Genomic DNA, 288,163 nt, shown 5'->3' with positions numbered 1-288,163 from the left:
CATCATGAACTCATCATACCTGGCTGACATCAGTCTATAACATATATCGTGTTGTTGAGCTCAACATTTTATTCTGTCTGAAGTTCAGTCTGTAGGCTATTGAAAATAGTGCAGCTATTGAATGTTAGTTTCAAATAGCCTAAATAAATAATTGTATAAAATGTATGACAGAAGCTGATTTTACAATTTAATTAAAAACAGAATAATTATTTGTTCTAAACATAAAAAATATACATATATGATTCATATATGTATATTTTTTATGTTTTTCTTTTAAAATACATAAGGATTGATACATTAGGATTTAAGTCATTTTAAGGTTGTCCCAGTATTATTCTTAAGTTAGGCTATATCAGTGTGGAGATAGGCTATAAAGTGATATATCCAGTAGTAGGGCCTTCTCTTTTACTTAAGTAAACTTTACTTAAGTAAACGTTGTAAGTATTGGCAGCAAAATGTATTTAAAGTGTTAGTGTAAAAGTGTAAAGTGTAAAGGTAGGCTACTCGCTCTCAACTGACGAGAGTGCTATATTAATCATGATTATATTATTGTAATATTAATACTGATCTATTGACATGTAAGCAGACTAATCTTTAACAGTGCTATTTTATAGTTATTTTATAAAGATATAAATATGTTTTTACATATTAAGATTTGCAGCTGTGAAATAAATGTAATTTAAAGAAGCATAAAATGGAAATAGTAAAATAAAGTACAAGTAGGCTATCTCAAAATTGTATTTAAAGGTAGAATATGTAGAATGAGCAGAGCAACGCCATCTAATGTCTCGAGATCGTAGTCGCAACAACCAAAAAGTAATTCCAGCAGTTGGGTTGCCAGGTCCGGTGCCGGATTTTATTTTAGCTCTAACTCTGTAAATATACCACTTTATCCACATGTCTAACCTTTTTAGGCGAGAAAGTAGCCCTTTAGATCCACAATGTGACGCTACTTTGTCCAAATAACATCTGCTTAAAGTTTTGTTCCTGCGAATTCGGAGCCGCTCAAGTTAGCCGTAGCGAGTAACGCACTTCCGGTCATTTTCACAAAATAAAACACCCGTTGCCTTTTATTATTAAGAAAACCATAACGATAGAGTTGGTGCTTTTATTTTGAAAACAGGAAGCGAACATACCCTCGCTGTAACTGACTTGCTTGAAACCACCGAGGTACATTACATTGTAACGCCAGTGGGAGTAGCAGCCTATGGTAGCAGCAATGTCTCTGCATGTACTGCCTAATCCTAAGCACTGATTGGCTTGTGTGTGGTGTCGTCAGAAGCAGAAGAGGCTCACGGTAGTAAACATCTAGTCACGTGTACTCTGAGATGGGCGCGCAGGTCAGGAAATGACGTAAACGGACCGGATATGGGTTGTTATTTGTGTTATTACGTTACGTGTTGGACTAAATACATGTTGACATATTGAGGAAAGTATTCCGGTTAGAAGGAAACGGATTTCATATTTCAGCAGAATGGATACTTGGCGAGCTGTACAGAAAGTCCTGAGTCATAAGATGAACGTTGTGGATAAAGGGAAGACTTTGAAGGTATGTAGGCATTATAGCTTTTCTTACTTAGCTCAGGGGCTAGCCGAGCTAATCGCTAATACTATTACGGCTGTGAGCAACCATATAAGTCGTGAGTGGTCTTGAATGAATCAGGTCAATCTAAGCTTTCCAACTATGTACGGCATGAATATATATGTTTAAGGGTTGGTGTTTAAAACATTCAGAAGAACGTGTGGCTACTTCCTAACATCTGTCCCGTCCCGTGAACGGAACAGCGTGCGTTAAGAGGTTAATGATCAAATATCAAAATCGGAATAGCGTCAGAAAGTCAACCCACTCTCCACATTTCCATTTCTACCGTTTTGATACTTCATGGTACACAAACAAATAGCATCTCATATGAAAGCTAAGACCCTGGCGAGTTCAACAATACCACTATTATTGCGCTAAAAACTCAGTGAACCAGCAGCCAAAGAATACAAAGGTAAACAACCACTTATTTACAGCGACTGACAAATATTCTGTCTTACCTTCGAATTTTTGTGATGAAAAGTTGTACTTGAGAGCAAAAAACGCTGGTTTTAGTAAGTCCAACACGGCTCTGCTTGTTTACAACTCCATTTCACCCAGTGCCAGCCTACAGTAGCTGCGCCGGAACAACAGATAACCCTGGCAACCCGCAATTCCGGCCGCTAATTGGCTGGTACAGTGTACACAGAACGTCATTGTCGAACCCGTCAAAAAATTTTAAAAATATTAATTCAGACTAAATTTTTTTTTTTATGGAAAAGCAATACTTTCATTCTGTACCCCTCAAAATGCCCCGTGGCTGTATTATTATTTTTTTTTAATATAGCTTTTAATAAATATTCTACATATTCAACCTTTAAGTACAGTACTTGAGTAAATGTACATCGTTACATTATGCCACTGTCCAGAAGTGACATGCGTTTCTTTAATGAAAATAACATGTTTATACTAATATACAAATTTTGAATGTCACCAGTCCTGTGTAAAAATCATTTTTTACTAGATTTTAAAACTATTGTATGAAAAACAATAACATTCACTACAATGTTCATAGTATTCACAGTGTGAGCTGGGATATTTTTAATTAAACCAAAAAGATTTGAAAGAGTACGATACCTAAAGAGGTTGTTAAACAAAAGAGTTAAATATAGACCTGTATTAAAGCATCCTCACTTGAAATGCAAAAATCCATTATTGTGTCATTGTCACTTGCTTTGTTTACCCTGGCAGCAGGGCTATTATGAGATCAAAAAGATGTTTTTTTAATTAGCTACTGAGGGAGATCACATCCGGAAGTACAACTGTACTGTATGGCTTACCACTTATTAACATTTTTGCATGTATCTGACTTCAAACACACTGTAGTAGTTATTTATGGGTATAACAACAAAAGAGACCACAAAAAAAGAAATCTGTCCAGTCACACCCGTGACTACACTGAGTTTTATTGTTCTTGAACAAACACTGCTACAAAATTCAATATCACACACTGTCCCCATATTTTATCTCACAGGCTTAAGAGCTCAGGCTCACTGTGGCCAAGAAATCTAAGAATATTGTACCAAAAACACTTTTCAGGTGCAAAAAATGGCAGTGTAGCAGCTAAAAGGGAACATTTATTCTGTCCTTTGAGAGAATTTCAGAATTAATTGTGAGAACAAACATGAGAAATTACTATGGTACTGTGCACTGGGTATGATGTAAAATCCTCCATAGCTAGGCACTTTTATGAGCTGCTCATCCTGCTTCAACCCTTGCTGGTTGTGTCAAACAAGCCCCTATGCAAGGTTGGGTTTGAAGACCCAACAGATTTAGATTGAAGGCCCCCAAATGTGCAAAAATGTCCTAGAATTTCAGATATGAACTCACACTAAAATCAAGTGCCACAGTGGTAGTCTACCTCCAGCCCAGACAAAGTCCTCCCAGTCCTCCAGACAAAAAGACAAATGGTGGAACAAAGTCCCATTTAAGGACTGTTTGGTGGCATGGCCTGAGATAATGCATGATTTTTAGTGGCTATAGCAAAAACTGACAGACTGGTAAGGCTTAAAAAAACAAACCAGATGAAAACTCATGAAAGTCAATGAGGAAAAAAGAGGTGGAAAACATCAAGAAGGGAGAACAAGTGCATATTTCCAAAAGCTGTAGGCTATACAAGCACATCAGTTAAAATGAACCACAAACAACCAAAAAAACCCAAACAAAAAAAGCATACACCACATTTGACGCACTCCTGTGCATCCTATGCCACAGGCTACCCTTGGGTCAAACAGATCTTTAGGCCACACACAGTAGACATGGTAACACATATCTAATATTGCTCAGATCTTAATAAAAAATTAATTTCTGTACAGTGTCAAAGTTCCCAGATGGTGGGACATTAAGAAGATAGTTCATCTTGTAGTGTAAAATGTGCCTTTTGAGTTCCTTTAGTTGCTTCTCTTTGAACCAGTTTCACATTTACAGTTTTGTAAATGTGGGAGCTTTGGATTCATGTTGACATGCCTGCTGTTTTTATATTTCCATGTTTACCTTTTTATAATGAATGGACAAAGTTGTATCTATTTGTGTAGGTCTCTACCACAGAGTTGTATCTTTCATAGCTTGAATGTATGATAAACTTGAACTTGTGGCTGCAGCTATCATGCTCATTATTCCACTCCTTATTTAGAGCAGATTTTTCTTTCTTCCTTTTTGTTCCTTTTGAATAAGTAGATGTCTTACAAATCTGTGCAGAGAATTGATTTCATCCAAGGATCAAAATATTTACTAATGTCAAATTGCTTTTTTCAATTTTCCGTTTGTGCTTTTAACTTGCTCCCCTGGTGTTTAGGGAGTTATTCTGTGATATTTCAAATTATACCCAATAAAATAAACTTCTTGGTATACAAGCACTCAAGACCAGCGTGCCAGCTCTTTCCACTCTTTAATTAACTTAACCAAGATTAATTCTTTATTGTAATGAAGATCACTTAGGTGATTACCAAGTACAAATACTAGTAACTTCCCAGCTATGTCCCCTCTGTATTGCTGCCTTACTATGACACTGGAATACAGATTTTTGTTCGAGAGAAACAACGTCAATAGAGCATGACACAGTGAAAGGTTCATAATTGACTTTTTTTTCTCTACAGGAATGACATTGATTGGGACAGACAGCATAATTAAAATAAAGCCTGGCATGCAGTGAACACTGATGAAGCTGGTATGGAGAAATCGGTTAATATATCAGAGCTTGTTAGCATACTTAATTATGACTAATAATTCAGTCATTATTTTCAAAAGAATCAATTCATTTGCATCAATCAAAACACACCAATCTGTGCAGACAATGTTAGTTTTGATATACTATGAAGTGACGATAACACAAATCTTACTTTTCAGGAATTACCACATTTATGTTGTCAGTGTTTCAATCTGCACTATTATGACTGATTATGATAATCATATTTGCATATAGCATTTGATTTTTCATTTAACTAGTTTTTGTTTTTCTGAGAAAGACAGGTTATGCATCTCACAGTGTATCATACAGCATCAGCTGACTTTTTCTGCTGACCTGTTTGTATTGATTCTGTCTTTGTTGTCTGTCCTAATGCTAGACATCATTGAAGAATTGAAACTCCTTTCAAAGTATAAAATGAAATTATTCACTACAAGACAAGAAAATAGTTTCCCAAAAGTCAAATATTTTTCAGCAAAGCCATGCACATGCAAAGATAAATGTTCCCATTTATTTTCAAGTGGTTGTACAGCGTTCAACTTTGTTAATAAATTATCATTAAAACATTTGCTGTAGCTGACAGCATTAGTACTTGACTTTAGTAACTTCCAATTAAAGAGCAGGCTGTAAAAATATGGTGCATGTATGGCTACTGAATGTTTTAAATTTCCACATCACACTTATGTATGTTGTATACTGGACCACAGTTGTGGATGCAAAATAATTGTGATGCTCACAGGTACACTCCTTAAACTCAGAGAAATCTTCCACTTTATGCAAATGAATGTGAGAAACAACTTTGTGTCAAGCGTGCATATATCATTCTGCACAGTGAAGCTCAAACGTTCATCTAAAGAAACAAGAAATAAAGCAAATTTAGACTGGAGGGGGACTTTAACTAAATCACCATTGCAAATGATATGAGGTCATCATAGCTTTTATCAGCATTTGTCCCCTACATATTGTATGCTTGTGAGTACGAGTACCCCATATGCCAAGAAATATAAAGACAAAGTTATTATGAGTTAAATACTTGTTTCAATTTTACATGACTGACCTACTTGAGTGAAATTAAAAGAGGAACATGTACTGTTCAAGTCACCTTAACAGTATCTGGACACACTTAATGCTCAACCTTGAATATGCAACATCTATTTTCGGAGACTTGCCAAAAGACTTCACAAAGACAAACCAATCAAAGTGAGAAGTCTGTAATCAGGGTCATTACCATCCTCCATATTCTCACTTTCTTCCTTTCCTTCTAGGTAGTGGCATATGGGTCAGACGTTTGACTACTCTGACCTCTTTTGTGTACTCCACTAAACCATGATTCTAACCTTGAAGAGAAACTGATTGTGAAAGCTTCTCATCTGATGTGTCTGCTCATATTCCTCAACAAATCCTAGTTCATACAGAGCAAGTCTCTCACCCGTAGCCTTAAATCAATCTTGTATCTTAGAATATCCTTAAGATATTTTCTCTGATTTAACCTACAGTAATTACACTTGATGTATTTTTTGCATCCACTGCCAAACATTCAGTTAAAACATGTGTATAAACTGTGTCAGGTTTTATAGCAGTTAAGGCCAATTCTTTTATGTCTAAAGACATATTTAGGTCACTTTGCTCTTTGTTATATTCTTTGCAGGATTGCTTTCAGCTAGTCTGCTATGATTAGTATCAATGCCATGTCCATTCATTTGCAAGTTTTTAACCAAATCCAGAGAAGCACTCTCTGATTCTTTAGGAAAATACTGCCTGGTCTCTTCAGTCTGTGTATAAATAACACGACTTTACACTTTCAAATTGCACACAGTGCATACACTAAAGTCCACTTTTGGGTACAGGTGATATACTAATCCTTCCCAGTGAAGTGACATCAATATAATGTGACTTCATTGTATATTTATGAGATTGTTTCATTTTTCATATTAGGCTAGATAATTTGTTGGCAAAAATGTGTAAAAGCAGCAGGACAGCACTGTTCAAGACCACCAACTGGACATCATGTTGGGCATTTAATCTGGTGATTTTTAGCGTCATATCAGGCATTTTTAACCAGAGTTTTAGTTGCATTTTACCATTTCAATCCAAACCATGATCTTCCCTAATCCTAACCAAATAATTTTGTAAACCAAAAGGTGTTAAAGGAGACACAAACTATTTACCACCTGCATGCAAAATTGGACTTCGGCATATGCACTGTATGCAATTTAAAAGTGTGAAGTCTTGTTATTTATGTGTAGATTATGATACCAATTTGCAATGTACCTGTGAGTACAAACACAGCAGCATTTTATTTGAACAAGGTTAAAAGCATGACCTGTATGATGTTAAACTATGTCAGTGTGACCAAGTGGTTACAAAGTCTATTATTTAATTACAGGGTGTTAGTGTCTTTGCACAAGCTAAGAGACTCTGCTTCTTGTGTAACCCTGCGAACCCTCTTTAGAATGCATTTGGAAATTCAGTAGACTGTTTTCATGGCTTTAAAGAAATCGAAACCCAGGAAAAGCTTTTTTTTTTAACCTAAGCATTACATTTCAAAAGCAATACAGGCCATTTTCACAGAAGACATTTTGACATGTTGCAGTAGGAAAGAACAGGTGTAAATAATAAAACCTGTTATTGGATGACTTCCATTTTTAATTGCTTCATTTTCAGGATCCTGAGATTGTGCATGTTGGCTCACTGTCACTGGGACACCTGAATAAAACAGAGCCATCATTAATATTAGGAGTAACACCTGTGCTGATTAAAAAAAGAATATTATCATGTCTTACTTTCCTAGAGCAGCCGTCAACTTTTAATACAGTGGTTCAGTCTTTCTCCAAATTCTTTTCAATGGATTTTATTTTATCTTCTGCCACTTTATAGACATTTTGGATTACAACCTATTGGGATCCAATCAAGTATCACCCCAGAACAGGAAAACCTGCACTAGGAAGTGAGCTGGAAACAGATAATGAGCAAGGGACTGTCATTCAGTAAAATTAGCCTGAGGCAAAAGCCAAAGTCAGTAAAGCCTCTGTCATGAGGGAGAGTGTTGATTAATGTGTCAAAGTATGCCTTCTCCAAATTACATTTCTGTGCTGCTCTGAAAGTACAGGTCACCTCTGTTACAGGTGATAATTCACATGCTGGAGACAGACAGGCAGTTTTCAGTATTTAAGGATTTAAGGCGCTGAATTTGGATAATCATGTCTGTCACAATGGGTGTTGGTTGCTCAGGCTACAGGGAAGCAGATAAATGGACAGAACACACACAGTAGTACCTCTAAAGAAGTGTCTTTCTGTGTTTCGTCTTTGCTCTGAGACAAGGCTTTGGAGTAGCAGAGATTGATGAGTGTGTCTGTGAAACGTAGACACTAAGCTGGCGATCTGTGAATTGGCTGGGACCACGAGGCACATGATGAAAATGCATTGCCTTTCTGATCTTTGTGAAGATAACTGGAGAGCTCTGCAGCAGGTTATAATAGCAGAGCTTCTAAAAGGAAATGATGAAAAATGGACTATGCCACATTAAGTCACCAATGCCCAACCACCCAACACTCTCATCTAATATTATTTTCCACCAGTGAGAAATGAAATGAATACATGAAGCATAAGATACAGTTACTGTGCATGCAGAAAAAAATAACTCTCAATTCAACCCCGTCTCCTAGAAATTATTTGTATATACTACTAAACTGTTTTCCCAATTGGCAAACATAATCGCTGCCCGGATTATGTTCCCAGGGAATGTTTCTCTACTACTCGTACACACCCCTTCAAGAGTTCCTGAATCACAGAAACATTTGATTTTACATGTGAGGACTTTACATAAAGTATCTATATTGGTACAGTATTATAATACTATTCATTATTTGTTTGATATCTGATTTAAAATAAAATGACTTTAATTGCTCCTCTCTAACAAGCAGGTAAAGTTGTTTTAAATGATTAAAGACAGTGATGCTCTGTGCTTTTTGATCTGTGGTTGCTGAGATGTTAAAGCCACAAATATCTACAATATACTGTATGTATATACCCTGTAATTCCTCCAAGTACTCTGCATTGCAAAAAAGCATTCCTAACAAACCAATCATAGCAGGGAACACAGAAAGTCTGTCAGCCTAGGCTGAAAATTATGTATCCTGCCCCATACCATTTAGATTTCCAAAAAACAAGACTAAGCTAGATATTTTTATGGTAGCAGCAATTACTGAAAAAACTTACACTCCCCATGACAAGAGCTGGCATTATCAAACCTTTGCTTTGGCAAAGCAAATAGCTTTTTTCAGCAGGTGCTATTCATGTTTTGCCAAGGTAGATTAATAGCAATAGAGACAAATGGGAGATTTGCAAGCATAATTAATTTCCACTTTGGTTTCTGCTTCAGGTTATTTTTGCAAAAATACTCAGTACATTTTATTTGTGAGCCGCTCAGAATACTATTCACATTAACTGTTGTTTATATACACATTTAATCAAATATTTCAAATACTAACCTTTGTCACAGTTTGTAATGCACTGTAATGTGTGAAGTAACATTGTAACATTGTAAAAAAAAGTATTTAGTTTTTTTGCTTGTTGGTACAGTAAATTGTGCAAGGGGCTAACAGAACTCAGGTCAATATAGTTACTCATGATGCATATTATATGTTATGTATAATACTGTCCATTTATACTGATCACACTTGATATTTAAAAAATATAATTCTTTGTACAATATAGTAATAATGTACAATAATGTTGCAATTGTTTAAATATAAAGTTAACTATAAGATTCATAATACACCACCTTGACAGACTGCAAAGTTGATGAATTTAATTTAACTTAAAATTCAAATATTAATATCTAATACCTAGTAATACCTAAAAATCTGGCTACCAAAGTTGAACATGCAGAAGAGTGACTTGACCAACAAGAACAAATGGGATACCCTAAGATTTATCACATAGATACATCATATCCACAATAATCAATGTGCAGGGCCCTTTGAAATGGAAAAGTCTTATTGACATCACTGATCTTTTGTTAACTGCACAAGTCGAGCACACAGTCAATCGCAATATTGTGCTCATTTAATAAGAGGCATGCTGCTGTGAGACAGACAGCTGAGAAGTGGTAGAGAAGACCTATTTTTCAAACCAGCTCAATTCTTTTCATGTTGTTGGACAGCAGTGAATAGATTCAAGACTTGTCAATTCGACCCTCCTTTGCAAAAATTACAGTTTTCTAGCGGCATGTCTGTGTTGGGTGTGTGTGTGTGTGTGTGTGTGTGTAGGTGTGTGTGTGTGTGTGTGTAGGTGTTTGTGTGTGTGAGTTTGAGAGCGAGAAAGAACCAGACAGAAGGAATTGGCTATTTTCTGTTGTAGTTGGCATAGCTTCATTGAGAGCTCAGCGGTGGTTTTGTTTAAGCCTGATATGGCTCAGCGGTGCAGACAGCTGCACATACACCTACATTACCTGCCTGTGAAGACTGCTCTGTCATTTTGTAATTTCAACTGATCATAGACCTTTGCCTTGTCATTTTTGTTTTGAGGTCTTTACATAGTTTTGGGTTTCATATGAAAATTAAAATTCTTTTCATTTAGAAATGTTTCTCAGTGGAGCTTAGAAAAAATACCCAGTAGCCTTTATCTTCATCTCCCATGTGTATGTGTTTGTGCGTTCATTGCCATTGCCGTGGTTGGTAGCTTCCTGCAGGTGGAGGTTGCTTATATCAACAGAAAACTAACTACAAACAAAATTCACATATGACATAAGAGGGTTATTAACCTTGTCATTAATCATGTACTTGGGTGCTAAAGGCTTTTATGTGTGGTAAGTAGTGTAGGTGACCCATCAAACTCCAAAATCCAACAGACTTTTGCACTTAGAGTATAGTTATCCTGATTGTTAGCAAATATCTCAGCTAGTAAGCAACACCATGTATGTTTCAAGCAACATTTCATGCTAAATATGTCCTTGTAATTATGTGCATCAGCTGTAGTATGCTTGAATTCATGTCAGTCACAATATACTCTAATTATAACAAGTCCTCTCTGAACCATTGTCACAGCATAATCCATGGCTCCGCTGCCCATTCATATGCTGAATATGTTGCAAACATGAATAGTTTCTCCAAAATATGGATATACACAGCTTCCAGTTCATTGTATCATCCTCCTCATGCAGGATCCTGTCACACTTTTGAATACGCACTAAAGCTTAGTCAAATTAGATTTGATTACATACTGTGTATATCCTGTGCAGTGGCTTATGAGGAGCAATTTTATTGTAAGAATATAACCCTTAAAAAAGTCAGTGGCAATCAGCAGCAATCCACTTAGGAGATAAGACAGAGAGCCAATTTGCATAAAGAACTGCATTTTATCACACATTATCCGTGTAGGTGGATACATAGCTGCTACACTAAAAATAATGCAACTGACCATGAAAAGATTGATGAACAATAAACCACTTAATTGTAACAAATATTTAGACCGGAGGATGGAAACCAGAGGCCTGTACTATGAAGCTAGATTAACAGGTCCGGAATATCTCTCCATTACCGGGGTTGACTTACCCAGACATTCGCAATCCTGATAAGCAGTACTACGAAGCTGGTTATCAATTCGGTAATTTAACCCAGGGTTTTCCAATCTCAATCACTGCGCGCTCACGTCCTGCTCCCTAGCTCAAATACATACACATAAACACTGAAATACAGACTTTTTTTGCAATTCATTGAGTTGTTTTGTTGAATCAATTTAATAATAATAATAATAAGTAAAGCTGCAAGCAGCAATGACCGGGCCCAAGCTCCCCCACCCCACCATGAATGAGCAAGACTTGCCGCAACGCATCTTCTAAGTCAAATGGAAACAAACAGCGCCAAAATCGCAAATTCAATTCAAAATGACAGACTTCCTGTTGGGGTGAGGGTATGGGTCCAAGAGACATTTTTGTGCGTCTTTAGATGATACATGTTTACCAAATTTCATTCATCTATGTCAATCTGGAGGGAGGGGCTCAATTTTTTTATTTTCTAGGGGGCGCTATTGAGCCATTTTGCCTTGTGAGGGTATGAGTCATAGAGACTTTTTTGTGCATCTTTAGATGATACATATACGAAATTTTGTTAATCTACGTCAAACTGGAGGGAGGGGCTCAATTTTTTAAATCTTCTATGGGGTGCAGTGGCGCCATTTGGCCAGCAGTTCCTGTTTCATGGCGAAACATCAAAATTCCTCTCATTACCACGAAGCAACCAAATCCCTAACCAGAAAGTTTTTGATAACTTTTCATCTCCAATGTGTCAATATGTTTCTGTGTGAATTTGAAGTTGGTCAGATTAAATCGTTAGGTGGCGCTATGGAGCTGACACAGTATTGATGCATAGACGTGTTCAGGGCGGGACCCTCTACATGCGTTACTAATTTGGTGTAGATTGGATGATGTCTGTAGGAGTTCATTAAAGTACAAAGGTGTGGAAAACGCCAAAATGGCGCCAAAAAAAAGCTAATTCGATTCAAAATGGCTGACTTTCTGTAATAGGGAGGGTATGGGTCCAAGAGACTTTTTTGTGCGTCTTGACATGTTATACACGTGTACCAAGTTTCGTTTGTCTACGACATAGACTCTACGTCAATCTGTTTTTCTGACATGGTTGCAAATTTTGGTGAGTTTTGAGGCACGTTTAGGCTGTCAAAAAGGGGTTTACTTTATAGGAACTATAATAATAAGAGTAACTTTCTAACTTTATTTATACAGCATTTTCAAAACAACTGTTATAAACTGTTTCACAAACAAGGACAAATAAAAGAGAGCAGGAAAAAAACCTCATACACAATCACAGTCAACAGATACAATAACACATGAAACAGGATAAAAGTAATATGTGAGTAATAGATAAATTAAGCAAGATTTTTCAATTACTGGACATTGCCATATGGTAGAAGCAGGTTTTGAGAGACAGTTTAAAATAAGACAGTGAATTTTCTAGTTACTGTAGCTATTCCAGAGGTTTGGAGCCTTACAGCCTTAATAGCAAAAGTCCTGTCATCCTTGATCTTCAGCCTCGACCGGGGAATAAGTAATGATTTAGAAGCTCAGCCAGGTATCTCCATGCCATATCATTCAGGGCCTTAAAAGTCAAGAGTACTGATGCGTGAGCCGACCCGTAACCCACGGGTTACCCGCGGTCGGAAAAGGAATGTTCACTTTATTGTTGGGGTGGGTCATTAAGGACGTTACTTCTTAACAATACTGTTGGGTAAATCCACCTGCGACCTGATGTCACAAAAGCGCCAAGCAGCGGCCACAACAAACCAGAGTCAAAAGAAGCGGTGAAGATGGAAGAATTAATGTATTTAATAGCAGCGGGGCGGGGTGGGGCAGGTTGTGAAAGTAGATGCGGTTGTGCAGGCGGGATGGAGCGGGTCAATTGATTTCATAAATGCGGGACCCGCGGGTTGGAAAAAACCCCGACCCGCACATCACTAGTCAAGAGTAAAATTTTAAAATAAATTCTAAAGTGGACAGGCAGCCATCGAGCGGAAACTAAGATAGGGGAGATATGATCATGCTTTTGTGATTTGGTTAGAAGTCGTTTGGCTGCATTTTGGGCGCTGTGTAATCAAGTCATGTAGACACTGCATTCCAATAAGCAATACAAGAAGTGATAAAAGCATGAATAACTCTTTGAAGATCTTTAAAATAAATGAAAAAATCTAATTCTAAAGATATTTCTCAAGAGGTAGTACTGAGCTAGCCTTTAAACATAGGATTCATGTAAATAACTCCAAGGTTTTTAACAGTGGGTACCACATGCTGAGCCAGAGAGCTAGCAGCAGGCAGAACTTGGCCATGAGTCTGCTCAGGGCCTGTAAAAAGGACTTCCCTTTCGCAGGAGTTAAACTGAAGAAATTTACTACCATCCATTCCAGTAAATTCCTGTAAAATGATTCAAAAACATCTATCCGAAGCACATATGCATGGCTTTGGTCTCTTAACATGAGGCACGGCATGAGTCTCATAATACTCTGAAAGTCTTTCCCTGACAATCAGAAATATTATAAGTGCTATTGACATTGAGTAACAGAAGTCTGAACACACTGAAGTAGAAGCTTTTTATTTTTGCCTGAATATTTATTTGCAAACAGATGGCTGCAGGTTAACTATATCTGGAAAACACAATGGTACCACAGCATGGAGCATTTTGACCAATCTACCAAGTTTACCTACTAGCTGGAGTTGTGACAGATAGTACATCGACAATAAGGCACATCTGCTTAATGATTCAACAGCGGTTTGTGAGTATTTATTGATGTAATAATATGTATTTTACTAAATATTTACTGGATTGGGTCGACTGGACCTTTGCCAATGTAACAAAGCTGTTGTTGTTAGGATCCGTGGAATGATAAAGAGGTTTCTTAGGTGAGTTGCCTGAATTTTTTTATTGTTTATTTGTCCACGGTTAGGCATTGATTGTACCTGCTGTTGTGATTTTATCTTGACATGGTTTGCATCAATTGAATCACAAGAATCGTAGCTTTCCAAAGATACGCTGCATGAGTACCTAATTAAACATAGGAGTTGTGCACATAACATAGTTTGTGTATAAATAGAAAATAAAATTGGTCCTAGAATGGAGCACTGTGGCAGCCCATACATAGACAATGCTTGAGAGGAGATAAAGACATCAACAGACACATTTTCTGTTGAGATAAACCACTGGGGAGAAGTTCTGCAGATCCCAACCCATGTTCTCAACCTTTCAACTATAATGTTATTATCCACCATACCAAAAGTGGCACTAAAATCAAGCAGAACCAGTACCAAGCATTCACCTGCATCACCTTGATCAAGATATCTTTGGTAACCTTAGAAGGGCAGTCTCTCTGCTGTATTGCTGTCAGTCAATGATGTTAAATAAGAAACAAGGCTTGTGCTGGTTGGAGGTAAGGAGCTCTGAAAAATATTTTGCTCTTGCATCTTTAATTTCACTGTTATAAGACTGTAATAAAAATTTCATATGCTCATAGTGTACCGAGAGCTATTTTCCACTGCCTCTCAGTCTTCCTACACTCCCTTATCATTCCACAGATTCAGTAATCCAGGGTGATACCGTAGATGAATTGGATTTAAATGAATATTTTAGTGGAGCAACATTATCTAAAGCAGTTGTGCACTTGTATCGTTGAAGAAGTTCACTAAGCCATTAGTGTTTGAAAGCAAATCTAAAGATTTACCAGACTCAACAAGAGAAAAATCTTGAAGCCATAGTGTCATTAAAGATGTGTGAGCAAATTTACTTACTTATGAGGATTCCTGTTCACATAAAACACAGAGTTGAAAACAAGACATAGATGATTAGAGATAAAAAATGTCCCTCAAAACCAAAGATGATAAATCCAGGCATAAAATAAAAACTAGAGAGACAGGGCAAAGGTTGCTCTTGGTTAGGGCGAGCGCCACCCCTGGGTATGCATGTCTCACCATGTGGGGTCTGGACTGGGGTGGCAGCAGGTAAGGCGCAGTCCATGGCAGGACACACCAATAGAAGATGCACGAGATGGATAGTCAGTGGAGAGTGCAGTCCATCCCAACTGTTCAGGCTTGGAATTTGTTGTTCAGCTGAAGAGTGTCAAATGAGAGCAGCCAGAGGGAGCATTTAGTGCGACCCTTACTGCTCTTGACCAGGACCATCATCTCCTAGTTTTAGGGAGTAGAACCGGCTTGAGATGTGGGTTTAGCCCCGAGGATGGTCCACATATCATCATTCAGAGTTAAAATCAGTTGAAAGGATTGGCTACCCTCCAGAGGTGACAGAGCCAGACTAAAGAAGAGTGGTGTTGGTGTGTGCGACAGAGGCTGGGCACTCTTTGGACCGACTGTTCGTGGGCTTGCTCATTCTTGCTCTGAAGATCCCCTCTCAGCCATCTAACTGTCATACAGTTAGTATGCTGGCTGGCAATGTCCATACACAGCCATGATGATGTTTAGCTGTTTCAGAGGCCCGCTAGCAATAACAACCAGCCCAAAAATAAGTCTTTCTAAGCTAGCCTGGAACTAGTGTAGTCTCTCACTTAAAAACAAAGACTTATAATCAAGGCTTCAGGAATGGCATCAGGCTACATACATACATTCTGGTGTAGTGCATTAGCGCATAACATTCAGCTGGTCTCATTCCTGAGGCGTATTGATACTCTGGCATGTTTCAGCATAAAGGAATGTCTCATTTTGTTTCTTCGTGGCATTTTCAGTTTGGATTGTATCTCACTGTGGAATCTTCCTCTTCATTTTTGCTGCCATATAATGTTGCCATAATATCCTCAGGCTTTCGGGTTTTTAGGTCAATCTTGTTTATATTCTGACCTTCATGTATTTTGTATATTATAAAAGCACATCAACACACAAGCACATTTGTGTGAAGAAACATAAATTCATACATTGTAGTTTCAGGACTATGGCATGAACTTGAACTTGCAGCTTCTCAGAAGTCTCAGGAAGTTTCCAACATTTTCCTGAACAAAACCCAGTTACCAGGATATCCTGCCTTCCCAGGTGCCTCTTGTCACCTGGCAAGACAGTTTCTTTTTACCTTTGACTTAGGCTAATGATTTCCATCTGCTTCCAATTATTATTTTGGCTTTTGCTAAGCCAGGCTAAATACACCTTGGACCAATTTCTGTACAGCAGTAAACAAGCCTATTACTCAAAATGTGGAAATACAACATATTTCCAAGTGAAAGTATATGGTGGGGTATTGTTTAATGAATACAGACTGTATGACTGATGACAAAATTATAAACAAGAATAAAAGTTTTTGGTAACTGAAATCCAAAAACACACCTCTTCTGCTACCTGCTAAGAATTAACAGTCAAGTGCATCGATGATGAATGATGGGCGGGTTAATTAGTAGGCCTTACGCCGATCTGATCGGCCGATATTTTGCATTTTATGCAATTTGTTAGATCGGCTGTAATGTCTTAATTCGTCGATCCGATCAATGTCATCATGTTGAAAGTTTTTGCAGATGCTCCCGTTGCATAGATTGCAGATGGCTTGTGTTTTATCTGTCTCATTTACTCCGAAGAAGTTCCACGCCACCGACATGTTTGTTTGAATCCGACAGCTAGTTTTGAGCCCTGTCACGATGTGGTGGACAATAATGTTTTTTGAATCTTGAATCATTAGGGTTAGGGGTAGGTTAACAAACATGTTCAAACAAACATGTCGGTGTTGTGGGCAGACAGATAAAACACAAGCTATGTGCAACACTAAAGTGATGGGGAAGCATCTGCAAAATGTTTCAACACCACAAATTTACCTGGATAGGGAACACAAGGAGGAGCATGCCGAGTTTAAGAAACGGAGCGTGGACAAAGAAGACTTGATCGGATCGGTGATCGGTTTATTTAAACTCACTAATCGGTGATCGGCCCCAAAAATCCTGATTGTGTACAGCCTATTAATTAGTTGTCCCAACTTACATTAATGTGCAGATACATTTATGGGTGGCATGGTGGTATAGTGGTAAGCACTGTTGCCTCACAGTAATGGGATTCTGGATTGAAACCCACCAGCCGGCTGGAGCCCTTCAGTGTGGAGTTTGCATGTTTTTCTTGTGCCTGCATGGGTTCTCTCTGGGTACTTCAGCTTCCTCCCACAGACCAGAAACATGCAGGTTAGGCTCATTGGTGACTCTAAATTGCCTGTAAGTGTAAATGGGTGTCTGTCTCTGTACTTCATGTTAGACCTGTGATTGACTGGTGACCTGTCCAGGGTGTATGCTGCCCATTGCCCAATGTCACCTAAGACTTGCTCCAGCTCCCCCCTTGACCTTCTTGAAGATAAGTAGCAAAGAAAATGGATGGATGGATAAATGCATGTATAGGTCCCAGGGTGACTGTAGGATTAGTAATCATAATGCAGTGGTATTGTGAGAATGTTTTACAGCACCCAATTAAAAATTCGTAACTTAATTTCCAAAAAATTCAAACCATTTCCTTTTTTAATTGCCATGTAAAGTGTAAAACACTGTTAGCCCTAGAAATCAAGGTACAGTACCATTTATTTAAAGTCTAGATTAAACAAACAGATACACAATAGACACATGAAGAATGCATTTCCTTTATAAAATCCCACTTCTGTGGAAGGAAAAATGGAAATACTCTTGATTAATCCATCAGCGAAACTGTCCCCTAAGTGTCGAGTCATTTCTGTAAAACATTTGTGAGCAATCACTGGTCTGCCAGTATGAGACCTTTGGCCACAAGACAGCGGCCTTCCTTTCATCATTAACCTTTACCTCCATTTCAAATTACTGTATAATAGAGTATGGTAATCTTTTGCTCTGCTTAGAAAAGACCTTACGCACTGCATTTAGTTCATAGGTTCCTACAGCCTTCTTAAGATAAAAAAGTAATTTCTAATACACAGAAAGATAAGGGCACAAAGAAACTCTTTCATTTTCTGCTATATGGCATTTTGAACTTAAGAGTCTTTACTTAGGTTATCTTTGACTCTAGAGACTATTATGCCTGTTGTCTGTATTTTTGTCAATGGCTCTGATCTTTTTGCAGAAGAAACCTTTGTGTTTGCCATCATTTCCGAGCTTCCACCTCTGCATCCTGCTAGGTGTCAAAGTGATAATTCAAAAACTTGTGTCATGAATAAATGTGAACTATAATAAAAATGATTCATTCACTGTCATTTAATATTAGTGAGGAGATGAGGGGGAGACTTCTTCCTGCAGTTCTTCAGGTTTAAGACCGTGTAGTTGACAATTCTCCAGCCCCTGCAGCCATAATGGTATTCTCAGATCTGCCTCAAAGTGACTCATCAGCCCGCAGGCCCACTGACGCTCCTCTTCCTAAAGCAGGTCTGGCTGCTCCAATGTCTCTTCTGGGCGTGAAGATCTCTCCTGAGCCCCAGAGGATCACAGTTATTTTACTAGGATGTTTTCTTTAAGGGAAGGTAAGGTCATTGCTTTTCCCCTTTGTTGAGGCAGTACACCTTCTGCTGATACATCATTTTAGGTGAGCCCATGGGCTATTCTACCGTGTGCTCAACCCATAAACACACATTGCAGTCTGCTCTTTCCAGTGCTGCTAAAAAGGCAGAACATAAAATATCCGATTGTCTGCAAATGACTGATATAAACCAAGTAAGGAATTGTGGTTTCTTGATCTTATGATAGTTGTATTCATGTATTTATGCTGTATCTTTTGTAGATTCACTACACAGATAAACTCTGTAATAAACTATGTGCAGTGTTCTTAACCCATTTGATTGAAAGCATATTCCTCCTTTACCAACCAGAGAGTTCAAGATACTTGATTTCTTCACAGTCTAAACAAACTCAACTTAATAATCACATCACACTACTCAAAATGGCACTAGAAAAGCAATTCAGTCAGTTAATTAGTCAGTCAGTAATTATGATTACTGCCATTTTACTAATTGCATTATTAAAGGAGCAGTTGACATCTCTGCTGGTTGCCTGGCAACATCACGGTTAAGACAAGAAACCAGGAAGTCACTGCACCAGACCAAGAAGTATTCCAGCATGCAATCCCCCTAAAACCACAACTTGTCACACTTTACACTTAGAGTTTAGTACAAAACAAATAATATAATATATTAACAAATATAAAGTGTTACTCAACGTTTGAATCTGCTAATATCTGTTTAAGTCATTCCATTAGTTTAACATTTGATTCCCATAATACCTTGCATTTTATATTTTCTGTTGTTCTGTCTTGACAATGTTGGGAACAGTGTTAAAAGTTTGATAAATGTTCATCAGTCGCTTCTTGTAATTTGAGTTTAGGATTGATAACAGTTACCTTGCAGCATTGTAGCATCATAATGATCTGCATGGAAAGGAGGAAGGGGCGTTGGTGTATTGTTAGTATGAAGCATGGGTCTGCAGCCATTGACACTAAAAAAAAGTGCAGAACACAGCTACTTGTTCACAGAGTATGGATGTATCCTGTGCATCATCAAACAGCATTTGCTGAGCATCTCCAGGGCTGTGATCCTGGCTAAGTAGCAGAATTGTGCCATAAAAACTCAGCAAATTCTCCATTTCCAGGCAAAAAGTTCTGCTATGACCAGACTTGGGAAATTAAGCCTTAGGCCTCCCAACTGTTTAAATTAGTAGAGTATATAATATATTGGCTTCATGAGTCAAGGAAACCAGCCATCTGTCCTGGACTCTCACAGTGTGTTGAGGCTGCAAACCAGCTGTTACACAAAGGTAGAAGAGAAATCATCAGTAGATTTGTTATTGGAACTCCCACGTACATCGGGCAAAAGTGCATCCTCAGACTATACGACCATGATGATATATTTATTTCAAATTTCCTTAGACGAAGTTCTGGTGGTTTCCAAGTGGTTTTTTTTCTGGAAAGGTGGAGTAACAGTATCTGCCAGACTGATCCACATCCCCCATCTTTCGCTGACCCAAACAACCTTGTATTAATCATTATATACATATTCATCAACTGACTGAATTTAATAAATTAGAACATTTCACTGAAAAAGAGGGAAAGTCCATCATTTTGAATACAATTCAAGCTGACATGCAATTATGTGTATTATGTAGTGTTCCATGCAAGTGGCATGTGGCATGTGGTGCCATTATTCAGCTGTGCTGTTTTTAACCAGACTCATTACAATATGTTCTCATATGCAACTTTTATAATTGATTTCAGGGAAAGTATACCTGTAGGCAAACTGTGCCAACATCTGTTTGAATAATGAACATGACCTGATAAGGCCAAAGAAGACACTACACACAAGCTTCACCTCAGAGTAACAACATATAGTATTTCTCATTATTTACTGAAAAACGCTTGTTTTATAGAAACAACAGGGATTAAATGTGACGTATCAATGTATGTACATTGTGTGTGGGTTTGTAGGTGGAGGAAAAACGTGATTTAAAAGCCTCTGATTTTAAAAGCATTTCAGTAGTTAGAGTTCAATAAAGTAATAATTGGATTGCTTTAGCTATTTTTTATATGTGTGTTGCTATGGATAGTAAGAAGGTTTGCACTCTTATATCCAGATTTTTCAAAAGATGGTATCAGGTACGTGTGGCCAAGATCAGCAGTCCCATTCCATAAAAACTCTGACTCATCCTGACAATATAGACTTTTAGGATGCAAAATAATTAATTTAGGAGAAGGAAAAGGGAACATTGTCAGCACATCTTACACATCTTATGACTCTAGAGCCAGAAATAAGCTATCGAGTTAATAGCAGTTGGTGTTGTTTGAAAGCATTTCCAGTCAAATGTGTTATTATCTGTCTTTGCTGGGGTTGTTGATTAACAAGAAGTTAGATCAGTCACATTCACAGATCTCCATGAAAAAAACCCCCACACAAACAACATTGGACACTTTGTTCCAGCTTTTCAGTCTGGTCTGTGTGTTCTGTGTGCACATGTCTGTGTGTGTCTCCATCCAGCCTCAATGTAAGAAAACATCAACATGGTGATTATGATCAGGGTGCAACCAACCAATGGGTGCAACCAACCAATGGGTTTGTATGTGAGCGGTGTTAACTCGCTTATTAAATCACCTCAAAGCTTTGTGAGTGGAGTGGAGTGGAGTCTCTAATCACTCTCCAGTCACGAATGATGCCTTTAACAACCACCAAGCAACATGCTGGGGAGTCTTGCAGCACAAGAAAAAAGTCTGCTACCACCATTTGCTTCACAATACCTCCTGCATCTTAAAGCAATGTAAAGCCAGGCTCCAACAGATGCTCCTTTCACAACAAAAAAGTGGTCCATATAAACGTGTTAGTAACGGAAGGTACCATGCACCTTCTGGCCAAACACTATCATGATTACCTTTCTGTATTACAAGTTCTGGGAATGATTTCATGTTCCCAAACAGCATAGATGTATCTTGTTAATGGAATGTTGAGACGTGACAGCAACACTAAACAGCCCAAAACAAAGACACATGGACTTGGGTGGAGGATCCACTCATCTCAACTCTCCAGCCTTATCCGTTTTGAGCATAATGCAGCTATTACTCACTGAGGCACTCTTCTCTTGTTATTCCAATTTCTGGAGCTTCAATTGTGCCTGAACATTTTTAAGTGATAACTGATAGTTCCATCATGGAAAGACAGACATCTTTGCTCTTTGGCTTAGCAACAGATACACAATGTTTTTTTTCAGAGTGATCAACAGATGATTTAATTACCTTAAAGTAATTAGATGCTTGTGATAAACTTTGAAATATACATTATTTTCCCAACAACATCTAGGTAAAAGCTAACAGCAGTGCTTGCACTTAAAATTTAATTATGCCTTTAAACGGATATTGCTTTAAATGTAGGCAGCCTCTAAAGACTAAAGTCATTTCCAAATCACTGTGTTTGATATTCAAATCAAAGTAAATGAAAACACAGATTATCCCATTTTAGGTCTGGGGTGATGCAAGGCCTTGAAATATGCTATTGCCTAAATTCATTAAAGGCCAACATGCAACTATAAACAGCCAAGCATTTAGATCTATTTGATGTTTCTCTTTAGAAATAATTAGAAACCTGTAGAAATGAAAAGGTTTTGATATTATTGTGACTTATCCACTGAGAGCACTAACCTTACAATAACTGGGCTACCTACATTGGTAGCAGATGTAACAAGGGTTATCATTTCTATGATTCTTATGTCCATCACCCAAATTCAGAGGTATACACCCCTGCATGGCATACATCAGTACTACATCAGTATTATTAATAATAATGATGTTAGATCAAGTTTAATGTGCAGACCTGGATATTCAGGTTAAATTAATTCTTTTCATATGACGAACCATACTGTTTTTACATTTTAGTGGTGCATTGTTTCATTTAAAGTACATTTACATGTTTTTAGTCATGTGTGTTTAAAAAGATGTGAATAAAATCCCAATGAAGGACAAAAAGGAATCAATCCAGCACAGATGAAATGGTCCTTTTCTCTCTTTCTCTTCATTTAGCTGAGAGGGCCCTCTGTACATTCCCTGTGGACCATGCCAGTCTAAATGTGGACCCTCACACTTGATTAAATGTGTCAGGTATAGCTGCCTGGGGGCTTCCAGTGGGTGTAGTATCCTGACAGCCTCTGGATTTGATCTCTGATCCCCGTTTTCCACAGACATGAGCACAACATTAGCAGTTATACAGTATCTTATGATTAAAGCTAACTAACACTGTTTGATTCAGCAGGTCCAGGTGTGTTGTGCTGAGAGTACTGAAGGTGGGTGTTCCAGTTAGAGATAATTAGTGGGGTTCTAACTCTCCTTATATCTAGCAAGCCATTGTGCCAGCAATGTTAGGCAAATGGTTATTGAATAATTATGGTTTAATACAAGTTGAGTCTTATTTTTGAACTTTTTGCCCTCATTTCTATTGGTTTATGAAAACATTTTACTCCCTAAAGTAATAACTGATATCTGGACACATGGTGATATTGCTACAACAAAGTCAGACCAAAAGAGGGGTTCAGCAGGTAGAGTGGTTCATCCATGGATCAGCAGCTCGATCCTCAGCTTCTCCGGTCTGCATGCTGAGGTATTCTTGAGAAAATACTGTATGTGTGAATGGTTAGAAATCCTCTCAATGAGCAGCATTGCAACTTGCATGGCAGCCTCTGCCATCAGTATGAGTGTATATCTGAATGGGTTAATGGGACATGTAAAGAGCTTTGATTGGTCAGAAGACTATAAAGGCGCTTAATAAATGCAATCAATTTACCATTTAAATGGTCATATGACAGACAAGCTAATAGTTGAGCCAGAATACCTTAAGCTTGTGCTCCAAGCCATCCCAAGCCAAAGAGAGCAACTGCCCAGAGCCTAAAGCTGCAGGTTTACTGTGTGTGAACTGATTAATCATAACTTAGTTTGTTCAATTATATGCAAGCCTACAGGACACATCCCATCACTGATTTCTACTTATGTTTGCTTTTATTAGCTGTATTGATGATCTTTTCCTTGCCGCAAGCAAGTTTTAGTTGCCTAATGTGTGTTTATGTATTTATTTTGTAAAATTATTGGTCAATATATCAATATCTGAATTTTTTTACTCCCCAATATCTTTTTGACATTAGCCCCAAAAAAATCCAGTATCAGTAAGGCTTTATCTGCAGTAACAAAGATCTTAAAATACAATAGTTGCAACAGAGTTTAAAAAAACTAATTAAAATAACTTTTCCATTGGACTTTACAAAAATGTAATCCAGCCCTCTGCAGAATCATTCAATATGAACATTATGTCTGGTGATAGGGTTGATTTTTGTAGAGTGATGAAATGTGTTATAGCAGTCCCCACAGCCTCCAGTTTCATTCAAAGTCCAGAATCCGCTGCACTGAGAAGTGAGAGTCTTAATTAAAATGAAGGTGTTTGAAAGCTTTGATGTTGAAGATGATCAGAAAATTGTACTTTCGCATCCAAACATGCTCCACTGGCTTTTCATAAATAGATGCATTTCAGGTTTGTCATTACAGCCGGCAAAGATGTTGTTGTCCGTGTCCAATTTCTTTGGCGGCCCAGTACAAACCCTCATAAGGACTGACTGTCTTTTTATTGAACCACCAGAGTATTGTTTGTGATTATTAAATGCAATCTATTCTTCAGATAAAACAACGGCTGATTAGTGTATATTCATATCTCTGTTCACTGTCCCCAGGTGGAATCAGTCGATGGGAACTGTCACAGACTGATTTAATTTCCAAAGGTTCGTTCAAAGGGACTCTGGGAAACAAGCCTGCTGCACCCAGCTCTCTCTCTTCATTACACTCCCAATGTGCATTCTTTTCATTTCTACAGACAATCCATCTGCCGTTCTAAACCCTGTTTTGTCAAGAGTTGTTAGCTGCTTGGCCCCAGGGATGGGCACTGCGGGCTATTATTAATCTTGTTTGTTTCGTGTTTCTCTGTCTCCGTGCAATAGCAGGACTGAATGCCCAGTGGACCTTCTCTTCCACAGACATAATCAATGATGTAAGTAAGTGCAGATTATCACTGAGACTTGTGAAGGAGGGCCGCCTCTGAGGTCTACAAGTGTCACCTTGTGAATGATTCGATATTTGTACAGATGCTGTTTTGATCTTGTAGCTATAATTTCCAATAAATTAAATATACATTTAAGGTTGAAGAAGAAAAATATTGTAGGATCAATTCTGGCAGTTGTTCTATAGGGATTTGTTCTATAAATGAAGAGTTGGAGATTTAATTTGTTGTTGTCATGTGAATAAAAAGACATGACTTACATTTGTGTTTATGTGTTATATTTCTTCTACGAAGTGAAATACTGCTGTAAATTGAATTTATAGTTATTAATCAAACACCATCAGTGACTGTGCTTTCCATTGAAGTTATGCTGACCAGTCGCAAATGCTGTGAAGCGAGCGGTGGGAAGAGCTGACAGAGTCAGATCCCTGAAAATCATGATCTTGTCAGAGAAGGACGGGGCCAGAGGAGAAGGACACTGCTGATTCTGGCTCCAGCTTTAATCTAGCCAGAGGCACTGAGGATTTCTGAGCAGTCATGATCAATACGTTTACACCCATGTTTCTCATGTGAGTGAGATCTGATCTGGGATCAATTCCTCTTAGGTGACTCCCCTGACTTGCTGACTTCATCTTTTCTCAATCACATTAGCGTGGAAAAAATGAGCTTTGTCCTCTTGCCCACAGACATGTCAGGAATCAAACTACAGTGTGGGAGTTTTTTCTCTAATTTAGCAACTATGTCTCTGTAAACTCATAAATCTATTGTCACTATGGAATTGAGTTTCTGTAATCAATGCACTGAATAATTAAAAATATTGCTTAAGAATTAAGTTTGTGTGCAAAAAGATCACAACACTTCTTTTTTACAGTCTATGGTCATACACCGTTGGAAACCTCTGACTATTGGCTAAAAGGTTATCAACTTCATTTCACCGAATATTTCCATAGGCTAGAACAGCAGTCAATCAAAGCCATGTCGTCATTGTTGTCGGTCACATGTCCTCATTGGCTTTGGAGACATGTACTGCCTAATCCTAAACACCGATTGGCTTGTGTGTGGTGTCGTCAGAAGCAGAAGAGGCTCACGGTCGTAAACATCTAGTCACGTGTACTCTGAGATGGACGTGCAGGTCAGGAAATGACGTAAACGGACCGTATATGGTTTGTTATTTGTGTTATTACATTACGTGTTGGACTAAATACATGTTGACATATTGAGGAAAGTATTCCGGTTTTATGGAAACAGATTTCATATTTCACAAGAATGGATACTTGGCGAGCTGTACAGAAAGTCCTGTGTCATAAGATGATCGTTGTGGATAAAGGGAAGACTTTGAAGGTATGTAGGCATTATAGCTTTTCTCACTTAGCTCAGGGGCTAGCCGAGCTAATCGCTAATACTATTACGGCTGTGAGCAACCATATAAGTCGTGAGTGGTCTTGAATGAATCAGGACAATCTAAGCTTTCCAACGATGTACGGCATGAATATATATGTTTAAGGGTTGGTGTTTAAAACATTCAGAAGAACTTGTGGCTACCTCCTAACATCCGTCCCGTTCCGTAGACGGAACAGCGTGCGTTAAGTGGTTAATGTCATCTGAAAAAACAGATCATTAGCCTATTTAAAGAAGGTTACAGTATTTCCATATTGTGTAAAAAAATAAATGTTGTTTATATTACAGTCCGTTTTATATTAGATAAAATGTGTGTTACTGTGTGGGTATACATAAATGAATAAGATGGCATTTGTAAAATAACACCCTTCACTCATTTTAACACTGGTACAGACAAAACCTCACATAGCTATGGATTGGTTGCATATGCTCGTGTGTGTGTGTGTTTGTGTCTTGGCTATTTTTGGTTGGTGTTTGTGTGCTTGACGTTATGTGAAGCTGCAGGCACTGTTGGCTGTTTTATTGCTTTTCTTCAGAAGCGCTGATGTCTTCTGCATCTGCTGCTAATTCTGCTCTGCTGCTGCCATACAAATGTATTGGTATTAATTGTGAATGAATGTCTTCTAGAGGCTGAGATCATCTTTCTTTGGTTTTTGTGTCTAAAAAGTTATGGAGATCACGTTATTCAGGTCCACCACATTTGTTTGCAAAAATAACTAAAGAAGGATTTATTGTTGCGCATTAAAGAGTTACTGCATATCTCTAGCTTAACAATCTATATCCACACAGTCACCACAACTGACAAGCATCTCTTCAGATATGTAATATATCAGGTATACAGCTACAGCTACACTTTATCACATGGGAACTACAAGAACTGTGATTGGCCAGCTTGAGGAACTTGTGTTTTGTCCTTTCTACAAGTTTTACAAGAAGACATTAGGGAAGCTGAAGAAAGCTCATACATTTAGCTGCAAACCTTCAGAACAATCCTTACAACCCTCTAACATAGCGACTTGGAAAACTGAGACCTGCTTTCGCTACATTCTTTTAGCAAAACTAACGACCAGTGTGTAGTTTAAAGTTTGCTTTGAATCACTTAGGCTATATTCTTCCATAGCCATAATTACATTGGTTTCCTGGAGAATGAGATTCTTTGACTAAATACTCTTATGACAGTTTCATTTGTTTGCAGATGTATTTGCAGTGATACAAAGTCACTTGTGAACCCCTGCGGAGTTTTAAGCGGAATACCTCATTAAAACGGGTTTGTTCATGACCCTGGTGTGATTGCTCAAAGAACAATTTCCAGCCACATGCATGAGAAAACGATTAAAGAGGGGATTTGAACAAAAGGCTGACATCTCCCAAAGCACTAAATTATAATTGTGTCCTTCAGATGAAGAGAATAGCAGCATACTTTATGCCAGAATGGATATGATTGAAATCCCTTTGTAATTTGATTTCTGTGGCATCTACATGTACTTGTATATGCTGTGAATGGTAAAGACATTTGTCATTTAGAGATTTGTGTTAACTACTTTAAAGAATTGTAACTGTTGACATTTAACCTGGTAACCTTTAACGCTGACCTTTAAGCTTAAACACAAGAGCGAGCACATTCTTCCAGCAGCAACTTCCCAATTATTTGTATTTCTTTAGTTTCAATATTTCTGCACATGCCTTCTATATGGCCTAAATTTGCACATCAACTATTATTATTGCAGGACATTAACTAATACGACTATTAGCTTTGTTGCTCTGATCCTCCTATCCACTTGATCTCACCATAGTTGTAGATTCTTACATCGAAGATCTTGCTTGGGGTTCAGTGAATGCAAATGTTTTTTTCCAGATTATGTCATGCAGAGTATCTGTTCAGAGTTGCAAAGTGTCTTGATTCACAGCATGTGATGAGCCACATCTCTAGACCATGTACCTGTGCATATAACCTGAGGCGAGGTTTTAATGAGCATTTAGAAAACCAAGAAAGCATTGCATATCAATTGGGGAGATAATGTCCCCTTAAGAAATGAATTAATTGTTTAAAAGTATTTGACAGTTAAATATCAAATTCAGCAGTAAGGAAAAACACACAATACCACAATACCCTTGCTACTTTATAATGGTTATATATTAATCAGTATTCAGTATGAAACATAAATGAATAAATTGCAATCTCATGGCTCTAGGGCTTTTGATGAGCCCTGCAGCCCCAATGAGATCATCGGATTTCTTTCCGCACAACCCAAAGACATAAATAAAGAAACAACCCAACATATCTCCTCCCATGAAACAGAATAGATCATCATAATGAGCTACATGTTGAGTAACAAGGACATGTTCAAATGTGTAACATGTCAATTAATAGAAGTACTATGACCATTAGAGGAAAAAGTCCCTTTCTCCTGTAAAACAAACTCACACTAGAGAAATCGTATCACACAGTGGAGAGTGAGAACAGCCTTCTGTGTCAAGTCATCCCTTAATCACGGCTTCCGAGTACTCCAATGAACCCACATTAAAAATACAAGCAAATTAAAACTACATCCTTACTATAATTTCTCAAAGAACAAGAAAAGATGGAACAAATGAAAGAACAATAGGATCATAATCAAACATAATTAGATTATTTTACAAATGGCCCCTCCCTGATTAGACTTATGTTGCCCTGAACTAATTCAAATTGAATCAACTTGACTGGCAAAAATCTAATCCAATCAATTTATACCATGACCAGCTGATTTTATGCAATCCTCCACCTGGAAAAACAGGCCTAACATAGTGCCAAAAAATCCTGAATTACTGTAGTGGTGGCCACTTAATACAAATAAGACCAGAGGGCTTTTACAAGTAAACAAATTGTAAGACGTGTATGGTGTGACAACAGTATTCTAAGGTAGTCTTGTGTCTGAAAGTGGTGATCACTGATGTTATATTGTTTAATTAAAGAGACTTCACTTCAATATTGAGTAGGAAACAGAAATCTACAAAACATGACTTACTGACTAGTCTCCATAATATAAATTACAATTTGATTTGTTATCTCATTTAAACCTTTTCTATGTAAAGCTTTATTTTCTGCTCTTTTCATATTTTTGTTGGTCTATGATTTGTAACAGAAGACAACCATCCTCTTATGGGGTTTTTGTGTTGCTTCATTTGTTGTGGAGCATTTATTCAGAAGCAACTATGGACAGGGCCAAGAAGATACCCAATTATACAATTAGGTGTCAAAGGTGTTATTGTGTTAATAGCTTTAGCAAAACATCCCTGCACTGCAAGATGTAACTAGTTGTTTCTCTAATTTGCGCTACAATTAGATCAGTTAATTTATAGAAGCAATTTAAAGTTTTGTCAGACAGCAACTTTAAGTACTGTACAGCACATTTTGTACAGGAGTTGACTTTCATGTAGGTTTCAGAGTTCCACTGATTCACGGGGGTTTAATGCCATGTTCACTGTCATACTTAAACATGCTAGCATGCTAACATTCGCTAAATAGCATAAAATATGGAATGACATTAGTTTTGCATGTATTTGGTCCAACCCTGTCTTTTACATTTCTATACAACTAAATTGCAACAGTATACGTTTTGAAGAAAATGTAACACAGCGTGAAATGTTGTAAATTGCTTAAATATTGATAATCTATGTGTGGGACCCACAGTGATGTTAGACATATTAATGCTTAAATACTTATTTATAAAATTCATAAATACTTGTTCACCTGCAATAGAAACTGTAATATTTTAGTAGGTTAATTTAGTGTTATGATGAGTGAAGCTCACACAGGCACTTTGGACAGCTCTGGGGTCCATTGGGCAAGACATGAAGGGGCGTCTGTCAGAAAACAGAGACGCTGAGCTAATGTGCTTGTGTTTCTGTATTTCCAGTACATTTGGGTAAAAGTAAATAAATAAATTCAACTTATGCACCCCTGGAATTCTCTTTGTGTCCATACATGCAATACATAAGTAAAATATTAAGTGAAAAAATATTTTATATATATATTTTATTCTGGCCCTGGGGTATTTAGTGAAGGCTATGGAAAGATCATAGTCTTTGTTGAATACAGACAAAAGTCTTCAGTTACCTCATACCTCAGACATCCTCTCTACATTTAAGAGTAGGCTTAAAACTTTCCTTTTTGATAAAGTTTATAGTTAGGGCCAGTCAGGCTTGCCTTGGACCAGCCCTAAGTTACGCTGTTTTACGACTAGACTGCCAGGGTACTTCCCATGATGCACTGAACTCCTCTACCCTCATCCCCCTCTCCATCTGTACACAGTCATGTACCATTAATGTGTGTTACTAACTTGGCTTCTTCGCTGAGCTTTTGTGATTTCTCATCTCTCAGGTTCCAGCGAATCAGACTCATAGACCCCCTAGTTGGATACTGGCTCCATCAACCACGGCTACGGGGACCCTTGTGGTACTGTTTGACACCCATGCCAGCTGCTATTTTTATCATTATTATTACTATTAGTCATACTTCTATTATTATTATCATTATTATTGTTATTATTGTTGTTATTATGCTTCTCTGTGTATTTCTCTCCTCTTCCCTTTCTCTCTCTTTCTCTCTAAACCCAACCAGTCAAGGCAGATGGCCACCCACCTAGAGCCCAGTTCTGCTTGAAGTTTCTTCCTGTTAAAGAGAAGTTTTTTCTTGCCACTGTTGCCAAGTGCTTGCTCATGGGCAATGTTGGGTCTCTTTAAATTAAAGAGTACAGTCTAGACTTGCTCTATGTGAAAGTTGCTTTGAGATAACTTCTGTTGTGATTTGGCGCAAAATAAATAAAACTGAATTGAATTTAAAAAAATGTAAGCACGAGATACAAGGTGTTTAGTAATAACTGACTGAATCCTCTAAACCAAATGTTGTTGTTACCAAAACATAACTACACATAAGACTGTAAAGTACTATAAAAATCCCCAAATTGATTCTGACTCATGGCACAAAACCAAAAATGTCAACTTTATTGTGGCACTAGAAAAAAAGGGCATCCCAAAAGTTGTTAGGATACATCATCTGGGAACCAAGAATCTCTGAAACACACACATCACAGTCCATCCCATAGTTGTCAAGGTAGTCAGTCAAAGAGCATATGCATGGAGCGCTGCTTGGGTGTAGAAAAGTATTTGTCAAGAACTCTTAAGCTTGTGGATCTTAGAGTTGTTGAAAATATCTGAAGCACTCAAGAGAGTGATACATTTAAAAAGCCTTTTAATACTTTATGGCTACTTAGTCATAGTTAACAACATGCCTACGCATTTCAGCCATTAAAGCCTTCATCAGGGAAAGAACGGTTGTGGTTTTAAGTGGTTTTCAAGATAGGTTGGTGGAAGAGCGACTGAAATGACAGCATGAAACAAGAAGGTAAGAAAAGTAAAAGTTATACATTTATAAAAGTTATAAATGGACTCAAATAAACTCAATCAACAAAAAACTTAGTCAATCAAATCAAATCAAATTAGTCAATCGTCACAAATGTCATAAATTCTTGCCATGTCTTGGTTACAAGCCTGGCAACACCACATTAGAATGACCCCAACCAATCATTGTATACGACCTTGCAAGTTCATTGGTTGTTGAGGAGAAGAAATTGTCAATTATGGCTACGAAAACGCGTTAAAGAAAAAGAAAAGAAAGACAAGGATTGTGGACTCATTCCTGGGTGTCACAAAGAGGACAGTATGAGTTCTCTATCCTTCGAAGAGAACTTGAAATAACAAATGTGTTAACATGTCAAGAACATTACAGAAATGTAGATAGCTACCTGCATATAAACAGCAGGTCTTGTGTACTATAGTCTTGTAAATGCAGGTGCAAAGATTTATTTTACTTTTAGGTGGTTTTACTATCACAACTGAACAACTGAAATGCTGTCTGGCGCACATATATATATATATATATATATATACACCAACACAGAAAGTCAAAGCTTTGCAGCACCTGTCCAAGTGAGCTAAGCTTGCGGTGGAAAAGAGCCACTGCTCTCAATACTGAGACACTAAATGCGACTCAGCTTGGCCGGACAGCCAGTGGACAGCTTAGATTTGTGTGTCGGTATTTATCTATGTGCGCCAGAGAGCATTCTGTCATCCTATTGGTCAACGTCAAGGAACATATCATAGAAATTGTCAAACTGGTCAGGAAAATACAAAAAATACTGACATGTTAGACTTGTCATTGGGGTGTCATGGAGTGTCTCAGACACCACATTGCTGTTCTTAGATTATGTCACACTACACACCAGTTCTTCATTCCCAACTTTCATCATAGGGCCCGACACTGGAAATTTGTCAGCTACGACAAAAATTGTGTCAAAATCCGGCTTTTTTCCAGTTATGCTGTGAAAAAGAAAAATGTGACTGCTGTTTAGATTGACCATTTCTCTCTCATTATACATGCAATGAGATATGTGATTACCATTTAGAGTATCAGCCCCGCTCAACCATCCTCCCACCACCCAGCCCACACACAAACACTCACAGATGCATGCATGCTGAAGGTCAGTTTTAAAGGACAGGTTTGCAGTTTTCATTTTTTAAAACAGAACAGTGTAAAGCTTTACAGTACTCTTTTCTTTTTTTTACTGTGGAGATCATCTTTCTGACTCTGAAAAGCAGCATCACTGGCACCTGCTTTGGGTTAAATGCCATGCTAATGGGCATGTAGCCAAAGTGGATTTCCATTTTAGTGCGACTGAAAAAAAAAGATAATTGTTTTTTTGCTAAAAACAGAAGCATCTAATCTCTGACATGATGTGATATTTATTATAATTTATTTATTTTTCATGTTTTACTGAGCTCGGTGGACTTTGAAAAGCCATCTGTCAACTTACCTGTCAGCGTCTGTTACTGTGACTGTTCAGCAATTATTATTATCATGGAATTATTTCCAGAAAACTAAAGAAGAGACATTTTCTTTTAAAGAAAACATTTCATGACATGATATGACAGGGAGATCAAGAGATGCAGGCCAGCTCGCATTCTTTAAATGTATCACTCCCAGACTATTTTTCTGTCGTCTACTCCCGTTGCATGCACACATCAAAGGAAACATTCCATTTTTCTCGGACTGAAATGGACTCTGTGACCAGCTTCTTTCTCGTGTTGCAATCATGTCTTGTTTTTCGGAGAGTAGTTGCGACATGAGATAGCACTTTAAAGGGCTACATAATACAGCTTTTCTCCTGTTACCCACCCCCTCTACCATACCTTCGATTTATTCCTCTTCTTTCCTCTATTCCCTCTTCATCACACATATTCTGTTTCTGTATCTGCGGTGGAAATAACTCAGATGGAAGAAGGGACCTGCCAGCTGACCCGCTTATCATTCATCACAGTCTGTTTGTGAGACTGTATGCAATGGGTGAGTCAGCAGCAACCTGAGTATCAGAGGGTGAGCCTGCACCACGGCTCTGAGGGTGACTGAGGGGGCATTTGTGGTCTTCAGGAAAGTGGACAGCTGTGCAGCTTTTGGCATGCTGTCAGACATCCTACTTGCTTGCCTGCCTGCCTGCCACCTCTAACCTGGGCCCGGTGTGGCTGGAATGCTAATGAGAGCAGTGAGAGCATTGTCATTGGAGCACATTCATGAAATGCCATTAGCTACGAGCCCACCCAATGTTAATCGCTAACATCTTGAAAAGGCTGCTTCTGACTTTGGTGGAGGGCAGGAGTAAGTTGTGATAGCGGATGATTGTTATCTGCTCACAGCGGAGATGCACTATCCCTGTCACCGTGCTGCTCCTGCACCTATGAATGCACCGTGACAGAAAGCCCAATCTCGCATCCTGCTAAGAGGATTGATAATGCAGCCAAGGGTAAAAACATTGGTAGCAAGCTCCATTGAATGGTCATACAGAGTATCAGGCAAAGCTGTTTATATGTGATGATTTGGCAAATAAGCGATTTGTCATAGAAAATCCTGCTGATCCAGGCTGGCTTATTCACTAAAGAGTTATATAACTTCTATAAAACCCTTCCTGTATCTCCAACTGAATTATGCTTGCAAATGAGCATTACATTTTTATTCAAAACCAGACACCTGTGCAACAAACCAAATAACGTCCCAATGTTATGCATACTCTCTCTCTAGCTCTCTCTCTCACGCAGACATACACATGCATATTGAGCAAATGTTTACCAATTAGCATTTCAAAACAAAAGAGAATATATTAGATGCTTATCGTGTGCGTTTCATAATGGATTGACATTTTGGCTTATTGTACCCAACAGACGCAATGCATGAACATTGACTTGGAACTGTTTAATTTCACCATGTACAATCTTGGGGTTACATGCGCTGCTCAAGGGCACATGGGCAAAATGTACCATCTGCGAAAATGAAGTAAGGGCTCAGTTACACATCTAATTAAAGGGCAGAGCAACAACAACTCATTCCTATTCATTTTACATTATTATCTTATGGGTTACAAGCATTAAGTTTAAAGCATTATAGTTTTTTCTGTAAAAGACAATGTGTTGCATCAAAGTCTGTTTTCTTGTCAATATGTTTCCTTTTACCTTAATCTGAACCTAACACTATTTGAGGGGGGAACAAATTTCAGCACAAGAAATATGTTGGTCTGCACTTCAAAGTTGTTGTTCTGTTTATGTAATTGATAGAAGCCTCTCTGTTTACTGATCTTTCTCCTACAGTCACATCAGATCCATACTGAGTGACTGATAATGAAACGTTTCTGATGTTAAAAGTATTTTGGCAAAGTCACAAGGCTTATTTTGTGAAGCAGCCACAGGAAATGTTGTTTATTTATCTGTAAGTGACTGTTTTTGGCTCTTTTCTGCAGTGGATTATGTTTAATTTTTCTAACACAGTAATGGAACAAAAAGAGATATCCGCAGTGAGCTGTTATGTGGAAAACTACTCTGACTAAGCTCAGACTGTGGTAGCTGACTTCTTCATTAACACAATGTAATGCTATAAATCCTCTTTGCCCATGGTTTATTTGACTGTGCTGGAAACACACACACAAGTTGGTCTTCTTCTGTTATAGCTTTTAAAGTGGTATTTGCTTTCCTTTTGCCACCAGTAACCACAGACATTGCAAAATCAACTAAGCTTGAAATCTTATACTGTTATTATATTAAGTGTCCATATTAAAATGGTCAAAGTTCCAAGTTCATGTATGCCCACTGATAGCTGTCCATTTTGTAGCCTTTGCTGGATGTATTTGAGACATGTCCTACAAATTAAACAAAGATTAAACAAAGATAAATATATTCCAGTAGACCCCCAGAATATTAATATTAATCTAGCAGCTGTGCGAGAACCATTTTTCAATAACAGTCTACAATTGACTTATTCATGATTTAAATCAGAAAAACTTTGATTAAAATACAAGTAAAGAAGACTATGAAAATGACCTTGCATTTAGTACCAGCTTTCAGTACTTTAACAGTGTTAGATACACAATGCCACAGACACATTTTAGTTGGTAACAAAAAGGTATTGAGGTATTCAGAAGTACTGTACAACTTTGAAATTAAAAGTTCTGGTGTTGATATCCTTCAGTGTGCCAATGACAAGCAGTGCCTGCTGCAGCACAGGTGTAGGGCAAGTACACATAATAGATGTAAACAACTCCTTAGTGAAAGTCAAAGTCATTACTGTAGAGTCCCTTTCACACATGCAGTGCAACCCTGAACTTATCTAGACATTACCCAGAGGAGCTATCTGTGAGAATCCAAATGTCCCAAAAGTTCTTTTTCCCATGATTGTGTGTGTGAAAAATGATTTCTGGGCCCCAAAATGACTCAGTTTGGCCACAATGTCAAATTGACTTCAAGGCCCGGCAGTCTTCCTGGGAGCTTCATTGAGCCCACATGTGAATAGAACAAGTCATTGTGCAGAGAATTCACAGTGAGCCAGTGGGTGTGTTGATGACGTTTCTCAGGTGACTGACGCAAAACTGGAAGAGTACAAACATCTAAGGGATTTTTGCAGGACAGATACATCCAAATTCTTGTAGAATTGATATCTAAAAATAGTCATCATGGCGGCTGAGTCTATAGCTTCATCCACAATCTTTGATGTGCTATAAACAAAACACTGCAATCTCCACAGCATACATTTTGCGCCATGTCCTGCCTCCTGCACACTCTACAGTCACAACGTCTCACCTAAAGCAAACAAAGTATTCCCATTAGGGGAGAATGTGTCTGACAAGGACAATCTCCTGTTGTGCCGTTAAGTTAACAATTAATGCTGAGGTGAAGAAGAGGATACTGTCAGGCCCATAACTTACTTTATGCATACCAATCAGATAGTGGTGGGGGGCTTGTAGTGCCATTTTACTCATGCAGAACATCACTTGCAATGTATTCGAAATGGACTGGTTGGCTCTTTCACTGAGATACACAGTGCCTTCCATTGTTCTCCTGAAAAGAGTGGCCTGTCCTAATGATTCCCAAACACACAACCATATGTAACACTGTAAACATCTACATACAAACAGTTCCCATCATTTCCTGAGCTTACTGAATTCATCTTACCTCTTTTCCTCATCCCGTGTGGGACAAATCTGAATCATTCATTGTAACAAACAACTTGAGAAGTTATAGAATGAAAAAAAGAAAACTAACGATACATTTTTATTACCAGTGATATACAATGAACTTGCTTTCTTGTTGTGTACTGTATTTTCTGCCAGACAGCTACAATTACCAACATCCGCATTTACAGTGATGACCCATTATACTGCAATTACCACTACAGCATCATGCCATAACTTAAAGTAATGATCTAAATCTGGCCAGCTGAGAAGCTCTCCTCTCTGACTCATTGTATTCGTGACCAGATTTTAATGTTTAGACCAGCCGATAAATACTGGCATGTTTATATAAAACGGGCTTAAAACAGGTTCTGCCAATCCTCCACTTCCTCACTGTTGGCTGTATAATCATGCTTGCGTATGACCCGGCACACTCAGAGAAAGCCGCTCACCATCTGCTGTGGTGGGAAACGAACACAAGCTGTTTTCAGCCCAACACATCTAACTTACACACTTGTTAGTGGCAGACAGACTTAGTCTCCTCTTGGCAGCTTGCACAATATTATAAATTAGCTTCCTGCTGCCTCCGCTAAATGTAATGGGCTATATCAAGTTTACCAAGGAAAACCACTCGACTCTTTCATGCTACTGTGATTCTAACTGATTGTGACCTTTACGGAGAATAACTTGTCATTTCGATTTTTTTTAGCAACAAACTTTCCCCCATTTGGTGCTGCTGTGTTCCCACGTAGACAAAATAAAGTGTTGGGTTATACTATTAGCACCTAGTGAGCATGCCAGTGAGAATTGATGGAACCACATGAGGACATTTTGACATTATTACCATGTACAAAAGCTATTTACACCCTCAAATAACTTTTACCTCGAATGACACTGCAAACATTGTGTCATCAAAAAAATGGTGCATCTATCAGCTTTACCTCTCTATGGAAAACTCTTACTTTATAAGTTCATTCTGCAGACAGCATCACATCAACACCTACACTCTTTTCAATTAAACGATACTGAGTGAGCAATTATCAACTCTCATTGGGGTTAAAAAAGAACACAAAAGTAATTGAGGTCAAAGACTGAGCATTCACAAAAGGTTTTTTCCCTTCTCTAAAGATTGTTGTAGATTCAGATGTATTCAAAAGGATCCAATATAGATTTTCTGACAAAACAGCTTGAGAAGTGTGATGGATGCTGGACCCGTCTATGCCTACATAACAGCTCTTGCATGATCATTTGGGCAACCTATTGTTTTTTAAGACAGACTTTGTGGTCCTATCTTTTAAACATCTGTAACCCTGACAACAAAAAATGTATAGTGGTGTAGTAATTGGTTGTTGCTACAGGTTCCCAGATGGCACAGTGCCAGTCAACTGTTTGTGCTCTCTGCTGGTTCTACATGTGAGGCACTTCTAAGACACCTGATGTGAAGTTTTATGTGTCGCTTGGTTAAGTTGGAAAAGCCGCGTAAAGGCTTGAACCTGCCCTATGAAGAGCTGCTCTCAGCACTCATCCTGGCTCAAGAGATAGCCTACACAACTGAACTTTTTTTTACACTGAATGATGAATTGCTGTGGTCTTCTATTTATTCATACAGAACATCTTGTGAGTCCAAAATACAGTTTGAATTGAAATATATTTTGAATTGAAAACATTTAATTAATTTAATTTGAAAAATTACCTATTTCCATAATATTTAATCTGTTTGTAAAATTGACAAAAATGCTTAACATGGACAGGACAGTATCAATAAATAGCCACTAATCCATTGCTCACATTAATATTTTAACCCAAATGACCCTTCTCAAGATCCATCTTTACATATGCATGTATTTTGTTGTTTGGCATCAAGCTTTAAAGATGTATGCCTTTCACCTTTTCAGACCTTTTATATTCCAGTAAAGCTGCTGAGGTTCCAAATATGTTGAATTTCAAGATGTATGTATAAAATGAGGCTCTGCAATTTCCCATTTGATATAGTGGTGCAGACATGAAAAATATCTCTGATTTGAATATTTCACTCAGTGTCAGTGTGCTGAAGCGTTGGAACGAGCAGATACCATCTGGGGCAAAGAAATGTTTTTTCTAACTCTGAACCGTCTTAAAGAGAAATTAGATGGGGACACCAGGGATCACAAGGTTCATTCAACTGAACATCTGCATGTACACAACAGTAACTATTAGTGAAGACACACAAGAACAAGTCCTGTCTTTATTTTTCATGTCTGCACCATTTTTCACACAAATGTCATTTGTTGGAGGGATTTGTGTTTTGTCCCTTGTTTATGGCTTGCTAGATAAATGCACATAATTTCCATCTTAAAATACATACACATTATCCAAATTATATTAAAAGGTCTACACTCTGGCCTTAATGTCTAACCATATTTTTGCATATCAAACCCTCATCTTCTGTAGGCTTGAACTAAACATGGTGAAGCAGCTTTTAGCTGTTGTGCTGCACACAACTGGAACAAACTACCAGCAGAACTGAAATCAGCCCCAACAGTGAACACGTTTAAATCCAGGTTAAAAACACTTCTCTTCTCCTGTGCTTATGATTGAGCTCTTTTAAAGCACTTTACATGTTAATCTTTAATTTGCACTCTATGTCCTTTTAATGATTTTAAAGCTAATTTATTATTTTATGCTGCAATCTTATATTTAATGCTCTATTCTAGCATTTTATTTATGTCTTTCTATTTTTCTGTAGTTTGTTTTTATTATGGGAGGGTGGGGGGGGGGGTTAATTGTATGTTTTAATGTTTCTGTTTTATGTAAAGCACATTGAGTTGCCATTGTGTATGAAATGTGCTATATAAATCAAACTGCCTTGCCTTGAAGGTGTCTGTAAAAATGTTGTAGTTTGCTCTTTGACAGAACAGCTACTCATGCAGTATAGTCTACACCGAGCATGAAAGTTCAATCTTTTCCGTGCAGTGATTTGATTTAAAAAACTATGTTGAATTCAAGTTTGACCTTTCAACCACATCTTGTACTCGTCCTCAATGGATTCCACATCTCCTTAGTTGAAAAAGCAAAACAAACAAAAAACAGTGAAATACTTCTACAGTCCCGAGCTCCTCTCAATGGTGCTAACATTTCTTAACAGTTTGGCATTAATACATTATCGATTCATCAAAATTCAACTAGATACAACTTTATTTCATGTTTCATTGTATCAATGGATCCCAAACTTTTTGAATGAAAACTTTCACTTTCACACACAAACTGAGTTTTTACACAAAAAAGGACAGAAAAGTTCTCCTGCTGGACATACTGTAGGCTTATTCATATTATAGATTTTAATAACTTCTTACCATAAGGAGCATCACTTGTTTTTCTTTGCTTCTTTGTCGAAAATCAGACCATCTTGTTATTTACATATCATCTGGCTTTCTGCATAAATCTTTGAGGGTACGAGCTTCTTCTTAACACAGCAGGTGTAACTAATCCATGAACAATTACTCTGTTTTAGTTATTATTGCAATGCAGTAATGCATTAATTATGTTATTAGTTACACCTGTGTTTGAAATCTCTTCTCTGTGACATGGTGCAGTAGACTGAAGATGGAGGAAGCCAGGCCCAAAGCAATGTTTAGATGTGCAACTGACAAAAGGACATAGAAAATGTGTCTTTCAGACAGTAAAACCATTAAGAAATGCAAATGATACTGAAAGAGCTAATTGAGCTGTGGGTGTTGTGTGGTGCTGTCTAAAGAGTCTAAATATAAAGCTGCTGTTCTGTTGCTGTTTTCCCTTATACAGTATGTGGATATTTGATAAACAGAGGAACAAAGCAACAAATCACAGTGTTTGAGTCTGTCATTGGAACCCTGGCACAGAAGTGGACTACATAGGGTATCTTAAGGGGGAGCAGACCTGATCACAGTGTGGTCTCTTTTGCTGTTTACTTGTGACCGAAATCTGTCTCAGGTAACTTCTGTTATCCCTTTTGGGCTAAATTGGTGCCAATTAGGGATTCATTCTTCAGTCAGATGACAGATTCAAGTATCATCAGAGGATCGTTTTTATTTGCCTTTAGGAAAAGACATTTTTGCACCCACAATGAAAATAATGGGTTATGTATCATAGACACATTCAATTTACAGCAATTAGAGGATTGATATGTCTTCCTGCAATTATAACTGCTGTGCTGTGATTTGTGTTATGTACAATCATATGGAAGATGATGACATGACAAACTCCTATAGTCTTCATGCAGTGGTTTTAACTGAGATCAAAGCTTATAAACTATCACATCCATCAGTTAAATGCATATTCATTTTAAACAATCTTTGTACAAGACAATAAGAAAAAATAGCTCTCCGCTTATCTACTTCTCAGGCCAAAGAAACAAAGATGCAGTTAACAGCAACATGCAAGTTTAGCACTTTATTTAAACATTTCAAAATCATTGTATAGAGGCCACTTTCTGTCTCTGTCAGCCTCTTTCACTTTTCTTCTCCATGCCATCATTGTCCAAGTAAAGATAGCATCATGTCAACCAGAGATCTTTACTTAAAAAACTTTCAGTTAGCTTCTGATTTTCTCTCATATATTAAAAAAAGGATTACAAAGTGTCTGTTTACTGTTGGAAAACATAAGTAAATTACCACCAGTCAGATTTATTTTGTATTTGTTTGTATTTGTTTGCCGTGTATATGTGTGTTGTGTTGTTGATTTATTTTCTCCATTCTGGCAAACAGATAAGGCATTTAATCAGCCTGTTCGCCTCTCTGATTGACATGATTATACACCAGTAGCCTTGCCAGACATTTAATTTAAAAAAGAAAAAACTCAGTGTATCTTGTTTTTAGGGGGGGAAGCCTTTTTGTACTTGAATCTGAGATTGGTGATATTAAGTTTTGACAATAACAGCACACTGCACCATCTGTTCTGATGTGGAGGTCCAAGTATATGTGAAAGTGTGTGTGTGTATAGTGCAAATGTAGTCATGTGTAATATGAGCAGGAAAACAGATTAGCATATGTACCAGACAACATTAAGTTGTTTATGTGGTTAAATCAAGAAAAGCAAAGTGCCTCTAAGGCTTGTGCTTACTTTGGAACTGTTCCATATGTCAAGTATCACAAAACATTTGTGAGCTTCCATTTTTACTTAGCGCTTTAATGCAGAAGATATAGTTTTGAGATTGATAATCAGCCATCTTTTTAAGTCCTGTTGGGCAGATTTAGATATTTGTTATATTCAGTTCATTGACACAAACCTTAACCTCAACTCTGTTGTTGGTTTGAACAATGGAGTCATTAATATCTAATAATCAAGTTTAATTTTCCAGAGCGATACTTATCTTTTTAAAAGTCAATAGAATAAGTTCTTTCAGGGGAACCTTTATTATCAGGCCAATTCTTCAGCTCTGATGTGAGATAAAGCAATTGAGAATCACATTAATACCAAAACATGGTTGGGGAGGATTTATCTCGGCCAGCTAATGAGCCTGGGAATGTTTCCAGTGTGCATAATCTAATGCAGAGAAAATACAATGCATTATTAGCATACAACAAATAAATGCTAAAACAAATCCGCCACTGCAGGTACAAAGGAGCAGGTAGACTGTGACAGAACAGGAAAGATTATAGAAGATTTAACGGCGTGCAAAACACTAAATATACAAGTGTGTTCCACATCAATATTTATCAGCATGTTCTTGAGAAAACCAAAAGAAAACAGCTTATGGACTAAGGATAGCTTGGCAATCACTTTAGCATGTATTTTTTTATTCCTTGACTTACAACAGTTCATTTTTTTAAGGTTTTATTCTTCTTGTCGTTTACACAGCCTCGTTTACAAGGTTTACAGGATCAGCAAATGAGAAAACAAATGAGTCGACATGTGGTAAAATAAGAAATGTATTTTATTATGATGTGGGTCTTATGTGCATTTTGCCATCGTGTCCCCACATTGCTTAAAGTTATTATACTTGTTTGCTGTCTAATATTTATCAGGGTGTCTTGTGCACTCATGCGTGTCTCCCTGCAGGTCTGAGCCATAGACTGTATATAAGAAAGAAGGTCTGAGCACATAACCGATACAGTGGACTGTTTTATAATACCATAGTACTGTTGGTTTGTGTGATCATCTGACATTATTGCATCCCCAGATCTCAGCAATTATTGTGAAGAGTACAATATTATTCATTCCTCATAATGGCCAAAACTATTTAAAAAAAAAAAGTCAGATCCAAGTTTTAATAAACTGGAATTATTTTTCAACATATCTGCTGAGTAAGACTTTTAGTATATACAGAGATTAATAGAATATCTTGAAGAGTAAAAGCTTGAAACACTTTTGCTCTAAGAACTTTTTTCCACAAGATCGTGCTTAATGAAAGCAGTAATGTGACTTTGCTCGTTAATCATCACCACAATTAGTACCTCACACATATCACACAGTTAGTGTTGTGCAGTCACAGCATAGGCTTTAATATTGGCCGTCAGATCACAGCTTAACTGCCCGCTAAAGTGAGAAAACGCTCCCAAGATATAGTAATGATTACATTAGTAGCCAACTAAATTACAGAGAAAATGTGTCTTTCAGCTGAGCATCAAAAAGATGCTGTGAAAACATGCAGAATTGCAGATGATACTGACAGAGCTAATTAAGCTGTGGGTGTTGTGTGGTGCTAAATGAGCTGGCTAAAGGTTCTATGTAAGGCTGCCGTTATGTCGCTGTCATCTTTGCACAGTGTGATTATCTACACCGCAGAATAACAAATTAAAGTGTTTGTGTCTGCCGTTTGAACCAACCTGCCACAGACTTTCACTGCATAGTTTATCTTAAACAGTAGCTTATGCAGAAACATGGATGAATCAACTTTGAGTTTATCTGTTTCTCTTCTTGATTAAAAAAATTGGATGTGTGATTAATCGGAAATATTACCTCCATGATTTATATGTCTTTGTTCCTGTCCTTCCACATTATTGATGCACAATTTGTATATGAAACAAGAGCAAGATTAATGACCCTTGACAGTGAAATATTATGTGATCCAGATGCAAATTCACTGTATGGCTCTGGCCCGCTTTTTGTAATTCAGTTCAAGGGCAGAAATTAGACTTGCAAAACTTCACCCATACACAGGCAAATTACATTGAGATGTAGCCTTGCTGTTAGTGGCAAACAACAGGGAAATGAAACATGCACCAAAAAGAAGGGACCATCAATCTAATGGGCTTCTATTGCAAATGCTCTGCATTTCAGAATTGCCAGCTCTCACTGGGGGGATAGTCAACACTGGAATAGCTTTTTGACTCTTCAGCGTGCACACACAAACACACAGGAGGACCGCAGCTCTCTAGATCCCACGTAACAAGCATGTATGTGAAGCTGTACAATGTAATTTAATTTTCTATAGAAAGAGTATCAGCGTGAAATAGAATATTGTGGAATACGAGAATCCAGTAAAAACCAAATCAGCCTCGTTAGACACGGTAATAGCCTCACTCCACAGTCACAATGACTTTGGCAAGCATTAACTGCTCATTAAGGAGATTTGAGCCTCACTGTGATCAACACATGCCAGCATGAGATGAATGGCACATTATAGCCCAGTTTTTATGACATATCTGTACTACATAGTAATTACTTTTTATTCTTAACCCAAATTTGGTCAGACATCGTGATGTGGCTTCACCATACAGTAAGTAACCTGAAGCATGACATTTTTTAATTTTTTTTTTCTGTGCAAAAATGGAGCTCGAGGAGCAGATTTCAGCACTTCCTGCGTGTGCACTCATTTGTTCCCGGAAAAGAAGGTGGTGGGTTAGATGATGAATTTGGAGGAGGGAATGTGATTATGGAGACACTAGCAGCATCGGTTGTCACTTCTGCAATGCTTCAAAATACAGCCATCCTCTCCAAACTTGCAATTGCTTTCAACTAGTGAAGAGAAGAATGGCTTAGACCCACTTAAACATTATAAATGATAATAATATCTATAGGTAGTATTGGCTCAGTGTAGTGTCATGTCATGTCAATTGCTAGATAAAGCTGAGCTGCTGACCTGCAGCTTGCATCTGAATCTATGATTCTAGCAACAAATATTTTTCCTGAAATCTCATTAGGCTCTCTTTATCGTATTCCTTCTTTCTTTCAGGCTGGATGGAAGTGGACATATTGATTATTGTCTGTATTAAGGGCTCATGGGTATAAATGTTTGTGGCTCGATTTTCTGCCCACTTATCTCTCTACTTGTCTATGCTGGGAACTCTTAAATGATGTTTTCCTATTGTCAACAACTGTCATGGGCAGAGCCAAACCAACATTGAACTCATCCTATGTATTGTGCATCTATCTAATGTCTGACATATCGTACAAGGAGGTCAACCGCACAAAGGCATACAAATACTGTACAAATAAATTGAATGAGTTCATTGCTGGGTCTGCAGATTTGTTAACAGTGAGAAAAATGTAGAAAATTGGCAGCCAAATTCTTTAGCTACGTCCAAATGTGTTTCCTTATTGGACCACAAACAAGAAAGCTTAAACAAGAATGGTGGACATTGTTTGAGCTAGCTGCTTCCTTTGTTTGCGCTAGCCACTGATATGTCAACTCAAGGAAAGCTCCAAACTAAATATGTTAGAGGGTGACCATAGCCTAGGACACTGATAAAGAACACATTCCAAGTCATTATCGTAATTCCGTCGACAGCTCTACTGGAAACTGTTTTCCCATTAGAGTCTGTGATAGAGACATTGACCCAGGTGAAGTGAAAAATAACGTTTTACTTGAGAAAACGACAACTGTGTTTGTTACTGTGAGCAATTAGACCTTTGTGAGTAAAATGTCAATAAGAGTCCTTTATCAAACCACCTGTTCAACAAGCAGAAATGTATAGAAAAGCAATATTTTCCATTGGTTTGTCCACAATCTCCTACCCACCGCTGGCATGTTTTACACAACCACAGAGCGCTGGTTATGCTTACAGTGAATTGTTATGAACAAGCTAACACCAAAACTGTCTGTATGTAGGCTAACTGTTAAGCTTAGTTTGTCACATATATTAAAATTTAGAACATCTTTGTAAAATAACAAGTAGCTACTGGCTGAGATGACAACCCACACTACCTACCCCTCTAAACCAGCCCCTCCTCTCCCTACCAAGTACCTGCAAGCAGTGAATCCACATGAGCAGTAGCTATAGAGGGAGGAAGACATGAAAAATTAGTTTCAAGTAATAGTGATTGATTTATATGTTGTATACTGAGGTAAATTTATGTAGAAATAATCCCTATGAGCAAAAAGCACTGGCTTCAGACTGCTTTGAATGTTTGGTTTCCAACAATTTTTCTACTTTCAGCCCGAGCTCACGTCAGTTTGTGACAGATTTCTTTATATGGCCATCTGCTCCATGCAAAGCACGCAACTCCACTGCTCCACTCTGCTAACATTATTGTTTTGGGGGTAGTCACGCCAAGCCATGACTCGAGTCGAGTTTGCACACTGTGAGTATTTTTCCATCACACAGCAGGCCAAAGTAAAATAAGTAGTTTACCTGTTGGAGCTGTGCTGGTCGTCTGTAGCTCCTAATCAAACATCTCACTGTGACTGGTTCTGCTTCTACTATTCCTCCCTGAATTATTTCTAACGGATCTCTGAACAAATAGCTCCAAATATCTCCACATCTTATCTCAACCTGTTTTATTGAAGAATAGCAGTTTTATTTTGTTTCCTTTTAATATGAGTAACTTAACGTGACTCTGATAAGGCTGCGCTTCACTGACCTTTCTGAAGCTGGCCGATCAGAACAGTGTTGGCTCGTCTGGGCGGGGGTGGAGGGGAGGGGGGAGCTAAACAGGCCTGTTTCAGACAGAAGCTAAACTGAAGGGCTGCATAGGGCCTATGATTTTTTGAACTGTGAATCATACAAAGACACTCTAGTGGAGTCCCAGAATTGAAATGGTAATGAGCAAAACAGGTCCCCTTTAATGTAGCAAATCAGCTGACATATGCCAGGTATTCCTTTTAGCAGAGTGCATTACTTGGAGTTGTATCACATCCGCAAAGAAGCATGTAGAGTGTGGATTAGCCATGCTGTATGTCTCTAACACAGATTATTGTCTCCAGTAAGCCTTATACTCAACTAGCACTGTCAATAACTTTGCTAATTACTGAGGCATGGAAATATTCTACTTTGGTTTGTCAGATGTAACTGTTTGTGTAATAGCATTTTTGTGCAACTAAAAGCTAAGTGATTTACTTAGCTTGCTAGTGCTACATTTAGGAGCATTAAACTCATTGATTGTGAGCTGCAATAATTGTATTTGCATGACAGTCATTTGTAACAGCAGTAAGTAGTTTTAGTTTTGTTGGTTTTGTTTCTATTTTTTTTTAATGCTGACCCTTGCGGTAGCTTTGTGTCCACTGTTAACTGATATAATGATAAAATTCCAACTGATTTTGTGTTATTTGTGTAAAACAGTTGAGAGTGAGAGGTGGATCCCCAAAAAAACAAAAGTGAAATAACATTAATACCCTCATAGAGAGACAGCCAACAGCAGGAGAAAGGAAGAGAGAAAGAATGTGTGAGGCTAAGTGTGTCACAACCCACTGCCAGTCAGTTATCATTTTCTTTCCAGTAGTCATTACTATTTTCTGTTAAACACACACACTTTATGTTAGAAAATGGACAACAAAGATACAATTAGTCATAACAAGTAAGTGAGTGCAAAACTGCAGAGAAAGGGACTCGAAGTGGCACTTAAAATACCTAATATGTCATAGGTGCAGTTATCAGTCAGACAACCATTTAAGATTTATTTAAAGACGCCAAAGTCTTATTGTTTCCATCCTGCTTCCAGCATCTAGTGACTGTTCTCAGCTCCATTTATGTCAACCCCCATGGCAAGATTGTCACTGAGAGTAGTGTCAGTGTTACTTCACAATGCATATTATAATTTCTAAATGTACAGTGTGTGATTGCCATGATAATTGTCTTGATCTGATTCTGACAGTGAAACGATTAGTAAGTCTATAAAACATTTCAAATGTTTCATGCCTCTGCAGGAACATCCTTACAGTATTTCCCTTTTTAAAAAACAAAAACATTATTCTCATTACTGTTGAGGCAACTAGTTTCTGCCAATTTTAGCTCCATTACTATGACATTCTGTCAGCCTCTGAGTCCAGCTTTGAACTCGAGGCAAACTGTTGAAATGACACCACCACAGACAGTCTTACTGAGTTAATTTTTTCAGTGCTGAACAGGGAGAACATGAACTCAACTCTGGTGATAAGATTTATCCTCACAATTCTAATGAGAAGACATTTGGAAATAGAACAGAAATTACTGTACTTATACTCTGCAATCTCCATCCATTGCAGTTAGGATGATTACATTTAATTGCCTATCTGCTAAACCTCTGTTTTCTATGGATTTAATGGTGTGCTTGAAATAGAGAGAGACATTTTATTTCAAATACACAATGCTTCTTTCATTTTCCCCAATAAATGTTGTCTGCACAGTTTGTTAATATAGATTCATTTATATTTACATCCAAAAACAATGTTTTTCTTGCTATGGTTCAGCATGCACATCTACTGTGGCATCTGTTGTCCTATGGGCTGAAACAAATTATTTTTTTATGCATATCATTCTAAGAGTGCAAAGTTGTTGAGCTTAATTAATTTGGTCTAATTTGCAGAAATAAAAACGTATTCCTCTAAGACAGGAGAAAATACCTAGTGGAGAAATAGCTCCAATTATTTTCAATGCATTTTAAACAAGGGTCAATACTCAAAACAAGACAAAATAAGATGATCACTCACTGTTAGCAAGAAATTGGAAATAATTTGCACTTCAGTAAAATCAATAAACTGTGTTAAACTGAATTGAAAATAAGTAAATTCATTCTAGAGTCACAGGTTTTCAATTAAACAATATATATAATACAAATGCAAAACATTAATACATAACACTTTTTGAACACAATGTCAAACTAAGTAGGGAAATAAAGGAAACAAGTGAGACAATAACCATTACAGATGGTTGCATTTCCACACACTTTGCAACTCCCAGATTAGTATGAGTTGCTAATTGATGTTACATATGTATCTTGTTGGGGGTGGAGGTATAAACAGTCACAAGGGATCACATCCATAATTCATTATTTCACCTATACTTTCACACAAAGAATGAATGCCTTCATGAACTTGCTAGAATAACAACTTGTGAATTAATATGCATTGTGCAAACATGATGTCAATAACTTTAAATGCAAGCACTAAAGATGGTTAATTGGTTTGAGGATTGTCATTTGCAATTACTCATTATACTGTACATCAGTATAATGCACAGAGACTGTCTCACATTGCTTTTGTGTTGTATTTTGTTACCAGGTTGTTAATGAACATGTACTGTAACACTTCAATTAACCTCAATTATTTAAATTTCAGTTATTATCAAAATTTCAGTTATTTGATCTGTTTATATTATCTGTAGGTGTAGTTTGGATGGGGCAATGCTGTATTGTGTTACACATGATAATAAACTTGAACTGCAAGCCTTATTCAGTCTTATTTTATGATTGTTAACAAATACATCAATTTCCACTTAAGAATGTCCTTATGACAGAATTGTAGTATATTATAAGCAATTAAACAAGGGGGGTAAAATTAATAGAAATAGAAATACTTTATTATCATGAAAATTGTCTTTGGTCTCACTGGTAAGAATAATATATAAAACAAAAGGTAATTCTTAAAAGCTTCCAAGTCAGACTCCTCCATTCATTTGTCAATATTACGTGTCATTTTTGCTTTCAAGGGCATATAAATGAAAGGTTGAGCGCAGACATTGAACCTAATTATACTGATGGTTGTGGGACTCTAAAAGCCGTGGGTCATTAGCTCTCATAAAGGCCTACATGCCGTCCCCTGAGTGACGTTCTGCTGAGGACAGGGAGATGCATCTGATACATTTTTATTATGGACTCCACACTGACTGCGGAGGGAGGATGGTCGATAAAACAAAGGCTTGGGGAGTGTCGGCAGTGTATTGTTTTTTCAACTGCCAGGCCTGCCGTCACACATTTATATTGAATCTGTGCTCTGTATGCAGGCCTGTATCACATATCTGCAGAGTTAGGCACAATTGTTGTTGCAGCAGTGCAGGGGAGAAATTCAATGCGTGATTTCTGCAATGAAAGGAAAGGAGAGTTTTCCCTGAGAGCTAAGTTTGCAAATGCAAGACATCTGGACAACATAATTTAGAGAAACAAGCTTCATTTGTTGCCATTGAAAACTGCAGCACTTTTGTATACTTTTATTTGAAATTCTTGTTCATGCTTTGAGCTGGCCTTTCTCCAATGGGACATGTATCTATCTCCTCCACACAATATTTTCAGCCTACTCTCTCTGCGCATTCGATAGTGTAGTTTAATCTCATTGAAGGCAGAATCCTGGCAGCCAGGTAAGGAGCGCTGCTGTCTACTCTTGATTTGGATCCATCTTTTTCTCTGGGACCTAAAACAAAGCATGTGCTGGACGTGAGCCACTACACAGATGAGTAGCTCAGAAAATGATCTTCACCATGCATCAATCCAGCAATGATTCAGGTGGGGAGACTGAACGGAGCTCATCTGCAAAGCTCTCATTGCAAAACAAACAAATTACAGTGTCAGGATAGTCGCTCTAGGCACAGCATTGGTGTGAATGATATCTTACGGAAGCGCATTGCATTCACTGGATAAGAAAAAAATTAGACACCTTATCTCGTAATTATGAGAGAAGATCTCGTAATTATCAGAGAAGATCTCATAATTATCAGAGAAGATCTCATAATTATGAGAAAATATCTCGTAATTACGAGATGAGGAAAGAGGAAAGATATTCACAGATTCGAATTTCTGGGATCAATAAGTCACAGGTGAGGTGTTCCTCACCATAATAGCCTTGTAACTCGTAGTCTAAGCTATTACGGTGTGAAAAATGCATCATGTATGTTTAAAGAACTCTTCGCCTGTGACTTATTAACCCCGGAAGTTCGAATCTGTGAATATCTTTCCAACTTTACCGAACTCCAATGTGGCACCTTTCCTCATCTCATTATTACAAGATCTTTTATAATAATTATTCTAATATATATAACTATTCTTTTCTCGTAATTACGAGATAAGGTGTCTATTTTTTTTTTTTATCCAGTGAATGCAATGCGCTTCTGTAATATCTGACTGTTGACACATTTCAAAAATAGTCATCATCAAGTTATTGGCCTTGCATTGCTGTGTGCAACCGTCAAAACAAGTCAAATGTCAAAAGGTTAATGATGGATTGCAGAAAGGTCACACATATAGGTTTTAATTAGATTCCTTTATTACAAATAGATCACCTCAGAGATGCAACATTATAAGGCCTAAAGACTTGCTTCACAGTAGCTAAGCATATTTCTTATGAGTGAGGAGAAAACAGACGTGGCTTTTTTATGCATTGATGGTAAAATTGATTTTTGCCTTTCCATCTCTATGTGATATGACATCTCCTATATACAGCCATATCACATTATGCAGTAATCTCACACTTGACTGCATGGTTTTGTAGTGTTATCCTTCTCCTACGTGAAAAAGGGTGCTTTGAATCCGTATGACGTATTCCACTGAGAGCACAAGAGGATTTTAAAGAGGACATATGCTTTTTTGGTTTAGTATACTGTTATGATGTTGAATATTTATGTTAAACATGGTTGGTGGAGGTTAGGGTTAGCACTGAATGCTTCACTGTTTTTATCTACCTTGAGTAGACTTTGGCTCTTTGCCCATAAAGGGTCATCTCTTCTTTAGCCTTGGTTGCCTAACCATAACCCATAGGATTTTTCCATGTGTTTGCATTGTCCACTCTCATGTTTGAGATCAGAGTCTAGCTTGAACATGTATGGATGCTAACATTTTCATGTAAAGAATGAGAAAAAGTAGTGAAATCTGACTACTGCTGTTTTTTCATGGTTTGTTGACATAGCCTCCCAATCTGCTGGAAGATAGCTTCCAGAAGCTAACCAATCAGAATACAGTGGGCTCATCAGGAGAGGGCCTTAAAAAGACAGGGGCTAAAACGGCATGTTTCAGACAGAGCCTGAATTGGGGGGCTGTGTAAAAGCCCAATTTAAAGGTTCTCTATAATAACTGTGAAGCAATTTACATGAATTAATATTTTTTTATTGCCAATGAGTGAACAGGTTTTAATATAACTAAAAAAACGAGACCTTTCTTGACTTTCATGGTTGTCTGTAACATACTTATTTCTGTGTGAACAACCTGGGATGGGTCCACGAAAATTCAAAAGATGTGACATTTGTGCTTTGCCTTTCTCCAGCTAGTGTCAACAAACAACCAGCATCTACCTTACCACCATAACTGCAGATATTACCTCTTCAACTAAAGAGACAACTTGCTGCCTCCATAGACCACAGCACAATTCACAACAAAATATGTATGCAGTGACAAGTCGCCCACTCCCAAACACATGCACAGCAGAACAATATTATTTCCTCAAAAAGGAGGGAAAAAAGTTCCACAGTAATAGCAGGACATAGCTTATCCCTTTTGTTTTTTCTGAAGGTCATAATAAGCACAACAAAACTGCAGCATGTTGCTCCCCAGCCACAGGTTGCTGAGTCTACTAGTGTGCAGTTTGCAGGTTTGGTCAGGTTCAGGTGTTTGATTAACTCATATTTTTTGCTGTTTGGGCAGTGTGGAATGGCTCTCACTGGCAAAGCAGCAAAACAGAAACTTAGATTGTGTGTTTGTGTGTAAGTGAGCGCATGCAAGCACACCGTAGGGGGGGTTGCAAGGGGGGTTAACTGACTGTGAGTGAGAGATTTTTAGTTGAGACACGGTGCAAAACACAACGTTAGAGATCCTTTATGTCAATTATGAGACGTATCACCTGCAGCTGAGCGAGCACACAAGCGAGCATGCGTGTTAGCGCGAGCAGTAGGATGCTGACTGCAGCTCACTTAACAGCCACTGGTGCCACTAATGAGAAAGAATTGCTGATTTTTACAAATAGAATCTTTAAGATAAATAAGTTGTTTTTTAACCTTAAATCAGGCAAAGATCTTCCAGTATAGTCCTAGATTAAAAAATAGACGTTTACATGTGAATAATATATCGCCTTCAATATCAGCTTCACTTGTAATCATGTGTCGGGAGAAATTAGAAAAGGGAAAGCAACTTCAGTGTCAAGAAAATGCACAATTTTCAGGAAAGTAAAATATATTTTCATTCACAAGGCAATCGCTATAGGTTTCACCCTTTTGTCATTTTGATATTGTATACATCTTCACTCTTTCATTATCCATTTTCCAAAGCATCCACATAAGTGCCACTCAGAACAAATGACATTGTATGTCATAACACTTCATTTAACACTGAAACAAGTTAAATAAACAACAGCACAAACACATTTAAACTTTATGAATGTGCTGTGTTGACCCTAATCTCAAAAGGATTGATTAGTAGTTAAGTAACATAACAAAGGATAAATAAGTAGAATGCAGTCTGTGTTATCTGGCCTTATTTAGAAAAAATAAAACCTTTTATTTTTAATGTTAAAGTATGTCTGTAGAATCTGTGACATTATACTGTATCAGCGTGTGTCCTACCTGTGGGGTGACTGTTTAAATGAGGATGGATACAGTCAGTATAAAAGCAATTTGGTGCTCAGACATTTAACAGTTTACTTTCATTTAAAACAAAAGGGAGAGAAAAGATGGATTGCCCCATTATGAGAGTAAAGAAACCTAATTCAGACTAATAAAGTGCTGTAAGCAATTTGACCTTGCTATTGGGTTATTTGTCATTCTAAGCACTTCCAAGCATGGCTACTGCCTGGAATCTACTTTTCTTGAAAAGAAACTGAAACTACTGACACTTGATTGGGTCAATAAAACCATGGATACATGTAGGAGGCATTAAAGTTAAGTGTGTTCCACACAGATATACAGATGGTTTTTACCCAATACCTTCTTTTTTTTCTACTGTGCATGACAAGAAAAGAGGACAGTGACATATTTCCCAATAGCAATCCTTTTGTTCATCTGCATAACTTCAATTTTCATAATTGCTTTGCTCAAATGGAACTGCAGGCACCTGCCCAGCAGCACTTTTTGGCTGCTTTCGCTTTGTGCTGTCACTTACGCTGCATTCAGACTCTGGCTAGTGATTTTTCACACTTGCATCGGAGATTAAAAAAGCAGGCTAGTAAAATATTCATCGGTTTCGCATAAATTACATCTCATCAGTTTGTGCATACAGTTGCATACTTTTACAGATATTATTAATGTTGTAGCACTTTCATCTGAGACTGTGTCACTGACTTCATATTTTTAACTGTTTGCAGTCTCTCCTGTGAGTTTCTTCAAGTTTGCTGGCATGCCAAACAGCAAATTTTAGACTCTAATGGGGTGTTTGGGTCAAGATTACCTGCTTTTTACTCAAATAAAAACAGTACAAAATTGTTTTGTTAATATTGAACTCCATATCTTTGGCTTGTTATCTGGAAAAAAAAAGATGTAACATAATTAACCCAGCCTTCAAATGTCATGTCACTCATCTGGTACTGAGTTAGTTTTGCCCAAGAGCTTCAAGATTTTTTTTAATACCAGCAGGCTGGTGGATCCTTTCTCACTATACAATAAACTAATACAATCAATCAATCAATCAATCAATCAATCAATCAATGTGTTTGTCACATGTAATCATTTAAGGAACAAATGTGTAAAATGTAACACAGTTAGGTACATGTGTAATAACTCCACACAAATAGAGGAGACAACATGTACCTTGACAAAAACACTTTATTTGCTATCTACTGTGTGTTACAGAAAATCTAAATTCAAAAGATCAGTTTTGTCATGTTAAATGTATTACATATGATTAAAAAGGCCAATTATGTCCCTGGTCAATATGACTCGACAAATAAGACACAAAGGTTGAAGGTAGTAAATATTGTAAATATATTATTACATTACCAGTCAAAGAGTTTGGACACATCTTCCCATTCTCTTGAATAAGAGTGACTTGTACTGTATATAGATTAAGACAACAGGAATGATTCAGGGCCTTCTGGCATGATCAAACTAAGGAACAGTTTTGTGTTGGGTCACCTTTCCAGGATTCTTCTGACTTCTGAAGATAATAAAGTTCACAAAAACACAACATAGCCTCAACAGGCTTAATTAGTGTTTGAATAAATTGTCCATAGGTTCAGTGATTGGATTCAATAAAGTCAAGACATCATATCATCTAATGTTTTATACTAGGTGTTCTGTATTGGTAATCATGGTAGTGAGTGCAGTGTAATTAAAATGATTAGTTTGTGTAAGAAGGGAGGCAATGGATGAACTAAAGTACAAAGTCAAATAGGAAAACTCTGAGGATCTTCACACTCCATGTGCATGGTTGTTATCAATCACAAAAGACTTAAGTGGGTCCATTAGCTAAAACGCTAACATGGGATATTATGCTCAAATAATGTTATAGATGTGGTGTACCACATGGATGATGCAGTTCTCTGCCCTGATGCTGACAAAGCTGATATCCCTTTATTAGGATGCATTATTCTGACAGCTTATTTTCTACAGTGCTGTGTGACCATGTGTCCAAACATCTGCCAGCTCTAGCAGTCGCTCTGTGCTTAAAAAGATGGCAGCTAGTGCCAAGAGGGAGATAAACGCTGCGACTTCTGAATTATTGACAAAGGTCAGAGGTAACCTAATTTGAATGACTTTAGACATGAGGGGAATTTGAGGACTGTCATTGTTCTTTTCAGTCAGATCAAGGACAGCACTCTCTCATTTAACAGTGAGCCAGATTCGTATCTATGTTGGAAACAGCGGAGATGCCACAAGCAAATTAAATCAGACTTTTTGATTAAACACAAACCTGTGTTGATTGTGGTGGATGACAACATGGTTTGCATTTGAATGAAACTCCCGAAATTCAAAAATATTCCCTCTCTCAATATTTCTCCAGCAGTTTTGCTTCATTTGATAAATGGTGATAACTTTCAACAATCCTCTGAGACTTGCAAATTAGAGTAAGTCTTTGGAAGTGAAAGGAAAATTGATCACTGAGCTTTGCTGGGGTACAAATTATCTGTAAAAAAAGGAAAAAAGGAAAAAAATGTTCTTCTTCACAAGAGCACAAATAGAGGCTGTTCATGGAATATTCTACGATGCCTACTTTTCTTCAATGTTGTAGGAGACATCTGTTACCATGCACAGAAAACCGGTTGCTATGCATCAAGGACACACACAAACAGTGCTCAATATTATAAATAAGTCACAATGAAAATATAATATTATGTTTTTCTTATGTTTTACTTGTTTTTACACTACATACATAACTATCTGTGACTTATTCTTTGCAAAGCGGTTACCTGTGGCTATACAAACTCTTAGCAAGGCTTCTATACACTGAAATCAAGTAAATTATTGCGGCTTCAACATACCACATTAAATATGTTGACACTTTGACTCCACATACTGGATTTCTTGGCTATTAGATCATTCATCCAAGTTATTTGCTGGGATTCGTCACCCTTCTGTGACAAATGAATCTATTATCTTCTGCAGGAGCTTCACTGATGGTCCTAGGTGGTTTGAATAACTGCAGTGATTAATGACAACATGAATTTTGCAGACACCCTCTACTGGCTTCAAATAGTAACTACTACAGTCTCAAATCTTTCAAGTCATAGCTCTCGCTCTCTCTCTCTCTCTGCCCCACTCTTTCTTTTGCCCACACTTTCTTTATCTAATACTGACCACCCAAATCTAAAACTTTCCATGTTTCTCTCATTATATCCGCATTAGCCTACAGAAAAATATTCTCTATCCTCAAGAATTAGGTCAACTGCACCAGCATATTACATCATGGCAAAGCCTCTCTGCATTTGAGAGTACAGTCTTACTTTGATGAATGAAGTCATTTGCACATATGAAAATACTGTGTGTTCTTATAATGATTTAAAAATAACAGTAAAAAAATTGAACCAGAGTTGTTTTGTCATCAGTCACAGCACAAGACATACTGTTTTTCATGTCATTTATTTTAATGCTGATGCCCAGAGACGTGCTCACACCGAGGGAGACAGATGACAAATACAATGTATGATCAATACAAGAGATAGTAGTGGTACTTCAGGGGTTGTGCTGTACCTTCCTGTTTGCACAGGAAATGCTTAGGTTCCTGTATGCTCGCAGGGAATGCTGCTGGTTTGAGTATTATTGCTATTGACGCCCTTCTGTTCCCATGGGCAAGTTTGTTTTCATGCCCGATCAAAAAAAGTAAAATTCATACCCTAAATCCCCGAGAGGACTCATGAGCATATTCAATATCCCAGCTTTAGCTGGCTGCTGAAATCCAACAAAATTCACATTGCAATGTGTCGGCCTATTTGCTTGACTGTCTTCACACTTTTCTTTCAGCATTAATCATGCATGCATTCCTGTTTGGCAACTGACTTCCACTTCCCATAGCATGTGAATGCACCACACAGGCAGACTTTTCAAACCTCTCTAGGCATTTCACACGCAGAAAAAATACACTAAAATCATGATATTCTTTGTACTGGATTAAGTTGCCTATTATGCCATAACGACATTAAATTAATCTAGTGATTGCCAGTAAGGCAGCAAAAATGCATTAAAATGGCTGGCAGTTATTCCACATACACTTAATTTCCGTAGATCAACAGAAAGATGCAAAACACTGGTCCTTTAATCTTTGAATCAAAAGTCAGTAGTTGCAGAGCCTATTATCAGCTCTGAACTCAACTGCACTGCAAAAGGATGAGTATTATTTGTTTATAATATAATAATTATAATAGATCTAATGTTAACATAACAGAACCAAATCTTTCACAAATCAAAAAGGAAAGAACCTGCTGGACAGGAAGATCGCAGTTTGTAACGCTGCTGAAGTGTGTCAAACTTCTTTGACATTTTGATGTTTTTTAAGAGAAGAAAAAAACATTTATTTGGCTGGCGTGCTTTAGACTGCTAACCTTTATAAGGTTGTCATGCCCTGGCTGACAGACACCTTCCTGAAGCATTAAAGTAGAGTAGATTCAGTGCAGAAACATGACACGTGATGAGGAGAACTAGAGGACAGACCAACAAAAGATAAAACTATTTGGGGAGAGTAATAATGACAAAAATAGCTTTGGATTAAATAATGTAGGAGATTGAGAATCAAATAAATTATATATGGTCATAGCCTGAATTGCATTACATAATTGATGCACACAGTCGTACATTATGTACCAACTGTCAACATGTGAAATGTGTTTGAAAAAATAATACAAGTGTGATTCTCAAACCACTTAAAGACAAAGAGGAAAGAGATGCCCTGGGACAATGCTGGTGTCATGGCTGGACTCACATGAATCATATATATCTCAGCTACTTTTTTTTTCTTCTTTTAATCTGAGGCACAATTTAGCTGTCAGAGAGAGTGTTAGGATGCCTTTAGGGTTTCGACTCCCAAAGGGTGGAAAAGATTAGAATGTCAAATGTCACAGCACACATTGCAAATGCCTCATGAAACTAAGAAAGTGAAAGAAATACTGTGGGAAGTGGAGGGTAGTTTTGGGGGCTTCGTTGATTTTTCAAGGTCCTGGTGAGCAGCTCTGTGCGATGCTTTTACGATAGAAAAAAGTAATGGTCATGACTCATTTTACACTATGTTGGCCGTGATTGCTTTTATGTGTTTGCAACTATCAGGGAGCCAAATGCAGTGGTTCTGCATGAAAGAGCATGACTCTGACCAAATTACTACACTATCACCTGAGTGCATTTTTCAGACTCACAGGTTGGATGGCATGAATGTGTTGTATTATTAATTATAATTTATTGCCTATTCCCTTATTCCACATGTGGGGAAGGCTAATAAGCGTTACTGTTCAGGTGAAAATTGAATTCGAGCAAGAGCACAGATGCAACCACGAAATTACAAGTCTGCAAAAAAACACTATGATGAAGAACTTCTTGTCTATATTATGTTTTTAATATCCCCAAGTTAAGATTTAGAACATGGCAGTCCTCTATTTTATTTAGTTTGTGCAACACTTAGATCCTTTTAATTAAATCTATAAGCCTGGATCATATCATGCTGCAAGGCACAGTTTGAAAAAAGAAAAGAAAGGGAGGAAAGTACTGTACTGTACAGTATGCACTATTCTTCATTTTTCAAGGTTGCATATTTACCAGCACATGAAAGGTGATTTACTGAAACAGTAGCAAGAGAGGACACTCACAGACCACCGCTTGATCATGTTTTTACTATAGCATTTGGGTGACAGTTATTTTCAGTATCATTTAATTAATATAATATAATAACTTTTTGAGTGGTTTGCTCTTTAAAATGCTTGAAAATAGTCCATTCAGAGTCCAAGGGTACATCTTTAAATAATCGATTGCGATTATTGCGATAATCGATTTACTATCACCGAAGACTGTCAGACTATCAGAAAAGCAGCAAATCCTTGCAACTAAGCTGGAAATTGATGTTTTCTTTTTTTGTGATAAAGGTAAATGATAACTGACTTATTGTTTCAGCTCCATACAACATATTCACCTGTGCATATTCAACTGAGAAAATGCAAGATGTGTTTTGAAAGCTGAGTAAGAATCACTCTATCAAAACTGAATATACAATATGAAAATCTGATACTTATCCTAATAAATGTATAATTTACATTTATTATTCATGTACATAAGCACTAACAGCAGCTTCAGTTAACTTCATTTACAGAAGTTAAGTGGACCTGCACTTCTACACATTGAGGCCACTATATTGTGTCTATTTCATACTGAACATTTAACAATACACTGTTGTGGGTTCTGCATGATGAATCATTAATTAACAGGGCCATTTAGGAGTTAGGAATCAGTTGTCCACCCTGTTAGGTTACGTGACAGAACAAGACAGAAAAAAAAGAGAAATGTATTCAGACATTTTTATGTTAATTGAAATTAATCAGTCAGAAACAAGTCAGGTCTGGAGTATTGTTAATCATGGTGGTGTAGAGGTAGTGCAGCCTGGAGGATTGTGAGAGGATGCCCACGAGGCTGTGGACGCTTTGAAAAGGTAGGCATTTTGGAGAGGAAGCAGATGGTCGACATTAAAAGCAAAGGGCCCTTGTGACTGTCCTCAATGGTCCTGCAGAGAACTGGGTAATTAAATGAGAAATTTAATCAGATTCCTCAAATTAAATGTCCAGCTGGATAGTCCTGCAAGAACACTATTGACTACACATTTACCTAAGGGAGTGTCACCGGTAGATGCATAATTCTCCAATCAGTACACACTCATATATGATGATATTCCAGGTGATGATTACTGCTAAAGTATTCCATTCACAGTCCTGCCAGCAGGAGGCAAAGGGACATGGCTGTGTGACCACAGGAGGGTGATTTTAATAATGGGGCCTGGGAGGAAGCAACAAAACAGTGAGATGACAGGGTGGAGGTTGGAATCAGTGGATTTAGCAGGGTGGCTGTTTTATCTTTCCTCTGAGTGAAGGCTTCAATCCAATATAAATTCTCAACTGTTCTCAGCAAGATAATATTTGTATTATCAGCTTCAGATAGATTAGCTTGTAATATCAGAATTTCATCACGTCTGAGGCAACATGTTAGGGGCAACATTTGAAGAAAAGAAAAGAGGCAGAGGAGTCCAGTGTGGACCTGGTGACTAAACAATCTGACATCATTGATTTCTGGAGTCTTAATATCATAGCACCGTATAAACAGGGACCAGCCTCAAAGTCCGATCCGAGTCATTTTGCATTCAGCAAATCCAAGAAGCGCCTCCCCTCCCTCCACTGCTCCCGCCCCGTGTAGACTCTCTCTCTCTCTCTCTCTCTCTCTCTCTCTCTCTGTCTCTCTCTCACTCACACACACACACAGCCTGTCCGGTAGGATGGGACCAGTGGCCAGATAACCATGCATGCCTGACCGCTAGTCTACTTCCTGGATGGAAGAATGGGACATTTCCAGCACCACTTTTCTTCGCATTGTGAATTGCCTTTCGCCACGCTGACGCCACGGATAATCACTTAATAATGAGCACGTGAAATCAATAATATCCGACTACTTTTTTTTGTCTTCCCTCTGTAGTTAAAGACAGCGATTGATCGCCGATTGACCCCTCTACACTTCGGGAATGTCGCTATCTGGAAGCCCGCTACAGGCACGGAGGAGTCCAACAACACATTTTGAACTGCTTTTGCACAGCCGTAGTGTGCGTAACGTTTTATTCCTCGAAGCAGAAAGCAGCCTTTGCTCGGACTGGAGGCGAATACGTTTGTCTTTTTAAAAAGGAAAAAAAAAAGAAGCAACTCAACACAAAAGCTAAAAGCAGAGACTGTGTAGCCGAACTGCAAAACGATTTATTTGGTGCTTCGTGGCTTGTGTGTCGACTTCGCTTCAGTCTTCGCTCATGTGTATGTGATTTTTTTTTCTTTAAGAAGAGAAAAAAGACTGAAAAACTTTGTCCTTCCTTCCTCCTCCTCCTCCTCCTCCTCCTTGTTGCTCTCGATGAGTAGTCTAACATGCGGAGAATACGGGAACCGAGTTACTGGTGGATTTTATCCTTAATGCTTTTTTTAACCTTGCCCAAACACACAGACTGTCATCCTGGTAAGTACTTGCAAAACGGTTGAGCCATCATATATTTGAGCCTAACTACTGAGTGTCCACTACCCCCCCCCCCCCTTTTTTTTTATTATCAATGGCACAAGCGAGTTTTGGTGAATGAATTAATTTAGTTTTTCACATGCAACGTGTCGTCTGGTTTCCACTAATGGTTAGGGCTGAGCCGAGTTTCACGCCCAATGGTTGTGTTAAACACCGACACGTTTAGCCTCCACTGATTTGTGTGCATGTTATTGATTATTCAGTTTAACCATGGCGCAAAATAATCCTCCCAGGTTTAACGCTTAGTCCTGGCTCTGGTGGTCCTGCTGCAGCTCCTGTTTGACCCCAGCCGTTTGTCATGTTTACCCACAACATAACATTGAATATTCATAGGACATGGAGCAGCCTCAAGCATGCATACATCCAAAGAAATGCACTATAACATTCCTGTAGGCACTTATTAAGGGTCCACACTTACTCTACTTTATCACTTATCTGCTGTGGAATTTCCGGGATTGTTCTCGGTCAGCTTGTAGTTTTGTTGCTTTGCTTATGGCGTCCGGGTTATTACAGGGTTGCTGTAGTTGTACATTTGGGTTATGTGGAGGTATAATTCTGTGAGTATGCTTGCTGTCATGTGCGTAGGTAGGAACGAGGATGAGGGCGATAGTTAGCGCTGTTGGCTCGTACAGTAGATGGATGGGCATGTATGAGGGGCGATTAATGCCACAAGAGCAAAACTGTAGTCCAGGAAGCTTAGCTAATGGCTTGTCGAAATCAGTGACCCATGTTTTGCACTCTAGGTTCAACTATGAAAAAATGTTCATGGATAAATATCTATCGACAGGTTAGTGCCATACAGTCAGATTCATAGTCTACTGGTGTCTAGTAGTATATAAGCAATCACAATACCTTATGGAAATAACTTCTATTTCCATTGTTGGTACCTATCACTACTTTTGCTATCTGAATAAAGTATGTGACCATGGTTAAAATACCTCTGAATTGATCAGTAATAATTGAGTCATGGAGTATGATGGGTAACGGCTTGAGCTAAAACAACTGGTTAAGACAAGTAAATTAAAGTTAAAGTGGGGGACTTTTGTCTCCCCTTCCGGCAGTGAGAGTGAAGGGCTCAGCTGCCATTGCCTGGCACAGGCATGCAGCATGCTCTTATACGCACTCAGAATGACAGACATACAGAGGGTGCAGATAAAAATGGATTGATGATCCACTGGCCCAAAACTGTATTTTTTTGATGGCCCACCCAGATTCCTCCCAGTATGCCTGATTGACGTCACACCACTGGCCGTAAAACGACAACTTGTTTTGAGCGTCACACAACCACTACAAAATGACTCATTTCATTTTCAGAATTTGCTCCATTTGGTCCTATAACATTTGGAAATCTGCACGATTAACGGCCATATGGCCAGCATGGCAATGTTGTGCCTGACATGAGATTTCCAAAACTCTGTATAGTAGTACAGAGAGTACAGAGAGATTTATTCAGAAGGTTTAATCAGCGTTGTGTGAATTTGTTTGGCGAGGGCTTGAATGTATTAAAGAGTAAAACAGTGACAAAGCAGGATTAAAAAGCAGCAGAGTATATCAGCCTGTTCTTATTCCCATGGTGTCAAATACTGACGATTCGTCATGCCCCTTGGCATCTGATACTGACAGACAAAGCACCCTTTAGCACCTGTAAAAGAGACACACCGGTCTTTTAACTGACTCCAATGAAAATCCGCCTGTTTCATTATTAGATGCCTTGAGGCTGATGATGTCTATATAAGTTGACACATTCCTAGGAGGTGGGGTGGGTGGATGACTTGGTAGTTAGATGGCAAAAAGTGGTCTTTGCTGCAGAAAATTCCTGTTCACCTCCTGCTTCCAACTGCAAGTGTGGCTTTTCCAATGGCAACTGGGGTCAGTTTTTTTGCCATGATCTTCACTGTTACTATAATAAGGTTTCAAGTGATCATTTTAACCCACACCACGATATTTCCCTAAACCTAACCACGTGTTTTTGGGCCTGAAACTAACCAGAACACACCAGTTGCTCTGATAGTGTAATATTATCGAAGATTGGTCTACATTGGATTTGGTTGAAAGCCTGGTTGTGTCGCTACAGATGCCAAAGGATTCTTGTGCATCTACATGAGATGCCCAAAGGGATGTGACAAAATGTCATTATTTGATGACCTGGGATGAGAGCGGGTTGAGTATTTATATGGGAGCCCAAAGGAGCACTGAAGGCAGCACAGGAAAATGGATAACACCTAAATTCCACTGGATCCGCTCCGGAACGACTGCGCTGCGTTCTGGCTCCGTCCTCCACTGTCCGTCAGCACTCACCACCTCCGTCTGTGTTGTGGCTTCGCCCGGCTCCGGCGGGTATAGGGAGCCGTGAGGACCCACAAGATCTCCCGAATTCACGGATAATTGCGCGATATAGCGGGATGTACTTTCTATATAGATAACCACAAAACCAACACATCCATTCAGAGGAGTAGTAGGGGTGGTGACCTGTTGATCTGCCTTATCGTTTTCAAGTTGTAGTGCTGGGAAATATGTGATGTTCACGGTGGATCATATTTTATTTTGAAATCGGACGTTTTTATTTTGTATTTGTGCTTGACTTCCTGGCCCCCACGATCTGCTCTGTGCTGAATTACTGCACCATGATCCGGCATACGGCAAAAATAGAAGCTCTGTGCTCCGGAGGCCTCTGGACTGCCGGAGCCGTGCCGCAGCCATGACGGAGCCGTTCCACAGCCGTTCCACAGCCGGTGGAAGTACACGCATTGACTAGAATGGAAACCGATTGGATCCGCCGCCGTGCCGGAGCGGAGCCAGACCAGACCAGAACCAAAAGTTCATGTTTTCTCTCTCTGTTATTTATATTTTGATATGAATGAACTCTTAAATATTATATAGAGAAGCAGGCAGCTCTGTAACTGTAAAAACAAAAGAGTCTTCGTATATTGAATATTATAAAGGAACTGATCTCAGCTGCGAGACCACAGTGGAGCACCTAGACGGAGTACAACATGTGCACATTAGAGTTATTACGTAGTTCATCTTTTAAAGAAGTAAAGTGCTTGGGCGCATTTTCATCATTTCATAATTGGCTTTGCGGAATGAAAGCAAATTATTTAAAACTTTATATGCCATCACCCGGAAATTAACCTTAGTGAAGTGGCACACCGAACTCCAGTAATTGGAAAAGAGCCATCTGACAAACGCACACTTTAAGTCTGGCAGGATGAAGAAAAAAGCCCTGCACCTGTACAGAGTTGTGGATAGGACAGAACGTAACAGAACAGGAGATCTCTCTTTCTCTCTCTTTTTTTTCTTTTTTCTTTTCCCCCCATACTCCAAAAAACGTAGGCCAGCTTCTATTTCCAAGAGATATGAGATGTTTCACTACTGAGGCTTTATGGTGGACTAAGGAGATGAGTGAATGGTTTGGTGCTCTGGTGAACTGGAGTAAGATTCTAGTACCCCCTTTTTTATTGATTGAATGAAGAATTGATTCTGACTTGGATCATGATACAGAGAATATAAATCTAATTGAATTGTGAGATTCCCAAATATTCCTGCCCTTATTATCAGCTGACATATGCAAATCCTGATATCAACCAATAATATAGTAGTACCTTTTTAAAATACATAGTCTGTCTTATTCTTACCCATTTAAATACACATCTTAAAATTTCATCATATGCTGATGTTAACATTGTGGCAACTGGAGGTACTGTACTGTAACACTAGTTAGTGTGCACCCCAAGTTTATTTTATGTCTCTACTCCTCTGTGGCACCAATCATCCCCCATAGTGAAACAGCAGTGATGTAACACAGGAGAATGGTTCCTCTCTGAGTCACCCCCCTCTGCCCCAAAATCCCCCAGTTCCATGCTTCCACGTCCTCAGTTTGTAGCTTTATTGACTTGCAGCCTTACAAGCCCCAAACTCAGCTTAGTTTTTTCATATGGCATACCTTGCCAGACGTCTGACACACAGCAGAGAGACGATAGAGGCTGACTGGCAGACTAGTAAGAAGGTGGTGGAAGATAAATCCAATTTAACTACTTGTGCACTGTCGCGAGTTGCATTCACCTTTTGTTTTAGGATATGTGACCTAAATCTTTTTAGTATAAATATAGATTTTATGTCGTAGACAGTATTGCTAAACCGTTGTTTTAACACGAAAATGAGAGATTTAAATGGAAGGGGACTTATATCCTATCTTAAATCAGTGCATACTGAATTTAAAGATGTAGAGATCAAATTGACCTAATTTTCATGATATCTAAGAGATTTGTTTTGCTTGTGGAGATGTGAGATGTTAATGATGATCACCCAGCTCAATTTAGAAAAGCAGCCTTACATGTCCCTTTTCAGAGATAGCTTGTGTCCTGGAATTTATTTTCCAAACATTAATTCCCTATAATGAAACAGTGATAAGTCCTGTGTGAAGAACATCAGGAGTTGTGGTGTTTCTCAAAACCGTACCTCAGAAAAATGCTTACAACCACTGTTAAAGTTGTGAGGTTGGATTTGCAGCTCTGAAGCTGTCCTTGGAGGTACAGCTTGTCATTAATAATAGAAATCATCCCAATTGCATTACATAAGTAATGAGGAAATTATTGCAAGTTTAAGTCAATGTGGCTATTCAAAAAAATAATTAAGTGTGTGGATTGGTAATGGACAATAGGACCACAACGGACAGAAATTCTAATTATTATGGCTTATTTGATAATAATTGCCAATTTTCTGCCTGTTGCAAATAGAATATTAGCGAGCAAACATGTTATTAATGTTGTTAATGAGGTCCTGATGTACTGCTGTGCCAGCAGGATGCCAACTGTCTGGACATCACTGATGTTGTCAGCAGCATCATTATCATCAAACCCTCCTCTACCTTCTCCAGATAATTGGTTCAGTATATACAGTACTGACCCAAGACTGTACAATTTACTTTCTGCTGGTTTTAAAATAGCATTAGTAGCATATGCTCTGTCTAGATCATGGATAAGCACAGAGCACTGTTATTTGTTGGTCTCCCCACCAGCTGCCTGTACCACCCACTAAATGGTCCGATGGGGGACACACTGCAACTGTAATCACTTTTCACTCCTGTGCAGATAATTTGCTGTTTATCCTTTGGCAAGCGATGCTCATCCTTATCTCGTTGCTTTCTAATTTAATGATTACCTTATCTATTTGTAGGGATGTCCCAACTTGATCTCAAAGATCAAGGCATTTTTAACTGATCGGTATCGGCTATATTTAGCAATAACCTAAACCCAGCCCTTTGTTTTACATCAGCTGTCACACAGGTGTCGTAAATGGAGAGCACAGTTTGAGGCAGTACGCAGAAGCGTACTGTGGCATACCTGCGGCTAAACTTTCTGCAGTGTGGAAATGTTTTAAATTGGAAAACGAAAGCAGTCCAACATCCACTTATAATGTCTGTAATGCCTGAATGAATGCTGTGAGTTCACCCAGGTAATTCAGGCAGGGGCTGCACCGAAGCAGCAAACACTGGACGATACTTTAAAAAAGGGGAGAGAAATTTCCTCGAGACAGCGACAAGGCCAAAAAGATTAGAGAGAGGGTAATTGAATTCATCGCTTTGGATGACCAACCCATCGCTATGGTAGACAATGCAGGTTTTTGCCGTCTTCTGGAGCTTTTGGAGGCACAGTATGCCCTACCCTCTCAACACTACATTCCAGACAGGGTGCTGGCACTTTTTTTCATAATGCATTGCAGAGCTATTCAGTTGTCAAGCATATACATTAGATTGATTTTTATTAACTTTAATGTACCTGTCGTGTCCACTGTGCAGCTGTTTTTATCTATGAAAATACAAGCTCTGTATGGGGACTCAGTATTGGTAGATACTTCATATTAATTGACTCGGATCGGGGAAAGCTTTAGTGGGACATCTCTATATGTCTGTCGATCTATACTGAAGAAACAGTTCAGTTTTGTTTTTAATAATTTTTGAATATAATGTTTGAAACAGTGGTCGTGCGTACAGCACTGACCACCATTGTGGTTTGGGAAACACACCTCAGCATGTTTACTTCAATTGATCAGCTGTGAAAAAATGTTTTAATTTGCCTTAAATAACCTTTTACTATTGCTGCACAATAGATTGTAAAAACAGAACATTTTGTCTTTGCTGCAACACTGTTGTGAAACATTGGGGTAATTATTTTAAATATACAACATTTAAAGTCCCCTGAAGGTAAGTAGAAACAGCATTTCTTTAGGGCAAGGAAGGCTGCCTAGAAATTGAGACTAACTTTTTAAAAAAAGATTTTGTTGGCATAGACGCCTTTATTTAGCAGTAGACCAACAGGAAACATGGGAGAGAGGGGGGGGTGTGACATGCATCAAATGACCTCCGACCAGGATTCGAACCTGGGGTTGGCTGTGTATATTAGAGATGTTCCGATACCGTTTTTCTCCTCCCGATACCGATACCAGTGTGTTTAAAAAAAAAAAAAAAAAAAAAAAATCATACTACGCCTGCATGATTGTGATATGATTATCACTGTGGTAAAGCCTGGCTCAGGTTAAAGCCTACAACAGAAGTGTGTCAGAGCTAACGGAGCTAACCAGTAAATAGAATCCTATTTCTAATAAATTACGTGGTATTGGATCGGTGCCTGGACTCCAGTACTCGCCGATACCGACGCCAGCATTTTTGGCAGTATCGTCGGCATTTCCGATACTGGTATCAGAATCGGAACAACTCTAGTGTATATGGCATGCGCTCTAACCACTTGACCAACTACGTGCCGAAATTGAGACCATCTTTGACAAATGCCTGAGGATTCATTCATACTTGATAATAATAATTTCTTGTCAATTATTTTTGGTGGTCCTTACTGATGGAAAATGCAGTTTAGAAATTATCCGTAATTACTTTTTGTGTATTCAGGGCAAGTGTAAGTAAACATTCGCAACTTTCAGAATATCATTTAATTCAGTCATGCTATCAAAGTCATTTTGGCTGTGGATTGTTGGCTACAAGGTCATTCATTTGGAAATAGAAAATTGTGAAAATCAACCAAGCTCAGTTTTGTACTAATGATTTTATACTGATCCCATTTGCATAACTGGGCCTTTATATAGGTTTATAACTGCTTCTATGGTCAGGAGTATGTAGAGTTGACATGAATTGCTATGAAAGTTAGAGTCTAAAGGAAAGTTAACACAGGAACTAGCCGCCTGTTGCAGCCTTACAGCTAACTGCATAGAGATCTATATCTGGGACAGTTTGCCAGCTAACTGAACCGCTCACATATTCATCCATGCACATCAGTTTATTTACATGTATGAGACTGACTTTCACCACTGTTAGACAGTAAGCAAACTAAAAAAAGTGCAATGATGTATTACCCTGTTGACTATTATGAGGACCATCATGAGTCATTTCACTTTAAATGACCAAACGTATTTATTTGAACCTAAGTACACAGAAAGGAGATAAAAGGAGAACTGAAGAATGGAGGCTGAAAGGCAAAAGGACCATCATGAAAGTCAACATACAGTAAACGTTACCTCAGAGAAACTAATGGTGCTCTTGCGGTCACTGAAGAATGAAGAGGAAACCTTTTTCTGCAGTTGGACCTGTTGCTGTCAGACTCGGAAAATCTAGAAGTGTCTGTGGACAAGAGTAATTCCAGCTGTGTAACTATTACACATGGCTTAATAGCATTTAGAATCAAGGGGCGAGGTCGTAACTGCATGAGTGCACAACCTCTGTCTACAGACGCATTTCCATCTAAAGTAAATTCTTTGTTCCCCCATATTTTTACTTTCATAGTTTTACTTTCACCCTGCCACCATATTTTCACTGTATTTACCATTAAATGGCAAGGGAAAGAAACGCTTGTTGTTCCAGCTTCCTGTACGTGCATTGCTTTTATACGTCAGTTTTCTCCAAGATAATCAAAGGCATGGATGTTTTATTTAATGTGGACTTACTTCTCTGTAGGGATGGGTACCAAAACCTGGTATTATGGGCCCTGGGGCTGGTTGAGCTCCTCCACACACACACACACACACACACAGATGTAGAAAAGTCCACGAACAGCAGAGCACAGCTGAAGTGAAGATAACTTGTGTCGACAACAGCTAAACTCGTTACTGTTAGTGGAATAAAAACGTTGCAAATAAAAAGCCTGTACTTTTTGAATACACCTCTTCTACAAGTATATACGTGTAGAAAAGCAATATTTCAATCTAGTTTCTCTGCAGTCTCCTATCCATTGCTACCATGTTTTACACAAAGAAAGCATGCTCACTTGACTAATAGTTACCAACAAATTAAAACAAAAGCTTTCTTTATGTAGTCTAACCGTTTAGCTTAGTTTGCCATATATCTTAAAATTTGGCAAATTGTTATAAATTGAGACAAAGCAGCCCCTCCTCCCTCTACTAGCGATACCTGCAGGCAGTGAATCACATCAGCAGCAGCAGGAGGAGGAGGACAGAGGAAAGGATCTATGACTGATACTAATTCTTCTTTCTTTCTAAATTTCAAACAGTATTGTGATGTCAGGAATTCATTTATTTTAATAAATGTTAGATTTGTTTTCAGTGAGATACTGAGTTCATGTAATGGTTTTGGTGTTATAAACATTACCACTGCTGCTCCAGAAACATTTAGTTATATTTAAAATATAAATAAATTCTAATCCTGTCCTTAATTTATTCTTTTTAAAAAAAAATAATATATTTTTTAAAAAGCAATACTTTTAGTAATGAAAGAAACTGATAAGACAATCAATGAGAAGAGTTGAGTATTAATAAAAGTGGTGATTGTGAGTAGGAGTAAGAAACAGTGTGCAGTGACATATGTTAATATGAAAGTGTCAACAATTTTAACTCTTTTCTTTTACTGCCTATTAAGTTTATTAAGATGATATTTATTTTCATTCTAGCATAGTTAGATAAAATAATTAGGAATGCAAGTTTTTTTTCAGTAAGGAGAGAAATAAAACTCCATCACTAGTAGCATACTTTTTGAAGGTAAAATGTTTTATATTTTTCATGCATAAATTAGTGCCAAATTGAACCATTTTAAAAAGGTCACTGCACAATCTGGGCACAAGAAGTCTTCAGCAGTAGTTCATGAAAATTGACAAAATACAATGTGTATTTATTCTTGTAATGTGGAGACTTGCAGACATAAACCATTGTGTATAATCTATAACGTTACTCCTTCACTAGCATGAACAGACGCTGAGCAATCCAGTCTCAGATGTAAACAAACCAACATGCAAACTGCTCCAGATATAGTTCCCTAGAAAAAAAATGTCTAAAGCAGTAGGAACCTGATGAGGTTGCCCCGTTTTCCTGAATCTCAACCTAAATCTCCGGAATCCCCAAAATGGAGCTAAATAATAAAGGAGAACTTCAAAAAGTCAAAAAGACACAAAGTCGGACAAAATTCAATAAAATAATAGGCGGTACACAAGTAAACCGTGTCTGGTCCATAGAGCAAGCACTGAATGACTACCTGAGAGCATTATGTACTCTACTGAGCTACATCTATGGTGGAGCTCATTTCCCTACCTCCTCCCTCTTTTTACAAATGTGTGAATTTTCACAATTATTTTCTAACCCTTTTCTCAGATATGACACCACAGGCCTATTTTACAGACATATTTTCCGGTTCTATAAAATGGCACGTAAAATGGCCTTTATTGATTCTTTAACCTTACTGATTCACAATCATTTTACATTTAAACCTTAATCATCAGTATATATAGGCTACCACTCTTATATTCTTGCTTGTTAAAGTTTCAGTTATTGAATTGAGATCCCTTGACATTTGTGATTATGGTGATCCATAAAAGTATATGTGAACAAGAAATCAACAGTATCATAATGAAACTAGCCAGCTTCCTCATTGCAAATGAACCCACATTTCCAAAACTATCTGTACCCAGCAAGGTGCTTGTTTTGTACATTTCGTTAATATACAATTATTGTTTATGTGACACAAATTGTGTTGTGTGCCTTGGTAAACAGAGTTAGTGGTTGGTTAATAATAATAATAATTGTTAATAATTGTTGTGTTATTGTTAAGTATTGTATGTGTTAAGTTATAAGCATTAATAAGAAGGTTATGCAATTAATAATGATACACAGCTTCCCCCCACCGTAGTGCTCTTCACAGCAATTACATATTTTATCACCTATGAAAGCTTAGAGCAATTATTTCAGCTGTGCACTGGTATGGCATTATATGAAAAATTCATATTGTCTGGAAATGGCAAACAGTATGTTTAATGCCCAGTACTACCTTCACTTTGTTTCCACCATGAAGCACATTTGTTAACATTAGAAATAAGTATTATATTTTTATGAAATATAGGTTCAGGCTTATTGAGCTTCAGGGAATATTGGCAATGGTGCGAAGTCCATGTAAGGTGATTGTTTTAACCATTATCTAGTAGCTACATTGATAATAAGATGCATTGGAATCTGTCCGACTCAGTTCAGATTGGTTGATCAGAAACACTGAATGTTTCCTTTGTATGAGTTGCATTGTGTTCTACATCTCTGTTGAACTTCAAATGTCCACTTGGAGCTTCTTCAAGCAGTCTGTGTTTTACCAGCCACATGCCCAGTATTGTTTAGAGTTGCTTTTCTGACATTGTTGTTTTACAAGTATATTGAATCTCTCATTTTATTTAATGTAGCTTTCCTTGTCATGTTCCACAGACTGTCAGAAAAAACCACAGGCGGAGGCAGGAGGCAAATGACCTTGATATTTTAAACATGTATTTCAGTTGTTAATAAATACAGACATGGGTGTAAATTCACAAGTAAATTTCAAGCTCTAGCAACATGATCTGCTGTGGCAGAAATAGACCCAGTACGTAGAGATAGTGAAGCAGAGAAAGGAGCCATGCATGTGTTGATGGTTGATATGCACTCAACATTTAGAGAACAATGCTTTACTTGTATATGATAATATCAGTAATTTGACATTAATAGAGATTAAACAGTTTATTTGTTTAAATTATGTTAATCCAGGCAATTAGTCATCACTTCATTTCTTTTGTGTGCTTGGTTGAGTTCACTCAGTCTTTCAGCCAAGATACTCCAAGCTGGTCAGAGCAACATTTTAATCATTCAGAATGACTCACAGCCATTTCACTCCAAATCATTTTATCGGTCCTAGAAACATTTAACCCAAAACACACACACACACAAACTGGATTCGACCAGGCTGGTTTAAAACAAGGGAGGAAAACTATCTATTACCAGAGTGAAATCTATTACCTGTGCTTCATGGAAATAGTGATTAATGTCCAGGCAATAAGGCACTGTCACTAAAGGACATATACTGCTGCTCTCAAGGACTTGGCCATATCAATAAATGTCCTTTGTCCTTCAGTAGCCATGTCGTCTTTAACAATCTAGCTGTGATGTGATACTGTGTCAGCTTTACTTGGAGCTGAAATGTCAGTCAGGGCTGCCCTGAGGAGAGTGGAGACAATGGAACCTTCAGGCTCCCTTTTTCCTACATTGTGTTATTGTAGATCATCAGAGGACATGTTTGCTTTGTGCCCATTTTTTTTGTTTTTTTTGTATGCTACATTCAAGATTGTCTTTTTCAGAGGAGACGGAAACCAAATTCAAAAGTAGGCTATTCCATACACGAGGCTCATTTTCACCATCATGAATTATGGCGACAATCACTGAAGATACAGGATTAGGCTGTGCATGTTTTAAGTGCTTTGTGGAATGCAAAATAAGCTTGTTGAATAAGAGACAAGTTGTGTTTGATGAAGTGGATTTGAACATTTGCATTTTTTTAGGTGCCTAAAATAAAGCTTTACTGTGAAGCAGTACGTTTGTAACTATGCCTTTAACTTACTTTAAATTCAAAATTAGGTTACCAGTCTTGAATGTGAAACACTAGCTCTTGAAAGTCTTACAGCGGTAGTCAGTACAGTAGTACAGTAGTTGTTAGTGTCAGGACAGACAAGTGTTTTGTTTTTGCCATTCACCCCATTCGCAAAAAAGAAAAGAAAAAAAAGAAAGCAAACTCAAGAGGATTATGTTTTTATGTGACTAAAAGCTTTATTTTTGTCATACCTCTACTACGGGCGACTTTAAAGCATATTGATTATTTGATTTTGTGTAAATAGTGTTGTTAAGGTTTTAGGCTTACTTGTAAAGATGCCACGCTTTCTAAACGACTTCAACCAGCCTGTTTTTTTGTCTTTCTTCACTGCACTTTCTTGTTACCTGTTTGCCAACATATGTATCAATTAGTGTTTTTGAGAAACTAGTATGCTGATTTACCAACTCTACTCAGTATACATACAGTATAGGGGTATTTTTAAGCCTTTATTGAAAATACTTTTTACATTTAGCTATATTTTTAATAGCAGCTAATTAGCCACTATTAGCTCTGCTGAAGCACTCATAGCTCTTTCCTTTTTACTGACTTTCGTATTCTAGCTGCGTTAGCTTAACTTACTGCGTTAGCTTAGCTTAGCTTAACTCAGTGAATTGGAAGTGTGACTCTGCAGTGGTGAGCAGGAGTTAGCCTCTCACTTTAATTATATTGAACATTTATCGAACAGTTATATTTCTTAAACTATATGTTATTATTGTTATTGTTTTATTGCCCTACTCAGACGGGTACCCAAAAAGGTAAATAGGTAAGTATTAAAAATCTTCCAATATCACCAACATCACAAAGAAGATAGACATATTCCATAGATAGCGTCACAATGGTTTCTCAGTTCCCTTAATCAGTAGACAAGTAAAAGTTTAAAAAGTGAAACCCCGACCTGTCTCTGACCCTCTATCATACAACGGTTGAACTTTCTGCCAGTCTCAGCAAAACCGTTGGAGCAGGAAGTATCAAAACAGTCATGTAAAATGGGAACACACACACTCATTGTATGATTTAAGACTTCTGAATTACAGTATAATCCTAATTTTTATAACACATGGGACCAAATTTCATTTTGCGGTTGTAGGCTTTTTGCTCATCCAAAGTTTCCATTAAGCTGTCTGCACCTGTTGTCTTTTCTTAGTACTCACCAAATGTGCGATCTGTTGCACTGCACATGCAATTTAGTACCATTTATTTGGGATCTTAGTAAATCAGGCCCTAAGTGTATTTCAGACTATAGTTATTCCACATATCAGACTTGACGAGGGAATATTAACGTATTAAAGGTTATTACCATGAGAACATGACAAGCGATAAATAAAGTGAGCTAGTTGAAATCAAACACATTTATTAGCCTGCCAAGTCGTAACACTGAGTTGATATCCACTTTTCCACTCCAGTGCTAACCCCATTTCATTAATTCCTTGTTGAATGTGTTTTTTTCCCCTCTTTAAGTTAACACCCTGAGAGATCTTCCCCTAGGCTCTTTCCTTTGGGTTTAGAATGAGATTGATGTTTTGTTTGTTTCTCCCACACACTTCCACTGTCTCTCTGGGAGCCGTCTCTATTTCTAGAAAAACATCTACAACAACAACGGAAAAGGGGTCATTGTTATTTAACCATGTTACGAAAAAAGACAGCAAAGCATTTGAGCTGGCGATTTGCAGGTGTAATATGTTGTATTTGAAAGCTTACCTTTGGATGTTTAACTGTTTGATAAAAATGAATTCTGTGAAAGGGATCTGAGCTATATAAAAGATTAGAGGAAGGCAGTCGCAGTGAAGATTTGGTGCTAGTTAATTTCAGAGAATTCCAAAGGAGAAGATGTGCTGAGTTGGATAGTTTTTGGAGGGAGAACATGAGTTTAAAGACTACCCTATCGATCCTGTTGACATGCTTCCCTTTGGGGAATGCAAATGCTCCTGTTCCTCAATACAAACATTCAAACCCTCCTGGTACAAGAACCCTAATTAACTAGAGATTTGAATACCACGGCCTTTTCCTTTTGACATTTTCATATTTGAGAAAGATATTGTTTTACGCTTCTTCAACAACGACAACTCATATTTATTAGACAGTGAAAAGGATTTGTGCGACAACACAGTCAACGGTTGAATTTGCAGAATGTTTAAAAAAAATGGAAAGAATATAAACCTACTGTTTGATCCCTGGGTAATTTTATCTGCACTGTCATACTAATTCCTGCTTGTCTGCTTATCTCCCAAACACTATTACGAACTAAAGGTGTGACAGCTGCTGTATGTTATTGTCACAGCTGATCTAAACCTCACAACACCAGTGTTTACCACAGCAGGGGGGACCTATCCCCAGGTAACCACTAATCACTCAGGGATTCCAGAGATCATCCGTCCCTGCACTTAACAGCCAGCGTGAGGCCGGTGGGAGCTAGCAACCGCTTTGCCTCAACTGCCTCTTAGTTGTCAAGATGATGACCTGTGTAGCTGTAATATTTGGTTCAAATAAATGCGTTTCAGTAGATTTTATGACATGGTAACAGTTTACCATATTTGCTGCTTTGAGTTAATTGTGTTTAGCCCTGCAAATAGAAAGTTTAAAATATTTTCTTATTGTAATATATTATATATTATTAGAAGTGTATATACTGTCTGCTGTGTTTGTTAGCATCAAGTATAGACACATCAAAAAGTAAAGAAAATCCATGCTTCCTCTATAAATGAGACAAAATGACTCCAAAGTGGATAAACAATATGGATACTTAATAAATACATACATACAGAAAATATCAATGACTCATATTTGAGCAATTTCTTTGGTCTTTAAATACAGTCCATTACAACCACTTCTGTTGCTCATCTTGTTCTTTTGTGCATTCATTCAGTTCAATCAAGCATATAAATGTAAACTTTGGTAGGAAAGATTAAAATCAACTTAACATTAAATTTTAAATTGGATAATTACCATGCCTTAGAATTATAGCATGTAGAAAAAAAGATAACCGATCAGATAACTGAGGGGATATGTGGAAACCTGGATTTGGATTTGATGTTTGCTTGTAAGCCTGGCAGTTACTGGAAGCTTCAACATTTGCACAAAAAGGGAATAGTTTGTGCGGAGCTGAGAGGAGGGAAAGTTTTCAAACGAGAGGCTGAAAAACCTGTTAATCACGCAAACACACTACACAATATCGCTGTTATTTCCAAATCGCCCTCAGGACACACATAAGAGGTGAAACTAGATATCAAGGCACTCATTTCTTGTGGAATAAATTTATTGAGTTTGCTCAAGAGAAAGAACATTTTCCTTTTGAATTCAGAACAACTTCAATGGTGTTTTGCTTTTTTTTTTTTTTTTTTTTTACCAGCATGTATCGGCCATAAGGACTGCAGCTAAATGCACTTACACGCTGGCTTCACCACTCAGCTGTGCTGTTGCTGCCTGATTAGAATCATTACCTTGAGTCACAGCCAAACACTGCTCAATTGAGTGCGGTTTTTCAGCTTTTGTTTGCTCCTTCTCTTGTGTGCTCTGGATCTCATGTTTATTAGCCTTGGATTTATGTTGCTGCAAATTTAACTACAAGTAGGCAATGTGCCAAGGTGGCTGCAATAACTTTGATGTGAAATTGGTCTGGTCATGTGCTGATTCGGTCAATTGCCATTTGACCAGAAAGAGATTCAATTTAATATCTCGACAACAATGATCAAGCTGTAGTGTCTTAAAAACAAGAAACAAACAAGAGCGTGAATGTGGAAGAGCTGTGGTCGGAGCAGATGTCCTCATTTTGTCACGAGTTGTATGCTGGCAAAGATGATGGGTACTGTAATAGTCGTGTAATCCTTTTTGGCTTAATTAGCAACCATCTCATTGTGACACGCAACTCCATTTCTTCCATCACAATTCTTCTAAAGGTTAATCAACTTACTTATTGTTGGATCACAGCAGGTACACAAAATCTACCTATAATCATCTACCTAGAGTGTACCATTTCTTGTTTTGGAAAAAAAAAGGATAGACTTTATTACTTTAGTAGAGGAAATTGTGTCTGAAAACTCTATCATTAAATCTGCACTTTTGGTGATTACAGGAGGTTGTTTCGTACTACTTTTAGAAAATGTCATGATTATTTTCAGAACAAATCAGTTCACACAGTTGGAAGCACTAGTACTGTTACTGTAATTTTAGCTGTGAAGACAGTGGGGAGGAGAGGAAATAACAGAGACTAACAATCCCTTGATGTGAGAAAGAAATTATGTCATTTTCTTGAACATGCAATTACATTTTTAGCATTTAGTCATTTTTCAGAAGTGTTATGACCTTAACATGTAATGATTTTGACCTGCAGGGGGAAAAAGAAACTTGACTTAATGCCCAAATGAAATTGACATTAAATTAAAAAATAAGATGTAATTGGAGACATTATCCAAGGGAAGCATGGACCCAGAGCACAGTCCAATGACATGCTGTCAGTTTTTAAAGATGGCAATTTTTACCTATTGTGACAAAGAGTTAAAAGGTTTGTTAGTCCACTGTGTTTTTTCTGGAGCAAAGTATGTATTTATATCTTTGTCCTTCTAAAGGAGTAATTAATTTGAACATTACAAACAAGTGAAGCTACTTAAGAGGCTGCTACAGAGGTATCAACTGCATTGCTCTTCATGGTTTTATTTATCGTTTCTAAATTCAGCCTTCAAGTATTGATTAGAGTCCAACATCAAAGAGCATTTAAAGAGGGAGGGAGGAGGTCTGACTGCTTGTATGGCCTCGGGCAGGCATGAAGAGCCTGCTTGGAAGTGATGCATGCAAAGTCCTAGCTCGCTGGTATTATATTTATGGCTCCCATTGAGTCATTTGGCCAGTGATCTGCAGGTTGGGTATATTTCATCAGAACTAAGCAGATGTTTTCTACCAAGGCGTATTTTCAGGCGTATTATAGTAGTGTGTGTACAACCAGAAATAGATGACAATATGCAGATTTGTAGATGCTTTTCTCTAAATCACCTCACTATAGCTACAGAACCATACATTTTCAGTCCGGGTGTCCCTGGCTGCAATCAAATCAACGCCCTGGCAGTATCAGTGTCACGCTCTATCTACCTGTTGAGTTAGATGGAGCCATTTACATGACCAGTAATCAACCTTTACCATTCATGAACAGCAGTAATGTGTGAGGAGTGTAATGTACCCACCAGAGGCAGCGGAATTTATTTCAGAATCAATAACTAGACAATTCATGCAGCACTGCACACCGTGTCCTGAGGAATGACCTCATAAGCTCTTGGCACTTAAGCCATCCAATTGCCACATATTGAAAATTGAAAACCTCACTTTCCACTGTAAATTTTCCTGACACTGGCAGAGCTGTCCTGTACAGTCCTGCCACTGTACACGGAGAGACGTGTTTGAGTATTGTTCATCTTAGTGTGTGAAAGGAACAGGCCATAGCTTGCCTAGTAAAAAGGTCACCAGCCCTGAATTTGTTTAATCTTGTTAATGGTTTTTCATCAGAGCCCCTGATACACTCAATCACTGAAGCACTCCAGCTATTTAATGCACTGTATTAGCGTTGTTCTGGAAGCACATTTGACAGAAGACTGACATTGTGTAGACTTACTGTGTAATTTCACAATTTTTGAGGAGTAGCTGTCCGCTGTATACTCAGCCTGTATGGAAGTGAAGTGGCTACGAGTTGTGCACAGGAAGTAGCGTGGTTTTAATTCATAAAAGGGTCAGTTTTGGTCAGACAATAGAACAATAGTTCTTTACCGGCTTCTTCTGAATAGAGAATAAATGCCAGGATGTTTTTTTTTTTCCTTTTCTTTCTTTTTTTTCTATTCAAGGAAGACCGAATACACAGGGGACTTTCATCTAGACATTTTCGCCCACATGCTCGATCAAAGTCTGACGTTTGATGTGCTGTGTTCCCCCCCCTTATTCCTTGTAGTAAAAGGTTGAAGAACACTGTATAACACATGACATGTCGCACTGCCCAGGCCTCATCACCTCTGACTTTTTGTAGTATAATAACACAGATAATATGACACCTCCACAATATACCATTTTTATAAGGAGGAGAAAAACTGGAGGGAATACACACTTCTGAACTGTGAGTGGGTTGAGCCAGTGACACATTTGGATTTGATTATAATGAGATGGCCTTATCCTCTTTTTTTACCAGATAAGTTTAGAGAATAGACTGCAGAGCAAGTGTGGTATAATGAGAAAGTTGAGTGTGCCTTCTCTGCCCTTCCTCCCATTATGCTCTCTTTGTTCCTCAATGAAATACAAACACAAAATGTTTTGTGTTCTGGAGGAGGTCAAAGGCTGTCATGCACACAATACCCACAAGGATTTGTTTTTTTTTACACAGTTTTTAGATTTATTTAAAAGTTAGCAGTCACTTCACTAATTCTACCTGTTTCCATATCTCACTATGAAGTTATATTTTAGGATTTAAGCACCTCTGTTGAATGTGTAGTAGCAATTACCATGATGATCAAAAACCCAGACAGGCCTCGACATGCACACAGACATCATCATATATGCAAAAGAAAAATAATAATTAAGGCAAGGTGGACATTTTTTGGAATTTTTATTTTAGTTTTATTTTTCATCAAAGAACAACTTTCACACTCAACTAATGGGCTTAATTTGACTGTAATATGGCTACATTTCTTTGGCCCAAGGGTCCTGATGTCCTCTTTGCTGAAACTGCTTGTTTGCTTTTAGCTGTGTAGGCCTAAATATCTGCATTGGGATTTGAGTAGTTTTATTATTTCTGAGCTTGATGTTTTTGCCCCAAGGCTCAGCTCCCTCTGTGCAATATCTTTGGCTGATCTTGGCAGTTCTCGTGTTCCCGAGGTCCTTGGTGTGACTGGAACACTTCCGGGGATATCAAGCCACATCACCCACTTCCCGAGGAGTAGGGAACACATGCACGCTCAAGATCAAGCACAAGCTCAACTTACCCCTCACCCACCCACCCCCCCGTTTTTTTTTTCTCCTCTTGCTCCTTTGCTTCACAGAGGGATCCCGACCTTGTTTTACATGTGTGACTTGTCTCGTAATATGGGGGAAACCATGAAAAGCCTTACGGAGTGTGAAAAGACTCGAAAATGAAATGAGTACACTGGAAATGTGGTGTGTTTGTCATAAAGGTACGTTTTAGTGAAACACAGAGCTGAGCAGATGTCCTTTCCTTTGACAGTTGACTCAATGCATTGCAGATGAGATTGCACAGACGGCAGCTGTCTCCCTCAGAATGCACATTTGTTCCTCATATACATAGCAATTTTGCATCAAGAGCCTGCCCTTTACGCACTCAGGATGGCTGTGAAAAACACAGCTCACTTCTGTTTAGTACGAATTCAGACAGAATAATGTAAAAGTTGTTTAGACTGTAGTTTGTCTAATTAGTATATTTAATGATATGCCTTCTCTCTCCTTCTAATTAAAGCTGAGAAAGTGGGGATGGGTGAAGTGAAATGAGCTTTCTTCTCTGTTGAGGTGCCCGTGTGTATGTAACTGTATGAATGTAAAGCAGTCCAACACCGGGGGAGAAAAGATAACAACACTGACTGACGTATACCGCCAAAGATTCCACTTTATTCATCACAATTCAACACACCACCTTCGTTCGTGAAGGTGATGAGACAAAAACATCTTGTTGGATATAGTGCATAGTCTTTGGGGAAGTTAGTGTTTAGTGTTTTCCCAGCATATCTAACTCTAGGGCCGCCGCCTTTTGTAGAAAACTCAACCGTAAGGACAGCTCAGCGCCCGCACAGTCTACAGTGTGCTCATGATAGAGTTATCTTGGAGTCCTTCAAAAATGGCAGCAGCTGCAAGCATTTTCTAAAATTTAATGACTAAATAATTACCTTTGCAAGACGAGCGTGAAGTTTATTGTGAACTTTCTATGCTGTCACTCAGAGACTAATGTTAGTGGAACAAAGCAACACACTTCAGCAGTAACAAATGAGACTGGCTGATGAACTCACACTGCAGTTTTACACTTACACCAACTCTGAGATAAAGAAATAACTGTGCTCATTCTGTACTGCATTGTTTGCCTATTGGAGATTTTAGCTTATTTCAGATGTTGCAGTAGCACGTCATTCTGATATCAAGGTTAAAGAGGTGATGACCTTGATTTGGTTACAACTTCAAGACTTCTATAGCCTACAATCCCATGAAAAGACCAAAGCCAACAATTAATTTCCAGAGCTAGATATACTAACAGACCTCCATTGTTGTCCAAAAGCTATTAAAAACATATCAGAGAGCCACATGGTTGCACTATTTATTCCTGTCGTTGAGAACTGTTTGCTACAGTGCCCAGAGGAAATTTGAGAAATTACTCAGCCTTTGCGTTTGTGCCTGATTTAGATTAACATCTACAGTAAGAACAAATGGGCTTAGAGCTGAGAAACACAGGGGAAGTTGCAAAGTATTTGGAGAACATATATATATTTTTTTTGGTAGGCTTTTCACATTTGTTGACAGGAACAAAAATATGAAATGTAACCGGCTTCATTTTTTTTAGGTCAGATGCCGTTACAAGGGATGGGAACATTTTTTTAAATGTATTTTTATTAATTAAAAAAAAAATATATATATATATATATAAAAGAGAATGAGTTACTATTTCTTCTTCTTCTTCTTCTTCTTCTTCGCCACACATATGACCAATTGATCTGAATTAAAACCGTTACCATTCCTACAGTTTGCAGGCATTGTGCTGCATTAGAATTGATATCTGCTTAATATAAATTAATGAAAGCACACACATACATATTGCATTTTGCTAATGGGAAGTAAATTTACCTCCTCATCATCACTCTGCCTCCACTCTCTGTTTAACCACACTACATGGATCTTGTAATTCAGCATGCATTTCATAGTTTAATCCATCTCCAAATAATGTTGATGCCTACTGGACGTGCCACCCAGACTGTCCTTCACATACCTGATGCTACCGCTGGAGATGAGCTTGATGTTTTAACTCCAGCCCCCGATGACTAATGCGAGTTAAACGCTCCTGTGGTTGTTGTTAGGCTGCTGTTTTTCAAGGGCTCTCAGGGGTTCTTGGCTTGTTGTTGAGTGTGATATTTTGGAACAAATAGCAGGGCTTAATGGTGGTGTAGATGATTTAACTGCCCCTTAGGGCAATGAAAAAGGAAAATCATTTTGTATGTCTAGACATTGGACAAGCTGGTGTTCTGTTAGGGTTTTGTCTTTTTAATTTCCTTCGAGTTTCCTAAAAAGACTCAGATGTAAAGAAGAGAAAAAAAAAAGAAAAAAGAAAAAGGGTAAAGAGTCCAAAAGTTAACCTTGATGATTTTAATTCACTGGTGTTTTTTAGATTTAGGATGTATGAATGTTATTTGAGTGCAGCACAGCTCTCCTCAGTCTCCTTCAGGCTCAACACCGTCTGTGTTGTCTGCTCTACTCTATCAGAGATGCTGTGGCTTTAATCCTTTGCCCACAGGGGACGGCTGACATGGATGAGTGTAAACTGTTGACATGGTGCTGTCTCCTATGCTCTCTGATCAAAGACAGTGCAGCCCTCCTGTTTCACAACCTGCCTTCAAATATGCTCCAAGTCTGTGCCACAGAGACTCCCTCCCTGTCTGTTTCACACATTATTTTAACCTGTGTCTCTCCATTATGAACTGATCTGATATTAACAAAGCAGCCATTTATGATGTTACCCATGTAACCTCTGTGACCCCCCCTCCCACCCAAACAATAATTTAATCTGGAAAACAATGTGTAAGTGGCTCATACCATAGCGGATACCATTTTCGGAGATGGTAATGCACTGAATTCAACTGGAAGGAAATACTTAATTTAGTGCTTAGTTTAATTAATCCCCAGTAATGATGCAACTATTAGTAAGAGCTTTTGCTTAAGTGTGTGTGTGTGTGTGTGTGTGTGTGTGTGTGTGTGAGAAACGGTGGTTTAGAATGGGATGGAATCCTGGAATTAGACTTTTAGTTTTAACCTCTCGAGACTCCTAACACCTATGATATACAGTGGTTGTCATGGTAGCAGCTGTATGGTTTGATAGATAATCCTACAGTTGTTTCTAACCTATGTATACCAATCCTAAAATGCTGTTGTTGAAAGCATCAGATGTTTCCGCAAATGCCTCCAATGGTACAGTATGCTTATGTGAATTTTCTGTTGCCATGTGTTGATAAAAGGGCCATCAGATCAGAATTGGTCAAAATTGTTCATTGTGCTAATTGTGTTTGAGTGTTCTCATTGGGAGAGATGTAACCTAGAGCTACAACAAATCCATTAGTTGATTGACAGAAAATCAGCCGGCAACGATTTTAGCCATCTAATAATCATTTAAGAAGATTCCTGCAAAAAAAAAGAAAAAATCACTCCAAATATTCACCAGTACCAGCTTTACCCTGTGCATATTTTCTGGTATTCATACTCCTCAATGATAATAAACCGATTATCTTTTGGGTTTTGGACTTTTGGACAAAACGTAACCATGGGCACTGGGATGGACATTTTTCAAAATATAATGAAATTTTGCGAACCATACAAATATACATTTTTTCAGTTACTTGGGAAAATAGATGAAAGATCAATAAATAATGAAATCATGAGTCATTAATCATTAGTTGCTGCCCTAGTTTACCAGTTGTACAACATGGATTATCCAAGAGAGTATAAAAAGTGTATTGCAGCACAGTCATTTCTTGCTTCCATTCTGGCTCTGGCATATTGTCATCTCTGGTTTTGTTTTAGTTTTTACTGCCATTTTCTTTACACCCAAACAATCTGCTTGCCCAATTGTTTGCATCCTTCTAGCAACGGGGAACCCATATTAGCATCTCCAGTTTTTTGAATGCCACAGTGGGTTTTGAGTGCTTAAAGCAACACAAAACACTCTTGTTTTGCATGTGCACCTGATTGACAATGACTTCAGCTCGACATTTTCTTCTCCACTGGCACAGGCTGCATCCGTTGTGGAGCATGTTTTCCCCACCGAGTTTGATTATTGCATGCCTGGGACTTAATAGGCTCTGGGGAGTGTTTGTGCCTAAGGACAATTTGTGCCCCTAGCATTCAGTGTAATTCTGTTGACAATGTTTGATTTCTTTTAGGCAATTTGCCCTCAGAAGTAAAATTTGTGCCCAGAAGACATGGGTGTGATTGTTTATGCTCTTGGAAATATGAGCTGTCTGCATTTTACTAAAAGCAGTTTTCACACAGGAGCTTAGCAGGCAAGCTGTTGTGATATTATTACATCCATACCTATATTACAAACATATTGACCCACCAGTCCATTTACTTTTTTTTTTTTCTTTTTTTTTTTGCCACACCAGCTGCTGCTGTAAAGGACTTGATTGATGGTAACTGTAAGAGAGCAGGAAGCATAATAGGGCCTGTAGGAAGGGTTCTTCTTGTTTCCCGCATATCCCTGATGGTGATGATCATTACCACCCATTAAGGCTTTGTGTCAAATGGGGCACCTGGTATTGAAAGCAAGAGATTTTATTTGGTGCACATAGTCACTGCTGTTTGTGTTGCTTCTGCCTTCAGTGGTTTAGTTTGCATAGGATCAGAAGTTTAGGAAAACTGTTGACTTGCCAGGCAGGATACTGGGAAAACATTATCCTTGTTAAAATCTGTTTCAATCTCTGTCACCTCTGTGGGTTTACAGTGCATGCTGGGAGATTTGAGGTACCTTGACTGAATGTTTATCTTAAATCACTTTAGTTGTAATCTACAATTTCAGTCATTAATAGCTTTAAAATAGTGTGTGATATTTAAATGCACCAGCCAAAGAGAACATTCATATTGGACAATTCCACAAAATTAGAGATGCACCGACTGATCGGCCGCAGATTGAAGACTGACTGTTTTCTCACACACACACACACACACACACACACACACACACACACACACACACACACACACACATTAAAATTAATGATATGAACTGCAGCAGAGACTTGACTGATTTTGTTACAGCACGTCGGCTGCAGTTTTTAGCTTGTTAAAACATTCATTTACTGGCAACATGTTGCACACTGTCATCATGACACCAACAGGCAGGGCTCAGATGGCGGCCTGAACGCAGGCTACATCCGACTGTCCCAGGTATGCTCAATATGAGGCGGATGGTGAGTCAGTCCAGCCCAAAATAGACTAATGTAATATGGAGTTTACACACTGGGACATGTTCAGCTGTTTTTAGTTTAACTGAGACCAGGAGATTTTTCTATTTAAGGAAAAGTCTGATATTAATGTTTTATTGAAAATCAACTGAGGCGTGGCTCTGCTGTTAATACTGCTGATGTTTCTGTTTTAGAATATGTAGGAAAATACAAAGTATTATAGGTAAAAGAAAAAAAAGAAACAGGGTCGGAAATGACTTTCTGCTACTACCCATCAGGGATTATCTGCACAACGGACAAATATTCTATCAGTATCTTACTGTGAGTTGACTTCAGTGATAATAAAAGTTCATTACAGGGTTAGAAAACCAAATACTGTGTTTATGTTTTATATGAATAATGATGTTGTTGTGACAACTACACCACATGGTTAAGCTACTGTATGAGAAAGGTTTGAGCTCGAATGCAAAATCAATTTAGTCTCCAGCACAGCAAAAAATCCTCTCCGACCCGTCCTTTCTTTCCCTCATGCTGAAGATTTTCTAATTCTGTGTCTTGTCTTCCCACAGTTGCAAGTGGCCAACCTCTCCACGCTGGAGCCAAGCATCATGGGATCACGGGCGCAATGAGGGAAAGGAGGGCAGCTGGTGACCCTTACTGGTCCTATTCAGGTGAGTTGTTATTTGTTGACCAGAGCCCTCAGTAGGAGGACATTTTCAAACCCATTTCTTTGACTTGCTCACCTCTGTTCTAGCTGGCCTGTTATTTTCCTGTTTTAGTGACATTTTTCCAGTAACCCCTCATGCTGTACATCGACACTGCTACAGCCAGAAGATTGAATTCAACATTTAGTATTCATATAATAATATACCTGCTACACTATATGTTTTCATTGCACTTAATAACTGCAATTAGAGTAATGCACCAGAGAAAGAAAAACACTGATATACAACAACGTGAGTCCATAGTCAGATTATCTTAAAGCCAGTTATGATTAACCACGGTTGAGTCAACGCAATAGAATATATTTGTTTAAGGATCAATTCATGTGTATATAATCTAATAAAGACCTCACATTTAGCAGTGAAACCTTCTCTTCTTCAACAACAGGTAGTTTCAAATATGTAAATCAGACACACTGCACAAAAGAAGATTAGGACTTATGTAACACTTAGCTGTGCAGTCTTCGGGTGTTTTCAGCAGACTTACTTTCATTTGAACTTAAGTATATCGTATTACACAAACAGTAGGCTTCAATGTGAAAAACCTAGCTAGATTGGGTTGTTTTCCTTCCCCTAAATGTTGTTAATATGCATACTTTCATTGCCCAGCTAAGTCCTTCTAGGAATTTTTCAGCCCAATTTCTCAGCCACCTATCTTAACAAATTGGAACGATGGACAGATACAGCAGAACCAAAAGTGAAAACTCAGATGTGAGCTCTAATGGATGATTAATTACAGGCACCTTTTTATGCTTGTAAATATTCTCAGAGAAGGACGTGCTTGCTTGCATCGGTGTATTTGGATGTGTTTTCCATGTGAGAGTGGCAAATTGATGTTTAAATTCTGTTGCAGTGAAGTCTTGCAGCAGCTGAGTTATAAGCTTTAGAAAGTTGTTTATTTCAAAGTCAAAGAAAAAAAACAAATTTAGCAAAACATGGATATGAAAATATTTTAATACGATGAGTCACAGTGGGTAATATATTTGGCATATAAACACAGCAATTCATGTTTTTAACTCTAAACATACATCTCTAACATCCTACAGTGATACTAACAGTGTAATATATATATATATACACTTACAAAACATCCTCTCCCTTGTCCGTGTGAACATACATATATTTTTTTTTGCCAGGGAACAGTTCTGATAAGCACATATGTTCTTTTTAGAGCAGTGCCTCATATTCAGCTATACACCTGAGACCCCAGTGCAAACACAGCCCTCCTCTGGCCATTGAGCAGCTCCGGTGGGAAATAAGGGTTATGTGCTTTGATCAAGGGCATCTCACTGGAAGGGTCCAGAAACAGCCAGTAAAATGTATTTACAGGTTCCAAGGTCCTAAAACACCACCTAGCAAATAACTAACTTAGCCCGTCTTCTCTCGGAGAGGATCACAATCTCTAAAAATGATTACACTGAGGGAATATTCTGCCTCAATGTAGCGCTTGCGAGCTCAGAATCCCAGGGTTTTCGACAAGCAAATGGTGCACATAATAGTAAAAAAAGAAAGGGAAAAAAAGAACTGTGCTCACTTTTGGCTCATGTTTGTTTGGTATTCATGTCACTTCTGATACTGGTCTTTCGTCTCCCCCAGTTGTCTAGCAGAGGGAGTGAAAGCATGTCTGCTTTGACTATCCAGGCATGATTGCTTTTTCACTATCTACAAGGCGTGTGGAGAACATTAAGGAGAATCCTAATCACTTGATTTCTGGATGCCTCAAAGAACTGAAACCTTCCAAATATAATCACAAGATATTGATTTCCCTAAAATGTAACTTATCTGATTTTATCTTTTTAAATAACTTGGACTTTTGGGCTCTTTGATCAACATCATATTCTTTTTGTTTAGACTTCTATCAGGAATATCAGTGAGGTGACTGACACCCACATTATTAGATTTTGTGTGTTGGTCAAAGTAAAATAGCGATACTAAGCATGAGGATTTTTTTATATCCATCCAATCACTCAAAATGGGTTAGAACCCCATGTAGTGCAACATTTAACTGAGGTGGTAGATGACTCATCAGACGTGACATGACAATAACTATGTGAAACGGTGCGTCTCCTCTCTAAAAGTTAATGTTTTATGTCATGAAATTGTGTTAATCTTGTCTGAAGTTAGCAGCGGTGGAGGTGGCCTGCCTCCTCCCTGCCTCTGTGCAGGAAATCCTGTATTGTTGTAGCAGCATTGTATTCCTATCCATCTTTATCAGGCACTCTGTATTGCAGCTGCTGTCATGTACAGATCATTGGTCTTTTTTCAAATCACCATATCCGTCACATTGCTTGAAGAGACCAAAACTAATCCCTCAGGATTTAATCTTGTCTGAAGAGTCACATCAAGTCCTGCCTCATTTTGTAATGAAGGCATTAGACAGTCAGGACCATATGTTTTCTACGCGACACAATGTTTCATCTCTATGTAAACAGTGTGAGTGGCAGACTACTTTAATACCTACAGTATATTTTAAGCATTTTTAGTGCATGTTTAGCAAGATGCAGGCTGCTAATTGGGGGATGATTGAATCTCTTTTATACGGGGATGATGGATCAAAAATGGACAAACATCTGGTTAGGGTCGGGTTTTGCTAAGAAGCTGGTGACACGAGTTGATTCTGAACATTCATTTCAGGCTCGTACAGAGCACTTATTCCTACCAGTCAAGGCAGCTGGCTGTTTGTACTGAGAAAAAGGGAAGCATTGAGGGAACGCAGCAATGTCCATTGCTTTGGAAAGGTAATTAGTGGCTAAGGCCGTGAATGGAGGACAGACAAGCGTGCCTTAGCAGCTAAATGGTTATTAAGGGCATTTGCTCTGTGAAAGTGAGTGTAAAGGAAATGCACACAGTCGGGTTAGCCTGTAGCTGGAAGGTGCTGTTGCAAGACCGACCTCAGCTCTGTGAGCTAGCTACATACAATATAGAGGAGCAGAGGACCTGATGTTTCTACAGACGTCTCTGAATGACAGCTGTTTGAAGAATTTAGAACAATATTAGTCTCAATAGCAAATGAAATAGATTTAGAAACAATGAAGAAAGTCTTTTAAATTCTTACTTTTATTTTTAAGTAACTGTTTTGATCAGAAGTTTGACTTGAATAAGCTTACATATAAACTGTATGTTGAAATAATGATAGGAAGTTTATATTTATTGCTTTAAGATTTTCTCCAGACATTTGCTAATTATTATATGACATAATGTTTTTAGTTTTTCACATTACATCACCATATTAATGCTATCAGTATCATATAACATTCCATATATTTCGTGATAAGAGAATGTGCTCAGACCTTATACTTTACACATTAGCCCAACACTTTGAAGAACGAGGCAACCATTGCAATGAGAGCTCTTATCATTCCGAGACATGTCACCTTCCTGTGTGCTTTGGTTATGAACCTCCAATGTAAGTAGCCTCGAAACCCACACCCTGAAATTTGATTAAAAGTTATTTAAGGCGTGCTGCGTGTGTGTGTGCGTGGAGGCATTTTTCATAAGAGGGATGATATCATACTCGCCATGACTCCCACAGGAACAGGGCTATGCATCATTTTCCCCCTTTTTATATCTCTGCAGGTTTTCACATCTTCTCTGTTAGTTTCTTTGGCTTCCTATTTTATCTGTAGTTTTATGTGTTGGCCAATGTAGGCAGTAGTTTGCTTTTGATTGTGCACTCTAATTGATTTATTGTTCTACTTTAATTACAGCACAACAGTTGGGGTACATTAATGTGCATTTGCTGTAGCATTACCCTTGATCCTCTCTGACAGTGTGTAGAATGATTAAAAAAAAAAAAAAAAAAGAAAGCAAAGAAATAATCATCGGCAAGAGGTAATATAGAATATTCATTTTCACTATAATGAGATTTTGTCAGGTCCCTTAATCAACTTGCATGTCATTCCAGACTGATATGAAGCAAATATGCCTAGTGAAAATATATGTGCTCATGAATTTATTTATATATTTATGATTTTGGCAAACAAAAATAAATAAATAAAAATAATGTTACAAAGACCATAATGACACAATTATGTAGCCCGGGTTGTTCAGATGACATGGTACCCTAACTTCCACAAATGATTAAAATAGCAATTCATTAAAGCACCTCCATCATTTTTATAAATTACTCAGAGCACAGCCCTTCATATACATAAAGCTCCTGCTGTCTGTTTGTAGAGCAGCAGTCACGGATGTTTGGATTGAAGCCACTTTGACGAGCTGTTGCAGCCACTGCGAAAGCCTGTTATTGTGTGATACTTGTGGATTATATTTCCCCTCAGCCTGACTGTTTTATTCCACTTCACTGAGGTTGCCCGTGATCATTAGCAATCTTTCCACTCATGTCTCACATAATGAAGTGAATGAAGTGTCATTTTCAATCAATTGCTATGTTGATCCAACTTAATTAGTAGTTTAGAGGATACAAAACAATATTGGGTAACTCACTGTTCTTGATTGCCGGTGCTGTTCGTGTCGCCTTTAAATTAACCCTCCTTTCTACTGCTGCACACACTTTCTTTAGCTTCTTAAAGTAGGTTTTTACTGCTTTAACTCTTTTCTCTTCATTTTTTGGTTAAAATCTGGAGCTGAAAAGGCCTGTTTTATAACGTATTCTCAGCTTTTACGATTAACTTGTACAATTAATTTTATTAACATGAATCTTTATTATTATTAAGACCTCATGATTTCAGATCAGAGTTTCTGAGTTAATATCAAAATGTAGCTGTTCCTCTCAGATTGGCTAGTTGGGTTTGACATGTTAAATCCTATGATTCATATAACCTTAAATTGGCTTGGTGCTTTTGAAGGCAGTATACTTTGTCTCTTGTGGCTTGACCCCCCCATCCCCCCCCCACCCCCCCTCCCTTACAAAGGCTGGAGGGAAAAGAGCAATGCCATGTTGTCATGGTGCCCGACAGAAGGAGCTCTGCCTCCTGGAGGTAATGAATCGAGGAGGATTGCTCTCGGTAGACATCCATGTATGAGAAGCACTTGACTTTAAAGCAAAGCTCCCTGACTATATGGCCGTACAGGGGGTATGTATGAAGCGTAAACTGTGATGCATTCTATACCGGGATCCAGAGAAATACTCCTTAGGGATAAAGATAGGCAGCCTAAATTATGTTTTCCTCTGAGTTTGTGGTAAAGTGAAATTTTTTTTACAAGAGCAGCAGAGATATTGCCATGCTTCTGCTAATTTGTTTATTTCTTGGGTTTCCCATTAGCAGTCATCAGCTCAACAGCTCTTCCTAGCATTCACTTGAAGAAAAACATCCCAACCACAGTCATTTAATGTAAAAATATTTATCAGTTTTGATTAAATCTATTTATATTGTAAATAATAATGTTTCTTGATCATTCTGAGACAACCAAGTAATGGATATTAAAGCTATCATAGGATTATATCAAAAATCCGGTTGTCTAAATTGATACAACAAAGCAAATACTTAATCTGATTTCTGCCAGAATAGTCGTGTTGAGTCGATTTTTATTTGTTCAGCTCAATATCACAAATCACAAATTTGCCTCAGGGGGGCTTTACAATCCGTATAGCAGTATAATATCCTCCATTCTTAGACCTTCAAATAATAAGGGAACCCCCCTCCCCTCCGAATAAACCTCTAACAGGGAAAAAAAAAATCTGTTCCAAGATGGACAAACATGCAATAAATGTTTTGTGTACATAATAGACTAAGATAGCAAAATGACAGCATGGAAACCAGAATGGCAAAATTACAGATACATTGATAAGATATATGAATACCATGATAGGGACGGCATCAAGGAACTTCCAGGTGCCGTCAAACAGATAAGACCTGATCCACAAAATAATGTCTGAATGATTTAGAATGGCATGCTGAAAGTATTAGTTTTACTCATCATTACCTCACTGTCCAATGGCATTAACATCAACTACACAATTTGTCATGTGATTTTTCCAAATGAAGCAACTGACATTGATATCAATCTAGAGCCTCTAATGTGATATTTTTTACATGTCGACCCCAATAAAAACAGCTCCTTTTGAACAGAGTGATGACGTTAGCTGAGGGAGGGCACTGTAGTCACATGTTTATATCTGCCGTCTGATCGCTATGCACACCGACCACAACCCATTCTAAAATTGCAGCCTATTCAAATGACCAGCCTTGCATTGATTCTTGCTTCACTAACGGCTGCAGTCAATCTACTGGTTGGCAAAGCTTTTCCTCTATTTTCCTAGCCTCCACCTGCTAGACTCTATCTATTTAAGCCTTTAAGTAATAAGTTTCCCTCTTCTGTTCTATCTATACCCATGGGGGGATTATGTTTGTTTCATTTTATTTACTTAGATTTAGCGTATCCCTGTAAGGGACTTCAGATGTTGTTGTTGCCTAATGTGTCATTCTCAACCATATCAACAGCAAATTCCTTACAAACAAATATATTTTTCTTATGGCTTCAAGATATTGTCTGTATCCTGTTTTGAAGGCACAGTTTGGAAGCCTGTTAGGTTTAATGTCATTGCTGCTACATTTAGCTAGTCCTCAACTATCCCATAAGGGCCACATAGAAACAAGACAGAGTAGCTGTCTCTATTTACACTACATTGGGTGTTTGCATACATGGATGTGTTGACACATTTTTGTTGGTGTGTATAGTCCATGTGGACCCTCACGGACATGGGCAGATTGTGGCAGGTGGACTCTCGAGGCATAAATTGTGAATTCAGATTTTCTCCTACAAGGAACTTAAAGAAACTCTTCTCCACTACTAAATCGCAACACACACGGGCAGATTATGACGAGCGGCAGGACACCTGCAACCATTGTTCTCAGTGTAAGCCCACACACTGGCAGCGTGTTGACAAATGTCATTGTGATTTGACATGTGCCAGCTGTTCTATTTTGCAGTGCTGACATGTATTTACTCTCCAAGAAAGCAAAGAAAGCTGCAAATGTGATCATATTGGCTCCCTCCAATCCCCCCTGATCAATATCCAAGCTAGTGTACCTTGATTACTCTATGTATGGAGCATATGTGCTATATGCATCAAATGACACCCTGGCATACTGCATTTTTAGTGTTCTTTCCCCTTTTTCCTTTAGTTTGACTACAGGAACTGTGTTTATTTACAACAGTGTGAAAACCTGAAGACCTTTTGAACTTTGTTGTACTCATCCTGTAACATTCCCTACTTCTTCCCATAGCCACGGTGCTTTCTGGACTTGATTGATGTCCTCCTCCTGAGAGAGCGGAGGAGATTCATCTGTCTTACACCATGCATTTATAGTCACAGCCATTCTCTGCGATGATGGAAGCTTAATACAACATCATCTATATTCCTCCAGACTTGCTGATGTGTCGTATCAACCTGTAGTTGTACCTGCACTCATTTTCTGAGAAAATGAGAGGTGCAGGAACACTAATTATTAAAAATGAATTTTGCTGGGGCTCAAGCTGACTCATTATTCATCTTGGTTATTGCTAGCAGTTTGGATCAGCCTTCGTCTGCCAGAATTGGTCCATTTGTCTCTGTCAGGGGTGGGCCCTTGACAGATGTGCCAATATGGCTGCCGAAGTTCAGTGCTTGGGGAAAGGCATCTTAATTCTCCGTGATGTATCACGCTGGCAGCAACCAATTTAGCAGAATTGAGCTCCAAATCATCTTACTTCCCACTGCCTCTGACAATCTGTTTCCTTTCTCTAGATGAGGTAAATATATTAAGGGTGGAAATAAATTAGGGAATCCCAAGCCCTGAGCTAATACTGTATCAGTGATTTTTTTGTTGGAGTTAATTGTTAGTATTGTCACACTGGCATGTCCAGAGAACAGTGTTTTGGGTCAAGGCCCAGTGCACAGTAACTATAATAAATTCAGCCAAATTTTCTGGTTTCCCTGTTTAGCCCAGACTGATGTGTTGGGCAGACAGGTTTGTTGTGTAAACCTAATTAATTTCATTTTGGGTGTCAGGTGTCACGTAGCTGTGCCTTGTGGCAGGATATTAGGCCTAGTTGGTGGCTCAGTTCCAAACTAATGGATGTGGACATGCTCGGCCTGCTGGGATTGCAATATTGAGAAAGTGCGAGATTGCCAGCCCACAGGTTTTCCTCTCTAATGTGGTTATGGTGATGAGCTGGAATGAGTTAGCTAGCAGCTCAGCAAATTTTTAAACTCATAATCATGATGACTTTGTAATGAGTACATATCCCCTCTGAGGTGAGGAGTTAACTGTAGGGGGCGAGGCCTTAATAGTGGCACTATGGCAGAGTGATGTAAGATGTGCAATGTTAAGCTTGATTTACAAAACAATGTTTGACTGATGGTTGTATGTTCAAATCCTGCAAGTTATTTAAGCATAAGCTACTGAATTGTTACTGTACAGAAGTGAATGATGGTATTAAGTATTGCATCACTCCTAGATCACTGACATTCCTTGGATTGTTAGATCGTTTGCTCTGCACTACTATCTCTAGTTCACTGAATTACATTGCTAACTATTGATTCCTGTCTGGATTCTGAATTATAAGGACCCTTGCTGTGTAAACATGTAGTCATTGTTGTCCCTGCTTAGCTTGCAGAACAACTGCGACATAGAAGAGTAATGGCTACTAAGAGGGTGAGCTAAGCTTAGAGGAAGCAATAGCTCAGAGTGTTTCAGGTCTCTGTTCTGTGTTACTCTGTGGGCTGGCTTGCATGGTGTGATTTAAAAATAAAGACTGTTTATAATCAAAATACATTTCTATATTTTGGTAAATACAGGGTCAAGAATTTGGATTACCCAATTATTATTGTATAGCTTAAAGTGAATATAGTCCATGTGTTTCCACCATAAAACATGCATCATTATCTCTTTGCAAGCTCAATTTAGGATGAACCAGCTTCATAGTCTTATAAGTAAAACATAAGTAGAAGGAAGATCACTCTGGCCTGTCATCCTTTGTCTTGTAGAGTCTCATGACTCATTTAAGTGGGAGCTCATATACCTGCAAGGGGTAATAAATAATGCAGATATATCGTGAAATTATTGGGGTAGAAGCTGTTCTTTGCAATCTAAAATGTGTGATGGTCTAAACCTTTTGTGCTATATGCAAACATCCTCAGTGATTGTCAGTGAACATTTTCAGTTCTTTCAAAGCTGAAAATGAAACAGAGGTCATGCATGCATCGCTAGCTCTACAGTAGTGCTTTTTATTCAGAACAACAGCAGAGCGGATTTGTAACAGGGACGTGTCCAGTTTTCTGACCTATAAATACAGCCAATACTTTCTTATCTTACCAAACAACAGTTGCAGCCACAAGCAGCAGTGGGAATCTTTATTTTTTGAATCCAGAGGTCAAAGGAATACTTTTCTTTTTCTTTTTATTTCAGCCATTAGCAGCTTTGGGAACATCAACAATATCATTTCATTTAGTTACAATAAGCTGGATTTCTTAGTGAATGTGTTCATTTGAGGAAAGAGTAGTAAAAGTATGACAAGAAGTCAAGGGAAGTTAATTTGGGTTTGTTCAACTTTAATTATAAAATGAATTTAACATACCAGTATTCACTCTATTCTGGAATCAATTTTCTGTTCCTCTATGTGCGCTCCCTCCTCTCTTCTATTCTTTAATTTTCCTCCTCATCTATCTTTCCTAATGCTGGCCGCATCTCAATTCTGAGCAGGGGTTTTCATGTGGATGCTATAAGGGCAGTGGGGAGGGTGAGACACAGACTGGGTTAAGGCTGGATTTAAAATGGCTGCTTGCTGTGCTCAGCTTCGACACTCATTTAGGGAAGTGGTGTTGTGCTAGCCTGTGATTTGTGGTTTTGGGGTATCCAGGGCTAAAAAACCTGCTCTGTTTCTCTCTCAGCTGCCTTCGGCTTTAATTTTTTCCATCCTCTTTCCTTGCTGTGTCTACTGACTGACACATGTACCCATATATACACGCAAGCCAATTTTCAAGCTGTGAAAATACAAGCAAAGGCATGTTGACTGTGATACTGTGTGAATAAGCAGTAGATGTACAGGTTTAGCTGTGCCGATAAATTAAACTAGTTTTCACTGCGGGAGTGAATAAATACATGTCTATTTAGACCAGGTCAAAGCACAACGGAAAGGTGATTTGGCTGAAGTTAGAGATAAACACATTGCAATAACTTTGATCTACTGCAATCAATTCTGATTTCCTTTTTCTAAGAAGCACAATTGACAGCATAAGCAACATTTTTCTAACTTTTCTTTAATGGAAAATTCATTTGTATGCATTGTACACACTTTCTACTGCTGTTATGGCAACTACTTCTACTAGTACTTCCAGGAAAAATTAATTGTAGTAACATTTCAGTATTGCATCACTGTTCTTTAATTATTACTTTTGTCATAGTCTTGCCAGGTCTGACTGCACCCACTATCATTCTGCTATAGGGGGGGACGTCTCTCATTAATATGGCTAAATCCCTGCAACAGAAAACGCCACATAAAACAGACGTATGTCGACTATGTTATGCAACTTTGACTGATTTAAAAGAAACAACCATAACTTTCCAGTTTCAGTATGCAGGTTGCTAGCTTCGAGGTTGTTGTTGTTGGGTTTTGTTTCATGTAGCGACGGGGATTTTAATAGTAGAGGGGATGGAGAATGCCGCTTGAAATAGGCAGCCCCCGTCAGGCTTATGCTCGCAGTGAATCTCTGTCCTACTGTAGCTGTGTCCTGGGTGAATGTACAGTGGGTTTGTGCACATTTGTGGATTTCTGTGAATAACAGAGAATTGGACTATCTATTGGGAGATAATTACAATGTCAGGACAGTTCATGGATCTCTGTATCAGTTCCAGACAGCTTGTGTACATGTGATTTGCAGAGCTGACCTCTGAAAGCCATGTGTGTTGCATACTTTTTCCCTAGACCTTTGTCGGATAATGGAAATTACCAGGGATGCAACGGTACTCGGTAAAATATTGAACCGTTCGGAACAATACGACCTTATGGACCGCGGGTTTTCGGTTTTGCAATTAATTTTGCATTGATGCTTTACAGGCCACTGTGTGTGTGTGTGTGTGTGTGTGTGTGTGTGTGTGTGTGTGTGTGTGTGTGTGTGTGTGTGTGTGTGTGTGTGTGTGTGTGTGTGTGTGTGTGTGTGTGTGTGTGTGTGTGTGTGTGTGTGTGTGTGCGCGTGCGCGTGCCTGTCCAGGCAGGTGAAAAGCCCTCCCCGCGAGTTAATGTCCAATCACTGTTGTCCCTCCACCCACTCAACCCCTCTCACACTGTAACTGGAGCCGGGTTCAAAGTGCAGCTCACACACAGAAGTGGAAAAAACAACAAAGAGACATGGCCAGATTTAGCGGAGGAGTTGAGAGACAAAAGTTTGAAGTAGCAGCGGCTTCATTCAAATCTCCGGTGTGGGTTAATTTTGGTTTCGCCGTTGAATACATGCAGGAGTCTCCCATATATTGATAGTGGCTCCCTGACGCCCACAAATGAGCTACAATCTCGGATCGAGCTAGCAAGAGTGTGCGCTAGTGAGTGACTGTACGTGTGTGTTTGTGTGACTATCAATGCAGCGGGTATGAGAGCACAACGTCCTTATAGCTGTGTGTTGCAGCTTATTAGACCAATCCCCCCCACCGGACCGACACCGATCGCGCACCCTCTTCCCCAACCCAGTGTAATTTTTTATACATATTTTATACTGTATAGCGTATACAAGTAGTCAAGGAATAAGAGGCAGTTTACCATTGAAAGTGTTGGAAGTGTTTGGTAATTGTTAACTTGAAAGGAAAGTGTTACATTATTCAGTACACCAGTGATACTGGAATTGTTTACAGTTTTCGCTGACAACCAAAGAGATCATTTTGGGAGAAAAAAAGTTGTTCTCTTTACTCACAAAACACGTACCGAAACCGTGGCCCAAAAACTGAGGTACGGACCGTACCGTGGGTTGCCTGTATCGTTGCACCCCTAAAAATTACATCCAAGATTAGGCACAAGTTGTGCCTTCCACACATGTTGTAAAGAAGACATACTGTATATCTGTGATTATTGAGACATTTCCACAATATAAAATTGGACCTATTCAACCAAACACTTAAAATAGCAGCTCTCGCAAAAAAACAGCATGTACAAGCTGCTAAACTGAAATTCCAGATAACATGTCATCTAAAAGTTCACTGTGTGGGTGGAGATCTCTCACCCGTACCTGCTGACTGTGGCTAATGGTCTGCTTAGTGGTGACCCCACACTGTGGGGTCATCCTAACGCCATGACAGGCAGGCAAGTGAGAGGCTTCAGTGAGTCTCACAACCTCTTTCCCCTGGGAGACAGCAGCCTGTCTTTCTCCTTATGCCTGTCCTGGTTTATCTCTCAGTGACCTACAGTCAGCTCATCCTCCTGCCGTTGCATCCCTCAGTCCTGGGGAACAGGACTCTCTAGCAGGCATCCACCGCTGTTCCTTCTGCTCTCTGTATCCAATGGCCAGCTGTGTAATGTGAGATTGATGACACAATTGGTTCTGTAATCTTTGGGATGTGTTTGGCATTTTAAGTCACATGGTAGCGTGGCACTAGGGTTGGCAATCTTGTATGGTAAGTCTACCACTGGCCACTTTGGGCCTGTCTTGAAATCTTCATGGTTCACAGAGGATGAAGCCTTCATGACACACATTCATGTTCCCCAGGGAATAAATTGTAATAACTTTGGTAAAGGATGCTGATTGTTCCGAACCACTGGTAGCATGATCTCGTGATCTTGTGAATCTAGCTGCCTCGTGAGGTAAATGTACATATATTACACTAACAAATCAGAAAGGCAGAGATTTTCATAATTTGAGGAAGAAACAGTGAATCAGAAATATTAATTTGCCAGATAGACGTTGTAAGAGAGATGATATGAAAAATAATTGGAGCTTTTAAGTAAAACACATTCAAATGTCTACTTAAAACTTATACAGAGACAAAGAGAACATCCCTAGGAGACCCAGTTGCCCCTTATACCGAATTGGATGAAAATGGCTTGAACTGACTGAGCGTTATGGTCATTAAAGCTCTGCACTCTCAGCTGTGGGTTGAAAAAGTGGTTGTAGTTTGCCTTTCCTAATAGTCAGGTGTTGAAGTCATGGCATAGTGGAAGTTCCTAGAGCCAAAGAAGAGATAATTAAACTAATGGATGAAGCTGTATAAATGGAATATGAGGGTATGTCAGTTCAGAAAGAGGTGATGGCTTAGAGTGAGATAAGGGGTTCTCTGAAAAGAAGCATAACAATAGGAAATGATGGAAAGGGTGATGTGACAAATTGGAAATGGATTCAGTAACATCTTTTCCAGTGTGTGTGTGTGTGTGTGTGTGTGTGTGTGTGCGTGTGTGTGTGTGTGTGTGTGTGTGTGTGTGTGTGTGTTGGTGTCTGATCATTCTGGATAGTGATTAGTTCAGTTAAGAGAAACACATCATTTATATTCATGCCATTTGCTCTAAGGACAATACTCATATTAACACATATTATGAAGAAGTTCTCACACATTACGGTGTCTTATCTGCCCTCGTCTCAGTGCTTCATCTCCATTTTAAGGGTCCTCTGATTTGAATAACTGCTGAAATACCTACTAATTATTCCTTTAATCTAATTTTGACTGTGATTTAAATATTATCTGTGTTTCTGATATTAAAATGTCTATCACACGACCAGCTGCAGGACATTTTGAGCTCTTGAGGTTAGCGTCTGCGTTTTCGACAGTTAGCTGATATGAAACAGTTGCCCTTGGACAAAGAGGAGTAATGTAGCATCACTAATCAGTGTTTTCACTTTGCGGCTGTACAGAGGAGATCTGCGTTCTGCTCTGTGGAGTACTCACCTTTCTGTCCTGTTTACAATTAGCAAGAGGTTTCCTTATATTGATGCTGTGTTGGATCGCTGTCAATGTGAACTGATACACAGCGAGGACAAAACCCAGTGAGAAAACATTTTCTCTTTTATACTGTGTTGGAGAAATAAAAAAAACAACTTTTTAATGTGTGGGAAGGCAACTACAAAGTCGAGGAAAAAGCTTTTATTTACTTCCTTTATTAACTTTAGTTATGCGTAACGCTCTCTGCTCAAGCTTAGTCATTAGCCAGAGAAACATAAGGGTTGTAATCCTAAAATAAACCAAGTGAATTAGAGGGAAGTGTGTTATAAGACATCCTCTACATCAAATACAGTACTTATGAGTTTTAGGGACCAAACTCATCACTGCTTAATCGGAACAAATCCAAGTGAAGAAAAAAAGTGATGTTTTCCTGAGAAGCTGTGTTACTGAAAAAATCATCAAAGAAATGATAAACACCTTTAGGAACATTGGTTGTTTTATTGGGCACATAGATTGTCCTATGGCTGCCTTTTTGAAACAGAATGTAATTGCTTTTGGAATGAAGCAATTTATTCAGATTGAGGTGTTTATGAGAAATGTTTAATTTAGTTTTGACTACTGTTATATATAATTGGTGGAACAAAAGACAGAAACAATGTTAAAATAACTGCTGACAGTGAGCCATCGATGAAGAACACAATTTTATGATTGAATAAAACTGTTTTTACTGTAAAGTTCACAGTGGCCTAAATATAGACATCTAAAGCTTAAGCAAAGAGAGTCTGAATCTATTGCATATCAGTGGTATTCTAGCATCATAACAATGCCATCATGCACACTTACAGTTCTCTACAAGGCATGAAATATTTATGCAGTTTATTTTTGGCCTAAATGCAATTACTGGTCAGTTTTTCATTGCTACAGTTTGATAATTTGATTACATAATTGAATCTTTGTTTTAACTGTAGGCTTTTGGAGATGTTGAGCCTGTTTGTTTGGAAGCTCATCTTTAGGCATGGTGAATGCACAAAAATAATGAACTTTATCTGCTTACACCACCATTTCCATAGCAAACTTTCCAATTATCTGCCATTCTCAATTCAAACACTGATCAGATTTAATCCATAACTATGGGCGATGACACACCAAGCCGGCTTCAAAGAACTAGTGCCAACAATAAGGGCTAATTGATAGACTGCTCTGCTTCTCCTCACGTCTTCTATTTAAAGAGTTGCATTTAAACACGCAAAAACACTAAACCCATTTTCTTGATGAAAACAAAATTGAAACAGTCGACAGTGAATGATTTCACAGAATCATCAAACAGAGATAGTCTTTTGAAAATTTAAATTCAATTAAAAACAGCACATTATTTCAATCAGAAAGTTAAACATTACCAATGGTTACAATTACTCTGTGTCATTACTCAACCAAAGGCCAAACACAATACAAAGGATTGAACGTTATAAAGCAGCACTACTTTCAAGCTTTCCTGGAGGACATAAACAACAAAAAGGGCTGTAGCTCACAAATGCTCATCCAGAAAAATGAAACGGGCCTCTCCTATCTGCTGACAATAGATGCAGATCTTAGTGGTTTACTCTAAGAAATAAAATGAGGAAAATCAGAAATGAGTGAGGTGAGTGAGAAATCTTTTCACTGTGTTGATCAATCATTTTGCAAAGGAGAATAATGATATTCGCTTTGTCAATACTTGGTTAATATACCAAACCACTACCCACTGCTGTATAATCTGAAAACTAAGAAAAGTATTATTAGTATTGTATTCTGCTGTATTATTTCCAATGCAAGTGCTTCAGGCTGCTGCAGTAGCTGTAGTATCAGAACCAAACTCTAGCTAATAAGGCCATTTTTTATCCAAGAGAACACATAAAATCAATAGCTAGAAAATGAAAATGCATACGTTTTTGCCAGAGTTATCCAGTAGCTTCAAAAAAATGCTAGTATAAAGCCAGAATTTCTCAGTTGGAAAAACTCTTCCCTGAGTATTACTGCTGGTTCTTCAACTTTATGTAAAACTGCTTGTGCTAAACATGTATCCCTAGCTTTTAGTCAATATTACATTTTGTCATTGTTACAGTGACTGTCACTGTGGAGCAGATATTTCACATAGCAGCTGTGGTCGCTTTACTAGCCGTATGAGTTTAAACGTGTAGTGAATAAAACAAACTGTTTACACATGGCTGCTAACTCTCACACACACAGTGTGAAATATGCCGTATACTCTAATCACTCAGGTCACACCTGTTTCTCCTGCTTTGAAAAGTTGATATCAGAGTTAAGCTAATTATTTTGTGGACATACGTTAGGACAGATACTACAGTCTACAGCTGTTAGATCTGACAGAGCTGACCACCTGCTGCTGATTCTCCAATCACCTGCATTGCATGTCGCAGAACAGCAGCTGTGCTTTGAGGCAGAACAGACAGAAGGGGGGACACATAGAGTGATGGCACACAAACTGCACCTGTCCAAGTTAGCTGTGTAAAATCCTTTGTATTCAAGAATAAAGGTCTGTAACTCTTACCTATTCTAACAGGGCCAAAGGTGTGTTGGGCCCATTTTTTAAATGAATTCTGATGGTTCAGGTTTGGATATGAAATGCATGTATTAAAATTGTAAGAAATTAAGATGACAGGATTATTCAGTAATTTTAAGTTGCACTGTAACTATTGGTCAAGTCAAATGAGAATAAAAGTTAAAACAGTTGTAGATTTCTGACAAATTCAATGTGTGCTGGTCATCCAGAGAGTTCTTCAGATGCTCTGAAACCTTTTGTAGGCGTGTTGGCTCATTGCCATATCGAAGGGGAAGCTGTTAAAATTTTTGAATTGTAGGGGAAGCTCTTCCTCATGGGACATAATGTATTTCTGTCCCTCTTTTTCTTCACACAAGGTCCTGGAGATTATTTTTACAGACTAGGGGATGTTGTACTTATGTAGCAGCCAACACCCAAGAACAGGAAGCCACAGTTTCTATGAAAGTCCACGAGATGGAAGCAGATAGCGCCAAGGGAAAACAATATTTTGGCTAGAGCTCATTCTGGTGGCCAATTAGACCCCAAAGCCTGTATGATTTACCACTTCCTCTACCTGCTTTTATGTGTTTGAGGCTGCTGTGTGGAACACAATGACCCCTGATTAAAGATTGAGCTCAGGCTGTGAGACGGCTGTGGCGCCATTCTTATCAGATGCCTAGTACCCAGAACTCAGCAAGACCACCTGAAATCAATGATCGTATGCTCTGCCATACTGACATACTCAGAGACAGTAAAAATATTTAGAATTGTTAGTTTGAACTAGTCAGTATTTCAACTTCTTGCTGTTGTGTCCTTGTGTCTAAAAAAATACAAGAGTTACATTACTGATTTGTAAAAGATTGTAAACATATTTTACAGTTGACTTGGAAATGTATGGTAAGAATTTGAAGTTAATAGCTATATATTAATAGCCCTTTGTCTTTTAAAACATGTACTGAGACGCATTGTATACAGGGTGAGACGAATGGATTGTTTGTCTTTTCCTCCACCCTCTCCTGTAGACATGGCCTGGAAGTGAAGCCCGGATCTGGAACGGTGGGGTGGAGTGAGGGGTATGAGGTCACTCTGTTAATTGCATAATGAAACAAGTCTGGGTTAAGATAACGCCTCAAAAAGACAGTTATGTAACATAACATCGGAACTGGTTTAAATTTGATGCAGTCAGACTTTATTAGGACAATGATGTGTTTTTCATTCTCAGCATTCACACTGTTGCTTACTTTCAGTGACAGAAATTCTTCAAATATCAAACTGTTCTACATTTATGCTTTCACTTTTCTTCTTTCTTACATTTTCCAGTGATTTTTACATAGTATTTTTTTTAATATTAAAATTTATAATGGAAAGTCTACAGGAGGAATGTTTGAAAAAAACTTTAAGTGCTAAAGTATTTATACTTATCAGGAGTCCCATGTGGAAATGCTTAAAATATTAAAACGTGGTCCCAATGTTGCCACGGTGTGGTCAGTTACTACGTGTTTTACGTTTTGGCTAATAACTCCTGTACGTTAAGGCCTATCAAAACAATATATTATTTATTAAAACAGACCACGCCCATTTGTGCTTAGACACATTTTCTGTCATTTTAGATTTTCTGCTAAATATTGCTTTTCTGGCATATATTTCATTTAATCTTTACCAAACCTGATACATGGCAGTTTGTTTTGGGGCATCACTTACTGTTTGTAATTAGTCATTAAATTCTCAAGGTGTGGCCTTATGCTGTTAATGGGCCATAACTGTTCAATGTTAAATTTGATTGCAGCCAAATGTGGGAATGTTGCACATACAGCCACAATGCACACGTGTGCAACATTTGAAACAGTTCTACCCACAGGGGGCACTACTTTTATATCACAACATGATTTTTCTACCATCCTATTGTCTTTTATAAAGTGAAACTTGGTCCATAAGTTCCCCATAAGAATGTGCACAGATGCATGGTACCAATAGCACCACCCTACCGTCATTATTAAACACCACCATACTACCAGGAAATGTAGCCGTTGCTATCAGGTTTAAGTGTTGAATTTCCAGTTTTAATGCTGTCTGGGAATATCTATATTGGGTGAGCAGCGTAGCCCTTTTTAGTAGTCTCCCAGTTTCAGGACAGAGCAGCAGGACAATGATTTTAATGAGTTTTTATGGGCAAACAGTAGACTGCTCTTGACTGGCCAAGTCATTTGACCTCATTCCAAATGAGCATGTATTTCACTTACTGATGACCAGACTGAAGCCAAAAAGCCTGAAAGAAGCAAGGAATGACATCACCAGGGAGACACCAAGTGTCTGGTTATAGACTTGGCAGCCATTGATCACAAAGGATTTGCTACTAAATATGAAATATGATGCCTTAATTTGAGTTTACATGAACTTTTTGAATCACTTTCTGTTTCCTAAAATTCCGGTGGTTGAGTACAAAAGGGCTACAATTATACATTTTAAAAAATGTTAAATTATCTCTCATATATGAATTGTTTTTTTTTAATCTTTTTTATCTTTTATGAGTAAGATAAATGTCCTTGGGTTGTGGACTGTTGGTTGGAGCAAGATAAGACGAACACGGGCTTTCAGAAATTACGATTTTATAGACCAAATGACTAATCGATTAATCGAGAAAATGATCAACAGATTAAATGATAAGGAAAATAACTGTTAGCTGCAGCAATGCAGTATAGAGTATGTTTACTTAATGAATCTTTTACTACCCACTTTGAAAGAAAAATCCCATTTGAGCTTCATCTCAGTTGCTGAAACTATGCTAATGCTAGTAAAGATGCTGAATAATGGATGATGAATTATGAAAAATTATGAAAGTGTTGCTCAGTGCTGTTCTTTTCAAATCATTTCCCATTTATTTTAGGTTTGCTTTTACAAGGCACGCCTCCTCAAAGGCACGCCTCCTCAAAGATATTAGACAAAATCAACATTAACTTCTGTTTGCCTAACAGACAGACAGATTGCCAGATTAGATCGTTTAACTTGAGTCACATCCCACACACGTCTCTCCTATCTCTCCCAAAAGCTGCTTCTAGGTAAAACAGAGATTCCAGTGTCTGGAGGTGGTTGTGTGCTTGCGGTGCCTGTCAGTTTTTCTAAAGCTGGGCTTAGTGCTTACTGCAAGAGTTTTGGGACAGTTTATCCCTGATTCACCCATCTTGACAATTGGAGAAATCTGGTCTGAGACCTTGGCCAGTACTGATGTTCCACCTAGATTATATAGTGATGTAAAAGGTTTACAGATCCAATCTAAAACCTTCAGAACTGCTTGCAGACTCATTGGGGCCACCCTGATAATTTCAAAAATATAAGACTTTAAATCTGGATTACATCAGTACTGCCCAAGTGGTACCACAATAGCCAATCAGAGAGACGAGTCTACAAGGACACAGAAGTGAATGAAAGGATTTGAAATGGAGACCATGAAGAAACAATAAGCTGTTGTATGGATATGTTGGACAGCTGAGATGGAGTAAACAGTTGTCAATATGTGGCAATCAAATCCTGTCGTGTGTGATACACCATTACTTTATCTTGTAGTGTGCACGTTTGACATTAGAAAGACAAACATCAAGTTTTTCCTCGTGTGTGTGTGATGCAATCCTATTTCAAAATCAGTTAGGATTTTAAAACTCCTTTAGTCTGAGCCCAGTTTAACATATCAGAGCGAGATAATAGTTTCTCTACAAGAAAGCAGAATACAAAGTACCTGTCCAGCTGGGTTGTCTAACTAAATACACAGACAATTCTTTACAGGTTGTTCTTGTGTAGGAATGATGATAATGAAGACATCTCCAGCATTTAAGAGTTTGACATTAAACTTGCTTTCTTTTTGCGTTGCTTTTTTAATGTACTGTAGTAATATACAGTATGCCAGGGCAATAATCTCTCTCAGTAAGTTTCTGTCTCTCCACTAACAGACTGGCTAGACCTAACAGTTTTCACTGAGCCTGAGCCCACCATATAACTCCAATGTTATGGCCTCATCACATTCCAGGTTATGATTATTAAGTTCTCTGTAGATAAGCCATTTAACCTCCACTCCTTTCTTTAGAACACTTAGCTTCAGTCCTACTAATTGGTCATTAGATTGCCATGAAATGCTTGAGAGAAGAAAATAATTTTCTTAATATTGGTTTGCTTTATCACCTCTCTTAAGATGACCACTCTGTCAGATCCTTTTTAGTTGAGTCGCGGAGCTTGTACCAATTTCAGAAAAGCTCCAAAGTTTTGTGGAGAGGAAAGCTTTTGAGAAAAGTCTAGTAAAATCCAAAGCCCTCATTGTCTAATGTAGTGTCAGAAAGCTTGTTTGCGCTTGAAGATTGTCATTATTATACAAGAAATTAATTTGGCTTACAACCTCCATGGAAGGCAATCAGGCAGGCAGCAGCACAAAAAAGCTTTTGGTGGAGTGTGCTAGAGGCGTAGTGGTGGCTTGGGCTATAGTGGTAGAGATGATAGATGAATGCAGATCTTCCACACTATTAAAGCAGATTAATATCTAAGTGAAGTACCACTTTGGACCACCCCAGGAAGCAGTCTGATTCCCGGAAATCTGGCTCATAATTTAAACTGAAAGGACAGAATCAGTTAACAAAACGTGTGTCTTATCGTATCAGTCATTAACTAACTCCAAAGTAACCATCTCCCTGTTATATAAAAACCAATTTGAACTTATGTAACACGGGTCAGTTAAGTAACCCCCAGCATCAGCAAAAAGGGAGTGCAACTTAAAACATTTTGACAGTTGAGATAGGAGAGGGTTATTGATGATGCATTGTGTCTGATGAGTTACTGGATTATGTCTGCTTTTTATGTTACTTAGGATTTGCCATAACCCTTGGGGTGAAAGTAGTTATCTTTTCTGAACCCCCTGGCAGCCATCTCTCAGAACAGCTAGACCTTTAATCACTTGACACAGCTGGTGTCTGCAGTAACTCCAAGGAAGCAGATACTGTAGTTATTCTGGATAGAATGATGGAAAGTTAAACCTGTGGGACTGTCTTATTAATCAGATATTATAGCGTTGCCACAGGACTACAAAGGAAAGAGCTTTAGTCATACATTAAAGGGTAACATTTGTAAAGAAATTGCCTGTTAAGAAAGTAATGTTGCCAGTAATACTACTAATTATAATTTTTTAATAAAATATTCTCAAATCCTTTTATTATCAGTAAAACTGTGAACATGACCATTATCAGCAAAAAACAAACAAACACACAAAACCCATCAATTTGGTATATTTATTTTAGTAAATAACTAATATACAGTCTGGGGGTATGCACACTGGGTCAGGCAGCTCCTGTAAAACCTTTTGAAACTATGTCATTGGGTACAGAATTTAAAATGATCAGTTCTGAGATCGCAGTTACAGATCAGTATTTTCTCCCAAACATTGTCGATACTTGATTTAAAATTATGACCTAGTCCTATTCCATATGCCAAGGCCACACTTTATCATATAAGCTACATATTCAAAGATAATGTGCCTATATAGGTGTTATTGTTTGAAAATGACATGAATGGTTTTAATGACATCTACCAATCAGCTCTACTATATGGCTGTCCTGGTTTTTTTGGGGGCCATTATTCAGTTTCTACAACAATGTGAAGAAATACATATACATTCATTTTGGTGTGTTACTTCTTTGTTCACGACAGAACTGACAAAGTCAAAGAAATGCACCTTTAATTGAGTGAAGTGAAACTAAAAACTCACTCATTGATCACCCTCTCTGTCCCCTGCAGTGACCCTCAGTTGCCTTTTTTCATTCTTGCACTTCTCACTGATATATTGAGTAAATGTCCCCTTAGATCTACTCTGAGAAGTCAATGCTGGATAATGTCGAGGGGGAAAAAAAGCTTTTAAAACACAGAAGCAGATTTTGCAATAGTTTTGTCATTTTATAATTCCTGGGATAAAATTATTCACTGTTCTTCATCGTATAATCCCTCACTTGTCTGTCTTTGAAACTGACTGACGCCCACTGAGGGCATTATGGTTTTTACCTTCATGGTTCACTGATAATTGAGTCGTCTTATGCAGACTGGCCAGTAAGAGAATCTGACAAGAAAGTCTTTTGAAAGGACAGTTCCCTCTGAATACAAAATCACACACAAAGAAAATATAAGGCTGATTGTTGCAAGTGATGATTCACTTTCATAAACATCCTTTTATATGCCAGAAAGTTTTTGCTGTTTTTCTCAGTGAGACTTCAGTGTGTGTGTGTGTGTGTGTGTGTTGAAACTTCAAATGTATTTCACTTGTTAAACAGGACAGTAATGACTCTAAAAAGGCTGTGTCTTTGTTTGAACTGTTAAATCACATATTTCACTGTGGTGTAACATTTTGGGTTTTTGGCATCATGACCTCATTTAGTCTTGGAAAGAGTCAGTCACAAAAATTGGCTTCCCCGATTTTGCCAGGATGAGTTTCCTCACTTTGATTGTAGCTAAATGAACTCTGAGACGGTATCAAATAAATTCAGACATATTTGTATTTTAAGAACAATGACAATAAAGGCATCTTATTTTATTTACAAACTGAAATTCATTATAGAATATATTTTTCTCTGTTTTTATTATTTTCAAGAGGCTTCTTCTTGCTGTACAACTTAAATGAAACCCGGATGCCTATAGAGAATAAAGACCGTTGATAGTAGGAATCCAAGACATAATGAAACTACAGGCTAGTAACCGACTTTGAAGACCATACTGTAACAATCCCTACTGTTGCTGCTTGTTATACCTGGTACAGTGGGAGTCTGTATCTTCCGTCAGTAGACTGAAGCTCCTTTCCCTTTCCTTCATCACAGCCCAGCCATTAGGTCACAGAGCTGCGACAAAGCATGTTAAGATCTGAATGACACACAGAGTGCAACGAAATGATGCTTGAGGAAAGGACAGTCTGTTGCTTTGTCTTGTGCAAAGGAACTCTCTCATTGCAGTTTACTGTAGGTAGGACTGTAATATGCTTGTTATGACAGACTAGTGCCACAGAATTGCCATGGCTAAGAGCACATTTTGAATATAGAAGCCAGTAATCCTCTCCTCACATACTGTGCAGTAAAGGCTTATGTGCAAAGGTCCATATTGAAGTAGGTCTCTACTGCTGTGCATATGTGTATCAATTATGTTTAATATTATCTTGAGAGACTAAACGTGCTGATATTTCTCGTCGAAGTGAATGTTGTCTCACAAAGCTGTAATTAATAACACACTTTAAAAATATTTATATGTATGTATTTGTTTAATTTATATTTATATATTACAATTGTTTCTACTATTTATAATTTACTTTTTAGTATTTGTGATTGTATCTAACTTTTGTATTTATGGTTATTTCCATAAATACCAAAATTATCTATCTGTAAAATATCTATCTACATGGGGAAACCTTTTACAGTGCTGCATACCGCATATGATAATTATATATTTGGAAAGTAGAACTGAAGTGATTCAAGATGATTAGTTAAAACATTTCAAAATGCATCTGCCTTATTTCCATTTTGTGAATTTCAAATAAAAGAACAGTCATATTCCTTATTGAAGTTTTCTTAAAAATAGTGTTAAAATCTTGTCTTTGTGTCTTTCTCTTCTCGTGAGCTGAGTGTATCGCCACACCCCTATTTAATATAATAAAAAAGCCAGTTTAGCTACCATTTAACATGAAGGTTAAACATGTGAAAAGTAGTGAGACCACTACATGCAATAGGTCAAAGCTGAACCAAGAAGTCAGGTTTTTAGCTAGTAGATGTCTAGGGTTTGGGTAATAATTTTACAGTTTGCCTTTTTTTCCCATCCCTAATACATTTGACTAGGTAAGGGTTTCAATCTGATCATCCGACCACTCCCAGTCCTGGTCCCATTTACTTTAATTTTAAAAAATTGTCAGAGACCACCATATGTGTTTTTGGCTGGTCAGTGCATGACTGATTACCAGCCAGTTCTGGCTCGTCCACAGTCCCACCCTGAGTTAACCTGGACATTTGATACTCCTCGGTGATGCACTATGTGTTTCTCCACCATCTGGAGTGTTATTAGCATATTGAAACTGACAGCAAGAATGTTATTCAAAATGTTATCCAATGCTGCTGCATATACTGAAGGGATTCTGCGTTATACACATGGTTTTGGTCTCACTTACCACTCTTCCATTTACACAAGTGGTATGACCCTTTTCAGTGCTGTTGACATTGTGCCTTATAGCAGTGCTATTGGTGCATATGGACTGATCAGCATAGATTTTTACTAGTGTGCCAATTCTGGGAGGTCTGCCAGGCAGCGTACAGCATGGATGCTTTCTCTCAGAGGGACAAAACGGAAATGACAAGGCAATCGCCATTCTGTCAGCATTGCCATGGTAGCACAGGCACGGCTGTTTATCCCAAGGTTAATGGGATGACGCCTGGAACTGAAAGTGCCAGATTGAGAGGAACATGTGCCTGTTTTACTTAAAACAAGTAGACAGCATAGAGTGTTGTCACACCACACAGAAGTGAGCCCATAACAGGTCAGGTTCACAAACCAAATGAAACAAATATCACTCATCTCATCACTTATCTCATTGATCATAAATTAGTGTATTAAAGTGTGATTGAATTTCTCTTAATCCTTATGTAGATGTGATGTTTTGTCATCAGACTCATGCTGGCATCGATCAAAACACTTCAAAATGCTAGAGAACAAGGAAAATGTCAGGTTTTCCATCCAACATAGTTAAGTCTTTTTGGAACTAGTAAACTGTACCTGATAAAATCTGTGAATGAAGGCAGGTTTATGTTACGACCTTACGCAGTAAACAGTACAATCAATATTACAGATATCCAACATCATAACAGTATATAAATAACAGAAGGATATGTCCCCTTTTTAACATTTTATCATCAAACCTTCGTTCATATGGATTGAACTTGATGAGAAAATGTCGGCATGTTTATTATTGCTAGCTGTAAGCTTGTTATGCTGTTGCCACATTTGCTTAATTGCCTTGAGGTGACCTGACATCTTTTAATATTAAACACATAATATTAAACACATTTCCCTGTTGCAGATACAGCAGTGCATGAGCCCTTAAAGGTCACCACCTTTTCACTCATCACTTCCTACATGGAAAAGCTGACTCTGAGTCAGTCTACATATATTGTTTATTAAAGCTTTCTGACCAGCAGAGTCCTGTTATTTGATGTGTTGAGACCTATTGTACAAATACAACATCATGAAGTGAGTTAGATTTATTTTCAAAGCAACTATATATTTACAAGGGCTAGAGGCAAATAACAGAAAACAATGTAATTCAATCCACTGTAGGAACACGACAAACTAAAACACAGCTCAGGAAAGATCATACCTCAATTTCACAATCTTAGCAAACATTACAAGCTTCACAAAGTTTGTTGTATTGAATTTATTACATCATGCAAGTGTTCCTAATATTGTATCTAACCTCTGCATGCTGCTTTGTTGAGAGTACAAATGATGTAAGAGACATCATTTGGCTCAGCTTGTTATCTTTTGGTTAAAGCCGATATAGAAATCCGACATGAACATTAACAACACATTAACGACATTAAAGCCACTCTTACCATTCTTGCATTTCACACAGCACTTTGAAAAAACTTGAACAACAACAACCCCTCCTCCCTCCTATGTGCCACCCCCGCACTCCCTTCCCCTCCTGACGTGGATCCACAACAGACTCTCTTCCTGGTGGGGATGTGCGTGCGATTACGTAATGCCGAAGGGGAAAAGAGGCAGGACGCTCGTCCAATCAGAGTTTTCATAGAATATTATGAGAATGGAATAATGATGAGTTTCTATGCCTGGTGGATCTCTCTAACATTTTAGAGTACCATTACCTTATTAATAAGGTAAAATTAATATTAATTAAAATTTTAGTTTTTTTGTAGAGTAGTGGAAGAGAAATTTACTTGACCCAAAGTGATCAAACATTTTTTTTTAAACAAACATTATGTGCCACTGAGTACCCAGCATTGCGCATCCACGGACAGCTGTGGTCTTGTGGATGTGCATGAGGTTCCATGTTTCTCACGGGACTGCTAATTAACGAGCCTGCAGTGTCATTACTTTTAAGTATTATAAACCGCTGTGCTATGCTTTTCTGATCAGCCCTCCAATGCAATGATTTGTTACTCTAACCTGACTTGCTGGATTGTATTACACTGTCTCACCAGCACTTTAAACAACTAGCCCACACCAATAGCAGCATGTATTGTATGTTGCTGAACAACAAGAAAGAATTGAAAAAAGAAAATGAGTATAGGAATACATTACATACATACAACAGACGAGGCAGGCAATCATGATATGACATTTCCATACTGTTTCATCTCTAGTATCGATACTCTTTCATAACAGTGAATGCTAAACTACTGTTCAGCATTCAGTAGTGAATAGCTGAGCATCAAGTGCCTTGCTCATAGTTTGTTATTGATGACATTTGAGACGGTTTCTCTTATTTTCCCAGCTCACAGTTGGACTCTATTCAAATATCTGTAACCATGATTGCAGGTAACTAATGAACTAGCATGATAATCAGAATGAATTGCCATTTTGTTTCACTCCATACAATCTATTGTAAAGACTGAAACCAGAGAGATGTTTCACCCTCGGTAACTGCTGCAGAGTACCTGAGTTTCCTATGGCTACTAGTAACTTCTGCTAAATATTGTGATATTCCTGGAAGGTAAGCTATAAGATCAACACTGACTCATCGTCGCCAATTATGAATACAGCATAAAACTATAGAAAGATTTTCACCAGAATAAGTACATCATTGTGAGAGCCATATGCTATATGTAGCTGAAAATGTAGTGTGTTATGTTTTAAATAGATCAATCTACAACATTTTAGAACAAGTATGTTTTTTTTATTTGATCACCTCCGCCTTTATAGAGTGGTGCGGCTGCAGTGGGAAAGGATTAACCACTAGGATTATAGTCATCGTGATGGATGGCAATGAGACAGATTAATCGACTGCTGTGCAACCCTCACTTATCTGATTTTACCACTGCTCCTCCCTTTCTGTTCTTGAAAGACAGAATTATCTCAATGGTAGTAAATGGGATGTAATGTGTATTTGAATAGTAAATTAGCACAAGATTACACTTTTCTTCTCGTTGCATTCTGAATGAAACTAACTTGTGAACCATAGTCTGTGATTTTATTACATCTCATGTTTATAGTGGGATAAAACAGTGGCATGTTTTCTTGTTTTTTAATTATATTTCTGTGTATTTAAGCTCTGTGTGTGCACATACTAACCAACAATAAATCTTCTTTTGTTTCTTCCTTTCATGTTCTGAGTCAGCATCTAATCTGTCTCAGCTGACCTATGGAATTTGCTGTTCTTCTGAGACATGTCAGTCAAGTTTTGTGAGGCTCTATATATCTCAGTAACATCTCAAAAGGGTTTTGTAGTTTGCCACAATACACTCAAGAAGAGAAAGAAGAAAAGCAAGAAAATGGGGGTTGAAATTGTTTTTGTTTTTTTTTGGTAGTCCACATAGTGCACCCTTTGTCAGTTAGGGGAACTGTAAATGTTCAAAGCAACTGGAGGCATTGTACATCAGACTGCATTGCCAAATAGAGTATATATTTTCACAAATGGGATGGAAGTAAGTCAAAACCAATTGTACAACAGCTTCAAGTGTGCACTACTTTATCAACTATATTTTCTATGACTGTAAATATATTACATGGTCTCAGTCTAAGCTCCAGTCTTTGTCCTAGAAACAAATGAATACAATTATGTGATTATACAAATTAATCAATATAGCTTGTCTTACAACCATTATGAGGTTGAGTAATATGCACCTCGCGACTTAGGCTGCACTTTCACTGCAGAGTCCTTTGGCCAATAAAAAAAGTGCAGGTTGACTGTGTTTGGCTGTTGACATTACTTTTTATCATGAATTAATCATCTTAATACTGTATGTGAATGGTAATTATGTAGTGGCCAGTTGCCAGACATAATGAATGAATATCCATTTACAAGTAACCGTGTTTTCCCTAAGTTGACTGCTTTGTCATCTGTCAGCAGCCTGACATGTCTCCATTCTCCGTTTAAGAGCCGCTGAGATTGTCATTAAAATGACAATAGCTGGTCCAACTTCAAGGTCATTCTACCTTAAGTGAGCATGGTCAGGTTAAGATGACCCATTGTTGCTAACATCAGGGTTATCCCCCTTCACTTTGATCAGTACGTGGAAAGCGAGACATGGGGACTCGTCTAAGCATTTATTCACTGACAAATAGCCTCAACTGTACACATTGCACAATCACTACTTTCCTCCTTAATGGAAGACTGTGACAGTGAAAAACATAAAATCACTGTCTGGACATTTGGAAAACGGATGATTAAAACTATAGGAAATCATAAATGGTTTTCAATGTAAAATGTAAAGCATTTAGCAAATATAAAGCATTTAGTAGTGTTTTTTATTTTATAGTTATGTATTAGGTTGCTTATACAATTCAAATCCTTTTTTTCTTTTCCATAGATGACCTTGGTACAGGGAGTCATTTGTTTTAGTGTTGATATAAAAAATATTGCTTTAACAGTTAGTGCAATGTATTATTTTAATTGAACTTTATGACAACTGGCATATTGAAGGTGAGGCTGTGGTTACATTGTTGGAAAACAAAAATCAAATGAAATGGGGGAAGATAGATGTTTTTGTGTTTTTTATTTTTATTTTTTTTCTACACAAAGCCTCAAAAGTAAATCTAAAGTAGTTTATATAAATCCTTTCTGTATATTTGTGATTGACAAGCAGCTTTCTCCTGTCTTATGCTATTGCATTCATAATGGGCTCTGTTCCAGGGTAGGGGATATTGCAGCTGTACTGGTACAGACATATTAGTTAGTCTAAAGCCATGACTGACAAATTTAATCCTGCTTGCTAATGCAGTCATTAGTCAGAAATGCAGCTCAAATCAATTCCATCATTTCCAAATCTTATCAGTCCATAATCTTACAGGTGGTGTTTAGAACATAATTGATCTTAATTTAAATCACCGGACAAATCTCAGATTATTCCAGGGGCTTTACAGTGTTTAGTGTACTCTTTTCCAAATCTAGAGGCATGAATGACATTATGTCTGTTTATGTGTCTGCACAACCCACTGTGCATGTTTATGATTGTTCTCTGGTTGATGTGGTAAAACACTCAATATTTCAAAAATAATCCTGAATCATGCTTTCTTTTTCGAGGGACTTGAGCACAGTGTCTTTGGCTGCAAGGTGTTTATACATAGCAAGACATAAAGCCACCCTTGATCCAGGGTGTTTTAGTAAAGAGGAATTCTCATATCTTTTTCATGAGCCAGTAGCAACGTTGCCCTATATCTGTAGGGAATGGGATCATGAATATTGTGTTAACCCAGAAAAGTTAAAAACCATGCATGCTTCCTTGTTCCCCTGATCCCTCAGCTTTTGTTGTTGCATTGGCCCATTGTACCCAAGAAGAGATCAAGGGGACCCCTGTCGGTTGTGGATTATTCCTTTGTAGAAGCGCCACTGTAGGGGATAGAGGATTAAAAGAGCAGACAGTGGATGGGGATTCTACAGGAAGTTAGTTTGCAGCACACACTGCACATGAATTGTTAACGTGGAGTATTTTGTATTGAATAGGCTATTTGGTATAATGTTGTTGTTCTTTTAACATTCCCAGCTCAGTTTCAGTAGGTGGAGCGCTGTAGGAATATGCCTCATTTGGATATTTATATCCTATATGGACAATTAACGCTGGAATTGCCCGTAGCCGGATGATGAATTTTCATTGTGTTTACATGTTTTCCCAGCTGTTGGAAGGGTTTAGAGGGCACTGCAGCTGAATGAATATGAAAGCATCATTGTCCTCTTTCTCACAATTTCTGTTAAGGGCATATTGAAACCTGGCTGCTGCTAAAGCAGTAATATTGTCCTAGTGTTTCTAATTCTGTGTGCATTCAAGCCAGTATCCTTAGACAAAGGTGATTTCTTGGGAGTAGTCAACATTTTTCATAAGGTCTTGTCTTCTCTGTTTCTGCAGGAAGCCATGGACCTCGAGTCTGGGCAACCTTGTACCCAGAATGTGCTGCGAAGAGACAATCACCTGTGGACATTGCAGATGATCAAGCTCTGGTGTCGGAGGAGTACCAAGAGCTGGTACTTGACAAATTCATCACTGAGTCCTCTAACCAGACCACCATGAAAAACACTGGAAAAACAGGTCTGCACTATTGAGTTTATGTTTTTATTCTGCACATCACATCATAAAAACTAGTTTTACTTCTCTCTTTAACTTGTAATAAATATCCCTTTAATATCTCTGGATGTATTTCACCATTGCAGACAATGTTGCACATATGATGAAGTACCTTTTTCCCAGGTATTTTAATCATTCAATTAGCCAACATACACATTCTCATCTGGTTATTTCATCTATTTAATGCACACTAATTGAATTAATTAAAAAAGAACTACAAAAAACAAACTACTTCCCCATGCTATAAATTGACATTGAAATATAAAATAATGCACACCATGATAGATGATTTTATCCATGTCATGATCTCCTGGAACAAAACGTGTGTGTTTTCAATGGCGAATGTGAAAACCTGTCTAATGTTTCAATACAGCAAAACTCATCACACATGATAGTAATGAGTCTGTCATTGTTCTTGAAAATCTATTAGTGGTTTTAATAGATCTTTTTATAAACATTGTTAGCTGGCCTTCATTCATCACTCCTCCTCTCACCTTTCTGTTTGTTGTCCGCCTGCATGCCTTGTTTACAGAAACATTTTGAAGGTTACTCCATTAACTATTTCAAACCATCGCTGTGATTTTTTTTATTGTTTTTATTTATTTTCTATTATCTGTCAGTGGATCCGTTAATCACTGGTGTGAAAACTCTGACCTTAATTGATCTCCCCCGCTTTTGCCGCCGTGTCTCTTTGAGAGTAGTGTCATCTTTTGCATTTGATCATAATGAGACTTGTTAGCCTCCATGACAACCAAGGCCACTGGGACAGCTGAGCAATGCTTCAGGCTGCTTATTTACAAAGATGGAAATAACATGGCTGGCTTGTAAATTTGGGCACATACAGTACAGAGGGAATTTTAGATTGCTTAGCACTGTCAAAATGATGAAAATTGGTATTATGTAAATTTAAAAGAGGTCAATTCAGTGTTTGGCAAGTTCAGACCATGGTATTGTGAAACTAATTTATTATCATTTTACTCCCTGATTAGCTATCTGAAATGACGGGTAGACTTCACTGATTTTCTGAAACAACATTTTTGGTTGAAAAGCAACTTTTTGGACATTAACATTCAAAAATAAGATACATATGGGCATTTAGTTTACAAGTAAGTTCAGTCTATCATTATCATATTGCAGCTTGTTACAGGAGCTCTTTGGTGTATTAATTGGTTAGCTCATTGTTAACTTAACCTAAAAAGTCAAAGCTGAGAACAAAGTCAAAAGCACTGAAGTAAACCTTGATCAAATTTCATTTTTCAAGACTGCATTTTATTTTCTTTGTCAAATATGCGTGAACGTGTTCATGGACTGCATTTTTTTCAAAGACAGTGTTAGTTATTCATCTTAAAAGGAATTTGCCCTTCATGTTCTCAGAAAACAAATTCTGAGCTTTCAATGCGATGTGTTGTTTTTGAATATTTGGCCTTCTGAGTGGTCTTTGTCTTCCTTGATGATTTTTTCTGTAATCCAACTCATCAAACCAAACCTTTGTTTGTTATTTGTATGAAATTCGTTAAACTATGATTTCATATTTTACTGAGTATTTTGAAACCCATTGTTGTCATTGTGTGGTTGCCAACAGCACTCAGTATGTGCCATCAGCTGTGGTGAGAGTGGCATAGGTTGACAGCACCATAATGACAGTTGATAGCACTCAGGTAAAGATGGTTGAAGTGTTTACTGCTATTATTGCGCTTGCTCATTGTGCAGCATTGACAACAAAATAAGTCGTATTATGATGAAAATTCACCCACGCAGTATATCCTCTTGTATTAGCTGCACTGTTTCACACATCATACATCACACAAGAGACTAGGATTACTTCGTTCTGGTTTCCTCATTTGTTTCCTTGGACTGCTACAGAAGAGTGATGTAGCAGGGAGTACTACTGGTCTCATATGTTTAGTCTCAAAGGAAAAAGCTTTTGCAAGTATGGCAACATAATGTTTTTCCCAGTGTCACTGAACATTTCTCCTACCGGTGTGACTGAAGTCTAGCAGGCTTGATGGACGTTTACGATTCAGCTGCTTGTTTGCAATTGAGTTATCCCTGACACAAAATATATAGCTGGAGATGTCAAATTTATGTAATTTCTACAGTTTATTATGTTCACTGACCTGCATTACCATCTGCCATAGTGTCTTTTTTTTTCTTTAATACTGCCTTTAAGATGTGTTGAAGTCAAACTATTCGAATCCTTCGCACATAGGCTTTAACATCCTTCATACTATTTAAAAGTCAATGTTTTAATTAAGAACTCAGTGAGATCTTAAAAGTTCATTGCAATTGATTCCACAAGGTTCCCTCGCGGCTTGACCTGCTTTGAGATTGAGCCGATTGGCCGCCATTCAAGCAAGTGTTCCCCAACAAAACATTTCTTAGTAAAATTTCAAACAACTCTCAAGCAAATTCATGAGGTATCAGAAAGCCCCAGAGACATTTGCATTGATCAAGGATTTACTTTCACACACACTCCCCTTCTTTCACAGGCTGTGATTCAAGGTCTTTTTGGCTTAGCTTCTAATTCCTGCTCTGCTGTTGGAGGGTTCAAACACACCCAGGGCCGCATTTCTAATGAAACTCCCAGGGCCAGCTAGCATCCCCTTTCCTTGACTTTCCTCATGTTGCACACAGGATTACACTACTTCAACAACAGCAGTAACATTAATTTATTACCATCTCTATTACCATCTGTAAATGTTTACACCTGTTGAATTACACAATGATGTGATGGGTACATTTATCTCGGAGTAGACCAATTTTCACTTTGACCCAATGCTTTGTGTTTAAAAAAAAATCTCCTGCATCTAAAACCCTTTCCTTCTTGCTGTGGGCCCTCAGCTTAAGCAGCACTGGCACATTAATACTGCTGGCAGATTCTTTCCAGCCTCACGACAGGGGCTCAGCTCATCCCTCATCACTCTAGGCTCTTCTAGGTTCTCCTCTCTTCAGATCTCCTTGTCTTTTCCCTCCTTTTCTCTGGATCTCGCCCTCTTTTTTTTTTTTTTTCTTACATTTCTTCCTGCTTCCTGATCCATTTCACTTACCTTGATTTCATCCCTTCTCTCTGCACAGCTTGTTCATCATGTCATCTGTGTTTGCTGACAGTCTGTGTTTGCTTGTACACATGCTCATCCTCTTTGTGATACGATTAAAAGTGGGCTGTCCTCATCCAGAGAGGCTGACTAAATCCCCCTGTAAACGGGGGGGGGGGGCTGGGGGGTGACGGCTGACGGAGCACCGGGTCTAATCTGGCTAATGATGTCAAATGTAGACGTGGTTAAGGGTTATAGATACATTAATATGTAACTTCAACAAGGACACGGATGGAAATCTGCCTTGTCATGATGGCGTTTCAGGTGCCATGGAAACATGGAGGAGTAACACAGCTTAAACTCACCCTTGCATGACACCACTGAGTACATTTACAAATGTTTGCTTTCATGAAAAGCAGAACTTTTTAGGCAAAACAAAATTGCTGTTGAAAACCTCATACAGCAGTAATGTCTGTTTTGACATCAGAAGGAGGATTACATGGTCCACTATTAATTGTGAAATTGTATGACCCGTGGGGGGGACGAAAAATGGAAACAAGATCAGCCACAGAGTCTAAAACGCGCATAGTGATGAAGCTCATTACAAGGAAAGTGGACTTTTGGCCGTCAAAAAAAAAAGCAGAGCTGTGGTATTTTCTCCTCTGCATGTTTTGATTAAAAATTCTGAAAAGTTTTAGAGTTGAACTGTTGCTAGTGGAGTTTAAAATTTGCCGAAATATTTCTCACATAGTGCAAGCGTTTTAATAATGCCTTAGAAATACACAATGTTTTCTGTAACTTTATCGTCAATGTGAGCCCAGGTAAGAGAATACTGAAAATCTACACTTAATACTAATGAGAACATAACTACACTACATCCTCCTATGTGAATATCCTAATACTGCAAACTCCCATTAGTAAAATACTGTGTGTGACCCCATCAATTTTTCACATTTCTATTTATCATATTCAAATGCATTTAGTAATGCTACTATTTATTTAATGGGCTTAACAGAAAAACAAAACATCCACATTCCTGAGTGATTAACCATTATTATTGTCAAAAATCATCAATCAATAATGGTACAAAGTTAACAACAATAACAAAAAATCATGTTTTGGTGCATTTCTTCTCTTCCTTTCCATTTCATGACATATTTCAAATAAGCATATAAGCATTATCTCAAAAACTATTGACCCTCATCTGCAGGTGGATTAGTATGAAGTTTGTCTTAATGAGATATTTGTGGCCTCAATGTTAATATTTGGGTATCTAATCTGCATGAACTGAAACCGAGTTTTTCTCTTTTTTGACTTGATGTGCTGAACATGCTGGCCATGGAGAGTGTAAGATCCCTCAGCAGTTGAAAGCGGGACTCCGGTAGTGGTCTCTAAAATGAAACTCCCCTCTCTTTGTGCTGTATTTGAAAGAAAGGGTCTGACTATAATTCACACAGTTCAAGCTGGAACTCTGGGGGTTGTTCACTGACAGCAGCAGAGAGAGGGTCAGTGAATAACGTAATTCGTGGCTGCATGGCTTAGAAATCTTGAAAGCGATCCTTGAACTGCAGCTGCAGTGATTCTATGATGGCCCTGTACTTGAGAAATGTTTTCTCACATTCAGGGAAATCTTTGCACCTTTTGAACTGGGCTACTTTACACAGTTTGGCCTTTTCTCTGTAACTTCATACTCAGGTGATTAAGATGCAAGGTAATATCTGTAAGGAAGTCCATGTCACAGAGAAAATCTTTATCCCTGAGTTTACTGCAGTAAGCACTTGTATCACATCAAATGCTGTTCTCCAAAGGGATTTCCGTGTGCAGCGCAAAAACCTCCAAGCTCTTCCCGCGGCTCATCCATCTGATCTCAGTGTGCATCTGTAAATCCCTATAAGCGGAGTTCACTTCTTCCAATAAGGCTACAACCTTCCTATGATTTAGAGTCCTGTTCCCCCCTCAAATGAGATCGGTAACCTCGGTAACCAAATCCATGACATGGCTGAAGTTCATCGTCTTGACATAGAGGGCATCCTGTAAGATCAAAATGAAACAGAATGTAGCCTGTGATTAAAAAGGAATCTCTTAAAGAATACCCACATTCATAACCATTTTTAATTTTTACAGCTTCCATAATGTGCTGCTACTAGTGCTAACTTAGATTCAAATGAATGAAAACCACTTACTTTGGCACATCTATGTCAATACTCTGCAGTAAAACGATGTGACTTTACTGTTGACACACACTTTTCATTCAGTTTGCCTTTGTACATTACAGTATATTTACTGTTAAATTACTATTAATCTACTTACTGCAGTTTTACCTTACACTTTACCTTTTACACATTTGCAATTGTACATTTTTCTATTTACTACCTGTGTATTTATCATTATTACTATTCTATTTTATTTACTCTCTCTTTCCTGTGTGTTTGCAATTGAGCAATTTTAACAAAGCAATCGATAAAGTTTTTCGGACTCTGATATATTAATAGTTAATAATGGGCAATAATGTTACCCATCTGATGTATGACGTAGTGCAGTATTTAATAGTCAGTGCTCACCTACAGCACTTTTACTGGCATTGAAAACATCCAACCCTGGGTAGTGTCATGCAAAGAAACCAATTTCAATAACTCCTCTTGCACCTCAAAGAGAAAGAGAGACCATTTCAAAGTTCTTAACAATGCCATCATCTCCAAAAGCTTAAGCCATCTCTACTGCACATCACTTCACTGTTTCCTGATCTGACTAGGGCTTCTTTGCTTGCTAAAGGGAAACAGCATCAGATGTCTTGAGAGACGACTCGTGTGTAGTCATAGCTTTGAAAAAAAAAAAAAAAAGCTCTGCTGATGATGATAGCGGCTCTGGCAGCTCCAGTGTACATGTCATATATGTCTTTGTGCGTAGCACTGCATTGGCAACACAAGTTGTAATCCTTTATGGCTGATTTTGTTTCCAGGCACACTGAGCACATAGGTTTGCTTTTGAATTCCAAAAAAAAAGAATAATCTGTTTCCCACCTTGCCTGGAAGACACGGTTCTCTTGGTCTAGATGTCTTTTTTGGCCGCTCATGTCTCTTTTTCACACGTCATTGTGGAAAAGGCCTGGTGGGTGAGAACAGACAGTTGCTTGGCTATGTTCCGAGGGAGTGCCCTCTATCAGTGGACAATATTATTACAGTTGGGATCCAGTACAAATGTGGTCAAATGGCATAATAATAATAAATGGCCAGCTTGCTTCCTATGCCTGTGAAATCAACAATTGAATTGATATTTGGAAACTGACTTGCAAGCCGCACTGAGTGAGGATGGGGGCCGCATGTGGCCAATAGGTTGCCAGTTGCCCTCCCCTGACCTAAAAAGAGTTAAAAGGAATAAGGAATGGACCATTTTGTAATTCTTAATATGTCAGGTTTCACAGTTGGGTTTAGATTTGAGACCAAAGCTGTGGCCATTCGTATTCAGAGGACATGCTCTTCAGGAATAATTTCAACAGCAAATATAAAATGATGGAAACCTGAGGCAATATGAGCAAGTGCTTGTCAAGGGATGGATTTGACATTTGTTATATGATAAAACGTATTGTTACATTTCTCTCTACACTTACAGCATTTAAATTTACTCAGTAGTTGATTGTAACTGATACATAAATTATTCATAATAAAAAAAAAAAGTATTTACACACTCAAAATGAAAAAAAGATCAAGTCGTAGTAGTAGTAGTAGTTTTAAAGTCATATGTCTTTGTGTATGGTGTAGAAACGTTGTTACTGTACATAGTTAGACATTCATTTCTATAAATAATAACAATCACAAACAAATTCACCATCTTAAACCCAATAGGTCACTGTAGAAACCTTGTGTGCAAAGAGTGGCATTAATCTTTAATGGGAGAAATAGAATAATTTTGAATAGTTGCCTCCTGCCATCCTGCAGCATCAGTGTTGGCATTACAGCCTTGTAAAAAGCTTACATGTAGAAAAAGATCACAAAGAAAGTGAATACCAGTTATTTGTTCCTAGTGAACCATGCAACAAGCTACCGAGAGAATGGCTTATCTAAAACTGTTCACCACAGCCTCCCAGGTCTAAAGCAGGTACTGTAGAAGTGGCATTGTGTCATTTTGTTCTAGACAAGTAGAATTATCTTTTTTATCTTCATAACAATACACATCATCTTGCAGCATGGAAAAACAATAATCACCACATAATTGAAATATGTTACTTTGGGATAATAAGGTAATTGTCATTACACAAAATAAAGAAAACAGATGAAAATTGGGATAATGAGAATTAAGTTGAGATTGTGTGATGATGGGACTGTCACTGCTGCTCTAGGCATCTGCTGAATCAGTTCTTGATTACTAATGTTTTCGCTGCAGTTGCATTGAGTGTGCTTAATTTTCCTTCTTTGTTTCATGTAATTCATTTTTTTGAATCCCTTTTTGTCTCCAGTTGCTGTTCTCCTGAAGGACGATTACTTTATAAGAGGTGCTGGGCTGCCTGGGCGTTTTAAGGCTGAGAAGATGGAGTTTCACTGGGGCCAGAGTAATGGATCAGCAGGCTCAGAACACAGCGTAAATGGCAGAAGGTTCCCTGTAGAGGTAACGCATCCTGTTGCTACAAGCCGTTATGACAAATGTGCAATATGGGGTCTCCAGGGTCAATGCTGAAAGTGGGAGAATTGGCAAGTTACTGTAGTGTTTAGATAGATGAGTTCTTCATAGAGACCAACAGCCTATAACTCCTCATGAACTATTTGTGGAATATCTTGTCAAGCAAATAGATATTTAATTATTGAAAATGATAAAGTATTTAACTGAGGCCATTAATACCAAGATGAAAGTTAAGATGCACTTTTGCTTGCTGATCAGGCTGAATCTGATTAATATCTCAGTCTGTACAAGCTCATTTTTTTCAGACTTGGGGCAGCACATCCATACTCCCCATTTCAAGTCCAATTTCACCTCATCTCCAAGAAGCTCTTGGTTTCATTGCTGAAGGCTGTTCAGACCACTGGAGGAAAGTTTTTTTTCTTTTTTTTTTGTTTCTGGAACTATATAGAGAGGATGCAAGCTAAATAATAATGCATAATAAATAAAAAGTTACCTCGAGGTAAACTCAGACTTTCAAAGGATGCTAAAATGGATCCACTCAAAAATAAAATTAAACTGAAATAAGTTTATTTTATAAAGTAAACTACCTCATTAAAATGTGGCTACAGTACTTCTTTGTTTTTAATTGATTCAATGCATTGTTTATGGTTTGTTTTTTGCAGTATTGTAAACCTTAGAGCTTAATAGACAGATTCCTGAAGGGCATAACTGATCATTTTAAAGGGGAACTTCAAAGATTTGACACATATAAGTCAGTTTCTTACCAAAAACAACAACAATAAAGCAGAAACAACTGAGAAGGTAACCTCTGATGATGTCTTCAAATGATGTCATCAGGGGTTATCTCAGCTTGGGCTTGCATTACATAGTGGGGATGTGTGGAGTTTGAAAGGAAAACTTGTGGGTATTTATTAGGCAGTCTAATGATAGGGCTCCTTTTGAGTTGTAATATGGGAAATATAGGATCCAGATGTTTTTGGAGCATACCCCAAATGCTTCAAAGGACTAAAAGTTGGGAAATCTGAGTCTTTGCTGCTCTGATTTTCAGTGGCATGGTAGTGCAATACAAACTTACCAAAGTAGCCCTTAAAAACTCCAAGAATCATTGTTCACCATTATCAATAATCATTAATATCTTAATAATATCTTCTTTTTTTCCATTCAGTAGCACTTTGTTACCACTTCAATGCAGGCTGAGTCAAAATATGACGGGGAAACATGAAGGTCTATAGAAGAGATTAAATAGTTTGAAAAGAACATTGAAGAATAATTTAGTTACTTTTCTTGCTCCGAACATGTTTTTTTTTTTCAAGGTTACAACACTCTTCTCAAAACTAAAGAAACAAAAGGAGAACAGACTGCGAGTAATAAAGGAAAGCAACAAAATAAGAAAGTAATGAACATCACCAACTCTTGTAACACAGACATAAAGGGTATTAAGTGTGAAGCCTTTTGGTATTATTTATTCTGGCTCGTGGATTAAAGAAGAAATCCCACTCTTTTAATGTGGTGCAGGGAATGAGTTATAAGTGCCTTTCAAATGTTAATCATTCACAGTGCCATTACCATTCATTACCTAAAACAAATTTGCAAATGTGCCATACTTTTACATAGAATGACCCTCCATACCTTCTTGTATGATTTATTCTCTTAACACGTATGTCAATCGTATGCAACAGACAGGATTGACTCAACATACAGTATGATTGGAATTAGTTTAGCAAAAAACACCATTGAGAAGTTTTATAACAAATTAAAACTGCGATTTAAAAAAAAAATAAAAAAAACTTTTTTTTTTTGATTCACAATTTTAATCAATTTTTGTTTGCCTGCAAAATGATGCCTTGAAAGATCATATTTTTTTAAGATGGTAAGAATAATAAAAGAGCTGTACGACCTGCAAGGCTATCATCATTATGCATAAAATACAGGTTATCCCACACAGCTATTGACTTTCAGTAACAGATGCTTCAACTATTTAGAGTAAAGTTTCAGCACAGGCAGCACAGAAAACTCTGCTTACTAATGGATCTGCTGCTGATTGTGTTTCTCTACAAGAAACCAGCATGATATTTGCACTGCTGCTGGTTAGCATTACCTACCCAGCAGGTAGGGACAATCCGTACAATGTAGACTCTAGAAACAGTTGCCTCCAATAACTTCAGTTCTCGTAACCAGAGATGATACCTCATCAACTAACACAAACTGAGAGCACGGTTCAGTGTGCAGAGTAATATTCAGTCTGTCCTTCTAGATGCAATTGTTAAATTCCCTACAAGATAGCCAGAGACAGCTATCTGCCACCTGAAGTCCTGACAATCCCATAAACTGTAGCAGATGCACATGCAGTGAAACTAATCATGTCACAGTTTACAGGACTGTCGTAACTCAAAACAGCTTAATGTTGCCAGCTACCATCTATGCTACCATCTTAAAAATAACCTTTTTCTACATATTGCAATACCTCGATTTTCATGATTTGGATATTTTACACATCATGCAAGAGCACAAATTAGAATTAATCAAATGAATGGCAATTAAACTGTCTATATTGTCATTGACCTTTCCTAAAGCATCTTACAAGAGGCAGTATTCCATCCAAATATCAGCAAAGTAAAATGGATTATGAGATATTTCTAAATGTACATACTCCACACCACATATACAGACACAGAGCACAGAGTGTGAAGGCCGCTTTTTTGAAAATGATTCACCTTATCAATAAGTCATGTATCAAACATGATGTATTATTTCACACTGTGGATCAGGAGGTGAAAAATGAAATCAAATGAATGTTTGAAGGGGAGTATGGTTATGCAGGATGTAGCCATTGGACATTTAACAATTCCATCCTGTAAAATGTGGCGTTTTCATTTTTCATATTTATGCCCCGACAGAATTTGATGTATTTGAGATTATATTACCTCTGACGCTGCGTGTGTAGCACAGCTCTACATGTTTAGAAAGGTTTGTGAATGATGTAGCCAGTGATCTGTTATATCAGAGGTTGGCTTTTGTTTTGTTGTGTATATGTTTTGTTCTTCGAGAGATGAGCAGCGTGACCTTGGAGGTTGAGCTCCAGGGCTTATTTGTCTCTGCTAAACAGAGACTGTTTTCCAATCTGCTGTCTAATTATCTCTCCACTGCAAACGAGTCACATTCAGCCCTGAGTTGCATATAACACATTGCATGAAGCATTCACTCTTACAGTGGGGAAAAAGTGTTTATCCCACCTGCCCAGAAGCTTGAAAACACACACAAATATAGTTCACACATGGGTACAGGGGGAAACGACAAATTCAATGAGCTGTGTTATGCCTTTGTAGCATGGCCATGTGTAAAAAAACCAAGGGGCTGCTCGGCCTGTGGCTCCTGAGCTTGACATTAATCTAACCGCAGTCTATTTCATGAGAATGAAGTGGGGAAATCGATAGATGGACCACCTGTTTGCTCAAACAGCACAATGAAAAATGAAACAGTGGACCCCCCCTCCCCTCCTCAGGGTACCATGGGGAGATCTTTTCTAATAATATATAAGGGTGCCACAAAGGTTAGATTAATTATACATGGATTACAAATCACACCTTAGAAGGGTACTGGTTTGCACACAGTGCAGCTGACATATGAATAAGTGTCACAGTGGGTGTAGGGTACAGTACATTTCTGAGAAAGAAAAGCACTGAAAGCCTTCTTGCAGAATGAACTTGGATAAGAGCACATAACGAGAGTCTCAGATGACTCACGGGGATGGAGCTGCTTCTTGTTCAGCAATAAGGCAAGATGTATGTTTATGGTTTATCGACAACTGTCATAGCAACAGTAACATGATCAACATAGTGAATATGTTTTTTAAATGGAGCCATGTGACGAAACAAACACCATCAGGTTTTTAACACTCATATTAATGCTAAATGTTGTGTGTAACACTGCAACACTGACAGGAAAGATGCATTTGGTGGACTCAGCCCCACTAGCATTAGATTAGTGTAAAAATTCAAATGTGCAAAACGGTTATTATCAATGCAGCACAGTATATCTGTATTTACTGCCCACTGCCTTTTGCTGTCCTTTGTCATTGTCTTTGAAGTTCTTCTTGAAAATGAGTAATCTAGCACTTCGTAGGAGCTTAAGTGAAAGGATAAGGTAGATGCGTGCGTGTGTGTGATTGGAGTGAGAGAATCATACTGCATTAAAAAAGACACATTTTGAATTAATTCCTTTTAAGAAAATGCTGTTGCAGCACAGTTGTAAGGAATATATTAATAAAGGAAGAATACATTTGTGCTGCATCGATAAATTGAAGATCTCTCCTCACACACATGGACTTATTTCTTGCAGTGTTCTTGTTGTGCTTCAATATCTCACATATCTTGGGAAATCATGCCAAACATGACTTTGTTTTTCACCTGTTTGTGCTTAAATGGAAGTTTGGGAATGCAGAGCAGCTTTCAGCACTTGTGTTTGCACTCACTTTGAGATGAAATACAAAAACAAAAATTGAGGGCTGTAAATTAAATTCAGACAACAACAAAAAAAAGCTCAGGAGATGTGGACAACGTGAAGGTAAATTATAAAGTACAAATAAGGTTTTATTGTCTTTCAGTTTCATCATTCCTCCTTCTGGCTCCTCGCAAGCTGTTGTCCGTTATTGTTTTCTTAAATGTGTCTTCACATAATTCTCACTACAACAGTATCATCAATTTTGTGCCGGCAAAAGCAAACATGCATGGTCACCTGTTTGTCCTGCTTAAAAATCAACAGCTTTCAGTGATGGACAAAGTTTACCTCAATAAGAGCTTTCGTGTCAGATCTCAAAAGCATACAAAAGTGAAATTAACCATGCAATCAAGTGATTCAGATCGCTTTTGGCAACATTTATTTTTATTGGCTGCTATGAAACTGTTTGATAATTGAATTGCATGTTTTCCAAAGTGTGCTGTTAACAAGAACAGGTCACTGAGCCAATCTCAGTGAGTAAATGAAGCCTGAGGGGGCCAGCTTAATTGGGTAATGTAGTTAATAACATCTGAAGGGTGATGAATGGCCAGTGCTCTTTCTTGCTGAGTTCTCCGACAACAAATTAGTTCCATTAAAGGCTGCAGTTAAAGGAACTCCGCAGGAAACTGATTAACTGAAATTATCTGGATTGAGTCATTTTGTACCTGGTTTAAGCCTGTGGTACACATTAATGGATTGATCCTTATTTATATACTTATTTACTTTGACTTTTTGTCTGTTGTCAGCATAGCCAATTGCAGTCGGGGGTTTCTCGTAATTTCCCTTTGAAAAAGAAAAAAGGCAGGCATACCCTTTAATTAAATCAACATCTAGGACCCTTTTCTTATTGCCAATTAACTCGGTTCAGTGACATGAAAGGGTTTTTATATTTAAAGAGGCTCGACACTGGGATGATGGACAGCTCCAATTGCTACTTTTAGAATCAGTTGCTAATTTTGATCAGCATGACCATAATATGCCTGCTTTGAAATGAAAGCAATAAAAAATCTTTCGACAGGTATGATATGTTCCCTGAATGATGGTTTTCACATTAAATCCACGCGTTCTAGGCTATGTTGTGAAATCAGAAGGGTGGGTGAAATAAGGTAATTGTGAGCAATGATTAGAGGCTTTCCATTCTGTTAGATCTCATCACAGGAAAAGCACATGTTCCTACCAGTTCTTCCGCTCATCTACTGTCTCTGTGAGGACAGTAGCCCTGAGGAATGGGATGCTGTATTTCTCTAGCATCCTCTAGGAGTGGCAGAACACAAAAAGAAATGACACGGATTATGGGAAATTTATGAGAGTGATAAATACACCCTCTTTTATGCCCCTCAAAACAGCTTTTCATCAGCTCCTAAGCAGTGTGTCCAAGTGATTGATGGTAGCATGGTTCGTTCTCCTTGTCCACTCCTCAAGCTGTGTACACTCTGTTTCCCCATCCCAGATGCAGATCTACCTTTACAATTCAGATGACTTTGACAGCCTCAGCGCTGCCATCAAGGAAAGACGCATCATTGCTGCCATGGCCATCTTCTTTGAGGTAAGTACCGCAATGACCGAGAGTCAAGACAAATGTAATCTGATGAAAACAAGACCACATGGTTGCACATAGAAGAACATTAAAAGGTGCTTAAAGTTACCTCCTTCATATTCTCTCTGCAAAGAGTTACACAGCTCTTGAAAGACACCTCAAGAGGAATATGATCATGGCGCTACTGTACGTTTAGTTATTGGTAGCATTACCTAGATGGGAAATATCCTTTTTCCAAATACTAATAAAATGATTATGTACATAAATTGTACTTAACAACAGCTTGTAGAAATAGTTTACAAAACCAATAAGTAGAGTGAATAAATATGAAAAGAAACTGGTCAAAAATGGAATTGTCAATAATACATTTTTATTAGAAATTATCTTTGGCAGCTGTGTTGTGATAGGAAAGTTTGTTTGGTTGCTGATTATTTTTCTAATTCTGTGGTGTATTTTACTGAGATGCTACAAATTATCCCCTGAAGGTCGGAGCAGATAGGTGCTAAATGGACAAAAATGGTTCTAATACCTGTTAACCATTAAAAAACCCACACCAGATTTGTCAACTAAAAACAAGTACACACCAGCGGCAATAACTTCAGGGTCTCTCTCGCTGTTACTATCTTAATTTGTATTAGCAGTGTCTTTGCAATTGATGACTGGTGACAGGCACGCTAACATTCAACTTAATAGTATATAGGCAAGGGTCAGCTCTCAGGCAGAGGCAGGCTGGAATGGGGACACAGGTGTTTTTAATGTAGGTCTACTCTCAGACAGTGATGAACCATGTGTGCACGAGGACCTAAATGCCTCCGCTGGGTCTCGACAGCCCAATTGCTTACTGCAATTAGCATCACCATACGCAATCCGCTGAATAGCAGTTTACAGTGTGAGGGTTTGAAAGCGGGCACACACACATTGGCTCAGATTTACTATTTCTAATCAATGAGATTACTTCTTCCAGTGCTCCCCAAAGGCCTATTAGTGGCCTCTAAGGTGTGCATATTATCCACATTCAGCATTCAGTTCCATGCAATTATTCTCCTTGGACTGACCTGAATTAATGTTGAGCAAAGGAAGATTGGTCCCTGCATCCCAACACAGTTTTTGTCCAGTCTTGTAAGTATTGTATAATGTGGGGATGAACGGTATTGTCAGTCATCAGTGAGCAAATAATTAACAGTAGGTATAACAGATAAGGAGGGGCTCAACAACTGTGTTAGTCCCCTGGAGACAGTATAGCTAATGGTCTCATGGAGTTTTGAAGGTCACACTGGATAGCAACAGCTACAGAAGCCTTAAACATGTATTAAATCATCAGATGTCTTCAATGTCACATAAAAACCTAACCATCAAAACAGAAACAGTCTGCAAGAAGAGCAGTGGGTAAATAGTGTATATTTGCAGTGTTGTGTACTAAGGTGATTTTGTATAATACAGAATTGTAAATGAAGTGTGATGTTACAGTGTGAAATTTAATTTATATTTTCCACAAAGTAGAATTAACAATAAAGTAAAGATATTACACACACACAAGCACATGCACACGCACACCCAGTGCTACTAAATTAAATTGTATTTGCATTGCAGAGATGTTCCTCTTATTTCGTCCAGCCCGGGTATTTTGCTCATATTGAGCGTCTTTAGTTATTATGTCAGATGATGATTATACTGGTCTTGTAATCCCTTTTTGTAATCCCTTGTCTCTGGACATTTCCTGCAGCTGGGGCAAAAAGACAATCCAGCTGTGGACCCCATCATCCAGGGCTTGAAAAGAGTAGTGCATCATGGTAAGTAATGGGAAAGTAACTCCCTGACAAAATCTTGCTGCTTTATATAGAACAATTTGATTGTAAATACAGTATGTGAATGTATTTACATATGTCTGCAAATATTTATATAGATTTATTATTATTTGCATCTCTGCACAGTTTGATTTGTTTAATTATTGTCCTCTGATTTTTTTTTTTTCTTTAGTCCTGTTATGCGAAAATCTCCACTGAAAGATTACTCTAGGAATTAAGTTGATGTGGGATATTAAAAAAAGCAATTCTCCCTTGCAAATCTCTCCAGCAGTGCTGTTGTTGATGTTTTGGTGGATCCTAGAGGTAAATTCTACGTGACAGCACAGACATGGTGCTCCTCCCTGCCTCCAGAGAACAAAGATTGATGCTCTTGTATTCAACTGCACTGGGCTTCATTCTTTTAATCACAAATGAGTCTAAACACAAACTATGAGGAGAGTTTAACTTCAAAAGGAGGCAAATTCTGCAAGGCACCACCTTCTCCCTCTTGCTTGTTTAGCTCCACAGTGAGGGACCTCCAAGGAGCTTCACTCAAAGAGACAGAACTATTAATTACATCCGAGCTTCAATTAGACAACATTCTGTTCTCTGTCTGATTAAGATCTACATGTACAAGCCGCCATGGACCATGGCTCTTGCAAAGGTTCATATTCACATTGAGACTATTAATGTCTTGTGCTGTATGCCCCTACCACAATTCTTCATTCATATGGTCTTAAATTACCGCTGTTGTGTTGGTTTCACTGCATGCATGACTTATGCAGACCCTAAGCAGATGTTTTAGCATGACTGTGGAATCCTTTACTGCAGCTGGGGACACAGCAGCTCTGTTTACATGGACATGTTTGACTTGTTTTACAACCTGCTGCTTGGCGGTCTTTATATGAGCATGATCATGTACTGACAAGGACATGGATGAGGATATAGTGAAGCACTGAGTAACTCCTCTACACCCATGCCATTTTCACAAGACTGGCGCTGGGCTTCATTGAGTCTTTCCTAATTACTCACTCTTTGTGCAACTGAAGATGGACAATGTGCACTTTCTACAGTATGTGTGTGTGTTGATCCTTGGGGGGGGGGGGGGCTTTCCAAATGAGCAGGGAAAAGTGAACATGCATAAGAAAAAATCTCAAATAGCAACCACTAGAGATTCTTTAAAACCATGGGTGATTTGGCCGCAGAATCATAAATTGGGTCACTTTGGTCAAGGATATTTCTACATCTCATTCAATTTACTGCAGTGGATAACTTGCTATTTTATACCTAGCTTCTTGATTGGCCTGTTATCATCAGGGAGGCTGTTTCACCCGCAGTTTTCATTTCACAGGGGTATTTAAGCTCTGCTGTTCTTTTGTATAACTCAGATGAAGCCAAAATATATTGGTTTTGACTGAATTATTCTATGAATCTTCTTCAGTCTGCAATATTGACTGAACTTTTGGAATCAGTCTGGTGGTTTGTCAGTTGACCGGTCCACTACTTTAGTCCAGACTAAAATATCTTAACTATTGGATGGATTGCTATGTGATTTTGTATTCACAACCACAGATGGATCCCAATATTGCTTTGGTGGTCCCCTGACTTTTCCTTTAGCACCGGCATGCATTTTCCATATGTGTTTTTGAGAGAAATGTCATGAAATTCAGGATAGGCAATCATGCCCCCATTTTTTGTGAACAGTTTCATTCATCTAATACTCTGGTTTATGACCAAATGTGTGCCAAACTAATGATATTCCAATCAGCTGTAATTTGTGTTTAGTGCTAATTAGCAAATGCTGGCATGCTAACAGGTTAAACTAGGATGGTAAAAATGGTGCAGTACATGTTAGCATTGTAATTGTGATCATGTTAACATGCTGATGTTAGCATTTAGCTCAAAGCACACATAGAGCTGCTAGCATTGCTGTAGTCTCTTAGACTCGTTTAATGTTTTCTCTCTGTTGTGCAGCCACACAGATGTTCGTGCTAACACCACAGTATTTCTCTTCTCCGTGCTGAAAGGGAGCAAGTGTGGGTGCAGTGTTTTTTTGGACTCTCTTCCTGCTGGCTGCTAGACGCTCCTCTCTTCCCTCCCGTTAGGGTGGTTGGTTTTCCACTAGCTCGTTATCCCACAGTCATCCATCCATCAGCATCTCGGCAGCTCATGAGCGATAGGGCACGTACACTGTCTGAAGACTGGGAGAAGAAAGGCTGTGAATACTGAATTTGACTCTGAGTACAGATGAGGCATGGGGGCGAGGCTTCCAGTGGCCAGAGTAGCCATATCAAAATGGAAACCACACCCTCAAACTGTTTTTTTTTTTAGGGTGGGGGGGTCTTTCTTTTTAAGATAAGGTCATGAGCTGTTAGAGATTGGATGTGACATAAACTCAGCTTTATTTGGGTTTTTCACATCATAATGAGAGTGGAAAAACACACCCACTTGCAGAGCCCACACAGTGTATTTGCAGGAGATAAAGGGATCTTCCTCTGGGTCATAGGCTGATTCTTGTTTGTTGTTTGGGTTACACGACCTTCCCTGGTTCTGATCAGAGGATACAACAGATTCCAGTAATCATCTGGATCTGTCTTAATCCCCGTGGCCCATGCCACAGTTGTTACATGGAGCAGAACAGGCTACCACCCAGCCTCAGATCAGCTGTCAGTGCTTGCCATTTTATCTTACTCCCGTCCCTTCGCTCCTCTATCTCAGCCCATCCGAGTACAGAGATCTGGCCAAAGTGATAACAAGTGGAGAGGCTTTTAATCCTGCCACCACCATTCCATCGGTGGAGGTTTCAGGAAAGCAGTTAAAATGCCACAGGGAGAGTGAAATGAAATGACCTTGTAAAAAATTGGTGTAAATGTGACTCTTAGATATGCAGGATTTTTATCTTTAAAGAGTAAAAGATAAGGTACTTTTATAGTTGTGCAGAAGATTTTTTTGTGTACTGTCACGTTTTGATCCCATGCTCTTCTGTTTTACCTAGAAAAGGAGACCAACCTCAGGTCATTCATCCTGAGGGATCTGCTGCCGTCATCAGTGGACAGTTACTACAGATACACGGGCTCTCTGACCACGCCGCCCTGCAGTAAAGTAGTGGAGTGGATCATCTTCTCCAGGCCTGTGTATCTGTCCCAATCACAGGTGCGTTAAGTCCACACACACACACACACACACACATGCACGCACGCACACACACACATGCACGCACACACGCGCACACACATACACATGCCTGGGCAGCTCTATTCTCCATGTACAGTCAGATCCCATTTTCACACAGTCAGTGGATCACTTGCTGTCACATAGTGTTGAGACACAAGCAATTTTTCCCCTCATCTACCTCTCCTCTTTCTTGCTTTTCCCTTGTTTCTCCTCAATTCCTCTTTATATGAAACCATAACTGCCCATAGAGTGGATGATTAAGCAGGAAGGGTCAGCCAGTTACTGGCCTTTGAATGATAGTAAGTGTGAGACAGCTCTTATACATATATCATGCCACTGGTTGGAGGCTATGAGTTTCAAACCACATAGACGGTGGTTTTCATATGATTAATGTTTTTCAAGTTCATTAATTAAAATGATTGAAGTAATGGTGTAACATTTTTCATGAAAATTATAGCATTAAGCAACACTTATCCATGTGCTTTACAATAACTTGCCTACAACTGCTTTTGCCTTTTTGTGATTTTGAGAGATAATGTATGCCAAATCATGCCCCACACTTTTTGCTGATCCCATACACGGTGCTTTGCTGCATCTTTTATACATACAATTCTTGGGTTACCCAGCTGCATATCCTCCAGAGCGTTCTGTGCTATAGAAACTTGCAGGGCTCAGTGGAATTTCTATCAACCTGCAGGGGTACAAATCTTTTGTTCTGAAATGACTTCTGCTGCAGGAGTATTGACCACCGCCACAATGTTTGTGATGCTCACGGATAGTCCTTTATGAACCTGTAATTCATTTCTGCAAGCATGCATAGCACACATTGATTTCACAGTATCTGTAATGTGTAGTCATTACTGCACGCGGCAGGAGATCATTCATGGCGATCAATGGCCACAAATTTGCCTCATTGAGAAGTTACAACTCGGTAGGTAGCCAGGATGATGATTGAGGTCCGTGCCTGCTGGTGCCTGTGGTGTGAATGTTTCTTTCAAATACTGCGCTCCAGTTGTTAACAGTCAGCTACCAGCAAGTGGCTTACAAATGCAGTGCTGCATGATAAAATCTTATTCAACACATACACTGTACATATATGTGTGTGTGTGTGTATATATATATATATATATATATATATATATATATATATATATATATATATATACACACACACACACACACATATTATATATTATGTTATTATATTCTATAATGATACTAATAATAATAATAATTACAATAATAATAATAATAATAAAAATAATGATAACTTTTTATAGCAGCTTTCAAACAAGAAATGCAACTGAAAGTGCTTTACAACATCATAACAATATAACATTCAAGCAGGCATGGATCCTAGTCTAGGATAGATTATTTCTTTACTCCAAAGGTAGATGTACATAGGATAACAGACATTGAGATATTGCCTATCACTATTTCTGACCACTCACCTGTATCATTGAAATGGGATATAGGACAAAGACCAACAACTAAACAATGAAGGCTTAATACATCTCTCCTTGATGATAAAGAATTGATTTCCTTCATCACAGAAGAATTTAAAAAAGTATCTAGATACCAATACCTCAGCGGAAACGAATCCCCTGATACTGTGGGATTGTGCTAAAGCATATATCAGGGGCCGTATTATTTCATTCACATCTGCAAGGAAAAGAGAGAGGTAGGCCGAACAGCAGGAATTGGAAGATAAAATAAAAGACTTGGAACATAAACATAAACAAGCTGCAACAAGTAGGGTCACAAATGACAACGCGCAGACAACTGAACAGCCTATTATCAGATAAGATTGAGGGAAGCTTAAGATTCACCAACCAAAAATATTATGAATATGGAAACAGGACCAGCAAATCGTTAGCATTCAGACTGAGAAAGCAGCAATCCTCAAATGTAGTAAAATAAATAAAATCAAAAGTGAATCGCCACAAAACCAAACGAAATAGCAGAGTCATTTGCAGAGTTTTACGAATTATTGTATAAGAATACAGACACATGCTGTGATTATGCAGAACTGGAAGAGTACTTAAAACGCATAAAACTAATTGGACTGCCATATCCAACGGCTAAGGAGTTAGATAAGCCAATTGAGGAATTGGAAATTAAGCAGGTGATTTCATCATTTAAGAATAACAAAAGTCCAGGTCCAGATGGATATGTCAATGAATTTTATAAAACCTTTAAAGACCTGCTAGCACCCCTGTTACTAAACGCATACAGATATGTCCTAGATTCTAAAAGTATGGCACCATCTTGGACTGAGGCAACTATAGTTATAGTTATACACAAAGAGGGTAAAGACCCTACTGAATGTCAGTCTTATAGACCAATATCACTATTGAATAAGGACTTGAGTATACTAACAGCAATTCTTTGTAGACGTGTGAATAGAAAGATAATTACTCAAATTATACACCCTGACCAAACAGGCTTTATCACTGGAAGGTATTATGGAGATAATGTACGACGCCTATTAAATATAATATAAAATAGGAGGTTTTTGAGGCCCCTCAAAGCAGTTTTTAAATGGGACAATCCCACAAAGCCAGAAGTATAGACAGAAAGGATGAAAAATACCTCCTAAACATATTGCTCACAGCAGCATTAAAATGCATAACTATTAACGATCCCCCTACATATAATGTATGGATCCAAAAAGTATGGGACATATATGAGATGGAGCAAATTACATACTTATAAAAGCTTCAGAAACCTATCTTTATTAAATGATGGACACCTGTTATGAGTTTATTAATACAATGAGGTTGTAGCCTAGGAGTCTTGGACTGGTACCGGACACATTCATCATATCTTTTTAGAGTAACTATCTGGAGTGGATTTTTATTTATTTTTCTCATTATTATTATTATTATTTTTTATTTGTTCAATTCCCTATTATAGCATTATTAAATGATCTACTTATTATTATTTTTCTTTTCTTCTTTCTTTTCCCTTCATTTTTTTTCTAATATTACTGTTATCATTTCCTAATTATTCATCTATTACCATCTCATCTTATTATATATATATACATTTTTCAATTGTACTTTATTATAAGTTGATATACTTTTACAGTTATCTTACACATGTGTAAATACTATGTACAGCTGTTAAAAGGGGAACATGTACATGTACCTGTCATGTTGTTGAGAAAAACTCAATAAAAATTAAGTTAAATAAATAACAATATAAGTATTGTATTGTATTTTTGTCCATCCAGCTGGAGGCCTTTTACTCCATCTTTACAACAGAACAACAGGATCACGTCAAGTCTGTGGACCACCTGAGGAACAACTTCCGGCCCCTGCAGGAGCTGGACGACAGGAAAGTGTTCAAGTCGGCTGTGAAAGACGCATGGCAGAAAGATTTGACTGAAGTTCTGGGAAGCCCTCATGGCACCGAGGCTTCGAGAGGTATTGTAAAGCTACATCTGTAGTCATTTGTACAATCGCACTACCCTGACTGATTTAACCCAAGAAGCTCCTGTAATTATGATTATTACTTCTCATTAGTTCTTGTGAATTAAGCCTAAATTCTCAGAGTAGAGAAAGTAAGAGTTTGCTTTAAACTACTGTAAGAGCATGGCCATTATAAGTTAGTATTAGTATTACTTAATATGTGTAGGCCAAGGCTATGCATAAGGTCAGCAAACATCACAAAATATTCAAAAGCTATCCAAAATTATACCCACGAGTGTGACACAAGCTAGCTAGTTGATTAATATTTTAAATTTAGCTCTTGTACTGCCCTCAAAATGTGTCCTAATTGAGTTCCACAGTGGTCCAATATTGCTATCATACTAATATAGAATGAATGTGTCAAAGTAACAGTCTTAATTATCAGTGTATTTATTTAAATGAGATTGATACTATCAGAAAGCAAGTGTCTTCAAATATAAATTAAATGTCATGGGACTTGTATTTCTTGTGGTACTCCTGTGATTTGGAACAGATGCAGAGGATGTTTATGTTCTCAACCCCATGTAAATCTGCCACGTCCATAACAAATGAATTATAGATTTGGGCACTACCACATCATTTTTTCACTAAGACTCTTCAGTCTTCAAGCACTATTTTCTTCCTGGCAAAAAATCATGTAGGCTGCAGTGAAAATTATTAATGAGAGCTTTGATAGCACTTTGCGAGCAAATTCAGGAAGCTCATTGAGCTGCTCAGCATGGAGACCCATTCATGGCACGCAGCTTAAATCAGAAGGTCAGTAAATAGAATAGCACCATAGAAGGTTATAATTTTTTGGTAAGGTAAAATCTCTGACAGAGCACATTCATGTGATTAAAATCACCAGAATAATGGGTAATAATTCAAACTTCAGGAGCTCTTTGGGTAAAACTTGTCCTGTGAGAATGCAGCTCGTCATTCACTCACTGTTACGACTCACTTTTATATCAAAGAACATATTACCAAGCAAAGACCTCATGCGGGGTTTGATAATGGCATTTTTGTTCGTCTTTCTCTTTTATATGTGCATCTTGCAACGCTTGCCTTAACAGAACAGTACAGGAACTATGGAGACTAATGAGAAAGGCTGCAGCTCCTTAAAGTGGTGTTGTTGGTGTCTGGCGGGGAGAATTGATTGGGAATGCTTGTGATGAAGTTGGAGCACTCTAACGGGGCCTGATCAGCAATCATCATTAATATGTGGCACAGCTAAAATAGACCCATACAAATTAAGTTGTGAAATTGCTTTTGTGGTATTATGTCAGTAGGCAGAATGAATGGGGACCAGTGTTTCTCCATTTTTCTTTCCTGCTTCCCCCACCCTCTGGCTCATTGTTTCTTTGTGTCTCTCTTTCTATTACTCTGTCTTAAAATGTAAGATTCCATACTTAAAGGGAGGCTTTTGGAATTAACATTGTCACTCTTATCTTAAGTGTTGACATCTGTCAAGGTTGTGTGAGGAGGGATATTCATCTGAGTGCTGTAATTGATGACTTGGCCTGTAAATGTTGTGAGAGCCAGCCCCACACCTTAATTCATCACTCCAGATTTTACAGCCATGGAAGTTGTTCGACCATTACAGATGCATAGCTTTGTATGGTGCAGATTCATTGTGTGTCCGGTAATAAAGCTGAAATATTTAATGCAGTACTTATTTGTCTATAATATACATCTGCAGGGTAAAAGTATTTTTGGACTCAGAGACAGATTCAGCATACCTCTGTTTATTTGGTTAATGGTGATATTGGTGATAGAGCTTAATTGTGACTCTAAAGTGTTAGAAAATAATGAAAAATCACAATTTCCCAGAATCCTAGGGGATGTCTTGAGTTCACCCAGGGTGGCACAATATTGATTCTAAATTGAAAATCGAATTGGAAATATATTGACAGATTCGAACTTCCTGGATCAATAACTCATAAGCGAAACATTGTTAAAACACAAACAACACCTCTTTCCTATCGCACTAGAGTAGGCAACAAGCTACAACCTAATCTTTATTTAAACAAGCCATTCTTTGAGCTGGACTAACAACATTGATGTCTATGTACAGCCAGCTGTTCTGTCAAAGAAGTGCAACCCGTATAAACTTAATTTTCAGCTGAGGAAACAAATTTATTAAAATACCTTTCCGCCATCCAGTGGCTGTTCTTTTTTTGTGTTGCCAGTTGACTGGTGAAATAAGTTATTGTTATTACATTAAATTTGACCATATACCCTTAGTGTGGTACATTCCAAAATGAAATAAAATAAAAATATGGCAGTTATAACAAACTCGATATTCATCTCTTTCAAGAAGAATTCGAAAATCTTAACGACAGTTGTCAGGGCATGAAATTAATGGTCTGTGGATCTTTACAGATTAAAACTTGTGTCTAACAATGGAATAGCTGTCTGTGCTGAAAACTTTGGAGAATTGTGACACTAAAAATGACTAAAACTAGTATAGAAATAGTATAAAAACAGATTGAATTTAAAATGATATAAAACAGAGAAAAGCAGTAACTCATCACATTGGAGAAGCTGGAACCGAAGAATGTTTCAGCATTTTTGCTTGAAAAATGATCCAGGCTAAAATAATATTAATTATTTCAGCTTTAATTGGTCAATAAAGTCCTCCAATAGAGCATATGAGGCAACATCATCATCATTAGTCTTATGTGTAATATTGTCAGTCATTGTTAAGTCTGTGGCGGTAGCTTCAGCAGCAGTTGCACATGCACAAATGGGTACTGTAGTTTACATGTTGGTGTTAAATCCTTCATGATATTTGATATTTGTGAACGGTTCATATCGTGAGACATTCACTTCAAAGTTGAGAACATTGTTATTTATGTTCAAACCAGCCGTATTGCTTTCCTTATGTTTTCCATTAAATTCTAGTTTTCCCATCCTTCCAATGTCTGCACACCGCTTCTTTAAAATATACTGTACAGCCTTGAGAGGAGAGCGGCAGTGGAACCTCTGTTTGTTGACAACAGTCAATTCATCCCCTTCATGGTAGAAGCTGCCAGGAGAAAGATTCACGCTCTGCTCTAAGTGGTAATGCAGACGGAGGGTGAAACCACTATGGGGCTTATTTTCTGACATTACTGTGTATGTATTCACTGAGAAATAATAGGATTTTTACTGCAGAGCCAGATAGAATAGATTCACTAGTATGTTAACTAATTTTGCTACTGGTGCAGTGTTATGTGGTATTTACTACTGTAGTGTATCAGTTTTGTTTTTAAATGCACCTGAGATTAAGAAAAGTTGTTCCAGTTATTGAGAACAAATTAAACATTTCTAGCAGAAATACAATCGTAACAAATTCAAAAGTGTTGATTCGATATTGATCTTGTAGGTTTCCACCAGATTTGGATTTTAGCATTACAGAATCTCTGCCAGTGATGATGGTGGAGTGGGTGATGACTGTCACAACAGCAATGATACAAGCCATAAAACCATGATGATGCCTTCAACTGTTATTAAATGACTGTTATTGAGCTACTGAAGTGGACAACGAACATCCAACGGGTTATAATGTGTTTCACACCTGTCACACACCATCAACACCTCAAGATTATCTTGCTATTGTTTCCTTTTTTTCCCCTTTTGTCCCTCTGACTCATTTCCTTCCACCCTGTCTCCATTTCACATAACATGGTGCATAATTTACACTATAGCTTCACTGTGTAAATGAAGAAAACTGTGGTGACAATTTCAATTTGGCAGAAATCCTGTGTGCACATAATCAGTTGACACTGGCTCCTGATTGCTGTTGCCCTGATGTGCTGAGAAGCATGTCCAGATTGTCCCTTACTCATACTGACAGATGCTTCTGTAAATATCCAAGCTGCAGCCTACACTGCCACCTTGAGGCTGATTTACATCCTCTATCGTCCTGTTTAATGTTGCACTGTAGATACGTTACAGTCAGGAAGTTGCCATAGTATCAGTGCACGTCTCTCACTTTGACTGGTTGTTTAGTATTCAACCTGGAAGCTCTTTACAGTGTAGTAGCATGAAAAAACACATAAGTGTCCAGATTGATTGCACTTACACCCAAGGTTGTGTCTGACCCCAGTCAAGCTCCCAGGAGTGTTTTTGTTATTGAGTTACTGAATTATCTTCCACCTCCATTTTCTCAAGTGGAAATTGCTCAGAATCAAGTCAGCAGCAGATAGTAATAATAGACTTGTTAAAAAATCAACCTGGATTCTGCCCAAACACATCAGTGGACTCAAACACGTGTGGTCAAGCACTCCCAGACAGAGCCTTTTAATTTCACCCAGCTGCATTCAGATGGTGAAGAAGTGGCACTTTTTTTTTCTTTTCTTAATAGTCATTTTTCTCCTCAGGCTGAATATTTCTCATGTTCCCCTCTTCTTTCTGGTCTTTTAGTGTGCAGCAGTGCCCCAGTAAGAATGAATATACAACCGTTGAATCAGACAGCACTGATCGTGAGCTGGGAGCGCCCTCTCACCATCTACCACCCACCCATCACAAGTTACATGGTCTCCTACAGCTGGGTGAAACGCGACGTTGCTGATGAGAAGACCTTCACCAAAACTGGGGACCAGAGCATGGTAGGTGTTATCATCGCCCGCCACTAACAACCTCTCACACAAGACCAGCGACAAAAAAAATACTACCTTCAACCTACCTGTCTTTAAGGGAGAAAACAAAGCAGTTTGACATGGATGTGTTTTAAACAGCTTGGATTGGTTAACAGAGTCTCAAATGTAACTGGCAGGATCAGTGGCTGTGTGTATGGGAGGTGACAGGGTGTGATGAACTCTGCATGAGGGCCCAGACCCTCCCCTGTCAATCACTTGTCTAAGATTAGACATGTGCTGTCGGACTGTCACACACACACACTGCCGAGTCTAAGTGATACATGAGTAATGTGCTGCCGAATGCACCTATTTATCTGTCTTCACAACATTCATCTAAATTCTAATCAGTTTGTGAAGCAGGAAAGCAGATCATTGGGTTGAGGATAAACTATAACAAATTGTGCTTAAACAAAAGCAATACAAATAAAATGATACATGTTTATTTTTATTATTTTAACAGTTTGAAAATATGTAATATTTTTTAAAAATCCAGTCTGTTTTCAGGCAGCTGAAGCAGCTCTTTGAACACATATCAACTTCCTTTAGTAACAAATGCAGGTAACTGTGCAAGTGGAGCTCTTTCCTCAGATCTTTTCTTTAGTTTTTGACACCAGTCATCATATAATTCTGCTCTGAACATTGAATTATTCCCTTCAGATCTTACTGTATCTCTCCAACAGAACATTCACTGTCTCAACAGAGATATGTCATTCCCAGCAGGAGGTTATACCTACAGGGCTGCTCTTTTTCACAATGTACAGTATATTATTCTTCTCCCCGGTCACATATCCTTCCATTCGTGGGAATCTAAGACCCAGCTGTGCGTCTCTTTAAAGCCCACTGACCCCCAGCTGTCTTGCAGTCTGCATGAATGCCTTTTAAGATGTAAACAGTGCGGGGGCAAAATACTCGCCCACCAGTTCAGAGACCTGGAATCAGTTCCCTGATGGCACCACCTCCTTCTTTGTCACATGTTAATGAACACAGCAGTCACTGTCATGGGTGGGAAGCTGCTGAGGGATCATGCATAGCTGTATTACTAAGGGTTGACTGCAGCTGCAGAGTGGTGGTTTAAAGGGTGAATTTATTATTTGTGATATCGTCATGGTTATATATACAGTATGCAGTTCATGCAGTTGTGATGTGGAACAAGTAAACTGAACATGAACTTTCCAGACAGTAGCAGACATCTTATATTTGCATATACATTAGGGATTTTTCAATGAAAGAAGGAGTAGATTTAGATGTCATTTCAAGATATAACTAGATAATTGAACTTTTATGTGCAAAAATCATATCAGACACAAATAATTAACCTAAGCAGAGTATTTTATACATCTCAAAACTGAAAAGGATCTTTAACTTTTAAGAAACGCAGGTTCAAATGAATATTCAATCAGGTTTTCTATGGTCAAGAACTGCCTTACAAATTAAATGGAGCTATCATCAACCAAACAGAAATTAACATTTATTTTCTCTTAGTGAGTTTAAGAGTAGCATGGCCTTGTTTAACCATTGTGTGGTGTTTTATTGGCTAAATGATGAATCCATTCATCGTGAAAAATATTGCCTGATTAATTTTATAGTCAAAATTAATTGCTGGTGAGATTGTTGAATTGTAGTTCACCTCCTACAAGTTTCGCTTGCAACATGTCTAGAAATCTGCCATAACTGTTCTGTCTGGTGTTAAACATAAAAACAATTTCAGTCCTTGTGCTCTAGTTCCATGTTTTTTTTTCCAGCACTTTTCAGCTACATGTACTGACCTTTTAACTCCCTATCAGCCACTGTGCACCCTGAGGTCCTCAGGCAGAGCCATCATATCTCTGCAGTCTTCTTTTGCTGTATTCTGCAATCTCCACACAAGAGAACAGAGCTTTCTTTGTTAGGATCCCTATGTGAAATAAATAGCTTGTGGAGCTTAGGCATTGAATATATAAAGGAATCATTTCTTAAAACCTGCAGTATCTTTGAACTTGGTTGCTTTGCTTCTCGGTTGTAGATTGACTGTTTTTTAAATAATGGAGTGTTATTGATCTTTTGTTTTGTTTTGTCTTTATACTTCTCATATAAATGAGTTTTATATGGTTATTACACATTTTGGCACAAATGGTTAACTCTAAAGGAATTATTAATGTATCCATTACGTGCTCTGTCTATGTAGTTACACTCCATTAATGCAGTCTATCAGTCGCTTTACCGACAGTATTCTCTCCACTTCTCTCTCCCAGCTGTCAGTCTTTCTTATTTTTCTCACTTCATTTCCATTTCAATTTTCAGTTTCTATCTCCGGACACTGTTATCTGAAATATTTTAGAGAAATACTAGCTCTGCAACACCAGAGGCAATCACCCATCCATTCTGAAGACCATTTTAATATAAGTAAAGCCGCCTGCAAACTGCACAACACAAATTAAATTAGGCAAGAGACGGGATTTTTAAACTGCATCCAACTTGTGGGTCACAGACCGGTGACGTGAGTAGCTTAGTATGTTATATTTTCACTTTAGGCAATATGAATCGACAGCATCCATAGTTTTAAACCGCCATATAACAATTATTTTCAATATGTTTGCAAGTAGTGCTAAAGCTCAGTGTTTGTGCATCTTTTCTCTTGCAGAAAGCAGTCATCACTAATGTGTCCCCAGACATCCTGTACCTGTTCAGAGTGCAGGCAGTATGTCAACATGACCTGCGTAGTGATTTCAGCCAAACACTGCTGTTCAGAGGTAGCTGGTCAAACCATTTAGTATTTTCAAAGAACATATTCCTGCACTTGAAACTGAATTTCTTTCTTTTCTGTTTTCCAGCTAATACAACAAGAATATTCGAAGGTTCTCGTATTGTGAAGACAGGGATGGTGAGTTGACCAGAAGATGTAAAACTTTTTGCATATTAGAGCAATTTGATGATTCTGTTGTGTAACCACATAACTGCCTCTCTCAGCCCACAATATCTCCAGCGTCCTCTGCTGACATGGCTCCCATAAGCTCTGGTTCCTCCACGTGGACATCCTCTGGCATCCACTTCTCCATTGTCTCCATGGCAACGGGGATGGGCCCCTCCTCTAGTGGCAGCCAGGCCACAGTGGCATCGGTGGTGACGAGTACCTTACTGGCAGGCTTAGGCGTTGGCGGAGGGGTCATCTCTTCATTGCCCAGTTCTGTTTGGCCCACACAGGCGCCCCAAGGCACTCAGAACCCCACCCATCCGTCCGTCACGCCTTCAAAGTCTAGCACGGAGAAAGCGTTGCCACAGGGCTCAGAGACAGACAACCCTTCTGAGGAAAACCAAACTCCACGTGAGGGTGAGGAGGAGGAGGATGAGGGCGAGAGAGAAGGAGAGCAGGAGGAAGAGCAGGAAGAGAAGAGGAGAAAGAACAAGACAGCACCTGATAATGAGGGAGCACAAGCCAACGGCACTGCGGTCAAAGAGTCTTTAATCCCCACCCCCGCATCCACAGCCAAAGAGAAAGGAGAAGAGAGGCCGACAGTCAAAGGCGCCACAGTACCTGCAAGCACCGGTGACGGCCAGCTGGTCGATGTAGAGAAGAAACCCACAGATGTAAATGCAGTCCCCACTCAGGAGCCACGTAATGACAGCGCAGAGATGCAAATTCCCCAGAGTTCCACATTGTCTCCGAAGATCAGTAATGATGGAAAGAGTCTCTGGCCGTTCTCTGTCCACACAGGTGAGGAGGCCTCCCTCTACCCCACAGATATGACACAACATTGAAAGACAAAAACAGAAAAATATACTCTGAATTCTCTGGTAGGCTCACTGTCTTGTTGTCAGCTATCAAACGAGGCAAGACTTCTCTTCCAAAGCAGAATTCAATTAACACTCAGTTAACAGTTTTGGAAACCAATTTAGCATAACAAATAACTTGATTTAAGACGGTAACTCTACAGGCTACCATCTCAGTTAAAGACAATGCTCCAGGCTTTTGTGTCACTACTTCGCATAGGCCTGAAGACAGAAGTAAGCCGTCTGCCAGAGGCGCTATGCCTCGAGGAATTCCTTAAAGGATATTTTGAAAGAGTTGCTTCAAGGGAAACTTTTTTTCTTTAGTATTGTAAGAACATTGATTGAAAACTTGAATCAGGAAGTCAGTATTCATGGTATGCTCATGATCAGTCAGATGGTCAGTCTGTAGCATGTTAAAATTATGGGACAAAGTCAGACTCAATTTCTTTTCAGAGAATTCAAATTTTTCCACAAATGAAACCTTTTGGTGTTAGAATAATTTTAAAGACACTATAGTCACATAGGGGCTGTCTTTGGTGAAGAATCTAATGTCAGTCTATAAAATACACTTATGTGTGTATTTATGTGTCATGTTCCAGACAGGACCATCTTGTCCAATGTCACCCGAACCCCTCACCCAGGAATGGGTAGGATGGTGTGGATTGTTCCCTTGGTGGTGGTGTCTGCGCTCACACTTCTCTGCCTCATCATGCTGCTGATTGTGATGGTCTACTGGAGGTGAGAAAAAGCTCAAGATGAAGTGTGATGACATACTTCATTCCAAAGAGGGCGTCTTACTGCTAAATAAGGGTGTTTAAACGATGTCATTGGGTCAGGTGCTATTACCCACATATAAAGGTATTACTGATACTACCCTCTGAGGTATGAATAAGTGGGCTGCCCCTCACCCACATGGGAGATGTCTATTCATTTTCTCACACTTGGCATTTTAGGTAAAGTGACACGCCTCTGTGCATGTCTGGATTTTCCACTCAGTCTGCTACACATTCAAGCCTGTCTGGTTTAAATGAGGGTATTGCCTATTTTATGTGCATGCATGCCTTTGTGTTATCAGTCCCAGGCTCTTGTAGCACGACTGCTTTCTTACCCTCTCTGACCTGCACATCATACATCAAGCCCATCACCCTCCCGGGAGAGGAGCATGAGACCTGAAGGCCCTGCAGTGCCAGCAGGGGTCCCAGCTGTGTCTTCATCTGCTGGGCTAATTCCCAGCCATGCTATTGGAGTCCCAGTAATTACACAGGCCAAGCCACTGGCACATGTGGGATGGTTAATGAGTTACAAATAGCACTAAGGGCTTTTCCTCACTTGGTCCTATGTATATTCACTCCTGTAAAGGTTCTGGTTGTACAGGATTCAGTTTTGTTCTTTACAGTCTTAGCCTGTATTTTATTAATGCTAATAACTGTAATGTGTTAAATGCATTTTTTCACTGGGATATTTGTGAGAATACTGCATCAAAATGTTTATGGGCCAACAGCACCTTACTGTGGCATATTTTGGTGTGAGATTGATATACGTGTACTGTGATATAAATAAAAGCCTGGTTATCAGCTCCATAAAGATGTTAAAACAAAACAGACAGCTAAAAACAAGGCAACAACAAAACAAGATAAACATAGCAGATTCAGTTGCTGCGTGAATTACTGAGTTGTGGTATTTAAGCAGAGGAGCAGGGGCAGCTTTGAGATTAGAAATGGCCATCACAGATGTTATTGTGACAACTCAGACAGTTTACAGACAATGCCTGCATCCCCTGGGGAAGAGTCCACGGTGAAAGATGAACTCAACCCTTTCACACTCCCTTTACTCTTCATGCTCTGCGTAGTCTCTCTCAGTGACAGTGCAGCTATTAAAGCCAGCGAGATGCTCTGCTCGCAGATGTTTTGGTCATTAACAACTTAATATCACAATCCATTTGATTTATACATGTTTATTTAGAAATGTGTGATCAGTGAACCATCTATTTAAGTGTTTTTTATTTTTAGTTTGTTCATTTTTGCTTGTTTAACTGAAGTTAATCTAAGTTTATGAGTCTAACTACAGTGGAATTAATTGCTGAAGTTACAGTGCACATCTGGAAGCCTCTGAGGCTTGAAGTGTTTGTTGAAAAGTCACAGATGTTGAACCGAGAACAAATCCCATCCTGTGTTAGTGATTCAGTGCTTGAACGGGATGCCTCTCCCGAGTTTTACAACTAACATCCATTCAGTAAGCCCATTTCATCCCAGTTTCCATTCCCGCAAAGCAAACTATTCTAACTGAGACTTCGTGAGAGAATCAGGGAAGAGGTGTCAACTGTGCTGGTTAGTTAGTTGTACCACATCTGCACCCACAGGGAGCCATTAGGTTGGGAGACTGTGACGCAAGTCAAGGGGGAGATATCCTCCCCATTTGTTTTTCACCCTCCCCCTCTCTCTCTCTCTCTCTCTCTCTCTCTCTCTCTTTCTTTCTCTTTCTCTCTTTCTCTCTTTCTCTCTCTCTTTCTATATCTTTTAAATGCTGTGCAGCCTTTTTATATTTGTTCCATCTCTTTTAAAGAATGACTAGCATCTGCTCCCTCCTCTGCATCAAGTACAGGTAGGATTAAACCTGGGAAATAATGGCAGTGGGATGAAGCATGGGTATTTTATTTGCATGCATTTGTATAATCTACATTTGTTATGTGTGTGTGGATGTGTGTGTGTCAGTAAGGAAGGGGTGGAGGCATAGGGTCTGTGGTAGGTGTTCAGGACATTAAAGATTCATCATTCAGACACTGTCTTTCTAAAAAGTAAGAAACATGTTTTGTTTTTTCTTTTTTTATAACATTATCATGTAAGAATTGTTTTTTGTTTTTTTTTTTTGTCCTCGACACTTGAATGTGGAATGTTGCAGACAGACAATTTGTGCAATTCATCTTTTTTCAAAGACATCTCACAAAAGATCATCAGCATGCAGCATCAATTTGACAAGATTTGCAGTGGTTAGTGGTGAAGTTTTTCAGTCTTTAACTACAGACCCTGAACTACTGTAGAAAATGTGCCCACTCCCCATGAGGGGGCGCAAACATTTTGGTTCTCGAAACAACTGGATGGATAAATAATTGATTTCAAAACTTTCATAATCGCATTACAAACAACTTTTGCAACGTGGTTGCTGTCAGCAATCCTCAGAAGATGCACCTTTTAGTTGATTTTTGTTCTCCTCAAAAGCGGAGCGGGACCTCTTAAAAGTGGCATGTGTACCCCGAAGATATAATCTATGTTTGGATTAGCTGTCTTCAGTGTGAGCAAAGAGCTAAATTTGGCTCTACTCTGCGTGTCTCTGTGAGTTGTTTGCCTGTTCCCCGTAGTCATCCCAGAATGTGTTTCCAGGAGCCACTCGCTGCCAACGACTGTATCTTCGAGCGATCAGTTGTGTCCCAACTACTCTGGGGCTTTCATTAGCAGTTTTCTGTCATTCCTGTGTTATTCCACTCAACATTAAGATGCTGATGTTGACAGACTAGATCTGAGAACAAAGGGATAACTACTCTCTAATAGACTTCAGTGTGGCATCTTGTGTGCAGATAGTGTGTGGTTTCTCTTCACTGTGTCTCACTGTGCTCCTTTCCATTTGTGTCTCTGCAGGAGATTTTTCCAGACAGCTCACTTCTATGTGGAGGAGAGCAGCTCTCCACGGGTGGTGGCCAATGAGAACATACCATTCATCCCTATACCAGGTAAAACTGATCATGTCCTTTTCATAATATTAGAATTTCTTTTAATAAATCCAATTTTATCATAAAAAAATACTTTCATTGCTTACTTTTTACCTTTAATTTTATATCTAGAAGTCAAACTTATATTATTTAACCAAAAGACTGTCTTTTTAAGACATGGACAAAAAAACTCTAAAAGGACAAAGAAACGCAGACTTGTCAGTGATTTATGTCTGCTTATACAGGGAGCAAACACAAGTCACCATTAACCATTTTCAAATGGTTTTCTCTCTCTCTCTATTACCTTGAAAGTCTGCACAATTTTGTTTCATTTACATGTGAAATGAATCTAGGAGAACCTCTGTAGCTGAGCTGTGTGACTGGCTTTTTATAGCCTTTAATGTTCCCGGCAGCAGTGCAGTGGCAGCTAGTCGATATCAGACTTTACTTTCACAGTCACTTAAAGGATTTCAAGGGTGTGATATCATAGTTAAAGAGCACAGCTGATGCCAGTATTGACTCTACATTCATTCTGCTTTTATTGCTTGTCTCTTTCTTTCATCCTTTTCTTTCATCCCTTCTATTATCCTCTTAGAGACTACAGTGCAGTTTTTTCACAGCACATATATTCTGAATGACTGAATCTGTAGTTTGTTTAAGTTGAGGATGTTTAAAAAAATGTTAATACAAGCTAAATTTGTAGAGCAATGACTTTCAATAGGCTCATAAATCATCTCTTGATGGATTTTTGTAGACATTTATAGCACATGAAAACATACATGTATCCTGTGCATTTCAGTTTCCTGTTAAAAAAATGGTGCCTTATCAGACTTACTTCATTTTAGTTTCTTACTCTCAGAGCCACATTTCACCCAGAACCATCCTGATGAACTTATTGGACTGATAAGTCTCCTGATACCAGCGCAGGGAAGAAAAACATTTTGATAAATGAACAGATTAACCAACCAGAATTCACCTTTTCGCTGTAACCACTGAGGCAAGTAAGAGCCCTGAAGGCCCCAGCTGCAAGGGTGTATTGGTTAAGACATTGGCCAGCATCAGTGACAATGACAGCTGGGTCCCCGACACTATTGTCCCAGTGTGATGGTGACCAGCCTTATCAAACATCCCTCATGTGTGATTTGGGGCTGATTTGGAAATAAAACAGATGTTCCCTGCTATAAATGCTTAAAATACCAAATCTAGGAGTTTGTGATAGAAGATACAACATTTCATCATTTAAATTTTCTTTTTCTCTTTTCTTTTAATATTTTTATTGTTCTCTCTTTTCCTCTTGCTTTTCACCACCATGCAAGAGTCTAGATCAAGACTCTTGCTGCCTGTCTTCATAAAAATTGCCTACAGATTTTAAATGGCATTGGTTGCTCTATGTGTTTAGCTAACAGACTGCATTGCATGCACAGACACACACACACACACACACACACACACACACACACACACACACACACACACACACACACACAGATTACATGGCAACTTGACACAAAGCCTGATTAGTTGCTAACTGTTCTGTGTTTCTCCTGCAGATGACATGGAGGCCATCCCAGTTAAGCAGTTTGTTAAACACATCATGGAGCTCTACAAGAACAACCTACAAGGTTTCTCTGAGGAGTTTGAGGTACGATTTCAGTGCTGCTTTACTGGAGCATCATTGACCTTTGCTATGCAGTATAATTAAAGGTGACTTCACAGCATAGTGAGGTTCACAGACCTGCCAGCCTGTATCCTGTATGCATTTTGCATAGCAGGCACGCATTTTGACATCCAAGCCCACACAAAAAGAGGCCAGTTGTCTTTTTCTTTAACAAATAAAAAATATGGCTGAGCCATTAAGTTGGCATGATTGTTTTTTGTCCTGCCAATAAGCTTTCTACCAGAATAGAAATTTCCAGTGACAGATTACTTTGTACAATAGCTTTTAGTGTCAGTCATGCCACACTCCGTGGACCTTGAATTTGCTGTCTTACATCAGTAAAGCCCACGTATCTCTATTTCTGCTGTCATGCTCTCAGATATGTCTGCTTACATGTGAGATTATATTGACTGATTTTTCTGAACTCGCAGGTTGATATACATTTGAGCAACAAAACAGGTGCTCTAACCACAAATGCTTGTGATTCAATAGCACTAACGTAGCTAATGGATAGTCAATAGATTGTCACTAACCTGCTATCTGTGGGTGTGTGGGTCTGTCATAGGCTACTTTTAGGGACACATTTCAGACTTTACAGATTTTTGGGTCGGTGGTTGTCACTGTGTTGTCTATATCTTTGTCTACTCTAATAAAGTGTCAAGGAAACGCCTCCCATTGCAAATTAAATACAATATGTATGGATGGGATTGCTTCTACAGTTGTAAGGCAAGGCAAGGCAGTTTTATTTATATAGCGCATTTCATACACAATGGCAACTCAATGTGCTTTACATAAAACAGAAAAACATGCAATTTGAGAAACATTAAAACATATAATTAACCCGCCACCCACCCACACCCCACACTAATAATAAAAACAAAGTACAGAAAAATAGAAAGAGAGAAGTAAAATGCTAGAATAGTGCATTAAATATAAGATTACAGCATAAAATATTGATTTGCTTTAAAATCATTAAAAGGACATAGAGTGCAAGAGTGCAGTTGTAGAAGCCATGCTAGCTGAAAATCAGTTTTTTCAAAAATAAGATTGGCTTAAAGTTTGATTATTGTGGAGGTGTAAACAATATAAACTACATAAATGCATCAGTTGTGATAGGTGAGTGTGTAGCCTAAGTGAAATTGTGTCCTTGTAAGCTATGCATAGGTAGGTGAAAGACAAAAAGACAAACCGACAAATGATCAACGAACAGTTTTTGTATCTGCAGATATTTTTGTAAACAATCTGTCATTGGTATAAATGAGAAATAATTTTCATATCAGTGCATCCCTCACTTTTTTGTCTGTGAGACTGTATGCAAATGATGTACTGTAATGCATATGTATATGCAAATGATGTACAACTATTCGTTGTGCGAACAGCAGTGATTCACATCTGATGCATCTAGGTCGGCAAAGTGGTGCTCAAAAAAATCTTCTTCTAGGGTTGGGAGGTATGGGTTCAGCTGGTTCAGCTTGGGGGGGGGGGGGTGATAGTGTTGTTTAGTTCTGTTCTGCTTCATATTCAGTCTGACTTACTACAAACAAACCAAGAGGAGTAAAGAACATATGGACTGACAGCTCATAGAATGCAAAGTTTTTTTGTGATTGTCACCCTTATTGATCAACTGCATTGACCATTGTAGGAGAACATCTGACAGCTTGTCATCCAGTACTTTATTGCACATACTGTAATGTGTTGTGTATCTTCTCTTCTCTCACAAAGATATCATTATCACTATTTATGACAATGTTCATGCAGTGTTCAGGGAGAGATGGGATTAAAAGTTATTTAATATTACAGGGGAATTAGTTATTGTGTTTCTGTTACGTTAACTATTGAGGAACTGCTGATACAGATCTGTTATAAGATCATTAGCAGATGTATTTAATGATAGTTTCACTTTTTGAATTTATGCTAAAATATACTATTATAAAATTCTGTGGCTGGCCGAAAACGCACAGGCAAATGTATAATTTTACCTGAGCCAAAGAGGCTAGGTATAAAGCACCATAAGGGCCTGATTTACTAAGATCCCAAATAAAGGGTACTAAATTGCGTGTGCAGTGCAATAGATTGTGTGTTTAGTTAGTGTGCATTTGGCAGGTGATCTACTAAGAATAACTGCATATATGATAACAGGTGCAGACAGCAGTATTTAAATGAGGGTTTTGTGTCTTAATGGAGAGTTTAGGTGAGCACAAAGCCCACAAACGCAGAATGAAATGTGATCTCATGGAATTAGAGGTTAACAAATACATTGAGTGATAACAAAAAAAATATTACCAGAAAAAAACACCATATGGGAGAGTATTTGACAAAATCAATGCTGTTAGTAAAACCAAAAAATATTCCGCTCTCCACTCAATATTAACATGGGTGGAAAAAAATCCTCTTCTCTGTGTACAGTATTCTGTCATTGTGCCTCCGTCTCCTCCTCAACACAGTAACAGAAGTCATCTGTGCTCAGTGTGCAGCCGGTTAATACCTGCCCATCAAACGTATTATTTATAGACACAGTTACCGTTGGCAAAATTACCTTCAGGTTTGGTAAATCACAATGCGTATGCTAAATAACATATTTGCATTTTCTCCTCTCAGAATTTTGCATGCTGGGGTTAAAACGCCTCATTTTGCATATTCAATAAGGCATATGTACTAAATGGACAGCGCGTATTATCTTAATAGATCAGTTTGCACTTTTTTGCAGGTGATGCCAAGTTTACACACGTTTTTACACACGCAAACCTAAATTAGGCCCTAGACTGCAGAATACATCAACGCATATGTTTCTTCTTTTTCTGGAGTTACAGTACTGATAGACCACACAGCACAGTCCATAACCCCTCTCTACTGTGCAAATGGGCCTGGGTCTGAGCAGTAGTGAGACATTTTTCTTTTTATGCGTTTATGTGCATAGTTGCTAATTTTAAACAGACAGATGGTTGAGAGAAAGATCAAGATAGACAGAGGTTAATTAGAGGAGGCCTGTCTGCTGGTTGACTGGACGGGAACACATTCTCTGTGTAAGCAGGTTAAGAAATGAGGCAAAAGCTTCACCCCCAGAGGATTCCCTCTAATTGGGGTCATTTGATGTGAAACTTGTGCGCATATAATGTACATAATTTTCGAACACACCACAATGAAGCCGTTTTGGAAATGGTTGTGGTATTTTTGGGGTGGGTGGCAGCAGTGTGGAGTAATGAATAAGAGGAAGAAGGCTGTCTTACTTGGAGGCCTGAGTTCAAGCCTGGTGGCAGTAAGCATCTGCTCTGCTTGAAGCTTTGCCGTTCATCCTGAGTTTGTAAGGCAGAGGGGCAAGTTTTAAAAAGAAATACAAATTTTTTTTATTTCTTCAGTATCTTTCTTTTTTGAAATTGTATTTGTCTAAGTAAATGTGATTGCTATAGAGCGAACAATTCAATTACATCTTTTCTCCTCGTTCATTTATTCAATTATTTTCTCCCCTCTCTTCAGGAGGTCCAGCGCTCCACAGCTGATCTGAAAATCACAGCAGAACATTCCAATCATCCTGACAACAAGCACAAAAACAGATACATCAACATCGTGGCCTGTGAGTCAGCTGTAAAATCTGATTACGATGTCCTGCGGAATCCAATTATGTTTTTATAACATGTTTTCATCCTCTTAATAATTCACTCAAATATGTCAATGCTCTCCCCAGATGACCACAGCAGGGTTAAATTACGAGCTCTGGCAGGGAAAGATGCCAAACATTCGGATTACATGAATGCCAACTACGTGGATGTGAGTTTTACCGACCACATGACCCGTTTAATATTATGTCATGGCTTTATTTCTTTCTTTTTTTATGAAGTTTCTGATTTGGTTTTCTTTTTCTGTTGATGTAATTCAACTTTTTTAATTGACAACGTATAAAACTTATGTCATGTTTTTGTTGCTGCTGTAATGACTTTTTCACCTGCTATTACTTTTATTGATTTAGAAACGAGCAAAATTGGGTATCTGCTTCAAAAAAAATATTGACATATAGATAACTATTTATAATTTCTGTCAGCTGAACTTGTTGATAACTGTTACAATATTGATTGCATCTTACCCATAAATATACTCTACACAATTTGCAGGGATACAACCGGCCCAGAGCATACATAGCGGCCCAGGGTCCTCTCAAGTCTACATTCGAAGATTTCTGGAGGATGGTGTGGGAGCAGAACACAGGAATCATCATCATGATCACAAACCTTGTGGAGAAAGGAAGAGTAGGTTAACTTCTGTTATTTAGAAATCTCCAGAGGTGAGCGATATAACACATTCAGATGTGGTAAAATATTGTTGTGTCTGTTCTGTTGTGTCCTTCAGAGGAAGTGTGACCAGTACTGGCCTACAGAAAACAGCGAGCAGTACGGAAACATTGTGGTGACGTTGAAAAGCACCAAAGTGCACGCCTGCTACACACTGCGGCGTTTCCTTATAAGGAACACTAAAGTTAAAAAGGTAATTAAAAAATCATATCTCACTGGTGAGTGTTGATCTGCTTTGTTTGAACCATTGACTGTATATTAATATATACAACATGTCTTCACTTCCTACCGCTATGCTAAACTGAAGCCAAGATGTGGAAGCTGCCATGTTGCTTGTGTGATGTTATTTGAATCCAGAGCACACCGCTTCACTTTCCCCATATGTTATGTTATAGCCTTATTCCAAAATGGATCAAATTCCTTTTTTTCCTCATCAATCTACACACAATACCCCATAATGACGAAGCAAAAAAGGTTGGGTTTTTTTTTTTAGACGTTTTTGCAAATGTATTAAAAATAAAAAACAAACATCGCATGTACATAAGTATTCACAGCCTTTACTCTGTTGAGTCACCCTTGGCAGCGATTGCAGTCTCAAGTCTTCTTGGATATGAAGCTGCAAGCTTGGCACACCTGTATTTTGGGTATTTCTCCCATTCTTTTATGCAGATCTTCTCAAGCTCGGTCAGGTTAGATGGGGAGCGTTGCTACACAGCTATTTTCAGGTCTTTCTAGAGATGTTCAATCAGGTTCAAGTCTGGTCTCTGGCTTGGCCACTCAAGGACATTCACAGACTTGTCCCGAAGCCACTCCTTTGTTGTCTTGGCTGTGTGCTTAGGGTCATTGTCCTGTTGGAAGGTAAACCTTCACCCCAGTCTGAGGTCCTGAGCGCTCTGAAGCAGGTTATCATCAAGGATCCCTCTGTACTGTGGTCTGTTCATCTTTCCCTAGATCCTGACTAGTCTCCCAGTTCCTGCCGCTGAAAAACATCCAAATAGCATGATGCTGTCACCACCATGCTTCACCGTAGGGATGGTATTAGCCAGGTGAGGTGGCTAATACATATTAGCCAGGTGGTGAGAGGTGCATGGTTTCCTCCAAACGTGACACTTGGCATTCAGGCCAAAGAGTTCAATCTTGGTTTCATCAGACCAGAGAATCTTGTTTCTGATGGTCTGAAAGTCCTTAAGGTGCCTTCTGGCAAACTTCAAGAGGGCTGTCATGTGAATTTTACTGAGTTGACGGCTACCTGGCCACTCTACCATAAACGCCTGGTTGGTGGAGTGCTGTAGAGATGGTTGTCCTTCTGGAAGGTTCTCCCATCTCCACAAAAGAATGCTGGAGCTCTGTCAGAGTGACCATCGGGTTCTTGGTCACCTCCCTGATCAAGGCCCTTTTCCCCTGATTGCTCAGTTTGGCAGCTCTAGGAAGAGTCCTGGTAGTTCCAAAAGATACAATCTTGTCTCGGAGGTCTACAGACAATTCCTTTGACCATGTCTTAGTTTCTGCTCTGACATGCACTGTCAACAGTGGCACCTTATATAGACAGGTGTGTGCCTTTCCAAATCATGTCCAATCAACTGAATTTACTACAGGTGGACTCCAATCAAGTTGTAGAAACATCTTAAGGATGATCAGTGGAAACAGGATGCACCTGAGCTCAATTTTGAGTGTCATAGCAAAGGGTGTGAATACTTATGTAAATGCAACATTTCAGTTTTGTTTTGTTTTTTTTCTTAACTTTATTTTTCATTTTCATTTTGAGACAGCAAAACAAATACTCATCAAGAGGGCAACATATGATCACAGCTTTCTGCTGTCACAAAAATATAACATATATTACAAGACTATACACATTCAAAAACAAAACAAAAAACAAAGCAAGCAATCAAAAAAAAAAAAAAATTGTATGTGTGTGTGTGTGTGGGGGGGGGGATTCATAATATCAGTGAATGCTAATGTGGAATCTTAATTTACTCCAATAATTGTTTTTGCTGGCCACTCACTACCAAAATAAATACTAAGGGGGACCACTCTTTGACAGAATTCTCCAGGGTTGAGATAACCGTTCAAAAGGAAGAATTGATAGTAGTTTATCGTACCACATTGATATCGTAGGAGAATGTAACTCAAGCCAAACCTGCAGGATCGAAAGGCGTGCAGCATACAACATGATAGTTAGCAATTTTACAGTTTGACTAGGCAAGGGCATGGGGCTGATTCCAAAAATACACTGTTTAGGATCCATTAAAACATAAACACATACACATGCATACATACACACATGTAGGAGCAATGTCATTCATGTCTACTTAGGCTATTTCTAATAACTTAGCTTGCCAAAATAAATAAATAAATAAGTCATGTAAAATAAAAATGATAAGTAGCCTACATGAATTAAATTCATATTGAACAAAATTAAACAAACGAGCAAAAACAAAACAAAAAGAGCATATAAATGAATGAAAAAGGTTGGCAGGTTATTTTCCCCTAGTCCAAAATGATGTATTCTTGGTTTTCTCAATTACAGTAGCAGTCTATCCAACACTGTAATGACGGTGGATCATTTCTCTCTCAGTCATTTCATTGGGGATTCTCCACTATCAACTTCCAGGCCATTGAGAAAATCCAGAGCCTCAGTAGGCGATTGGAAACTCATTTTAGAGTCCCTGTACTCAACAGAAAGCGTAGCAGGACAGTGCATTGCATACCTTATGCCAGCGATCTGAAGTTTCTTTTTCACTGGATCAGGATAAATAAAGATCCTTCTCCCATTGAAAGAAAGTTCTCCTCGCTCCCGGGCACAGTTCATCACTTTTATTTTTTGTTGATAATTCCCGAACTTCACAATAATAGGTCTTATTCTTGATGTATTCGGTGTAGAAATGCAGTGCACCTTTTCAATTTGCCAACGGGGAATCTACCTGTACATCCCAGCCCAGGATCTCTGGCAAGAAGCAGCGTATAAACGCCACTGTGTCCTTCTCTTCACTCTCCATCACAACTTTTTTTTTTTTTTTTTTTAATTTGCAAAAATGTCTAAAAAACCTTTTTCGCTTTGTCATTATGGGGTATTGTGTGTAGATTGATGAGAAAAAGGGAAATTAATCCATTTGGAATAAGGCTGTAACATAACAAAATGTGGGGGAAGTGAAGGGGTGTGAATACTTTCTGGATGCATTGTAGATTTGTTTTTAGTTTGGCTGATTCATCGGGCTCATCCATTTGGCTCCTTGGCAACTGAGCTCCGTGTTTAGTGAGTGAGCAGTCTGCATTGTGTTCATGTCTGCTCTTATGTTTTAGGGTCAGAAGGGGAACCCAAAAGGGAAGCTAAATGAGCGCGTTGTGATCCAGTATCATTACACCCAGTGGCCTGACATGGGAGTACCAGAGTACACCCTCCCTGTCCTCACCTTCATCAACCGCTCATCAGCAGCTCGCACAGCAGACATGGGCCCCGTCCTGGTGCACTGCAGGTACAGGACATTACCACCAAGCTCATGGGCTAAATGAATGTTACTTAATGACTGTTTGATATTTGCTGACTTGGTTAACAGCTCCCTCTATGGGCTCTTCCATTATGCTCACATTGCTCTGTGCTCTGCTCTTCAGTGCTGGGGTTGGGCGCACAGGAACGTACATTGTCATTGACAGCATGCTGCAACAGATCAAGGACAAAAGCACAGTCAGCGTCCTGGATTTTCTCAAACATATCCGCACACAGCGCAACTACCTAGTTCAGACGGAGGTAAGAAGCCCAAAATCATCACTTAACTGAAGGAATTGTATTCCCTCTCTAACATTAAAAAGGTCACCTATGATTAAAGATGGGAAAACAGTAATAAAGCTATTCACTTTAATACTCTGAGCTCACGTAAAGGTCACACTTCCAGTTTCATTGCAACAAACAGCTGATAGAATCAGTCCACTGTGGCTCAGATATATTTTACACACACTCATTTGCAATTTGATCATGGAGCAGTTGGATTATTCTTTTTTCTCAGATTGGCTTTATCCCAGGATTTACATAAATGGAAGATTTATTGTATTTGATTTATAATGGAAACAAGATTTATATTATTTCTGTGACTTCTATGCTTTATGTGCATTTAAATGCCACTGACATGTTAGGTCTGCCCACAGGCAACATTCTGTAAGTGTAATGTCTTTTTGTGGTACTATTTCAGTTTTATTAGTTGTTGTTTGATTCTTGGCATTTCATTCAATCATGTACAAGTAATGCAGAATAACTCCATTGTGCACTTGTATCCACACAGCAATATTTAACCTGATGCCCTTGTTGTTATTTTTTACACTTTCTTTCAATCATGTTTTTCCTTTTCTGTGTCTCTCTTTAGGAGCAGTATGTTTTTATCCATGATGCTCTGATGGAGGCCATCATGAGCAAAGAAACAGAGGTGCCTGCCTGGCAGCTGCACAGCTATGTCAACAGCATCCTCACACCCAACTCGACAGGTCGCACACGGCTGGAGAAGCAGTTCAGGGTGAGCAAACCTTCTCACAGTCTGACTGGTCTGCTTAGACAAGCTGTCACTGTCCACAGCAGCACCAGCAGCTTAAATCGAGGCAGTCTTTGGATCACAAGCTTGTTAGCAACGTGCACGATGGCTGTTCCAGACGGAAATAGATTGAGAGTGTCTCTGATGTTGGCTATAATAAAATCGTGTCTGTCACCCCTGCTGCCTTATGCAAAGCTTGATGAATGTTTCATCAAACTCCTGCTCTTTCAACATCCGGAGAGACAAACTAATTGCTCCCACATCATGTCACTTCCACCTGAGGTTCACATGCTCATTATTAACGTGAAAGATTTGCTGTAAATCCTGGGTGTTAAACATTATATCTTATTTTTTATGTTTGACTGCAATTTCCAGTGATTCCCAGGAGTGAAACCAGTGTCTCCTTTATTTTGATCCTCTTATCTTTGCTTTCTCTCTCACCAGCTTCTGACTCAGTGCAACACACGCTTTGTGGAGTGTTTTAGCGCCCACAAAGACTGCAACAAGGAGAAGAACCGCAATTCCTCAGTGGTTCCCTGTGAGTATCTTATCTGTTCTACCACAGCACACTTGTGACGGAGCTGAGGTTTTAGAGAACCAAGGTCATGTTGAACATATAAAGCCCCTGCAGTCTGTTTTCCAGGGGGTTGGTCAGAGTGAGTTTGTATAAAAAGTAATGAGGGCTGCCTTCTTGAAAGGCACCATGAAGCAAATGATGATGAGACTTCTCTGTGCATATCAAAAACACTGTCTACAAATAGAGTCTGTTCTTTGTTGATTACATTTGTCTTTGCTTTTGAAATCAGAATTGCATCATTTCCTGATGTATTCTACATTTTCTAGTTTTCAGTCAGTAAATTATTAAGGACTATTCATATTCCAAAATTAGAATCTATTTCCCTAATCCTATAAGTTAATCTTTCTATGCATGCCCAGCACCCTGATGGGGGGAAGAGAAGGTACTTGTTGCTATAGCAACCGCAAGTACTGGTAATGAATGTGTGCATTATCAGCCAGTGTGATATTATGGAGGCCTGGGTTGTGATTGAAAAGTGTGTTTTTCTATCTCTGTGCCTCTCTACAGCGGAGCGAGCAAGGGTTGGGCTCACCACTCTGCCTGGGATGAAAGGAACAGATTACATTAATGCATCCTACATAATGGTATAGTGTGATAGTTGGACACTCACTTCTTTGTCCTTGCTCATTGCGTTTTGTTGTGTTTTTTTTAAGAATTTACTTGACAGGTCTGACAGTCAGCTTTCACATTCATTCATCCAGTAATGTGAGTAGTCTGTGCTTTAGGAAGGCTAACAGCTTACCTCTGTCACTTCAGGGTTACTACAGGAGTAATGAGTTCATTGTTACCCAGCATCCTTTGCCCCACACCACAACAGACTTCTGGAGGATGATTTGGGACCATAACGCTCAAATTATTGTCATGTTGCCTGATAACCAGGGCCTGGTACGTAGCCTTTAAACACAATAACTCTATTGTGTTTTTTATCTTTCTTTTTCATCCAAATAAATGAAACAAACATTGTAGTAAAGTTTAATTTATAAGGTACCTGCAGCATAATGTTTGACTTGTCTCCATTTCTATGCAGGCTGAGGATGAATTTGTTTACTGGCCTAGTCGAGAAGAGGCCATGAACTGCATAGCCTTCACTGTCACACTCATCAGTAAGGACAGACTGTGCCTCTCCAATGAGGAGCAGATCATCATCCATGACTTCATCCTAGAGGCCACACAGGTACTCAGACGTCCGTCTCACTCCATGAGCATCTCGAGTCAGGAGTGTTTGATTAGAGTGAGAAGTAGAATCTCAATGAAGCATTACATTATTTATATCATGCATAGTGACATTCCTCTCTCCTGTGTGTGTGACAGGACGATTACGTTCTGGAGGTGAGACATTTTCAGTGCCCTAAATGGCCCAACCCAGACGCTCCTCTCAGCAGCGCCTTCGAGCTCATCAGCGTCATCAAAGAGGAGGCAATGACTCGAGATGGCCCCACCATTGTTCATGATGAGTAAGTTTGTGTTTTGTTGTCTGTAAACACAGAGAAAGTATTTAGTATTAGTATTAGTGTAAACACACACTAAAGGTCTCTAGTAATATTTTATTATTTTTATTTATTATTATAAATCACACTGGCTGATAAATTAATATAAATAATAAATTATTAAAAAGTCCTAGTGATGGGTAGCAATTATTCTTTTTAGTGCTACACAATGCCCAACCAATAGCCACATTTAAAGAAGACATATTGTGTTTTTTGGGATGGGCAAGTCAAAAACCAGGGTTGCTTTGAACACTTCATTTGCAAAGTTACCTCTACTTCCATGATGACATCAGATTGTTTGCACACGTCCACAATCGGTCGTCCCCTTTGTAGCCTATGTTGCTAACGCTTTTCAATGGGTTGATTGCGTTGTCCACTCCAAGAAAAATAAGTGAAATCCTACTACTATCGTTTACATATTACATTTGCCAAAATGGCCAGTTTCATACAGAGGCTGAACTGACAAAGAAACAAGGAGATTTTTTGTCACGGTTTGTGGAGCAGGTGGACCCAAATGCAGACTGCAGGCTGACAGAGTCTGGAGAAACTTACAAATAACCACAGGGTGAATGAACACAGGCAAAATAGCACAGAGACTCGGACAAAGACTGAACTTAAAGGCGGACCCTTTTGGAGCCGACAACGGAGACAGAACTTGAGGCCGGACCTCTCGCCCGGCTCCTGTTGTCCACTCACTGCCAGATCGTCATTTGCAATTACTACATGCCAGACCTTCCAGCACTAATTTACGGACTGTTTTCCTGGTTTCGACCCTGCTTGCCTTGGACCTCCTTTCCTCGTGTCTACCCCGGTGAACGCTCCAGCCTTTTGTCCCTGACCTCGAATATGGCCTGTTCCTGTTTGCCTGTGGCTGTGTAGCGTCCTCCGGCTTCGTTCCTGTTAGGAGAGCCCAGAGACTCCTGCCTGGTCATACACCTCAACTCTATGAGTGCTACTGGCATGATCTTACCTGCTGCCTACTCTCTGTCATCAGTGACCCTGAGCCCTGCCTGTTGCCCTACGCATTCTGCCTATACCTGTTCAGTTACCTTGCAGACTGTAATAAAGATCATTTAAAACTGCTCACTGGTGTTCTGTGCTGCAATTGGGTCCTACCACCTCCACCCGTTACATTTTTGAATAGTAAATCATGCAAACATATACCAGTAGAGTCCCCGAATATAAATATAGATGTGGAAATGCCCCCTGTTGTAAGAGAATCCCGAATGTTTAATTGCCTTTGATCTGTCCTTGTTAAACTGTAGTGTTTACACTAGCAGGGATGAAAATAAGCCAAAGAGTGATCTCCATGGTTTAGATGTTGAAAGTCCTTTGATGTGTGCTGGCACTCAGAATCTACAGGCGACTACCAAGATAAACAAAAACACCACTCTTAGTCTCTTTTAAAACCAGACGACCGTAACAGCTTCCTCATTTGCTGATGTACCACCAGCACCTCAACTGCTTTTAGACAAAACCTCAGCGAGATGAAAAGTCTTTATCACTAAAAGTCCTGACTGTCGATCAGAGACCACACAACAGCCTGCCTATGTCACCCCACCCATTTATACCAGATGCTAGCATGATGGTGTGTTCATTTCTAAAAGCCAGAATTTGTATGGAAGCAGTTACTTTCCTTTTTGTTGTAGTGTTTAAGATGTAGGCTCTAAAAGTACACATGCAGGTGAGTAGTACTGATGGAGTGAATATTTCAGAGATGTGACGTAGAATAGTTTGAGCATGAACAGGAAGGCAGACAGATTCTACAGAGCTGATTTTGAACATCTCCTCACAGGTACGGAGGGGTGTCAGCAGGAATGCTCTGTGGTCTCACCACACTGTCCCAGCAGCTGGAGAACGAGGGGGTCGTTGACATCTATCAGGTGGCAAAGATGGTCAATCTCATGAGGCCGGGAGTCTTCACTGATATAGTAAGATCATAATATTTGAACATAACAACTGAGTCACTTTTCAATTTTGGACACTAAAAATACACACAGAGACAACAGTTGTTAAGACATGTTGGCTCCAAGTGAATGCTAATGTTGCTTTATATGTGCTAGATGTGTGCTGTGTTTTTATCTACCTATTGGTGATATTGTTGGCCAGTATGAACTAATCAAAAATATACTAGTATTGGCATGAATGTCAGCTAGCGAGAAACAAATATATATGCCACAAATGTGTTTGTTTGAGGCACTTTAGAAATGGTGCTGTCATTTATCCACCAGTACTAACAGATTTATTGTCACTGTACAATGTTCTGCTCTCTGTCTTTGTTTTTAAAGTGTCTATAATCGATATTGTTTGAATAACAATTTATCACATGATAATGTGTAATGCTCATAGTGATGAACCAACAGTGAATTATCACCTGACTCTGCAGCTCCACTTTGCTTTACAGTGACTTTCAGCTCATTGTTTAGCTGTCTGGCTGCAACTTTACAGTTTTGGTTCACTCTCAGCACCCTCATAGTCATTTTCAGACTCAGCAAGTTCTTTTTTTTCACAGAAAAAACTCTGAAAACCTACTGTACACTACCTACTGAGCACCAAACAGCAGACACAGTTAGTGACTAGCTGGTGGAGCTCCTAGCAGTTAAAGAGCCAGTTATTTCCCAAGAGACCATAAACAGAGTTAAACAAGAGTCAGTATTGGACTGGGTATCGACAACAGCTCCAAATGAATGATAATGTTTGTTACTGCTCTGTAGATGTAAATAACCAACTGTTTATTAACAACTTTACCATATCAACATAAAAGCTAAAGATATTGTAGATCAGTATTGTTCACAACTTGTTTCCACTGCCAAAACGAATCAGTTAATGCAAGTCTGAGAACCGAAGTGAAGGCATCCAAATCCTATTTCAGATGATGAATTTTCCTTTTAGCTCTGTCTTAGCTGTTAAACCTTGACATTTGGTTCTGTGTCAGTACCTGTGTGACTCTAAAAACAATAAATTAAAAGAGGCTTAAAAGCACCACAGAGGTAGGCGATCATTCTTTTTGGTTTGTCACTAGAAGCAACCTCTTACACACTCCAGTCATTTTATTTGATTTTAGCAATATTGATAAATGCAGTTTGCAAATAAATGTCTTTCACAGATTTACAGTAAGTCAGAGGATGTGATCATTTTGACCTGTTGTGTGTTTGTGTTTATGTGCACAGGAGCAGTACCAGTATCTTTACAAAGCCATGCTCAGCCTCATCGGTAACAGAGAGTGTGGCCTGAGCCCCATGCACATGGACACTAATGGGGTGGTGGTGATCGCAGATGAGTCGGACCCTGCAGAGAGCATGGAGTCACTCGTCTGAGGACATTCTTACAGGCACTTACTTTGTAAAAAAAAAAGAAAAAAAATCTGAGAACTTTTCTGAGGCCTTTTTTGCCAGACTATTGATTAAATGAATAACCTTATTACTTTTTATACTGATAAAAGTTTTTTGATATTTATGTTTTTGTTCTTTATTTTCTTGTCTTAAATGTTATCCTGCTGAGCGTTTGCACCTGTTTTAAGTTGACATGAGGAAAAAAGCAGCTCTGTCCAGTTTGCACTATACTATCAGTGTTACTGCCTAAAATCCAGTGAGTGAAACTCTATCACCGTATATCCCGGCAACATGACACAGCTGGGATCTTGGACTCGCAATGAGACAAACTCTGAAGCATGAAGACCAGGATGAGTTAAGGCGATCCACTTCCATGAATGTCTCAAAAACAAAAAACATCACATCACAACGTAGCCCAGCATGTCACATTATGTCACTTTGTCACCTTGATCAAATTAACTTGTGAGGCTCCCCTTCACGTGGGCGACGCTCTTTATCATGTGTGAAAAGACTATTATTACCTGCCTAATATTCATATACTGTCCAAATATCTCACTGCTGTCTTGTAAAATGTACTTATGGCTTTTGTTAACGTGTGTTACAACATCTAATGTGAACATTTATTATTGCTTTTTACAGGGATTCATATTGTTATATTGTTTTGTAATATATATTATCTCCTTATTAACCAGCCATTGTTTATTTTGGGTTTTTTTAATTCAGTACTTTTGCCTATTTGTCCACTGGCCTTGTTGTAGAGATTGTGTAGGTTTTCATGAAAAGTCTACAATGCTCCATTTGTGTTTTTTTTTTGTTTTTTTCCTTTTTGAAGCATTTTTACACAGCTTTTCTAACCTCAATTGTCAAAGCTCAAATGATAACAAATGTTATACTGTAGGTATTCATGTTGACACAGCACATTGCCTACAAAACATTTCCACCCCCTCAAACTGTTTATTATAAAACATCAACAATCAAAGTGGATGTAATTACGACTTATTCTTACACTGATGAATAGAAAAACTATTTTAATGTCAAAGTGAAAACAAATGTCCTCAGATATATTCAAATTATGTTGAAATATGAAATACAGAATTGAAACTGCAGCCTTGAGACGATGAGGATAAGGATATGTATTAGCTTTGTACAACATCAACCTTTTTATAGACACGTTGCTGTGCAGTTTTGATATATCATATTTGGGTTTATATTTGTCTTGATGGGAAATAAATCTTTCAGTCATCTCGTACAGCACACCTCCTCTAACTGGCCTTTGCATGTAAATACATTTGTTTTAGTCTCCAGCTGCATTGAAGCGTCCTCATCGACGATGCTGCACCACCAGGCCTCATGGTGGGGATGTTTCTGGCTTTGGCTAACACTCAATATAAATCATAAAACTCTCCATTGTGTTGCAGAGACTCCCAATTGCTTTTATTTGAGTTTTTCACGAGAGGCTGTCTCTTTGCCACTCACCCAGAGCTACAAGTGGGCAACAGCTCCTGTTTCAGTCTAAGACCCTGCAGCTCCTTTAGTTAGTAGTCTCTTATCACACTCCGTTTTTGAGGACCACCTCCTCTAGTCGGATTAACTTTCTCCATTTTTATGATAATTTTAGGAATATTCAGTGCCTTGAAATATTACTTTTATCCTTCGCTTTTCTTCAATTTGTTTCAAATATTTATCTGGTTTTATGATATAGGTTTTAGCGAGAAAGAATTTAGCCAATCTTAAGAGTTGGGTGTGTTTGTCCGAAAATCACCTTAATTCCACACAGGTGAATTCACCTTATTCTAAAAAGAGATGCAGCAGTGATTTGATCTCAATGAAATCTAAGCAATCCTTGATTTATTTACCTGTACAGTTTATATCAGTTCATAGAAAGCAGTTTTCACTTTGACGTTAAAGGGTCTTTTTCTGATGATCGGTCTTAAAAACTTTGTCCACTCTGATTCCAAGTTTCATAAAACATGAAAAAGTTCTGAGGGAGGTGAACATTTTTTGAAGGCAGTGTAATTTCTTTTTTTGGGGGGGTGGGTTATGCTTTATTTGTAACCAAAGATGTGGTTCCAGTTTGCAACATGTAAGTGGTTTATTCTGAGATCTATTTAATCAACCAGAGTTTAAATCAAAGCTGTTAAATCTTGCAGTTCAGACTTCCAGTATCAAAGGTGTGAATTTAACAACAGTTAAGCATGTTTCTGTTTTAGCCTCAGGAGCTCACCTTAGATAATCAGAGTACATGCCGCTTTCCTCACATTAGACAATACGATTTCAATTCAGACTGTAAATGGTATTTTATTTGGGCTGATATTCTGTCTCTTCTGTTTTGTGGCTATAATTACAAGCCCCTTTTCAACCATAAACATCCCTCTCTCTTGATTGATTTATGTGTATACTCATAGTGTGTGCTCTGGTGAAAAGTTTTTTTTTTCCTTCTTTGAACACCCACTTCTCTGTCAAAGAGGAGTTTGCTACATACACTGAGGGAAAAAAAATTCTCCAACATTTGGAGAAAAGTCCAGATTTCAGATCGCTTCAGTCAGCAACAAAAATAATTTTTTTTGCAGCAACTGTTTTTGATTTTGTTCCTTTTATGAATGCCAGCATTACTGTATGGCTGCTTGATATTCTCCATGGTCATTTAAAACACCAATGCAGTAGCTGCTCACACTGACTTCAAAAGACAAATGTCTTTAACCAAACCTTTGTGATCATAGAAGTTTATATTTTCATACAGAGATTTGGTTTGTAAAGTGCCCTGTAACAGATTGTGCTTTTGTGGAAAATTTATTGTTCAAATCTACACAACAAAGCCCCAACATCCAGTCATTTCTACCCCTCTGAGGTCCATGCTGATATTTGACCAGATGTTCCAGACGTTTGCTTAATGATCTGGAGATCCAGTGTGTTAGCCTAAGTGCATTATAGGCAGGTTGGAAGTTAAGTCTATTTTGTAACTTGTAGGGCAGTTTCACAGTTGTTCAAGTCTGTCTTTAAACAACAGTCAGGCCCCCAAATGAATATTGACAAGTTTTTTTCTTCTGTTTCTTCTGTGCAAAAATGTATTTAAAATTACCAAATTAGTCAAATCAAGTAGATCTTTCAAAGTTAAGGTCTTGTTACAGTCCTTCCACAGTAGCTGAATAGGAAAACACTGTCAAGATGGAAAGAGGGATTGTTTTAATTACAGGACTAACTGTGGAAAATGTCTACTTTTTTATGACTGTAGCTTCATATCATCTCCAGAGAAACATTTTTTGTTCAAATGAGGACTGTGGATTATTTTGTCCCATGTCACTTACACTGAAAGTGCAGTATGAAAGGATTTCTTAATGGGCAGTATGAACAGGAGGAATGAACAACAACTATCAAATTCACTTTGATTCCAGACTGTTGTTTTAGGAGAAAAACTGAAAAAATGTGAACCTGTCCTTTGAGCCTATTTTGTAACTTAAAAATGAATAAAATGGTTTTGCCCATCATATCACATGTTTATATGATGGTATCAAAGCAGTATATTCCTATGATGCTGTTATACCATATTATAGTGTAATTGTGTTATTTAATAGGTAAATTGTATTGCTATACATGAAATAAAGTCTGGGTTTGGATGCACTGCATCCTTGTATTACATGAAATTACTGATGGATGAGTTTTGATTTGAAGTGAATAATGATCCTGTTCATCCCTGTCACACCTTGCTGCCAGTCAGCAGACAGTTAAAGGTGTGTATGATTACGTGTCAGGTGGACGAGCAGCAGGTAAACATGACAACGGATGCACATGTACAATAATTTTTATTTAGAGGCCACAGCTCTTGCATATTACAACTGTTGGCTTTCATAAGGCAAAAGCAAGAATGAATCCACCAGCTAATTCACACAGAAAACAGAAAGCATTTGGGGAGGGTGGGAACCCACAGGCATGCAGCGATGGCTCAGAATGCAATGTACAGCATTTTATATTTATATATATATTTATATAATATATACAAAACAACAGTGAGACCCAAACAAATGCCAGACATCTCATTCTACACAATTACAGAACAAAGACAGACCAACTTTTTTTTTTAATAAAAAAAAATATTTTTGCTCTTTTCTCTGTAAAAGTGCAACTCAATTAAAATAGAACCTGTTTCAAGGCCTTTTAATGTTGAAATAAAAATAGAATCTCCCGAGTTATCAAAATGGAGCTATGAGAATATTGCATCTCTAGAATACCTTCTCATTGAAGTTCAAAGATTCCCATTGAACCATGTCTAATTAGTAATTGAGATGAGATCACATAGCATTGACACATGATAAAAATGCAGGTCTAGACTTACTGTCGATGTTAAGAACAGTGAGTAGACAACAGTTTATCTGTAACAGCCGTAAACAAATACAGAGGTTTATTTTCAGTTTGAAGCAGTTGGCATTCACTTAAAACAGACAAGACAAATAAAAGGGTCCACACACTCATCATCACGACAATGTACCATTAATGAATGTAGAATACGACAAAGAAGCGCCATATAGGTTTGCATTGGACAGGGACACACCTATTAATCTCACTCAACATTGTCAAACAAATGGTTCTCCATATTGCTTAGTAACACATAGAAATGAATTTAGAAATGAATGAATCAAAGATAGGTGCTATCTTTATCATGACACAGCTAAACTGCCAATCATGGTTATTTTTTAAACATTTTTATTTTTGAGTTTCCTCAGTATAAGTACTATTTTTATAGTTAATAGTTCCTTCATAGGCATTTCGAGCTGACAAAGAGGTCCTAGAGTGGCTATCTGAGTTGGTACATGCATCGGTAACCAGGCTAAAGTCAAAAGTGTGAAAGGGGGGGTTGGGGTGAGGGGTTCAGGGGCAGGGTTGGAGTGTCAGTGCACAGGCTCTAGTCATCCTCTTCATCCTCCTCGTCACTGTCCTTCATGGAGATGCCCTGCATGCCTCCTTCCCTCACCGAAGCAGTGGCCTCTTCCAAAGTCAGCCTGTTGCGCACCGTGTCGTACATCTTACTGTTAAGGGTGGAGTCAAGTACACCCTGCAGGCGGAAGTCCCGGTACTTTTTCTGCAGAGGAGGAGCGATACATCATATATCAGCATGGTTGTCTCTGTGTGGACGCAAAGCATTCTGGGCATTTGTCTGAACATGTTACCTTTGTAATCCTGATGAGAATCTTAAGCTGGTAGACATGCAGCTGTTGATCCATGCGCTCAGTGAGCCAGGTCCCCAAAAGGTTCATGGTGGCAGTGTACCATTGCTGAAACACATAAACACAACACTCTCCAGCAAAACACACACTCACACACATACTCAGGACATCGTAACATAAAACTAACCCCAAAGACAAACATAAAGAGCTATGACTAAACACAGACAATAACGGTAAGTTTCAAGCACCCCCTTATGTGTTTTCAAATATCACTTCAATAAAAACCTGGCAGGTTTATACATAAGAGACTACGTTTCATTTCACCCACGTGTACCATGCCTATACAAGTTAGTGAGGATTAATATTGAGTCTCTATTCCCATTCACAAGACACACATTCTCAGAAACTGCAACCAATGAAAGGTAAGTAGATGCTGTATTCATTTAAAAATGAAGAAATGTTTCAGATAGATATTTCAAAAACAGCTCAAATGAGTTACCTACACTATATGCTTGTTTCAACTGTTTCTTTTCATCATTCATTTTAAATTCTTACCACTCAGATTGCCTTTTGTCTCAATTTAGTCTTTTTAAAGCCCCTGAAAACTTAGTTTTGAATCTTAATTGTTCAGGACTAAATAAGCCACAATCTAATTTAACATTTGGAAGATACATCCTTGGGTGTTCTTTATTTAAATTTAAGAGTTTAACATTCAAAAATTGCCTCAGGACTGTGCAGTGTGGTCCCCGGTAATAACATCAGCCAACACAACCCCCACCATTACACCATGAATTGTCATTTTTACACCCTTAGTTTTTGTTACAGATCAAACAAACATGATTAAACCTTCTAATTAGTGAGCGTTAGAAGTGCTGGCAGGCAGATTTTGTTATTTCTGGACAGAGCCAAGCCAGCAGTTTCCTCCTGTGTCTACTCTTTCTGCTAAGCTAAGCTAATTGGCTGTTGGCTCCAGCTACATATTTAGCGTACAGAAATGAGAGTGGTATTGATTTTCTCATCTATCTTCCAACAAAAATGTCAAACTATTACTTAAATGTAGTGCTGCATCAATCACAGTGAGACGCTGATTTGGAAAAATAGGTTTTCAGGGCCTTTAAATTAATTAAACATAGAAGCTCACCTACTTATACTTTGCATTACTTACTTCATAAGATATTTAAGTATTAATGATGGAAACTGGTCCAGTTACAATTTCTTACATAATGACATACTGAATTTAATTTAATTATATGCAAAATCTACCAAAGTAAGTTTAAAACTTTGCTGAATTTGGGACTCACTGTTTGTTTCAGTAAACGTTCCCAAACACAAAAAAACAAAGACACACGCCACAAGTTTGACACCCACACACACAAACCGCATTTATAGCACTCTGAAGAGCAGAAAAGAGTCATTTTAGAGGAGTACTGATACTACTACTCCACGAAGAAAGTAATACACCAGAGGGAAGGCATAAAGCATTGACAGATGTATCTGTCTCGAACTGTAATTACCCTTTGAAATACTAAAAGAATATTCTCCAAGTCAATATATTGTAAGCCCTGCATGGCCCATCTGTTACTGAAGGCAGTTACTTAGCCTTTATTTATAATCTATTCTAGCCGAAATGCAAGTTAAATTTAAAACACCCTACACTGCAGATATGGAACTACTACAGGGAATTAAAATTATGGTTTTGACAAGAGTTCATTAGCAAAAGAAAAATAGAATGAAAGTGAGTAAATGGTTAGCAGGCAGGGAGCAGTGGTGCTATTTTCTTGTACCTTTTTCTCTACTTTGCTTTGGGTGGTGGTTTCCCAGACTGTATAAATCTCAAGTTACAAGAGAACAGCACCCACGTTGAATAGAAACAGTCGTCATACCTCCAATATCAAGAAAATAAGTCAACTTTAAACATGTGAGTAGGCAGGAACGCAGAAAAATCCAAATTAAAAGGTGTGAGGATGTAATTGTTTTTTTTGGTTATTGAGCTTTTGGCTTTAGTCGAGGGTTTTTTTAGAATAAAATTAGCTGAATGGTTGAAAAGGTTGAGGCCGGATATGCAGATGCCTGTCCACTTCACAGTCGAGTTGAGCGTGCAGTGCATGCAGACCTCGCAGGTGGGTGGGTGGCAGAGTACGTGCTAAGGAAGACTACTCTATGTGCAAATGAGGCAGAACTCTGAGAAAGAGGGTCATGCTAGAAGATGTACACAGGAAGATTATTTGACTCTAAAATCATGCCAACCAACATAATGTGATAAAACAACGCAACGCAACACTAGAGATAAGTGCCACTTTTTGAATTAGAGGAGGCAGCAGGAATGGTGTTAATCAGAAAAAGAGGAAGATAAAAAGGATTGAAATTAATTAGTGAAAGAAAGAGAGATATAGTAGAGGCTGTGCAACAGTTAGGTTTTTCACATGGCATGCAAATGAATTGATGGAAATGTGTTCAAATGAAAGGGAAAAACATTGATATCCTTGGAACTGACGAAATTTTTAAAAATGTTGCTAAAACTGAAGCTTTCACAGCGTGAAGAAATCTTCTGAATATTTTAACATGACAGTGCTGAGTAGGATTTCGGTGCACTTCGGGGCCACACAGAGGACACAAGGGGGAAAATCCAAGCTATAAAAAGTGACGACACAGGAGAGGAGACAAAGGGAGCCAGTGTGGACCTCAAAGACAAAAGCAGACTCACTTCACAACAGCATTACCCCTAACAAAATAATTAAAATCATATTAATCTAACACAAAACTCTCGTTTCTATAGCCAACACAAAAATATAAAACCAAACAGAGACTTTGGAGTATCTCCCAGACATAAAAATTCACATCACTGCCTTACAATATCGATACTCTGTCAGACATGCAAAGCTGTCACATACCTCTAGAGACACTGGTCTATACAAATAGTTTCTGAATGACATGAAGCACACACATCACGGCATTATGTGTCGTTCAAATCACACATGGAGGACACATTACTGTCAATGTATCCCATTAGGATTATGTTTGTGTAAGACAGTGCTCTCTTCACCCTCTGACACACTGGTTCCCAACCTTTGTGGCTTGTTACGTTGTATTTATCTGTGAGTTTTGAGCAGTTTAATCAAAGAGCAATGTTCTCTTCCCTGATTGCTTCCTCTGAATAGTTTTCTTGCAGGCTGTTGTACCAGCTATGTAGAAGTTCAAATGTTAATTTGTTTCACCTTACATGTTTGTTAGAAATAAATACAATATAAAGTACTCTACTTCTAAACAGGCATCAGTCACTTCTTATTAACTGGAGACTCTAATGAAGAGCAACATTGGGAAGTGGGTCTCTGTATTGTTTGTATCATTTGGGCACTAGCATATGATACACAGTCCTGGGTGTAAATATTACAACATTTAGGAGGATAATGTCTAGTCTAGTGTGTAACTTGTCACAATGTAAAAGTTATTATTGATTTTACACACACGTTAATCTGGTGCAACAGGCTGCTGAAGAGTTATTTCATAGAATAAGCAAAAAAATGAGAAATGTGAAAGAAATAACATATTTTGGGCGGTAGAAATGTTATTCTTCTTCTGTCCAGATTCATCCTACAACCTTAAGGTTTCCTGATCTCCAGGTTGGGAACCACTGCTCTGACAGAGAAAGGGTAAATTACATGTCAGCCTTTGAGTTTGACATCATTAGGTCACCCTGACACATCCAGCAGTGCATCTTTCACCCAACTACATGGGTGCTTCACTGTGGACTGAGGCCAAGAGGGCTGAGTGCCATTCATTCAGTAGGTTGACATGTGTCATGTGGAAAGTATCTGAAAGCATAGATCAGGAGTGAGCTAAACAATATAAGTTGTGTACAGGCATATGATCACTATGGATACCTATGTTCTTTCCAGAGAGCACTGCTTTAGATAATCCTTTTTTGAGGATGCTTTTATGGACCCTTTGTAAATAAAAGTTTCCTTTTTTTAATACACAAAGGCCCAAAAGCACTGTGGCAATGCACACTAGAATACAGAGGGCAGCAGCTAAGGTTCAGAGAGAAGAGAGACAGAGAAAAAAGAAAAGAGCCAAAAGGGAAAGAAGATCAGAAAAGCCTCTTCTGCCAGGCTGAAATACATTTCCTGCTCTCAAAATGGGACTTATCCCTCTCTGCCCTGTTGTTTTGCCACATTCTGAAAGGCCCCTCCCTTCTTGTGAGGAGGAGACGGCATCTTACTTACATCAAATAACCTTTCTATATACACCTCCTCATTGACCTTATCACGAAGTATATCCTGAGAGTGGCGCACAAAGGTCACATAGCCATCGGCCACGTCCATTCCAGGCTTCTGTAAAACAGAAACAGAAAGAGGTCGGAGGAGAACAACAGCCAAACACTAGTGGTATCACAAATGACCATAATCAGAAAGGTTGATGATTAAAAAGTCACAGTACTTTGCTCAAATGTATCTGGTAAACAGATGGCTAGCATCTCATTTTACTTACAGGGACTTCCACATATTTTGAGGCAGCTTTCACCTGAAATCAGAGGAAATAAAAATTTTCAGTCAGTTCAAGAACAAAGAGGAAGTGAGGGGTTGAAGACGAAAAAGAAATATTATCTCACCGTGAATGACAGGAACGAGGAGAAAAGAGTGCCTTCATCATATCTGGAAATCTTAGCCAGCACTCCCTCCAGAATGGCCACAAACTGGGAAACAAGGGAAATACCAGGATTAATATACAATTGAGAAATTACAACTTAAACATTCAAATTCTAGGATTTTACACTCTCCTGAACAATTGTAATAAAGCACAGCGTATGTAGAGTCCCACCTTTGCAACCAGAAGCTGGATCATGTCCTTTACACTTTCCTCAATCAGTTCATCAATTTGGGTGTGGTACTGTTTCTGCAAAAATGTGAAGAATTTTCAACAAAATTATCAATTAAACATCCTGTTTTTGCTGCAATTTAGAAAATGTGTTGGGTTTTTTTCAACATGCAGTCACTGTCACAGTTTAATTTCTACCTCTTGGCCCATCTCCATTGCGCACAATTTAGCTGATTGGTCCTTGGCATCCACCATCACATTGAACATGGTGCATAGTGTTGGAGAAATGCGGAAATCTGTGGTCTTGCTGCTCTTTGTCAGCTTGGACTCAAATGCCATCCGAGTGCTGCAACACAAGTAAAATATTTATATGCACTATAATATAAAAAATGCAAGAAAGTCTTCATTCTCAGCATTGTTGTCTCTAAGCACTTCTGTTTTCTTCACATGCATATGCACATACACCCAAACAAACACATACCGCTTGACGCAGTTCTCGATCATGTTGCTCGACATTAGCTGCATGCGACTCTCGAGGTGTTTGGCAAAATCGTCCTCAGGCCAGTGCAGGTCCCTGATGAAAGTCTGGAGGGCATCGAGCTTCCAGAAGAGGTCCTCTGATGTTCCAGAGCCATTACTACCATCGACCCAAACACACACACACACATACATACACACACAGGTCAGAAGATTATAAGCCAACCTGCTGAAGAGAAGGGGTCAAAGTTGGTGGGAGGGTTTGAGGGGGGGTGTTTTGGCAGATGCAGAGGAGGATGCTGTTCCTCTACACCTAAGCACAGTCAAAATTTTACTCCGACCATGCACTGACCGGTCCGTCCCAATGTCTGTCTCAATTCCTGTGTACTCAAGTGTTTGGGAACAGTCAGTGCATGGTTGAACAGGAGCGGGCAGGGTTTACTGTAACAAATCAATAACCATGCTGTAGAGTATGGTTATTGACTAGGATGTGAAGTGGCCACATGCAGGTAAAAATCACTGCAGATACAGCATCTAATCACACTGTGTCAAGACAAAAGGGAATGGAGAAGTGAGGGAGGGCATGTACAAAAAAAAAAGGCATTTATGGTCAGATTCTACAAAAAAAGGAAAAAGTGAATTGATATCTTTCATCACAGGCCCTCTCTCAACATCCATGTCCCCAGGCTATTGGGACCCCTGGAAGGATTACCAAACAAACCATGCAGACCTTTAAGGCATCCTGAGTATAGTTCTGCAGGAAGGATGTATGGTTGAGCGGAAAGATGATATAACAGAGAGCTGCAGGTCTGAACAGCAGCTACCCAGCAGTCTCTTTACTATCATCTCCTATCCAACCCAGCATCTAACCTCCCAATCAGACTACTGGCAGGTGGTCAAGGTCAGAGATGAACCTATGACCATAAACCATCTACAGTATGCTAAAAAACACTAAAGCAAATGTCTGTGGACACTGAGGAGATACATCTTTTGTGGAGCTGGATATTGCAAATGTTTTCAGCACATACTGTTTTATATACTGTTGTCTGCACAGTAAATCCCCAAAATAGCCTCAGAGCATTACAGTGTATATGCATATATATATGATTTTTTTAGGCCTGTATCTCCACACCTCAGCTCAACAGCATGCATGTTGAGATAAATGAGAGCATTTCAGCCACTCATTTCAGAAAGGAGAACCCCAACTTCTCTAGCACTTCTCAGAGTGCCCTTGGCATGAACATGAACAGTATCGACACACAACAGAACAAAAATATCTTAAATTTTAATGTCTCATTGGAGGCACACAGGGCTGAATTTTGCTTTGCTGTATTTAGAAATGTATATACATTTAATTATCTTTGTCTAAGGGCATCTTCATACCAAGGCAGGCTCTGTTTGCTCAATAAATCTAAAGTGAACTAGTTGAATACACACTCAGAGTCATATATAGCAGCCATCCATGACGGGGTAGAAAAGCTAGGCATTTGTGGAAGGTTAACTGATAGTCCTGCTACTGGCACTGGCAGATTTGGTACTTTGGGAATTTGGAGGTTCACATTTGGTAGATTCACATTGGGCAGATTACTTGTTAAACTCCTGCAGAAAAAGACAGACAAAAAGAAAAAAAGAATCCATAACAGTGGTGTGGGAGCTGCAAAAAGCCATGTAACACTCATCATAAAAGTAACGTAAAATCTGAAAGTAGGTGAAGACAGAAATGTACAGTAGCAGACATAAAAACAAGACGGTAATTGTCAAAGACACACATTATATGAAAAAAGCCCACAGAGTAAAGTGGGCTGGACTCAGGATGCACACATATACTGTAATAAATGTAGCGAGAGAGGGAAAAGCAACATAATACTCAAAAAATACACACAAATAATAACAAATTATTTTACCTTAACAAATCTTTTATATAATCTTTGAAATCAACAAAATGCAAAAGCACAATGGTGAGAGCCACAACAATAAATTATAACAGCAACATAACAGACTGAAGGCCTTAATTTCTGGCAACATGTCAAAGCACACATTATGAAGGTTAGTTCACAAAACGAGACAACAGAAATATTAGGTGTTGCCCTGATCCTACTGAGTCAGAGTGCAATTACTAAGAAACATACATTCGTCAAAAACAGCTAAAGCTATTTTCTGAATAAATAACCTATTTCTTTCACAGAAAAAAATAGGTTGTTCAGCCCACTCTTGGCTCATTCTTTACAAGTGAACCTAAAGGAAGCCTGGGGGAACGTTACAGCTGCTCTCCCGGATGCTCAGCCTCCACGCACTCAGTCTGTCATCTGAATACAAAGCCTTGCATCTCCAACCATCCTACAGCTTAGCTAGAAAGACGGAGGCTCCTTACTTTACAGGCTCCCAGGACTCTCGATCAAAGCCCTTGTGAATTGACTGTGCGATGGAGGACTCCATCAGATCCACATATCTAACCACCAGAGGAGCATACAAATCCTGAAGGTGTTTGTGGAACTTTCCATTGCACAGATGATCTATGTAAAGAAAAAAAAAAGGCATGGACAGAAAAATATCAGTGTCTTTGTTTGATTTCAGAAAAAATGGAAATAGCATCAAAATAAACAAGATCCCAAGGCTTACAGTCTGCACGGAGGAAGTCGTTGAGCAGTTGGAAGAGGGGGAAACTGTCCCAGCTCTCAGGGGACTGGATCTCCAGTGCGGCGTCCATGTCGATGGCGTAGAGGGCCAGGAAGTTTTCTGCATGCTCCACCATGAGGTCTGTCCACCATGCAAATGCCTAGAGAGACAGTAGGAGGGGAAGCAAACAGCTGAACAGGGAATCCAGCTACTGTAAGACATGAGATGACACAACAACGAAAGACAAGGAAGAAGGGAATAACACACACAACTGAAGCTCATCATCTCTTAAAAAGAAAGTCCCGCTGGATTTGGGTCTGTTCAAGTGCAGTATGTTAAAGAATAAGCAATATTCTGTATTTTTGTTAGTGTCAACAAACCCTATGAAACATTCAAAACTAACTATGTTAATCCATCACTGAGTACTTTGTGACTTCCCTGAAATGTCTGGCTATCACTGGTTCGTACTGAAGAAAACCATTTTTTTTTAAAAATGTATTTATTTTTGTTAGGGTAATAGGCGGGTCTTGTAGGTTTGTTTTAAGAAAATGTTACCAAACAGGGGTAAAGAGTGTATTTGTTTGGAAAATGTTCAGTGGCTGATTTGGTGTAATCGTGAGAATTTACAGTAGCAGTACAGTATGCTGGGATGGACTACAAATAAACAACAGCTCCCATGTCCATTTTTAATAAGGAGTATGTCACCAAGTGCACCACTATGGCTCACTGATGTTTTCTTAATATTTTCTGAACCACAATGTCGGTTGATGGCAAAGAGGAATAAGCTTGGCTGGAAACTTATTTCAATGAGATCTGTTGACAGTAAGAAAAATATAGAAAATTAACAGATCATTTAAGTTTGCATTTGATGTTTACTGTGGTCTAATTATAGGAAATGCATGTTCTGGGTGTTTCCGTTTGTGTGTGTGTGTGTGTGTGTGTGTGTGTGTGTGTGTGCGTGTCTGTGTGTGTGTGTGTTCCATCACATACTCTGGAGTCGAATTCACAGCTCTTATTGACAAGGAATTTGAAGGTGTGATAATTCATAAATTCACTGTGCAAAATGATCACACCATAGGGTTGCCTGTTCGTGCCCTATTATATTCATGACAGCATCTATAGATTCGAGGGAAAGGTGCTTTTGTCATGCAGATGTGGAGCTCCCTGCATGCTTTTCTCTCAGGCTAAGAGATGTAGGGGTCCACCATTCACATCACAGACAAACCCATAGCCCACTAGATGTGAATGTGACTCATGCACATTGCCATCTTCGATTAGGCACACCAAAGACTGCAGCACACAGCATCTCTAGCATTGTAGTGTGTCTGCTCCAATTAGTGACGTACATCTCTGAGATTCAGCTGACCGTTTTCTAGCACAGTCAGGACTTCTTCACCCCTTTGACACCAGGAGTACAGTAGTTGCTTTGCTGGCAGTCTTGGCTTAGCTTATTTGCTTATCATTCAGTTTAACATGTCGCCAAGTTCAATATTAAAAGCTTAATCTTTTCCACATTATGCTGCATGCTTTAATTTTTACAATGTTTTAGTTACTTTCCCATCTGGCTTAACCACCACAATGGCAGTCGAATCCTTACTTACCTTTCTACTTACCTGCCCACTCCCAAGATTTTAAAAGCTAGTTCTAGTGTTAGAGAAACAGGCAGCAAACAAAGCTCTTCTCCATCACATTCAAGGAGAGTCTTATTACGGACAGGGGGGTTTAAAGGGGAGGAGTGTAACAAGTTTCCAACAGGTAAGGAGAAGGTCAAAGGTTGCCAAGCTGAGTATGGTAGCACCAGTGTTCAGCCAGACAGACTAGAGTGCTATATCAATAAAACCGTATCAAGGGGTCAGTCCTGAGGAAGTATACTGATGCTTAGGAGGGGGAGGGGGCAGACGTGGCATCATCTACTGGACATGCACAGACCATTATGGGAGTTTTGTCATTCAACTTTACTACATACCTCTTTCCCCTGCTTGGACAGTCACCAATCATATGACAGTGAGAACACAGGAAGATGAACAATAATGTATTTTTGAGGCATTTCTTTTATAGGGTTTGTAAACTAAGAGAACAACAGCAGAGAGGGATGGAAGAGGAGAAGCCAGGGAGTAATGCTTGAACAAGTGCGGACTGTGAAATTAATCGTTGGATGGAGGGGAAACAAATGTTTATGGTAGATCAAACTTCAAAGGTTAACATGGAGCATACTTTGGGAAATTTACTGGTTTAGCATGCCTGGAGACAAAGGAAACCTCTATATGGCCCGATGAACATGCTTTATGATCACAATTATGTTGTGCAAGCTACAGTGCCGTTAAAATCTTAAATAAGTCTGCGTTCACTTCCTATTCCTACAAACCCACCCATTGCTACATTATCTATGAGATCATTCTCTGCCTAGAAGGTGCCTCTTGCCATAGGGGCGCACATGCCAAACAGGGGGGTCGTGATGGGGACTGAGGAGGAAAAAGAAATAAAAATACTGTACCGATTGATCTCCAGAACTTGTGACTGCCGCCTGTCAAGCATATTCAGAGAGATACAATAAATCTGCTTCATCTTGCATATTCTAAGATCACATTGGATCACCTTCAGATCTATACAACTGCACATGCTCATCATACTTTCCTATCAGCTAAGTATTTACAGCAGCAAATAGGATGCAATAAGGAAGCTATTTTGTCTCCTAACTACTGCAAAAGGGAAACTTGGTACAATATTAAGAGCACGCAGAAGCCATGAGTAATGTGGATTAGCTTGTTTGACTTTCTGTGTCACTTCCTGCCTTCTGTTTATACTGGACTACCAGCGCTTTCAATTGCTTATGTAATAAGGCAACACTGAACTATGTATGAATTGTGATCAGAGGAAAGAACTGCACACATTATATCATTTTCTAACTAATTTACAGTCTCTGCTCAAACATTGCGCCCTGATGCCATGTAGCCGTGGTCTGTCGAACACCAATTAGAGCTTTCCTTAATTAAATGAATCTTTTAAAGGGTTTTTTTCTTGTTGTTGTTGCCCATAGATGAAAGCAGCTTTATTTATAGCAGACTGATAATAAGACTAACTCCCTGCTGTGGGGCGGAGTGAGATAAGAGTGAGAGCATAGAGGAAAAGTGCTTTGAGGAGGAGGGGAGGAGAGGGTTCTCACTCACCTCCGCATGGTGTTCCTGGTTCTGCTGGAGGACCTCTATGACTAACTCCGCCAGGCGAATTGTTTCCTCCAGCTTTTTGGCAGGCGTGACTAAGCGGCCTACGTTCTCTGAGACAAAAGGATGAGGGTGAGGGATGAGTAGTTAGTCAAGCACAGAGAAGGATTCCAGGGGGATGTTTATGACTCTTCATTAGATATTTCCTATCTATATTTTAGATTGTTTAATAAAGTATAAACACAGTGCTTACACTGTGATGTTTGCCTATCATATCCCATAACAAGCAAGGGTTTATCCATTTATATTCATTTTGGGCTGCATGACATAAAGCAACAGAGTGATGTTTTTTTAGGATAATCAAACTTATGTTGGAAGAGTTTCAGGCACAAAAATAGTGGCACTGAGATGGAAGTGCAATGTGGCATTTAAAACATGCATATATTGAGTAGCGGTACTGAATAAGCCATCTGTATAAGAAGCTGTCGCATGCCGTGGTCAAAAATATTCACAACACCCACTGTAAAAATAATTCATTATTTCTGTTTGAAGTTCTCATGTTTTTCTTCTTGTGCCTACATTTGAATGTTTCAGCTTCACCATGCAGAATGATGTATATGCAGAGTTTGACACTAGGAGGCTGTTTTCAAAAAGAAAGTTTCTCTGTGCTCAATGAAAATCTGATTTTAAATGGTGGGCCTACGAGCAGGGTTTGTTACATCACAACTAGTTTCAAAGTCATTCCTAAAGAGAAAGAGTGGTAGAAAGAGTAGGAGTCATTGTAACGATTTTAACATGGTAATTACACTTTTTTGTGGAAAAAACACATCAGACATACATTTTTGTTACATTTCTAACTATGTAATTTTTAGACAATTCAGCACAAATTGATTTTTTTGATAAATGTCATAGAGTGTGTGGATAAAAACACTAAAAAACACAATTTTTACATGTTAAATTTAGGTCCAGTAAATGAGGAATGTCCTTCTTTCCTTATAAATCAGCTACAATATTGACTTCAGATGTATTCATTGAATATTTTTACAGTGGGATGGTGTTGGATTTGCTATTAACTAAAGGTTTTGCACACTAAAAACTGTTTCGGCTTTCATTCACTTATGAATAGCTGTTGACTTTGCTCTATAATTTGCAAAAGCTCCAAATCATTTTCTTGTTCCTTTGCTGACAGCATGATCTGATTAGACAGTTATATGTCATGAGATGGGATTATTCAAGCAGCACAGCTATGTGGAATGGTATAATTTGAAAATGGAACTGAATGGCTACACAAATCAAAACACATAAACTTGACATAAAACAGCTTTATTGGCAAATAACCTACAATAGTAGTCTTCTATACTGACATTGCGACTATTATTTTGCTTAGTAATACCATTTTCCGGTATTTCTACTAAATTCAAATGAATATCTATTTTGGGGTCAAAACAGATTTAAAGATAGCTTGATCTTCCCCTTTAGGTTTTGTTTTCAAATGGAGTTTGTCAGTAGGGGAAATCTGAGATACCTAAAGTGTCAAGATAAGGCTTTGATTATTGTCTTCAGGGAAATTTAATCGACACTAATGGACGGATCACATGGATTAGTTTTACAGTAACTATATATTTTGTAGTCATAATGCGATGTACAGGGAGCTCTCTGAGCAGATGTGAAAAATGTTTGCATCATGGCTTGGTCTAAAAGTGCAGCACCACGGGTCTTCGTGGCTTTATTAGCCCCATTAACAAATACAATCAAAAAGTTTAAATGTTTCTGTGAAGTATCTATCAGGGCCTTTAAAATGATAGATAGCAGCATTTGAACCTATAACACAACTGTCTAATATGTCTGACTACTGTGAAATGTTAAAGGGTCGGTTCACCAAAATCACAAGAAACAAAAAACAAACAAACAAGCCAAACAAAATGTTCTCTAATCCCTTGTGGTATCCAGCCATGTAGATACTTTCACCTCAAACAACAATAAATAATCAAAGGTAAATCTGCATGACTACATACCATCAAAGTGGGACGATGCTTTTTTGTTTGTTTTGTTACCCGCAACTTCAACTAAAATGAACGTTCATATATGATGATATATGACAATACGAAATGCACATATACAGTCCCATTATCAAAAGTATAATCTTTAATGTAAATTATATCAATTTGTAATTGCACTTAATGATACGTGATATATTAATTTCATGTTGCTTATGTCCTTCTTTACTTTTTCATACATAAGCAAAGATATAAGGTTCTTTTTGTAAGAGATTGTATTGCTCTATAATTGATCATTACGTGATGATCTTTTTTTTTTGTCTTTCCAGCAAACAACCAAATAAATCATGTTTCTGTTAATAATTGGATATAAAAGGTCTGATCAGTTTTGAATTATATCTGGGCTTACTAAAGCAATACAATCTCCTCAGTATTTATTTCATAAAAAGAGATGCCTGTTTAAAACATGCCAAGACATTTCAGTGTGTATGTTATCAGAGTGTGTAATATACTATATGGAAGATGTGTTACAGGTAAATTAGCCATTCTGTGCATGCATATGTTCTCTAAATACAGTAGATGTATGAGGGAATGAGGGGTAAGTTCTGTGTATGTGTGTGTGCTGTGGCTAAACCACAAGCTAAACATGGGTTCACCTGGATCCTTTTGATCCTTTTGACCTTTCTCAACTTCAGCGAGAAAAGGGGAGAGAGAAGATAAAGAGGAGATGTTTAGAATTAGCACGTTTCTAGGGTTACTTTCACGTTACAGGGGGGGGAAAGCTCAGAGTTGTTTTTCGTCACCATGTGACCCTTTCAAAGACTCTGCTGGGATGGTTTCAGCTCCAGGGAGTGAGGTTTCTAGGCAACAGACAGACGTCACAAACACACAGTAAAAACAGAAACACTGAAACATTAGCCTGTGGAAAATTGTAAATTAAAAAAAGCGATAAGATGTTTGTTAACAAACAGACAAAGCTATCGTAAACAGGTAAGACACACAAACAGCTGCCAGGATCGTAGACAGGACACACTGAGTGACTTGACTTGAGTTGAATCCACTTATAACACAAACAGAAGCTGTTAAATTCATACACCCTAGCCTGTTCTCCCGATATAATAGCTCTGTTGACGGACGCTCCTGCACTATCTCTGGTGTCACAGTGAAAAAAAAAAAAGCCTACCTGTTTCGGCACAGCACACCACTGACACATTACACCAAATGACTGGAGGAGATAACAATGTAAGCAATGTAAAAATGCATTCAAGTCAAAGGAATGGGCATCCAACCAAAAGAAAGAAGCTTACAGACCAGACTGCTCATTCATGTCCATCACAAACAGATGGTACTAAAAAAAAGACCCCGACTGATACAGCGGAACTGCTTGGATCTCTTCACCGGTGCACTCCCCACTCACTCTCACACACAAAAGCACAGTTAAAAACAAGCATGGCAGGAGCAACATCTCTGACGAAAGAGAGAAAGCAGAGGGGGATGAGGTGAAAGAGCGTTTGAAAGAAGGAGAAGGATAGAGACTGGGGAGAGGATGATGAAGGTACTCACGGATGGTTAAATCCATCACTTGAGACGCCAAGCAGAAGACAGGGTGCTCATACATTTCCCTCTTTTTCCCTACAAAAAAGGATCGGGGCATGCAAGAGGCGGGGGTCAGAGGTGGGAAAGCTAGAGGTCAGAGGCTGATGGGAAGACGGCTGTCCAGGTGAAAACGACATTCTGTTGGGCAGGAGACCCAGTGGTAAAGTCAAATGTTTACTGAGGCTTGTTTTATACTAGGTGCCTCACAAGGACAGCAGGAGGTTAATTCACATAGCATGGCAAGATAGTAAGGTTTGAATCCTTACTATCTTTAGCACCCTGGGGGATTTCTTTCAAGGCATAAACAACATCACTGTTTTCTATGTAAGTATGCAAAGTGCATGTTAATGCATTGAATGGTTATACAGGAAGAAAAGACAGAGCGAGGAAGTATAAGACATTATAAAATGTCTTGTTTAAATGATGTAATTAATTTCAATGCAATTTATTTATATGTAATCCATGCCAATAAAGAAAGGCCATGTTGTTATGTCTCAAAGCACATGCAGGTTGCTGATGCTGGTTTGTAGGTACTCAATTCCAGCATTCCTTTGGGTTGAAAGCCACATATCACATAGTAAAGAGGTCAAACAAAGTGATAAGTTTGGCAAAGCCAACAACTATGAGAGAGGAGAGAAAGCAGAGCAGACAGGGAGGGACAGGGAGCAGAAGATAGTGGTCTTCAGCAAGAACATAAGACAGAGGTGAAAGGAGAGCTGCTGGTATTTCAAGGCAGGGGCGTTATGGGCAGGGGCAGCTGGAGGAATCAGAGAGGCTAAGATAGTGGGAGGGGGGGTGTGAATCGACTAGGAGTCAGGAGAGGACATTCAGTTAAGCTGAACTCACAGTCCAATCATTAAATGTCAGAGGCCGTAATACTACACAGCTTGAATAGTCAAGGCACAATGAGAGATCAGCACATCAACAGATTTCAGGGCTTTGGATTTGAATGCATTTTTACTCACACACCTCTACACAAAAGCCAACTTGACCTACAGAACAGCACAGAGCTAAAGCAGGCCTGCAACAAAGGAGAGAGTTATTGGACTGAGAGACAGAGAGTGACCCGACAAACTGTCACAGAACATTTCGGGATGCCACAAATCATTTGGGATATGGACACAAATATACCATATACCAAGTGAATTCACCATGTGTAAATAAATAAATAGCAATTCAATCTCATATTGGAGTAATTAAAAAAAGAAAAAATAGGTTAAGTCTTTTGTTTTAAAATGAAATTCAAAAACAAAAATGATACCACACCCAACCACTGGATTTCTGAAACCAAACAAAACCACTGTAATGCAAACACTGACATTTTATTCACCATTATGATTGTGAAATATAATTAGCACATTCACTCCAGCAGTCATTATCTGATGTTGGTTGTGTTTTTCTGGTTACCTTCAATTTTAGCATATTCTGTAATCCGTTCGTAGTTGAGCTGAGCAGCCTGTTCCAAACTTTTGCGGATAACTCCTTTAACTTCTTCTGGTGGAACTGGGGTCACAATGTCCTTCATCAGGACCTACAGTACAGGCCACATTAAAGAGGGATTATGTAACATGTTTTCATTACATCACAGTTGCTCCTTGTGGGTTATAAGATGTTTTTTTTAAGTTTACAAACCCTCTCCAGCAAAGATAAAGTGGCCTTCAGTGCACCCTCTGGACGACCGAAGGGGAAACAATATCTACAGGGGAAGATGTGAACCAAAAGTTTAATCGCAGTAGAAAATACCAGCAGGCACAATGTTTCAGGACTTAAGTGTATTTAGTGAGTTGGCAGTCACCTGAAATTTACAATCTGGTTTTCCAATATCACACGCAACCGCTCCTTGATGTCTTCAAAGCGCTCCTTCTCGTCCACTTTCACTGTGCTCAGTCCATCTGGCCTATGAAGATCACACCCACAGACTTTAACCCAGCGAAACCCAGCAGAGGTTCAACTTACGTAACCTCTGATATGAGTCCGACAAGAGCATAACAGAATAAAAAAGCACAGCACTGGCTTACAGCTTTCAGCTCCCCAGGAGCTGACTGCAAATTGTGTGATATTAGTTTCCTTTTGTGTTCACATACAAATAAATGACAGTGTCTCACCTTTTGGGACCTTCAAAGAGTTGAATTTTGGAATCCTTTCTCTTTCTAAACTTGAATATGCGTGCTCGTTTTGAGGCAGTGCCAGGATCTGGCCTTTGGGAGCTCTTTGGGGATATTAGAGCCTCATAGCCCAGTGGCCCCCAGTAACTGTTGCCCTCTCTGACTTTAATGGACGCATGGGAGGATGAATAATATGGACAGTAAGAGACTATGGCAAAAAAGGACAGAGAAAAACAAAACAAAGAAAAATGGTAGAAACAAGGAAATATGTAGAGATATGCAAATGATTAACATAACATAACATAACTTTAACATAAAACAAAATTTTAACATAACAATAATTTTAAAAAATGAAACAAAATAAATATGGCAAACATTAAAATAGATGGAAAAAGACACAAAATCCCTAGGACATTCTAATGAGGACGGCTTTTTTATGCTGCTCTTTCACAGTGTTTGTGGAAATGTAGTGTGCCCATCCTGCCTAAAAGAATACTATTTGTTTGAAAGGAGTTTTTAGTTTTATGTGATCTTAATGTGCTTATAAATCCGGTTAGGTAATGCCTATTACACACCTGTTCCCATGGACATGGGAGGCACAAAAAGCGAAGCTGTAGTGTAGAAGAGTGGGGTCAATAATAGCCCCATTCTCTGCTCTTTCCAAGAGATCACGCAGGTAACACAGATGTCTGTGACAACCTCGAACCCCATTCCTGGCACAGTACTCATCCAAGACAAACACCTGGCCTGGGCTGAACCATCCCTGCACAACACAAAAAGAGACGGGGATCGCATTACCTCTTATCAGCTATGGTCACAGAAACAGCCAACTACCAAGAATGTACCATATTGGCCCAAATATAATACGATTACTTATTCGGAAAATGGCATTTGAAAAAGTGGGGATCATCTTAAATTTGAAAACTAGTATTAGGTGTTCACAAGAGCCAGAGTTTTAAGAGTTTCTGTAGGCTCATATAGGAAATAAATTCATGAAAACATAACAAGTCCGAAGTCTATCAAACAGCTAATAATTAGTGCTGTCATTGATGACAAGAAGCTCAAAGAGACTTGTTTGAAAAGTGGTATGTGCAAACACTTTCAACACTTTCAGCAGCAGACAGGAGAGAGTGTGAGCATGTGACTGACAAACAAGCTACACAAATGTCTCATTTACATTCTGCTTTGATAATATTGTTTAACGTTTAAGCGATAAAAAGGCTTCAGGGATGAGGATAAATAGTACCTTACGGAAACTTTCCCCATGTATGTTTCCCCTTGTATCCTCAAAAACTCTTTTTCGAAAAACAGGCGTTGGAAAAGGGGGATGTTGTCTTATATTCAGGGCCGTCTTATATTCAAGTCAGTTCAGTATTATGTGATGCGAGAGATACTCACCAAGCAGCAGAAGGTGTCATTAAGCCTGTGGTCCAACGTGAGTCGTTGCACCATCTCAAAAAGCGAGGCGTGGTCAAAGCTACAGGGGTTAGCGGAGATAAACTCATCCATGCCATGTTTCTGAGCTCTGTCAGCGTCTATCCAGCCAACGGCACAGGGAAAAGCACACGATTCAGAGGAGAAGACATCAGTGAGGCACAAGCAAGCAGCAAGTCTTCGTCACAAAAACACTAGGGATTTTTTTTTGCTACTTCTAAGGGCAAATTATAAACACTTACAGCTTACATTGTCAACTTGCATTGTGTCAGACAGCGTAAAGAGATTTGATGTATTGGTGAATGAGATTCTATCGATCTGAAGCTAAGGTCAGAGGGGTGGGTGCTTCTATTGTTTGTGCATGCATGCATCTTTGTATGTCACATTCCCTGATGTTTTTCAGGGTACATAAAAACTTTAAATATTCAAAAAAGTGCTGTTAGACTGAATTAGATGCATTCTTCTTAATGTAATCAATAGATTCTGCCATTCGCAATTGTTGAATGTCACTCAGGTCCTAAAAAAGGTTGTGCCGTGTGCTAGTAAAAAGATATGGCAAAAGAGTAATTAATCTGAACACATTGCAGTGATATAGCATGAAGTGCTAATTTAAGAATTTGTCTTGCTTCATAACTTTTGCCATTAACCTTCTCTGTATCAAGAGAACTTCCATATATAAAGCACTAAACCTGCTCTGTGAAATTCAATGAAGAAAGAGCATTAGTAATATCAACTGTGTAAGAAATGAAAGTATAATAAATAATATGCGTGATGAAAACATTGGTGGAATAATGTATTTCACTTTTCTGAACCACAGATGGCAAATTCTACTAAACTGACCATTTATTGTGCTCTGTAAATAATATGACTGTCAGAGACAAAATGATGGGGACAAGGTTGATTCAAAATAGATAAGAGATGCAGTCATGTCTTCGGTGAGTGACAGGTGTCAAGTCCATGAGACACTGACATGAGTGATGATGATTTGGGAGTGGGGGCTGGAAAGTGGAGGCCTGATCTTGGCATGGCCGGGATACTGAATAGAGCATAACTGACATCTGTAAACCTCCAGGTTTGAAAGGGTGAAGGGGAAAGGATAAAATACAGGTGCTAAACACTCACTGAAATTTGCTAAATTAAAATAAAAATAATAAAAAATTTAAAAAAAAAACCTATGGAGGGTTACATTTGAGACATTTAGCTCAATTTTACTCCAATCTGAGAAGGAAAACCTGTGAGACAACAAGTAAAATGTGGACGATGGAAAGAACAGATTGTTTAAGAAAGAGGGACAAGACAGGTACAGGAAGTCATAATGTCAGAGAGAAGGACAGTTAACACATGAAGTCTAAACACAACACTGAGAGAAGATAGTGAACAGCAGTGGTGGTGAGCCCAGTGATGGAGAAGAAGACAGTGGCAGGATGAAAGAGAATTTGGTGGGTAAGACAACCTTTAAATGGTACAACAAGACAGTGGCCAAACAAGTGTTGGAGGAAAGTGATGACCATAATAGGAAGATTCACTCAGGGCCAAGGTACGTTAAGTGATGTTGTGGAGAAGTACAGAGATAGTGAGAAAACATCCATAGAGTGAGCGGAAGGTGCCTGGAGTTGGGCTATGACACACAGTGAGTGGGCTATATCTCCCTTTGCTGGAATAAATGAGGAAATGGCGTTGAAGTCCAGAATACACTCATCACTACAGTAACATTACTATTACTTACAATAACTCACTGATAATGACTTAAACCTCGAATAAAATGACCAGATTACCAAAGTGAATAGGTGACTTTTGCATACATTTATCAACTATCACATGCTGGAGTACAGTGTGACTTTTCATTGAGTTTTTAAATGTCATGCACATCTGCAGACCCATTTTCAAATTTGCATTTTATCTTTTTTTTTTTGGCATTCCTTTTTTTTTCTCTACGCATTTGCAAGTTGACAATACTTGAATATGTTGCAGTGTATTCATGATCTCTACAGAGCACACTAACAGGCATACCACTACCGGAGAACTCTAATAGGGTAGCAATACAATTTGGTGCAAGTACATGGGTAAATAGCATGAAGCTGACAGAGGCAAAACTGTATCATTCTCTGGGAGATGGGGGAAAATGAATGAAAACTCCTGTATTTGTACAAAAGTATGGACACATGACACAGGTGTTCTCCTATTCAGGCAAACAAAGGGCAGTCAAAAGAAATCAAAATGAGATCTCTCCTTTCTGGAGGTGTTACACCGGTCTAGCCTCTATCTACAGGCCCATCTACTGTAGTAGGAAGGGGAGGGAGGGAGGTCCGGAGTATTTTATCGTAAGAAGGGGCGGCATTAGCTACTCCTTGTCTTTGGCATTCAGAATACTCCGCATACATATTTGCCAACTCTCATTGATAAAAGTTCAAACAAAAAGAACTAAAAGCAATTGAGTCCTCTGAAGTAAAGCATGATCAACAAATTTCCTCCATGCATAAAAGATATCTTGTCAATTAAAAAAAAAAAAACTTCATCATAAACTGAAAAAAACATTCACACATTGTATAGATTTATATCTTTAAAACAAGAATTAATAAAAAAATCAATGAACAATAATATATTTCAGCTAGCATATATAAAACAATGTATAGTTTGTTTCCAGCTCTTTAAAATATTATTAATGATAGATTTTTTACTTTACAGCCAATCTGTCTGATTTTCTAACAGTAATCTAACATTTGAATCATCATATTGCTTTACTCTGAGGGATCCAGTAACCAATATGAGTAAAGAGAGAAGGCAATTATGCAGTAACAACTATAAAATCAACTTTAATTATTACTGAGTCAAATAATAAGCTCTTAGAATAAAATACATGCATCCTATACTGGCACGAATGGATGCTTATACTTTGATCCTCAAGTTGAGGTTGTCAAAAACAAAAGTTATCAACTAATATCTAGGACATGAAGCGAGACGTGAAAAAGGAGAAGAGGGGAAAGAAGAGAGAAAGAACGTTGCATTTGTCAGATAATCGGCGGGGATTATCTGAGCTGTGCCGGCTACAGGGAAGCACTTACCCTTGAGTCCAGCTAGAAGACAGCAGGGTAAGAAGGGACAAACCAGAATAACATAAAGACTAGCAACAAGGCTGGAGGAGAGCAATCACGAGACCCTGACCTAGCAGCTGCATTACTGAAGAAGGGTACAGGCAAAGCATGAAGAAGAAAACACAACTCAAAAACAACAACCTATACCAACATGAGAGTTTGTGGGTGGTGGTGTGTGAGTACATGTGAGGATATGTGAACTTGACAACAGATGCTGAGGCATATTAGAGAGAGCGAGAGAGAGAGAGAGAGAGACAGGTAGAGAGAGAGATGGAGAAAGAGACAGGGAGAGAGAGAGAGGGACACAGAGAGAGAGCGAGAGCGAGAGAGAGAGAGGGAGAGAAAGAGAGAGAGAGAGAGAGAGACAGACAGAGACAGAGAGAATTAGCGACAGAGAGAGGTAGAAAGAGAGAATTTACGATCCTCATCACTCCACTGCAGTTCATTTATTCTGGATTCTGGACAAGTACTTAAGGAGTCGAGAGCTACACGTTAAGTACTGTCACTCTATCAAACAGAGGGCTAACATTTAAAAGGGACATTGGCAAACACATACACCTACCCGATGAAGTAAACCCCAGCAGTCAGTTTTATGTGTCAAAGATGCCTGTGTCTATTTCAAAAGAGGAGACTATGAAGGTCCTGGACAGGTCAAAATACATCAAGTGGTGACACTATTGGTGAAAAGGTGAAAGTGTTTTTAACGATGAAGAAACACATCATAATTTTAGTAGTAACTTTAAACATGCTTTAAGCCATCTCTGGAGATTTTAATATTAATGATATCTTCATACATTGTTTGTATTTATTGTAATTACTTTAAAGGGGACATATCTAGTTTTGTGTGATTTTCCATTATTTGTATACTGATGTCGGATGTCTGTGTTAAACATGGTCAATGCTCAAAGAACCTCCACTTGCTCCTCATGATGACGTCAGATTGTTCGTGCATGCCAATAATCAGTTGTCTGATCCGTAGCCTTTGTTGCTAAGGTCGATCCACGAGTTGTTCAACTTGTCCAGTCACATGTTTCTGATTGGATTCAAGTGTGAACATGTATTGTTGTACATGAATGAATTTGAGAAGTTTCAATTTCAAGTAAAGAACGAGAAAAATAAGTGATATTGTACTTCTACTGTTTGTATAGGAGGTGGGAGTTGATCCTTCCAAAATGATCTGTTCCATGCAGAGGCTGAACTGAGGGGCTGCATAAAGGGCTAGTATAAGATACATTTAGATAGATAAGTTTGAAGAATTTTTTTAACTGTAAATCATGGAAAGATATTCAAATAGAGCTCCAGACTATAAAAGTAGACCTGGAAATGTTCCTGATACATCCCCTTTAAAATATATTTTAATATTATTCAACTAGTTTTTAGTCTGAAACAGGTGGATGGGGGAAAAGCCGATCAGAACCTTCATAGGACTCTTTCTTTCAGTCCACTGCAGCAGAGTCAGGAGGGCTGTATTATGTTATGGTCCCAGTGCCATTCAAGACCACCAGGGGGTGAAACATGTACGCGTGGTGTGCCACAATGTTTCAGGGGAAGGGGTAGGAGGTCTGTGCCACTGTGAGGAGGCTTTGAATGGCAACAGCTGGCATCAGAGGAGTCAACTAACCACAAGAACGATCACATACTGGACAAAGAAATCAATGGAGAAACAACATAGAATTCATGTGATAAGATTCTGAATAACTGATCCAATTCATGTCTTTATAGTTTAACTGCAATGATATGATTAATAGAGGGTTAAATAAAGTTGTTTTTTAACAATTATTATGATAATTATTAGTAGTATTATTACCCTAGGCATGTTTTTTTTTTTACTAATAGTAAGTATTGAATGCCAATTATCTTTTCAAAGTCACCTAAGAAAAACAAAATCTTTATTAGAGTTGGAAAAGAAATAATTCTATTGAGTCAAAAGATGCACACAAAAAAGTTTTGTTCTGAATAGCAGGATCTATTATTGTGGATTGTTAAGCAGTATGTCTCATTAAGTTCAGTACTTCAGAAGGGTCTATGTTAGTGTTGTTATGGGCAAAGATTGGCCAATTTGAACTTCTGGTCTAGAATCAAACAAGAAAATAATTGACAGAATAGGCCAAAAACCAACTGGAGTAAATACAGATCATATGGAGAAAATGTTGCTGGCAGAATTTATGGTGGTACTTTGAAAAAATACATATTTTTCCCTTCTTTAATGAGGGGGGACACAAGAGACAGTTACAACAGAAGTTGGTACAGATACCACACCACTGTAGACTCTTACCTTCACTTTGCTACCTGACCTGTGGCTGCTTAGAGGTGGAAGTACAGTGACAAACTGGTTAAAACTTGCGATATTGGGCTTGGCCGTCTATCAGTGACAAGGGAACCATCTGAGAACTGTCTCAGAGCCGCGGCTGCCTTCACAGCTGCCCTCTAGAGCTACGACTGAATTAAAAACGGCCTGTGGTTAGGACAAGAGCAGCACTCCCTGGCACTGAGTCTGAATTCAACCCCAGCAGGCGTGAATGTTCAAATCTCATATGTGGTGACCTATTTAATTTTTAGATAAAGCTTTCACGCTGCTGCTGTATGACAAAGTCTTTTTTCAGGTTGGTTGTTCCTTGTGAACAGTCGGATGGAGTAGCATGGGATTGCACCATTAAACACTGTGTGAGTGGTGACGATGAGTGGAAGTCCATCAGATGCTGGAAGGATCTGTGAAAGATCAAGGCATGTGTGTGCGTGCTTGTGTGTTAGTTCTACCAGCACGTTTGTGACTGCTGTGTGGAGCGCATGGCGTGAGACACTTACAGTATGGGTTAGAGATTTCACTGCTTTGTGAATGAAATTAGCTTTTTGCTTAAGTGACCATGTTGTGTTTCAGGCTACTTACAGAACTGAGAAATGGGAGCATCCATTTGGGCTGAGGCACCCCCTTTGGAGTTAAGTTTCTGGACCTGAGTGGGTGGGACAGGCTTGTGAGATTGGCCAGTGGCACGATACATGGCCTGGACCCACAGGATGCGGTCCTGCTCATCATCACTGGCAAAGATCACAGTGTCGCCTTCCTTCACTGCATTGAAGAAAGCCCTGCCACCATCCAAGCCTGAGACAACAGAACATTTAAAGACAAGTAGCGAGTTATTTAAATCATTTGTGCACATGTAGCTGTTGTACAACATGTAGATGTGCCATCTCACCTGGCTGGGGGTCACTGTAGTCCACAGTATATCCATCCAGCTGGAGAAGCTCCTGCGGTTCAGATTTTTTCTCTCTGTAGCTGCACATGGCGAATGTATACTGACTCACCTACGAAAAAAAAAAATTAGCCATCACCTCAACATGCTGTTGGATACTGTATTGTCCTCAGTAAAAAAGTAAAGTAATGGATCAATGACTCTTAGTGTCAAAATGAACAGTCCCCTGCGTGTTAGTGCTATATAAACTGACTTTATGGCCTTTGGAGGAGACATCTTATGTCAAGCAGTTTTGAAGCAGTTTTGAAATGAAAAACATTTACATATTCAGAGATTGTGGATGTTTTTATGAAGGAGAAGGAGGAGATGACATTTTAATGATATTAACAAGATAATTGAACTTTTTTGTGGAAAGAATATTCAGCCAAATTATTATTCAAAGTAGATTACTTCATTTCCATCTTAAAACATAACTGGAGGGGATCTTAAGGCTAAACACCTTAAACAGCAAACACTTCATCCAAGAGAGTCATCGTTATCTCAGTTTGGCTGAACACTGTTTTACTTTTATAATAACTCACCTGCACAAGGACAAAGAAACGCTTCTTCCAGCGCTTCCAAACATTCTTCCCAAAAGCCCACAGATACCTGTCAAAATATTACACACACAAAAAGAGACAAAACCCAGACACAGAAACAGTTTATTATATGATTTTCTGCAGATATTTTAAAAATTGAATCCATCCTTTGGATGAATATCATAATGGTTATACAAATTGAATATTACTGTTAACGCTGTTTTACTATTTTTAGTTTTTTGGCAGCTCCTAATTTAAAAAGTAACCCTAAAGTTCATACTGGTATCCACCAGAGGGAGTAGTGCACTTCACAGTATTTTTCCGTGGTACGTGACTAGAAATGAGGCCAAGGAGCTGAGAGGGCTGGAGTTCTATAAGAAAGACATGGAAAATGAAAGGCACACAGGAACATCACTACATGGCCTACTTGGCAGCATGTCTCTTACCCGCAGTGTTTCATGTTCTGTGGTTTGTCCATACGAATAGCCAGTTTGATCTTTAGATCTTGGTCGGGGCAAGCCTTGGTCACAGTCATCTTATGGAGCTCTGACTGCTTGGGGCTGTTAGGAGTAGGGTGGAGAACAACCTGCACCCAGACAAAAAGGACCACAAAAAGTTAAGACTTCATGAATATCAGCGCTGATAAACTGAATTTTTTATCTCATCCTGCACAACATTCAATAACACCAGTCATTGTGTTTGCAATGACTAGCAATTATGTATTTGTGTTTTCATATGTTTTGAAAATGAAAGAAAAAGTGAATCAGGGCAGAGAAGCAGAACAGCGCTTTGCTCTGCCTCCCTGAAGAGGAGGCCTAATCTCTCTTTGCTGAGTTAAAGAGCTTTGGGGAAGCCTGCTTTTCCTGCCAACGCTGCTGCAGTGGGAGATCAAAGAGCCTTGTCACTGCCAAGGTCACTGCCACTACAGGGACATCTGAGGAGCCACTGCCCGAACACAAACCACCTTACTTAACCATCTATCACAGATGGTATTTATACGTTCATGCTCAAGTGAAATAATTCAGTGTTTAAGTTCTGAATAATTACAGTGTTCCCATAGCTGTGGGGACTGGAGCAATCTGTGTTGATAAAAATAGTACAGTAAATAAAACAGAAGTGTTACCCTGCCCAGCTCTTTGTCCTCCAGTGCCAGCACCCCTGTGCTCTCTGTAAACAGCTTCACCTTGACAGCAGGCAGAGGGTGTGTGGTGGTGAAGTCCCCTTGGGTCCCCCAGCTGAAAGACACAACAAAGACACTCAAGAGGTTAGCTCCCGTGACAGCACGATAGCACGGTGATCTTATACAATGACTTCATCTCCAGCAATCACTGTCAACGGCTATAACTTGTCAATAAAAGATAAAGTCTGGAAGAGTGATTTCAACTTCTCAGCATTTTTTACCTAGAATTAGATAGAAATATCACTAAACAGCATAATAATATGACAAATTATACAGCAATCACTGAAATTAAATCACTGTTTTGAAATAGATAACGAGTTACTTTAATTCAGTACACAACAGAGGGGAGAATATCTATCTCTTGTTTATACACACACACACCTCAGTATATCTGTTAATCACAGAAGAAAGATGATGGCGGACAGGCTGGTAGCCTTTAAAAGAAGAAATACTACAGAGACGCACAGATCTACGTACTGTGTGTCATAGTCAGGATAAAACAACAGAAGATACAGACGTCTTTAAAGCTGCTCTTGGTCAGATTTTTATATAACTAAAAACCCATCTTATCAGCCAAAATTATTCCATGGGTCAGCAACAGAGAGAATCAGAGAGATGCCACAGACTGGCTAAATTTAGTTTTAGCTGTCAAGCTTACTGTATTTATTCAACTCTTATCACAAATATGTCTCCAAAGCAGGACAGGATAAATTATATGAACAAACACAGTCCACCAAGTTTTCATGTCTCTGTTCTTGTGTGTTTGTGTGTGTGTGTGTGTGGGGGGGGGGGGCTATTTGCTACTAACATTACTTTAAGCATATGCAGTATATGGGCACATACATATTATTGTAAGACAGACTTAAAAAATTTGAACCTCCACTATTAATGACTAAATCTCATCACCAGCTACGCCTTCACAAGCCTAACAGATTAACAGAAAGAGAGAAAGACATGGGGAGAATGCAGTTGACTGTAATCACGTTACACAACATATATGGGCTTTTGTTACCTCTTACTGCTATCTGAGGCTGCCAGCATCTTTTGCTGCTGTGTGTAGTCTCAGTAATATAATACAAATCCATCACCTGTAGTATTTATATGGAGTATACAATAAGGTGTCCATTTCCAACCTTGGGAAGCTGCTTTCCTTGTAAACATTACAAGCATTCATAATTAATTGCAACTTAATGTGCAGAATGAATCTGGAGTTCTAATACAGGTATGTGCAGAGCAGAGATGCTGCTGACTGACAGTAAGAAGCCAGTGCTGAGCTGTGTTGATTTCAGATGGTACTATTGTAATGGCATGAAGGTGACCTTGTGGATAAATCCAAGGCATCCAAAGGATGTGACAACATATACTTTGCTCTTTCTCCAATATACATACTATGAAGCCCTGTGGATGCTCAAGTGGGTCAAATGAAAATAAATACACAAACAGCACGATTACTAGACAAAGGCAGAAAATATGTCTTACATAATCAGCAAATAATCAAAGAATGTCAATTTATGATTTGAGACCTACTTGTATCAAAGCATAGCCTGACACTGCCAGACTAATACGCAAATCTGCCAGAGCAAATAAAACATGAGCTCGGCAGATTCATCTGGCTCCCAGGCTAATCAGGGCACCTACATCAAATAAACACACTCTTAAATAGAGAGTTGGATGATACAGCTATAGAATACAAGCAATTACTGTATGCAAATATCCTCCTGTGTACATTAATGCCTTTATTTCATGCGCGTTGGTGTTTTTTTCTGTATGTACAAAACCACCTCCCCACACGCACACGCACACACACACACACACACACACACACACACACACACACACTACCATTGCCTTGTTCTTCTCTAATCCCTTCTCTCATTCATGTCCCTCCATCTCTCTCATACTCTCTTCATAAAATGGCTCTTGAATTAGGGAGATCAGAGAAAGACATTTGGGCCTTAAAATAGCTCATATTTGCATGAATGTTTCATGGACACTTTCTCTTGTATCCTGTGCTGTGCAATACTGGTTAATGAGACGAAAAAAGATATAATTAGAAGATTAATCTGCCTTCACTATAGTATATCATCATCGTTATAAATCAAGAATAATGAACTACCACAATAAGAAGTGAGGCAACAAAATGTATAACTGTCAGGATTTTCAAAATGTGGAAGGACATTTACAAACTATGACATTTGACTTTTTGTATGATGTACTGTCGGATTACACACCTTGATCGTCTGAGTCAGACATAACCCCATCAGGAAGGTTTTTGGGTTCAGCTGTGAATCATGCATGACTCAAACAGCTTCAACAAAACCCAGTAAAGATGTGTTTCCACACCGATTTAGGTGTTTGTCCCAGAGGATCATCACAGTGCAACACCAAATGTCTATTTAACCTATATTTCATTAAGTGCAGGTTACAGGTAAAAGTACAAGAGCATATTCCACTGCAGAGGTGAAGTGAAGTTTTGCTTTACAGCCACCGTCCACCAAAGATCAATAAAAGAATGAGACAGAATCTCAACAGTTCAAGTGTAAAATGAAGAGTGTTAAATTATTGAAATTACATTTTCCCTTTGAATAAAATAAATAATTTAAAAGCCTTCTAGTGCCCTGTCTAGTGCCAGTAGTTGAATTACTGGCTGTGCAGAAAAATAAAATGTAGAAAACGGTACAAAATATCTATAATCTCTAATGCTGTACACAAATTCTTGTTTTTGTGTATTAACACAGTCTTTCCTTTTCAGGTGGGATTTCAGGTGAGACCTAAAAAGCACTTAAGTCTAAAAAACAGACCTGATCCAAGTAATTTGATCCAACAATGTTTAATATGGTCAGTTATGGCTGCTACCAATATAAATGTACATTTTGAGTCAGGCTATTCATATGAGTTTGAATTTATAATATCCAGAACACCCAAAAATGACTAGAAATAATGTACAAGTGAAAAAGTTGTTGTTGGTGTTTGGAATGTGGGTAAAATTTAAAAGTATACAATGTGGCATAGACAACATAAGAAAGGTATGCATGAGTGTATGTGGATGCACAATCAGGCTCTTACGTTGGCTTGGATGCTTCTGCCTGGTCGGTCTGGAGTTTCTCGCCTCCCTCCACCTCCATGGTGCAGTAAACAATCCTATTGGGAGCCAGAGACTTCAGCCCCTGCACTTCCATGATCACCACCTGGGAAGCACAGACATCTGACTGAAGGCTGTAAACAAGGAGTGATTCATTTCTGCACATGTGCAGGTGGAAAACCCTTCCAGCTTGATAGATATTTTAGAAATATTATCTGAGGCACAGTTTACACTTGCAGCTGGTGCCCTCGTATTATTAAAATATAGATCTTAACTGATTTTCTACAGGCACTGGCAATAAGAATTATAGCCCCCCTTTGTATAAAGTTTAACTTTCTAAGATCAGAACAGCTTGTAGGCGTAATCTATGTACCACATTCAATCTATACCTAGTCTTTAATAGCTCAGTGAATATAATGTAGTGCTAACACTGCCAGGAGTAACTATTACATTTCTAGTGGGAAAACCAAAAGCAAAAGACTATCCACTCTGAATTAAAGTATTCAACAAATCCACACATGATTTCAGGGTTTGAATATATTCTGTCACAGTTTAAATACTATTTTTCATTGCATCCTATAGATGCAGACTTGGTTTGACACCAATAAATAATAACAGTAATAATAATAACAATAACAATATAAAAAGATCAAATACTCTGTGTATTTTAAGTAGATGACAAAAAACAGCATCTTGTCAAACAGTTGAAAAAAGAATACTGTGAATATTCAGAATTTAATTATGGATTATTTAAAATAACTTCCATGTTTAAAGTGATTTAAAATCCTTTTTCACTACAAAAAAAGGACTATACAAAACATACAAGTCTCCACAGGGATCAAGATTCATTCAGCATTACATTACAGCATATTCCAACTTAATTCTCATAAGATCTACTTGGTGGATTTCTGGAGGACTCCTGACAGCTGCAGCAGCCAACCACTTGGAAAGTAAACAGACTTGAAAAATTAGGCTTTACAAAAGCACTGTGGGATTGCCACCCCACAGAAATAGCTAATTGTTGCTGTTGTGCAAATAATTTCAACATTCAAAATCCACAATGGTACACCCACGCCCATGTTAAGGAGTAGAAAAAAGTGTCATATTCTTTGCACACCATGTACTTCCTGGTTCTGAAATAGCACTGCATCATAGGGAATGAGGTGTGATTGCCTCCCTGCTCTGTGGTTATCTCAGACAAGCTGATAACAAGATGACTCACATTCCCCGTTAAGGAGCAGGTAAAAAGGTTTTTGTGTGTGTGTGTGTGTGTGTGTGTGTGTGTGTGTGTGTGTGTGTGTGTGTGTGTGTGTGTGTGTGTGTGTGTGTGTAAATGTGTGTCAATCTGTTATTCACATAGCGTCTGTTTCATCCCCCGAACAGGTCTGCTGTCTGTTTCTATACTTAGTCTGCAGCAGACAAGTAGTCTACGACAGCTCTGATTTATGAGTTGTGGTTTAGGCTAAAACTTTGTAATGCAATGTGGGTTTTGTCTATGATTTTAAATTCATATCTAGTCTCATTCTGAATGAACTGTACCTCCAAAGTGAAGGACAAAACCACATCAGACTTGGACAGTGTGTTCTCGTCCTCCTGGCCCATGTCGATGATGGAGGTATTGTGGCCCCGTTTCATCTTCTGGAGTTTGAACTCCCCACCTTTGGACACGGGCATGCTCTCCAGATTAGCCATCAGCTGATTCACTGAAGACTTGAGCTCTTCAATGTACATGGCCTCCATCTCTTTAGACACAAATTTGGGGAACTTTCCACCCTGTAGACAGAAATGGAAAGACTAACCATGATGAAGATAAAAGCTAGTTTATTGAAGGTGTCACCATTTTCCGATGGTGGATAACAAATTTATAAGGCGTAAAAAGAAACAGCACCATTTTTTTCTGTGGATGGAAACTCACACTAAAATGTTTACACATGTTACACCATATTAGTAAAATATTAACTACATAACAAAGCATATCAACAATCCAAGTCCCCTGCAGAAGCTGACTCACTCTGGCAATCTGGTCAGCCATCTGAAGACGACCATCCAGCTCTCTCCTGATCTGTGCAGCCTGCTCATCCAGGTTGTCCAGCTATTGATAAATAGAGAAAGGCTGGTTAATGAGGTCACATTAAGCACTGTGCAATGCTTTAATACAGCCAGGGGTCAGTGTCAAAGGTCATCTCCAAGCTTCATTTAGGTCACCATGATGGATGAGAAATCCAAGCAATACTGTTATACAACACAATCATCTTATCTACATATATTGGTACATGTAATTCTACCTTTTGTGCACCTTTTATTATGATATATATTCTAATATTCGAATTAACATAATACATATATTTCCTCATTAATCACCCATTGCATGGATGACGTGAATGGACATTATTGTATACTGTACTGTATTTTTACACACAAATGGTTAATGCAAACTGTAAGGTGTAGCCAGATTTAAATAACAGTTACTAAATTGACAAAAAGTTTTTGGTGAACGCGCACATCCAGAAAAAACATAAAAGCAGGTGCTGGACCAAACAACATATGTGTGCAAGCAAGAAACTGACCAAATTAAGCAGCAGCTGTTGGTTGAAGCAAATGTTACGATGCAGACTATAGGTGTTCATACAGTACATTATGAAAGGCTCACAAAGGCCATCATAGCAGCATGGCGTGGCAGTAAATTTGAATAGATCAAAACTAAAACCCAATTCATCACTCCTTTGTACAGTAGGAACCATGCTGCATCACTACAGACCATGAATGAATCACTGTTTACAGAGAGGTCTTTTTGAAAGTGTCAAGCTGGATTTTTCCTTTTCTTGTTGATTTCAATCAGCTGAAATAAAGGTCAACTCTCTGAAACAGTCAAGCTTAGAGAGGGAAGGTATAAACAAAGAACATGTCTGTAAATTGAGACAATTCATTCACAGAGATAAAGAAAAGCTTAGACTCAAAAAAGCTATTCCAAACCATCTTGTTTTCAGAGACAAGTCCTATGATATTGTGTTTTGTTTTTCAACGTTTGAAAACTGCCTGCATTGGATGATATTGACTCCGGGCAAAGATGCCTGACATCTGTTAGCCTAGTTTTTGCCCCGGAGTAATGAAAAGCATATAAATTCATAGCTCTCTCTCATCAATAATGAATGAGAGTATTATATTAGCTGCACAGAAAGAAATAAGAGAGGGCTGATGTGTCTTTCTTCTTCTCTGCTAATGTGTGCCCCAATCCTTCAGTTATTCTCTCAGCCAAAATGGCTCATTCTTGTCGAAAGCGACGCTATGAGTCACCAGTCAACACCATTTCCTCAATGAGGGCAGGAGCCTAATGGAGACATATCTGGGTTATCAGTGAAAATTAAAATCAACCTCATCTCACCTTGGTGTTGTTATAGTACAAAATTCTTACTAGTGGTTTACTTGCAAGTGCTGTGTTTTAAGATTCGAGAAAAACCATGCTGTAGTTCTCATGGAGAAGTGTTTTCTGCAGGTGGAAGCTATGCAACATAATGGATGCCTGCTGCCCTACGACAATGTAGATGTTTGATGTGCAAACCCTTAAAGCATTAAGAGAAATGGATACAGTATTGCAGGTGGTGCCCCATTAATTTCCATGACAGTAGCTCAGTGACGCATGAAGCCTGAAAAGCCACTTCCCAGTGTAAAGAAATACTTGGCTGAAAACTGAAGCCTCTGTGGGTCCAATGCCTCCAACCTGCCGAGACCGCTAACTTCTGGTTTAGCCCTCCGCCTAACTTGAATAGGATAAAATGATTCCATTGTCCAGCTCTTCCAAATTTTAGAAATGTGATCAGACTGAATGGGCCAAATTCTGATTATTAAATTAATCATTTTGAAGGGATTGTGACTCAAATAATACATCTGTTTATTTACAGCATGAGCAGCCATTGACAATGAGCTTTGTGTGAGTCACAAGACTGTGCGTCAATACTTAATTCAAACAATTCTGAACTAAAAAGACTAAAACTAAAACTAGCAGTGAAAAAATAAGAGTTTACTGAAATAAAAATAAAAATCAACAATGCAAAACTAACTCAAACTAAACTGAAGTGCAGATAAAATCAACTACATATGCGTTGTCATTTAGTTTTCTCCCTAGATTTTTACTGTGTCTTGACTTCTTAGGATAACAGGATAGTTCCAGTAGGCAGCAGCATTGGAAGAAGATGCTTGATGTGTAATGTGTGATTTTCTATCGGAATAGCTTGACTACGACCCCATAGTAGATACAAGTAAAAGTGTCGTGATGAAGAGTGATGGGAACATTTGTGGGATACAGCTAAAAGGGAAAAATCCCACTAATTTGAAAGTCCACCTTCAAAGCTCTCACAGAGAAGCACACAAACAGTTTAAGGAGTTGATGGAGCAGGAGACAGCTAACAAAAGCTCACAGACAGCTGCACCACATCAAGACCTCCACAAACTCATGTGATACATTATTGCATCCTTTTCAGCTTCTACAAATCAAAGCTTTCCTCCTAATACCAGAAAAACTGAAATTAAATTAAAACGTAATTAAAACTAGTCAATTCCTCAAACTATAAACTAAACTAAAACTGCTTGAACGTACACTTATTAAACTAACTAAAACTAAACTGAAATAAAAAAGCAAATTGATAAAATAAATGAAAATAAGATTTATAAGATAGGACATAAGGGATAACAAAGTGCTGCTAGTTGTAACTGATAATGGAGGCAATATTGTGAAGGCCATACGCCTGTTGCAAAACTGAGAAGGACAGGTGGAAAATCCTGCAGTATCTCAAGTGCAACCCAATTGGATGGACGGCTGATGACACACATGCCAATTTGTCAGATACAGAGGCTGAGGAGAGTGACAAGCTGGCTTAAAGGCTTTGTATGTAAATTGTCTACATTTTCGTTGGTTTCCATAAGTCTATAATGAGTTAGGTTAGGGTTAGTGTTGAATCTACCATACTAAAGACAGGACATCTTGTTCTTGCAGTATGGAAGTCACTGGTTGCAAATTAGCAAATGGTGAGAAGATGTGCTAAATCCCTCATATGGGATTGCAGAACATGCTAACATTAGTACCCTTGACTTGACAGAACAACTGGAGACTAAAGGAGAACTCATTCAGGTGCTGGAGGTCTTGAGACTACTCATAAGTGACAGAGCTTGAAAATCTGCTAAAATTATCTTTGCTTACTCTTTTTTTACTTTTGCAAATGTACTTTTGCTGTGTACACTGGTCAGCTCCATAATGCCAGTCAGTCCTCATGTTGTGCAATGTCTGTTAAAGCTGGAGGCACACCTATTTCCTCCACGGTTGTTCTGAAGCCTGTTGCTAAAGCACTGCTTTGGTCTCTGTGAGATCAGTTTGCTGGCATTCTCAACTCTGCATGTTGCAGCTTCGATGCTACTGCAGCAGAAGCCTGCCTAGTGAACCCCAGTGGTTCATTTGTTTTGCACTCACCAGAATTGAAATCTTTTGGCAGCAAAGCCCTTTGTACAGACCCTAGCAGGACAGTCTCATCCAACTACAGATGAAAATGCCTCAAGGGCCCCAGCCACTGAAACTGCCTCACCAGTGTCCCATACCCTCAAGAGATACTCCTATCTTGCATCCCACCAGGAAGGGTCAAGAAATAATACCATGAACACTTCATCAAGTGAGATGACAAAGTGCATGGATGAGATCCAGCAAGGAATTATGTGTGACAACCCACTGGAGTTCTTGAGGGTGCGAGAAGCCATTTATCCAAGAATTGCCCCAGTGGCTTTAGATTTTGTCAGTGTCCCTGCCTCCCGAGCTTTTGTGGAGCATGTTTTCTCTATGTGTGACCTACTATCATCTGGCCTGAGAAATCGGACTATGACTTCTGTTGAGCAACATGTTTTTCTCAAGATTAACAGGAAGTTACTTGACTGAGATATGTTTTAGCAGTGGTATGCATACCTGTATGTTCCTGTTTGTGTATGTGTTGGTTCAGCAGCTTTGTCTTCAGCTGAGTGTCTTACTCTCAAATGACCCCATTCATCTTCCCCTCTACTCTCACACAACCAAATTTTTAAAAAAGGAGTACATTTTTGACATGAAGCTCATTCAGTTTTAGAATACTGTGTGTATACTACATACGTTTCCTTAAAAATGATTTAAAAAGAAAGAAAGAAAGAAATGTTTTCACCTTATTTTAAAACTGTTTTTATGTGTTGTAAATGGATTTTACACAACTTTGTTCCGGCTAATAATGCACTATACTATTTAAAGTTTTGCTTTTGCTATAGCCCCAGGTGCTAATTAGTGAGCTCTGCTGTGGGTGGAGCAATGTTAATGGTTCACGATGTACAAGAATAAAATGGCTTTGCACAATATGTGACCTTTAATAAACAATGGTTTTGTAAATCATATTGGATGCCATGCATTCTTTCATCCTACCTTTTTAGCTTCTATAAATCAAAGCTTCCTTCATAATACCTAAAGAAACTAAAACTAACACTAAAACTAAAAACTAAAACTGGTTAATTCCTCAAAATGCCTCAAAAATATCTGATCATGGCAAGCTAACCAATGTATTTGGTCTAATGTTACTGGTATGCATTTTTGTAATTTGAGATTTTTTTGGTGTGTTTTTAAAGTGTCTGGAGAGGTATGTCAGTCATATTCCACTGAACAATGTAAATAAGTCAGATATTAGCAAACAACATTATCTTTGTCAGTTAGTTCATTCATCTAGTTTATAACAGTTCAGCCTTGTAGTCACTATGTGTAAATATTTTGTAAGAAATAGCCTCTATGTAAACTAGTTTGTGTGGTGCAAACGGTTTTAATTTAGTGACCCATACATCTCTTCTTGGAAAACACTTCAGTTCTAAAGAAACCGTGAAACAGTGCTCTAGACTCCTGGGTTTCCTATTCCTGGGATGTGTGCCAGAGCTGACCTCTCTATGCCTTATGGTATTTCACCCACTCCTATTACATTAACAGGTCTTGTCTTTCAGGCTTTACCATATTGATTCTTTGCCCCTTCCAGCAATCCTTTTAAAGAGAGAATGAGCTGAAGCTGAGGTACAGGGGAGGGGGCACCAGTGAGAGGTGCTGTACGGCTCGGACTGAGATCAAGTAACACACCGGACATGGATGAGGAAAAATAATGACACGCATTTCACAGAAAATGGTAATGCAGTTGCAATACCTTTTTCTGTAATTGATTTTGTTCACTGAGGTGTACATTATGAAATGATGTTTGCCAGATGGCATCTTAAAAGGAGAACAGTAAGTGCAAACCATCAAGTCTAGTGCATTACCAGTGCTGGCCACTGAACAGCCACCATGCTACATAACCCAGAGTTCTTGTTTAGTAGAGCACATAATCAGACTATGCCACCAGCTGCAGCAGAATGTCTGCACTTGCAGTACAGTAATACTCAGTGCTGTTCTGCTACACAGTGGCACTTAAACAGTGGTGAGCATCCTGTTATGAAAGCCTCACAAGCAGGATTTTTTTTCTTCATTGTCCAGTCTAACACAAGAAAAGCAGATTCATCCACATCCACAACCATAACTGTGACTGATACTGATTGCAATCCTGCTTGAGCTCTGCTTGAAAGGCTGCTGTTCCCCTGCTGCTGGCGATCCCATGCTGACTGTCAAAACACTCAGAACTCTGGGCACTACTGGACTGCGGTCCCAGTGACATCTGACTTGTACAGTCTCAAAAGAACTGTCAGTGCCTGGAAACCAGAAGCTTGGCCTGTCGGTATCTGACTCTGCATTTTTACTGCCTCGTCTGTGTGCTAACACAGGCCTGAATTCATATGGACAGACAATCCTCGGTAATACTTCATAACTGAAACCGATGCTGCAGCTCAATTTGACTTTGTGCAGATTGCAGCTCATCTTCAAAATGGCTAACATGAGAGGAGTGACTCTCTAAAGCACATAATGTGAAGGGGGATGGGGCCGGTCTCTTCTATTATTCCTATCCCTCCCTTCACAGTAGTGAGTGAAAGTAAAGCTGGCAGTCAGTGTATGTGTGAACCAATAGCCACCCCCTACTAAGCCCCACAGCACCCCAATCTTATCAGACCTACAAGTACTGAAAGGTCACTGTTGTCAATGGCCCACAGGTATGATATAGATGGACAGAAAATCTTATAAAAAAAATAAGACTGGCTAAAAGGTAAGTTCTCTTTATGTTACTGAAGCTGACAGCTGCACTGTAGCTAAATAAAGGTGACACTGCCTCAGTGTTAGCTAAGCTGACAGCAGGTTAAAGGTGACGGAGCAGAAGAAGGCAGGTAGTTAACAGCACAGCTGATGACAGATTCCCAGGTGGATGCTGGGACATTAATGACAGACAGCACACCCAGCCAGGGGCAGATTCTTGTAAAGAACAAAGACATGAGCGGGCAAGGCTGGATCGGAGCTGAAAGGGACCTGGAGGAGTTGAAGCAGCTGGTCTATATTTAGACTATATTTAGGCTATGTGTGAGTATGTTTCTGTAATTGCGCTTGTGTTAAAGCAAAGTGTGCAGTGTGAAAAAAGGTTGTCTTCTGTGAATGTAGCCACATACAAGGCATGATGATTAGGAAATGTGCTCATGGGTGTACAGTACAATAAAATCTGCCTCAACTTCTAACATCTTAATCAATCAATTTTCCTCATTCTAGTACAAAGAATGGCTTATTTTGCTGTAGGGTATTGTTTAATTGTTTAATAATTTTATAATGACAATAGTTCAGACACTCATCAATGGATCTCCTTAGCTCTAAAGATCATTCCCACAGCTTCATTGTTTTTCTTCACTCACTCATCAGTATTTCAGATGCAGATTGTTGTTTTTGAGTTGGGATAAAGACACTGTGCACTGCACACACTGCACTGTTAGAGCAAGATATTTTCCCCTTAGGACTTGATGTAAACTGAAACAGGGCTAAAAAGTGAGTGAATGTTGCATTTAAATTTGTTGAGTTGCCTAAAAGATGACTCCAAAATATTCTACTGGTGCCACATGTATAAATGTACAACTGAAATACTGTTTATACTTATAACATTATTATAGATAATAAAGAAACACGTTTGAAACAAGTTGATTTGTAACATTACTGGAGATAAGTTTGAATAATCTTAGGTTACTGGTCCCTTCTTATAAGACAATAAGGTGTAATTGAGTCACAAACAATAACATCAACTGAATATGTTGAGATAATTATTATTATATTTTATATTTATATATTTAATATATTATGACTTGATGTTTCAGATGATTTTGTTCTGTGGGTTTTATAGCTCACAGAACACACAATAGCATAAAAATGTCATGAATGTAATGATTTTGCAATTTTTTCTATAATACATAATACTATTAATACATATAACAGTTTTTCCTCTTCAGTTGCCATAGTTGAAAAGCATAGGTGTAACAAATAAATCTAACTCATGAAGTACTATTATAGTGTAGAGTCCTAGTAAGCCAGGCCACTGAGCCAGTCTGTGTAAAATCAGGGCCTGACTTTGACAAGTGAAAATATCAGCCATGAGAAAGGTATAGAAAGGTCTAGGTTTTGAAAGCAGTGATGGCAGCTCAATGCAGGAATAGATTTAACGGCACATCTCTGTGGCCATTTCTATTGAAATAATATTGTATGTTCAGGTAACTGAATGGGCTTTCAATACAGTGTTATACTACAGCCAAGTTCAACTTAAATCTTTTTATGTTAGAAAATGTTAGGAAAAGCAACATGAAGATGAGCACAAAATTAATTGATAAAGTTATGTGGTTTAACATCAAACGTGTTCTTACAGTGGTTTGGTCATGCTTGGTGTCATCATAGCTAAATAACTGCAGCCATTAGGGAGTAGAGTATGGTCAGAGTCTAGCTGGGGCAGACGCTGGCCTTACCAGTCTAATCAGTCTGTTAGTCATTTCCAGAGGCTGCTCTTACTTCAGCATGATACAGAAATAGGCCAGTGCTTTCTTTCTAATATTTGGATGTAACAGCAAAAAATGTAAATCCCCAGTGATAACAGCTAAGAAATGATGGCCTGTGAATCCCAGCCAATCCATGAAAACCTTTCATCAAATCCTAGCAGCCCTGAGCCATGCTGACTGGATTGCTTCGTCTCCTTTTTATTGAGGATTCTATCATTTAGTTGAGGGCAATATACGGCTGCTGGTGGCTTACTGACAAGATGCTGAAAGTCACCATTAATACGTCTAATATATTCATCACAACAGCAAATGAAATGATAGAAGACTCAGAGAACAGCTGGATGAGCAGCTGGAGTAAAAACAGAAAGAGAAATGTTAATTTTCTTATGTAAATTCCAAACTATTTACTGACATGTATAGGTATGCAGTATGTCATTGTATGAATGTTGAAAAACATCTGTACCATTTCAAATGTTGCCATTTTTACTTACCTGTAATAGTCAGAATTTTGCATTACAACATAGTATGAGGCTGTACACACACAGAGCTCTGCAGCACACATGTCTCCATGATGGCGTAATGTTCAACTGTTCTTCAGAAGCTCTAAATTGAGTGGGATCTGCTCAGGGAAATGGTATTATGTTCTGCATGCAGATTTCTGACCCTATACTAACAGCTCTGCTGCCAGCACATAAGAAACTAGGTTAAGCATCTTCAAAGGCAAGGGAGGAAAAATGCACAGCGGATTTGGAGACTATGGTGATGTATTGCACTACAGCATTAGAAACATCTAACTAATGAACACTCTGCAGAACACAGCCTATATTGATCTTTGCCAACGGAGACATTTGAACAATACTGAATAATGTAATTTGTTTAACAGCATCTCATGCCATCTGCTCAGATTTATGTTAGTAACTGTTGACAGAAGCATCAGACGACATCAGATCTATAGAAACTCAGCAACCTTAAGTCTTTATTGGCATCCAAAAGGTGTGATCATTAGACCTAAATAAAATGAAGGGGTATGCCTTTATGCATTAAATGAGTAGATGTAAATGTGTCAGAGGTTTGCTCCAAATCCTGCCGTGATAGGACTTTTAATCAAGCTCCTGAAGAAAGAATACATTAGTGCTGTTTTCAGCATCTCCACAGAGAGCAGTAAAGCACTAAAGACAGCAAGAGAAGGGAGTTATGTCTGACACAAGCACCCCAGTGTCTGCTATTATCCGCCTGCAAACTCAACATATCTCCCTTACAAAGAAGTATTGCTGACTTGGTGTCATTAGATGTATCTTGAGAAATATCTACTTTTAAACATGTAAAATAACGCCATATATAACAATGATGAATCAAAACACATCTAAAGTAAACCTTAAAAACATGAGAAAATCACAAATGGGTGATTATTGTTCAGCATTTTTCTGATCAAACATCAAATTTCTAAAATTATTTTGACACATTTTTCCATGATTGTTAATGTGGTGACTATACGTCCATCCCAATATCATAACAGTTTCATGCAGGTATACAATAGTAACATCTTAGGTGAATTCCTGTTAAATGCTGAGATAGGGGTGACCTGATCAAACTTTTTATTTCTGGATACTGATCAAATACCCATCATGATTTTTTTATTATTATTGACAAGACACTGCATTTAATGTGTATATAATGTGATGTTGTGGCCAATACCCCACCCACTTAATAAGCTCAGAGTAGATCAATAAAGGATTAGTCTTGGAAACCCTCGAATAAAGGTTTCAGGTCAACCTTAGAGTTAATTTGGGGTAAACTTTAGGCACACTCCAGAAACAGGGATGGTGGGTCCCACAAACAAATGCTATCTGCTCCACCCCAGTTGATGTTTTCCCATTTTGTCATGTAACTAATTATGCAGGTCAGAATTGCGATGCTGTGGTCTATAGCTGAAACTGAAATGTGTTTCTGAATAGAAAATACCAAGTCAAATGTATGACAGAAATATATCTGATAGTGTACCTTACTTGGCAATCAATCCAGGTTTTACAAGGATCTTGTGTGAGTGTCAAGTATTTGGGCCATGTGTGAAAACTCTCCAAGACATTCTGAACATACCTGACAGGCTTGGTAAAGCAGCTGGTGCTCAAACTTTTTGATGCCAAGGATATTCTGGAACATTTCGTACAGCTGGTCCTTGCTGAGGATGAGCTCAGAGGCTGCACTGGCGGTCATGCGTTGCTGTGCCTTGCGTGGATCTTCATCACCACGGTAGATGGTGTCAAACTTGGCCATCCAGGAGCTCAGCACCGTCTCCTTGCTCAAGCCATCGATCTCTGGAAGGCTGCGCACACGCTTCTCGATGTGCCTCTTGAAAACATCCCTGAAATCAGAGGCTGAGAAGCCGCCGCTCTGGACCATTTTAGCCACACGGTCACTCTTTAGGAAAACCTATATTGTGAGAGACCAATGTCAAAAACAACCATGTTTTATATTAAAAGATAAGTAATAATGTGGTATGTCAAAACTTTTGAAGGGACTCATCTACAATGCATTACATTGCACAAAAGCTTTTCTATCACAGTCTCTCAAACAGAGAATGTCTGTCTTAGCAAAACAAAACTATATAAAATATAAAAACTATCTGTGTTTGCAATGAGGATAGCCACTGATGAAGCCATCACTGTGGCTATTAATTTTGAATTGAAAAATCAAAGGCATATACTGTATATAAGGCTGTGACTCAACAGGGCCAAGGCTGCCTTCTGTCTCCTGCTAATGACAGACTAACAGGGACAGAGGCTCACGAGACTATGCTGCATCAGGGAACAAAACATCAGAGCTGATTGTTTTGTCATTCTGACAGTCACATTTCCTTCTTGGTATCCATTATGGTAAAAAAAAAAAAAACAACAACTGTACTGAAATATTCCAGTACAGTTGTCATTTGGGGCATATATCAGTGGAAGACAAAGGTTTGCATGCTGATATAAATAACATTTTTAGTAAATTTTTGGGTTCTTGCCTGGAGAAGTGTTTGTGGCTCAAAAAAGCAGACCATATATTTCAGGAACATTTTTACCAAAGACAGTTCCCTAAGCAATCCATAGTTTCACTAATAGTGGCCCTCACTGTTTCAATAAAGATGCCACTTTAAGTAGAAGTGAATTATTTTTTTAAATCAACTGACTATATTCCTTTGTGACAAAGTGGGAAAAAAATCTACATACTCCAGACAAGATGCTTATAAGCTTAACAGGAAAAAAACACATTCATCTGTACCGTATATACACTTCACTCTTTCCACAATCATCAGTGTCTTACCAAAGCCTGGCAAACACAATGAGCAGGCCATATTGATTTGAAGTGTTTCCTACACAACCTCTTAGTCACACATGTGCATTAATAATAATTCTTACAATACATCTATAGTCTATGTATGAAAAGTAATTGTTTCGATAGCTACAGCCTGGACCTTTTTGGAACGGACTGATTCACTGTCAGGTGTAAGTATCGCCTGATCACCTAGATTTTAAAGGAGAACTAATAACATGGGATATTAGTAAGTAACTTTTTTTTTTAACTGGCCCTTAATATTGTCTACCACTCATTTTCTATATTATTTCCTTAGCTATCATTTATACCTTCATTGTAAAGTTAACAGTAGCAAGTGATGGGACATGTGTAGGGGGAGGCAAGGACAAATGTCCCTGGCAGTAATCAAACTGTTTGAGTTTTCATGTTATACATCTCAGACTAGAGTTTGGTGAAATACTGATAATACATTTTTCTTGACATTTTTTTCACACGGGTCCTTGTTGCAGTACATGAGTAAGCATTACACAAGACTGGGTACAACAAATGTTTTAAATGTGAAAGTAGATCTCTACAATTCATTATAATTTTCATCACCCTACCAGCTTCAAATTCACATTAACATGAATACCATAAACAACATGTATATTTAGCTTTCACATAGATTATCCTGTTATTAACCTACATGGTCCTCTATATGGATTCACTTCATACTTTTCTTTCATAATGCTTTTTTCCATCACACATTTGTGCTTCAACATATTCTCCTGTCTGCCATACATTTTATATTATATGCATCCCAATAATGACTTTTTCATCTGCGGATTGAATAGTGAGGTTGGAAAGACAGCTGTGTCAGCCACATGCTTTGACTCGCAATCTGTGAAAAGCTTCAGCCACCATTTTGCCTCACAGCTGCCTGAATAAAAGCATTCTGACATGGAATAGCAATAGTTGTGTGTAGTGCTTCGTTTGAGTTTTTGGCCTTTTTAAATTACCAATACTGTACAGTAATGTCGCAATTTTGTTATCATTATTAGTAAATATTGTGTAATCAGCTGCATTTTTGCATTTCTTTAATCAACAGAAATGCACACATGTATGAATGGCGTACTGTATTTCACATAGCACAACAGTGTCAGTGACTCATTCAGAGCCATCCAATCCAATAACAAAATGGTTCTGACTGTGATTGTACTGCCATGGTTATGGTGAGTTCGTACCTCATAGTAGCTCTGCACAGCATTGATGAATGCTTCATCAGCCACAATTTGTGTGTCTCCATTGAGGAAGGCCTGGAAGCGATCTTTAGTCTGCTGAAGCTGCTGCTTGGTTATCTGTGAAAGCACAAAACAAAGGACACCAAAGCATTAAAGCCACAATAGAAAAACAGAAAAAACATTAAAATAACTACACTATCCACCCATTTTTAAATGTCTTATTCTGGTCAGATTCACGTTAGCTACAGCAGGCAGAGTAGCCTTGGCTTGCCGCAGTTGTTGGTGTTACCAGTTTTGCAGGGTGATTTCTTGCCTACAGCTCAAACCGTGGGTTGTTTTTAGAAATAAAACGCATTTAGTTAATTTTTGCCTAATATAAAACTAATTTGTAAAATACTAAACATGTTTCAATACTTAGTCAGATGATGGATGCAACAATTTTAAAATGAAAGTGTCTGCTCTGTGACCATCCAAAACACCAGAGTCAAAGCACAAAGCAGTGGGATGAAACATCTGAAAAATCTCCTCGCAGCGGAGGCATGACAGGGAAAACTGCGAAGAAAGTTGAGAGTTGTAATGAGAGTTACACTGCTGGAATCAGTGAAATCACAGGATTTATTTGACGTGTCATTTGTCTGGATATCGTGAAATTAAAGATACAAGGAGCCCTGTGACTGCGGGCATGCACTGTGCCTAGACGCTTGTTGCTTTTCGCACAGTCAGGTACACAGTGTTTGACATGTGTTTTGTTTGACTGTAAATTGTTGTGCTAGCTTACTAAAAAATACGATTTCAATAGGGCCTTCGCACCACTAGCAAAAACAGCAAAAATCCTTCTTACACAAATGGGAAAACATAGTGTTTAAATGGCCTTCCTTGATGAAAAATCAATGATGTCATCATATGAAATCTGCTCCCCTATTTCGTGATTGACACTAAGACTAAACCGATTCACCTTGGAGGTGCACAGATTCGTTTTGTATTACCCTTTTTTCTTAGCCACACAACCCAGAAAAATAAAAATGTGCATGAACTGTAGGCCTGTATTTATAATATTATGAATGAAATGTGCGTTACTTGGAAGAAAGTTGAGATGTGACTGACTTTAGCCCACTAATTCCATCAGAGTATTGCTCTATTAAGTGGATCCCCCAGTTCCCCCTGCCTGTTCCAGTAGGGAGATGCAGAGGTGAACTGTCCAAACCCTCCCCTTCCCTTTCTCTCAAAGCTTCTGTGCACGCGGCACCATCTCAGCAAGCAGGGGCGCGTGCACACAGAGTGATAGATTGACTTCACATGCAAATAACAGAAAACCGCTTTTGGATTTTTTTGTTTTTTTAAAGATTTTTTCTGGCATAGATGCCTTTGTTTGACAATAGAGAGACAGGCAATTACAGGAGAGAGAGGGTGTGACATACAGAAAGGTCCGCTGGCTGGGACTCGAACCGGGGTCCACTGCATATATTGCATGCGCTCTTAACCACTTGACTACCTGTGTGCCAGGATTTTTTTTTTTTTTTGAAGAGCTCATGAGTCATGACAAAATGCCGCCCTGGGCGCTTGCCCAATTCACCCATATCAGGGACAGCTACTGTTACTTACTGTGTGCAGGGGCGGTTTCACACACACATACACACACAGATCAGATTGGCATGCACACAGCATCATTTCCTCTTATGTTCGATGACAATGTTATATTATAAGGACCGAATATTAAATTGTAAGGAACTAAGTACTCCAAGGCTAGATGGGAGTTCTAATCCCTCAAGTGTTTCCTTGGTCCATCCCTTATAGAAAAGTCCTGCTCTAGGAGCGTATAAAGAAATGTGGCCAGGAGGCGTGCTTATTAAGTGCCCAAACCACATCAAATGGCTCCTGTCAATGCAAAGTAGCAGCTGCTTAATAACAAGGTCCCTCATGCTATCACATGGAATGAGACAAAATGACCTCAGCTGATTGGATCCACAATCTCATTCTTTCAATCTCTACTCAGAGATTTTGACCTCAGGTGAGAGGGCAGGAACTAAGATTGATTGTTAAATTGAGAACTTCGCTTTAAAGCTTGGCTCAATCTTTACTGTCTGTGTTAGGTTCAAATTATCAAACTACTGACAAAGGACAGTAGGACATAGAATCAATCATCAACCACTCAAGGTATCTCTGTAGAAATGCTCGAAGGTGTAGTCCCTTTGTGTTACATTTATAGCTGACGGTCAAGCCAAGCAGGCTTGTGGGTGCAGCACTGGGTCATCCATCACAGGAGGGAGAGGTGACATCCGTTCCCTTATCAAGTTCCCTTTGCACGAGGAACTAATTTTGCATGTACAAAGGAAGCAGTTTATTTGTACAACAACATCACATCATCACCACATACGGGTTATATCTGTTCAGCATTACAGTATATTAGAAAAAGAGGAGTAGTATTTTTCTTTCAGTCTGATACAAAGTCTACATTACCACAGCCAGTGCCCCTAAGCGCTGGTCAATCTTACAATCCTTTTTACCATCACTCATAAATGAAATCTCAAGGTGTCTTAATTCTTCCACCTCGATTCTCCCTCCTATCCTAGACTGAGCAATCCACCAGCCCGGCCACATATCACTCAGCTGCAAAACATTCCTGCAGATATTGTGTGTCACAGTCCAATGAAGCCAAAAGAACAACATCATCTACAAATAGAGGAGATGCCACCCCAATATCGCCCAACTGGACACTGTCCAGGCCTCAACTGCACTTTGTGCCCATGAAGATCACAAACAGTAGAGATGACAGGACACACACTTGTCACATTACACTGCAGAAACTGAACATAATTGTTGTAGTGTTTAAAGTGTAAAAGGAAGAAATTATTAAAAAAACATTTTCAAGGAACAGCTCAACAAGTGCTGAGGCATCTTTTAGCCCACTGTTTTGATGTATTCTCACCATTTTCATAGCGCCACTTTTGGTATCAGTAGACAACTTCTGTGATGTGAAAACTTGCTGATCACCAAACAGTACACAAACAAAGTTATCAGCTAGCTGATGAATATAGTGGAGCATTTAGCAGCTAAAGAGCCACCAAAACAGAGCTGACAATTATACTAACATTCATTGGGTAACCAGAAACATACAAATGAATGCTATAGTTACTATATGTGTATATATATATATATATATATATATATATATATATATATAGTGGATGTGTATGTGTATGTGTATATATATATATATATATATATATATATAATATATATATATATATATATATATACACACACATCCACTATATATAAATGTTGGATGTGTAAATAGTTGGTGTCAAATTCGCCATATAAACTTAAAAGGCAATAATGTGTCAAAAGCTGAATTTACAACTTGTTTCCACTGCCCTTAAGTGGCCTAAAAATGTGTTATTACCTTGCATTGCATTATTTCACATTTGATCAAAATGATAATCTAACCTAATAAATATGTCTTGCTTCGCTAGTAAGATGCTATGGATAAGACCATCTAGCAAATGACAAGATGTACATGAAAATGTGAAATCATAAGCCAGAGTTTTGTTTCACATGAGTGACAAGTCTCAATGTCCTTGGATTGATTTCACACATGGTTACTGAGTCAGGGACCTAAGAGTCAATAGTGACAATCTTCCTCTGACAACCGCTGTCAATCTATAGTTCAAGCTGTTGTGTATATCAAATAAGCAAAAGGGCCTGCTGGTAACGTGTGTGTCTTCATGCATTCAGCCGCATATCACAAGTGACAGACTTTGGTGTAGGAGTGAGATGGAGAAGTACCACATATCATGTGCCTGTGAGGCAATCTCAACACCATCTGTGTGTCCATCATACTACCCCAACCCCCTCCACTAATGGTCAGAAAATGAAAAAGAATGTAGTATAACATTTTTCTATCTGAGCTTAAGTGAAAGTGTCAGAGTTTGGAGTGTCAATTGCATTTAAAATGCATTATGCTGGAAGTGACTAGTGAGATGACCAATCTGTTAGTGCCAGTTAAAATATAACACAAAAATCAAAGTCTCACAAGTCATTTAACCAAGATGCCACATGTGCTACTACAGCCAATTCACATTCTGGTAAAGACAATCTCATACACCAGTTAATATTTAAACATAAATGGTCCACTCACAACACATAACAGCACACCAACAACGCAGAGATCAATACTCTGGCTTGTGATTCAAGGTTTCAGGTTTATTCATCTTTGCAACAGCTAGATGAGAGATTAAAGAGAAAGTGCGGCCCATCCCTGCTATGTTTTAATAGACCATGGTGTTCAAGGAACATCCTGAGGCAAGAAATGTTAATATTAACACCAGTATGCAAATCAGTCCAGTATTTGGAGACACATGGAGGCTGAAGTAAACATACTTGTCCTTGGTTCCATGTCTAGTTATGAATGTGAGAGATATATACTGTACCAGTAATGTAATGGTTTGGATTAATACTCAGTTCTTTTACTCATGAGAATACGTTTCCTTATTAAATATTGTTTTCTAAGTAGGAGTCTTATGTACAACATGTTCATAAGCTACAATCAATTCAATAAAACATGGAAAAGCAGTAAGAGTATAATATAGTGAGGAAGGATATGGACTGAGATGGTTTCTGTTGAAGGGCTGCCATGCTTTTGAAAAAAAAGGCACAAAAACCGATTTGAACCAAGCAGACTGAAATGTTTTAGGGCAAAGCTAGCCAGTAGACCTGATGACATACTGTAACTTTCTTGAATCCAAGCAAAGCTAAGCTTTTACTGCTTGGACTGTCCAAAAGCAAGCCACAAAATATGCCTGTGTTCAGTTTCATTGTATTTTAGTGAGGATCTGTAATTAGAACTGTAAGTCAGATGATTGATTAGTCGATTGACAGACAGAAATTAATCAGCAGCTATTTGGCATGCTTTTCTTTATCACACTGTTTATTATATTAAACTAGCTTCAGTTTTGTTGAATAAAACAAGTAATGTGAAGACGTTAACTTGGGATCTGGGAAATTATAATGGGAATTTCATATGATTTTCTGATATTCTTTAGACAAAATGGTTAATCAATTAATCAGGAAAATAATTGATAGTTTAATTGACAATTAAAATTAAAACATTAGTCACAGCCCTACAGTAGCTGTAATCCATGTAATTGGCCACTTTCAACCTGTACGTAATGTGAACTTTGTCCATCCCTTTTCACAGTAAGCTACAGAAGAATCAGAAGATATTACAATATAATAGAGGTGATGGGATATTGTCATCCAAACACTGGCAAAAAGCATTTGTGTTTTACCTGGAGATTTTACCATGAAAGGTCAAAGCTAATAATACTTTTGCTTCTGCTGACAGTTTCTCTCAGCCAGTCTGACTTTACTGTATATGACAACACAGCAAGCTGTGAACCGTGTGTGTGTGTGTGTGTGTGTGTGTGTGTGTGTAGAGCTAACAGTACACAGCAGTACACCCCGTTAAATGTGTTCACTTCTCTTCATGACCAAAGTCTGCTCAAATGCATAAACTATTTATGACTTTCTGCATGCTCTTTATTTTATTGTTGATAGGAGAACTGTGCTGTTTAGCAACCGGGTTGATGGATGACAGAATATGCTTCCATTTTCATCAGTATGGCCAAACTCCCAAGACATACTTTCGCTGCTTTGCTCTTATTGATTCTCTCTCTGTGGCCCTTATCCAGATTGCAGTGTAACACAGTGATTCATTGGCTTGCAATGAAGTAGGCAGTGACATTAATTACCCTTAACATATCAATAAGGGAGATATGTTCATTGCATGGGACCAATATACAGTAACTTCAATACAGTTTTAATTTGACTTTATAGCTTAATCATGAAGCAGATACAAATGTTGAGTCAACGTAGAACATCTTAGAAGTTTTAATTAAAAATTGGCATATTTCAATATTTTTTTATATATGTTTCAGGTTTCAAATTTATATAGCACTTACAAAGCAAATAGATTTTGCACCAAACTGCTTCACACATAAGGCATGAGAGATGTGAAAAATATATTAAAAATAGAAACAACTTTAAACACAAATTAAAACCCAAACAAATTAGATAAATAAAACAGAGTAAATACAGTTAAAAGCCAGGGAATAAAAGTGAGTCTAAAGGTGCATCTTAAAAGCACCAACAGATTCAGTCTGTCTAATAGCCTCCGGCAGGCTATTCCAGAGCTGAGGGGTCGCTACGTTAAAAGCTCTGACCTTGGCGTTTTTTATGCAAGAACAGGGCACAGCCAGCATGCCAAGATAAAGCTAATAGTTTAATGCTTGTAGCTTTGCAGATGTTTGAGTAAAGGGATGTGTGGACACATCTACCAAATGGATCTGAGGGGTCTAGTGGTGCTGTAAGTGATGAGAAGTTCTGAGATATATGTAGGGGTGAGACCATGGAGAGATTTACTGACAACTAGAAGAATTTTGAAGGTTATCCTGTAATGGTCAGGGAGCCAGGATAAGGATGCAAGGATAGGGGTTATGTGGTTTTGTCTCTTGGACCTTGCTAATAACCGGGCAGAGGGGTTAGGGTTAGTTGTTGTCAGTGCATGAACAACTCTGTCTAGGTCAGAGAGTGAGAGAAAATGCCTAATTTTGGAGATGGTTCTTAGTTGGAAAAAGTTGGACCTGACAACGTAATTTACCCGTTTGATTTAATGTATTACATTTTGATAGATAGTTCATTGTGGGAATATACAGATTGTATACCATGCTAGAAAAATCTGGAAGTTTCAACTTTTACAGTTTACAAACCAATGAACCTCTGGTGCAGGTTCATTGTATCAAGCCACCTTTTTATTTGAATGGACTGCAGGGGAAATTCTATACATTTGGTATAATCCACAGATTTGGTATCATGCATAAACATAAACAATACATTAGTGTCCTCAATGGTAGCTTCAACCCTGAATGTATCTCATGTAACTGCTGTGCAATACATTATTTTCCAAGTGTTTTACCTCTTGAGCAGTTAGTCATTCATCTTTGACCACTTATCTTTGTTTCTCTCGAATGAAGCAGGGAGAGAAAGATGAGTGCAGGTCATATTCAAATTTAAAAGTGATTAAGTGGCTCTAGAGGAGCAGCTTATCTCTCTCCTGCTCTGCGTGTGTCTGTTCCTGTATATAACAAAAATGAAAGTGAATTTGCTGTATATCTATCTATCTTTACAAAGAATGAATGACCAAACCATTATAACAGAAGGTTACATAACAGTAATTCACAATGATTATATACGGTATAATGATGGAGGATTTGGTTCATATTGATCATTATATCTCTTTGAAATGTTTAATCACCTTGGCTTGTGAGGTATGCAACACGGCAGCTGTCCTTGCATTGCTTTCATGAGTGGATTAATTAGCTGATTGAATGCAGTATATACTTTATACTGTAGCTCTAGCATAGTTCAGCATAGTCAAGCCTCTGCTGACTCACACTACGCCTTTTCTCTAGAAGTAATAATAATATTGAAAGGGGAAGTTCAATTAAGCTGTTTTTCAAAATTGAATGTCTGCAAAAGAGATTTGGGGATTAAACCTGTTATTTGTTCATGAAAAATAGACCAAAATTATACACATTAAGACAACAATAATTCAATCTAAAATTTAAAAATGTTTATAAAACTTTCAGTGGAGAGACTGAAGATAAATCTAAACCAAATTAGGACTTCAGCATAAAAAATAGGGTACGGTTTACATTCATATGATCAAATGTACAAAGTGATGATAGAATATCATGCAAACTTATTGTGCCTGTACACAATCTATTGTATAAGCAAGAGCTGCCTTCCAATGCTGTTGTTGGTTTTCAGCAAACATGGTATCATTGAATCCTTTCACCAGACAAAGCACATTTCATTCATGTTGCAAATGACACCCACGGCCCACATCTGAGTAAACAGCAAACACGAGAGACAGCTGCACAAAATCTACCAGCAACGGGCCTCATCAAACACGAAACACCAGCATCATGAAGTGACCGAGGTCTCAAAACCACAATTACACAAAGGCAGCTGCACAAGCCATTATCCCCAACCAGTCGTCCTTACATACATTTATTCTAAAGAAACACAAACACAGTGTTGTGTGAGTAGATACCACTTTGCTAGGTTAGTAAACAGCCAGGTCTATACTCTGCAGCCAGATACTGACACATGGCAAACAAGGGTAAAATAGGAAGCTCTGGGTCCGTACAACCAGTCTCCAAACTGTTGTCATATTCAGGAGCTGTGGCACTGCTGATATATACAGGAGAACACTGTGTTCATAACCAGCTAAGCCCCTTCTTTTAACAGTCATCCATTATCACACCGCCAACTCACTGGCAGCACCCATCCAGCTCAGTTGGTTCCTCATTATGCTCATTCAGAGCAGAAAATAAGCCCTTACACAACTATAACATAAATGCAGCAGACATGTGAGCTTCCATTTTATGAGGAGGCAGAAATCAATAGGATCATTTGCATATATTGGCCCAAAACAGGTAAATCAGTTCTGTCTTTTCCACACACTTGATAGCACACTTGATATAAGCAAATTTAGACCCACATGCTTCTCATACTAAAATATTAAAGTGGTAGTCTAATTAAATTCATTTGAAGATCTGTAGTCAAAGTATTCTTTTTTTTACCACTTTTCAAGCACCAACTTCCTGTTTCCTGTTATTATTAACAACACAGCATTCAAAAAATCTACATGATGATGCTGTAGCATGAAGACTTTGTATATTCAGAAACATTTGGATTATGTCTTTGGCTAGTGTATAATAACTACCAGACAGAAAGATACACAATATGTTTCTCTTGGTAAAATATACATACTGTAGTAGAGCTGACACAATGAATCAGTCAATCTGTTAATTCATCTGATTGATGATGATTTCCTATTTAAATTGAATATCTTTGGATTTGGCATTGTTGGTCACACAGAACAAGCGAGTGTGATGTTCATTTTCTACTGTTCTTTGGCTATACATGCAATATTAAAATATAGTCAACACATTCATCAATAACCAATGTTAGTTGTGGTTCTAGTGTTTGAATTGCAAACTGAACTAAGACATTTCTGCAGAAATTTCTGCAGAAATTGCAACGTGAATGCTGTCTGCTGAAAGGCTGATGCTGACCTGGACTAATGGCTTTAATATGGATAAAGAAGCAGCTTAAAGTATGAATGAGTTGAAAAAGTGGGAAAGGGTCTAATTAACATGAATAGTCTTTAAAAGTTGAATAAACCTCCTATGAAAGATATAGAACATTTTAAGGTTTGAATGAAGCAATCAGTAGATAAGACTTGAAAATGCACTACTGGAGAGCTATAATAGTGTTTTATACAGTAGAGCAGGCAAAGTTCACTGCGTTGGTCTCTCTTTCATCAAGAATGGAATCTAATCCTTTCCTTCCACTTTTCTTTTTCCTTCTTATTCCATCTAGTTCATTTCTTTCTCTCTCTATGCTTTTAATGGATGATTATCTGAAATACAGTATTTATTGCTTGCTTTATTCAATGTTTAATAAGGTTTGCATTTGTGTAGAGTCATCAATAGGAAATGTTGTTGTGAAACTAGATCACACAGATTACATTAATCAGTATGTACTGTGTTCATCGACACGTTTGAAGATTATAGAGGAGAAGGAAAGATTTAGCAAAACATTTCATTTTGTCATGTTTAAATGAGAACATTCAAGGGTTAGGTTAAAAAAGACATATCTAGCTTTGTAGTTGCATTTTAGCCTCTATCCACATGCCTAAAGTGTGATTATGTTGTCTTACTATATTGGTTCATGAATGCAGAGGTGAGTAGTAACGAGTTACATTTACTCCATTACATTTACTTGAGTAAGTTTTTGATAACAGAAGGAGCATTACCATTAATGATTTTACATCAATGACATTAATCAATGCATTGATTTTGAGCACTGACGAGAACAGAAGAGACCAGACAAAGATTAAGGTTTGATTTTTTTGACAGGAGGGGATTGGCATAGACACTTGGCACAGAAAAATGCGACACCAATGATAACACAGGAGAGGAACTTAGAGTGAGCATCTACCTGACATACAGATTCACAACTACCCCAGGCTGATGTTTGTGTTGTTTATGGCTCAGTGAGAGTCATCAGAGGGGAAGAGCTCTGCAGAGGACTGCAGTAATGATCCCTCTATAACTCTTTCCTCTCTGTCTTAAATGTGGAAAATCACCACTACTAATCTCTCTCCCTGTCTCTACTCTTTGTCTTATTCTGCTAATATTCTCTTAGAAGTAATGTTTCATGGTTCAACATAACAGCTCACACTGGCACAAATAAATGACCACCAACAGCTGCCTGGCCTCATTATACAGGAGAGGTTCATGTAAACATTCCTAAAAGTGTGCTAATGTTACAACCACACATCATGTTAATCAAGGAAACTAACATTCACAGAAGTTTTGTTGTATAGTAATCATGACTTACATTTCTCATAATTATAAGAAACAATGTGAGGAAAAAAATGTCACAATTACAGTTTGAGAAAAAAGTGAAAATGTGATTACATTATTTGTTGTCATTTGAGAAGACAGGACTAAATGGCACTACCTGATTTGAATTTTATTTGGTTTGGTTGAACTCTTTGATTTGACTCACTCTACTGGTACGTGGTTTACTGGTAAGTATGAACAGTAGAAGTACACTCACACCAACATGAAGTTTCATACGGAAATATTATAATATATAGATTGCAGCATATAAATAAAAATTGTGTATTATTTGTACATTGGGTATGAAGCACAAAGACATAATGTAAAAAATAGAACCTATTAAAAGAATGTAGGTTTGATTAATCAGATTTCATTTTTGGCCCTTTGATTGCTAATGTTTGTATAAATTCACTCTGTAGTCACATTCATATTTATTCTTTATCTTTGCACTAAATGTTACCTGATTTATATTGTTTGATGTACTGTTGTTGTGTTATATGTCCTTGAGTGCTTTGAAAGGCACCTTTTAAATAAAATGCATTATTATTATTATTATTATTATTATTATTAAATTAGAGTATACTGTGTCCTGTTCTTCTTCAAACCATCAGTGTTAAGGGGCAATTCATTTTATTCATCGATTTATTTATATATTTTATGAAAGAGTTAAAATGGGTAGGCGTGACAAGCTTAAAATTTAGTCTATAGGGTTCCGGTATAGTCAACATTGTATTTAAAAAAATCACACATCACATCAATTTAAATTAAATCACAATAATTGTAGTAATAAATGTTATGGAAGCGGATGTGCCCCAAGAATATTTCACAGATTTAAATGTTAAAGACAGAAATACTCCATGTATGATATAATATATGGCACAAAGATTTTTATTTCCAGTTATTTCAGTGTTTCATATCCATTTTAAACAAAGCCTCTTTCATTTTCCAATGTTTTCTCTGTATGAGTAATGTGCCGTATTGGGAGCGAGGTTTACATTTTATATAGCAATAAAAAAGATTGACAGGAGCCCTGCAGATTAATCTGTCAGTACAGGCGTACAATAGGAGGACATGATAACTAAGCTCTCTCTAAGCTTCATTTATATGAGCTGTATCCTGCAGAAAATATTGTTTTTATGTTGTTCTTGTTCTTTTCCCTTACTTACCATCAGTATTAAGGTTGAACAAATGCTAACTGTAGATGATTAACATTTATTTACTCTGACAACACAGACTGTGTGAGGACATATACTGTAAGTTCTGCTTTAATTAACATGCTAATAGAAAGCCGGTACGTGAGATGCAGCTTTCAAGCCGGAACACAGATGCCTCTTGGTGTCTTGAGAGAAATAAACCCTCATATGATGTTTCAGTACTTTGACACATGAAATCCTACACTCACACACAAAAACTCTGTGGAGCAACATTTGCATTTTTGCTGCTATTTTTGTGAATATTGAACATAATTGCCCTGTGTATTATATTAGGTCACACTACTGTTTAGTGTGAATTATTTAAATATGTCAGGCAAATGTGAGTCAATTTGATCCTGACAGTGATTTCTGCCTTCAAAGTAGTCAAACCTCAGGGAAAAGACATTGTTAGTATTCCAAAAAATAAGGTCTTAGCCTTCCCTCTTGGTATTATGCAGAAAGAAGAGAGGTTTAATTTGTGAATGAGTGGCTGCACAGATTGCACGTGAGGGGGTATTTAACATGCTGCTTTTCAGCTGTCACTCCTTTTAAATGCACTTTCATATCCAAACCACTGAGGAACACCTTTATTCCTCGACACTTATGTTGCTAAAACATCTGCTGAATAACGAGAGAAACTGACATTTTTCAGTACAAGATTTCAAACAATAATTGACATGTTTGTTAACATGACATGTTTGTTCTTGATAACTCAAAGCTTGGATTTAAAACAGACAAGAAAGCTTCATTTATTGTCGAAGGATGCCTTTTTTCAGGCAGAACACCATTTAAAGATCTTATATAATAATGCAAATGATTTCAGGGTCATACTTGAGCTGTCCATCTACTGCCGCTCTCTTTTATCCACATGCCTGTGTGTTTCATGAACATAATGAGATCATGAAGTATTACTTCAGTTATCTGTATATACATGCTCATCATTCAAATATAATCTTGCAAAATCTCTTCTGATTTAATTCAAGGACATCCCGAGAAATATAGAGCAGTGACATTACAGATGAACATGATGTCTATGCACATACAATTTTTTTTAAAAACCTTTATTTTTGATTTTTTTTTTTTTTTTTTCTTGATTCACACTCATGGCTCCTACTGGGTTAGATTCACAGTTTTTATTATAGGCTTTAGAGAAACACTCAAATATATTTTCCCAATAAGTAAAAAATTTGCGACATGTCCAAGGGAGAGCGTCGACGACCCCTCTGTCTCTTTACACCTGCTACTTTTGGCATTGATTCTCCCAGCCATCGAGATAAAGAGCGTTTTCCAAAATTCTATATTTTGCTTTAGTTGATTGATTGTCTTCTTCCAGTTGACCTGAAGAAGATCTTCTGAATTGAAGATGTAGGTTAAAGAACATGCATCTCCCTGGTATAAATATGGTTTGATCGGAATGAACAATTGTGCATATAAAAGCTTTGAGTCTGTTGGCTAGTATCTTTCCGATGATCTTAGTTTCTGTTGGCAGCAGTGAAATAGGACGATACAATGAAACTTCCATTGCATCCCGACCTGGCTTTAAGATTAGAGAAACATTTGCTGATGGGGGGAGTTCGGAAGTGTCTTTTGAGTGGTTGAACATACGGAGAAGCAATGGTGTAACTGCAGAATTATATTTCTTATAGAATTCAATGCCAAAACCAACGGGGCCTGGGGCCTTATTGGATGGAAAGGAGGAGATAGCACTACTTATCTCTTTTGGGGTAATTTCTTCATCCATTGCTTTAGCAGCTTCTTCAGACAGATTTGGAATATCTAAATTGGCGAAAAAGTTTTTTATTACATTCGCATCAACCCTACCTTGTGTTTGATATACACCCTCATAGAAGTCAGCAAAGCACTTGTTGATTTTTTTAGGGTCTATCAATATGCTGCCATTACTATATTTAATACTATGAATAGCTCTTGCAGCTTGTGTCTGTCTCAGGTGTCTGGCTAACAATCTACTGTATGCAGCTTGTCTCCTAGTTCAAAGGATTGTTGTCTGACTAGTCTAAGTCATTTTTCAACAGTCCTTGAGATTGTGGTGTTGTATTCATATTTGAGGGAGATGATTTTATTTAATGTAGTTGTGGTTTGTTTGTGTTGATATGCTGTTTCTAAAAATGTTAACTCAGTTAGTCTCAACCTAGCACGCTTCACGCCTCATACGACATTATCCACAATGTGATGCTAATTTGTGCAAATAACATCTGCTTTCCGTTTTGTTCCTGCGAATTCGGAGCCACTCAAGTTAGCCGTAGCGAGTAACGCACTTCCGGTCATTTTCACAAAATAAAACACCCGTTGCCTTTTATTATTAAGAAAACCATAACAATAGAGTTGGTGCTTTTATTTTGAAAACAGGAAGCGAACATACCCTCGCTGTAACTGACTTGAAACCACCGAGGTACATTACATTGTAACGCCAGTGGGAGTAGCAGCCATGGTAGCAGCAATGTCTCTGCATGTACTGCCTAATCCTAAACACCGATTGGCTTGTGTGTGGTGTCGTCAGAAGCAGAAGAGGCTCACGGTCGTAAACATCTAGTCACGTGTACTCTGAGATGGACGCGCAGGTCAGGAAATGACGTAAACGGACCGTATATGGTTTGTTATTTGTGTTATTACATTACGTGTTGGACTAAATACATGTTGACATATTGAGGAAAATATTCCGGTTTTATGGAAACGGATTTCATATTTCACAAGAATGGATACTTGGCGAGCTGTACAGAAAGTCCTGTGTCATAAGATGATCGTTGTGGATAAAGGGAAGACTTTGAAGGTATGTAGGCATTATAGCTTTTCTCACTTAGCTGAGTGGCTAGCCGAGCTAATCGCTAATACTATTACGGCTGTGAGCAACCATATAAGTCGTGAGTGGTCTTGAATGAATCAGGTCAATCTAAGCTTTCCAACAATGTACGGCATGAATATATATGTTTAAGGGTTGGTGTTTAAAACATTCAGAAGAACGTGTGGCTACCTCCTAACATCCGTCCCGTCCCGTGAACGGAACAGCGTGCGTTAAGAGGTTAATGATCAAATGTCAAAATCCGAATAGCGTCAGAAAGTCAACCCACTCTCCACATTTCCATTTCTACCGTTTTGATACTTCATGGTACACAAACAAATAGCATCTCATATGAAAGCTAAGACCCTGGCGAGTTCAACAGTACCACTATTATTGCGCTAAAAACTCAGTGAACCAGCAGCCAAAGAATACAAAGGTAAACAACCACTTATTTACAGCGACTAACAGATATTCTGTCTTACCTTCGAAGTTTTGTGATGAAAAGTTATATTTGAGAGCAAAAAACGCTGGTTCTAAATGGCTGGTACAATGGCTGTGTCCCAATCTGGTCCTAATTGCGAGGCTGCATCCTCGAAGTACGCATTTAGAGGCCGATTACGTCACAACGCCGCGCGAAGGCTGTCCCAATTCGAAGACTCCTTCAAATGCAGCCTTGAAATGCGGCCTTCTTTTCCCTCTTTTTCGAGGATGCATCGCTACTATCCTTCGCGGCCTCCCAGATCCCAAGATCCTTTGCGCGGCGCTGTTCAGTGCCGCGAAAACACAACAATGGCGACACCAACAGGTGAAGACTTTTCATTCAAGTGTAAGCATTGGTTTGTTTTATTTAATTATTTGTACTTATTACTACTTATACTTTTACTAATTACTTATATTTTATTACTTGACTTATATACACACACATATATATATTTACTTATATATATATATATATATATATACACACATATATACACACACATATATATATATATATATATATATATATATATATATATATATATATATATATATATATATATATATATATATATATACATACATACACCAAAGAGTGTTATTGATGTAGTCTTGTTTCTTTCTCTAGTGTCTAAAATTATGCATCAACACTTATTTTCATCCCCATTTTGAATTTAGTCCCTTTTTCCAAAATAGAGGGTGAGAAAGAGTTGACACCTCCCTGGCACCCCTCACACTTTCTGCTCCAGTTACAGTAAGTCAATATTAAAAGGATTTTAAATAGTTTATAAATATGGTTAACATAAGAACATGAAAGCAGTTTGCAATGGCACACCCAAAATCCTTGGCCAGACCCAACACTGCACACCAACGTGGCAAACTTCATCAACTGATTTGCATTTCACTCTACTTCACATTCACATCACAAAGCCTGCTGCACAATTCACAGCTCCACTCACTTAGACGTACTGTACAGTATTAAAAATGCTGAGCCAACAGGCACTCTATTAAGGAAACCTGCTGGCAGATGAGTTGATTGGATCAGAATAACTTCAGGGCATCACACTTTCTAATTGAAGAAAAATCTTAAACCCGAGAGATTACTCACTTGTGAAATATATGAACATTGTAATCTATTAAAAGAATATGACTTTGATTAACCAGATTTCATTTTTGGCAGTTTGATAGCAAAAGATTGATTGTATATACAAGCACTTTTATTTAGGATTAAAACGGCATCAAATAAGAATATCAGAGCTTTTTTCCTTGCATTTTTGTTCATTTGTGTCTATTGCAAGCCTAAAGCGATGCTTGCGACTGAAACTTGACTTAATGCAGTGGTCTTTGAACTAACATCTATGTCAACATGCTAACATGCTCTCAGGGATAATGTTAACATGGTAATGTTAAGCAGGTGTAACATCTACCATGTTTACCAACTTAGTTTAGCATGTTATCGAACAAACATTGGCCTAGCACTCAGCACTAAACACAAGTACAGTACCAGTCAAAAGTTTGGACACACCTTCCCATTCATTTGAATGAGAAAGTGTGTCCAAACTTTTGACTGATACTGTACATCTGAAGTTGATGGGAAAACCATTAATTAAGCAAGTATTTGGTCATGAGCATAAATAAGCTTTTGATAAACTAAGATTTTGATGTGACAACGGCACTCAACATATTTCAACTTCTCCTGAGATGCCTCTACCGAATTTCAGAGCAATCCATCCAATATGTATTTGAGACATCTCACCCAAAACAACAATTGTCAACCTCATGGTGGATCTAGAGGAAAAGTCAGGGGATTGCCAAAGTCAGTAAGTCAGTTCCTCTGGGAACCATGAATATCTGTGAAATATTGTGTACCAATCCATCAAGTAGGTGTTGAGATATTTCAGTCTGGTGGTTTGACAGATAGACGAACTGACTTATCACATACAAAGATGTCATGAAATGTCTTTCTAAATTTTAAATGCTCTTATTATAGGACACATTAAAACATTCCTAAATATTAGTAATTTGGCCTTTTAGTTTATTGCCAACATGCTTTTGCCTTCTGAATTATCGTTTATGTTTAATTCCTCCGCACACACAGTATAGGCAGCTTATTGCAATTAAAAGAAGGAGGATTTTGCCCTGCGGGACTACAACAATGAGGACATTATCCCATAAACTATACCAACACAATCTATATCTATCAGTAACCTCAATAATTTACTTACAACATATTCTTAGGGAGGGTGCCATTAGCGTAAGTGTGTCCCAAGACAATTAGCCTTGCATGCAAACACATGTGTCACCAGTTAAATATGCACATATGCCAGCAAACATCAGAACAGCAGCAGCCTCCATACTATAGCTTAAAGAAGGCATCTTGCAGACTGAATGAGAAAATATTTCCCTCACCACTCAAAAGGAAGCAACTGCCTGTTATTGTGCAGCCTTTTCACAAGGTTATAGCAACACATTTCAAGAAGCAGCAGTGGAGCCTGCATACTCTGCAGCCCCTGCCTGCTTCCCTGTGATAGCCCATCACTGCTGTTTGTGTGCCAGAGCTTCTAATAACGGATTATCATGGAGCTGCTTCACATGTTTCGCTGAGGCCTTTAAGTCTTTTCATTGCAGAAATTACTTCATCATATTTCTGTGACTAATCTATAATAGCCAAAATGTAATAGGCTACATATTAGATTATGTAGCCAAAACTGTAAGGAAATTGCTTAATAAATGATTGTTTGTGGATGCCTGAAGGGCCCACATTCAATGGAAGTTATCGTGTTAGAGGAATTTGTAGAGACATTATTGTACAAATGTTGAATATCCTGTCTTTGTTAAATTGTATTTTGTGATAAATCAGTTGTCATACCCACACAGTACCAAATTGTAATCAATAATCAAATGGCAATGAAATGAAAATTACATGAAAATAAAATGAACATGATTTCCAGAAGGTACGGATATGTGTTGTTAAATGTTTCTGTGTAATTAATAATCCTCATTTAATATTGTTCCATCCAAGTAATGTTGAAAATTTTTTAAATATATTCTATTGCTGTCATTTAATTCTGCACAATTGCACAATCATTTTCCTGAAGTGATTGTTTAAAGCCAAAAAATGCACATTTAGACAATATTAAAGTCTAGAGGCAGACTGTAGGCAGGTAGACACACTTTGAAATCCTGGTCTGACAGCAAGCTTTGGATTGTTGGTCCAGATATTCCCTCACCCACAGCAGAGGGTTGTGGCTGCCTAAGCTACCAGATATGAAGGTGCATTACTGAGCATGCATTAGACTGATTAGTAACCTGTGCTGAACGGGACTACAAATAAACACATAGCTGGACACATTGTGGTTTACGCCTCCCACATGCACTTGTGCATGAGTCAGCAGAAAATTCACACCATATGGCTTAACGGTGTCCGGAGGAAGACAGTTTGTCTACAGGTTAAACAAAAACAACAATCACAAGAACAATTGGTACAGTGCTGGTTACAGTGTTTCCTGGCATGAGTGAAACATGATCAACCTTAGATAACAGAGGTGAATCTATGGCTGGTCCTCAGGTCCTCAGCACACAATGAATGCCACTTGTGTCCTGTGAGTGGGGCTACAAGAAACTGATTCAACCATGTGGTGGTCAATGTGTTTCGCAATATAAATGTAGCCCTACACAAAACATGCTGATCACTATAATTGTACCTTAATTCATAATTGACAATCTGAACCATAATGTTTTATTTCTTGTGTGACAGACTAAATGCACCAAAGAAAGATAATACCTGGGTCTATTGTCCTGACTAAAAATCAATTCAACTTTCCTTTGGTACAGTACAGTGGGCCCTTTAAATGGTGACTTTGACAGTAAGGACATCATGACCCAAAACTGACTCCAACATCAATGGAGCAACACAGAAGCAATGTGAAACCAGGATGTGGGCCTTGTCCCTTAGAAAAACTTATATAAATCTTATAAGCTGGACCTCATGTAGAAAATTGTACTAAAAATTAAAAGGTGTGGACATACACATTTTTAATGCAATTAATTTACAGTTACCCATAGAGAGGAGCAAAGCTCATCTGCAGAGGAGAAAGGCTATTAAGCAATCCTCCTCAAGAGGTCTGTGCCTAAAAGTCACCTTGGGAGGCCAAATTGACGAGATAAGTGATGGCGCAAACGGGTTGGAATTGGGTATCTGCCAAGAAAACAGGACATAGAGGCACATACAGCTGCATATCTAATGGAAAGAAGACATCGGTGAGATGTAGGCCACCCAGAACAACGACACTGGCTTGTTTTTAATCGCCATCCACCCTCTTTAAAACGCCCTTTCAATCAATGGGCTTGCTGGGATTGATCTCACTTGTGAGCTTGTATATGGAGGAACATGGACTGCACTCACTCTGCAGCTCTGCAGTACCATGTGTCCTTTCACTATCCGGAGCTTGAAGCGTTTCCTGTCATGCTCCGAGGATTTCAGCATTTTGCGTCAAAAAACAACAACAAAAAAACAAAACTGTGATTTCACTGGAAGTGTGCTGTATCCATGCGCTATCGGATAGGCCTAGTGGCCAAAACCCCTCTGTGTTCTAGCTTATGTAGGTCATCAATGACAACATCTGCGATATGAAAGGAGGCATTTCGTCAGCATGTGGTTATTAATTATGCCTTTGCACCGAGGGCCCTTACCTTCTGCTGTCGCCTTGCCATATCAGTGGGTTGTTTTGCATTGAATGGATAAGCGATGCATCGCATCACAAAAACATACAACTGCAGCTTCTTTTTACGGTCTTCTTCCTCCCTCTGCAGCTTCTCCAAGTCCTCCTTCTCCTCGCTGGCGGCTGACGGGCTCGGGCTGGTCGGACGGGCACTGCTGCGGCTGCTGCTGGGCGCCAGTCCACCCGAGCTCTCGCTGGTCCTGCTTGGAGAGATGCGGGATCCGGCCTGGGGTGCCATCGCCTCTTTGCTTTCCTCCTCCACTATCCCATCAGATTCCTCCTCGCTGGACGACGGATCTAACATCTTGCTTTAGGGTTGATGCCTCCCTACAGATATCCTAACCCACTTAATTACTTTTTTTTATGTCCCCCGATGATGGTGGTGTCGTTGTCTAGCCCGTGCCTAGATAGTGTGGAATATGACCGAAGTCAAGACAGGGATAGGCCCTGATTGTACTCGCTTGCTGAGAGATGTCAGCGGTACGAGTGCTGCTGGAAGGGGTTGAGGCTGCTTCACACTGAGCACTCTCCGCCTGCGCCGAGCACGCGTCGGTGCTTACGTATTTTCTGTATTTTATTGGCCAGTCACCGCTGCGGATGTGAGAGGGGGAGGTGAGAACGGAGCAAAGGGGAGGGGCAGGGGAGTGTAGTGTACAGATGAGGGGAAGGAGAACGGTGAAAACGAGCGATGGCCTCTCCCTGCCTGCCAGGCGGGGGACGCAGGCGCGGGGAGCTGGCCGTGGTCCTGAACAGAGAGTGAAGGATGCGCGGCTCGTCCTTCACTGTAGCTCATCGTAGCGTTCTGCGGTGGTACACCTAAGATGGCTGCCACAGGATTGCTGCGATATTGTCACTGAAATGGGGAACATTATTCAGTCTATGGGGCAGTGCACGGGATGCAGAATAATAGGTGTACAATTTTCCTGAGCCGCCCCATGCCGTGTGCTCTTGAATGGTGAAGTATAGCCTGAAAAGCTCAACTGCTCGGTGTCTCTCTGTAGGCGTATGTTCTCTTGTCAGGGAATAGGAACATACATGCTTTCAATCTATTAAACGTAGATGTAATGTTAGAAGTGTGTCCACATTTTCAGTTGTTCAACTAAATTTCATTCAGCTTTGATTAATATTGACAATCTGGCTAAATGAAAATGTCTAATGTACAGGGTTGGAATTGTATGACTTAATACAGCATTTTATTTAATTTGAATGTTATATAACAGTGTTATTGTACAGCAGAATGGGATTTGCCGTCTACTGTATGATTGTGGTCACATGACCTTCCATGTCCTTCGAAGGCAGCCTACAAAAAAACAAGTCCTTTAGAATTAATGCTACAATACTACAAACGTCAGATTTACATGGCTGTTCATCAGGAAAACATCAAAGAATCAGATGAAATTCTAAATTTGTCACATTATAGAATTCTGACAGTTTTGAAATGTTTCCCAGCATTGAAAATAAGATGCACATATTCTGGATTTGGACAGTATTTTGATTTACCCTTAACAAAGATTTAAACTAGATGCTCTGATGTCCTGATAATGTGTTAATTTTTATGTGTTGCTAAACTAAAATATTGAGATATTAGATTAAGATGGTATCAGCCAGCATGCCATAGAAAATACCAGAAATTCCTTTGTTTTTGATAGGTTAATTCAAATGCAACAGCTGCAGTCCTTTGAGCTAAAAATATGACTTTGTAGTAGTACAGTAGATTTGTCACACCTACAGTATCTCATTTTCTGACCCCTAACCAGGGACCCTATTGACCTAATTAAACTGACAGGCTGTTAAAATGACACAGTTACTCACAGACTTTCGCTGATGTGAAACACATGACTGAGGAATGCAGCTTCATTTAATACAACTTTATTCATCCCTGTAAGGGCAATTGTTTGCAGCAGCTCACTACCCAGATCAACAGACACAGTACAGACATGGAAAAGGAAAATAAATGTGAATCCCAATCAATACAATGAAAGGCTACACACTTAAAAACACATTATTTCATTGTACTTTTCCACGTTTTGCAATGTTACAACCTGGAATTCAAATGGATTTTATTGGGCTTTTTACTATTTGATTAACACAACACTTTTTGTTGTGACACAAACAATAATTAAGACAAAAAAGCAGACATATGTTGAGTGAACAAGTATTCACCTCCTCTGAGTCAATACTTAGAACCAACTTTCACTTCAATTACAAGTCTGTTGTCCATATGGAGATTGCAATTTTTGTAATTTTTTCTTGGCAAAATAGCTCAAGCTCAGTCAGATTCAATGGAGCTCATCTGTGAGCAGCAATTTTCAAGTCTTGCCACAGATTCTCAGTTGGATTGAGGTTGTGGCTTTGACTGGACCATTTGAAGACAATAACATCCTTTAACTTAAACCACTCCAGTATACTGGAAGATTTCACTGTATTTGGCTGCATCCACCATGCCCTCAGTTGTGACCACTTTCACGGTACCTGCTGATCAAAATAATCTCCACAGCATGATGCTGCCACCACCATGTTTCACTGTGGAGATGATGTGCTCAAGGTGATGTGCAAGGTGTGTTGGGTTTCTGCCACACATAGCATTTTACACTATGCCTAAAAATTTTAATTTTAGTCTCATCTGACCAGGGCACGTTTGCTGTGTCTCCCACATGACTTTTGGCAAACTCCAAACAGGATTTCTTTCTTTCAGCAACAGCTCTGTTCTTGCCACTTTTCCATAAAGGCCAGATTTGTGGAGTGCACAACTGATTGTTGTCCAGTGGGCAGATTCTTCCACCTGAGCTGTGAATGTCTGCAGCTACCATTGGCGTCTTGGTTTCTTCTCTGGAGAGCCTTCTCTTGTTAGATTTATTGCCATATTCTTTCCATTTTCTAATGTTGAATTTAATCATGATCTGAGATATTCAGAGTTTTGGGTTATATTTTTTGTTATGACCTAACCCTGCTTGTACTCCTCCACAACTTTATCCCTGACTTGTTTGATGAGCTCCATGGTCTTCATGATGTTATTTGTTTAGTAATATTATCTAACAAACTCTGGTTCAGGTGTATTTATACTGAGATTAAAATGCACACAGGTGGACTACTAACTTATTATGCGACTTCTGAAGGCAATGGGTTGCACCTGATCCTAATTAGGGGTTTCACAGCAGAGGGGCTGAATACATATGCAATCTAAAAAATTCAGTTTTTTATTTATGAATTAATACTGGACTATTTTGTGTTGGTCCAAAATTCCAAGTGCATGAATAATATAGAATATTCACCTGTGTCTAACAGGCTTTTTTCAATTTGGCAGACTAAACCAAAATTACCACATGCTTATTGTTGATAATGATACAGTAGCTGCCCTAGCAGATGAGACTTTCCTCTGGGGGGGTGCTTGTCTGACCTGGTGATCACACACCTGAGTGGACTCTCTTCTCTCAATTGCAGCAGTGGCTCCCAACCATTTTGGATTGTGACCTTTTAAAGTGTCATCATTTTTACTCATAACCCTTATTCCAGATTCTGAAAAGGTTTTAGAGGCCAGAAGAGGTCAAAGTAAAGCTAGAGAAAAGTCAGAAAAAATATATATTTGTGCTGCAGAAATGTTTTTCCCCCGTCTTAATAATCATATGACATTCCAGATTGCACCTGCTTGGTGTGCCCTAACAACAAGTTGGGAGGCATTACTTATAGTAATAGTCTAGTGAGGGTCCAGAACAATTCATAGACCTCAATGAAGCAGTATTTGGGGCATGTGGGAATGTTGGAGTTGCTGCCACAAGTGAAGAAGCCTTAGTATCTTGGGGTCTTATTCACAAGTAAGGTGGAGCATGAGATTGACAGGCAGACCGATACAGCATCAGCAATAATGTGAGGGTTGCACAGGACTGTTATGGACAACTCCCTCTAGAGGTTTTCTGGGCATGTTCATCTGGTAGGAGACCCCTGGGGCAAGCCCAGAACATACTGGAGGGATTACATATCTCTCCTGGCCTGGGAACACCTTGGGATTCTCCAGGAGGAGCTAAAGAGCGTTGTTGTGGAGAAGGCTGTCTGGGTTTCCTTACTCAGTCTGATGTCACAGTGATCTGGTTGTGGATAAGCAGAAGAAATGGATAAATGGATGTTCAATAGCCTGTATCCTTATTTACTAACCTGTCTGCAATTATACAGTATGTAAATATAAGTCAACATATTAAAATAATAAATATCCAGTATTTTCACCTTAGTACTGCAATATTATAGAGGGAGAAGATACATTTGACTATTTTATTATATAAAATATTGTCTATATGCTCACTTTAAGATCAAATGCTTACAACAAACATGTAGGACACAAGTAGGAATTATCAGGAAGCCTTGTGAGCTAATATACGGTAAGTCATCGTCAAGGAAACCATTTCCTTTAGGGTTTATGTTTTTTTTTCTCCCCCCAAAATCATTTTCTCTTACTGTATCACTTATTTCACCCTTTTGACCCTGTATTGTGTTCACCCTCCCCACCACAGGATTTATACTGTGAACTCAGCATGCACTGATGACAAGCCGGCCTGCATACTTCACCTCTGAGATTAAACTGAATCTAACAGCTGGACTGATAGCTGCTACTCCAGATGTTCCTTACATGTCTGACCAGCAAATTCCCTGCAGGTAACCATGCTTTCAAGGACTCCTCATCTCAGATTTTGCCCCAATGGGCCTCCTGTTGCCCTGACATGGGATTCAATAGTTTTTACTCACACGGCTCGTCCTCGTGGATTCTCAGCATGAGGTTTGCCTGTGTTCTCCATGGTCCTCAGTCTGTTAAGTTCTCAACAGGTTATTGCTAGTTCCTGATGGGTTAGGCAGTTAGTACACTGACACCTCTTGGTTTTCTGTGACTGCACACTCTTGAGATCCCACAAAGAGGTCTAGCACTAACCTCAGAAACAGAACTCTCTAAACCTTTTAAACATTAATAATTGACTGATGTTCTTTTCCCCGCTCCTATACTTCAGCTAGAGTGTGTACACATTAAATGTTGATGTTCTTCAGGGTAGTGCAACACAAAGACCATGGTGGAGAAAACATACAAGTTTAGCCATGCTATAATGGGTGGAGTTTGGTTTGTATTTCAAGACGGACATTTATGCTTCTCTCTTCGGTCAATCTTCATTTTCAGACTAATGTTAATGAATGTGAAAAACATCTGACAATGAAACATGAAAACAATCTTATTACAAGGTCTATTTAGCTATTTTGATCATATATTACATGATCTTTATCTGTTTTAGGTTTCATGGAAATCGAAATGTTCCAAAAAATACTTTTTGTTTTTTAAGTGCCTTAACGACTTCCTATCCATGTTGAGTTTTAAAGTTCAATCTTGACCATAAAAAACAGAAAAATAACATGCATGTGGAGATTAAGCTCCAGAAAAGCTAATAAATTGACATTTGGTGTAATTGTTATCTAAACCGCTGTTTCCAAGATCAAGAATCCAAGTCAAGTCCTCAAAATGTGAAAATTACAAGTCCATGGCAACTGTGCAAACTCTGTATTCTGATGAAGATCATGTTATATGATTGAAAGCTCCAGTAGAACAACTAAATGGACCGTTTTGTGAGAATGTTTTGTCAAATCCATAAACTTTTTTTCCAACTGGTCAAGAATGAGCTTTGAACAATGTTCACGAAATTAAAGCAACACCTTCGCCTCATATCACGAATATCAACATAACTGTCAAATTAATGGTGATCAAAAAAACATGGCCGCATACTATAGGTTCTATTGGAGAACATAAAATGACTGCTGTTGAGATTTTCTACCAACATTATCAGATGGACCATCATCAGTGGATCAATCATTTGAACTTTCCTTGACCCTACTCGAGATATTAAATATTAATTGTAGTCATATACTATGGAGACTTGCCTGAATTTATTATCACACCTGCCAATCTCAGCATCGTCTTAAGTATCACTTGAAAGCCTTTTTATATTGAAATGTGGAAATCTATAATAAATACAAGAACCAGAGTTGAAGGAAAATCGGAATATTCACACAAACAGAACCAATAAAAGCCCACTAGTGTTATGTTTTGTGCCTTAATGTGTGTGTGTTTAATGAGCGTGTGTGTTGCTGCATGTGTCTTTTGCACACTGTCATGTTGGTGCTTTCGGAGAGTTGACACAGACGGCATATGTAAAGCACACAGTGACGCACCAGACAGTGCAGCTGAAATATCACAGAATAACTGCATAATAATATATTCATGACTTCCCTCCCTCACATCTCTGCATTTATAAATCCTTCCTGTCATTCTATACATATACAGTGCATGTTTATTGTATTCAGTATATATTCTTAAAGACTGCCAGAGAGATACATGAATTGTGGGATTATTCTTAGCAGCAAGAGATTTATCTTGAGCACCTGAGTGTGTATCATTCAGATCTGTATTCCTCTCTTTAGTCACTGGCTTGGTGTTTAGTCCAACACACACACCCACACCCACTCACTCACACACACACATACACACACACACACACACACACACACACACAAACACAAATAGGCTCAGAGCTCCTCTCGAGTTAGCTGAGGAGCTCTTTGAAATATTTAAATGCTGGGAGCGTTTTTAATGTGAGATTGATGGAATAGGGTCAGTGTCAGCATTACAGCTACTGTGGCCGTCTCAGAGAGGACTTCACGCCCTGCAAATATTGTATGATGACACTCACCGATTTCACCATGAACATGTTTACATCTTGGATAACTGACATTTTAAAGCATTTGCTGTAACAGATGTTATATTTCAATGTGGAATTGAACATGGTTTGTGGAGGAGTAAAATGCTTAACAGTCTAAACTGAGATGATTATTAATTGAAGAAACCCGTTTTGAAGAATTTACCAATCTGTACAAATATGTTTATGTACAGTAAGACAGCCCTCCATGTTGTTGTTTTTTCTAGTGGTATAGCAGGTTTTCAAGATAACTCAAAAAGGAAATACAGAGAGGCTGTACAGTAAATAATACAAACTCTATTTTTTCACTTCTGGCTCAAACATCAGTTTAACATTTTTAAATTGAATATGAATATGAATTCAAGCTACACTGGAAAGATCCATTTAAAAAAACTACATCTACTTTATCCACTCAACCTAAATTCTGATTTCCAGTGGGTTTATATCTTCTTCTTGGCTTGTATTTTCCAGATTACCTCAGGGCCAAAGTTGGTCATCCTTCAAGAAAAGCACAAAAAAAAACTCCTTGGACAGTACATTTCTCTACTGTGTGCTGGCTGTGTTGCTGCTCAAAGATAGGTAAAGGCCTCATGAAAATCACTAGATTCATTCTCGTCTCTTCCTCCCACAGTTTTCAGGGTAGAGCGGGTAGATGATGCCAGAAAAAGATTCATTAATAATGCAGCGAGAGGCTGGAGCCTCACCATGTTGAAAAAACCTTATAGCTGTTCGTCAAACACATCTTCTCATCAGCTATGCGCACAGTGGGTGAATTGAGATGTATGTAGCTTATTTGCATGTACAGGAGACACATTCTTCAACTGGACTTTGGAAAGAGGAAAAAGATCAAATGCAGTGAGAAAGGAAAAAATGAAGAAGGGCTCATCACTGCAGCTTTTCCTCTCCATGAAATGATTAAGTACTGCCCTCTTTTGGCCGAGTCATCAAAGAACATTATAAGGGATCTCTTGTTTGGATTTACCCAGTTAGTTGTATAGTTAGTGATGATGTGAATGAGAAGTAATAGAAAATGAGGAATGTTTTGCTCTTTTTAGGTACTTGTAGGTTAATTTACTTTTTCATTTTATGTGACTAATTCACTTCTATTTCATTACATTTCACATGAAGTGTGTTCACTGTGTTTTAACTCACTGCATTTTTCAATGGTTGTTCCTTGTTAAATGTCAGACTGTAGATTTATAGATTACAAAACATGACGTATGGTTGTTGATTAGACTATACCACCACAGTGACAGGAGGTATTCTGCATAATAGGTCCTTTTTTATATGTACATACTCAAATATTTAGTATGCAGCATTTTAACTTGTAATTGCAAATACAACCAACAAACATAGGTTAGTAATGATGCAGCACTGAAGTAAATCAAAATAATATTCTTCTTTAGCCCAAGTGCTTATGTGTATTCAATATGAGATGTTTGTTATTTCCCTGTTCTGCTAATTTAATGCAATATTCTCATTTAGACGTGTCTTAATCTTGCTGCACTTCAAGAGATCCTGACTGCCTTGTAAACGTCAGGTATTCACCTCATATGAACCAGACAGCAGCCACTGATCCTCTGCACTGTTTTTCAGTCTAGACTGAAAACAAAATGTGATCTGTCACTTTGCCATTAACATCAAAAACCTGCCTGAGGGAATCAGGCAAGCAAAGCTACTTTCTTATCATAAATAACTTCCCAGCTCACACTTCTAATGACTTTTATTCTGTTGTTTTTCTTTTCTTTCTTTTTTTAAATCATAAATGGGCTGCTACCTTTGCTGTTTTCAGATTTCAGATATTCCTGTATATATACTAAACATTTCAGCATCAACAATCTGTAATTATCAAACCTACATCACCTTGAAATTAATGGCTGTTAATGATGTTTGTAATTATTTTCTGGTGGGAATCTCATTTACTCAGTAAGTCTTAGACAATGGTTACCAGTCAGAACAGCATAACACACTCTGACACATAATAAATTGGCATCTGTATAGTATGGGATAAAAAAATATTATTTAGTCTTCCGTGTGTAGTGATTCGCTTATGAAATATAAGTGTATTTAATAATACTGTCAGTAAGAAATCAGGTCACAGAAATATTTACAATAGTTTTAAACCCAGAATTTGAATTAGTATATTACTATTTGTTAAATACCACATCTCTCCAGATAGACAACTCTGTCATTGAAGATAAATTATTTTCACAAAATCAGAACAGACATGCAGTACGTTATTCATGTTACTCTTATTTGCACCACCCTCAATTGGTCATTGCTAAAACAAATCTGTCTGTAATACAAGTTAGCCACCAAAAGGGGTCAGCAAAATCCTTTTTTATAACAGAACCAATAGCTTAATCATCAGTGGATAGGGTTAGGGTTAGGGTTAGGGTTATAAGGAAAGAATACAATTTCAATTTCAAGTTTATTTGTCATTTACATGTTTGCACATGAAAACGCAATTTGTACTCAGGTCCAGCAACATACAATACAGGTATCAATACTGGACTGCTTCATCATCATGAACTTTGTCAACACATTTTTAGTCATGTTTTCATAGTTTTTCTTTTGAAAACCATGAACTTACTGTAAATGGGCTGATGAGAGTTATTACACAGCAGTAAGGAAGTCATACCTTTCCCTTCAAGGGTGTACGTAATACACTTCCGTTGCTATGACAACACAGACTTTTTCTATTCAAGGAAATGGCTTACTTAAATGCATATTCAAATGTATTTAATTAATCGCTGTACATTGCCATAACCCATGTGGATTCAGAAAGACAGAGAAACTCATAAATTCAAATCATTTATATGTAGGTGAAATACATTTCCAACTGACCTCTCCACAAAAACATGCAACATCTGTTTCTTTAAATGCTGTGATTATGATGGCAAACAACTCTCCAATGAAATACCTAAATATTTAGTCTAAAATGTTACAATGTGCCACTGTAATAAAAGTACAAAGGATATTTATGGATAAATGTTATGCCACTTCCACTGTAGTTCTAATTCAGGGGAATTGTTTATTTACTAAAATCATACTAAACATCAGCTTTCTAGAAACAGGTTTGTTATCAGATTTCAGATAATCGGTTTCAAATGTTTTACTCATCCTAAAAAGTATGAGAATTTTCCCGACTCCCAAAGGAACACTTAATCCTTCAAATTGTCTGAAAAATTCAAAATCACCAGATTTGGACACACATGGTTTTCATTGTGCAGTGACCAAATGTTTCATCTTTCTGATACAGCCTCATTTCAAAAAAAGATTTTTGGAGAGCAATGTCTTTATTGTCTTAGAATAAAAATTACAAAATGACATCAAATTGTGAGGACTATGAAGACAAAATACAATTTTGGCTATTTGTAGAGGTGCAGATTATATCAGACTCCTCCTTGGGGATGATACTCTATCATTCTGTAAGCCCTCCCCTGCGCTGGAAGAGTCGTTCTCCTTTCACTGTATTCATCAGTTTCATCTCAACCTGATGACAAAAGCTGCAGACACTGTGTGGAGTTGGACGTGAGCTCTGCGGTTTTTTAAATGTGTATGGTTATATTTGCTCCGGTAAGTTTCATTTCTCTACAGTCTTGTCATGTATTGATTCTTTTTTGTTCTAATCAGTGTTGTTTCATTTCTATTTTAGTGCATATTAAATTGAACGAGTTGCACTATAAGGTTTGATCTTGATGTTGATTTAAAAACTGACTGAATCTCTACAGTATCTGATTTTTTATGTTATTTTTAAAAGTGAAAAAAAATATACTCAGAATAGTTTATTGTAAATCTCCCATTCTTCATGTCAAATTCTGCAAATGAACAATATTCTAATTTAATTATGTAAGACAGACGAAGACAAAACAATGACACGCTTCAGAATTGTATGTTACATTTGCAAAATGAGTCTCTGTGTACTGCTGTGGCCACCCTCCAGCACACAGTATGCAGCTCTGTCAGTTGTCTTCCGACTTTTAAATTATTCAGGTTTTGTTTTCCAATCCAATTATAAATCTTGATAATCAGCCCTGTAATTTATTGATGTGCAAACATTATACACAGCTAACACACTGGGTTTGAATTTTGCAGTTGAATGTGAGTAAATTAATTGTCTTTATGTTTCATAGATTTTTGCCATTTGTGCTTTTGCAACATGTGGAGGATACTTTGGTCATCTCCAGGTTAAAGTGGACTGTGCAAACAGGAGGCAGAGTAACCTCAGCATCGACATTGATTTTGGGTATCCTTTCAGGTAAAGTAGTTGTTTGTGCTTTCTTTGACATTATCTTACTTAATTCCTGCAGTACCCCTGAAACAGAGCATATTCACTGAACTATGGTAAAACACCCCTGATATGTATACATTTCACCAATTATATTTAGGTTTTACCGTTGACATAATTGGATTAATAGTTTATGGATACATTTCAATAACTATTGATTATTACATATCTTCTTTCATAATCTGTCTTGTTTAATGGTAATCTTAGTATCATTTAAATGCACAAAGAAGAAGCTCCAAATAGTTATGAATAGATGCAGGTTTGTGGGAGTCAAAGTCTATTTCTTAGACTTTCTTTACAGTAAAAGAGGTCCAATGATAGAATTCAAAATATATTACAAACTATTTAAGTGAGTAAATTCCGTTTTCGGCAAATCATGCTTTAGACTCTATTAATGTGAGTCTAAAGTCCAAGTGAAGTGATGTTTATTACACTTAAACATATCCTTGACTTCATGGCTGCAATGAAGTGACATTTTAGAAAGTACTGAAAGCCTGAAACCTTTTATAAATAAAACAAATAATTGAAATCAATGTCTGTTAAAATCTGTGTATCGAAAATTCACCCAATATAATTAGTAGCTGATTGACACAGGGAATATTTGAGCACAGTGATCGAAAAATGTGTTTTGCTATCTGAGTTACAAAAAATGTCTTTTTACATGTAAGGTCTAACTCAGCTGTCAATGAATAAAAAGGATCAGAAAAATCATTTTTTCTGTTGCTCCTCTGTTTATCATTAGATTTCAAAGCAGTTACATCAGGTTAGGTGCGCCCTGCAAAGAAGAATGTAGCAACAAAGTGCAAAAGTAACATCAAATCGAGTCTTGACTGATTGGGCTGAGAGTTTATTTTGGTCTAATGATGCAGTGAAACATTTTAAACTCTGGGATCTTAAATGCATCCGGCTTCTGTTCAGCTGTCCAGCTTTCTCATCTTAAATTGGGCGGGCTTAAAGAGAGGACGGCTCCTCTCCACTGGGCCTGACAACATGATGGAGTAGGTCTGCACAGTTTTAAAAATCTTTTTGTCTGGCTGCCACTGCAGTGATAATTATAGTAGACAAGTCTGCTTAGTCTCTAGTTGTTCTGAAAGTCTGGTAAAGTGTCTTTATCAATGATTCTCATAATTCACACTTTGTAGCCATATTTAATGCAATCATCCATGGAGTATTTGTCACCAACCTAAAAGAAAGTGTGTTCACACAATCAATGACTAATATTGTTTTATTTTTTTTATTTTTCTTAAATATTTTTGAAACCTTATAATTTGATTACTATAATAGATGGATTTAAGACCATCTCAAGACCACTGAAGGTATTTTTCTTGCCTTGGTAAAATGAAAACCTCCTTGTTTTACTGAATGAGTTTCACATGTCTTAATATCTTAAAGAGTGACTGGTCACCATTATCCTTTACATGATGAAATGTATGGGGATTGTGGTGTGAACCCACTGGTGTTGTGGTGCAGCAGTGTGGTCAACCAACCCATCAGTGTCAGTGATAAGTGTGTAATTAACAGCTCAGCTGACTTGACAGTGTTATCTGTTTGTTAGTATAATTATAGTGAAACCCACTGCTGAAAGGAAAAAAAAGAGAATCAAAAAATGAAAAACAATTAAAGAGAAGTGTTCATCAGTGTCATGAGTCTGTAGAAGGACTCTGCACCTGAACAAGACAGATGTATGTGTTTTTGCATACTGATTGATCTAAAAGTGATCAAGTGACAGTGGCTGAATGACTAAAACATCTTGTTTTTTTTTATTAAATCATTACAATGATACATTTATGCTTAAGTAATGACTGTTGCCAGTGTCCTGCAATCCGTCATCATCAACGGTCAAAGTTTTCTTATTTCTTACAGTTCAACACAGATCTCCTTGCTGTCTGTAAAAGGTGATATTATGAGGCTACAGTACTATTCTTTTAGGGGATGCTGTAAGTCGAAATGAAATTTAAAATGCTGTTTACCCTATTAGATCACATCCCCAGTCATACAGTTTCTTTGTATTCTTATATTCAAATCAATCATGTTCTCTTCATATAAAACAAATTATGACTTGATTAACTAGGCATGAACCACCAATTTCAATGAATAATGCCACAACATCTATCCATCAATCGATCTTCAACTTTTAGCGGCACAGAGCTAAGGTTCTTTATTACAGACCCACTTTTGGGATTTCCTCCCAACATTATGTCTCGGCTGCCTATCCTGTTTCACTCTGAAATACGTCATGATACAGAAGCAATGAAATAATAATGTAAAGGTCATTAAATGTTATGATAAAATGCTCAATGAGTGTAAGATGTATGGGGCCAGTGTTCACCCCCCTCAAATAAATATGGAACTTCTCTTTGCCACTGTCTGATAACAAGTTGGAAACTGTTACATATTCCAGATGCTTCTTTATATCACATAGAAAAGTGATCCTGTACAGCTGCTTGGCTTTTCTCTCTGGTAGTTTCTTCATGAATCTTGCAGACTCTCTACCTCTGGATGCAAAACCAAATTCACAGAGGACTCATGGAAAAGAAGCAGTCCAACATATTTCCATTTTTTTTTTCATTTCTTTCTTAACTGTGTTTCTGTGTTTGTTGGCTTTGAACTTTCTCATTTTTTCCATTTTTAGCTTGCTAATGAAAATGCAACTAGTTCAACAACTAGTAATTTGTTCTTTCACAAACACTCACTGTAAACCTCCTTTCTTCTAGATTACAACAAGTGCATTTCAAGGCTCCCTTGTGTGACGCAAAAAGAGAAGAGATTATCTTCCTGGATGGTGACTTTTCCTCAGCTGCTCTGTTTTTTGTGACTGTGGGTGTTTTTGCCTTCTTGTACTCTCTGCTGGCCACCATTGTCTATGTTTTCTACCAGAACAAGTACCTAAAGAACAACAGAGGCCCACTTGTGGTCAGTGAGTTTATAACTTCAACAAATAATATATTATTATACATACAATATAATGTGACAATTTTACTGAATTAAGTATTTAATTGTGTCTTCTGTTCAGGATTTTGTTGTTACAGTGATCTTCTCCTTCATGTGGCTGGTCGGCAGTTGTTGTTGGGCCAAAAACATTTCTGATATCAAGACGGCCACAAACCCAACACAAGTGCTCCTGCTCATCTCCGCCTGTAGAGCTCAAGAGAATAAATGCACAGTTACCCAGGAGCCTCTCTGGTCACGTCTTAATACATCTGTGGTAGGTATTCAGTCAACAAATGCAACCTAAAATTGGATGAAACAGTAACCTTCGGAATAACATTTCCTCCCTGTCCCTTTTTCTACCTTCAGGTTTTCGGTTTTGTTAACGTTGTCCTGTGGGTTGGAAATATTTGGTTTGTGTTCAAAGAGACAGGCTGGTACAAGACTGGTCAGAGATACCCGACCAGGAGTGCTTCTGGGAAACGTTCCAGTGAAATGCGGCAGCGGCTCTATAGTGAGAGCAGCTTTGACCAGCCAGAGGGGAGTTTTGGTCCACAACCATCCAGACAAGACAGTTTCAAACAGCCAATGGGGGATGTTGGTCAGCAGGTACACAGGCAGGGTAGCATCAACCAATCACAAGTGAGCTTTAACTTACCACAGACATACCTTGGTAAACCAGTCATTTATGACAGAGAGAACAAAGTCGCCTCCCAAGGGCCAATGATATTTGTCAATGAGATGTGAATTTGCCTTGGCATTTATCATAATGGGAAAATGTTTTATTGGCATTAATATTTTCACATTGTGAACTCATAATTATTAACATAGATAATGTAATGAAAATGACATTAATATATGTTTGACATATATATGACCTTTAAATATATTGTTTTTTTGTTTTTTATCCCTGGATACTTTAATGTTCTCTAATCTAAGTGTTTTTTAGAAGCTGATTTAGCTTGAAGCTTTACTGATTAAAAATAATCACCATGAGGGTTTTGTTCTGTACGTCTCAGATCATTTGGCAGTTCAACCATATAATACAGTAAGTATTTCAGTTTGATATTGTGTTTTTCTGTTATAATGAAGAGGAAAATTAATTGCTGGTCAATTCGCAACTTTTATGGTTGATGCAACTCGATGGAAACATGTGAGCCACATTAAATGTAATAGTTATACTGGAACAATGAAATATACACATAATATATAATATATATAGACACACATTACATAACACCTTACTTTTCATTATTGGTATTGTGCAGAATGAATGAAACCCATCATGACAAATACCTGTAGTTGGATAGATGCTGGAATACTAAGGCACAACACATTACGTGATGTGTGTGTTAGCATGTGTTGCACACAATGGAAATGTAGTTTTTACACTTTGGATTACAAGTAAAATATACCAGTGTTCCATCTTATAATCTTTTTTTTTTTTTTTTTAAGTTTGGTAGACAGCCTTGTTCCTGCAACAACTAACATAAAAGCAGTTGCAGTGTGATAGTCAATCACATAAAGCTGGAGAGTTCTTTTTTTTTTTTTGCAGTGTACCTTTAAGAGAGGCAGCGAGAACCCAATTTAAGTGCAAACTATAGTCCAGGTCTAGTCTATTATTACATTACATTTTGTATCTAAAGATTTGGAGAGTACATTTAAGTTTGTTATTACGAAGAATATTTAAGAATATTTGAATCCATTAGTAAACAATTTACTCATATGATTTAATGTCCCTTATAGTTGTTCTATTAACTACATGTTACTGATGATTTTCCAATACGTATTAAAAATAAATAACCACTTATCTGGTTGCTTTGTAGCATCATGTTTGGATTTGAACAGAGATGTTCTTATTACTGAATTTTTGCCTGTAAATTGTTAACCTTACTTATTTTTTCTTTCATTGAAGTTGTATTACACATTACAGATCACAGTTTGGCCTGTATTGTTATGTTTGATGGAAAAATACTGTGTGTGCAGAAATTCTGTATATCTAATTAATATGTTACAGCTCTCCATAAATATTTGATATTTTATTGTATAATGTGCTCCTTTTGTCATTAATAATGGATTTCCTGATATTATAATCAATGCAGAACTCCAGTGTCTTTGTCCTTTTTTTATAGATAAATACTGATTTTAATAGGATTTGCTTTTAAAATGAAAGCTGAGTAATCTCCTGTATGAGAACCATGATGCATATAATCACTCTATACCTTTATTGTTACACTCTGTACCATACTGATCATTTTACAAAGGAACATTATGTCTATACAATTCATAACATGCAGTGTTACTCAAATTTTTTTGTGACAGGTACTCTAGCTTTCAGTAACTGATATCAAAGAGAGTGTATTCACTGTGGAGTTGTTGTTACCATGGCACTGCTTTGAACTGTAAGCCTCTTCATCTCCAAAGAAAAAGAGGCTGAAAGTAAGGAAGTGCTGAAATAGAAATGAGGAAAAACAATACAGAGAATCACTAATGAATATCGACTCTTATGCATAAGAGTTGATATTGGTCTCCATATAGACACCAGCCAAGACACTAAAGCATGTTCCACCCTGTGTATCAGAATCATCTCAATTGCAAAGGCCAAAGGGATAATCCCTCAGGGTGTCTGGTTCATCCTGTGTAAGACCATTAACAAAATACTGACTAATACCCAAACACTCTTACCGCTTTAACCATCGTACAGCCTGTAGAGTTTGAATGAGAGTTTTGATGACAAGGAGCTAGGTTTGCTTAAATGGATGAAATTCACAAGTTTAAGTTGTCAAGTCAAAGTCTCCTATTATTGAATAAAAACGTTCATAAAAAAGTTCATAGTTCTCAGTAATACTGTTAATAAACAATAAATTTATGTTTTTCATCCATTTAGTCCCTGAGACAGCTAATCTCCTCAAATCTGTACAACCTACATTATTTACAGCATCCCGCTCATCATATATGGCTTGTGTTATTTTAACCCAATTTTGTTGGTTGTTTTAGTGCCACTTAATCAGGTACTGGGGTTGGTTAGGGGAAGGCAGAGGAAGGGAGTATACAACAGTATATTCAATGCCAACATTGTTTAAGGCTCAAAAATAACTGCTGCTTAGAAGCTTGTATTTTCTGTAGCAAGCTGACATCAGACAGCATTGTCATCTTCTCATTTGTGATTATCAGAAGATTTCTTTTTCCCCCTGCATTTGTTCATTATACAACAAAGCTTAAAGTGTAATACCTGGCAAAAGAGCAATTAGTTTTGCTAGATATTTTAGTTTACTTTAATCATTTATTTTGAACAAAGGAGGTGGTGATTGATGCAAAGCAAGGCAAGGCAAGGCAAGGCAAGGCAAGGCAAGGCAGCTTTATTTATATAGCACATTTCACAATGGCAACTCAATGTGCTTTACATAAAACAAGTATTTAACAGTAAGAATTGGAAACAAAAAACATGCAATTTGAGAAATAAAAATAAAACCCAAATATTAAAATATACAATTAACCAGTATATTAAGTCAGTAGATCTCATAGCCCTACTGGCTTTATATTCTAACATGTCATATTCTAGCATGTCATTCATGTATTCTGGACCTAAACCATTCAGTGATTTGTAGAGCAGTAGCAGAACTTTAAAATCTATTCTATAGCTGACTGGGAGCCCGTGTAAAGACATTAGAACTGGAGTAATGTGCTCTGATCTCTTTGTTCTGGCTAAAACTCGAGTTGCAAATTTTCAGTCATTTGGTTATGTTTTGGTTATTGTACCATATACCCCAACAACAACAGTATTGATAACAATTATTTTAAAAACATATCATAGAGCTTATTATTTAGAAAGTTTAAACATTGCATATTTCAGTTAACAAAACTATGTTCTTCCTCCTCACAGTGAACATTAGCCTGCAAATATATTGAGTGGATCCTCACGTTTTTTTTATTTAGACCTCTGTATGCAGCCACCCCTATCTGATCTGAGCAATTAGAACAGAGAGAGGCAATGCTCCTCGCTGCTGGCCCCCTGACAAAGACACTAAGCACATGCAGGTGTCCAGAGCAGGCTCTTTGAAGAAAATTACAGTGCATGTGCCCACAGCATGACAATTAGGGTCAGGTTATCAGCAGGAAATAAAGGGCTACATCATGAGATAGATGGCCTATTGAGTATGGAGGAAGGGTGTATTTATACCTATGTAATTAATCCCCTTTGAGCTGTAAAATGCTATACACTGGTGTGTAACATTTCTTGTTGGTTATGCTCTTACTTCCCACCAGCAGAACATGAAACAGCTGTGACTTTCATTTAAAAAATGGAGAACAGTATAGCAGATACAGTATTGTGTCAATACTCAAGCTGCAAAGACATTTTTTTACTTCTTCGTAGATACCTGCAGGGAGCATCATTCACTTATTCTGTCAACTGAAAACTCCCCAAGGACTTATTTTTTGTTTGTTTGTTTTTAAGTCTTTTTATTTATTTGCGTAATTTTTCACTTTCAAACCGTATGCCTACATGTAGGCTATATACAGTACATACATAGTATGGCATGCCGCACTGCAGAAATAATGCAAGGGTTAAAGTGGTGAATTTGGCCTCAAGGGGGTGGTATAACATCATGCCAGAACACTGGCAGTCATCCCTATGTTTACAGTTGAGATTGGGTGAGATGTATGCATAGGTATAAATTACAGAGGGGTGGGGTGATGTAACTCCCCCAATAATAAAACCCAGCTAGTACAATACCCCATCCTCCCACCAACAAATATCATATCATAATGATGGCTGAAAAATATTAACATGATAAATGGTTGTTTTATTCCAATTCAGTGTAATACCAAGCACAGAACTGCATTTTTCTGAGCCACGTGGTCTCCTCACAGAGAGACGCAGCAAGAGAGTGAGGACAGCAGTCGGGCAGGGGGAGTTTCAGATGAGCACATGATAACATGAATACTCTGGTGAGAGCACAAGTATGAATACAGAAATCTACATAGTGAAGAAAGTTGCCTAAATGTAATTTATTTATTTATTTATTTATTTGTTAGTCATGTATGGTTTAAAGTTATTGGGTGCGTAGCGTTTTGCAAAACCTTGTAGGACATGTCCCAACACCTCTCTACATGGGCGAACATCTCAATTGCTTTAACTCTAATTGCTTAACAACAACAACTAATTGGTTAAGTTGCAGTTCCTGGAATGCCATCTGCCTCTTTACAGGATTCACACAGGATTACACCAGGGAATTACAGCGTCCATGTCTGCTTGACAGTGGATCGTTGACAGACATTGTGTGACTTTTCAATATTAACACTGAGACTTGTCACATTAGATGTGATGAGAACTTACGTTGAATGTGTTAAACCGATTTTTAGATTTATAGAAAAAAGTATTATTATTAGCATTATTTCCCCATTAAAGTACCTCACGTATATCTTAAAAACAATACTCATATGCCCGTATGTGAATTGAAACAGTTTTTGCTTGCTGTAATTTTTACTTCTTTTTATACTGGTCATTAAAAGATCGCCTTCTAACATGCCTCCAATAGCACTGGTTTGGGACAATACCTTCATTGCACCCTTTTAACCAATTCTACAACCACTGACGGATAAAGTGCACACTCTCAGCTTTAATTTGAGGGTAATCACATCCAGATTGGAGAAAGGGTCTTTAATATGTACCCTCTCTTTTGAGGGGATCGTACATAATTGGACAACTGATTTAAAAGTTGTTCATGGACGGGTGTGGGCAATTCCTTTGTTATTTCACCATCAATTTAACAGGTAAAATGTCTGGAGCATTAGGAGTGTCTAAATCAACAATCTGGTACATTTTGAGGAAAATAAATGTCCTGGTGAACTTGGTAACACAAAAAGGCTTGGATGTCCATGGAAGACAGCAGATTACAGGATCCTTTCCATGGTTAAGAAATACCCCTTCACAACATCCAGCCAAGACAAGAACAGTCTCCAGGAGGTAGCCATCTCATTATCCAAGTCTACCATACATACAGAGGGTTCACCTTAAGGTGCAAACCATTCATAAACCTCAAGAATAGAAAGGCCAGATTAGACCAGCACAGTTCAGGAACAGCATTCTTTGGACAGTGTGGAGGAATATTTTAATTTGCTGCATAAATAAAATTACTTGACACTACCAGGAAAACCAAACTGAACATCAACATTTTGGAATAAAGTAATTGGATCACACATCAAATTGCTCTTGCCTTTTCTAGACTAATAATACATTGTTGACATTTTTGATACATCAAATCTGTGAGTCTAAACATCAGGCACAACAGTAGGCAATCATAGTTCAGGCATAGTTCAGAATTAAAAGACAAAAATTCAAATATATCTTTTCAGGTATACATTTATTATTTGCTCCATCCTAAATGTATTTTTATTTTTTTCAGTTTCAGAAAATACATAAAAGCCTTGCCACTAGTAAAAATATGCTCCTACACATAATTACATTAATATACCCAATGTGTGGTTATAACACATTCAATGCAGCAAAAACTGTTGTCACATCTTGTTTGCCTTGAGAGTTGAGTTGCTTAAAGTGTCATCAAATGCTGTACAGTGAGTCACAGTTCATTCACACTCATTATGCCTCTGCACACACACATATAAATGCTGATCAAGACGCATATCCATAAGAGCTGATGCATTTTGATATCTCTTTACATTTTTGTTTATACATTTCGATTCCATTGGTGCCCTTGCAACCAGGAAGCTACCGACCATCACGAGGCACTTGATCATCAAGACCCTTCCGTCTCAGCTTTCTGAAGGAAAGGTGGGTCCTGCTGCTGGAAAAGTGTGGAAAAATGAAAAACGCATTAAAGTATGGTACATTTATCCAATGACACTTTTAAAGGACCAATATGTAATATATTTCTGTACTAACTCATAAAACAACCATCATATGTTATCAGAGATTAAGGAAACATCTTAAGTTGAAATACTGCATTCTGCAACTATAATACTACAGCCCTTGTGTTAAAATTTGTATGATGCCATACGAAAAGTAGTGCACAGCTTTTCGTACAATATCATACGAATAGAGGATGAGAACGGCCTGAACATGTATATGACGTATTATTTGTTATTGAAACCAGGGGGCTGAGTGTAGTAATCACATCCACAGGAGAACTGCATACTTTCAGGAAGGTAACTGTGATTTCAGAAGAGAAAGTCATGTCGACATTTATTAATGTTTATTTAAATAAATAATTAACAATGTTTTTACAATTTACTCAAAGAAAAACTACTTAAAAAAGATAGAAGGAAGAATGTATTGTTATGATAAAGTGGAGACTTCTGTCTTACTGGTGTACTGAAAGAAGCCGGAATCAGCAATTTTTCCAGCATTCAAAATTACAGATTTAAATTATTGAAGAGTTTTGTTTATAAATGAGGAATTAGCTTTTTGTTCATAGAAAATGACAAAATATGATGTTTTACTCTTGTGATTACAAATATTTAGATTTAAACATCCTAAATTGAATTTATGTGAATAAATCAGACACATCAGAAAACATTAAAACATGTCTTTATAGCGTCTAGATCTGGTATGCATGTTCATTTATTTTTGGTTGTGTGAATAAATTATCCTGATATTCAATTTGTCACACAGTGTTTTGTATTATACTCAGACCCCAGCTCCTGCCTGATCTGCAGTGTCTTTAGTGTAAGTAATGTACCATAGGTTAAATTTGGCCATATTATATATAAACTATATATATGTATATATTCTTTTTCTCTCGATGGAATTTAAGTGACTGTTTTTTTTTTACAGTCACTGTTTACTTTGGCTAAACTGAAAGTGATCCTCCGAACAGATTCACTGGTTCATCCAAAGTGTTATACTATAGTATTTTTTTGTTTCACCTACACTGAATGTAATGTCAAGAGCCATTGAAGGACTTTTCACAGCAGTATCAAATAATATGAAAAGATCATTTCAGCTATAATAAAAGTCACTGGGTTAAAAATGGACCCAATGCAGGTCAATATACTGTAGCATCACTGTAATACTAGGTTAACTTTACCCACTGAAAAACTGAGAGAAAACATACAGCTTCTGGTGAGATGCTGGACCATAGGCAGATGTTTGAGAAAATGTAAAAGCTACACACTCACATAACTGCTTTCTTTACCCAGTACTCGTGGGTAGAAAATCACCCAAGACAAGGGGTTACTTTGATCTAGTAACTCAACTGTGATATGATAAATAACGGTAACACAACAGAGTGTAGAGTATTGACCAACACTGGATTACTTTTTAACCCAGTGATTTTGAAAATTAGAATCAAATTTACAAAGGACATCCTTGAAATCTTCCTTTGCAGTTCACCTCCAAGTGTGGCCACAAATCCCAGTAGCACAGGCAGTTCAGTGGGTGGGATGGTGAATTTAATCATCTGTCCAACCACAGACCCGGATGTAGTTGAGAGGTTGCTTTACTTTTTTGGTCCAGAATAATAGTGAACTATTGAGAGGAGATCCATTGCAGATCATCTACCACTCCGGGCCATGTTGGACACAAGAACGTAGAAATTCTGTTCCTAGATATTCTTAGCATCGTTAAGTGGATGGACAGTATGAGCCTGTTTGTATGTGTGGACTCAGCTTAACTTAATTACAATTCCTTATTTTATAAATGGTTACAGGGAATTAGATTTTAGGTTGGGTGGGGTGAGTTGAAATGTGTTAATGGTCTTAACACTGGATAGTGTACTAATTCCTCTGCTTAGTTTGTTTGGTACTAAGGCAGGTAATGAGGGTGCATACTGAGAAACATCCACTGTGCAAAGACCGAGCAGTCTTATCTGCTGACGTCAGTAGATAAATAATCAAATGTTTCTTTTCAACCATGTATTTGTTCATGTGTCGTTGACAAATTAAGATCCAGATATATATAGAAAATTAAATGGAAATAAAAGAAATAAATAGATTCCTTCCATGTAGTCATCTAAACATGGTGCATAGCTTCACACATTTCTCACATCCTTTGTGAATTGAAGTAAAATCTGCATTATATTACATTGCTCTCACTCACAATATGCATGTTTATTAGTCAATATTAGCCAGCCTCTCTGTAACATACATTTTATGAATGCACATATGGATTTGTCTTGCAGTAAATTCAAAATTGGCTGATTGCCAGGAACATTGAAAAATAAATGCAAACAGTACACTGCGGAAATCCAAGCTGAGCCGGTGCTGTCAGCAAGTACACTGCTGATCCAGTGGCAGAATGATTTTGTACTGCATCCTCCCATGAAGTTTGTATTCCTGAGTTGAATTTGCCATGTTCAAACATCCAAGAATGCGAATCTGAATGTGACATACTTTGAATTGAGAATGACTCCTGGTTTCATGCCAGACGCATGATACAAAGATCAACAACACCAATTGTTCACAGTGGATTTTTCAAGAAAATGTCCTTGTCTATTCACACATGGGCTGAGTCAAACATCACAAGACTTTGTACTAGCGAGTTAGCAGGGTAAAGTCCAAAAGACTGATGCTTTGTTATCCTTGTCATTAAACTGTTTACATAGAGTAGTAATACAAGATTTGCCTCAGGACTCGCATGGCACAGGTCACATGAGAGATGTGTACTTTGTCCTTGACTATATTTGAAAAATGCATACAGTACTGTGTCCACTCTCCTTTCTCATTTGTCCATATTTCAGACAAACACAAGTTCTTAAGGTACGGTAGTTGACAATACACTTGTGATTTCAGCTTAAATTGCCAAGAAGAAATATTTCTCTTCTTAAATCTTTTTTATTTTCTGAGATTTTTAGAAGGTTTTTTTAGGATTAATGAAACCTATTGACTGTATTTAATGCCTATCATTCAGTAAGGATTAAGATCATTCCTCCGGACCTGGAAAGTGGAGCAAATTACCTGGGTTCGCAGCCTCCTTATCCGGTGTTAAGATTTACTGACCTCAGTTAACTTCTTTACAACCTCACAATCCTGTAATCCCATTTTGGCAATTGGAAGACCAGTTTAGTGGTAAGGTATAAAATCACACTCCTCAACCGAGGAGTCGTCATGTCAATCAGCACTGCTGACTTCTTGTGGTGAAGAAGCTTGACAGAACCGCAGAGAATCAAGAATGGTTTGGGAGGGAGGAATTGAGCCTAATGGCACAGAGGGCAAGAACTTCTACATCCCCATGTCTAACAGGACTGGGGTTGTTAGAAGTCCTTTTGAATACCCACAGTACTATCTGGCAGATCCTATAATGTTCAAGCTTCTAGCTTTCTACATGTTCTTCTTGATCTGCACTGGAACTCCAATCAACGCTCTGACATTGCTGGTCACATTTCAGAACAAGAAGCTCCAGCAGCCTCTTAACTACATCCTGGTCAACTTGGCTGTGGCTGGATTGATCATGTGCGCCTTCGGATTCACCATCACCATTACATCTGCTGTTAATGGCTACTTCATTCTTGGTGCCACCGCCTGCGCTGTGGAGGGATTCATGGCCACACTTGGAGGTATAAAGTCAACTTTATTCTTCCTTACTCCTTCCATCAGACTTTTAGACAGCCAATCATCTTACTAAGTGACAATAACAGTGACACACATCTGATTCAAATCAACTTTTTCTCACTACAGGTGAAGTTGCTCTCTGGTCTCTGGTGGTGCTGGCTATTGAGAGATACATAGTTGTCTGCAAACCCATGGGAAGCTTCAAGTTCAGTGGAACTCACGCAGGAGCTGGAGTTGCTTTCACCTGGGTCATGGCTATGGCTTGTGCTGCCCCTCCACTTGCTGGCTGGTCCAGGTAAATCTACATTTTCATTTGTCATTCAAATTTAACATGTTTTTAAACATCTAAGGCTTAAAATGATGTAGATGTAGATGTATCATTTATTAAAACATTGAGACATTGCTACACAAATTTCTACTTATAAATCTGATACAGGTACCTTCCTGAGGGCATGCAGTGCTCATGTGGACCTGACTACTACACTCTGGCCCCTGGCTTCAACAATGAATCATACGTCATGTACATGTTTGTTGTCCACTTCTTCGTTCCTGTCTTCCTGATCTTCTTCACTTATGGCAGCCTTGTGCTGACAGTTAAAGCTGTAAGAAAAGTTTAAACTATTTAAATAGTTAAATTGCAAATATATAATAGATAATATTTAAAAACTGTCTATGTTGCAAATTCTGATCATATTTTGGTACCTTAAACACTTCAGGCAGCAGCCCAGCAGCAGGAGTCAGAATCCACCCAGAAAGCAGAGAGGGAAGTGACACGTATGTGCATCTTGATGGTCTTTGGCTTCCTGGTAGCATGGGTACCCTATGCAACTTTTGCTGGCTGGATCTTCCTGAACAAGGGAGCTGCATTCACTGCCCTGACAGCTGCTATCCCTGCCTTCTTTGCAAAGAGCTCAGCTCTGTATAATCCAGTCATCTATGTGCTGTTTAACAAACAGGTTGGTTGATTTACAGTTACCTTATCCTCATTTTCTTCATGTTTGTTCCCACCATGGTGGACATTACCTGCTTGTTTTTTCAATATGTCTGTTACTATTTCTTTTCCAGTTCCGTAACTGCATGCTGAGCACTATTGGAATGGGTGGCATGGTGGAGGATGAGACCTCAGTTTCTACCAGCAAGACAGAGGTGTCCACTGCTTCTTAAGCAAATATGGAGACATTTTCTTATACCTGGCTATTTCCTTTCTTGTGTCTCTTTGATCTGGAATAATCCTCGATGTGGACTGAGTGAAGTTCAGGGATGTCTGAACCACTCGAACAGTGATGAACAGCTCCAGCAACAAACTCAAGAACTGAATTTTTCTCACCTCCTACTTGAAGGATGCTGGAAAGCGTTTGTCATGTCGAATGTGAATTCGAAATCAATGCAAATATTATACGATCTGTGAATACATGTGGATGCTCACTTTGACTTTGAGAGGAAACGCTATCCCTGAAATGTTTGAGTTATTTGGCACTATTGAATCTACACAACATCCTGAAAGAGCATATGGTTTGAATGCCACCTAAAGATGCTTTTTTCTTACATCAACCGGGACACATTTTATACTGTATTTTTCAAAATGAGCAACTACATTAATTGTAAAACTATTTGTATCACTTGCTGAGTTGGCCGTCATGAATTGTAAACACTGTATATATAAAACATAGCATAGATAAATAAATGCATGCATGAAAATGTTTTGTTCCATCCAGTTATTAACATCATACCATGAAAAAGGGCATTAGCAATTTAAGTGGGATTTGGCAGGTGGGGGAACCCTGAGATCTGGTGTGGCGGTGCAGCAAGGGAAAATGACTTACTTCAAAAAACTCACCCAAATTGATTTGTACTGCGAGCTTGCATTTTTTTTCAATGTGTACAGGCTATGGCTTTTACACAGCAATTTGTTGTTGTGGTTTTAAGCTGTCCTGTTGGTGATACCTTCGGCTGTGCAAACCCTAAATTAACCAGATAACTTCAACAAACACATAATGTACTTAGCCACTGTCTATCTTTAAAAGAAGGAGCTAAAATCACTTTAATTCCCGAGCATCAGTACTATAAAGTTGCACTGCTTTATTTATGCGCAGCTTTAAATGGGTTTAATGAAACTCACAGAGATGCTTATGTTCCTAATGTTGTTCAAAGCTGTTTGACCAAATGCCCTCTAAAATAGAGCTGATGCATGAGTCCACATCCTGTCTATAGAAGGCGTCAGTGCCCATAGGAAGCACCTTAAGATCACATTGTCAGAATTTGGGGATTTTGGACTCTTTTAGGGTTGCTCAACCACACTTGAATTTCATCTCAGCACCCTTAAAAAAGAAGAAAATAATAACAATACTTATAATAACAATAAAAAGGACAACTCACACACAGTTGTGTGCACATTGGTAAATAAGTTTGAGCTCTATGAAGTTATATGGACTTTACTTGTAGATAGCATTTTCCGAGTTTCAGCACAGACTTTTTTACAACATAAAAATAAACACATCTTAAATTGGATCACAGCCACTCCAAGTGTGAAGCAACAGACTATAATCCTGTTCTTCAGTTCTGGGCAATGGCCTGTGTTGAGTCTGAACAATAAAATGAACAGTTGCATGAAGTCAAAAAGTGCTTACTGACCGCAGTACCTTGGGCAAATTGTTACACTGATCTTTAATGAGTTTTCTCAATTTTTCAGAAAATGTAATGGTTTCTTTCTTGCCATCATGAAATGTAGCCCATTACATGTACAGCGTTCAGAGAATGCAAAGATCATTTCAACTTGAATTTTTTTCTTAATGCAGCCACTGAACTTTTTCAAAGCAAAGGAAAGTGAACATATAGAATGCAAAGGCTTTATCATTCTGAAACAGATGAAGGACTAAATTACCTTACATTAAATATTATTCATTTAATAAAATGTTGAATGTTGGTAGTAGTAATAAATAGGGGCACTAGAAGAATGTGAATGCCACAGAGGTGATGTCTCTGGATTGATGCATTAGTGCTTCTTATAGTTAAAAAGTGTCCTTAACTCATGGAGCCCTTTGCAGTATCTGAAAGTGTGTACAAGTGAACAATGAAAGGTCAAAACCTAACTGCAGCTTTTCATGTGTCAGACTCAAGTCACAGGTTTTGCAGGTTTTCATAAAAATTGCATGGCAGCTCCCCACAGGATGCTTTTCACCACTTTTTGGTGTGTTTTTAGCATTAGAATTATGCATGATAACCAAAGGGTATTAATGTACTATTATATTAGGGCAGTTGTTATCATTATTGCATATATTATCGATTGCATAATTTGTATATTACACTAATATAATGCAGTGTAATTTTACATAACTTGTTTTAACAAATAATATGACAGCTTTAACCACTCATCAATATAAAGATTACAAGTAAATTGCTTACCATGTGTCTACTTGTTTTGGATTACAGTAGCACCCTCTAGATGGAAGAAGATGAATTACATCCTCTTAAACGTGTGAACAAACTGTAATGATGATGAGTGACGGTGAGATCAGTGAAGTTTAAACTCATACTCTACTGTACTAGACTGAACTGTACTGTACCGTACTGTACTAACCCTAACCCTAACCCTAACCCTAACCCTTTTTCTTTTCTTTTTTTACTCTTTAGGTAATCCACTCATTAATGTTTTAAAATCACTTGTATTTATACATTTTCATTTTTATTTTTATTTATGTATTTATTCAAAAGGGACACTGCACATTAATGGACACAGGTATCAATAAATGCACATGTAAATGCACCAGAGTTAACACAACTGCTAATTTGCATCTGTTGCCCCTGGGAGGTCACACACACATACACACAATCGTAAGACAAGTATAAAGTGCGTGATGATGTAAGGTTCATATCAGAAGTGACAAGACAAAATACATTACACAATCATAAGACAACTATAACGTGTGTGATGGTGTAGCAGAAGAAGTGCATAGCAGAAGTGAAGTTCAAATGAACCTACAGATTTCATACATACATATCTATATTCATACAGTGCAATACATTAAAACAATAACACTACACACACATACAAGATTTACAACAAACCAGTGTAATAAATCAGTGCAATGCATGCCCAACAGTGAGTGCAGGATTGATTACTCTTGAGTCAGTTCTTCAGATCTGTCTTGAATATGGCATATGTATCACATTCCCGTATTCTTAGTGGTAAACTATTCCAAATGTGCCTTGACTGAGAATACTGACTGACCAAAAGTGATGCATCTGAACGGTATTATATAGTCCCCTCTTGTGGTTGCCCTCGTAGATTGGTTATTGTTTGCTTTCTATTTGATGTAGTCACTTAATGTTGGTCTTGTGAATCAATTGTTTCATCTAGTTCATCTCTTCATATAAAGTGGACATAGTGGTGATATAGTCTCCTTATGTCCAGCCAACTTTTGGTCAATTACCCCTTAATATACTGTTTTATCACTGTACAGAATTTAAAGCTTTAAAGTTTGGGACTTGATGATGTATTGTTATTCTCAGAGCTACAATGATAGTTAATTAATCGATTAGTTGATTCACAATTGCCAACTATTTTGATAATAGATTAAACATATTTTTTTAAGGAAAAATGCCGAACATTTGCTGGTTTCAGCTTCCCAACTGTGATAATTTAATACTTCGTTTTGTCATGTGTAATAGTAAAATGAATAGTTCTGTGTTTTGGACTGTTAGTCAGAAAAAGTCACCTTGGACTCCGGGAAATTAGCATTTTTTTCATGTATACTTATCTTTGGATTGTTTTGTATACCTGGAAGCGATATGACATTTATATTTTTTGATGCAATATAATGTATTGACAATCTGAGATATTACTAGCTGTGTCTTTAACATCTCTGGATGTATCATGTCATTGTGGGTTATTCTATGTAACATATTCTCATATGATTTCACAATCAATATAGATTTTGATTTGTCAGACTGGATTAGCAGGAAAAAAAATGCACAAAAACAACTGTCGGACATTTAGAATTTATTTTGCAATTTTTGTCCATTGTTTTACCATTTGCAAGTGTGGCGATACGAGGGAGACTTTGATTCTTCAAAAGATCCAAATTGATTAACTTTGGAATCATCCATACCAATTGCAGGCAACCACCTCGACCAAAAGGTCCACCGTGGCGGGAGCGGAGAAGGAAGTACACGGCCAGGAAGCGGAAGAGCCTTTGAGCCAGGAAGTGAGAGACTGAGGGAGGGGCACAGGCTCCTTTTATCCCTTCGCCTCGTGCACTGATTGGCCAATGAGCCGGATAGGCCCAGGCCCAGCTGCCTTCTGGAGCAGTGGCATATCATACTGTTACACAAGCATTGTATTTTACCAAACTCCTAGAGACTTGACTTTCAAATTCAGTCAGTATCATCTAAAGATGATCTAAGGAAGATTAAAATTCATGCCATTTCATTGATGACGAAAGGCACTTTGATGTTTCGATATGAAGTGAAAAGTTGTAACCAAACAGACATATTCCAGTCTGCACCAAATTTCAATCCTGGTCTGAATACATATATTTTCCAATATTGAGTTATAGTCATAGCGCCCTTTCCTGGAAACAGGAAGTCAGCCTCATATATCAAACATCATCCAATTTCCATGAAATTTAAATTGTGCCATGTTCTTCACATAATATACAGAAATATAAGTATTGTGTGTTCTCTAGCACCACATTGTGTACACAGGAAGTGATGTTTAACACCTGCATGGAATATCCCATAAGAGCCTTGGTCTGAAGACATCAACATGTCAGCAATAAAAGCCCTTAAACTGCACCACACCCTGATATGCACAAAGATGTGAGGGCCTGATCAACACCGCTTGCAGCTTTAATTAAAGTTATTGTACTTTTTAGTATAGTTATCTTATGTTTATAAATGCGGATATTCCTGTATTAGTCCCATGGTGGGTACATTTACAGTATGAGGATATCAAGTAAAGTAGAGCATATCTCTTTTTTAGATTTGAGTGTATAAGCTGCACATTAAATAATTATGTGATCACATCAAAATTAAGTTTTTTTTATTTTGCTGCCTATTTAAGAAATAAATGTACAGTGCATATAAAATGTATTCAACCTCTTGGATGTTTTCCACTTTTATTGATTTTTGCCTTTACAAACCTCCCATGGCCTGCTGCCAAGAATCATCCCCACGGCATGATGCTGCCATCACCATGCTTCACAGTGGGGATGGTGTGTTTGTGGTGACGTGTAGTGTTTGGTGTCCGCCAAACATTGCATCTTATATCTTTGGTTGAACTCTAGTCAATATTTAATATGAGTTTTCTTCAACAGAGGCTTTCTCTTTGCTACTCTCCCATAAAGCAACAGTACAGTACATGCAGAGTATTTCCCATCTCAGCTACTGAAGCTTTTAACTCCTTCACACTAGTCATAGGTGTGTTGATGACCTCCCTCACCAGTCTCCTTCTCACTCAGTTTGTGAGGATGGCAGATTTACACATGTACCATATTCCTTTCTTTTAACTGAACTCCAGGGGATGTTCAGTGACTTGGAATTTTGTTTGCATCCATCCTTTGACTTATACTTTTCAATAACCTTTTATTGGAGTTTCTTGGAGTGTTATTTTTTTTTCTTCATGGTGTAATTGTAGAAGGAGTACTGATTAAGCAGTGACTGGACCTTCTAGACACAGGTGTTTTTATACTATAATCACTTGAGACACACTCACTGATCTCCATTTCACTTATTGTGAGAATACTAGGAAGAAGTGGCTGGACCTGTATTAAGACTACGTTTACACATGCCGACTATTTTCATAAAAGGACATTTCACCCTCTCCGGGCCCTAAATTAAGGCCCTGTTTATACCATCCATCCATCCATCCATCTTCTTCCGCTTATCCGGGGTCGGGTCGCGGGGGCAGCAGCCTAAGCAGGGAAGCCCAGACTTCCCTCTCCCCAGCCACTTCGTCCAGCTCTTCCCGGGGGACCCCGAGGCGTTCCCAGGCCAGCCGAGAGACATAGTCTCTCCAGCGTGTCCTGGGTCTTCCCCGGGGTCTCCTACCGGTGGGACGTGCCCTGAACACCTCACCAGGGAGGCGTCCGGGAGGCATCCTAATTAGATGCCCGAACCACCTCATCTGGCTCCTCTCGACGCGGAGGAGCAGCGGGTCTACTCCGAGCTCCCTCCGGATGACTGAGCTACTCACCCTATCTCTAAGGGAGAGCCCAGCCACCCTACGGAGGAAGCTCATTTCGGCTGCTTGTACCCGCGATCTTGTTCTTTCGGTCACTACCCAAAGCTCATGACCATAGGTGAGGGTAGGAACGAAGATCGACTGGTAAATCGAGAGCTTCGCCTTTCGGCTCAGCTCCCTCTTCACCACGACGGATCTGTGCAGAGTCCGCATTACTGCAGATGCCGCACCGATCCGCCTGTCGATCTCCCGTTCCATCCTTCCCTCACTCGTGAAAAAGACCCCGAGGTACTTGAACTCCTCCACTTGAGGCAGAATCTCATCCCCGACCCGAAGAGTGCACTCCACCCTTTTCCAGTTGAGGACCATGGCCTCGGATTTGGAGGTGCTGATTCTCATCCCGGCCGCTTCGCACTCGGCTGCGCACCGATCCAGTGAGAGTTGGAGGTCACGGTCTGATGAAACCAACAGGACCACATCATCCGCAAAAAGCAGTGACCCAATCCTGAGGTCACCAAACCGGACCCCCTCCACACCTTGGCTGCGCCTAGAAATCCCGTCCATAAAAATTATGAACAGGATCGGTGACAAAGGGCAGCCCTGGCGGAGTCCAACCCTCACTGGAAACAAGTCCGACTTACTACCGGCGATGCGGACCAAGCTCTGACACCGGTCGTACAGGGAACGGACGGCCCTTATCAGGGGGTCCGATACCCCGTACTCCCGGAGAACCCCCCACAGGATCCCCCGAGGGACACGGTCGAATGCCTTCTCCAAGTCCACAAAACACATGTGGACTGGTTGGGCAAACTCCCATGCACCCTCAAAGATCCTGCAGAGGGTGTAGAGCTGGTCCACTGTTCCACGGCCCGGACGAAAACCACACTGCTCCTCCTGAATCCGAGGTTCAACTACCCGACGGACCCTCCTCTCCAGCACCCCCGAATAGACCTTACCAGGGAGGCTGAGGAGTGTGATTCCCCTGTAATTGGAACACACCCTCCGGTCCCCTTTCTTAAAAAGGGGGACCACCACCCCAGTCTGCCAATCCAGAGGCTCTGCCCCCGATGTCCACGCGATGCTGCAGAGTCGTGTCAACCATGACAGCCCCACAACATCCAGGGCCTTGAAGAACTCGGGCCGGATCTCATCCACCCCCGGGGCCCTGCCACCGAGGAGCTTTTTAACCACCTCGGCAACCTCAGCCCCAGAGATAGGAGAGCCCACACCCGAGTCCCCCGGCCCTGCTTCCTTACCGGAAGGCGTGTTGGTGGGATTGAGGAGGTCTTCCAAGTATTCCTTCCACCGATCCACAACGTCCCGAGTCGAGGTCAGCAGCGCACCGTCCCCACCGTACACAGTGTTTACGGCGCACTGCTTCCCCCTCCTGAGACGCCGGATGGTGGTCCAGAATCTCTTCGAAGCCGTCCGGAAGTCTTTTTCCATGGCCTCACCGAACTCCTCCCATGTCCGGGTTTTTGCCTCAGCGACCGCCCTAGCTGTGCTCCGCTTGGTCTGCCGGTACCTGTCTGCTGCCTCCGGAGTCCTACAGGCCAAAAAGGACCTATAGGACTCCTTCTTCAGCTTGACGGCGTCCCTCACCGCCGGTGTCCACCAGCGGGTTCGGGGATTGCCGCCGGGGGGCCGTTCCTCCCAATCACACCCTTCCAGGTCTCACTGTCGCTACCAACATGGGCGTTGAAGTCCCCCAGCAGAACGAGGGAATCCCCAGGGGGAGTGTTTTCCAGCACCCCCTCCAAGGAGTCCAAAAAGGCTGTATGAGCTGCTGTTCGGACCATAGGCACAAACAACAGTCAGAATCCGTCCCCCCACCCGAAGGCGGAGGGAGGCCACCCTCTCGTCTACCGGGGTAAACTCCAACATACAGGCACCAAGCCGGGGGGCAATAAGTATTGCCACCCCTGCCCGGCGCCTGACACCAGTGGCAACTCCAGAGTGGACGAGAGTCCAACCCCTCTCGAGGAGACTGGTTCCAGAGCCCTTGCTGTGCGTCGAGGTGAGGCCGACTATATCTAGCCGGAACTTCTCAACCTCACGCACCAGCTCAGGCTCCTTCCCCACCTAGAGCTAGCTTCTGCAGCCGAGGATCAGACCGCCAAGGTCCCCGCCTTCGGCTGCCGCCCAGCTCACTGCACACCCGACCCCTTTGGCCCCTCTCACTGGTGGTGGGTCTGTGGGAGAGGGGTCCCATGTCCCTTCTTCGGGCTGTGCCCGGCCGGGCCCCATGGGTGAAGGCCCGGCCACCAAGCGCTCGCCTCCGAGCCCCACCCCCAGGCCTGGCCGCGTCCGGGCAAGGGACACGAAAAACCAATTATGTTGCTCGTCATTGGGGTCTTCTGAGCTACCTTTTGTCTGGCCCCTCCCCCGGGACCTGTTTGCCATGGGAGACCCTACCAGGGGCATAAAGCCCCCGACAACTGAGCTCCTGGGGTCATTGGGACACGCAAACCCCTCCACCACGGTAAGGTAGTAGCTCAGGGAGGGTTTATACGTACCCGGTTTTTTTTAAAAACAGAGACATTAACCATTGTTTGCACCCTCCGTTTAGACGCAAACGGAGAATTCGCCCCTGAAAACGATGCTTTTTAAAAACTCCGGCCAGAGTGGAGATTCTGGAAAACTCTGTTCACACGTTTGCATGTAAACAGAGAAAAACGGAGATTTGGGGAGCCGGAAACTGCTCCTGGGTTAAATGCGACATTGTTTATAATATACAGTCTATGTTTACAATCTATGGTGATCATGGATGCATGCAGAATAGCAGTTGCATTTATGCTGGTGCAATCCCTTTGTATTTGTTTGCATTTGTAAATACAAGTGCTGTACTATGTGGAGGAATGAAGCGACGTTGTTGTTGCTATGCAGGATTCTGATTGGCTAACGTGGGTTTGAGCTGCTCTTGACAGCATACTGTATATACCTATGATATATACACGGGTTAGTGTAAACGGAAACTTTTCTGAAACGGACTGGTGTGCGCGCAGAGGATGAAATGTCCGTTTATGAAAATAGCCGGGCACGTGTAAACGTAGTCTAGGTCAGTCACTTTAAAGGAATATGAATATGAATATTTATGCAATCACCAATGTTACGGCCTTAAGCCGTCTGCATTGTTTCTCCCCTTCCTGTTTTACATTATATAAGTATTGAAATGACATTAAGTGTCACTTTGACACTTAATGTCAAAGTGACTGAAATCACTTTGACATTAAAGAGTTGTTTTTTGTAAATTATCATTATTATTATTTTTTTTTTAAAGCCAAATTATATTGCCCATGATTCAATTTATAAAAGCAATAAAAGGGGAAAATGTCCATGGGGGTGAATAGTTTTTAAAGGCACTGTAGCTGATACCACAATTCAGTGGTGCATGCTAGTGGTAGTCCCATAGTAAATAATCCTTCATTCTACAGTTTCCAAACATAACCGAGCATGAATTGAATTGTAAAAATGCAAAACAACAACAAAAGGAGTCTTTTCATGCATGCATTTAATAACTCTTTTCTAAAATGTTTTTGTTTATAAAATATATACAGAATATCATGACAGAGGCCAACAAACATGCTAACCAGACATAAATATACAAAGATGATTCTCATCCACTCGCCCATCCAAACACATAACAAGCATCAGTTATCATCATTTGTTGTTTGGCTGTGTATCAAAATCTTTTGCGTGATCCTGTTCGACAAATCCAAACAGTTACTCTGTGGTGGAAGCTGTGGTTTATATAAGTCCAGTTCTTCTTTTTTTCCCAGACACACAAATCTGTACAGAAATGCTGTCATTGTGTTTTGTTTAATTATTGCTCATTTGTTGCCAAAAAGATCATTCACGTGTATCCATTTGCTTATTTCAATTTCAAGACAGTCATTCACAATCAGGAATACATCAGGAAGGAGGATGCCTGGAGTAGTGAAGAAATTATGTATACGAGGCAGAGGCTTAGGCAGCAGTGGACACTTCTGTCTTGCTGGTTGATACTGAGGTCTCATCCTCCACCATGCCACCCATCCCAACAGCGCTCAGCATGCAGTTACGGAACTGAAAAGGAGAACAGTGACAAAGGTGAGAAGATTGTACATATCTCAAAAGCAAAATAATTTATGTTAAGATCATGTTGAGTTTAAAAAAGTAAAACATTTATATTTGATACATTAAGGTGTACTTCAGAACTTAAAACACTGTTTCTAAACAAAACATTGAGTTTATGGAGTATATTAGCTCTAATTTGAGAAGTTTGCCTTTTCTGTAGACATTTTTGATAATGATGAAGTCTGAAGTCATAGGTCTCGTATCATGTGTTTAGTTCATTGTTAAATGAAAATCAGAGATGCAGACTATAGTCACTGTCAAAGTTGGTTACTTACTGATAAGATAGTATCTATGAAGGGTTTATAAGTTTTTATTTAATGGTCTTAAGCCATTAAAAACAACCAGGTTTGTTCTCTTTAGTTGATCAGGAAGACTCTCCATTTAACTCTCATTTAAGATCATTTAACTCTAATTTTCTGGACTAGTACTGCAGATCAATTGGCTAAATTCATGTATTAATTTATTGAGATCTCAAGATTTGGATTATATTAATTCACTAACTTTTGTCATTGGCTTCATAGAAAGTGAGAAAGTCTTGAAGCTTCATTAACTGCAGATGATGTCTATTACGATGAATTAAGAATTTATTAAGATAAATAACAGAGGAAAGAGTTTTCGCAACCTGGCAACCCAAATGTTGTTATTAATGGCTTATACCTGATCTATAAAGGGTTAATAATCAATATAACGCAAGACTATGTGTGTGATAACATAACTGACAGCAGATTTTTAGAGCATGCTGTATTTAATTGTTCTGGATTGTTTCAATAATAATAAACATACATTTGCATGAAGTAAGCGTATGTGTCCACCATGTTAATAAGAGTATTAAAAAACGATCTGAATATACCTTTAAAGTACATTTATTAAAAAAAAGATTTAAATGTGAGATTAATTTGCAATTGATCGCGAGTTAACTCATGGCCGCCATGCAATTACATTTATTTAATTGATTGAAAGCCCTAGTTTAAACTTTTTTGAAGACATATCAGAAAGAGAAATCCTTTGTTCCTTTGAAGAAGAGTCAGTTTCTGCAGTGACACCAGCTACAGCGCAACAACTGACCTGTTTGTTAAACAGCACATAGATGATTGGATTGAACAATGCTGAGCTCTTTGAGAAGAAGGCAGGGACAGCCATGGATACAGCTGAGAAAGCAGCTCCTTTGTTAAAGAAAATCCATGCAGCAAAGCTGGCATATGGAGTCCAAGCCACCAAGAATCCCAAAACCATCAGGATGCACATGCGTGTCACTTCCCTCTCAGCCTTCTGGGTAGATTCTGAGTCCTGCTGCTGAGCTGCAGCCTGAAATGTGTTGAAGGGAAGACCAACAGAAAGGTTAGTAAGATGTGCACTTGACTGCAACAACAACAGTCCATATCATTTTATTTTGTGTTGCTTCAACCCCTTTAAATATTTCATTTTTAGTTTTGGAGAGTGTACAGATGTGTTCAGTTCAATATGAGACTGTGGTGGCACAAATTAGACTATGGCGGGCCGCCACAGTCTATATCATTAATGGGAAACACTGCCTTTAGATGTTATCTAATATATTTAATATCTACTTAAAAGTTGACAATATATTTTGAAGAAAGCTGTATTTTGATATTCTAGGATTATTTTGGGATTTTGTCTACTTTAAAGCAAAAGAAAAGCAGAAGAAAGAAAAATAAATAGATGAATAGATAATAGAAGTGGACATTTTGCAAGGTAGTGATTAAAAGTGATGCACAGATGAGTTTATGTAGAGAATGTTGAAGGATGGACTAACATATCACCTTACATGAGCTTGTAAAATATAATTTAAATAAACAATATATAATAAGACTTACAGCTTTGACTGTCAGCACAAGGCTTCCATAGGTGAAGAAGATAGTGAAAACTGGAAAACAGAAGTGGCAAACAAACATGTATATGACGTATGACTCGTTGTTGAAACCTGGAGCCATAGTGTAGTAGTCAGGTCCACAAGAGCACTGCAGACCCTCAGGGATGTACCTGTGTGACAACAAAGTGAGAAATCAGTCAATAATGTACAATAAATGAGAGTAGAGACGGAACATGCTGTAGATTTGAAATGTAATAAAAGAAATTGAACCCTTCTAACATCCAGAGGTTCACTCCTGCGATAAACACGACAGAGGCTGCTCAAATACTCACAACAGCAATGGCTCATGTTCAGGACTGGCTCACTGATTCATGTCTTTCTTTCAACATTAAGAAAAGTGTCTGTATGAGTTTTGCTAAAAGGCAGCCAAATATTGATCTGATGTCTTTCTGGGACTGGAGGAGCCTGCTTTGATGAGCGAGTTCAGATACTTGGGAGTCATCCTGGACTCGACACTCTCATTCAGGAAACACATCAAAAAAGTGTCTAACTCTGTCAAATACAACCTGGCAAATTTCAGACAGATCAGGAATTCATTAACCAGCAGTGCAGCTTTGATGTTTTTACACTGTATGATCTTCTCACATATAGACTACTGCTTAACGAGCTGGTCACTGGCATGTACGACAGCACTCAATCCAATAGAATCTCTCTATAAAAAAGCCTTCCATAGCTGCTAGACCCTTAAAAAACATAATTTTTAAAGTTTCCATCATTTTAAAACTTTTAGGTTTGCCTGTTTTGTGTATATGGTCTTGCTCCACTGCCGCTGAATGAATTCATAAGGAAAAGGACTCTTGTGAGGAGACTGTGAGATTCCCCACAGGTGCACCACGTATGGGAGGAACATGTTGTCTGTTGTGGGGGCGGGGGGCAGTTGGAATAGTCTAACCCTGACCTTAACCCTCCACAATAAGGGAATGCTCAAATCAAACCAAAAGTGCAACCACTAACTGGACTTGAGACTAATTGAACATTACTTTTTATTGTATTGTTATGTCCTGTCTGGGTCTGGTGTCCTTATTGTATTTTATATATTTATTTGCTGTCTCTTTTATTTGGATTTTTTCTATTTATCTATCAGGGACTAAGGATGCAAATTAGCATGTTTACAGAGATGTTTAAATATCGATGTTCATTAATGTGCACTGTCCCTATCCAAAAATAAAGCATTTATTATTATTATTTAATAGTAATGAATCTACTTTTAATTTGTACCTGTAAAAGTAATTTTTGAATAAATATGTTTTCTTGCTCAAGTGCATTTTCCTTTTATTTAGTAAAATTCTCAAAAAAAGGCCTCACTTTTTCTTTCCTCTGTAACAAAATCTCTTACAGACAGCACTTGCAGCTTTTTGTGTCAGACTGTTGTAGGCTTCAGTTATGACCTCAAAGAGCCAGTCATCAGAGCAATATGCTCAGCTGACAGCAGGGACCTTTCTTTACCATCTATTTAGTCTGAACTAAAGCTACAGTTCTTTCTTCAGCTGCACCTTTGTTCCCTCAAAATACAAATATCAAAGTGATACTGATAATCCTGTGAAGTGCGATGAAAGGTTACAGTCTTGTTCCATATTGGTTTGCATGATTGATACTATAACAGTCTATGTCTATTAGAGTCAGCTTGACTTTTCTGCTCATTGTTATAAACCGGCTCAGAGCCTGCAACAAAAAATGGGAATCACATGAATAAAACATCTAACAAAACAAAAAAAACATTTATTATGAACTTAATTGAATTAGAATTATGTTAATCCGTTAAATCAGTCATGAATGCCCAACATTACATCCAACATGTAAAGATGGAACAGCCATCTAAATAGATTTCTTCAGGGAACATGAAACATGGATTTATGGTCAATGATAACACTTGAGCCCAAGTACGCCAGAGTTTCCAACAGGATTGTCTGCAACTAGACAAAACACCAAATCTTGCCCTTACAAACCCCAGCTATCCAAACCACAAAACTGGAACTGAAGATACTAAACCAAAGTAGCCATACAAAAGTAGTTAGTTCCTCTAACCGAAAGCACCAAGGCTTACAAGCCACCAAAACGTCCTGAGACACAGGTGCCAACACAAAGGGGACCTTGCTAAATGAGAAAAAATCATACACATACAAAAGCATGAACTGTTGTATCTTCTACCAAAGCTGACAGACTCCAAGTTGTGACTCCACATTCCAAATGAAAACAGTCTCACTATAATAAAAAGTCCAGGTCCCCTTTTCTGAAACAAATTGGGTAAGTGTTAATCCTGAGGCATGTTACATTCGCACGCAGGTATAAGTTTTAGGTACAATGGCTCAGTACAAGCCATTATTAACCCTTCCCAAGAGACTTTAAGCATTAGTGCTGGCACCATAAGTACAACACAAGGTATCAGCCTTGTATTGCCACCATCAAATCCAGACCCTCCCCAACCCTGTCTAACTGACACCAAAAACTAACCACCTCCACTTAACCCTAGTCTTTGTGCCACTACTTGTGGGGGGATCTTATGCACTGCAAACCACTGGGGCAGAAAAGCAACTGGAAAACCTGCAATCCCTCTGCATCCAGGGACAACTGCTTTACCCACGTTTGCAGCCACACTAGATATTTACATGACCAATCCCCTGATGGGAAACCTATGCATTGCAATTCAAATGGCAGTTGAACTACAAACAGGCAAAACAAAGTTAGCTGAATAAAACCCAAACAGGACACAAGTACCATTCCTCTACTTACAACCCCACCAGACAATTCTTATCCCAAAACCAGAATTTAGGGAAGAAAATAATATACAATTTCATGTGTTAAACAAAAAACATGCCAACAAGGCCTACAAACAACATTCCCAAGGTTTAAGCAAAACAGGCCAATAAACATTGTTACAAAAACCCTCATTGTTACACTCAAGTTAAGCTTTAACCGTAGCAAAAAATGTTTAGACAAGGAAGGAACGACTGGAAGGAAGAGATTGAGTAGCAGAGCAGTCACCTAAATAGGCTGAGACTCAAACTATGAAAGTGCAGGCAGTTTCCCTGATGTACTCTTTAGTCAAACCCACTGGCGCCTGAGCCAGGAAGCTTAAGCAAAAAGGGGAGGGAGGGATGTCACATCATCCCTTCTCAGGCAAAAAAAAGCTACAGGCACAGCTGTGAGAAATGTCACCAATGCTACATCCATGTTTTACTATCTCAATATCTGTCCTCATAATGATTTCTGAGGCTTTTAAGTGTCTTTAGCCCTATTTGGGGTGAAATGTCTTGCAAAGATTCAGTTTGGTGAAGATATATTTGAATTACCTGGACCAGCCAGCCAGTGGAGGGGCAGCACAAGCCATAGCCATGACCCAGGTGAAAGCAACTCCAGCTCCTGCATGAGTTCCAGTGAACTTGAAGCTTCCCATGGGTTTGCAGACAACAATGTATCTCTCAACAGCCAGCACCACCAGAGACCAGAGCGCAACTTGACCTGAGAGGAAATTAAAGAGAAGCAACAAAAATGTCTGGTTAAGATTGTTGTTAGATAAACAGCAGCATATGGAAAACAAAGACAATACAATGTCAGCAGTGTCATAAAACTACAAGCTATTTCATACCTCCCAGAGTGGCCATGAATCCCTCAACTGCACAGCCCAATGGTCCAAAAACAAAGTAGCCGTTGATGGCAGTTACAAAGGTGATGGTGAATCCAAAGCAGACCATGACCAATCCAGCCAGAGCCAGGTTGACCAGAATAAAGTTGAGAGGTTGCCGCAGTTTCTTGTTCTGAGCTGTGACCATCAGAGTCAGAAAGTTGATGGGGAAGCCAGTGCAGATGAGGAAAAACATGTAGACAGCCAGCAATTTGAACAGGATTGGATCCCCCAGGTAGTACTGTGGATATTCGAAAGGACTCCTCACAATCCCCGTCCTGTTATTCATGGGGATGTAGAAGTTCTTGCCTTCTGTGCCGTTTTCCATGTTCTTTGGATGTCAGGGACCGATGGGTGTAGTCTTCTCAAAGCAATGTCGAACCCCTCTGCAGTTAATCTCAGGTGGTGTGAGATTTATATGGTTCAATAAGTGGATTACAGAGGGATTGAGATTAGTTCTTGCGTCTAAAGCGTTGGTAATTCATCTTAACACCGGATGATGATCAACACCTTGACGTGCAGCAACACCTTGACACAAGTCACATACTGCAGTTGTAGTATGTAGTCTGCTTGAATTTCCACAAAAGCTTGATATTTTTCTTTTCTATTCAATACTTTGGTTTATGCATGTGTTTATTATAAATGAAAAAGAGAAAATCAATTTAAATCACAATCAAAACCTTTAATAACTTATGTTTTAGTGTTATTATTATTCTGTTATGTCAGTGTGTTTCTATTGTTATTCAGTTATCATTTTCACAGTAGTTTGACTTTTAATGAAGAGAGAAGATTCTTTTTATTTCAATTTTAAAATGCAAGAAAATTTGCACAATTATGAAAGCTGACACCATCAATATAAAGTAATATAAAACATAATTTGAATGATATAATATCCCTAAATTGCCTGTGGTGATTAAGCTCTTAATCAAAATTGATGATGCTTCACACATACAGTACATTTATTTATACAGTATGGACAAACAAGTTTTTATACTTTATTTCATTTAAAAATAAAGTTAAAGAATTAGGTTGAAAGTAATTTTATGAATATGAACTATATGGACCAGGCAGTGTGTTGTGTGATGATAAGCAGTGTTATGCCAAAATAACATTAATACAGCAAAGTAGAGACTCAACTGAGGATTAAGACATAAATAACCACAGTAGGCCCTGAAGTACTGCAGGATACACTAATGAGTGCCTGTAGACCAAGAGGAGATAAAGGTTAATACCAGATCAAACCCCCAAATGACATACAAGCAAGATGAAAGAAGGGATCCTTTCTACCATAGGCATAGATTTGTTCAGTTTCTTCCTAATAAAAACTTATGTAACCCTTAAACAGTCAGGAGTGGAAAATGCCATGTGATAATCATTCTTTTTATTTACTTTGATGTCTCATTTGCACCTAAGTAAACATTTCCACAAATAATTGCAAAAAAAAATGTTTGCATATTTTGGATTTTATGAGTTGTATCTCCACCAGGATATGTTGCCCCTATTAAGGTACCAAAAATGTATGTATCTTCCCAGTGCATGTTGCATGTTTAAAGATTAATGTTGGTTCCCCGGAGTTATCTGTGCTTTCTCGTCTCACAGGTAATCTGGGTCTGTAGACCCAGATTACCTGTGAGACGAGAACACATAGAACACATAGAACCTGCTCTATGTGTAAAGTGCCTTGAGATGACTTTGTTGTGATTTGGCGCTATACAAATAAAGATTGATTACAATTTTATGTATGTCTGTGTTTTTGTGATTATTTTATTTTATCTCTGATATTCCTTGTACTTGTATAGCAATATTTATGTATTGTTAATAAAGTTATGGAAGAAAATATCCCTACCACTATCAAGGTGTTGCTGAGTTGTCTCCACCAATATTTTTACTGATCTCAAATCTATCCATTTTAATTCCATGTGTATCTGCAAAAAATCTGCATAGCCACAACGTCCTTGGTTCAACCTTTGTTGACCATCATTCTCCTTTTCCTCTTATTTCATCTCGCTCTCTAGACTATCAACTGTGCAAAAAATACTAAACTGCTTTAAAAACTGATAAAGTTGCAGATGAGCTTCACTTTACCATAAAGTTATACATTTTTCATAATAGGTGTGTTAAATGAAACAGACATATTTGGATGCATGCATTTATTTACCTACATTTACAATCCTGTAAGCATTTATAAAATATATGTACAATCGACCAAGAAAATCAATTCTGGCCCTCAAAAAATAAATGTAAGTGCTTGTACATTTTTAGGAAGATGATGATGGTCAAAATAAAATGAAAAAAAGAATCCTGGCATTAATGGGACTGGACTGATAGCCTGACAGATATCACAACACATTCTGTTACTGAAGCAAACAAGCTTTTTACTGTTGTGAGAAGTCATGATGAAGTACTTGAAATAATGCTCCACTTTATGTGGATTGAAAAAGAAATGGTCAACATAAGAGAAAACTGGTGCTTTGCATGCCTTACATACTATACAGTTTAAGAAGGTTTTGAGGTGACTTGTAGTATCCTACTGTGTTCAGATGTGAACACAGCAATATGTGAAGATGAGATACGTCTTAGGAAGTAGTGGACACTTCTGTCTTGCTGGTTGATACTGAGGTTTCATCCTCCACCAAGCCACCCATCCCAACACTGGTCAGCATGCAGTTACGGAACTAAAAAACAAGAATACATTGTACAATTAGACAATGAAGAATCATTAAACACTGAACAAAAATATTACAAATCGGGTAACACTTTATTTTAATCCCCTGGTTTAGCATTTATAGCAATTAGTGCTTAGCAATAAACATACTGAAATTATAATGTAAGTGAGAAAAATTTAATTATTTTAATGTTTAATTTAGTGCTGTTTTAATTATGTTTATATAGACATGAATGATGTCGTCCCTCTGATGGAGACCACATAATGCTGATAAAATCCTTGGAAGAAATTTAATCAATCTTTTGTCATCCATACTTTTGTAAAAAATCTGCAAGCTCAACACTTTTTTAACACATGTAGAGATTATTTAAAACTTGTCTGGTAAATAAATGTTTTATTATATTTTATAACAAATTGTGAGGATTTTTGTAATGTATAAAAATCATAAAAGATTTAAATATAATTAAAGCTATGGTATACTCTGTTATTAATTTATTAACAGTTTATACACAGTTGCACATACTTCACAGGAGAAGTTATTACTGCTGACAAATGCATTAATAACCACTTACACAGCGGGTTAAAATAATTACCAAAATGGTAAATAATGTACCTGTTTGTTCATGAGCACATAGATGATTGGATTGAACAATGCTGAGCTCTTTGAGAAGAAGGCAGGGATAGCCATGGCTGTAGCTGAGAAAGCAGCCCCTTTGTTAAAGAAGATCCATGCAGCGAAACTGGCATATGGAGTCCAAGCCACCAAGAATCCCAGAACCATCAGGATGCACATGCGTGTCACTTCCTTCTCAGCCTTCTGGGTAGATGCTGAGTCCTGCTGCTGAGCTGCAGCCTGAAAATTATATCATCAGTTTTCTGCGTTACCAAGTATGATGAATGTTTTCTATGCATTCAAGTATAGTGTGTTGGAAATACTGTATGCCATCCTATAATTCTGATATGCTTAAAAAATATTAATTATTTTAAGGTAAATGTCTCTTACCGCCTTCACTGTGAACACTAAGTTTCCATAAGTGAAGAAGATGGTGAAGACAGGAATGCAGAAGTGGCAGCTGAACATGTACATGACAAATGATTCGTTGTTGTAGCCTGGGGCCAAGGTGTAATAGTCGGGTCCACAGGAAACCTGAATACCCTCGGGGATGTACCTGTGAATGCATGACACGCAATATAAAATGTTTGTTATATTGTATAACTTTTTGTCTAACATTATCAAGCACATAGTCCTGTGGGACCGTAATTGTGAAACCTGTCATATTGAACATGTAGGCCATTGTACAGTGAAAACGTCCAGGTGTTACTGTAATGTTTGTTCAGAGAAACAGGATGAAAGGGCTGAAACATTCCTTTTTCAAATATTATTATAATCAGTAGGTTGTGTGGGGTGCATTGGTTGTAACGAATGATAACTGATCCCCATAATATCTGCAAAGGCTAAAATACCAGAAACTAAGATTGCACTTAATTTAATATGTAATATCTGCTGGTGTGGAGGTCAAAAAGTTAAAAAGCAAGTCAAACAATTCCGGGGGGGGGGGGGGGGGGGGGGGCTATAATAAGTAAACATACCTCAACTGCATGTTATAATTGACTAATATGTAGAAAAACTAAATATATAAATTAGTTTGTGTAAATAAGTCCAACCGACCAAGAAAGGGTAGGGTTTCTTCTAACTTTGTGGTGTAGATAAAATGGCTGACCTGGATCTCAATCCAGTTGTGTCAACACATCACCACATCTGACTGATCAGGTTAATGCATAAAATGTATTAATGACAGACCAAATAGAAAGAAGGTGTAAGACCACAAAAATGCCTTACTGGACTCCTTCCAGTTGTGTCACCACATCAGGTTGCAGCTACAAGATTACATTATTTTAAGAAAGAAGGGGAAAAATCTGATGTTAAAAGTGTTCAAATCAAGGACTTGTCCATTCTGCATGGTACTGTCTCTGATGTGGACATATTAATAACAGGTCATATGATCCAATTTGGGGGAAATTAGCTCCTTACCTTGACCAGCCAACAAGAGGCGGAACAGCACAGGAGGCAGCCATGATCCAGGTGAATGCACATCCTACTGAAGCATGGGTGGCTGTAAATTTAAAACTACCCATAGGTTTGCAGACCACAATGTATCTCTCAATAGCCAGAACCACGAGAGACCAGAGAGAAACTTGACCTGTTGATAAGAAAGAGAACAGAAGTTGTGGTGAGAACCTTCAAATACTGCCATATGTTACCAGCTTACAGCTTTGACTTAAACTAGTATATTCATGTGATCAGTCATGAAATCTTATGTTACTAGACAACCAATAAGATATCAATAAAATATTTGTGATACTGTCAAATGAAAATCAATGTTCTTTATGTTTACCTCCAAGTGTAGCCATGAATCCTTCAATAGCACAGAACAAGGTTCCCAAGGAGAAATAGCCCATCATTGAACTATAAAAGCAGACTGTGAATCCAAAGCAGACCATGATCAGTCCAGCCACTGCCAAGTTAACCAGAATAAAGTTGAGAGGTTGCCGCAGTTTCTTGTTCTGAGCTGTAACCATCAAAGTCAAAAAGTTGATGGGGAAGCCAGTGCAGATGAGGAAAAACATGTAGAGAGCCAGCAGTTTGAAAAACCATGGGTCTGCCAGATAATATTGTGTATAGTGAAATGGACTCCTCACAAGCCCTGTCCTGTTGTTCATGGGTATGTAGAAGTTGTTGCCCTCTGTGCCGTTCTCCATTTTTGCAAGTAAGGTTGCGATGCAGGTGGTACTGTAACTATGGTTATATAGCCCCCAGGGCAGATTCACAGTGGATCAAGAAGATGAGCAAAGAGGATTTGAATAAGAAATCAGCCTATAATCTGGCACAGTATAATCACTTGTTACCAAAGAGAGCTGCGCAGGTTTCCTCTTTTTTATTTTTTTGAAGGATGTGTTTTTCTTTGGCACAATTTATGTAAAATAATTGTTTGTCTGTTCTCTCTTCTCTTGAAATTTTATCTCATTTCGCAAGGTACATTTTTACTGCTATTGCTTTATTCCAACATTGAAAAGTTGTACCAGCAGATAATTTCTGCTCGTTAGCAACAAATTCCTGTTCATCCATCCTTATCCACTTCAATGTATAATGTGATTTGAATGCACTTCTCAAATTGAACTAAGTAATTACAACTGAACAAAATTTGTTTATTACTAAACACCATTAAACCAATACTCTGACTGAAAGCTTTAAGTTGATTAGTCAGTTATCCAGTTAGTTTGGGTGCACCAAGCAATTTCTTAACAGGATTTCAGAGTGCAGGTTAGTTTATCAAGTCAAGCCAGACTGCGCTGCTGCTGTAGCACAAGATGATAGATAGTTCTCAAAGAGAATATAACAAAATGTGTAGTGTGATTCCTCTACCTTTGTTTCACTTAATTCAGAACTTTTTAATATATAATAATGCTTTAACAGTATTACCAAATCCATTTATCTGAGAATGTAATCTGATAAAAAAAAATGTAGTAATACATTTATTGGTAATGCTCTGAAGTCCAAATTGTTTCATGATTATTGCAAAGGAATCATTTGACACGGTTCTAATTTGGTTAACTCAGCTACATTGAACAAAGCGTATTCTAAATGTATTAAATGGCCTATAATGCCTAAACCCTAGCCTAACTCATTTCAAAATCATAAGCAAAATTTATCCTGTTGACAGAGTTTCTAAAAAAGATGTTCCTTCTGCAATGAAGACAATGAAACACTGGAACATTTATTTTTTCAATGTCCTTTATATCACAATGTTTTTGGTCAGACATTAAAAATTGGGTGTCACTAAAAATTAAAGATGTTCCATCTTTTGAACTATGTCATAATATTTTCTACATGGATGATTTGGCTTTTTCTGTTTCAGACATTATTAATATAATTTGATTACTGGGTAAATATCATATTCACTGCTCAAAATGGAGAAACTGTAAGCCCTGGATTTATTAATGATTTTAAGATTTTCTTTTCATGTCTCAAAAAAATTGAAAAGAACAAAACTGCAAGAAAAATAATTCTGGACATTCCTCGCTATTTGTTATTTTAATTTTTGACTTTCCTTTCTTGTCTCTGCTCTGATATCTTAGTTTAAATGCCTAATTTACATGGAAACTTATGTGCACTGTTTTTGTTTTGTTTTGTTTTTCCTTACATGAATCCCCCAATTTTTATATTGTATTTAACTTTGATATGTTATTAATATCTTCTTGAGTATAGTAGTCTGTATTTTTTCAATTTTCATTAAAGTTCTGAAAAAAAAAGTCTCTGTCAAAAGTAACTACCTAGAGCGCCCCCCTGTAGGCTTGGGGCACTTCCCCTTTGGGGGACTGGTTTATGCAGCGCTTTTTCTCTATGCAGCATTTCTCTTAATGCAGGTGTTTTCTTGATTTGCGTTGTTTTTGTTTCTTGAGGCGTGTTTTTTTATTTGCAGCCCGATTTTGTAGTTGCATTTGTTTTGACTTTGTGTTTTGGAGTGTGCATTGTTTCTATACTTGCAATCAATCAAATTTGCTGATATATTTGATGGAGCTTTTACATTTCCTGAACCGGTCTTTAACAATAATTTAAATATTAAAACAAAATTTTAAGAGGGCTTGATTTTAGCCAGGGAATGAGTCAGAATGGTGAGCTCAAGTGGTATAACACAAAGATAAAATTGTACATCATCTACATAATGTTGAAATTCAGAAGTTCTGGATCGTTTTCATAACCATGCAGGCATGTAGATGTTTGTTCTACAGTCAATGGTCAATAGTTCATTATGCTTGCATTATGCTATTGGTACATCAAACAACAACAAAAATACTGCTCTTACAATCAATTCTCACATCAAAATGTGTAATAACTACATTGGTCCACATCTCAAAATGTTTTAATTTTACAATAATGGCCCTAAAATTGTTGAGATGCCTATGGTTTTTTGGCCAATACTTGTACATTGGCCTGTCATGTGACTGTCATGTTTCTGTCTACTCAAACAAAACAAAAAATTGCTGCCATTCCTTGTATTATTCAGTGAATGTATATAATCTTTAGTTTGTTAGCTATTATTAAGAGGTTTGCATGCAGAATTTGAAGTTTTGTGATTGGCTGGCATGCTGTTCGCAAGTATTTCCATTACTGTCACCATGTTAAAGTTTGCTTTTTAATGATATCTTTAACATTTCTCAACACAAAAACACAAAAGTTTCCTTGATAACTTAACAGTTATTTGGCTGCCAGTTTTAATTATTTCTCCTTTGATTTTGAGAAATAGTTCTTTTTGCAAGTTTTTGATAGCCAGTAGCCTAAGGAAGTGCATTGTTTTTGGTGGACTTGGTGCATTTCACGAGAAGTCACATGGGTTGTCAGTGGGCTTCAAATTGCTGCAACCCAAATCCAAATGCCACTTTCACTGTTAGGAAATTGAGTTTTTTTGTAAAGGTCTCAACCTGGAGAATAATATACACTGCCTGGCCAAAAAAAAAATCGCCACCAAAAAAAAAAGGTCACACACTCCGCCTTTAGCTTTGATTAAGGCACGCATTTGCGCAGTTTCAATAAGCTTCTGCAATATCACAAGATTTATTTCCGTCCAGTGTTGCATTAATTTTTCACCAAGATCTTGTATTGATGATGGGAGAGTCGGACCACTGCACAAAGCCTTCTCCAGCATATCCCAAGATTCTCAATGGGGTGAAGGTTTGGACTCTGTGGTGGCCAATCCATGTGTGCAAAGTAGGGTTGTGAATATATGGTCGTAAAATTATATATCTACTGAATATAACAAATATCTGGATGGTCTATGCTAAGAAAAACATTTTAAGTGCATATGGTATGTGGAGTTTAGTTCAGATCTGGAAGGCTCGAAGGTTCATCCAGTAAGGAGATTACTGTTTAGTCAAGGAGAGGAGCAATGTTAAAAGTCTCACTCTTGTTTGGACTGTGGTTATATTAGATTAACCATGAGGTATGTAACCGGTCTGTGACCCCTGCATTGGCACTAAATACTGGCATTGGATGTAAATTGTGAAATGCTAATAATCCAATAATTAATAATTCAGTATCAATCTAATTACTAGACATACTGTACTTGGCTGTACCTGTATGTAATGTACTCTGCTTGATCTAGGAATCGCTGCTTGAACTTTAACATAAATTTCTCTCTGAAGATGATTATGAGTGAACTTGCTCTAAATTAGAAAATAAATTTCAAGATCAGCAATATTTGTCTTGTTTATCCAGGGAAATTAGTCATGCAGTACAGATAAATCAACAGCAGGTAATTTTCTTCACTATCATAGCTGTAGCTGTAGCTGAGATAATCCTCTTTTTAAAGTCAGGCTGAAGAGCATCCATCATCAAACAGGTTTCAATACCCTACATGAAAGATCAATATGTCCAGTATAATAGGTCAAACAATACAATCCAATGTGCTTTTTTTGTTTGATTGTTAAATTCAGTTAACACTTACTTCAGCACGGGAGGGCCCTTGTCAGAGCATCAGCTCCCTCTGCACAGTTTGACACTGATGCACGTAACTTTTTTTTTTGCCTGGCTTTTCTTTTTTTTTTTGCCTGGCCCTAATACTCCATCGTAGCATATATACACAGTAAAGAAGAATTTCTGTATTCTGTGGGAAGGTGTCTGCATTGCATGCAACAGCCCTTTGCATAACATCACTTATTGCTTTCTCCCACAGAAATCTGATCCATCAGATCCAAAACAGGAGGGTCTTACTTATAATTATAATGTCATTATTATTTTTTTGTATTTACATTGACACTTAATATGTTCTAGATCAGTCATATAATATGTCTTCCTGACCTACTAACAGTTCCTGTTTGTCGCAGGTAAAGCACTTCCTGTCACAGTTTCAGTACATTCAGTGTCCACAGTGTGTCCAAGTGTGTTAAGTACCTTCCTAGCTGTGAAGCAGAAAGCTCATCCCAATTAACTGTTGTTTACATGTGACTTGAGGCACGAGGCAACCACCCTTTTGATCTAAGCTTTTTTACACTTTTCACCTCCTCAGGCTTATATCTCCTATCTTCTATTTCAATCCCATTTAGAGCTCAGCTTTCACATCCTAGTTGTACCAGAAATCACATTTTTGACCTTTCAGCCATGCTAAAATTGGCTTTAATGCCTTCATCTTAGTTTTAATTATAATTTATTACTACAGAGAATGTTATTTTTTACTTGTGTGTGGGTTTGATTATCTATCTATCTATCTATCTATCTATCTATCTATCTATCTATCTATCTATCTATCTATCTATCTATCTATCTATCTATCTATCTATCTATGTATCTATCTATGTATCTATCTATCTATCTATCTATCTATCTATCTATCTATCTATCTATCTATCTATCAGTCATACATATCCAGGCTGTTTCAGTTATAATATTGTTTGCAGTCATTTTACATTTATATAGCCTTAATATGCATTACATTATTGTTTCAACTACACAGTATACATGATCATATTTATCTAGATAACTGCATGAACATGAAAACAGACAGATATCAGCCAACACTACAGTACGTTTGACTGATTGCTTTACATTGCATTAGAGGCCTCTACACACTAGTGCATGCTAAACAGTAAAACTTCAAAATCAAAACAAAAAATGAGAGGAATAAAATGACAAAATATATTTGACCTTCAGTCTCTGTCTTGAGAGACAACCTGAGGACTTTGACCTCTGGTGCCAGTATGTGACAACTGTAATCACTTTTGAAGGCTATGTGAATTGAGGGAGACAGGTGTCACCTATAACGTGAGTGCTGATGCCCAGACAACCTACTCAACATCACCGAATTGCGTACATGGTGTGAATCCAATTTGTGAGGACTGAAGATAAGGGCCAAACCCTTCCGGTTTAACAGCTTGCTGGTGACAATTTTTGGATGCTAAGCAGATAAACACAATCTCCTTAGTCTGGAAATCTCCCATGTGGGTAATAGCATACTTAAGAAAGCTACGTAACAGATGGTATTCTGTTTTTACATTGAGGGCATTACCACACAAGCTTTTTTTAAATCATTATAATTTGCACATCACACTTACTCACTTTCTGTGAGACAGTGTGAACAGTTTGAATATAAAAATGGTTGTTGTTCACTGATATCTCTATTACATACCAATAAACCATTACAGTGCTTGGCTATGGGAACTCTTCATTCGCCCCTTGGGCGCTGCAGCATGTTTACTTGCCAAAAGACACACACTCATAGATTAAAGCAGTGAGAAGAATGTATATTTGTATATGAAGGTCACAGTAATTATGTGTCCCAAACACACTTCTGTTGACTAAATGATCATTTATGAGTGTAATAGAATCAGTTAGTAGTTTGAAATGAGATCCACACAACAAAGCTCAGTTAGGCCATGCATGAATAAGATTGTGTATGTAAAGCAGAATGTATGAGTACCTATAACCTGAGGTGGCTCCAATGACCTCTTTTGTCTCTTTCACTGAAGATCATTCTCACGTCACTCAGCTGAAAAATAAATATTAAAGTGTGTATTTTATGCAGTTGAGTAGATTATAATCTATGAGTGTAATTGAGTCAGATAGTTGTTTGAAATTAGATCTACATAACGAAGGCTATGTTAGGTCATCTGTGAATAAGATTGTGTATGTAAATTATCATCGTTAATGTTGTTACTGTGGGATGAATCAGCTGTGGTAATCAGAAAGTATGAATACCTGTAACCTGAGGTGGTTCCAGTGTATTCTTCAGTCTCTTCCAGTGGTGATCATTCTCACGGCGCTCAGCTGAAAATCAATTATTTCAAATGCGTTTT

At 38.4% G+C, this 288,163-nt stretch overlaps 6 protein-coding genes across 15 annotated transcripts; 3 read left to right on the top strand and 3 right to left on the bottom strand.

Moving 5' to 3' along the window:
• Window positions 1–60,661: 60,661 nt before the first annotated feature.
• On the top strand, window positions 60,662–168,816 carry ca16b (carbonic anhydrase XVI b). Its single transcript, XM_053315429.1, has 29 exons — window positions 60,662–61,358; window positions 86,006–86,107; window positions 116,575–116,754; window positions 124,279–124,427; window positions 130,387–130,482; window positions 132,197–132,263; window positions 135,253–135,410; window positions 138,667–138,859; window positions 143,291–143,475; window positions 146,126–146,234; window positions 146,316–146,365; window positions 146,452–147,196; window positions 147,852–147,990; window positions 150,885–150,976; window positions 152,506–152,597; window positions 156,087–156,183; window positions 156,295–156,377; window positions 156,719–156,853; window positions 156,954–157,088; window positions 160,199–160,371; window positions 160,508–160,643; window positions 161,254–161,400; window positions 161,860–161,953; window positions 162,500–162,576; window positions 162,749–162,877; window positions 163,020–163,166; window positions 163,304–163,446; window positions 165,275–165,410; window positions 166,650–168,816. Exons 1-29 carry the CDS (start codon window positions 61,271–61,273, stop codon window positions 166,794–166,796), a joined length of 4,224 nt encoding a protein of 1,407 aa, XP_053171404.1. The 5' UTR covers window positions 60,662–61,270; the 3' UTR covers window positions 166,797–168,816.
• A 2,892-nt stretch (window positions 168,817–171,708) lies between these two features.
• On the bottom strand, window positions 171,709–235,699 carry cadpsb (Ca2+-dependent activator protein for secretion b). 9 transcript variants are annotated; one of them, XM_053315058.1, is made up of 29 exons: window positions 235,367–235,699; window positions 215,733–215,846; window positions 213,313–213,645; window positions 203,306–203,386; window positions 202,834–203,067; window positions 201,279–201,400; window positions 198,156–198,267; window positions 197,479–197,618; window positions 197,036–197,102; window positions 196,458–196,566; window positions 196,151–196,363; window positions 190,136–190,272; window positions 189,313–189,500; window positions 188,428–188,529; window positions 188,265–188,328; window positions 188,017–188,163; window positions 183,046–183,147; window positions 181,845–181,853; window positions 179,882–180,038; window positions 179,634–179,775; window positions 178,700–178,861; window positions 177,267–177,422; window positions 176,984–177,131; window positions 176,789–176,863; window positions 176,580–176,663; window positions 176,459–176,491; window positions 176,194–176,301; window positions 171,974–172,078; window positions 171,709–171,885 (listed from the first exon to the last, which is right to left on the bottom strand). In XM_053315058.1, exons 1-29 carry the CDS (start codon window positions 235,697–235,699, stop codon window positions 171,709–171,711), a joined length of 3,954 nt encoding a protein of 1,317 aa, XP_053171033.1. The 9 variants fall into 9 exon arrangements, with proteins under 9 accessions (XP_053171033.1, XP_053171034.1, XP_053171038.1 ...); XM_053315059.1 differs by having other exon boundaries at window positions 183,046–183,152; window positions 188,040–188,163; XM_053315063.1 differs by lacking the exon at window positions 178,700–178,861.
• A 9,973-nt stretch (window positions 235,700–245,672) lies between these two features.
• Window positions 245,673–250,083, top strand: synprb (synaptoporin b). The gene is made up of 5 exons (XM_053316130.1): window positions 245,673–245,696; window positions 246,254–246,378; window positions 249,123–249,321; window positions 249,422–249,613; window positions 249,706–250,083. Exons 1-5 carry the CDS (start codon window positions 245,673–245,675, stop codon window positions 250,081–250,083), a joined length of 918 nt encoding a protein of 305 aa, XP_053172105.1.
• Window positions 250,084–259,465: 9,382 nt separating this feature from the next.
• On the top strand, window positions 259,466–261,009 carry LOC128355723 (green-sensitive opsin-like). Its single transcript, XM_053316053.1, has 5 exons — window positions 259,466–259,850; window positions 259,972–260,140; window positions 260,282–260,447; window positions 260,562–260,801; window positions 260,911–261,009. The coding sequence occupies exons 1-5, from the start codon at window positions 259,466–259,468 to the stop codon at window positions 261,007–261,009; spliced, it is 1,059 nt and encodes a 352-aa protein (XP_053172028.1).
• Window positions 261,010–270,991: 9,982 nt separating this feature from the next.
• LOC128355725 (green-sensitive opsin-like) lies at window positions 270,992–276,979 on the bottom strand. Its single transcript, XM_053316056.1, has 5 exons — window positions 276,616–276,979; window positions 276,320–276,488; window positions 272,974–273,139; window positions 272,207–272,446; window positions 270,992–271,090 (listed from the first exon to the last, which is right to left on the bottom strand). Exons 1-5 carry the CDS (start codon window positions 276,977–276,979, stop codon window positions 270,992–270,994), a joined length of 1,038 nt encoding a protein of 345 aa, XP_053172031.1.
• A 2,248-nt stretch (window positions 276,980–279,227) lies between these two features.
• LOC128355724 (green-sensitive opsin) lies at window positions 279,228–282,806 on the bottom strand. 2 transcript variants are annotated; one of them, XM_053316055.1, is made up of 6 exons: window positions 282,798–282,806; window positions 281,713–282,070; window positions 281,349–281,517; window positions 280,320–280,485; window positions 279,930–280,169; window positions 279,228–279,326 (listed from the first exon to the last, which is right to left on the bottom strand). In XM_053316055.1, the coding sequence occupies exons 1-6, from the start codon at window positions 282,804–282,806 to the stop codon at window positions 279,228–279,230; spliced, it is 1,041 nt and encodes a 346-aa protein (XP_053172030.1). The 2 variants fall into 2 exon arrangements, with proteins under 2 accessions (XP_053172030.1, XP_053172029.1); XM_053316054.1 differs by lacking the exon at window positions 282,798–282,806 and having other exon boundaries at window positions 281,713–282,076.
• Between the last annotated feature and the right edge of the window lie 5,357 nt (window positions 282,807–288,163).

Source organism: Scomber japonicus, chromosome 3 (assembly GCF_027409825.1).
Source record: "Scomber japonicus isolate fScoJap1 chromosome 3, fScoJap1.pri, whole genome shotgun sequence".
NCBI lineage: Eukaryota > Metazoa > Chordata > Actinopteri > Scombriformes > Scombridae > Scomber > Scomber japonicus.
The sequence above is the reverse complement of the archived record's forward strand: the minus strand, read 5'-3'. Positions and strand labels throughout refer to the sequence as shown.

Bases quoted from the DNA above. Each gene is read 5' to 3' on its own strand.
- LOC128355725 (XM_053316056.1), bottom strand. From the start codon at position 276,979: ATGGAAAACGGCACAGAAGGCAAGAACTTCTACATCCCCATGAATAAC. The intron at 273,140-276,319 runs GTAATTCAAATA...GTTGTCACACAG, and splicing joins CCACTGGCTGGCTGGTCCAG to GTACATCCCTGAGGGTCTGC. The intron at 272,447-272,973 runs GTAAGTCTTATT...AACACATTTCAG, and splicing joins TTGTGCTGACAGTCAAAGCT to GCTGCAGCTCAGCAGCAGGA.
- LOC128355723 (XM_053316053.1), top strand. From the start codon at position 259,466: ATGGTTTGGGAGGGAGGAATTGAGCCTAATGGCACAGAGGGCAAGAAC. The intron at 260,141-260,281 runs GTAAATCTACAT...AATCTGATACAG, and splicing joins CCACTTGCTGGCTGGTCCAG to GTACCTTCCTGAGGGCATGC. The intron at 260,448-260,561 runs GTAAGAAAAGTT...TAAACACTTCAG, and splicing joins TTGTGCTGACAGTTAAAGCT to GCAGCAGCCCAGCAGCAGGA.
- ca16b (XM_053315429.1), top strand. From the start codon at position 61,271: ATGCGGAGAATACGGGAACCGAGTTACTGGTGGATTTTATCCTTAATG. The intron at 156,184-156,294 runs GTGAGTCAGCTG...TGCTCTCCCCAG, and splicing joins ATACATCAACATCGTGGCCT to ATGACCACAGCAGGGTTAAA. The intron at 156,378-156,718 runs GTGAGTTTTACC...CACAATTTGCAG, and splicing joins TGAATGCCAACTACGTGGAT to GGATACAACCGGCCCAGAGC.
- LOC128355724 (XM_053316055.1), bottom strand. The intron at 281,518-281,712 runs GTAAACATAAAG...TCTTATCAACAG, and splicing joins ATTCATGGCTACACTTGGAG to GTCAAGTTTCTCTCTGGTCT. The intron at 280,486-281,348 runs GTAAGGAGCTAA...ATGCATTCACAG, and splicing joins CCTCTTGTTGGCTGGTCAAG to GTACATCCCCGAGGGTATTC.
- synprb (XM_053316130.1), top strand. From the start codon at position 245,673: ATGTGTATGGTTATATTTGCTCCG. The intron at 245,697-246,253 runs GTAAGTTTCATT...TATGTTTCATAG, and splicing joins GTATGGTTATATTTGCTCCG to ATTTTTGCCATTTGTGCTTT. The intron at 246,379-249,122 runs GTAAAGTAGTTG...CCTTTCTTCTAG, and splicing joins GATTTTGGGTATCCTTTCAG to ATTACAACAAGTGCATTTCA.
- cadpsb (XM_053315058.1), bottom strand. From the start codon at position 235,699: ATGTTAGATCCGTCGTCCAGCGAGGAGGAATCTGATGGGATAGTGGAG. The intron at 196,567-197,035 runs GTGAGTTATTAT...TTTTTTTCGTAG, and splicing joins GTTTCTTTGTCCTTGTGCAG to GTGAGTCAGTATACATTCGC. The intron at 177,132-177,266 runs GTATGTGTTTGT...CTTGTGTTGCAG, and splicing joins ATCGAGAACTGCGTCAAGCG to CACTCGGATGGCATTTGAGT.